Here is a 288,358-nt window from a genome sequence, read left to right as displayed (position 1 = left end):
ATTTTTCCAAATAGTTTATATCATATTGGAATTATTATTCTTTAAATGTTTGGTAGAATTCACTTGTAAATCCATCTGGCCCTGGAGATTTTTTCTTAGGGAGTTCATTTCTGGCTTGTTCAATTTCTTTTTCTGAAATGGTACTATTTAAGTAAGTTCTTTCCTCCTCTTTTAACTTGGGTAATTTATATTATTGTAAATATTCCTCCATTTCAGTTAGAATGTCTGATTTGCTGCAACACAGTTGGGCAAAATAGCTCCTAGTTATTGCTTTAAATTATTTTTCATTAGTGGTAAATTCACCCTTTTCATTTTTGATGTTGGTGATTTACTTTTTTCTTTCTTTTTTCTGATCAAATTCACCAAAGGTCTACCTATTTTGTTGTTTTTTTTTTTTCTCATGAAAGTACCTTTTAGTTTTATTAGTTTAATAGTTTTCTTAGTTTCTATTTTACTAATCTTTCCTTTGAGTTTCAGAATTTCTAATTTGGTATTTAATTGAGAGTTCTTAATTTGTTTCTTTTTTTCTACTTTTTAGTTGCAAGTCCAATTCATTTATCTCTTCTTTCTCTATTTTATTCATATAGCTACTGAGAGATTTAATAATGCAGCTTTGACTGCATTCCAAAAATTTGGGTATGTTGGCTAATTATTGTCATTCTCTTGATGAAATTATGGATTGTTTCTGTGATTTATTGTTTGTCACACTCATTCTTTAGAATTAGATTATTTAATTTCTAATTGGTTTCTAGTCTATCTTTGAGTCTTTATTGAATATAATTTTTATTGCATTTTGGTCTCAAAAGGAAACATTTACTATTTCTGTCTTTCTGCATCTGATTATGAGGATTTTATGCCCTAATTTATGGTCAATTTTTGTATAGGTGCCCTGTACTCCTGAGAAAAAAAGTGCATTTCTTTTTGTCCCTATTCAATTTTCTCCAGAGTTCTAGCATATCTAGATTTTTAAGATTCTATTAACCTCCCTAGATTCTTTCTTGTTTATTTTTAGTTAGACATGTTAGATATGAGGTCCCCCACTAGAATAGTTTTGTTATATATTTATTCTGTAATGGGCTTAAAATATTCTCTAGGAATTTGCCTGCTCTACCACTTGCTGAATACACATTTAGCATCATTATTACTTCATTATTTACAATAACTCTTAAAAATGCACTTTATTTTCTTATCTCTTTTAATAACATATCTTTTTATTTTTACTTTATTTGAGATCAGAATTGCTACCCCTGGCTTTTTTTGCTTCAATTGAAGCATAATAAATTCTGTTCCAGGCTTTTATCCTTACTCTATGTGTCTCTCTGTGTGAAATGTGTTTCTTATAAACAACATATTATAGGATTCTGTTTTTTAATCCTCTCTGCTATTCACTTTGTTTTTATAGGATATTGTATCCTATTTATATTCACAATTATGATAACCTGCTCTGTATATCTCTCCATCTTCTTTCTCCGCTGTATACACTTTTTTCTTTCTTTCTACTCTGTCCTTAGTCATTTTTTTTAAATCCACCACAAGAGTATTTAATTCCTAGTTGTAACCTCAGGTCCTTACCTTCTGGAATATGGTATTCTAGGCCTTTATTTGTTCTTTCCTATGACCTGTTTTCTTACTCATAAACCTTCTTTTCTTTCACTTTTGAAAACCTTAAGAATTTCACAAGAAATTTCATCATTAAACCATGCTTGCTACCTCTGACTTCCTTGTTGTCCAGTTTATGTTTGATCTGTTTTCACGCTCTTACTGTCTCTACATTCTCTTGTTTCTTGGATTTCCTTTCTTAGTTTCTGGACTTAATAGTCAATATAATTTAACAGATATCATCCTGTAGTTTTGCCTCCATTTGGTAAAATTAAAAGTCTACTTTTCAAGAACCAGTTCTAATTGAATCAGTATTTAGCTTTGATAGAAAAAGTATGTTTGAAAGAAATCTAAATTCACTGTCACATTGTTCATCGACACATAGACTTCTGGTTTTGGAGGAGATCTCAAGGTAATAAATTTAAACCATACCCGAATAAGAATCCCTTCCTCCTTTGCATGTCGAACACTTTTGAGAAACGATTAACTTCTCTTGCATAGCTCAAATTACTATGAAATTTTTCCTTTGAAATACCATGGATGGTTGTTTTTGTTACTTCAATCAGTATTGTTTCTTCCCTTTGGAGCCAAGTAACAAAATTCTATGCACCCTTTCACATAACAATCCCTCAGGTACTTGAACAGAATTGTTTTACTCAAAAGTTTTCCCTTTTTCTGAATTAAACATGCCTAAATCCTATTCCCAGAATTAATGAAAAAAAAATCAAATGAAGGTGGCCTAGCTGTACCTGATCTAAAATTATATTATAAAGCAGCAGTCACCAAAACCATTTGTGGTATTGGCTAAGAAATAGATTAGTGGATCAGTGGAAAAGGCTAGGCTCACAAGACAGAATAGTCAATTATAGCAATCTAGTGTTTGACAAACCCAAAACCCCTAACTTCTGGGAAAAGAATTCATTATTTGATAAAAACTGCTGGGATAATTGGAAATTAGTATGGCAGAAATTAGGCATGGACCCACACTTAACACCATATACCAAGATAAGATCAAAATGGGTCTATGACCTAGGCATAAAGAACGAGATTATAAATAAATTAGAGGAACATAGAATAGTTTATCTCTCAGACTTGTGGAGGAGAAAGAAATTTGTGACCAAAGATGAACTAGAGACCATTACTGATCACAGAATAGAAAATTTCGATTACATCAAATTAAAAAGCCTTTGTACAAATAAAACTAATGCAAACAAGATTAGAAGGGAAGCAACAAACTGGGAAAACATTTTCACAGTTAAAGGTTCTGATAAAGGCCTCATTTCCAAAATATATAGAGAACTGACTCAAATTTATAAGAAATCAAGCCATTCTCCAATTGATAAATGGTCAAAGGATATGAACAGACAATTTTCAGAGGATGAGATTGAAACTATTACCACTCATATGAAAGAGTGTTCCAAATCATTATTGATCAGAGAAATGCAAATTAAGACAACTCTGAGATACCACTACACACCTGTCAGATTGGCTAAGATGACAGGAAAAAATAATGATGAATGTTGGAGGGGATGCGGGAAAACTGGGACACTAATGCATTGTTGGTGGAGTTGTGAACGAATCCAACCATTCTGGAGAGCAATCTGGAATTATGCCCAAAAAATTATCAAATTGTGCATACCCTTTGATCCAGCAGTGTTTCTATTGGGCTTATATCCCAAAGAAATACTAAAGAAGGGAAAGGGACCTGTATGTGCCAAAATGTTTGTAGCAGCCCTGTTTGTAGTGGCTAGAAACTGGAAAATGAATGGATGCCCATCAATTGGAGAATGGCTGGGTAAATTGTGGTATATGAATGTTATGGAATATTATTGTTCTGTAAGAAATGACCAGCAGGATGAATACAGAGAGGACTGGCGAGACTTACATGAACTGATGCTAAGTGTAATGAGCAGAACCAGGAGATCATTATACACTTCGACAACGATATTGTATGAGGACATATTTTGATGGAAGTGGATTTCTTTGACAAAGAGACCTGAGTTTCAATTGATAAATGACGGACAAAAGCAGCTACACCCAAAGAAAGAACACTGGGAAACGAATGTAAACTATCTGCATTTTTGTTTTTCTTCCCGGATTATTTATACCTTCTGAATCTAATTCTCCCTACGCAACAAGAGAACTGTTCGGTTCTGCAAACATATATTGTATCTAGGATATACTGCAACATATCCAACATATAAAGGACTGCTTGCCATCTAGGGGAGGGGGTGGAGGGAGGGAGGGGAAAAAAAAATCGGAACAGAAACGAGTGTCAATATATTGTAATTATTAAATAAAAAAATTAAAAAAAAAATCCTATTCCCAGTCTTCATTTTGAATAATGTTGAAGCCTTTTACTATTCTGATTGCCCAACTTTGGTCACTTTCCATTTCATCACTGTCTACCTTGTCAATATTTTTCTGACAATTTACTACTATTAATTTTGTTCTAACTACGTACTGCATTGCCATTGTATACCAGACACAAATTACAATCCAAAGATTCTTCCAAGAATGTTATTATTTCCAAATGGGATCTTTTTAAAGCTAATACTTCTTGGTGACATGATTATAAATCACCTAATCAATGGCCATTTAAAAAATTTTTCCTATTCAATGTTATCTGATGCATTAGTCTTCCTAGTAGTTATTAACCCCTGAATAGTGGGGAAAAAATGTCTTCATATCTCATTGATCCCTTGTTAAATTTGCGATCCCTAAACTATTTCATCAGCAGAGAATTTGATTTGAAGGAAAGTTTCCTAATATTGAACTTGACATAAGGTCTTTTGTAATAAGTTAATCCAAAAAGATATTACTTACCAAACCCTTCCAAAATCACATTGCTAAATTACTTTTAGTAGCTAACCTCTTACTCTACAATCAATTAGATATTTCTTCAAGTTCAGAATTATGTGATTCCCTAGCCTCCCTAAATATTCTCCTCCCTGTATTGGTTATCATTAGTTTGAAGAAATAATGTCACAGAATTTGGTAGTAAGAAACACTAAATTTAGGTATGATTGACCTGTTTATAAGAAAGCAATTCTTTTGTCAAAGTCAAATGAAGATTAAATAAAAGAAGGAGGAAGTCAATAAATAAACTTTCTCAATTCATTTGGGCCAAATCTCAGGCCTTATGAAAGTTTTTTTTTTTTAACAAAGTTTTTTATTTACAGAGCATATGCATGGGTATTTTTTCCAACATTGACCCTTACATAACTTTTTGTTGCAAATTTTCCCCTTCTTCCCTCCACCGCCTCCCCTCTTTGGTAGGTAGTCCAACACATCTTAAATATGATGAAATACGTGTTAGACCCAATATGTGTATACATATTTATAGTTTTTATCTGATTGTTCTAGAAAAATCAGATCAAGAAAGAAAAAGAAAAACTGAGAAAAAATGCAAATAAATAACGACAGAGAGAGTGAGAATTCTATATTGTGTTCCACCCTCTGTTCCTATGGTTCTCTCTCTCTGTGGGTTTAGATAGTTCTCATCATCACGGCACAAGCAGAACTGGTTTGAATCATTTCAATGTTGAAGAGAGCGATGTCCTTCAGAATTGATCATCGTATAGTCTTGTTGTTTCCATGTATAATGATCTCCTAGTTCTGTTCTTTTCACTTTGCATCAGTTCATGTAAGTCTCTCCAGGTCTCTCTGAAATCATCCTGCTGGTTGTTTCTTACAGAACTATTGTATTCTGTACCATTTATATACCACAACTTATTCAGCCATTCTCTAATTGATGGGCATCCACTCAATTTCCAGTTTTTTGCCATTACAAAGAGGGCTGCCACAAACATTTTTGCACATGTGGGTCCCTTTCTTATGGGAGTTTTAACAAAAGTTATTAAATCATTCCTTACATACTTCTCCCAGCTAATGCTGTTGAAATCCTATTCTGTTACATATCTCATGGAAATACAATCTTATACACAAAAAGTCAAGTAATTTATAATAGCAGGATACATTTAATATGTTAGATTTAATAAAGAAAGTCATATTTAGATATGAGACATTTCCCCAGAACATAATCATATATGACAGGCTTGTTATGAGAAACTCAGCTCTTTGATGCATTTGAAGCATCTTTGATGATGTATCAGTTTACAAACTTGTCATCTACCTTAATGCATTAATTCTCTTATTTTGTGCAAGTAAAACTTCTAGTTGTCATCCAAACATTGAGAACCATTTAACATATGGAATATTTTTAGATCATTTTATGTTTAAATGTGCATATTTTAAAAGCAATAGCTGCTCCTGCAGTAGTTGCCAGTATCAGAACACAGGAATAAGCAAATATGGTAAAATTCCAATATTCTAGACAAGAGGCATAGTGGACAAAGACCAGAATTTAAGAAACCCTGCATTCAAATCCTGTATGACACTATGTGTGTAATCATGGGCAAGTTACTTAAGATTTTAATGACTAAGACAATTTTCTAAGAAGATAAGATACAATAGAATAGACAAGCTGCATCAATAGAGGTAGTTTTCACATTGGGAATCATTTCCATAGATAAAATCACAGCTCCAGAGCATACTTTTGAGAAAAAATTGCTAGGCATAGTGAAAGAAAATTTGTTTTATGCTTATAATCTTAGGTCTCCTATTCTTTCAGTATACTTATTTCCAAATTGGATTATTAGAAAGATTATTTTGTCTCCAGGGTCACAGTGATTTTTGGCCTTATGAATGACAGCTGAATTGGCATCTTTTAAGCCTTGCTTAAAATAACATATTCTCCTGGCCCTGAAACAGCCATAGCCAGCTTAAGGTAATTATAGTTTGTGACTGAGGTCAGGTTCAGAGGGTCAATTTACACTGCAGTGGCCCTGAATCTAGTTCAAAGCACAATTGGATATAATGCTAAAAATAATAATTACACAATGTTGGCCTTCTAAACAAGCACCAACTCAGGGAATTGCTGAGTAATTGTAAGTTAAGGGCAATTCTATGAATTTAGCTTTTAAATAGATTCACCAGAAGTCAATTTTTTTTTTTTGATGAGGCAATTGAGGTTAAATGACTTGCCCAGGGTCACACAACTAGGGAGTATTAAGTGTCTGAGGCCAGATTTGAACTCAGGTCCTCCTGACTTCAGGGCTGGGTACTCTATCCACTGTGCCACCTAGCTGCCCCTAAATAAAATTTCTTTCTGTTTTTAGCCACGAGTTGTCCTCCTCCCCACCCTAGGTCATGGAGATACCATTTTCAAAGTACTCTTAGGGAATTGTCATATTGTTCCTGAAAAGTGAGCCCAATGTCATATATACAGTATTTCCACTTTTATTCCTAGGGCTCTTGGCTAAATTATGACGTTTTGTCTTTGTCCCCTCCTGCCTTCTTTTGCATCTGTCATATTCTAATTTTCTCAAGCAAATCCTGATGTGTCATCATCCTCATCTTCATCAAATTTATACACACACACACACACACACACACACACACACACATATTTACATATATTTATATAACAATTTGAGGTTTGCAATACCTTTAAATACATTATTCCATTTGATGCTCCTGTTAGCTTTCGATAATATATGCTTTTTTCACATTTTGAGGTAAAGATTCTGAAGAGTGCTTGTTGACTATTGATTGACAGTTGAATGATTTGTCTAGCATAATACAGTTGTATCTGAAGTGGGATTTAAAAAAAAAAATCCTGTGGCTAGGCCTTCCTGTCCAGCAATTTAGTTTTTTTTTCCAATAATAGGCATTAGGAAATTTGATTATTGAATACTAATCAATAAATAAGGACAATTTGCTCCTAAAGGAGTAATATAAAATAAGAAAAGTAAGCTGAATTTAAATATTGATTGATTTTAACTGCCACTGCTTATAGAGACACTAATTCTGGAATAGTTAGTTCTTATGAAATTATCTTTCAAATAGTCTCTGCATCTGCTCTCATTCTCACTGGGAATGTTATTATTCTATCTGTACTCTTGGCTCAGTGCTATAGCTAAGAGCCAAAGAAGGTGGCCAACCCCCACTCCAGTATAATGAATACAATATAGGAAGATTGTTGTTTCATGTTGAGAGCAGCAGTGACATAGTGAATAGAACACCTGGCCTGGACTCAAGAAGACATAAGTTCAGATATGATTTCAAACAGTTCCTAGCTATGTGAAGTCACTTAAGTTCTGTTTACTTCAATTTCCTCATCTGTAAAATTATCTTGGGATAATAATCGCACCATTTGCTAGAATTGTAAGGATAAAATGAGATAATATATATAAAATGCTTTGCAAACTTTAAATAACTATGCAAATATTATTATCATTATTACTATTATTTTGAATAGTGATTTTTGAAGTAGTATTAATTTTGAATCAAGGAAATTATTCTGTTAAGGAAAAAAAAATTCCTCAACTCAATCACATCAATCAATATGACTCATTTTTATGAGACCTCCTGAACAACAAAGGTAACTGAGTATGTTCTAAAAAAAATCTGAATATTTTAATGGAGTGTATGCCCAAGTCAGCAATCTGATATGTTGTCTCAAAAAACTAAAGAAGTTTTTGCTTAAAATGGAAGGTAAACCTCCTAAAAAACAGAAAGGTATCCATTGCACTCTGACTTTTCAAGGAGATCCCATCTGAAGAATGAAAAAAAATAAAGAAAAAAAATTGATTACATAGAGAATGTCCAGTAGAAGGTGACCAATATAGGCAAGGGCCAGGAAACCCTGCCATGGAATATGGGGATGTGTTAAAGGTCGTGGACATGATTAGCCTAGAGAAAAGAAGATACATGGGACCATTGAAACCATTTATAAGTATCTGAACGACTTCCATGTAGAGGAGAAATTGGAGTTATTTTAGAAGGGACACAGGAAGAGGAAAAAACAAACAAACAACCAAACAAAAAAAAAAAAGAAACTTCCAAGAGACCAATTTAGATTTGGATTAGATAAGGAAACCAACAACAACAAGAATAATAAAATTTCCATTAGTGATAATGGTATGTCTGAGGAAGGGATGAATTCCCAGTCTTCTGATGTTATCAAGCAGAAACTGAAGTGAGTATTCCTTCATGGATTGTTCAGAATAAGTAGTTACTGACTTTCCTCCAATCAGTCAGTTAGTCAAGTAACATTTTTAAGTGTGTACTGTTTGTAAAAAAAAGGGTAAAACATGGTCTGTGTTCTCCAGAAATCATAATCTACTGAGGGAAGAGACATCATGCAGATAATTATGTACTGATAAGGAACATATACAATAAATTACAGATAATTGAGAGAGAAGGCAATAGAAATAAAGGGGAATGAAGAAAAGTTCTCTATTGAATATGGTATTTTAATTGTGACTTGAAGTTGGAGAAGCCAGAGGGAAATGGTGAGGATTGAGCACATTTCAGAAATGGAGGGTAACTAATGAATATGCCTAGAATTGGAAAATGGATTATCCTGTGCAAGAAAGAGCAAGGAGACCTGTGTCCCTCTGTCATAGAATATATTGGGATGGACATATATTGGGATATAAAGACAGAAAGTGTGTGTGTGTGTGTGTGTGTGTGTGGTGTGTGTGTGTGTGTGTGTAGCCAGGTTGTAAAGGGATTCAAATGCCAGGGACTTTATATTTGATCTTATAAGTAACAGCTTTTGGAGTTTATTGAATGTGCACATACTAACAATAAAGAATGATTTTAAAATAATAATTTTCTTGTTTAATTTTTTAAGCATCACCAGAATTTTGCCCAGTTTTCTTTTTTATACATTCCCAAAACAATGTTGACATAAGCATTCTAAGGTTTGCAAAGTGCATTATTGTATTTGACTTTCATAATAATTCTATGAATACCCACAGATGTTTTGTTCTGAATTTTATGGATGAAAAAATTGAGGCTTAAAGAGTTTCAATGACTTTTTTACAGTCACACAGGTAATAGGTGCTAAAGTCAGTATAATAATTACCAAGTTTTCTCTTGACTCCAAATCCAGTGCTTTCCCCAAGACAACATGTGAAAACAGTGAGAAGTCTGGACAGAGTAGGTAGAAAAGTATCACAGGATGCTTCTTCCAGCAAGCTAGTTGTAGTCCCTTGCCAACCAGTATGTTTCTACAACTTATAGGCTAATCGTATTCCTGAATACCTCAGATCTATCTCAGTACCAGCTGGCAGAGGTGCCTTTTTTCTTATAGTGCTTTCCTAAGGCATTGTCCTCTTATAACCTATATAGCAGAGCACTGATTTTAGAGTAGCCCACCAAATTCTAGAGATGTTTCTGCTGCCTCCTCTTTTTGACTCTTAAAATCCAAGGGAAGTTGTATGCTGTGAGAAGTAGGAAATTTGTTTCCTATCATTTTTTTTTATTTTATTCTTCTCTTTTTTTTCCCCCAGTGACAACTATGAAAAGAGTATTTCATCTTTTGAAGAATTCTGTTTTCAGAAAGTCCTGAGTTTTGGTTGGATTCTGGTGATCTATAGAATGGATCAAATTCTTGCTTGTTTTAAAATGAGAGAAGTGAGAATTAGGGGGAAATTTGGGCACATATAGTAAAAACTTCATATATTGGGAATCTAATAAATGAGTAGTTTAGTCAAAGTCTGTAGAGGAAAGAAGATAGTATCAGTAGTACAAATGGCACCAAACCACAAAGTTCACAAGGTCTTAGATGAAACAATTTTGAAAATTACACATACTCACATACAGACTCATTTACACACAGGTATGTATGTGTGTGTATATATATATATATATATGTATATGTATATATATATATACATACATATATATATATATATATATGTGTGTGTGTGTGTGTGTGTGTGTATACTAACACACATATATACATATACACACATGAATTTATTTGAAAAAATAATCTGGGTAAGAAATAAGAATTTATCACATTCAAAGCTCCATTGGTGAATACTAGTGCTAACCCCAAGGTATAGTCCCCATCCTTATTCATCAAAATTCACTTCAATAGGAAAATTATTCTAAATGCTATTGGGTAATTGGATGGAATATACCCCTTCCAATATGGCAATCTCTATTTGCTAGCTCAGTATTATATAGCTAAATATTTTCCTGGTTTATCTTATTTTAAATAAAATGTTACAAAATTCAAAGAAAGCAATGAAAAACAGAATTTAATCATAGAACATGTCAGTGTTCATTTCATTATCACCTGTGCCAGATATATTTATGAGAATGACAATTATTAATTTAACTCAGTTAACATATTTGTGTTCAAGGACCAATTAAGTGTAGGAAGGTCACTGCATACTCTAATTTGTAGTGACAGTTAATATGTTTAAGTATGTACTGCTTAGACATTAGGAGTGGAATTTCAATGTTTATATTAGCAGGCAGTTTATGAAATTGCATTTCTTGTATTAAAGGATTTATTTCCAGACAGTTTTCTAAATAATTACAACACAGGGGGACATTTTGACCTGGGAAATGGAATCTAAAATAAGAAATATTTGGGAATATCTTCCTCTTTCTTCCTTAGTCCCTTATCTACCTTACCTTTAGAAGAGAGGTGGGTATGAAGTAGAGCTAATGAATATCTATTGTCAGTAGTAAGTATAAAGGTGTAACTGTAGATGATCTATTTTAAGTATAACCTTGTTTGTAAAAGTAAAAGCAGTTACTAAAACAATCATTCTGCCCCTCCCTTTCCTTAAAAGGTAGAGAAATTATGAAATTCTCATTGACAATTCCTCATTGCCTTTATTAAAAATTCCAGCTGATGACTTTTCTATTAGATTTGGAAAATAGTGGCTTATCCTTCTATTTAACTAAATATATTCTTCTAGAAACTGCTTAAAAAGATAAAGGATTACCCCAAATTGTGTAAATAAATTCCTCTAGTTTCTTTTCATGTGAATATTTCAAATAAGAAGTGACAACTATTATGCATATATACATACATTTGACATTATTTCTGTGTATATACATGCATAAATGTATATGTGTAGGTGGATATATATACATATATCTATATTTTCAAATACACATATATATCCATGTATCCATATGTAAATCATATATATATATATTATACATATGCTTTTAATACTATCTCTAGTATCATTCATCCAACATAGCTCATGTTTTGTCCCAAGAAGAATGGCTATTCCTACTCCTAGGGTTCTAGGATTAATCCTGTGGGTAGATGTCCTTTTAAATGCTAACTCATGGACCACCACTATCACACTGAGCCCTCCAAAATCAGTTAGTAGACTACAAAAGCATTTACTTAAATAAGGTGATGATAATAGTGGTTACAAAGGTTTTCCCTAAACCAAAGATACTCATAAATATGTCTACAGTCTGTAAGGAAGAGACTGGGTATAAACTTAAAATACAATAGCAGACCTATGTCTATAAAACATTGTGGCCAAGGCAACTTCCAACATTGAACCTACAGGAATTCAATGACAGAACACTTAAGATTTATACTGAGATTGTCTGCTCTTCCACTGGGCTATCTTTGTTCAGGGCAGAGTGTCTCCTTCTGGATTGGCAGGTGATCTAAACTTAGCATGTGGCTTTTTAGCTGGATAGTTCAGTTTGATCCGAGGTTATATTGAGCAAGTCACCTGTGCTAGTTCCTTAAAAGACTTTATTTCTGCTTAAAAGGACTGATGATACTCAGAGCAGTGGTTGCTGGATGGGACTGGGTAGGTCCATATGAAACTGGGCAGTTACTGCCACATAGTCAAGTAGGACAATAAGTTCTTTTTAGAATGTGGAATCTCTTCTAGATGTGTTGAACTTTCCTGAGATTGCTAGTTTTCTGAGATTGTTCTTCAATAGATTGTTTTGTTTTGAATTACCTCAAATACTGGCTGACTCTAAGCTCTTTCATCTGGGACAATGATCCCTTGTTTGGTATAAACAGAAGCTTATATCCTTTGAAAATCCCTTCCTAATGATTAATTTTTTTTAAGGCAAAGTAGGACATATTTAACCTCAATTCTTACCTAACCTTTAACTATGGAATAAACATTATCTCAGAGAAACTGAAACCTGGAATGAGCTTAGCTTAAAAAGACCAAGGTAGATATATTTAGAGAATTCTAGAAAATCATGCAAAAACCTACTGGAAACAATTGACAAATTTGGCAAGGTTGCAGGATATAAAATAAATGCATACAAATCATTAGTATTTCTATGTGGTGCTGACGGGGCTCATTAGCAAGAGCTAGAAAAATAAATTCCATTTAAAATAATTATAGACAAAATAGATTATTTAGTTATCTAACTGCCAAGACAAACCCAAGAACTACATGAACACAATTACAAAATAATTCTCATGCAGGTGAAGTCAGACCTAGACAATTGGAAAGATGTCAATTACTCAAAGGTGGGCTAAGATAATATAATGAAAATGACAATTCTGCCTAAATTGATCTACTTGTTCAGTTCCATACCAATTAAAGTGCTAGGGAATTATTTTACATAGTTAAAGAAAAGATTAATGGAAATTATCCAGAGGAAAGGGGTTAGGAACATCAGGGGAATTAATGAAAAGAACTACAGATATAAAGCATGGTAGTTTAGTACTACCATACCCAAAACTATATTATGAAGCAGCAGTCATCCAAGCCATTTGATACTGAATAGGAAATAGAGTGGTGGATCAGTAGAATTGATTGAAGACACACAACATAGTAGTCAAAACCTATAGTAATCTAGTATTTTATAAATCCCCAAACTCAGTTTCTGGGATAGAAACACACTTTTTAATGGGATTTGCTGGAGAATCTGGAAAATGATGTGTCAGAAACTTGGCATAGACCTACATCTTATATCTCGTACTAAAATAAGTTCAATATGGGTACCTGATTTGGGCATAAAGGATGATACCATGGACAGATTGGAAGAACAGGGGATGATTTACCTATCAGATCTTTGGAAGAGGGAGGAATGTATGACCAAAGAAGAAGCAGAGAAGATTATAAAAGGCAAAAAGGGCAACTTTGATTACATTAAATTAAAAATTCTTTGCATAAACAAAACCATCAGAAACAAGATTAAAAGGGAAGTACAAATCTGGGGGAAAATATTTATAGCAGTGTTTTTGATAAAAGTGTCTTTTTAAATATATATAAAGAATGATGTCAAATTTATAAGAATACAAGTCATTCCCCAGTTGATAAGTAATCAAAGGATATGAACAGACAATTTTCAGATGACGAAATTAAAGCTATTTACAGTCATATGAAAAAATACTCTATATCAATATTGATTACAAAAATGCAAATTAAAAGAGCTCTGAGATATTCCAGCCCAAGTGCCTTACTAACTGGATCATCTAGCTGTCCTTCATTTGATATTGTATTTTTTTAAAAAAGCCAATTATGCCTTTATTTGCCTAAACCAAACTTTATAATAATAAAAAAGTAGTAATATCAGTAAGTTTAATGTCACTTTAGGGGAAATTTCTGAAATGACAAGTTGTTCATCATACACTAAGGACTATTTGACGTGCCATTTTTTAAATCTTTGGACAATATATTGGTTTTTATGAACAATTGTAGAATTTTTTTATTAAAGCTTTTTGTTTTTCAAAACATATGCATGGACAAGTCTTCAACATTAGCCCTTGCAAAATCCTGTGTTCTAATTTCTTCCCCTTCCCCCACACTCTTCCCTAGATGGCAAGTAGTCCAATATATGTTATTCATAGTAGAAATGTATTTTAAATTCAATATATGCATTCATATTCACACAATTATCATGGTGCACAAAAAAGAGAAGCAAAATAAAATGCAAGCAAACAACAACAAAAAAAGTGAAAATACTATATAGTGAACCACATTCAGTTGTCACAGTCCTCTCTCTGGGTGTAGATGGCTCTCTTCATCACTGATTAATTGGAACTGGTTTGAATCATATCATTGTTGAAGAGAGCCATGTTCATCAGAACTGATTATTGTAAAATCTTGTTGTTGACAAGTATAATGATCTCCTGGTTCTGCTCATTTCACTTAGCATCACTTCATGTAAGTCTCTCCAGGTCTCTCTGAAAGCATTCTGTTGGTTGTTTCTTACAGAACAATAATATTGCATAACATTCATATACCATAATTTATTCAGCCATTCTCCAATTGATAGGCATCCATTCTGTTTCCAGTTTCTTGCATTACAAAAGGGCTGCTACAAACAGTTTTACACATGTGAATCCTTTTCCCTCCTTTAAGATATATAGAATTTTTAAAATGATAAATGTTGAGGGTATTTTGCATCAAGTAAATTAATATGTTCTTGGCCTATATTTAGAGAACTCTCTAAGTACTTGGTAATAGATGTAGAATGCCTTTTGTTAAGAAAAATGAGATCAGACTTACTTTTGAGAGGAAGCTGATAAAATGCTTTCCTTGGCATCCACAAAATATTTGAAAAAATTATTATGAAGTTTAGCTGTACCTATCACTTGTAATTTTCCAAAAAAATCAAAATCTTCATTCACTTCCCTTGACACAACTATTTTGTTGTACATTATATTAACATTATAAACATTTTCTCTTTCAAATATGATCCAATTTAATGTTTTTTGTTGTATTTTTTTGTTTGTTTTGACAAAGTTGGACTTCTATATGTTCATGTAAATGACCAGAAATTTTCTATATCTTCCTTCTTCAGGTGTTTTATATTTCTTTTGTGTCTTACGTTTTTGTATATCTAATGTGAAATTTTAGTTCCAATGGCTTGTTTTAGTATTCTTCCTATATTCATTCCTTTTATTTTTTCAAACTTTTGATTTTATTTGCAACTGCTAGTTAAGGAAATCTAGAATTTCTTTTTTTTTTTTTCAAAAATCCATCTCACATGTTCCTCTTTTGTGGCCTTTATGGAATGATTGGCTTTCATGTTTTAAATTCTACATATGTACTATATTTTTAAAAAGTTTCCTTTTTGATGATCTTCAGTAGTTTTTTGAATTCACTTCTACCATCTGGATATTTGATGCCTAGCTTCAAGGATATCTCTTGATAGCTACATCTTTTCTCCCATAATCTTTACCAATGCAATATCTAACACATGCACTTAAATGTGCAGATCTTGAAATATTTTGTGTAGAATGCTGTGTATGAATGTATATTTTTGTGATAGTTATATTATAGTAACTAGGAAGGAACATTTTGTGAAAATTTTTATGATATGTTTATACATAATGGAAATATTTATGTCATCTTCATAAACTTTCATAGTTTGCTCTTTTTAGTTGTTACCACTATCTGCACCAAAACTTCCCAGAGAGTAAAGTATAGATATTTCTGTTTTGTTTTGGTATATTTTGCCATTTTCTGGTAACAGAATTAAAAAAGGTATAATTTGATCCATTACCTTCAATATTAAAGTGACCGTTGTAGCAGTATTCAAGAACTAAACCACAAATTTGTGTTTCTTTATTCTTAGGAGCATTTACATCATACAATCTGTAATTTTAACCCAACCAAAGCTATTATCAGAACCCAACTGGCCAGCCCTCTTTGTAGGGGCTGGGTGAATGACCATCAATTGGACAATGGATGAGTGGGTTGTGGTATATGAATATTATGGAATATTGTTGTTCGGTGAGAGATGACCAGCAGGATGATTTCAGAAAGGCCTGGAGAGACTTGCATGGGCTGATGCTGAGCAGGGTGAGCAGGACCAGGAGATCATTGTATACTTCAACAGCAATACTATATGATGATCAATTCTGATGGGCATGGCCATCTTCAGCAATGAGATGAACCAAATGAGTTCCAATAGAGCACTGATGGATTGAACCAGCTATACCTGAGGAAAGAACTCTAAGAGATGACTATGAACCACTACATAGAATTCCCAATCCCTATATTTTTGTCCCCCTGCATTTGTGATTTCCTTCATAGGCTAATTATACACTATTTCAAAGTCTGATTCTTTTTTTACAGCAGGGTAGCTGTTTGGACATGTATGCTTACATTGTATTTGATTTATACTTCGACATATTTGACATGTGTTGGTCGGCCTGCCATCTGGAGGAAGGGGTGGGGAGGAAGGAGGGGAGAAGTTGGAACAATGGATTTGGCAGTTTTCAATGCTGTAAAATTATCCATGCATATGACTTGTAAATAAAAAGCTATAATAAAAAAAAGAAGGAAAAAAAAAGAACCCAACTGGCCAGCATTCCATAGTTCCTTGAAGACCATCTTAGGTATAGTCATGTTTTCAGAACACACAAAAGCCCATATTACCAAAGCTAGATAATAATTTTGACTTTGAGGGAATGGTTCTAATTTTGTTGTTGTTGCTTTTGCGGTTTTCTGTGTTGTTTCAGTTTGTTTGATGCAGTTCAGTTCAAAATGGTCCTGCAACAAGTTTCTATCCTGGTATTTTTCTTTTATATCTAATAGCCTATTTTACAGAGAGATAAATAATTTTTAAACTTGAAGAAATTCTCTATGGGTTCAATGAAATCTTTTTTGGGTTAAACCCTAGTTATGGACAAAACAATAGGAGGATCTGTACCTTATTTCGTTAAATTTGATTTATTCTCCTAGATATCTGAATTTTTGAATACTATTTGCATTCATTTAGCTTTGAAATTATCATTATAATTTTTATCATTATCTTGGTATCACTTTCAGAGGCATGTTAGATAAGAAAGTCCAGAGGTATAATAAAATATGGTATTGTTTGTTTTATTATATAGAAATACTATATAATCTCTGAGGAAGAAAGACAGTATACTTAATAATAAGCAAATTAAAATAAATAAAAATACATTTCCCCATGACTATTTCATGTAATGTATGTTTCAACAATGAAAATGGTGTCACCCATCTTCCCATAAATGTATCTATATATTGATCGATATATATATATATATATATATATATATATATATCAGTGCTATTCAACACTGTTTCTATGTGTATGTGTTATTTTTTGAAATGGCAGTAAAAAAGATGAAATTTGCTTCTGCTCCAAAGAGGAAAAAATATTCTCCTTTACAGATTTAATACCTGGAAAAATTTGTTATAGTAACCTCTGGACATCATTATACACAGAGTTAGCAAAAAAAAAAAAAGAAGAGAAGGCAACAAGAGAGAGAAAACATGGAAAGAAAAGATGGCAGACAAATGAAGGGGAGAGCAGGTGGAAGAGAAATCATTGTAATAAAATAATACAATTAAAGGTGAGAGCAGTTAGAAAAGAAAAGAAGAGAGATAAAGGAAAAAGAATGAGACAGGAAAAGAAATGCCAAATACATTTTTCTAGAGTAGCTTATTAGATAGATGGATAGGATAAATGATAGAAATGAAATGATAGAAATAGAAATTTGAGTTGGATGGATAGATAAATGATCTATAACTATAGATAGGTGGATAGATAGATAGATGAATAGATTGATGGATGGATAGATGGAGGAATAGATGGATGGATGGATGGATGAATAGCTGTGAAGGCCAGGCTAAACAATTTGCACATCATTTAGTAGACAATGTGGGAATACAGAGTTGCTGTCCAAAAGCCTTTCTCTGACTGTGACATCAACAACAACAACAATTTCCATTTATTAAGTAGTTTAAAGCTAATAAGGATGAAAATTTTTAAATAGAGGAGTGACATTATCAGAGCTGCACATAAGGAAGATTAACGTGACAGTATGTATGGGTCTCAATTGAAATATAGAACCTTATTTCAGTTCTAATAAAGTTGTTTGCAGAGAATAAAGTTGTTTTGGTCAATGAATAAGGATGGGATAATCTAGAGTGATAGGAACCTTTAGCAAAGAGTCTACACTATGTAGGAGGTAATTATGACCTTGCTGAAAATTGCATGAAGCCAAAATTACTTCAGGAATGTAATTCCAGGAAAATCTGAGAAAATAGCTCTTTCAATCAGGCATGGCGGAAGTGACTGAGTATAGGTATAGTGCAAGGACCCAGAGAGGTGTGGTATCCACATATCTCTATTGGGAGGCTTTTAGCCAAAATACAACAGAGTTGGCTACTCCATCCTGGTTCAGAAGCAAGTGCATCATCAGACTAGCTTTGAGACCTCCAATGCAAATACAAAAGGCAAATAGTAAGCCCCTGAACTCCAAAATAATATGGAACATGGCCATACCACCAAATTCAGCAAAGAAATCAGTAGCACCAGCCTCAGGGCAGCATGAAGCCATTGTCTCCTATAGTAGAAGCTGGGCACAATCTCCCCTTTGCCCTGAGAGCAGACTTCAACCTTTAAAAAAAAAAGCAAAAAGAACTCTGACCATAAATAGCTTTTATGGAGACAGAGGACAGACCTCAAATCCTATGGAAATTAAAGGGAAATTGTATCCAGATGAAGCTGCAAAGAGTGATATGAGTTGGTCTCAACTTCATGAAGCTGCCTTGAAAAAATTCAAAAAATATCTTAAAAGAGTTAGGAGAAAATTGGGAAATGAAATGAGAACTTTTCAGGAGAGTTTGCAAAAGGAAACAAATTATCTGAAGAAAAGTTCTTTAAAATATTATAGAGAAATGGAAAAAATCATATATCTCCTTAAAATAGATTTGATAAAATGGAAAAAGATACCAACTAACACGTTGAAAAACAGAATTTGTGAAATGAAAAAAAAAAAAGATGAAATCAATTCATTTAAAAATTCAATTTGCCGAATGCAAAAGGAGAAAAAAGAGCTTACTGAAGAAAATAATTCACTAAAAATTAGAATTGAACAAATGGAATGAATGACTCAATGAAACATCAAGAATCAGTCCAATGAACCCTCCTCCCCCCAAAAAAAGGGAAAAAAAATTGAAGAAAATGTATAATGCAACATTGGAAAAATAACTGATCTTGAAAATAGATCTATTAGAAACAATCTAAGAATTGTTGGTTTTCCTTAAAAAAAAATGATAAAAAAAGAGCCTAAACAACATTTTTTTCCCCAGGAAATTATCAAGGAAAACTGCCCTGATGTCTTAGAACTAGATGGTAAAATAGCCTTTGAAAGAATTCATTGATCATGTCCTGAAACAGACCCCAAAATGAAAACTCTGAGGAATATCATAGCTAAATTTCAGAGTTATCAGATAAAGTAGAAAATATTGCAAACAGCCAGAAAGAAACAATTCAAATATCTAGGACCAACAATCAGGATTACCCAAGAGCTAGCAGCTTTCCTTTAAAAAATTTCAGGACATTGAATATGATATTCCAAAGGAACTTAGATTGCAGCCAAGAATCATCTATGTAGCAAATGTATTATCTTTTAGGGTAAAATATGGACATTCAATGAAATAGAAGAATTTCATTTATTTCTGAAGAAAAAACCAGAAATGAATAGAATATTTGATGTTCAAATACAGAACTCAAGAGAAGCATAAAAAGGTAAGAAGGAAAGAAAAAATAATTTTTTTTAAGTTAAAAAGTTCACATCCCAATATGGTATGGCATTTAATTCTAGAGAACTATCTCTCTAATATGAGTATATTTAGAGGGTATAGATATCATTTGATTTTATTGTGATGATATAAAAAGAAATTAGAGGTGGAAAGGGAATTGTAGTGGAAAAAAGAGGGAAGATGAGGTAAAATAAGGTAAGTTACATTACATGAAGTGGCAAAAAAGACCTATTACAATTGAGAGACATAAAAGAGAGAGATGAGCATTGCATGAACTTTACTCTCATTAGATTTGGCTCAAACAAAGAATATCAAATTTAGTTAGCTTATAAGAGAAACTTGTCTCACCTTATAGGGAAGTAGGAGAGGAAAAAGGAAAGGGAGAGGCTAATAGAAGGAAAGACAGAAGTAGAAAGGGAAAGGGCTTAGAAAGGGGAGGGGTTGTAAAAAATCATCTTTTCCAAATCATGATGCAATAAAAATTACATATTATAATGAACCAGGAAAAATAGACCAAAAATTAATTGGAAATTAAATAATCTAATCCTAAAGGATGAGTGGGTGAAACAATAAATCATAGACACAGTTGATAACTTCAGCCCAAGAGAATGACAATAATGAGACAATATACCAACATTTTTGAGACACAGCCAAAGCAGTTCTTAGGGGAAGTTTTATATCTCTGATGCTTAATTGTATAAAATAAAGAAAAAGATCAATAAATTGGGAATGCAAATAAAAAAGCTAGAAAAAGAATACATTAAACCCTCCCAATTAAATACCAAATTCGAAATTTTGAAAATAAAAGGGGAGATTAATAAAACTGAAAGTCAGAAAACTATAAACAAAACTAAGTTGTTTTATGAAAATTAAAAACAAAATAGTTAAACCTTCAGTTAATTTGATTAGAAAAAGAAAAGAAAATCAAATAGTATTAAAAATGAAAAGGCAGAACTTTTCACTAATAAAGAGGAAATCAGAGCTGTAATTATGAGCTATTTTGCCAAACTGTATGCTAATAAATATGATAATCTGAGGGAAATTGTTGAATATTTACAAAAATACAGATTACCCAGACTAACAGAGAGGCAATGAATTATTTAAATAGTTCCATTTTAGAAGAAACAAATGAACAAACAATTCCGTAAGAAAAACATCTCCAGAGCCAGATGGATTTACATGTGAATTGTACCAGATATTTGAAAACAAATTAATTCCAATAGTATGCAAACTATTTGGGAAAATAGGGAAAAAAGGAGTCCTTCTAAATTTCTTTTTTAGACAAATATAATATCAAAATACGGTCAAAACAGAAAGAAAATTATGGACCAATTTCCCTAATGATTATTGATGCCAAAATCTTAAATAAAATATTAGCAAAGAGATTATAGAAAGGATAATGTACCTTAAGTAAGTAGAATTTATACTAGGAATGCAGAGCTAGTTCAATATTTGGAAAACTATTAGCATATTGAAAATTTCCATAATCAACTAAACAAAAATCATATAATTCTCTCAATAGATGCAGAAAAATCATTTGAAAAAATTCAATACTCATTCGTTTGGGAAACACTAGACAATACAGGAATAAATGGAGTTTTACTTAAAATGACCAGTACCCTGTATTGAAATCATCAGCAAGCATCATATGTATTGGGGATAAACTAGAACCATCCCCAATAAGATCAGGAGTGAAACAAGGTTGTCCATTATCACCATTACTATTCAATATTGTATTTTAAGTGTAAGCTTTAGCAATAAGAGAATAAAAAGAAATTAAAGAAATTAGAGTAGGGAATGAGGAAACTAATTATTACTCTTTGCAGATGATATGATGATATACTTAGAGAATCCTAGAGAATCAACTAAAAACTACCAGCAATAATTCACAATTTTAGCAAAGTTGCAAGGCACAAAATAAATCCACATAAATCGCCAGCCTTTGTGTATGTTAACAACAAGTCCAGTAGCAGATGATAAAAGGAGAAATTTCATTTAAGATAACTGTAGATAATATAAAATATTTAGTAGTCTACCTGCCAAGACAAAGTCATAAACTACATGTATATATTTATATATGAATAAAATTACAAAACACTTTCCACTCAAAGTCATATATAATCAATTGGAAAAATACAAAGTACTCATGCGTAGGCCAAGCTAATTTAATAAAAATGACAAAATTGCCTAAATTAATATACTTATTCTGTGTCATACCAATCAAACTCCCAAGAAATTATTTTACAGAGCTAGGAAAAAAATGAATAACAATGTTCATCTGGTAGAAAAAAAAAAAAACTCAAGAATTTCAAGGGAAATAATGAAAAGAAATACAAATGAAGGTGGCTGTTATATTAATGTTATATGATTTTTAAGAGAAGTTCGAATCCGCTTTTATAAATGACGCTCTCAGGCTCAGTTAAAGTAAAAGTAAAATTTAATTATACAATGCACGGGATAGAATGCTTGCAATAACAACACATACAGCAAATAATACACAAGAGGCAAAGAATAATAAGATTATGATTAGAATAGCAGAGAAAGAGAGGGAATACATTACTCAGTACCGATCGAGGGAGCTTCAACTCTAATTGGACGGCTGGGAAGGCCCCTATATTTCAGCCTGTGAGTCTCGATCGGGAAAGTCCTAGGCAGATCATCATTTCCACAGGTGAAGCTTCAAAGTGGAAAATGCTTTGCCCACTCTTTATAGGGGTCCAAACAAAGAAGGCTTTGCGCCAAATGAAGACCTCATCTAAGACAAGGACGCACCAACTAGGGCTCCAGGTGGTTATAATCAAATGTTGCATTGATAAGGGGGCCAGTCCTTATCAACAGCAACAGTTCCAAGGAGTGGCGAGTTCCTGGAATCATATAATTGGAGCTAAAACACAGGTGGTACATGCTTGTCTTATAGATTAAAAAGGAAAGAGTTGAAATATATGTTCTTATGGGTCAAGCAACGGGCAGGTTTTCATAGGAGAAGGAGTTAAAATATATGCTCTTGGGGTGAGAGAGCAGTCAAGTCCTCACAGGGGGAGTCACGTCTTTCCTCGATTGGGTTCTCATGGTTTACATGGGAATTAGGTTCATATGGGGAAAGTCACGTCCTTACAATGATTTGAAATGACCTTACTACTAATAAGGAGATCTCTTATTCAGTGGTCTAGTTATACTAGACTTAAAACTATGTTATATAGCAGTGGTCATCAAAACCCTTTCATACTGGCTAAGAAATAGAATAGTCAATCAATGAAATAAGTTAGGCTCATAAAACACAATAGTCAGTGACTATAGTAATTTAGTGTTTGATAGGCTCAAAAACTCCAGCTTCTGGGATAAGAATTCAGTATTTAACAAAAATTGTTGAGAAAAATCAAAATCAGTATAGCAGGAACTAGGCATTCACCCATACCTATCTTCCTATATAAAGATAAGGTAAAAATAGGTTCATGATTTAAACATGAAGAGAAATATAATAAGCAAATTAGAACAAAAGTTAGTTTATATCTCAGATGTATGGAAAAGAAAGGAATTTGTGACCAAAGAACTAGAATACATTATGAAATACAAAATGGATAATTTTGATTATATTAAGTTAAAAAGGTTTTGGAACTTCCAGGGGCAGAGTCAAGATGGCAGAGGTGACACATATAGCTCTCTATCCTTCTCCTACAACCCTCAGACTAATTAAACAAATCCATCCTTTGAATTAGCCACAGAGATTGAGAGTGCAGCAAATAACCAGCCGAAGATAATTTTGAAGATCACCAGAAAAGTTCTGTTTCAATTGAAAATGGGAGGGAGTAGCCAAGGACAAACAGCTGAGTACAAATGCCAGCCCACAGACAACACTGAGTCCCAGGGCAGTGTGTACTCCACGAGGTATAAAATCTGTGGGAAGAAATCTACAGCAGTGTTAGCTACTCTGCCTGGCTGAAAGACAGTAGACCAGCAGAGAAGTTATAAAACATCCAAAACAAACACAAAAGATCAACAGTGAACCCCCAAACACCAAAATCTCACAGGACCTGGTCACGCCCACCCAGCATTAGGACTATGAGTCAGAAGTTACCCATCACAGCCACAGCAGCTTGGAAAACCTTCCCTACCCTAAAAGCAGACTTTAACTTTAAAAAAAAAAGAGTAAAAAAGTAAAGAGGATTCTGATGATAGACAGCTTCTATGATGAAAGAGAAGGACCGATTTCAAACCCTGAGGAGACGAAAGGCAGATTGTCTCCAGATGAAGCCCCCAAAGTGATATAACCTGGTCCGCATTACACAAGACTCTCTTAGAAGAAATTTAAAAGATCTTAAAAGAGAGCTAGAAGAAAAATGGGGAAAGAAAATGAAAACCTTGCAAGAGGGTTTGGAAAAGGCATACAACTCATTAAAAGATAAATTTGATAAAATGGAAAAAGAAAGTAACTCCCAGAAAAATGGAATTTGCGAATCAGAAAAAGAAAATAACTTCTTAAAAACAGAATTTACAAAACAGAAAAAGGAAATAATTCCTTAAAAACAGAATTTGTGAAACAGAAAAAAATAACTCCTTAAAAATCAGAATTTGTGAAATGGAAAAAGAAAATAATTCCTTAAAAACCAGAATTTGTAAAATGGGAAAAAATTTGCATAGAACAAAACAATTCATTTAAAAAATAAATTGTACAATTACAAAAAGAAGTAAAAAAAAGTAAATGAAGAAATTAATTCACTAACATTCACAAGTGAACAAATGGAAATGAATGACTCAAAAAGACAACAAGAATCGGTCAAGGAAAACCAAAAAAAAAAAAAAAAAAAAGAAAAATAGAAAAAAATGTAAAATACCTAATTGGGAAAAACAACTGACCTGGAAAATAGATCTAGGAGAGACTAACTAAGGAGTATTGGACTCTCTGAAATGTGTGATGAAAAAAGAGCTTAGACACTATTTTTCAGGAAATCATCAACTTACTGGATGTCATAGAATCAGAAGGTAAAATAACCATTAAAAAGAATTCACCAAACACCTCCTGAAAGAGACCCCAAAAGCAAAACCCCCAGGAATATTGTGGCTAAATTTCAGAACTATCAGACCAAGGAAAAATATTATAAGCAGCCAGAAAGAAACCATTCAAATACTGAGGAACCACAATAAGGATTACTCAGGACCTAGCAACTTCCACTTTAAAGGATTGAAGTGCCTAGAATCTGATGTTTTGAAAGGCAAAGGAACTTAGAATGCAGCCAAGAAAAAATTACTCTGCTAAACTGAGCATGATTTTTCAGGGAACTAGATGAATATTCAATGAACCTGGTGAATTCCATATATTTTTGATGAAAAGACCAGAGCTAAACAAAAGACTTGACTTCCAAATACAGGACTCAAGAGAAGCATAAAAAGTAAAAAGGAAAAAAAATACTCTTAAAAACTACTTCTGTTATGGGTATTCATAAAGAATACATGTATAATCTGATTTTACTGTTATAATATAAAAAAGAAACTAGAAGCAGAAAGGGGATTGTAACAGAAAAAAAAAAGGAAAAACTTAGAGGTAAAATGAGAGAAATTACATGTCAGGAAGAGGCAAAGAAAACCTATCATAATTGAGGGAAAGAAGAGAGGGTGACAAATATTGTGTGAATATTATTCTCATCAGATTTAGCTAAAAATAAAGGATATTAAATATATTTGGTTTCAATGAGAAACTTCTCTCAACTAATAGAAAAGTGGGTAGGGAAAGAAAAAAAGAGAATGAGTAGGCTAAATAGAAGGGAAAAGAGAAATAATAGGGGAAAGGTTAACAAAGGGGGAGGATCTCTAAAGAAAGAAGACTGCTTGAGGCAAGTAGTGCTCATAAGAAAAAACACTGATGAGGAGGGAGAGGGGAAAAGGAAAGAGAAATAAGATGGCAGGAAATATAGAATTATTAACTGTAAATGTGAATAGGGTGAACTCTTCCATAAAGCATAAGTAGATAACAAACAGGATTAAAAGTCAGAATTGTACAATATATTGTTTACAAGAAACACATTCAAAGGTAAAAGGTCTGGGGCAGAATCTATTATGCTTCAGGTGAAGTAAAAAAAGCAGGGGTAGCCATCCTGATCTCAGATCAAGCAAAAGCAAAAATTGATCTTATTAAAAGAGATAAGGAAGGAAACTATATCTTGCTAAAGGGTATCATAGATAATGAAACAATATCAATATTAAACATATATGCATCAAACAGTGTAGCATCTAAATACCTAAAGGAGAAGTTAAGAGAGTTGCAAGAAGAAATAGATAGCATGACTATAATAGTGGGAGATCTCAACCTTCCTCTTTCATAACTAGGTAAAGCAAATCACAAAATAAATAAGAAAATGTAAGTAGGTAAATAGAATGCTAGAAAAGTTGGATATGATAGACCTTTGGAGAAAATTGAATGGATACAGAAAGGAGTACACTTTCTTCCTGGTAGTTCATGGAACATATATCTCACACATGGAACATCATAACCATATATTAGGACATAAAGACCTAAAAATCAAATGTAGAAAGGCAGAAATAGTAATTGCTTTTTTTTTTCAGATCATGATGCAATAAAAATGACATTCAATAAAAGACCAGGGGAAAATAGACCAAATAGTACTTGGAAACTAAATAATCTCATCCTAATACACAATCATAAACACAATCAATAATTTCATCCAAGAGAATGACAATATTGAACAAACAAACCATAATTTGTGGGATTCAGTCAAAGTGATAATAATGAGGAGAAATTCTATGATGCTTACTTGCATAAAATAGAGAAAGAAAAGATTAATGAATTGGGTTTTCAACTAAAAAAGCTAGAAAAAGGAAAAATTAAAAACTCCTAATCAAATACCAAACTTGACATTCTAAAAATAAAAGGAGAAATCAATAAAATTGAAACTAAAAAAAACTATTGAATTAATAAATAAAAATAAGAATTGGTTTTATGAAAAAAATCAACAAAATAGATAAAGCTTTAGTTATTTGATTAGAAAAAGGAAAGAGTAAAATCAAATGGTTAGTCTCAAAAATGAAAAGGGAGAACTATCTACCAATAAAGAGGAAATTAGTGTAATTAGTAGGAGTTACTTTGCCCAACTTTGTGACAATAAATTTTACAAGTTGAGTGAAATGGAGAAATACCTACAAAAATATAGATTGCCCAGATTAACAGGAGGAAATAAATTATTTAAATATTCCCATTTTAGAAAACAAAATAGAACCAGCTATTAAGCAACTAGCTAAAAAGAAATTCCCAGGATCAGATGGATTTACATGTGATTTCTACCAAACATTTAAAGAACAATTAACTCCAGTTTATATGGTACTGAAAAAATAGAGATTGAAGGAGTCCTACCAAATTCCTTTTATGACATAGACATGTTACTGATACCTAATCCAGGTAGGTTGAAAACAGAGAAAGAAAATTATAGACCAATCTCCCTAATGAATATTGATGTAAAAATCTTAAATAAAATATTAACAAGGAGATTACAAAAAAAATCATCCCTAGGATAACACACCATGACCAAATAGGATTTATACCATTTCTGCAGGGCTAGTTCAATATTAGGAAAACTATTAGCATAATTGACTATATCAATAACCAAATTAACAAAAAAACATATGATTATCTCAATAGATGCAGAAAAAGTATTTGATAAAATCCAAAACCCTTTCCTAATAAAAACACTAGACAGTATAAGAATAAATGGACTTTTCCTTAAAACGGTAGCATCTATTTAAAAACATCAGCAAGCATCATATGTAATGGGGATAAACTGGAACCATTGCCAGCAAGATTGGGGTGAAACAAGGTTGCTAACTATCACCATTACTATTCAATATTGTATTAGAAATGTTAGCCTTGGCAATAAGACAATAAAAAGAGATTAAAAGAATAAGAGTAGGTAATGAGGAAACCAAATTATCACTTTTTGCAGATGATATGGTATGCTTAGAGAACTCTAGAGAAACAACTAAAAAACTACTAGAGACTAATACATTGCTGGTGGAATTGTGAACTGATCCAACTATTCTGGAAAGCATTTGGAACTATTCCTTTTTTTTTTTTTTCTTCAGTTTTTCAGGATAAAGTTTATTGCTCCTCAATCTTTCTGGGTTCTAATTAGCATCAACTTTTTTATTTCCTCTGTCCCTTCCCATGCATCAGTTTCTTCCCTCCTGGACCTCTAAACCTTGATTTATTACAACTTTAGAAAGGAGTAATTTTACCTCCAACCCTTATATCTTTGGCTTTTTCTCAGTCTCCACAGTTGAATAAGTAACATTAAATTTGAGTTTGAAAAATAACTGAGAGGACAAGCTACTCATAAAGTAGTAGCCATAACATGTCAGGAGTCTATAAGTGAGTGACTTAGCTAACAGTCAGTTCATATTTAATAATTATAGGGGTTTTATGGGATATAATCTTGGAACTATTCCTAAAGGGTTTTTAAACTCTGTATACCCTTTGATTTAGCAGAGTATCTATTGGGCCAGTATCTCAAAGAGATTACTAAAAAGGGAAAAGGGCCTATGTGTGCAAAAATGTTTGTAGAAGCTCTTTTTCTAGTGGCAAGAAACTGGAAAGTGAGTGAATGTCCATTAGTTGGAGAATGGCTGAATAAGTTATGGTATATGAATGTTATGGAATATTATTGTTCCATAAGAAATGATCAGCATGATGATTTCAGAGATGCCTGAAGGTACTTATATGAACTGATGCCAAGTTAAATGAGTAAAACTAGGAGAACATTGTACACAGCAAGATTACACAATGATAAATTTTGATGGACATGACTCTTTTTTATCATTGAGGTGATTCAGGCCAGTTTCAATGGTCTTGTGATGAAGAGAGCCATCTGCATCCAGAAAAAGGACTGTGGGAACTTAGTGTGGATCACAACATAGCATTTTCACCTTTTTATTGTTTGCTTGGATTGTGTTTTTTTTCTCATTTTTTCCCTTTTTAATCTGATTTTTCTTATATACCATGTATATGTAGAAATACATATAGAAGAATTGCACATCTTTAACATGTTGGATTACTTGCCATCTAGGTAGGGGAAGAGAAGGAAAGAAAATTTGAAACACAAGGTTTTGCAAAAGAGAATATTGAAAATTATCTATGTATATGTTTTGAAAATAAACATACTTATGTTTAATAAGAAGACATATTTATAAATTTTTCGTACAAGGCTTGGTACATAGTTGGTATTAAATAAATGCTTGTTCTTTTCCTTTCCTTCATTAAAGGATTTACCAAAACAAAACAAAACAAAACAAAAACCAAAAACCAAAAACCCAACTATGCAGAAATATGATTTGTGAGGATCAAATGAGATACCAATATGTTAAATCCCTTGCAAGATTTATAGTGCTATCTAAATCCTGGCACAAAACAGTGTTACTTCCTATATCAATTCAACTGAAGCCCCATTAGGTGGCATTTCTAGTCACACTTATATTTACCAATTGAGATATAGCATGCTACTGCAAAATATGCAAAGCATAATATCTATCATTCTCAGCCAAAAGGTAATACATCTAATCAAACCTCCAAAAAGACACATTTCTTATAAACTTCACTCACCTTTTCAAAAAAATCTGCATCCCATACTATCAGGCTTCAAATATCACTGTAACTCAGTGAGATAGGCTTATATGGGAATGATGAGATTAACACTTACTCTTTGGCAGTGCGTTGAAAAAGCTACAAATATGACTTATTCAGATTTCTAAGAAGTGAGGTAAGCATAGGAAAATAATTTTAATGTAAGCTGCACTCTCAGCTGGAAAGGGAAAACAAATCTATTAATCATATGTAAGATAGAAGCCCTTATTAAAGGACATGTTTGGGGTTCTAAGTCTGGGCTCCATCACTTGGTTTAGCCAGTTTAATCATCAGTAATTATAATGAAAGATATGTTCATTGCCATAAGATGCAGTTTAAAAAGCAGGAGAGGAAAAAGAAGATAAGTACCTCTTGAGTGACATTGACATTTTTGAAATTGGCATTTGATTTATGAAGCCAACTTTGTCAGTGACATAAACACCTTCATTTGATGTACACAGTCTATTTTTAATTGGCTATTATTGGTTTGAAAAGGAGATCCTAAGGGAAAAAAAAGAAATGAAAATCATAAAAAAACTGCAAGCTCTTTCCAAATCACATAATATCTTGTAGAAATGGACCATCAGATTGACCTGAGTTCAAATTTTGCTTCAGATGTTTACATGCTTTGTAACCCTGGGAAGTCACTTAATCTTTCTCAGTCTCAATGTCATCATCTTTCAAATGAACATATTATTATCTCATACCTAAAATGATTATTGTGAGGATTCATTGAAAAAATCTGTTTAAAAAATTCAGAATAGAATATTAAAATGCTATAAAAGTGCTAGGCATTGCAATGATCAATCATGGTTATCAAAGTATTGCTTTGAATCTTGGAGGTATCTTGTTTATCTATATGTCCTTCTTCTAAACCTTAACTGAGATGTAAAATATATTAAATTTTAGCTGTTATTAATAAAATACTAAAGAATCCCCTGCCTCCTTAAGCCCTGATTCCTAACATGGTCATGTGCAATCTGACAGTCAATCTCCTCCTGCATCACAGTTGTTTTTCAAAAGGAGAGTGTGGCATTTGCTGTCTGAAATACCAGCATTTAACCTGTTGTTCTTCCAGTTTTTATTCAGAAGATGGGTTTGGTATATTGCCAAACAATGAACAAGTCTGCTTGGGCAGATTATGAAGAACTTTCATTTTGGAAGCTAAGCATAAAAAAAGTTTTCATTTGGGAGATGGTGCTTGCAGCTACTGACGCTTGACTCAGATCATGATGAGTGGAGTGTAATGACAGCTTGAAATGGGAGGCTAGAATAGAGTGAGAAGGACTCATCCATCCATGAACTGTATTTCCATGAAACCCTGTAGCAGGCCTGGTTATAAGCAGGCAGGTCATAAGCAGACAGGTCAGTCTGTTTTCTGGTGGAAAATAAACAAACAAACAGAAAAACAGGATTTTGATTTACATCAATTCCTGTAGTATGGCAACTTAAGGTTTTTGTTCTGGTACTTACAATTATTTCCCTCAGTTTCTTTGCAAAATGGGTATTATAACCCTGATTTTCCCCTATGCTCTTATTGAGATAAAATAAGACTAAGGATAACAAAGTCCAATGCATTCAAATTCCTAACTGAGTTTAATAAAATTACAGCTTTCTTTCTTGAGTTTCATTTACTCATCTGTAAAATTACAGGTTGAACTAGCTAATCCCTAAGGCCTTTTCTGAAAGAAATTAATTTTAATATGGTATCATTTGATTATTAAAAATAATTTGTAATATTCCCCTCTATGTCAAAAGGCTAGTTTAAAGAGAAGTCCTCTCTACTGTTAACAAAAATCCCAAGCATTCTAGCTCTTCTCAAGACATTTTGACTGGGTCCCACTCACCTAGGAATCTGATTTCTGTCTATGCAATAAATAGGATCCAATTTGAGTTAGGTCCTTCTGCAGATGAAACAGCTTCTGTCCTTAGAATTTAGGGTGACCCAACTCATTAAGGAGAAGAAAAACCAGCAGGAACATTATTGGGATGCTCAAATTATTGAAAGGGGTTTATAACTCATGACCAAGGCACATTCTATGGTGAAGTAATTGGATAGAGATTTAGGGGTCTTAGCACACCTCCTAACTAAATGTCCATCAATCAGGGTTGAGTTTCAATTGAAACTCAGAATTGTATTCACAATCCATTTATCTTTTAATGTATAATTTATTATCCAATGAGTAATAGTAGTAATAGCAGTAGTAACAATGACAATAACAGTATTAACAGTTATAATTAGAAGCACATGAAATTGGAAAATAAACCAACCTGAATCAGGAAGATTTGGATAATTTCACCTTAGACATGACTATTTGTGTAACCTTAGGAAAGTCACATAACTTTCCCATGCTCAAGATGAACTCTAAGGCTGTAAATTGCAGAACAATTGAAATGTCTATCTGGATTTATAGGAGTTTCTGCATACTCCCCCCCCCCAAAATATCAGAGGACTGGTTTAATTCTGCTTAATAAAAACATTTAACTTTTTCAACAACTGTCCTCAGCAGCTAGAACTCATGAGCTAATATTCAAGATTTGTTTGCATTGACTGGCATTTTAGTTTAATCTTTCAAATTGATAGAAAAAAGATGAAGATTTGTGATGGGCTCAGCTAGAATAGTGTAATTCTCCTTCCTATGAAGTATGCCTTCCATGAATCAATGATCAAGTTCAATAATATCCTTCAATAATACACTTATCCCACATTGTTGACCAATAATATTTGACTAAATATCATACTCTTTTAATTGCCATTTGATACCGTAGGATTGCAAGCTAGAAAAAATTTTGAGAGGTATCAGACTTAACCTGAGCCATGGTTGAAAGATAATAGTGAAAATTTTAATGAGATAAATAAAAACACACAGCAACATAGATAATGTTAATCTGTGGTATCTGTGATTTTATAAGCCAATTTGCGACCCTTAAGGATATGTTTTGATTTGAGTTTGACACCACTAATATTGTCTACTACTTTAAATGGATGAGAAAACTGATTCCTGAGTAATGGTTATAAAAACTTATAATAGAATTCCTACCTATGTCTTCTGACTTCAAATTCCATGTGTACTGAATTTCTTCCTATTCAACTCAGGATTGTGAATTCAACTTAGTTTCCTCATCTTTAAAATAAGTTGGAAAAGGAAATAGTAAACCATTTTAGGATCAATGTGAAGAAAACCTCAAATGGGATCATGAAGAGTCAGACATGACTGAAATGACTGAAAAATAACAACAAAGTTTGACATGGATAAAGATATATATTTTTAAATTTTTTAATAGCTTTTTATTTACAAGTTATATGCATGGGTAATTTTACCTTTTGTTCCAATTTTTCCCCTCCTTTCCCCCACCCCCTCCCCTAGATGGCAGGATGACCAATGCATGTTAATATGTCAAAGTATAAATTAAACACAAAACAAGTATACATGTCCAAACCATTATTCTGCTGTACAAAAAAAAAAAAAAAAATCGGACTCTGAAATATTGTACAATTAGCCTGTGAAGGAAATCAAAAATGCAAGTGGGCAAAAATATAGGGATTGGGAATTCAATGTAATGGTTCTTAGTCATCTCCCAGAGTTCTTTCGATAGGCGTAGCTGGTTCAGTTCATTACTGCTCCATTGCAACTGATTTGGTTCATCTCATTGTTGAAGATGGCCAGGTATATCAGAACTGATCATCATATACTATTGTTGTTGAAATATATAATGATCTCCTGGTCCTGCTCATTTTACTCAGCATCAGTTTGTATAAGTCTCTCCGGACCTTTCTAAAATCATCCTGTTGGTCATTTCTCACCGAATAATAATATTCCATAATATTCATATACCACAATTTATTCAGCCATTCTCCAATTGATGAGCATCCACTCAGCTTTCAGTTTCTGGCCACTACAAAGAGGGCTGCCGCAAACATTCTTGCACATACTGGTCCCTTTCCCTTCTTTAAGATCTTTTTGGGACATAAGGCCAGGAGTAACACTGCTGGATCAAAGGATATGCACAGTTTGATAACTTTTTGAGCATAGTTCCAAATTGCTCTCCAGAATGGTTAGATGTATTCACAATTCCACCAACAATGTATTAGTGTCCCTGTTTTCCCACATCCCCTCCAACATTCTGCATTATTTTTCCCTGTCATTCTAGCCAGTCTGACAAGTATGTAGTGGTATCTTAGAGTTGTCTTAATTTGTATTTCTCTGATTAATAATGACTTGGAGCATCTTTTCATATGGCTAGAATTCTTTCTTCATCTGAGAATTGTCTGTTCATATCCTTTGACCATTTATCAATTGGAGAATGGCTTGATTTCTCATAAATTAGAGTCAATTCTCTCTATATTTTGGAAATGAGGACTTTATCAGAACCTTTGAATGTAAAACTGTTTTTCCAATTTGTTGCTTCCCTTCTAATCTTGTCTGCATTAGTTTTTTTTTTTGTTTGTTTGTTTTTTGTTTTTTGTACAAAAACTTTTCAATTTGATAAAATCAAAATTTTCTATTTTGTGATCAGCAGTGCTATCTTTAGTTCTTCTTTGGTCACAAATCCCTTCCTTTTCCACAGGTCTGAGAGGTAAGCTATCCCATGTTCCTCTGATTTATTTTTAATCTCATTCATTATGCCTAGGTCATGAACCCATTTTGACCTTATCTTGGTGTATGGTGTAAGTGTGGGTCAATGCCTAGTTTCTGCCAGACTAGTTTCCAATTTTCCCATGCAATTTTTGTCAAACAGTGAGTTCTTATCCCAAGAGCTGGAGTCTTTGGGTTTGCCAAACACTAGAGTATTACGGTTATTGACTGTTTTGTCCTTTGAACCTAACCTATTCCACTGATCAACTAATCTATTTCTTAGCCAATACCAAATGGTTTTGGTAACTGCTGCTTTATGATATAATTTTAGATCTGGTACAGCTAGACCACCTTCATTTGATTTTTTTTTTCATTAATTCCCTTGAAATTCTTGATCTTTTGTTTTTCCATATGAACTTTGTTGTTATCTTTTCTAAGACATTAAAATAGTTTTTTGGGAGGTTGATTCATATAGCACTAAATAAATAGATTAATTTAGGTAGTATTGTCATCTTTATTATATTTGCTTGCCTTTTCCAGTTGGTTAGATCAGACTAATAAACATATTTTAAAATTTATTTTATTCATTTATTTTATTTTATTTTGATTCTACATAGAATTTTTATTTTTACCAGGAGTGTTGGACAGAGCATTGAACTTGGAGTCAGGAAGACCTAAGTTCAAATCCAGCCCTAGACATCAGCTGTATGATCCTTTGCAAGTCACTTAAACCTGTTTGCCTCAGTTTTCTTATCCACAAAATGAGCTGGAAAAGGAAATGGCAAACCATTACAGTATCCTTACAAAGAAAATTCCAAATGGGATCATGAAGCATCAGAAATGACTGAATAACAACAAAGTTTGGCAGGGAAGATCTATCTAATGAGAGATAAGGAAAATTCATCTTCAGAAAATATCTGTTTTGAATATTAAAGAAAGAGGACCATATGTGGTTGATAATATCTGCTATTAAACCAGAGTTCCCTATAATTCCCTTTTTAAGACTTTTCAAAGACAATCTTCTTTAGGATTCTTCTTTTTTTAACTTTTTAAATAACATCTTTTTATTTTCAAAATACATGTAAAGATAGTTTTCAACATTCCCCCTTGCAAAACTATGTGTTTAAATTTTTCTCCCTCCCTTCTCCCAACCCCTCCCATAGACAGCAAGTAATACAATTTATATTAAATATGTACATTTCTTCTATACATATTTCCATATTTATCATTATGCACAAAAATCTAAATCATATCAAAAAGGGAAAAAAAATGAGAAAAAAAAACAAGCAAACAATAACAAAAGGTGAAAATACCATGTTGTGATCCATTTTCTCTGGTACATATTGCTCTCTCCATCATAAGGCTATTGGAATTGTCCTGAATCACCTCATTGCTGAAAAGAGCCATATCCATCAGAGTTAATCATCACATAATCTTGATACTGTGTACAATGTTCTCCTGGTTTTACTCACTTCACTTAGCATCAGTTTATTTACATCTCTGAAATCATTCTGCTGATCATTTCTTAGAGAGCAATAATATTCCATAACATTCATATGGAATATTATTGTTCTATAAGAAACTGAATAAGTGGGCCAGCTAGGTGGTGCAGTGGATAGAGCACCAGCCCTGAAGTCAGGAGGTCCTGAATTCAAATCTGGTCTCAAACACTTAACACTTTTTGGCTGTGTGATCCTGAGCAAATCACTTGACCCCAATTGCCTCAGCAAAAAAAAAAAAAAAAAAAAAAAAAAAAAAAAAGAAAAGAAAAGAAAAGAAAAGAAAAGAAAAAAAAAAGAGAAACTAAATAAGTTTTGGTAACATTCATATACCATAATTTATTCAGTCATTCCCCAACTAATGTGTATCCACTCAGTTTCCAGTTCCTTGACACTACATTTTTGCTACATGTGAGTCCTTTTTCTGTTTTTATGATCTCTTTGGGATATGTACCCAGTAGACACATTGTTGGATCAAAGATTATGCACAGTTTGATAGCCCTTTGGGCATAGGTTTTCGGATTCTTCTAGAAAAAATACTCCTTTTGGACTTTTTAAGCTTCTAGTTTTCAAGTTCAAGTCAACATCTAACTTTGAAAGAGAAGAAGGAAGAAGTCAACCTTGATTCAAGTTGCTGAAGGAGAGTACCCTGGGAAGACATGAAAGAAGCTGGCAGTCTCAACCATGTCTATATATATATATATATATATATTCACCTTGCTATTCTAGAGACTTTGGGGAATTTTCCCTTTGGATGAGAGTCAGAAATTTCTCTCTTGATTGAGATGATTCACCTTATTTCAAATGAGAGATTGACTTCATTCTGTGTTTTCTGGTATATATTCAACTATTTATACCTTCTCTGATTTCTGTTTTGCTATGATTTGGATAAATGGGCTTCTTATTCTCTATGTGTACTCATTGAGGAATGAATATTTTGCAGAAAAGAGATCAAGTCTTAATTATGGAATTTGGAGTCCCTCTTTCCTTGTATATTACAAAACAATCAGAATTTAATTGGAACCTGATCATATGTCTTAGATGAACAACATTGAAGAGAGAGGATAGATATATTTCTAGCCTTTTATCCTTTCTGTCTAGAGACATAAAGGTGATATGGAGACCCAATTTTTTGCTTCTCTAGACAAGAATAAAAGTTTCTGTGGAGTAGTGGAAAGAAGAGGTGAGAGATGTCTATTCTGCCTCTCTTTAAGCCACACAAGACAGTTTCTTCACTAGTTGTGAGGCCTGCTTCTTCACTCATTCCTAACTCAGGCACAAGAGATGGCAAAATCAAAGGTACAGAGATAGGTGACAGTATATTAGGTCCTTAGCACTATGCTAGTTATTATGAATATTAAAAACAACATTATGGCCAAATGATTGTCACCAAGGCACTTCATAAATAAAACAACTAAAACACAAGTATCTTTTAAAAATGTTTAATCATAGATCAGAGAAAATAGAGATCAGTAAATTTTACAGAAGGAAGGAAAGAACTATGTATTGTGTCGATTATGTGCATGACACTTTACAAATGTTATTTCCTTTGATCCTCATAATAATTGAGGAAATTGAGGCAGATAGAGGCTTGTCCAAATTCATACAGCTCTTAAGTGCCTGAGGCTAGATTTGAACTCAAGTCTCACTGATTCTAGACCCTTCAGTCTATCCACTGCACAATCTAGCTGACTGTATTAGTCAGAGATGTCTTATAGGAGATACAAAACTTAAGCTGAATCTTCAGCTATAAAATCTGTGAGGGGATACCAATGCCTCAAAAAATAAGAACTGATGGTTGTCTTTGTTTAGAATACAATAGTAATATTTGTAATAGATGTAATAGGTGAGATTTTTAGGAGCCCAGAAAAACTATGGACAAACATTCCCCATTGGTTGAACTTTGGTTAAAGATATATTCTATTTATCTTTTACAATCTCAAATATTATCCTGTTTTGCTGACAACAAGAAAATAGTTGAACCTACAGGCATTATGCTATGATGAGATTTTGTCCCATTGAATGGAGGTAATAGAGAGAAAGTCTCAATTCACAGTCAATCCTTTTGATATTTCTCCAAATCAGACTCAGCTCCTGGACAATTTGGCTGGCTCATCTCTGTCATCTATTAACCACAATACTGACAGCAGAGTTTACAAATACTATTACAGGCTGTTCTCTTCTTTAGTGACTAGCAAAATCAATTTCATTCAGAAACTAACAATTGCTTCTGAAATGCCAAGAAAAAGTCATTCAGGACAACATGGAAACATTTACTGTTTCTCTTAGTTTGGTTTTTGAGTAAAAAAGGAGCCATTCTAGCTTAAGTCTACAGAGAGTCCAGTAATTTGTTGTGTAAATATTTTGAAAAGAACATGATTTTGATAAGAATGTTGCCAGTGGCTTAAATTTTCTTTGTCCTCCTTGGGTCTTTATCTGCTAGAAGGGGTTTCATTGCAGGTATAGGTTATGTGTCTGGAGGGAAGCACAAAAACCTAACCTCTAAAGGAGTGCTATCTCTCTCTTACTCTCCCTCTCTCCCTCACTGTCTCCCTTTTTCTTACTCTCTCTCTCTCTCTCTCTGCCTGACTAGTGCACCACCCATTTAACAACAATCCCTATTCTCTCTTGACAGCTTGAGGCTCCTTTTTATTCACAACATGTTCCGGGTGTCATTACTCCTCAGTTTCTTTCTTCTGCTAACATCAGGAATCCTCTTGAGACTTGTCATCTCCATCACCACAAGTCGATATTCATTTGCTTTCTTCAAGGTCTACAGCTCCAGCCTGTAATATGGCATCAGAGACAGTCTCATTGTCAAAGCAGTAAAGCAGGAAGCATAATTCCCTGGACTAGTTGCTGTTGGGCCTGTGGTTCCCTTGTACATAAGTCCTAAAGACAATAAATGGTAATTTACCCAACTGATTATCTACTGCTTTAAAAAGCAATCAACTGTTGACAATGAACTCATTTTACTCAGGCAATCTGAATCCAGAAACTACAGAATTGTGTTAGGAATCTCAAGAGCATGCCAAGGTAGTTTCTTTGTGTTTGAAAATATGAATTCTTCATTAGCTTTGAAAATAATTTGAAAGGATCTGGACTGCTGTATTACCAATCTATTTTTTTTTAGATAGTGAGGCTACCTAGGGGAAAAAAAAAGACATGATGTACTTACTGATATGATTTGTTTTATATTTACATTGAATATAATTATTTATAATTTTTTAAAAATCATTAAAATTATAGAACTGATACAGGAAGGGTCATAATTATTATTATGTCACTTCTCTTATAATGTTATCTGAATAAAGCTCCTTAAGATCAGAGAATTTTTGTTTTTATATTACCAGTAATAAACTCTCTCACCTATAGGCATTGGGAATGGATCTATGATGAACTCTAAGTGAGGGAATTCCTTTTGCCAATTCAATTTGGCAGTATCTCTTCATTTTATTGTCTTTCAGAGTTGCCTAGAGTACTGAAAATTTAAGTGACTTGCCTAGTGTTCTACATCCAGTATGTCAGGTCCTATCAAAGCAGGATTTGAAATAGGTCTTGTTTCTGTGGCAAGATCTCAATTAGGCCATTATACTTTTAAGTAGTAGGATGTTAATAAATGTTGACTTATTGAATTGATTAAATCATATCATCTGTTCTAGAAACACACTCCTTCCTCTCCTTCCCTCCTTCCCTCCCTCCCTCCCTCTTTCTCTCTCTCTCTCTCTCTCTCTCTCTCTCTCTTTCTTTTTCTCTTTCCCCCTCTCTCTCTGTAATTTACTTAGCCCAGCCCACCCTTTCACTTTAAAAGGACAGGAAAAATAATGAATCAATATTTTCTCTCTGTCCTGAAACCCTTTATTACTCAAAATCTGCTTTTTTCCAGGATTGGTACATGTATATGGGGGAAAAATTGATATGTGTGTGTGTGTGTGTGTGTGTGTATAATATGGTTCTTTAAGGATAAAGTACTTCACAAATATTATGTCATTTATTCTCAGAAAAATTCAAAGAAATAAATATTATTAGTTTTCTCACTTTAAAATGAGGCAGATTTAGGCAGATTGATGTTGTGACTTGCCCAGGATTATATAACTAGATGGTGATTGTGGTGGGATTTGAACTCTGGTCTTTCAGGCTTCCTCTTGTCAGAATCAACAAGACATTCTGATCTACCAGTCATGTTCTGAGTAAAAGGAATTGTTTGATAAAGAGAACACTGTACACAGCAAAAACAAAATTATATAATGATGGGGAGGGGGATGCAGAGCCAGGATGGCAGAGAAGGCACATACTTCTTTCTGACCTCTCCTACTACCCTCACTTTAATTAGGAAATTCAGCCTCTGAGATAGTGCTGGACTGGCAGAATCCACTAATACTGGGAGTACAGCAAATTAGCAGCAGAAGATAATTTTGAAGATCGCCAAAAAAAGGTCTGTTTTGATTGGGTATGGGAGGCCAGATGCAGGCAGCACCCCCTGTGCAGACTGGGGGCTGGGTGTGAGCTCCATGGGGTGATACAGACTCCATGCTGTGGAGCTTCTACAGTGAAAAAGAACAGATTTCATACCCTGAGGAGACAAAAAGCAGATTGTCTCCAGATGAAGCCTCAAAGAGTGATATAATCTGGTCCCCATCACACAAGAATCTCTTAGAAGAAATTTAAAAAATATATTAAAAGAGAATTAGAAGAAAAATGAGGAAAGGAAATGAAAAATTTGCAAAAGGGTTTGGAATAGGCATATAACTCATTAAAGGATAGGCTAGAAAAAGAAAATAACTCCCTAAAAAACAGAATTTGTGAATTGGAAAAGGTCAAGAACGCCCAGGAAAATAGAATTTGTGAATTGGAAAAAGAAACTAACTCCTTAAAAAACTGTGAAATGGAAATAAATTCCATAGAACAAAACAACTCATTTAAAACTCAAATGGGGAAATACAAGAAGAAGTTTAAAAAGTAAATGAAGAAAATAATTCACTAAAAATCAGAACTGAACAAATGGAAATGAATGACTCAAAGAGACATCAAGAATCAGATAAGCAAAACCAAAAAATGAAAAAAAAATGAAAAAAAAGTAAAATACCTATTTGGGAAAGCAACAGACCTGAAAATAGATCTAGGAGAGATAACCTAAGGATTATTGGACTTCCTGAAAACCATGATGATAAAAAGAGCATACACACTATTTTGTAGGAAATCATCAAAGAGAACTACCCAGATGTGATAGAATCAGAAAGTAAAATAGCCATTGAAAGAAAGCACCAAACACCTCCTGAAAGAATCCCCAAAATTAAAACTCCATGGAATATTGTGGCTAAATTTTAAAACTATTGGATCAAGGAAAAAAATATTACAAGCAGCCAGAAAGAAACAATTCAAATACTGAGGAGCCACCATAAAGACTACACAGGACCTAGCAGCTTCAATGTTAAAGGATCAAAGGTCCTGGAATCTGATAATCCAAAAGGTAAGGGATCTTGGAATGCAACCAAGAATAAACTATCCCACTAAACTGAGCATATTGTTCCATGGAAGAAGGTAGGTGCTGACCTACACTTAACACCATATGCCAAGATAAAGGCAAAAATGGGTTCATGATCTAAACATAAAGAATGAGTTTGTAAATAAATTAGAAGAACATAGGATAGTTTACCTCTCAGACCTGTGGAGGAGGAAGGAATTTGTGATCCAAGAAGAACTAGAGGTCATTATTGATCATAAACTAGATAATGTTAATTATATTAAATTAGAAAGTTTTTGTACTAACAAAACTAATGCAAACAAGATTAAAAGGGAACCAAAGTGGGAAAACATTTTTACATTGAAAGGGTCTAATAAAGGCCTTATTTCCAAATTATACAGAGAATTGACTCAAATTTATAAGAAATCAAGCCATTCTCCAATTGATAAATGTTCAAAGGATATGAACAGACAATTTTCAGATGAAGAAATTTAAACTATTTATAGTCACATGAAAAGGTGCTCCAAATCATTATTGATCAGAGAAATGCTAATTAAGACAACTCTGTGATACCACTACACACCTGTCATATTGGCTCAGATGACAGGAAAAGATAATGATAAATTTTGGAGGGGATGTGGAAAAACTAGGACACTGATGCATTGTTGGTGGAATTGTGAATGAATCCAGCCATTCTGGAGAGCAATTTGGAATTATGCTCAAAAAGTAATCAAACTGTGCCTACCCTTTGATCCAGCAGTGTTTTTACTGGACTTATATCCCAAGGAGATCTTAAAGAAGGGAAAGGAACCCATATGTGCAAAAATATTTGTGGCAGAGTTTTTTGTAATGGCTAGAAACTGGAAACTGAGTGGATGCTCATCAATTGGAGAATGGCTGAATAAATTGTGCTATATGAATGCTATGGAATATTATTATTCTGTAAGAAATGACCAACAGGATGAATAGAGAAAGACTTGGAGAGACTTACATGAACTGATGCTAAGTGAAATGAGCAGAACCAGGAGATCATTATGCATGGCAAAAACAACTATATGATGATCAATTCTGATGGACATGGCTCTCTTCAACAGTGAGATGATTCAAACCAACTCCAGTTGTTCAGTGATGAAGAAAGCCATTTACACTCAGAGAGAAGACTGTGGGAAATGAGTGTGGGCTACAATTTCCACTCTTTCTGTTGTTATTTGCTTACATTTTTGTTTTCCTTCTCAGTTTTTTTTTTTCTTTCTAGATCCGATTTTTCTTGTGGAGCAAGATAACTCTATAAATATGTATAAATCTATTGTATTTAACATATACTTTAACATATTTAATATGTATGGGATTTCCTGTCTTCTAGGGGTGGGGGTGGAGGGAAGGAGGTGGAAAGTTAGAATAGAAGGTTTTGCAAGTGTCAATGAAATGGGCTGAAACTGAGCAGATGCACTGAAGTTTGGACAAACAAGCACTTATGGCTAATTTCCAATTGGACAATACTCTATTAGCATTAGCTTGGAAAATGGCCTGCCCCACCATTCTGTGCAGGCTCTATCTGTTGATAGATAAAGAGAGAGATGAGGAGGAGCAATAAAAGGGTGGAATAAAAAAGCCAGAGGGACTCCTGGCTGGATTCATGTGGTCATTCCATTCATGTTCACAAAGAATAAAGATCAAGGACTTTTGCTAATCCTGACTCTGGCTGATTCTAAAGTATTCAGTGTGCTAACGTGGTCATCACAGGTCAATGTTGAAAAATTACCCTTGCATATGTTTTGTAAATAAAAAGCTATAATTAAAAAAGATAAATAAAATAAAAATCACTATCACATCTGAAAAGAAAAATTATATGATGAGCAACTGGGATGGACTTGCATCTTTTCAACAATGCAATGGTCCAGATCAAATTTAATAGATTTGTGATAGAGCCATCTGTATCCAGAGAGAGGACTATGGAGACTGAATATGGATCACAACATAATATTTTCATTTTTGTTCTTGTTTGCTTGCTTGTTATTTTCTTTCTCATTTTTTCCTTTTTGATCTGATTTTTCTTTTACAGCATGATAAATATCTAAATACGTTTAGAAAAATTGCACATGTTAAACCTGTACTGGATTACTTGCTGTCTAGGGGAGGGAGGAAATGGGGAGGCAGGGAGAAAAATTTGGAAAGCAAAATTTTACAAAGGTGAAGGTTGAAAACTATCTTTTCGTGTATTTTGAAAAATAAAAAAAAAGCTATTATTATTTTTGAAAAGGAATTGTTTGGGCATGCTTAATCATCTTATTCTGCCTGCTTTTGTGTAGATGTGGTATTAGTAGCAGCTTTCCCTGTAAGGGAATGTTTTTCTCTTTTTAAGTAACTTGGCATCCTTTCCTTTTTGTGGGTAGATAAGGATGTTTTTCTTTGCAAAATTTGGCTCAAGGGAAAGGGAAAGTAAGTAAAACAAAAAAATCAGGAAACTGTTTGAGAGATCTTCTTTGATCCTTTGTAGCCTAGTGTTCTTTCCAACTCATGAATTTATTTGAGAGTTATCTCCAAATTGGATTCTTAACCAAGCTTGAATGATTCAATAGCAATGCTCTTCACTTTTCCCAAATAGCTCCAATCCTCTAAGCCTAACTCAGTTGAGTAATATGTCACTCCTCTCGAGAAAGGAGAATATATAACTCTCTACCCCATTTTGCTTTCATATATTTACTTGAAAATAAAATAAAATACAATAATTTGGCTTTATGATGCCTGCATTTTTATGTCTTGTTAAAAGCTTTGAAACCAAAGAGACTTAAGACTATAGCTAAGACTTCTTAAGGCTAGAAGAAGCCAGGAGATTAATGTGCACAGAAAGCATATAGGGTCATTCAATTTCCTCTGCAGTGAGAGAGGAATGTAGGTCTATTCTCTCTCCAGCTTAATACTAGACTCATCTCACTGGTTTTACCTTGACCTAGACTACAATTTGCATTTCATGGCTTAGCACAGCTCTACTTTACTATCATTTCTGCTTGTTCTGGTTGCCTTTTGCCATGCTTATGATGATTTCTCTATTCATCATCCTGCTTTTATGGCTTATGTTTATCTCATACTGAATGCTGAATTTTGAAATTTGATCATTTATTTACCATTGGGTTCAATAATTAAAGTCTTTCTAATTCTCATAATGGCATGGGTAAATTGGGGCTAAACTTACTTTCATGAGATAGGGAATAAGATATCTAGAATTTATATAATGCTTTAAAGCTTGCCAAGTGCTTTACACATATTGTCTTGTTTCATTTTCATGAGGACCCTGGATTTTTAGCTCCATTATTATTTTCAATTTTAAATGAGGAATCTGAGGCAGATGGGAGTTAAATGACTTGTCCAACACCACATGGCTGGTAAATATCTCAGTTCAGACTTAAACAGAGATCTTCTGCTTTTATTATCCACTTCTTTGTTCACTCTGCTGCTTGATTACCTAGGTAAGAGAAATATAATTATGACTAATTATTATTAGTGTTTCACTTTTACATATAAGAAAAATGAGCACAGATATGCTTAATAGGCTTGTGTGTTCAAAGGATTTTTTTTTGTTGTAAGATACCTTAGTTAAGGAAACTGAAACCCAAAGTCACACTATGTTTAATAGCAGAGGTTAGAAGTTCTTTCTTTTAAAGCCCAGTACAATGTTCCCGTGATTTACCTAAATAATGTCAGTCAAGCAATAAACATCTTTAGTGCCTCTGTGACAAGCACTGCCTTAAGTGATGGGAAGCTGATACCACAAAGAAAGGCAAAACAATCAACTAAAAATAACACAAACAAACAAGAAACCCCAAATGAAATTCACAATATAATAGAATACAATACATAATAAGACTCAGGAATTGAAGAATACCTTGCACAGAGACCTGATAAAGTTCTGCCAAATGGGAAATTATTATATGGCTACCCTGGACACCCTCCTTAAATGGAGGATTTGGTAAGTTTTCTTTGAGATCTACTCTCCACCCTTTCCAATCAGGATGAGGGGCGGGGGAGGGTATATAAGAGAGTTTTGGAACTGATGTGATCTTGCAGATGGATGAATTTGTAAACAGTATTTAATTCCCCAAATACATGCGTTGTGTTGTTTTTCTTCTTTAACATAATAATATAATGGTTCTCTCTGGGAGAAAGCAGGTTTCTTGGAGAGGTTTCTGGAGGCAGCCTTAGTTTCAGTTAAAAGTAATAATCACCCAAAATGCAGCCAGCTGGTAAAAATGCAAAGGTTTATTTTCTCCTTCCAAAATAGGCCTGTTAGTTGAGGCCTATCTCTCAGCTTGGTTCTAAGAGCTCTTGCAGCTTTGTCCTTTGCTTCTGCCTCTGCCTCAGAGAGGGTTTCTGGCTGAACTCACTTGACGCTTCCCCTCTCAATCTAAATTCAGCTCAACTCTCTTGACTGGACTCACTGAAGCTCTATTTATGCTCCTTCTAGAGAGAGGGATTGTGGAATGCAAAAGAGAGGGATTATGGGTTTCTTCCCAGAGTGCTCTCTGGCCCTAAGAGCTTCAAGGGAGGTGTGAATTCACAAAGTTACAAAGTTTACTTTGTGAATCTCCCAAATTTGTGAATTCCAATGAATACTTAAATACTTGCTTATATGAGCTCTCTAAAGGTGTGAACACAAGCATTATTGTCTATCAGTTCTACTTAGTACCTTGTTTTTTTCTGGCCCATAATGTTATTATAATCCTCCTTATAGGATTAGATCAATCATACTGAACCATGCTAAATTAGATAATTATTGTCTCTATCAACTCTAATGACTTAACAGTTTGTAAAGATTCCAACAATGCATAAATAGACTTCAGCATTTATCTTTGCAAAATCTTGTATTCCAAAGTTTTCTCCCTCTCTTCCTCTATCCCCTTCATAAAACAGCAAGCAAACCAATATAGGTTAAACATCTGCAATTCTTCTAAACCTATTTCTATATGCATCTTGTTGCATAAGAAAAATCAAATCAAAAGGGAAAAAAAAACAAACAAAAACAAACTACAAAAAGGTGAAAATCCTATGCTTTTATCCACATTCAGTCTCTGTAGTCCTATCTGTGGATGCAGATGGCATTTTCCATCACAAGTCAATTGGAACTGCCTTGAATCACATCATTGTTTAAAAGAGTCAAGTCCATCGCCATTGATCATTACATAACCTTGTTGTTACTGTGTACAATGTTTCTTGGTTCTAATCATTTCATTCATTATCGGTTCATATAAATCTCTCAAGGCTTTTCTTATGCTCATCATTTCTTATAGAACAATAATTTTCCATTATTTTCATATACCATAACTTATTCAGCCATTTCCCAACTGATGGGCATGAAGAAATTGATGAACATGATAAATCAAGGAAAGCTGCCTAGTAGAATAAAATACACTTTGAGAAAGGAGAGCCAGGAATGGAATCCATGTCAATAAATACAGTGCTTTTTAAAAATACTAACAAGAACTTATTTAAGGTAAAAAAAAAATCACAATTTTGCTATTGTTCATACATGTCCGAATAACTGCAGAAATTATGATCAATAGTCAATAGGAATCTGGAATGTAAGATCTGCAAATCAATAAAAGTTGCATGTGGTCAAAAAGGAATTTCAAAAGATTAAACATTGCTATTTTGGATGTCAGTGAACTTTACTGGATGGGAATGGGTGAATTTAAATCAAGTAATTACTACACATTCTACTGTGGGCAAAAATCCTTTAGGAAAAATGAAGTAGCCCTCATGATCAAAAAAAAAAAAAGGTGAGAAAAGCAGTATTAGAATATAAAATTTTAAAAATGGCCTAATGGTAAATATTTGAATTCAAGACACATCATTCAAATCTGTGAATCCAATCAATAATACTGAAGAAACCAGAATTAACTAGTTCTATTATATACAACACTTTCTAGAAATAACACCACACAAGACATCCCATTCATCATAGGGGACTGTAATGAAAAAGGAAGAAATCAAAAGATAATTGGAATAATGACAGGTTTGGCCTTGGCATACAAAATGAAACAGAACAGAAACTGATAGTATTTTGTCAAGATAACTGGCTGGTCATAGAACACACTTTTTCAATAACACAAAAGATGACTTTATAAACACACATCACTAGATAGCCAATATAGAAATCAGATTACTTTGCAAACAAAAGTGGAGAAATTTTATACTGTCCCTTAAAACAAAACTTTGATTGTGATTCAGACCATGAGCTTCTTGTAACATTCAAGTTGAAATTGAAGGATGTACAGAAAACCATCAGAACATATAGGTTTGACCTAAATAACATCCTTTTTGATTATGAAATGGAGGTGATGGATATATTTAAGAGGTTAGATCTGAGAAATATTGAAGAGTTATTGATAAAAATTGACAGAGAACAACAGATTAGTTTAAGATTAGAAAAGAAAAGGAGTATGGCAAAAGTATATTATCACCATAATTATTTAACTTCTATGTTATATATATATATATATGTATATACTGATTGGCAGGAGACATAGCAATCACAGTCATGCAAATGATATCACTGTAATGGCAGAATGGAAAGAAGAATTAGGAAAGCTCTTGATGAGGCAGAAAGAAGAAAATGTAAAAGCTGGTTTTAAGTTTAACATTGACAGCCACCACAAAAACAAAATTAAGATCTTGGAAATTGTTCCCAGAAATTCTTGGAAAATATAGAGAGAAGAAATGAAAGCAATACCAGATTTAATATTAATGATCACAAAGATCAGTGCATGGTGACTTCAGCAATGAAATTAAAAGACACTTTTTGGAAGGAAAGCTAGGCAAATCTAGGCAGCATATTAAAAACTAGATACCTCAGCTAGCCAAGAAAGGTCCCTATAGTCAAAGCTATGGTTGTTACAATAGCAATCTATGCATGTGAGAGTTTTGTTGTAAGGAAAGTTAAGCAACTTAAAATCGATGCTGTTATGAGTTCAAATGTTGGAGTTCTTGTTCTTCTCAAAGCACAGCCGGTTTAGAGGCTTAGAGCCCTCCGAATATCTCCAAATCCAAAGGTTCTGTCCTTCAGCCTCTGCCTCTTCTTTCTTCTGCCTCCAACCAACACAGAGATGGAATGTCTCTCTTGTCTCCTTCTGTTGGAGCTCGGCTAGCTTTCTGATGAGTCTTTCAGACCACCTTGGTCTCAGTGGGGGGCGTGCAGGAGCCCAGCCACCAGCTACAGTGGTGTGAGATGAAGATGAATCTGGTTGTCCACTGAACTCTCCACTCGTAGCTTTATCCTCTGAAAACTCTTCATCTGGCACCAGCCAGCCAAGTGGAATATATTCTGCCTTGCCTCGGGCTCTCTGCACCAGAGTCGCTCCTCTCGAGTCCAGCTGAACTCTCTTCTGCGACCAGCCAGCCAAGAGGAAAAAATGTATTCTGGAATGGCTGTCTCGCCTTATATGTGAATCTTCTGAGAGAATGGGATAATGGGTTTTCTCCCATAGTGCTCTCTGGCCCAAAGAGCTTTAAGGGAGGTGTGAACTCCCTTGAAGTTAGAAAGTTTACTTTGTGAAGCTGGCATACTTGTGAACTCCAATGAGTAAAGGTGTGAACACAAGCCTTGTATTAATTAGTTCTACTTAGTACCTTGTTTCAGGTTCTGGCCAAAATCTTCTTGTAAGATTAGATCAGCTCTAATTAGTTAGCAGTTAGTAAGGATTCCAACAGATGCTTTCAAATTGTGGTACCGAAGAAGACTTTTGACAGGCCCTTGGAGAATAAGGAGATCAACTTAGTTAACACTTAATGAACTTAATTCAGACTACTCATTTGAATGTCAAATACTGATGTTGAAGCTTACATGTTTTGGCCTCATTATGAAAGGATGGAACTCATTGTAAAATGAATTGGGAAAGGGTGAAGACAAAAGCAAAAGGTATTGTTAGAGGATAAGATTAAATATATAGCAGCATAGGAAAAAAAAAAACAAATATGAACTTGGTTAGACTTCAAAAGATAGTGGAAGATAAAGGACCTCGCATGTTTTGGTCCATGTCATCATATTCAGACATGATCAAATAACTGAACAACAACAAAACCATTCTATTATTTAGATATTTGAGGTCTTCCCTTACTGTCATTTCAATGAACATGTGTGATCAATAGTTTTCGATAGAAATATATTTTTAAGGTTCCTGATGTTACTGTTGTAATATGACTATTGTGAATATATACCATTGCCAAGATAAGTGATCATTTCAGAAAACTGAAGATAGTGAAGGAAAGGAGAAACTTTGGAGAGAGAAACTAAAACAATACTGTCATAAAAGTATACTGTCGGTCATGTAGAAAAGCAAAATATAAGAGGAATGGAAAAAAATCACAATTCTATATGGATACCTACTATAGTAATCATCATAATTACATCATAATCATAATTAGCAAAACAATCATTGAGGATCTATCCCAAATGTAGAACAAATAATCTATTGGTTAACAAATATTGATTAAGTAATTAATATAATTCATCCTATTTTGTATCAAAATTCAGAGAGGACATAGATATTGTTATTTTAATTTCTACCACAAAAAGGCAAATTATTTTACTATATTTCTATTGGCTTCTTAGTTATAACTCCATGGATATATTACAACATCAATCTCTGCTTGTCAAACTACCTGTTCTTCCTATAATATTTGCAATATAAGAATGATTCTCTGAACTTTTGATTCAAGATAAATCAATAGGAGATACTTTTTCTTTCATCAGACTATATGCCATGAGCTTATATCCCTCTTGACAAATCTTATCTTGGATCATACTGCTTACTGGTAGCTTCTTTATTTCTTTGGTATAGAAATTCGTGTTATCTGTAAAGGCAGCTTGCATCTTTCCAGGAACTTAAGCATTAGACTACGGGTGCCTGAGCATTTGTAGCAAAAGAAGTAGACATTAGTTTTAGTTTCAAACTAAACACTATGTAATCTTGGGTTAATATTTGGGCCTTCATTTCCTTAAATAATGTATCTGACAACATAGAAGTCATTTTCTTTTCATGAGCCTATGAACTTTGACTACTTTGAAAAATATATCTCATTTTAATAATCCACTATCAACAAATATTTTTCTTTAAAAGCATTCTTTTCCACTATTTTTATCCTTTACATATTCTCATTTATTAGATTGTAAGTATCTTTGAATGAATAGAGTTTTCTACTTACAAAAATACATCTTTTATTTACAGTGGTGACTATGCAGTTTTGAGATAGAAGTCCCTAGAGAGTTGATTTATTCTCTCTTTTTTCTGTAGATTTTTAAAAATAGAATAGCTCAGTGTTTTTCCAATTTATTTCAGAATGTAAGTAAATAGGTATCTTCCCAGATAGTCTTCAAAGTACAGTACTTAAGAATCTAGTAATAGACAGCTTCCAGGAAATGACCATTGGTATCCAGCTGATGTGCCCCTTGACTGAAAATGGAATTCTTTCCTCTTATTTTCCCCTGGTTCCTCTCTTGTCACTTAATCGTCTCTTGTGTTCTATCTATACTTAATTCCCTTCTCTAAAAACAAGAAATTTGTACAAGATTGAGTAAGATTAAATTCAATAATTCATTCCATACCACAGAAAATCAATCTAAAAATTCTTTATTTAAAATATTTAAAATTAGTTTTTCTCTATTAAAAGTTCTTTAATTTCTTAGTTTCTTTAAGTTCAGATGCTACCTTGCTTTGTTTCCGGACACAGTTCCTCCCATCCTTTACCATTACCTACATATTTATAACCACACATATTTTACCTGTCTTTGAAATGCCTTAATTGATCTGCCTTTTGATACTATAATATCCTTCTTTGTAGGTAGGAAAGATGCAGCTATTGTCTTAACATCAAAATTGTATATCCCCATTAGAAATTACACTATATTTATTGGCACTTACTGTCCATAATCCAGGAATACCTGTCATCTTTAAAAAGTATATTATATTAACTATTAATGGAGCTTCCTATCCATTATTGGTTGGTTTTCTTATTACATGAATTGTCAGAAAGCTCTTTTTCACAAACACATTCATATATCCATCTGTTTATGCTTGCATATGTATATGGACAAAATGAACGTGTGCATCTATATGTGTGTATATGTGTACATGAATATGTCTATATACTCACAAACAAACACAAATGTCCTAGGCAACGCTCTTCTTGATTTATTTCACATTACTTTTATTCATGTATTCTATTTTAGTCTATCTGATCTGTTTGCTAGTCCATAAATTTGGCATTTTATCTCCCATTTCTATGCCTTTGTATATTTTGTTTGCTATTCTTAGTTTTTATTCCCTCATCAGCTTTAATTCTTAAAATTCTTACATTTCTTTAAAGCTTGGATTAAGCTATTGTCTACTCTAAGAAGCCATTCATTCTTCATGGTTGCTTTTGCAACATAATATAAAAGCCATTCTTATTTAACTATTATTTGGATAAAATTATCCAGTTCTTGGAAAATGAATGGATGCCCATCAATTGGAGAATGGCTGGGTAAATTGTGGTATATGAATGTTATGGAATATTATTGTTCTGTAAGAAATGACCAGCAGGATGAATACAGAGAGGACTGGCGAGACTTACATGAACTGATGCTAAGTGAAATGAGCAGAACCAGGAGATCATTATACACTTCAACAACGATATTGTATGAGGACATATTTTGATGGAAGTGGATTTCTTTGACAAAGAGACCTGAGTTTCAATTGATAAATGACGGACAAAAGCAACTACACCCAAAGAAAGAACACTGGGAAACGAATGTGAACTATCTGCATTTTTGTTTTTCTTCCCGGGTTATTTATACCTTCTGAATCCAATTCTCCCTATGCAACAAGAGAACTGTTCGGTTCTGCAAACATATATTGTATCTAGGATATACTGTAACATATCCAACATATAAAGGACTGCTTGCCATCTAGGGGAGGGGGTGGAGGGAGGGAGGGAAAAAAAAATCGGAACAGAAACGAGTGTCAATATAAAGTAATTATTAAATAAAAATTTTAAAAAATTATCCAGTTCTAATCCCTTATTTTATTATCATAATCCAGAAGTTCTCAAAATGTGATCTCTAAACCCCTATAAGTCCCTGAGATTTTCACAAGATGTCTGCAAAATCAAAATAATTATCCTAATTATACTGACATTTTAATTTCTATTGTGGCAAATATTGATAGGTATGCCTCACATGAACAAAAGCAGTTTAGAGAAAACTGAGGATAATATAAAGAAGTAATCAATATTTTTTAGAAGTATAAAGGGTCTTGAGAGTAAAAGAAAAATTAAGAAATAAATATATAAATGTATGATGAATTATTCCCAACCTAACAGCCTAGTCAAGAAAGACACCATGCACAGAATACCCACCAATTGCTTTGAGTTTCACTCTTGAATTAGAACACATGATTCTGGGCTCACTTTGGGCAATTGTGAATTCTTATTATTGTTCATAGACTTTTTAAATGTCACCCACATTTCAACACTAGCCAACTCTTTCCCCCTATGTTCTCAACTAGTGATTATCATTCTTGAAGTGGGATATGACCTCTAACAAATGGGTTGTAAAAGAAAAAATTGATTCAGAGAATTTAAACAATTAAAAAGATAAAGGAGAAAAATAAACATTTTATAGTTATTAAAAAATTATATAAGTATCATTTTCATAATCCAATTCCAAATGTAATTGTTAAATATTACTTGGTCTTCTCACTATGCATTTAATATTATGATATTATACAGCATTATTTTGCTACCTCTATGACCTTGGACAATGACTCAATATCATAAAATCATAAAAAGTAGAAGGAACTTCACTGTCAAGATCATTTATGTCTTGTCTGCTACTCTAGAAGATACAGAATCCTTCAATAAATCCTGTATATCCAGTTATACACAATCCTTTCATAGTATTTCACTGGAATTCTGGTTATTAAATATATATATATTTAAAATATTTTATTAAGAACTTTTGTTTTACTACTAACAGTGATCCATTAATACAAACTCTTACCGCACATTGATCTTTACTTTATGTCAGAGAAAAACAAATTATTTAAGCAAAAAACATCAATTTGATGACAAACATGGCAATTTATGCAATATTTTCTCTGCATTATCCTTTACCTCTCTCCTGAAAGGAGGTAGATATGCTTCTTTATCTCTTCTTTGGGGACAAGATTGGTTGAAACTTTTACTGAATAGAGTTAATAGTTTGTTCATTTCTATTATAATTACTGTGTAACTATATTATGTAAATTGTTCTTTTGAGTTTGCAAATTTTATTCTTCAACTTTTACAAATATTTTTATACTTCTCTGAAATCACATTTTTTGTTCTTACAATGATGCATTTTATTTATACGCCACAATTGGTTCAGATAGGCAGAGATTGAAGAATACCTACTTTGCTCATTTTTTTGCTATGACAAAAAGGATGACTAAGAATTTTGGGGTATCTATTGGGAATTTCTTTCTGTCATTTACCTTCTTTCCCAGAGCTAGAATTAATGGAGCTAAGGTTTTAACCATTTTACTCTTGTCATATAATTACTGTTAAAGAATTTGACCAAGATATCTAAATTCTCAATTATCATGGAAAAATTGTTTTAGTAATACAGGAAAAAGCTTATTTGGCCATCCTTGATGAGATTTTAGAAAAAATCAAAATAATAACTGAGAAGAAATAAACTATGTATAAAAAACAATTGGTCTGAGTCAGGATCGCAGTTTCAGAATTACCATTGAAAGTTGTGTGACTTTTACAACTTGATATCTTCATGCCTCAGCTTTTCTTTTTCTACTTTTTTTTTTTTTTTATCTTTCAAAGGAGTGTACTGGAATAGGCAATATTTAAGATGTCTTTTGACTCTAACATTCTTTGATTCTGTGGTTTTAATAACAATTTAGCATATAAGAAACTGAATCTGTTCCCTTTGGGAGTCCTTTCATTTATTTTATCAAAAAAGATTCTAACTTTGGTTCTAAATAGCTAGTAAAATATTCTTCTGTTGGCCATGGGTTAAATGTTCCTGGCTGCCATTTTAAAGATAGGTTGCTCTGCAAATTCTGAGCTCAGGGACACACACTTGAAACTAATAATTACAGAAAATGAATGAGAATATTCTGATGCTATCCAGATTTCTGCATACATTCATGCAAATATATTTATATGCATATATGCCTGTACTCAGATGAAATCTTTGATTACTCAATGCAATGAAAGAGATTGAGAACTTTCTATCCTTTTTCACCTTGAAGAAGTAAAACATTACATAGAAAAACCACCCATAAATTAATGAACCTAGGTGAAAAATATTCCAGTGGAAATATTGCACTATTTGTATTGAATGTCATTGCTCCCTGGGGATTTGTTATTGCTCTTCCACATGAGTTTAAAAAATTGTATTTATATATCCATGTTGTCAATAATTCACAAATGTTTTTACATATCATTAAATCCAAGATATTGGTGGATATAAAGGAACAATCTATGCCATTTATTAAACTTTCTTCTACAAAGTCCTATTCTGAAATCTTACTATTTTATGACAGTGACACTGGTTCTCAATGACTGTATCAATAGTGGCAATTCCTATCAAGCTAAGAAGGCTATGAGTTAAGGCCTAATGGCATGATTTCTTTTGTCTAAGAACCAGCTTAGCTAATTTAGAGAGATTTTTAATTGGATTGGTTCTAGCAAAATGACTTTTCAATCACAGGAATTAAAAAATATTCTCCATTAGTTTATTAGCTCTTCAAAGGCAAAATTATGTTTTGTCTTTTTTGTATTCCTAGAAATGCATAAAACATGTTTATATATTATATATATATATATATATGTTCATATAGAATTCATGACCTCGGCCAATGGAGGCAGAAAGTACACTATTGAAGTGATAGGGCCTAGAATTTTAATGTAACCATTAATCATCACTTTTTGCTTAAGCATCATATATTTAATGCCATACAAGATGGAGAAGGGGATGTAAATATAGATAACATTGGCTTTATTCTTGAATATCTTACCACTGATTGGAGAAGCAATTCTATTAGACTCAATGAGCATTTGCTGATTTACTGCTAATTTTAAGTTACTGTAATTGTCACTACCCCAACACAATAAAAAAAATAATGAAATAAATAAAAAAGTGGGAAAAAAAAGAAGTAAAGAGAAAATGTAAACAGAAAAACATTATTGAAAAAGATGAATGCATAATCTTTTCTAATAGATTTTGGAGCTAAATGTATTAGTATTATATGATATATTCTCACCAATGAGAAGAGTTCCACACATTGAGAGCTGGAACACTGGGCTGGAGGTAGAGAATAGAACATAGCAGCATTATAAAATAGATGTTCATAGTAATATGATCTAATATATACAATAGTCAAATTTTGCAGGGTTTTATATGTCAAATGAAGGCATTTTTATTTTAACCTAGGGAAAATAGGGAGTTACTGAATGTTCTTAAGCAATGTATCATGATTCTACATATATATACATACATATATAAATACATTTACATACATATATACACACACATATAGACATGCTTGTGTCTATGTCTGTGTGTGTGTAAGTTGTGTGATAGATATTTTGGAGATGGAACCAATCAGAAGTTGATTGAAATAATCTAGATAAAAGATAGTGAAGGCTTAAATTATAGTGGTAACTACATGAGTGGGAAGAAGTGAATGAATACTGGAAGGGGAACAGGCAAAAGCAAAACAAAAAAAAATTAACACAGCAGCTTTATATCTCTATGTAAATGTCAAGAAATAAATGGCAATTGACTAATCAGTCACTAGGAGGACAGAAGAGGTATGGTCAAAGAAACTGTCTTGAATAAAGAAAACAATAATTTAAAAAAACACCAAAAAACAACCTTGATATATAAGTGTAAAGGGCCAGAATTCTGGAGAAGTATACTTGAAACAAGGATACTCACAATAAGGTGTTAACTCAGTGGAATTGATGAGATGATGGTTCTTTAGTATACATATACTTAGTACTTAGCATGGTGAGGTAATGGTGCTCTAGTTCGTACATAATCAGTATGATGTAATGCTGTAATTGTACTAAAGTATATAAGGGTTGAGAGGACTGCAAATGATTCATTCCATCTTTGACCATACTCTTGGTGGCTCTCCTGCCTCCTGTATTCCTTCACTAAGATCAAGACTTGGTCAGACTGTAACAGACACAGACTGAAGGAGATAGACTGTGAGAATAAAGACTTTAGACTCTATTCCTGACTATCCTCATGGTGATTATACTACTGTGACTAAGGCTATCTGAAGAATCTCAAGAAAGCAAGCCTGGACATTATATATAAGCATTGGTAAAGAAAACATGGCAGATCATTCTGGATATAGGGAACATATGAACAAAATCCAAAAGAGAAAAAAAAATAAGATAAAATTATGTTTTAATTTGGAATATCTATGGCCTTGTCATGGGTAACTGAATTATTTTGGCAAAATTGAATTGAATGAAGAGACAATATGATATCACAAGAATGCTAGACTTTAAGAAAGAAAATCTGTCTTCATGTTTCAGCTCCAGAATTTGGAAGACTCATAATTTTAATTAATTCACAACATTTGTAAACTTCACTTCCTCATGTAAAATGAAGGTAATGATACTTATTTTTGTACTCATAGAGATATTCAAGCAAAAGCTTTATAAATATTGAAGCATGAAATAGCTGAATATTGTGTTTTATTTGTTTTTATCCTTTTTTACTAACTTAGCTATGACAATGAATTCCTCTGATGAAAAATTCAAAATGTTTAGGTTAATTATAGTGAAATGAGATTAACAGTTAAATATAAATATAGTTTAAATCTACAAACAAGCTTATTCTAATAGGACTTATTGATTGTGACTTTAGCAAATGTTTGGATGCCTGCCAAAAGTTAGAGTTGAGCTCACTTTGTACCATTATGCTGCCAGAAAACTTGTTGAATATAATGAACCAACTTGATTTGTGTTATGTTTGAGTCTGGTCTAATTCTGATAGAAATTATTAGGTCTATAATGGCATCAATTTAGCACACTAATGATCTCAGGAAATTCAGTTCAGTCAGATGTGACCTGGAAATTATGAATTAGTATAAAATCATCCTCAGTATGAGAAACTTGAGTGATTTCTAGCACCTTACTAATAGTAGGATAGGAGAGTAAGTCAGAAAGTCTGATTCATGCCACATTCTCTAAGGCTACTTTAAACCCCTGTAAAGCATCTTAGGAAAACTTTAGCAGTTAAATCTGAGATTGTTTCTATTTCTTTAGCTTTCTGACAATGATTTCCAAGATAGCAGAAGGTCTATTCTCTAGCCAATAGAAAGAACTAGAGACCTAGGATCAGAAGATATAGTTTCACGGCCTTACTTAGCCACTTAAAATCCTTGTGTTTTGGAGCAAGATATTTAATTCCTTTAGGAGTCAGCTCTATAAGTGTATGTTTCCTAGTTGGGGAGGAAGTTTGCCTCATGATCAGGTTTTTCTGGGGACAGAAGTCTTATGTCTAATTTCTGAATTATTATTATTATTTGTTATAATAATTTGCTGATTCCCCTTGCTCCCTAAGTTCACTTACTTGGAATCAAACAATGATTTTTATAAACATTCACTGAGTACTTATTCTGTGCCAGGCACTATGTTAAGCACTGGGGATACAAAATAAAATAAAAAGATAATTCTTGACATCAAAGAGCTTAAAATTGAATGATCCAATTATTCTAACCTGTGTTTCTTATGCAATGCCATGGTCACTCTTTGGTTTCTGGAGATATACTTTTCTGTTTGGTTTATCTCATTGCTATTTTGCTTTATTTTTTATTTGTTGGACTTTGAACCATTCCCTGGCTTTAAATCCTAGTTCTACTTCAACTGCTGAATTTGTCAGTTCTCTGGGTTTATCCCTTTATATCTATTTATAGTCTTCACCCTCAGCGTTGCCTTGTTTTATTTAATATTATCTCTCTACCCTAATTCAAAAACATATCTAAAACTGAGGAATAGACAATAAGAAATTCTTTCCAATTTGGACAAGATCTAGATTACACAGAATCTGGCCAGAATCAGTCTTGTCCTTTATCCTGATGAAAGGGAGAAGAATAAATCAGCTATTCTCTTGAAAATGCATGTAGCTCTCATTCAATGAATCCAACCACATTTTGACTCATTACATTGCAATCTTTCTGACAGGAATGATCAGGTCCCTAAAACCAAAATGCCACATTATTTGTCCAAAGATATCTAGCATCACTTTTCAGAATAGCTCATTGATCAGAAAGTAACTGTTTTCCAGTGACTCATTAAAAGTCAAAGTGATTTATAATAATATAACAAATATGGTTTCTGACCTCCAAGAAAAGAATATTGAGTCTGTAGCTTGACAATAATCATAAGTTTAAAAATGCTCAGTTTGCATCACTAGCTCAAGAGCAAACCACCCTAGAGTCTAGGGCCTGGAATAAATCATATGTCTTAAACTAGTAATTAGTCATTCTAACTTAATTTGAGGAGAAAAAGTCTAAGTACAGTCTTTTACCACTAATAAATCACAGGTTCATACAAAAGTCATTTAAGTTAATGGTGTAGCTTGACTTTTACTGGTTCTTTATAATTAATTAATCTTCTAATTTAAATTGTGTGGTTTATAATTAGAGTCTCCAGTTTCAGAATCTAAAGGCAATATTTACTCCCTCTTCCCAAGCAAAGGTTGCTGAGTCACTGGCTGACAAATATTCATTTATAGTGACAGCAAAAATATTTTTCACTAAGTTCTGTATTTCTACTCTCCTAAATATCAGTTTTACGATTAACTGTGAGATATAGAAAGGCTACTGGCTAGGTGGTGGGTAGAATTGACTTGAGACAAAATGCAACTTGCAAAACAAAACAAACTAGATAAAATGTCAGAGTGACTAGATGGCATAATAGCGTACTAGACCTGGAGTCAGAAAGATATCTTCTTAAGTTCAAATCTGGTCTTAGATACTAAATGTAAGGCCCTAGGCAAATCATTTAGTTCTATTTGCCTCAGTTTCTTCACCTTTAAAATGAACTAAAGAAGAAAATGACAAACTACTCCAGCATCTTTACCAGATTAAAGCTCAAAGAGCTGGACAGCTCTAGAATGACTGAACAAAAACAACAGACAAAATGTCAAGGGGATTACCTGTTTTTATTTGAACCTTGAAAGCATTAAAACAAAGCAAAACAAAATAAAAAAACAAAACCAAAAAAATTAACCATGAAAAATGAAACAATATGCTAAAACAGAAAAAATGTTGGATTTGGAATCAGGAGAGAGCTTTGTTCAAATTCTGTCATTTCCACAATGACGAATAAGTCTAAATTTGTTTAATTTTGTCTATTTTTGTCTAAATTTTTTGTCTAAATAATGTCTAAATTTTAGTTTTCTTGTTTACCTTACTTAAAATGGGGATTGATGAATGTAGTGCACATCTAAATACATTATAGTTTCATTCTTTTTCTGTGTCATATTCACCTCAATAAATATGTCTGAAATGTTTCTTTGTGCAAAAGATAGTGTGAATAGCTAGGGATGAAAATATGAAATACATAGGTCCTACCTCAGGACATAGTACCCTCAGGTTCTATATTATAATATCAGGAGCCTACTAATATAAATTATGTAAAATATACTTCTAGGAAATTCAAAGTCCTCTAAAATTTGATCCCTGCCTATCTGCCCAGTTTTATATTTGGTACTCTTTATGTTCCAGACAAACAAATCTAATCACCATATTCTATATATCTCTTTCTTCTTTCAAGTCTCTATACCATGTATGTTCCTTCCAATCAAAATATCATGATCAATAGATTCCTATGTAAGACTATTATTGAAAGCTAAATTCAAATGATTCATCTTCTAGGAAGTCATCTTTATACTTAGGTATAAACCTTAACAATTCTTTTCCTCCTCTGAACTCTCCTAGAGCTTCTCTCTATTCTCATAAAATTCATATGGAAATGTATCCAGTTGTTCAAAGTAGAATATTTTCAGATTAGAAAAAAACACTGGCTCAAAGGTTAGATGTATTTATATCTTATCTCTGGCACTCACTACATCTTTGACCTTGAGGAAGTAATTTAACTATTTTGTACTTTTGTACCTTCATCCATAAATTGACAATCACATGAAGTCCTTTTTAGTGGTAAATTCATGATTTTATTTCAAAGCTATTCCTCTTCACCATATCTTTCCTTGAATTTTACCTTAAGCTTAGAATTTGAAAACTGAATCCTTTCGCAAGGATCAACTAAAACACTTGATCTGCCATTGGCATTAAGAATCTCCAAAATTCCCAAGCTTGAAACCTCATAATAATATTACATAATCTGTTATTTTTGGAATAAAAATGTACCTAGAGTAATTAGGCAGTCTTTATTTTTACAATCAAAGAAACTGAGCCCCCAAAAGGTGAGGTGAATTGCCCAAAGTCACAGACATAAGTGGGATAAGAATCACAGTGAAATCCTGAAACATGTGAGAGAGTAAGTGAACCTTACTTTCATCAATATTTACTCAAAGAAGGAATAACAAACATACTGAATAAAGTATGGAAATCTATTTTACTCTATCAAAAAGTAGGAGAGGGTAAGAGAGATGGAAGGGTAGTTTCAAGGGTAGTTGGGGGAAGTAATAGTCAGAAGTAATATGAATCAACATGATGTTGTAAAAGATTTCCAGAAGTCCTAGAAGGAGGGTATGTAAATAACAATCACACATATGCCTCCTTTCTCAAGAGGTAGACCAAAACCAATCTATTGTCCATTGTTTCATGTGTCTGGGAATCCAATGATCCCAGCAAGTTTTTGAAATCCTGCAACAGTCTTTTCATGTGTTAGGGAATCCAATGATTCCTGCAGATTTTGAAATTCTACAACAGTTTCATCATGTGTCAGGGAATCCAATGATTACTGAGGGTTTTCAAATCCTACAACAGTCTTAACATGTCTCAGAGAATCCAATGATTCCTGAGGGTTTTCAAGTCCTATAAAAATTTTATCATGTCTCAGGGATTCCAATGATTTCTGAGGGTTTTGAAGTCTTGTATCAGTCTCATTAACAATTTTTGATGTCCATGAGTCAATTGCCATAACTGCCATGCTCTTTCAGTGGTGGACACAATCAGCAATTGAACCACCCGATGTTTCTTGGGTCTTCTTTGTTTCAAGGGTCTTCTCCGTCTCTGATGGACAAAGCAAATACATCTTGTTAGCACACATCTGATTCCTTCTTCATCTGTAGAGATACAAGCAAACCCTCTCCCCTGAGCAGTTAACCTATCTGATCCCTTCCATTCACCACTTTCTGGATCTCTCCACATCACCTGGCGATTATCTACAGATAGTGAAGCTGCTCACACTGGACACTGCCCTTCTGGTGGGTTATAAAACCTGTCTGCCAGAGCCAGTGCATCTTTGTCAAAAATCAAGAAGTTAATTGTATAAAGAGCTAAATTTAGAAGTTCTCTAGGGTTACTTGTGGCTCCCCCCTTTTTTTGTTTTTGGAGGAGTGTCTTAATGTCTCTGTTTATCCTCTCTACTATTGCCTGTCCTTGACAATTAAAGGGTATTTCCAGTGGTATGTAAAATCTTATACTGTGTAAAAAGTGTGCAAAATGTTTAGAAGTATATGCAGGTCCATTATATGTTTTTATTGCTTATGGCACACCCATAATTGCAAATGCTTGTATGAAGAATTCAGTGACCACTTGGGCTGTGTCTTTAGCTGCTGGTATTGCAAAAGTAAATCCTGGAAAAGTGTCTACTACAACATGGATAAAAGACAGATGACCAAAAGATTTATAATGGGTCACATTCATTTTCCAAATTTCATTGTGTTTCAAACCACAAGGGTTCTTCCCTGGAGAGACTGTAGGAGTATGGAAAGGAAGGCAAGCTGTACAAGCTTTTACTCTGCTCTTAGCTTCCTCTTTTGTTATCCTAAATTGCAAACGTAAATGTCGAGCAGCCTGATGATATTTAGAATAAGATTCTTGGGCTTCTTGAAATAAAAGAATATTGGCCAACATAGTTAGAAGGCTATCTGCCTTTGAATTACCATCAAAAATAGGACCTGGAAGTCCACCATGAGAGAGAGGAGTGCAAGATACAAATCTTACCTGGATGCTTTCTCACTTGCTTCTGAAGTTCCTTAAAGAACTGATATTTCTTAGAAGATACAAATTTTACTTGGGCTGTGGAAATTCTTTGTACCACACCTATTGAATAGGCCAAATAAAATATTATATTTTATATCTCCTGGATACTAAGCAAGAGCTAGAATGATCACATACAATTCATTCTGCTGAGTAGACTGAAAAGGAGTTCTGATTACTCTCGTTATAGTTAAGTCACGAGAGTATACAGCACAAATATTATGTTTGGATGCATCTGTAAAGATATATTGTACTTTAAGAGGAACTTTAGAAACCTTTTCTTCAAGAATCAACTGCCAATTATGTAATAATCAGGTTATCTTTAATGGAGACCTGTGTGTAAAATTTGGAGCCATGGCCAGTAAAATTTACCACTCTGGGATGGTTTCACTGCATACATTAATTTGTGCATTAGTATAAAAGATGTATATCTTGTCAGGTCTTATCCCAGATAATTGTACTACTCACTTAATGGTCTTTAATAAAAATTCTAGCTACAAGCACTGGGTAAGGAGTAAGGCTTTGTTCTGATTGTGCCGGGAGGTTCACCCACTCCATTACACTGTCTCCTTGATGAAGGACTGCTATGGGTGCCTCTTGTGTAGCAAAAATTGATATTTCCAAGGGTTTTTGAGTCACTCAACTACATTGGATAAAGCCAGTCCAACTTCTCTCAAAGTCTCTTGAGCTTCTTTTGTAAGCTGATGTGGTGGGTTTAAAGCACTGTCTTCCCTTAAAATGTGATACAATTGATGCAATTGATAGGTAGTCAAGCCTAACACTGGATGTATCCATTGGATATCTCCTATCAGTTTCTGAAAGTCATTTAAGGTGTTCAACTTCTTTGTTATTAAAGAAAGTTTTTGTACTGTAAGCACTTTAGGATATACTTCATATTCTAAATATTTAAAAGGAGCATGTCTTTGAATTTTTTTCTGGAGCTATGTGCAATTTGTAGTTCCTTAGTGTTTCTGTGGTCTTTTGTAGACATGTTTCTAACATTTGTTCCTCAGGTGCACATCCCGGTATATCATCCATGTAATATAATAACATTACTTTGGGAAATGCTTTTCTTAGTGGAGTAAGAACAGCAACATACATTTGACACATAGTAGGGCTAGTTTTCATTCCCTGTGGCAAAACCATCCATTCATATATTTTATAAAGCTTCACTAAGTTAACACTGGGCACTGAAAAGGCAAACCTTTTCATATCCTCCTTATCTAGAGGGATAGAATAGAAACAATCCTTAATGTCTATAACCCAAAGAGGCCATTCTCTAGGCAATTGAGTAGGAGATGGAAGTCCATCCCATAGTTTCCATCTGTTCATTTACCTTTCTTAAATCAGTTAACAGGACACATTTCTATTCTCAAATCAGCTGTATTCTGCCCTTCCTCTTTGGCTTTAAGTAGTGCCTTTTGCAATAGAGTAATAACATGGGGTGATTGCTGGGTGGGGAAGTGCAGGTAATATCACTGCCCTTCTCACTCTTCCTCCTCCCTCCACCCAAGAAGGTGAAGTTGATGTGGGGGGGGGGGAAGGAGGGGAGGGAGGAGCATCAAGAGTCTTTTCTGGTGTAGGCAGAGTTGAAGCTGGACTGTGAGAGTGAGAATCACCACGCCCTTCAAGTTCACTTAATTCCTCATGTCCTCTGGTGATATTGCCATTAATCTCTGCTTTTTCTTCCTCTTTTTCCTCACACTTTCTTATCTGGATGTTCTTAAAACTTTTCTTTTTTTTTTTTTCTTTTTTAGAACTTGTGGGATTCTTTAAGGTCAATTGTATTATGTTGTACATATAAAATTTTTCCTTAGAAAATGAATCAGGACCTTTTTTCATTGTAATATTCACAAAGCTGATCTCCTACTAGTTTCTAATTATTTGCCTCTATTTCTTCTTCCTTGAAGAACCAAGGGCATGGGCATTCTAATGTATCCACAAGTCCATCAATCTGCTCCCAAGTTACAAGCAAACCTTGCCTCTTTATTAGTCTGAGTATGCTTCTTATAGATCTCCCTCAGGGTGAGTTTGGGGGTAGGGGTGGGGGAGAATTTTTTCCTAATATCTGCCCCATTTCAGCTAGAAAATGAGAGTTACTAGTTTAGCTCTTAACAAAGAAAGTTCCCTATTTGTTTATTAAAATACTCTATACCCTGGCCCCTGGGACTTCTTCAATGAAATTAGGGTCCTTAGTCCACATTGGGCACCAAAATGTTAAGTCCAAGATAGCTCCCTGGAGGCCTCAGGGTTAGCCAGAGTCAGGATAAGTAAAAGCCCTTGGTCTTTAGGGGGAGAAGTGAAGAAGACAGACAAACTGTCACAAGGCTCATCAAAGATGTATCCTCGATTTTCGAGTCCAAAGTCACCCACTTCTCTCCTTCTCATAATGTAGCAAAGTGAATCTGGCCTCTCTCACTCCACTCTCTAATTCTTACCATGTTTATCTTAACCCCAAACATTGAGCCAGCATCAACTGTGAGAAGAGTACAAACATATGCTAATAGAATCATTGTCTCATATCAAATAGTTAATTAGTTTTAAGTGCTTGGTTTTCTCATTCAAGTGCACCTATTCAGAGTTTCAGCCCTCTACACATACCCAGAGAAAGAACTGATTGCGTCTGAATACAGATGGAAGCATACTCTTTTTTAAAACTTTACTTTTCTTGAGGGCACTTTTTGTCTATGTTTTCTTTTACAGCATGACTCTTGTGGAAATATTTGGCATAATTATGCATGTATAACCTATAGAGAATTACTTGTCTTCTCAATAAGGGGGAGGGAAGAAGGAAGAAGAGAGGGAATCTGGAATTCAGAGTTTAAAATAAAACAAATCTTAAAAAAAAAATTTAAATGCAATTGGGAAAAAAAATAGGTTGAGGCCACATAGTCTTCACTCAGTTCATCCCATTCAATCCATTTTTTTTTTAATACAGATGATTTTATATAGATGAGAAAAGAGTCCAGGCAAGAGAAGTAATTTGCCCATAGATACTGGACTATTTAGAGATGGGACTGATATACTACTAAGCTTACAGTAATATTCTCAAAACATCATATTCTCCTAAATTCAAAAGCTGTCTTATAACTTCCCTTTTATATACTCTCCACAGTCTTGCCTGTCCCAACTTAATTTTCAGTAGTTTCTTACTTCTTCTTCAGTCTAAGAGTGTTCTTTTCCAGCTCTCCATTGATTATGCAGATTGTTATAATCCTTTAAGGCCTAGATCAAATTTTTATCTTTTCTAAGATGCATTCCCAACTATTTCAGTTCACTTTGGATGCCCATTAATACCTTAAGGTACTTACATTCTCAAACATTCATTTTGGAACTAACATTTTTGGTTACCTTTTACATATGGATCTGTTTTGTCTCTCCAAAAAACTTGTAAGCTTTATGACAGATGGTTAGCTGTATTATATTTTAAAAAATAATATTCTTTTCCCCTAGCATCTAGACTATTGTAGGCAGTCATTATATTTATGTGGCCTGATGACCTAAATCAGATTGAGGAAGTTTTCTGGTGGTGAAATCCTGGGTACAAATGGAATTTGCAAAGAGCTGTGACCTGAGGGAATTTGGTGCTTAGTTGTAAGGGTCATAGCTCTTTTTTGAGTGACAGAAGACAAGATAAGAAAAGTGTTTGAGCTCCCAAGGCTGCAGCAAGGAAAGGAGACTCAGCATTCGCTAAGCACAATATCTAAGTGATTTTTATCTGTGGCTTTTGGAACTAATAATGAGTAATTCTCATTTGTCTGTTTAAAGAAGGCTTTGTATTTTTATCAGCTTGGAAATCTGCTATAATCAAAGTACAAAGGAACCTATTAGGAGATCCATGTATAGCTATTATAAGCAAGAACACAGCCCTGGGTATCAAGTGAGTTTTTGTCAAGAAGGCATAATTCCTATTTTCAAATTGTCTCATGTATCCTTAGCTATGCTATTAAGATACTAACTACCCAGCCAGCATGTGCGCACCTGCAGGGAGAATTCTTACCTCCAATTTCCTTAAAGACAGGCCTCTCTCTAGCATCAGAAGCCAGTAAGCTTTATTAATTCAAACTGCTGTTTGAGACAATGCAGATTTAGAAGTGACACTAAGGACATTTAAGGGTCTTTCGAAAAGAGATAAAAGAAGGTAGAAAACTGGGTTTTTCAGACCATCTCTTAGTTTAACAAGAAGGGGAGTTTATTAGGGAAAGCTGCTCTAGAAGAATATTCTTTGAAAACAAAGAACAATGCAAACCTTGGAATGGAAAGTCTTCTTTTGAAGACTTTTAAATGAGTCACATTATTAGAAGGAAAACAAGGAAAGTCTAAGAGATAGACATTTAGCAAGTAAGGTTTCACTGCCAGGAGATTTGTTAATTTAAGGGTTATGGAAGTACGGGGAATTAAATCCATGACTCAGAGATCAAGACAGATATTAGAAAAAGTAGCAAGAGGACAAAAAGGATTCATATAGATTCTAGGACAGATATTTGTTTTCTGCCAAGATTTTAGTGTTGCTGTTAAGAATAGATGGAAAAAAGACTCAGAAATAAAGAAACAAGTTCTGCCTTGTTCAATGCCTTCTGATTCTGGCAGTTAAAGACCTAAGTCCTGAGAGGACTATATCATTTCTATCATCATTTTAGTTCATCTCTTTCTGGTCTCCAAGCAGTATTTCCTCATGGTAAGAGATATGGAAATAATAATAAGCCTTGGTCAAAAGGGTCATTTAGCTCCCTTTTTGAGGAGTTGTAAGGAGTACTAATGAAACTCTATTAACTTGTAGTACACTTAGAGGGGTTCCTGATTCCAAACCTCTTTATCTAGTAGAATTGGAATTATTAAGACCTTCATTTAAATCCAATCTTAGATACTTTTGAGTTGTGTGACTTCAGGTAAGACTATTCACCTCTGACTACTTCAATATCCTTATCTATAAAATGTTTATGATAATATCATTTAACTCACAAACACTCTGCAAACTCAAAGCATTTAATTTTGTTTTTGTTTTTGTTATTATTATTTATTATTATGAGAAGGCTGAGTAAGTAAGTCTACTTTTATACCAAGTTAGAATGAGTAATCCCTATTATAATACTCTATGATTTGAGGGAAATTTTAAGGTTGACCTGATCAAAAATATGTTGATATTTTGTGCTTCCTGAAAACCTTTTGTGAGCATTTTTTATATTTATGTAGTTTAATTAGGATAAATGGTTATTTACATGGGCTGGTAACACTAACAAAAACTTTACTAATGATATTTACTAGTGTTTCCTATAATGTAATAGAGAACAGTCTTTTGCTGGAAGAGTATACAGAACAAGTAACTTCTGATATAAAGCAGGAAAGAATAAAAACAAATCAGGAGACTAGTGTTGTTCTCAAGCACTAGTGGAAAACTGAAAGACCTGATGCATTTAAGAGGTGTCAGGCAGACTTTAGCTTCCTGAAATGAAGTATTAGGAAATGTCCAAAAATGATGGAGAAGGACAGCTGGAGATATTTTTGCATAATTTTGCATAATAGTGTTAGAGTATACTGCTGCAGAGTCCTAAACCATGAACTGTTTGTGATACCAAAGTTTTAGTACTGGTTAATTATTAAAAGCCCCAAAAGACAGGAAACATGTAATAAGGGAGCAATCACTTTTTAAGATATTCAAGATACTGTAATCTTATCTCAAAGTATTGCTATAAAGAAAGCACTGGGTATGCTATTGTTTTTCATTTTCTGTTTTGAAGAAGAACAATGATATCACAAGATGATGTCTTGATTAGTCAATGAATTGGATTTAATTGAAACAGATTTGCACCATTACCAGCTTCACTCTTGAGAGTCATGGAAATCCAGTAACTAGAGAAAAGTCAGGATGACTGACAATGGGTCACAAGGCTCTCTCATTAGGGGCCTACTCTCAGTTTCAGGATTGATAGGAATACTAACTCTTTCATTATTATTAAAGCCTTTTGTTTTTCAAAACATATGTATAGATAATTTTCAACATTCACTCTTGCAAAGCCTGAGGTTAAAAAATTTTTCCCTTCCTTTCCTCCAACTCTCTCCCCTAGACAACAAATAATCCTATGTATGTTAAACATAACACTCTTTTAGCTGAAAGGGAACAGGCGACTCTTCAGAGTAAAAACTAATCACAGACCACGCTAACAGTGGCCATATTTATCTCTAGATCACACCACCTTGAAAACACTGAAAACTTGCAAAACCATAGACCAGAACCAGCTCTGAAAATAGCAGCATAAAAAGGCTAAAGCTTGTCACAGTGCCTCCCTAAGCCCAGATTAGTCAGAACTCAATGTTAACTTGAGAACTCCTAAAAAATGTTAAAGAAAGAAAAGAATGATGGAAGAAAATTGAAAAGAGAAATGAGAATGACACAAGACAATTAGGAAAAGAAAACTAACAGCTCACTAAAAGATACACAGAAAAATGCTAAACAAAACAATATCTTGAAAATTACCCAAAAGGTAAGATGCCTAAAATTTCACTAAATAAAAATAAATAGATCAAATGGAAAAAGAGCCACAAAAGCCTGCTGAAGAGAATAAATCCTATTTATCTTCTTAATGAGAAAGGATGGGGAGAGAGGAAGAGATAGAATTTAGAACTCAAGGTTTTAAAAATGAATATTAAAACTTTTATTTACAATTAACTAAGGAAAATAAAATACAAGAAAAAAAGAAAATAATTCCTTAAAAATTGGAATTGGGGGAGTAGAAGCTAATGGCTACATAAGACTTCAAGAAAAAATACAATGAAAATAAAAGAATGAAAAGAATAAAAGAAAATGTGAAATATCACATCAGAAAAACAATTGAACTGGAAAACAGATGCAGGAGAGAAAATTGAAAAATTATTGAACGACTTCCGGGGCGGAGCCAAGATGGCGGGGCAGGCACACATGACTCTCTAAGCTCCTCTCATTACCCTCATAACCAAATATTTAATCCAGCCTCAAAAATAACTCTTCACTGCTTAAATTCATGAAGATAAGAAGCACTACAACTTACCAGCCAATCCGGAAGCTCGCCAGGAAAGGTTTGTCCTGAGGGGCCAGGAACAGACTAGCACAGGCAGCGAGAGGCTGGCGTCCTGAGCAGACCAGGGGCGGGGGTGATCTCTGTGGCTAGAGAAGTTATAGGGACCACTCTGCTATAGGCTAACTGCTCTACCTTGATTACAAAGCAGTAAACTGGCAGAGAAGTTAAAGCCTAAAACAGAGGGTCCTCTAAAAAAGGCCAGAACCTAACAAGATCTGGCTGTAACCCCTCAAACCCAGAAGTGACTCAGGCAGACTTTACCACAGCCCTGTGGCCATATCCGGCAGTTCGGGGCTTTTGCAGGGGCAGTTACTAATCTGTAAGACAGTGGGGCACAGCCTGGGCAGCTATAATCGGCAGTGTGTGGGGCTCAGCCTGGGGCAATAGAACTTCCCCAGATGACTGCTCTTCCCTGGGCAGACACTTCCTGTCCCTGCAAATCCATTCACTGCTCAGCTGCTAATATCCACAGCCCCAGGGCAGGGTTTGGCTTGGGAAGTGAAACTCTCACTGCTAAGTGTCTAGGCCCAGGGCAGTCATTATCTCACACAGCTGAGGTTCTTTGAAAGGCACTTTCCCAGCCCGGCCCTGCAAGCTTGAGTTACTTTCTGGTGGGGAACTCTTTCCCAGAGCACTCCAGTACCTCGCCGCTTTTTGTAGCTGGTTGACAGAACAGCTACCCCGTCCATATACCTTTCACTGCTCTGCAGAGGAAGCTGGTAACCTCCTGGCTCTGAAGGCAGACCTTACAGGCTTTAACAAAATGAGTAAAAAAATCAAAAGAACGATTGATAGTTTCTACTCAGAAAGAGAACAGCTTTTCAACCCTGAAGAGACTAATAGCAGACAGTCTCCAGACGATTGTTGGTCTCCAATACAAAAGGCTCTCCTAGAAGAGACTATTCAAAACCTTAAAAGAGAGCTAGAAGAAAAATGGGGAAAGGAAAGAGAAGCTATGCAAAAGAGTACAGAAAAGGCACATAACTCATTAAAAGAAAAATTTGATAAAGTGGAAAAAGAAAACAACTTCCTGAAATGTGAATTGGAAAAGGTAAAAAACAGAGTTTGCAAATTGGAAAAAGAAAATGACTCACTTAAAAAAAAATTAGTGAAATGGAAAAAAATTCCATAGAGCAAAACAACTCAATTGGACATATACAAAAAGAAGTAAAAAAAGCTAATGAAGAAAATAACTCACTAAAAATTAGAACTGAACAAATAGAAATGACTGATTCATTGAGACATCAAGAATCAGTCAAGCAAAACCAAAAAAAAAATGAAAGATTGGAAAAAAATGTCAAATATTTATTGGGAAAAACAACAGATCTGGAAAATAGATCTAGGAGAGATAACCTGAGGATCATCGGACTACCCGAAAATTATGATGAAAAAAAGAGCCTAGATACTATTTTACAGGAAATCATCAAAGAGAACTGCCCAGAAGTAATAGAACCAGAAGGGAAAATAGGTGTTGAAAGAATTCATCGAACACCTTCTGAAAAAGACCCTAAAATAAAGACTCCAAGGAATATTGTGGCCAAACTTCAGAATTTCCAAACTAAAGAAAAAATTTTACAAGCAGCCAGGAAAAAACAGTTCAAATACCGAGATGCCACAATAAGGGTCACGCAAGATCTGGCTGCCTCAACATTAAAGGATCGAAGGGCCTGGAATCAGATATTCCGAAAGGCAAAAGAACTTGGAATGCAGCCAAGAATAAACTATCCAGCTAAGCTGAGTATTTTTTTCCACGAAAGAAGATGGATATTTAATGAAATAGAGGAATTCCATCTGTTTCTAAGGAAAAAACCAGACTTAAACAAAAAATGTGATCTTCAACAACAGGAATCAAGAGAAGTAGAAAAAGGTAAAAGGAACTCTTGAGAACTGTATTTCTGTTGTGAATATACATAAAAATCACATGTATAATTTGATTTTACCAATATAACATAAAAAAGGGAAGTAGAAATGGAAAGGGGATAGTGCCAGAAAAAGGGAAGAAGGGAGATAAAAAGAGGGAAACTACATGCGACAATGAGGCAGAGGAAACCTATCATATATGAGGGAACTTAGAGAGGGGGAGGAACATTGTGTGAATTCTACTCTCATCAGAGTTGGCTCAAAGAGGAAACAATTGACATATTTGTTTTACACAGATTCTTCTCCCACTTCATTAAAAAGTGGGAGAGGAAAAGGGAGAAGGAAAAAGAGTAATAAGGGAAGGGTACAAGAAAGGGGAAGGGATTCCAAGGGAGGAGGGAGGGATACTAAAGAGGGAGAGCTGTGCAACGTTAGTGGGATCAATAGGGAAAAAGGGAAGGAGGGCAAGAAAAAGAAAAGTATAATTTGGGGATATTAGGATGGCAGGAAATGCAGAATTGGTTATTTTAACCGCAAATGTGAATGGGATGAACTCTCCCATAAAGAGGAGGCGGATAGCAGACTGGATCAAAAGTCAGAACCCTACAATCTGTTGTTTACAGGAAACACATTTAAAACAGGGAGATACATATAGACTAAAGGTAAAAGGCTGGAGCAGAATCTATTGTGCTTCAGGTGAAGTCAAAAAAGCAGGGGTAGCCATCCTTATCTCAGATCAAGCAAAAGCAAAGATTGATCTAATTAAAAGAGATAAGGAAGGAAAGTATATATTGCTTACGGGTACTGTAGAGAATGAAGCAATATCAGTATTAAACATATATGCACCAAGTGGTATTGCATTTAACTTCCTTAAAGAGAAGCTAAGAGAGTTGCGAGAAGAAATAGACAGCAAAACTATAATAGTGGGAGATCTCAATCTTGCACTCTCAGATTTAGATAAATCAAATCACAAAACAAATAAGAAAGAAATTAAAGAGGTAAATAGAATATTAGAAAAATTAGGTATGATAGATCTCTGGAGAAAACTGAATGGTGACAGAAAAGAGTATACTTTCTTCTCAGCAGTTCATGGAACCTACACAAAAATTGACCATATATTAGGACATAAAGACCTCAAAATTAAATGCAGGAAGGCAGAAATAGTAAATGCTTTTTTTTTCAGATCACAACACAATAAAAACTACATTTAACAAAAAGTTAGGTGTAAATAGACCAAAAAGTAATTGGAAACTAAATAATCTCATCTTAAAGAATGATTGGGTGAAACAGCAAATTATAGACACAATTAATAATTTCACTCAAGATAATGACAACAATGAGACATCATATCAAAATTTATGGGATGCAGCCAAAGCAGTAATAAGGGGAAATTTTATATCCTTAGAGGCTTACTTGAATAAAATAGAAAAAGAGAAGATCAATGAATTGGGCCTGGAACTTAAAAAGTTAGAAAAAGACCAAATTAAAAACCCCCAATCAGTTACTAAACTTGAAATTCTAAAATTAAAAGGAGAAATTAATAATATAGAAAGTAAAAAAAAAAAAAAAAAAAAAAAAAAAAAAAAAAAAACTATTGAACTAATAAATAAAACTAAGAGTTGGTTTTATGAAAAAAACAATAAAATTGATAAACTTTTGGTAAATCTGATTAGAAAAAGGAGAGAGGGAAATCAAATTGGCAGTCTTAAAAATGAAAAAGGAGAACTTACCACTGATGAAGAGGAAATTAAAGAAATAATAAGGGGTTACTTTGCCCAACTTTATGCTAATAAATTTGATAACCTAAGTGAAATGGATGACTACTTCCAAAAATATAGGTTTCCCAGATTATCAGAGGAGGAAGTAAATTGCTTAAATAGTCCCATTTCAGAAAAAGAAATAGAACAAGCTATTAATCAACTCCCTAAAAAAAAAATCCCCGAGACCAGATGGATTTTCATGTGAATTCTACCAAACATTCAAAGAACAATTAGCCCCAATGCTTTATAAACTATTTGAAAAAATAGGGAATGAAGGAGTCCTACCAAACTCCTTTTATGACACAGACATGGTACTGATACCTAAACCAGGTAGGTTGAAAACAGAGAAAGAAAATTATAGACCAATCTCCCTAATGAATATTGATGCTAAAATCTTAAATAAGATATTAGCAAAAAGACTACAGAAAATCATCCCCAGGATAATACATCATGATCAAGTAGGATTTATACCAGGAATGCAGGGCTGGTTCAATATTATGAAAACTATCAATATACTTGGCCATATTAATAATCAAATTAACAAAAACCATATGATCATCTCAATAGATGCAGAAAAATCATTTGATAAAATCCAACATCCATTCCTATTAAAAACTCTTGAGAGTATAGGAATAAATGGACTTTTCCTTAAAATAATCAGGAGCATCTATTTAAAACCAGCAGTAAGCATGATGTGTAAGGGGAAAAACTGCAACCATTCCCAATAAGATCAAGAGTAAAACAAGGTTGCCCACTCTCACCGTTACTATTTAATATTGTATTAGAAATGCTAGCTTTGGCAATAAGAGTTGAGAAAGAGATTAAAGGAATAAGAATAGGCAATGAGGAAACCAAATTATCACTTTTTGCTGATGATATGATGGTATACTTAGAAAACCCCAGAGATTCTACCAAAAAGTTATTAGAAACAATCTACACCTTCAGCAAAGTTGCAGGATATAAAATAAACCCACATAAGTCATCAGCATTCTTATATATCACTAACAAAACCCAACAGTTAGAGATACAAAAAGAAATCCCATTTAAAGTAACTACTGATTGTATAAAATATTTAGGAATCTATCTGCCAAAGGAAAATCAGAAACTTTATGAGCAAAACTACAAAACACTTTCCACACAAATTAAGTCTGATCTAACCAACTGGAAAAATATTAAATGCTCTTGGATTGGGTGAGCAAATATAATAAAGATGACAATACTACCTAAATTAATCTACTTATTTAGCGCTATACCAATCAGACTCCCAAAAAACTACTTTGATGAATTAGAAAAAATAACAACAAAATTCATATGGAAAAACAAAAGGTCAAGAATTTCAAGGGAATTTATGAAAAAAAAAATCAAATGAAGGTGGCCTAGCTGTACCAGATCTAAAATTATATTATAAAGCAGCAGTTACTAAAACCATCTGGTATTGGCTAAGAGACTGGTTGATCAACGGAATAGGTTAGGTTCAAAGGACAAAACAGCCAATAACTTTAATAATATAGTGTTTGACAAACCCAAAGACACCAGTTTCTGGGATAAGAATGCATTATTTGACAAAAATTGCTGGGAAAATTGGAAATCAGTATGGCAGAAACTAGGCATTGACCCACACTTAACACCATACACCAAGATAAGGTCAAAATGGGTTCATGATCTAGGCATAAAGAATGAGATGATAAATAAATTGGAAGAGCATAGGATAGTTTACCTGCCAGACCTGTGGAAGAGGGAGGAATTTATGACCAAAGAAGAACTAGAGATCACTATTGACCACAACATAGAAAATTTTGATTATATCAAACTGAAAAGTTTTTGTACAAACAAAACAAATGCAGACAAGATTAGAAGGGAAAAAATAAACTGGGAAAACATTTTTACAATCAAAGCTTCTGATAAAGGCCTCATTTCCAAAATATATAGAGAACTGACCCTAATCTAAAAGAAATCAAACCATTCTCCAATTGGTAAATGGTCAAAGGATATGAACAGACAATTCTCAGATGAGGAAATTGAAACTATTTATAGACATATGAAAATATGCTCCAAATCATTATTAATCAGAGAAATGCAAATTAAGACAACTCCGAGATACCACTACACACCTGTCAGATTGGCTAGAATGACAGGGAAAGATAATGGGGAATGTTGGAGGGGATGTGGGAAAACAGGGACGCTGATACACTGTTGGTGGAATTGTGAACACATCCAGCCATTCTGGAGAGCAATTTGGAACTATGCTCAAAAAGTTATCAAGCTGTGCATACCCTTTGATCCAGCAGTGTTTCTACTGGGCTTATACCCCAAAGAGATACTAAAGAAAGGAAAGGGACCTGTATGTGCCAAAATGTTTGTGGCAGCCCTGTTTGTAGTGGTTAGAAGCTGGAAAATGAAAGGATGTCCATCAATTGGAGAATGGTTGAGTAAATTGTGGTATATGAACGTTATGGAATATTATTGTTCTGTAAGGAACAACCAGAAGGATGAATACAGAGAGGACTGGCGAGACTTACATGAACTGATGCTGAGTGAAATGAGCAGAACCAGGAGGTCATTATATACCTCAACAATGATACTGTTTGAGGATGTATTCTGATGGAAGTGGACCTCTTCGATAAAGAGAGCCTTAATTGATCAAAGATGGACAGAAGCAGCTACACCCAAAGAAAGAACACTGGAAATGAATGTAAACTGCTTGCATTTATGTTTTTCCTCCCGGGTTATTTATACCTTCTGAATCCAATTCTCCCTGTGCAACAATAAAACTGTTTGGTTCTGCACACATATATTGTATCTAGGATATACTGCAACCCATTCAACATGTAAAGGACTCTTGCCATCTCGGGGAAGGGGTGGAGGGAGGGAGGGGTAAAATCGGAACAGAAATGAATGCAAGGGATAATGCTGTAAAAATTACCCTGGCATGCGTTCTATCAATAAAAAATTATTAAAAAAAATAAAAAAAAATAGAAAAATTATTGAACTAAGCCATGATCAAGAAAAGAGTCAAAACAAAAGATTTTAGGAAATTGTAAAGAAAGACAGTCTTGATATCTTAGGTTAAGAGGGTAAAATAAAAAATAGAAAGAATCCACTAATCACCTCCTGAAGGAGATCCCTAAGTGAAAAATCCCAGGAATATTGTAGTCAAATTTCAGAGCTCCTATGTAAAGGATAAAATATTATAAGCAGCCAGAAATAAATAATTCAAATATTGTGGAGCCATGTTAGGGAACACACCAGGGATTAGAATATCATTAAGGATCCAAGAATAATATACTCAGTAAAACAAAATATAAGGGGAAAACAGATATTTAATGAAAAACAGGAATATCAAGCTTTCCTGATTAAAAAAAAAGTTTAATAGAAAAATTGACATAAAAACAGAAGACTAAAGAGATGCATAAATTGAAAAACATCAAAGGGAACTCACAAGAGACTCACTGTTCAGTTATTTACATTTTTATATGGGAAGATGAAATCTATAACTTCTAAGAACGTTGTCATTAGTAGGGTAGTTAGAAGTTTACATAAAGAGAGGGCATTAGAATGAGTTAATTATGTTGTGATGAGCTCAGAAATAATGAAAGGATAAGAAAGAAGGATACCCTGACATAGTAATCATAACTGTGAAAGTGAATGTGATCAACTCACCCATTAAAAAATAGAATAATGAATAAAAAACCAAAATCCATAAATATGTTGTTAACAAATGACTTCTTCTTTTTTTTTTTCTTTCTTTTTCTTTCTTTCTTTTTTTTTTTATTAGTATGCTGGTCACTGCTTTTGGCAGGGCTGTTTCTTTTTCTTTTTTTAATAACTTTTTATTGATAGAACGCATGCCAGGGTAATTTTTTACAGCATTATCCCTTGCATTCTCTTCTGTTCTGATTTTTCCCCTCCCTCCCTCCACCCCTTCCCCCAGATGGCAAGCAGTCCTTTACATGTTGAATGGGTTGCAGTATATCCTAGATACGATATATGTGTGCAGAACCGAACAGTTTTCTTGTTGCATAGGGAGAATTGAATTCAGAAGGTATAAATAACCTGGGAAGAAAAACAAAAATGCAAGCAGTTTATATTCATTTCCCAGTGTTCTTTCTCTGGGTGAAACTGCTTCTGTCCATCTTTGGTCAATTAAGGCTCTCTTTATCGAAGAGATCCACTTCCATCAGAATACATCCTCAAACAGTATCGTTGTTGAGGTATATAATGATCTCCTGGTTCTGCTCATTTCACTTAGCATCAGTTCATGTAAGTCTCGCCAGTCCTCTCTGTATTCATCCTGCTGGTCACTTAAAGGATTTGGAGATATATGAAATATTATCCTGGAGAATAAATTCTTTAGAGTTATTTAGCCTAGAAAGGTATGATAATTAAATTACTGATGTGGGGAATAGATAAGGTGAAGAACTTACAGGAATGTATGAATTCTTTTTCTGTATTTTATTATTTCTGTGTCTCCCCTATGACCTGTATAATATGTGCAGGCTCATATCTATTTGAGCCTTGGCCAGCTAGAAACATATTTACTTAACCTGAACTGATGACATTTATTGGTATTTGACATTTATCAATATTTAGTCTATTAGCTGGACCACTGTCTGCTTGATTAAGCCTGAAGGCCTGACTTTGTTTCCCAGAAATCAGGAGATTTCAGGGAAACAGAAACCTTCCATTCAAATCTCTCCAACTAGAAACAACCAATTAGATGCCTCCCCTTCCCCTTCTCATTGCTCTCTTACTTGTGATGTAATTTCTTGTATAAAAGCTATGTATCTTTACTACTTCTTTAGCCCTCCTACCGCGAGCTTATCTTGCGATGGGACAGCTCATCCTCCGGAGGTTTTTCAATAAACAACTTTTCTGCCTTCTACTGAGGGATCTCTGAGTAGTCATTTTGGGTAAGGGTCTTCTACATCCCTCACAGTTGGGGGCTCGTCCGGGATGGGGTCTTTGGGGGAGATGGCTATGTGCACCCCGAACAGGGACAGGCGCCCACGGAGTAGTTTTCTCCATGGTCTCTGGCTCTGGGTGAGCAGCCTCTCTCCCCTCTTAGACAACGACCCGAAGCAGGAATACTCAGTGGAATGCAGAATTGAAGATTGAAAGAAATAGAGTCCTGATGGCCGGCATTTGCAGCCTGAAAAGAAACATATGTTCTCGAGGTAAAGCTCTTGGGAAGTCTGGGGGTTTATTGGCTGGGTCGAGGGAGACCCTGAGGGATTAGCCCTCTTAAATTTATTTTTGGTGTGGACTGCTATTAACCCCAATGATAAAGGACTTTTCCTAAGGAAGCTCTCGGGTGGCTGTGGGGGCGTGAGGGTAACATAGGGCCTCCGCCTGGGCGTGTGGGTAATATAGGGCCTCCGCCAACACCTGGATCGGGTCCAGGGTGGTATAGAAGCAGTCCGAAAATTTGTATCAGGACATTAGCTAGGAAATTCAAGACTGGAATGAACTTCCAGATATACAAGGGAAGAAAACTGGGAGGATGTATATCCCAGGATTATTTGGGTATATCAGACTTAAATCTGTATGTAAAAGGTGAAAATAGAGTTTTGTGAATGTCTGTGTGTATGTCTGCTTTGCATTGCCTTTGTTCTGTGTTAAAAGTTAGAAAGCTCATAAGAGATAAGAATTCAGCTCTGTGTTACAGGCTTAGAAAAATATCAGGCTGAATTGTGGGAACTGGAATTCATTCAGAGTAGTAATTCTTTCAGAGTGGCTCAGAATGTATTGGTCTTAGAATTTGGGAACTAGTTTTGGGCTTCTCAAGAAAAGAAAATCATTTTTCTCTTTCTCTCCCTCTGTCTCTCTCAGTGGCTTTGCAGGAAGGGGGAGAGAAGGGGAAAATAAAAACATAGATTGAAAGTTTGGAAAGTTTTGAGAAAATAGAAGAACAGTGGCTATCGCTCCTGTAAACAAGGAGCCTGTTATCAGGACTCAGCCAGAGAAAAGAATTCTCAAGGTAAAGCAAGGATTGGTGCTTAACTCTTTCCTGGTTACTAAAGAAAAGACATGGGAATAAAGTATCTAGGTAGATTTTAGGAAATTTCACAAACTGAAGTAAAATAACTTTAAATTGGTGTGTGTGTTAAGATTGGAAAATTTAAGATTGGAAATAAGAAACTGCAGATATTGGAAGGGAGGAATAAATATAGAGTAAGAGAGGTAAATAGTTGAACACAGGGGCATTCTGACCTGTTGGACCTGTGGACTAGGCATACTTCTAAAGAAAAAACATTTTTCAGGAAAAGAAAGAAAAATCATTATTAGTAAATTTGCCTTCATGGAATTAGAGAACAGAAAGTTTAAGAAGACTAAACTGGGTAATTGTTTGCAATATTTGATTAAGAGTTTTGGGAATTTACTATATTTTAAAGAGGTACTATAATTTTGAAATTGAAATAAAATTAAAATTGGGGGAAATAATTTACTGTTGCCTTAAACATGTTAGATTTATTCTGAGTATAAAATCTTAAGAATTTTTCAAATATTGTGGCCTTTACAACTGAAGAGAAAAACTTTTCTTTTTTTTTATTATTTGGTTGGACTTCAAATTGAAATATAGGTTATTAAACAAAATGCCAGTAGCTTACCTTAGGTGGGGCTTGTGTTTGTATCTCCCTACTTAAATGGTATGTTGCTTTTTAAAAGTATTGAGTAATTTGTAATAAATATATAATTATATAATTATATAATAATATTATATAATATTATAAGTTTTATGAAATTTGATTCAAAATTAATTGTGAATCTTGAAGTTTAAAGTTTAAAAAAAGATGATTTAAAGACAAGGGAAAAGAGATTGATTTACAAAAGCAATTAATAGTTTAAATAGAGCATCTAGTCGGAAGGATTTTTGGTTTAGGAGTGTTTAAAGTATGTAATAAATTTTGAGCAAGTAAGCATTGGGAAGAGAGAGAGACAGAGAGATGGGATAGGAGAATGAAGGTAATTTAAGAAGGATTGATTAGTAGAAACAAATGATTTCAAGAAGTCGTCAGTGGGAAAAAGAAGGAACTGGTTGGAAAGGGTAGTCACAGAGAGATGGCAGTGAGAAGGGATGTTTTTGTGGGAGGAGAGCAAGTGAGCAGCAGCAGAAAGCGGCAGCCGCTTGGTTCCCTTGGCTGAAGAAAACAAAAGGTTATTTAAAGAGACAAATTGCTCTTACAAGATGTCAATTGATTGAATATTTGTTTCTTTAGATACATAATGGTTATGAATATTAAAGAATATGATCAGAAATGTGGTATATAGTTTGAAAGGGTTATTTCAAAAAGTTTAATTGATGTTTTCAAGAACTTTTCAGATTCTTTTTATGTGAAAACAGGAAGTTTTAATTAACTGTATTGATGCCAATTATCTGAAATGGGACTTTAAGGATAATAGTTTTTGCCTCCTTCCTTTTGAAAATGTTTTTGTTGTGAACCATATGTAGTTTGGGATTTTTCTATATATTGGGTATTTTAAAAGCAAAATGATTGGTATATTCAATTTATTCAAGATGCAACATCTACTTGGGTATATAAGAATTGTGTGAATTTTCTGGGATAAATTTCTTACTGTTACTGATATAAGGTCATGGTAAATAACTGAGATTTATTTGAAACTTTGAAGACGAAATTCTTTGGGCTTGTAATTAATGCTATTTGGAAGTTTTAAAGCTCCACTCTTCAGTGTGCTGAAGATTGAGTTTTAACTGCTTATATTATGTTATAGTTATGTTCTTGCATTTTTTCCTCCTGTGACTGATTTCTATGATCAGAACAATAGTTAATAAGAACTGTTAATGTAATTCAAATATGTCATACCTTGCTGTTTCCAATCTGGTTATATGTAATCATCATATCCTAAATACTTAGGCAAATAAGTATTTAGCCTGGTCATCTGTCTGTTACTGGATATTTGTGTTTTATTTTTTAATTTTTTTTTTTTTAATGATAAGAGGACAATTTACAATGGTCTGTGAAACCTAACTGCTATTTATTGGAACTATAGCTGTCTGCCTATCCTGTAAAGCAAGCTTATTCCTTCACACAGGAACTGCTGGCCAATCTATACTGGCCTCCCCACATGTTGTTGCAGGTCCAGACTGTTCTAACTTTGTTAGATTTAGTTTTTTGTTCTAGATTTTGATCAAATTACAGATTATTGAATCTCTTCTGAGACATGGATCGGCCCATCTGAAGCTTAGATTGACACCACACCCACACCCCTGCATGGATTGAGCACCTTTGCCCATTTCTCAGCCTGAAGCAGCTAAGATCGAGACCATCGCCAGTGCTCCTGATGTAATTTGGACTGATATGGGGGAAGTGGGAAAGTGGTTGATGAATTATTGTTAAAATTACAATTCTATTACTAGAGTTAGAAAAAAAATGCAAACATGTGTGTTTAAGATTTGGGATGGAAATTATTTAAAATGGTAACTATTGCTGTTAAGGAAGCTATAAAATGTTTATAATATCTATGTTCACTTCAGAATATGTAATTGTTTAAGGTATTTGATTTGATTTGATTTGATTGATTTTAGGAAACTCCTCCTGTACTAGACTGTTATGTATGTAGGAACTTTAATTCACTCTTGGGATTTATATGTGTATGGTTATTTGACTATTTATTATTATTATTATTTTTTGGATGATTCCTTTCCATGAGGAAAAAAAAAAGGAGAGGAAGAGATAGGGAACTAGGGAAACTGGTGGATTTTTCTCAAAATGCCTAAAAGAGTGGGAACCCTTAGTTTTCTTTCACTTTTGCCTTATGTACTTCTGCCCCACCCCCTATACCACCAGTTCAGATTAAATTGGAAGTCCTTAAGCAATCTTTTTTGTTTTTACTATGTTTTAGCTTTGAAACCCCTCATTCTGTGGAATTGCCCTGGCAGACTCAGTTTGGGGAACTATTCTATTTTTAAGAAATCTCCAAGATAAAGACACTTGTCTTGGGACTGGCAATCTCCAGCCCTGTAATCCCAGTTTCTTAACTGGTACCTCAGCATTTTTAATAACATTGCCCTTTTGAGATCAAGCCTCTAAAGTTTGGGGTTTGCCTGCCTTCATGTTCTAACTGTGCATGCTCTGATAGCTCTGCTCAGAAATCTGTATTCTAGTAGCAGCCCTGTCTGTCCCCCTGGGTGGGGACAGGTGGAGCTACACTAAGCCTCACCCTTCTCCCCTAGAGTGGGGTGCCCCTCTGAATGGGCAGCATGACTGTCTCGAGCCCTGCTACTCCCTTTATAAGCAGAAGCTGAGGTAAGTGCACAAATGACTGCAGACCACCTAACACAGTGAACTGTCCATCTCAAACTGGATTCTCTGGCTGAGATGAGGGCCTTTGTACTGCTGATAACTCTGGGGTTGTCAGGAAGAGACTTGCCCTTGCCATAAGTCCTTGCATTTTCTAGTTTCATTTTGACTTATTTGCCTCACATTGGATTGGTCAAAATTATGGTGCTGAGACCTCCCAGGTATCTTGGGGAGGTAATTCAATAATTCAAATATTCAGAAGAAGAGTGTGTAATGTTGTGCCTCAGTTTCCCTAGTTGTCATCTTCATTTATCTTTGTATTTTTATGTTTGCCAAATGCCAATCTGTTCTGTGATAACTGTTTCTAAGATAGTTGATGGAAGCAATTTTTATGGTATGAACTTATTGCAATCAATGGTATTATCCTGTTGCTGCTATGTCTATCCTGTATAATTACATTAGTAACCAGAATAGTTCAGTGGTCCCTATCAAAATATTGCATACAGAAGATGCTATTAAAATGATTCTTCAGAGAAAAGACTGGAATGTATTAAAGAGGGATGATCTTGATTGTGAACTTGATAAACAATGTATAGATATATTAACTGATTTTGAAAAGTGTGTAAGTTCTTCATAGAAATATGATAAAAATCATTTACATATTAGAAAGGGGGAGTTGTGGGGAATAGATAAGGTGAAGAACTTACAGGAATGTATGAATTCTTTTTCTGTATTTTATTATTTCTGTGTCTCCCCTATGACCTGTATAATATGTGCAGGCTCATATCTATTTGAGCCTTGGCCAGCTAGAAACATATTTACTTAACCTGAACTGATGACATTTATTGGTATTTGACATTTATCAATATTTAGTCTATTAGCTGGACCACTGTCTGCTTGATTAAGCCTGAAGGCCTGACTTTGTTTCCCAGAAATCAGGAGATTTCAGGGAAACAGAAACCTTCCATTCAAATCTCTCCAACTAGAAACAACCAATTAGATGCCTCCCCTTCCCCTTCTCATTGCTCTCTTACTTGTGATGTAATTTCTTGTATAAAAGCTATGTATCTTTACTACTTCTTTAGCCCTCCTACCGCGAGCTTATCTTGCGATGGGACAGCTCATCCTCCGGAGGTTTTTCAATAAACAACTTTTCTGCCTTCTACTGAGGGATCTCTGAGTAGTCATTTTGGGTAAGGGTCTTCTACATCCCTCACACTGAGATTCAGAGAGAAAAATTCAAATGAGGAAGAAAACTGTGAATTCTTAACAGAGACTGATATTGGATGTTCCAATTGGATTTGGACTTTTCAAAGATATGCAGAAAGAGTTTCAGGGAGCTGAGCCAAGATGGCAGGGAAGACACATGCAAGATTCTAAGGTCCTCTCATACTCTCACTACTAATTACCAAATTCAGCCTCAAAAATAGTGCTTGACTGATAAAATTCATGAAGACTGGAAGTACAACAATTTACCAGCTGAGATAATCTGGTAGATTGCGAGAAAATATTTGTCCTGAGTAGTGGGAGCAGGCCAATGCAAACAGGGAGATAGAACCAGAGCTGAGTGGACTGGGGCATGGATGGTCTCCATGGCTGGAAAGTTTACAGAGAGGACGCTACCATAGGTTGGCTGCTCTGCTTTAGTTGCAAAGCAGTAGAGCAGCAGAGAAGTTAAAGCCAATGGTAGCCTGTACTCCAAAAAATGCCAGAATCTAACAGGATCTGGCTACACCAACCCAAAACTGAATGTGAGTGACTGAGCACAGACCACAGCCCAGCTGTGCAGCCACATTCTGTAGAATGGGGTTCTTACCTGAGGCAGTCACAAATCTGCATGGCAGGGTGGCACAGCTCAAGGCCCCCTCTATTCTGCACATCAGGGGGCACTCTGCATGGGACAATAGAACTTCCACAGCTCAATTGTGCTCCCCAGAGCCGAGAAACTTCTCATTTAAATGAGGAGATCTTCCTAAGGCAACTGCTAATTCCCACAGCTGTATTCTGCCTGGGGAAGTGATACTTTCACTGCTCAGCCTCTAGCCCCAGGGCAGTTGCTAACCCACACAATGGTGCTCTTAGCAGGGTACTTCCTCAGCTTGGCCTGTGCTACCCAGGGCAGAGACACTTCCAGTGCGGGGCTTTTCCCAGAGCACTTCCAACAGCTCAGCCACTCTTAGAAGCCTGTTTGCAGGATAGATACTGTCTAGCAGAGGAAGATGCTAACCTACTTGCCCTGAAGGCAAATCCTAAGTGTTATGAGTTCAAATGTTGGAGTTCTTGTTCTTCTCAAAACACAGGGCTTAGAGGCTTAGAGCCCTCCGAATATCTCCAAATCCAAAGGTTCTGTCCTTCAGCCTCTGCCTCTGCTTTCTTCAGCCTCCAACCAACACAGAGATGGAATGTCTCTCTTGTCTCCTTCTGGGGAGCCCAGCCACCAACTACAGTGGTGTGAGATGAAGATGAATCTGGTTGTCCACTGAACTCTCATTCGTAGCTTTATCCTCTGACAGCTCTTCGTCCGCCACCAGCCAGCCAAGTGGAAAAAATGTATTCTGACATAGATCCCTCATCGCTGGCCTTTTATCTGACTCTTCTGAGAGGATGGGATTATGGGTTTTCTCCCATAGTGCTCTCTGGCCCAACGAGCTTTAAGGGAGGTGTGGACTCCCTTGAAGTTAGAAAGTGTACTTTGTGAAGCTAGTATACTTGTGGACTCCAATGAGTAAAGGTGTGAACACAAGCCTTGTATTAATTAGTTCTACTTAGTACCTTGTTTCAGGTTCTGGCCAAAATCTTCTTGAAAGATTAGATCAACTCTAATTAGTTAGCAGTTAGTAAGGATTCCAACACCTAAGGTCTTTTAAAAAATGAGTAAAAAAGCCAAAAAGACAACCAATAACTTTGATACAGAAAGCGAGCAGATTTTCAACCCTGAGGAGAATAATAGCAGACAGTCTCCAAACAAAATCCCAAAGGGGGGATGTAACCTGTTCCCCATCACAGAATGCTCTCCTAGAAGAAATTTTAAAAAATCTTAAAAGAGAATTAGAAGAAAAATGGGGAAAAGAAAAAGAAGTTATGCAAGAGAGTACAAAAAAAGTTATAACATATAATAAGTGAGTTATAACTCTCACTTAAAGAAATATTTGATAAAATGGAAAAAGAAAACAACTTCCTGAAATGTGAATTGGAAAATGTAAAGAACTCCCAGGAAAGTAGGATTTGTGAATTGGAAAAGATAAAAAACTCTCAAAAAAGTAGGATTTGTGAATTAGAAAAATAAAACAACTCAGTAAAAAAAAAAAAAATTGTGAAATGGAAAAAATTCCATTGAGCAAAACAACTCATTTAAAAACTCAATTGGACATATACAAAAAGAAGTAAAAAAATCTAATGAAGAAAATAACTCATCAAAAATCAGAACTGAACAAAAAGAAATGAATGATTCATTGAGACATCAAGAATCAGTCAAGAAAAATTAAAAAAAAAATGAAAAAAATAGAAAAAATGTTAAATATCTCCTTTGAAAAACAACAGACCTAGAAAAAAGATCTAGGAGAGATAAGCTGAGGATTATTGGACTTCCTGAAAATCATAATGAAAAAAAGAGCCTAGATACTATTTTACAAAAAGGTCATCAAAGAGAACTACCCAGACATAATAGAATCAGAAAGTAAAATAGGCATTGAAAGAATTCATGGAACACCTTCTGAAAAAGACCCTAAAATAAAAACTCCAAGGAATATGCTGGATAAATTTCAGAACTATCAGACCAAGGAAAAAAAATATTTCAAGCAGCCAGGAAAAAAAAAAAATCAAATACCAAGGAGCCACAATAAGGATCACTCAAGATCTAGCTGCTTCCACATTAAAAATCAAAGGGCCTGGAATATGATATTATGAAAGGCAAAAGAACTTGGAATGCAGCCAATAATAAATAACCCAGCTAAGCTGAGAATTTCTTCCAGGGAAGAGGTTGGACATTTAATGAAACAGATAAATTCCATTTGTTTCTAAGGAAAAAACCAGAACTAAACAAAAGATTTGACCTCCAACTATAGAACTTAAGAGAAGCAGAAAAAGGTAAAAAGAACTCTTGAGAACTGTATTTCTGTTATGGATATACATGAAGAGTGCATGCATAATTTGATTTTTCTGACATGACATAATAAAAGGGAAATAGAAATGGAAAGGGAATAAGGGGAGATAAAAAGAGGGAAATTACACCACACAAAGAGGCAAAGGAAACCTATCATATCTGAGAGAATTTTAAGAGGGGGAGGAACATTATGTGAATCTTACTCTCATCAGACTTGGCTAAAAGAGAAATAATTGACATATTCGGTTTACAGAGAAACTTCTCTCACCACATTAAAAAAGTAGGAGAGGAAAAGGGAAAAGGAAAAGAGTAATAAGGGAAAGGTACAAGAAAGGGAAAGGGATTCAAAAGAGGTGGGAGGGATACTAAAGAGGGAGAGCTATGTGATGCAATTGGGACCCATAAGTTTAATACTGGAAAGGGGGTAAGGAGGGTAAGAAAAAGAAAAGCATAATCTGGGGATAATAAGATGGCAGGAAATACAGAATTAGTAATTTTAACTGTAAATGTGAATTGGATGAACTCTCCCATAAAGCAGAGGAAGATAGCAGACTGCATTAAAAGACAGAACAATATGTTGTTTACAGGAAACACATTTAAAGCAGAGAGATACTTCCAGAGCAAAGGGAAAAGTCTGGAACAGAATCTATTATGTTTCAGGTGAAGTCAAAAAAGCACAAGTAGCCATCTTTATCCCAGATAAAACAAAAGCAAAAATTTATTTAATTAAAAGAGATAAGGAAGGGAACTATATCTTGCTAAAAAGTAGCATAGACAATGAAGTAATATCAATAATAACATATATGCTCCTAGTGGTATAGCATCAAACTTCCTGAAGGAGAAGTTAAGAGAGTTTCAAGAAGAAATAGACAGCAAAACTATAATAGTGGGAGATCTTAAACTTGCACTCTCAGAATTAGATAAATCAAACCACAAAACAAATAAAAAAGAAATTATAGAGATATATAGAATATTAGAAAAATTAGGTATGATAAATCTTTGGAGAAAACTGAATGGAGACAAAAAGGAGTATACTTTCTTTTCAGTAATTCATGGAACTTATACAAAAAATTGACAATATATTAGGACATAAAAACCTCAAAATTAAATGGAGGAAGGCAGAAATGGTAAATGCATTTTTTTCAGATCACGATGCAATAAAAAACTATATTCAACAAAAAACTAGGGGTAAATAGACCAAAAAGTAATTGGAAACTAAATAATCTCATCTTAAAGAATAATTGGGTGAAATAGCCAATTATAGACACAATAATTTCACCCAAGAAAATGACAATGATGAGACATACTACCAAAATTTGCAGAATGCAGCCAAAGCAGCAAAAAAGGAGAAATTTTATACCTTTAGAGGCTTACTTGAATAAAATAGAGAAAGAGAAAATCAATGAATTGGGCTTGCAACTTAAAAAGCTAGAAAAAGCCCAAATTAAAAATCCTCAATCAAATGCTGAACTTGAAATTCTAAAATTAAAAGGAGAAATTAATAATATTGAAGGTAAAAAAAAAGCTATTGAATTAATAAATAAAACTAAGAATTGATTTTATAAAAACCAATAAAATAGATAAACCTTTGTTAAATCTGATTGGAAAAATGAAAGAGGAAAATCAAATTGTTAGTCTTAAAAATAGAAAGGGAGAAATTTCCACTAAGGAAGAGGAAATTAGAGCAATAATAAGGAGTTACTTTGCCCAACTTTATGCCAATAAATTTGATAACTTAAGTGAAATGGATGACTACCTCCAAAAATATATGCTTCCCAGAATAACAGAGGAGGAAGTAAATAGCTTAAATAGCCCCATTTCAGAAAAAAAGAAATAGAAAAAGCTATTAATTAACTCCCTAAGAAAAAATCCCCAGGACCAGATGGATTTACATGTTAATTCTACCAAACATTTAAAGAACAATTAACCCAAATGCTATATATAAACTATTTGAAAAAAAAAATAGGGAATGAAGGTGTCCTACCAAATTACTTTTATGACACAGACATGGTACTGATACCTAAACCAGGTAGGTTGAAGACAGAGAAAGAAAATTATAGACAAATTTCCCTAATGAATATTGACGCTAAAATCTTAAATAAAATATAAGGAAAAAGACTGCAGAAAATCATTCCCAGGATAAAACACTATGACCAACTGGGATTTATACCAGGAATGCTGGGCTGGTTCAATATTAGGAAAACTATTAGTATAATTGATTATATTAGTAACCAAATTAACAGAAACCATATGATCATCTCAATAGATGTAAAAAAAGCATTTGAAAAGTCTGACATCCATTCCTATTAAAAACACTTGAGAGTATAGGAATAAATGGACTTTTCCTTAAAATAGTCAGTAGCATCTCTTTAAAACCATCAGAAAGCATCATATGTAATGGAGATAGACTGGAACCATTCCCAATAAGATCAAGAGTGAAACAAGGTTGCCCAGTATCACCATTACTATTCAATATTGTCTTAGAAATTCTAGCTTTGGCAATAAGAATTGAGAAAGAGATTAAAGGAACTAGAATAGGTAATGAGGAAACCAAATTACCACTCTTTGCTGATGATATGATGATATACTTAGAGAACCCCAGAGATTTTACTAAAAAGCTATTAGAAATCATCCACATCTTTAGCAAAGTTGCAGGATACAAACTAAACCCACATAAGTCATTAGCATTCTTATATATCACTAACAAAACCCAGCAGTTAGAGTTACAAAGAGAAATTCCATTTGAAATAACTATCTATAGTATAAAATATTTGGGAATCTGTCTGCCAAGGGAAAATCAGGAAGTATATGAGCAAAATTACAAAACACTTTCCATGCAGATATAGTTAGATCTAACTAACTGGAAAAATATTAAATGCTCTTGGATAGGGCGAGAAAATATAATAAAGATGACAATACTACCTAAACTAATCTATTTATTACGTCCTATACCAACGTCTCACCCAAAAACTATTTTAATGACATAAAAAAATAACATGGAAAAAAAAAAGTCAAGGATTTCAAGGGCACCAATGAAAAAAACAATCTAATGAAGGTGGCCTAGCTGTATCAGATCTAAAATTATATTATAAAGCAGCAGTTACCAAAACTATTTGGTATTGGCTAAGAAGTAGATTAGTTCATCAGTGGAATAGGTTAGGTTCAAAAGATAAAATAATCAGTAACCTTAATAATCTAGTGTTTCCCAACCCAAAGATCCCAGCTTTTGGGATAAAAATTCACTGTTTGAAGAATATTGCTGGGAAAACTGGAAATTAGTATGGCAGAAACTAGGCATTGACCCACAATTAACACCGTACACCAAGATAAGGTCAAAATGGTTTCATGATCTAGGCATAAAGAATGAGATTATAAATAAATTAGAAGAACTTATGATAGTTTTCTTCTAAAACCTGTGGAGGAGGAAGGAATTTATGACCAAAGAAGAATTAGAGATCATTATTGATCACAAAATAGAAAATTTTGATTATATCAAATTGAAAAGTTTTTGTTAAACAAAACTAATGTAGACAAGATTAGAAGGGAAGCAATAAACTTGGAAAACATTTTTACAGTCAAAGTTTCTAATAAAGGCCTCATTTCCAAAATATATAGATAATTGACTCTAATTTATAAGAAATCAAGCCATTCTCCAATTGATAAATGGTCAAAGGACATGAACAGACAATTCTCAAACAAAGAAATTGAAATTATTTCTAGCCATATGGGAAAATGCTCCAACTCATTATTAATCAGACAAATGCAAATTAAGACAACTCTGAGCTACCACTACACCTGTCAGATTGTCTAGAATGACAGGAAAAATAAGGAGGAATGTTGGAGAGGATGTGGGAACACTGGGACACTGATACATTGTTGGTGGAATTGTGAATACATCCAGCCATTCTGCAGAGCGACTTGGAATTATGCTCAAAAAGTTATCAAACTGTGTATACCCTTTGATCCAGGAGTGTTACTATTGGGCTTGTATCCTAAAGAGATTTTAAAGAAGAGAAAGGGACCTCTATGTGCAAGAATGTTTGTGGCAGGTCTCTTTGTAGTGTCCAGAAACTAGAAACTGAGTGAATGCCCATCAATTGAAGAATGGCTGAATAAATTGTGGTATATGAATATTATGGAATATTATTGTTTGGTAAGAAATGACCAGCAGGATGACTTCTGAAAGGCCTGGAGAGACTTACATGAACTGATGCTGAGTGAAATGAGCAGAACCAGGAGATTATTATATATTTTAACAACAATACTATATGATGTTCAACTCTGATGGACATGGCCCTCTTCAACAATGAGACGAACTAAATAGTTCTAATAGCAGTAATGAATTGAACCAGCTACACCCAGTGAAAGTACTCTGGGAAATGAGTGTGAACCACTACATAGAATTCCTAATCCCTCTATTTTTGTCCACCTGCATTTTTGATTTCCTTCACAGGGTTAATTGTACACTATGTCAAAGTCCGATTCTTCTTGAGCAGCAAAATAATTGTATGGACATGTATACATACATTGCATTTAAGAGATACTTTAACATATTTAACATGTATCAATCTACCTGCCATCTGGGGGAGGTAGTAGAGGAAGGAGGAGAAAAATTGGAACAAAAGGTTTTGCAATTGTCAATGCTGAAAAATTACCCATGCATATATCTTGTAAATAAAAAGATTATAATTTAAAAAACCCCAAAATTATGCAGAAAAATCAGACCAAAGCTAAGTCAAGACAAAACTTCAGGATGGATTTAGGCTATTATAAACGAATAATCAATATTTAAGGAAATAGTGGAAAAGTAAATAGAAAAAAAAGAACTACTGTTTTGGGTACATGGTATGAGAATAATGGATCACAGAGACAAAGTAGAGATACCATTTAATTTGATTCATTTTTCTCTATAACAAATAATTTTCTTTTATTAAAAATGTGAAACATAGGACTAAAAGGAAGCTAATTAATAGGCTAAGTTGTGAAACACTGAGAGCACCTTCTTTTTGTGTCTTCATGTCCTGAAATTTAGACTACTTTTATCCTTGGTTACTGAAAGAACTGACAAATGTTATACTGAGTTACTCTGTTTTTTCTTCCATGGTGATGAAGAAGTTACATTAAACAAGGGAGGACAAAGTGTTCCAACTTTCTAAAAGGGGAGAAAATGGAATCTCCCACCTTTAGGCCAATGGATTTGACTTTGATTTTAGCTAAGAGCTATGACATATTATTAAAAGAGTTAGTTCATTCTCCAATTGATAAATGATGAAAGGATATGAATAGACAATTTTCAGATGAAGAAATTGAAACTATTTCTAGTCATATCAAAATGTGCTCCAAATCATTATTGATCAGAGAAATGCAAATCAAGACAACTTTGAGGTACCACTATATATCTATCAGATTGGCTAAGATGACAGGAAAATATAATGATGAATGTTGGAGGGGATATGGGAAAACTGGGGCACTGATACATTGTTGTTGGAATTGTGAACAAATCCAGCCATTCTGGAGAGCAATTTGGAACTATGCTCAAAAAGTTATCAAACTGTGCATATCCTTTGACCCAGGAGTGTTACTATTGGGCTTATATATCAAAGAGATCTTAAAGAAGGGAAAGGGACCCACATGTGCAAAAATGTTTGTGGCAGCCCTCTTTGTAGTGGCTAGAAACTGGAAACTGAGTGGATGCTCATCAATTGGAGAATGGCTGAATAAATTGTGGTATATGAATGTTATGGAATATTATTGTTCTATAAGAAATGACCAATAGGATGAATACAGGGAGGTTCAGAGAGACTTACATGAACTGATGCTAAAGGAAATGAGCAGAACCAGGAGACCATTATAGACGATAACAATCGTTATATTATGATCAATTCTGTTGGATGTGGCTCTCTTCAACAATGAAATGATTCAGACCAGTTCTAATTCTTCAGTAATGAAGAGAGTCAGCTATACCCAGAGAGAGAACTATAGGAAATGAGTGTGGACCACAACATACTATTTCCACTCTTTCTGTTATTGTTTGCTTACATTTTTGTTTTACTTTTCAGTTTTTTTTCTTTCTTTCTAGATCCAATTTTTCTTGTTCAGCAAGATAACTGTATAAATATGTACACATATATTGGATTTAACATATACTTTAACATATTTAATATGTATTGGATTGCCATCTGGGGAGAGGGTGGGGGAAGGAGGGGAAAAGTTGAAACAGAAGCTTTTGCAAGGGTCGATGTTGAAAAATTACCCATGCATATGTTTTGTATATAAAAAGCTATAATAATAATAAAAAAGAGGTGGTTGGCAAAGTCTACATGAGTGAGAAATTTAACTGACTAAAAGAATAGGGTAATTTTGCTATTATCAGGTTACATTAATAGATATTCAAACTGTATATCGTAAAAGTTTCCATTTTCATATATAATACTTGTTATGTATTGAAAAATACATATTTGTGTATTATTATTTTAAAATTCAGAGAAAGAAAAGAACTTTACTCACAGATAATTGACACTATATTCAGACTAGGCAATACAAATTTAATTTATTCCCTATTTTTTTCCCCTCAAACTTTTTTATTTTTTTATCATAAAATTCCTCACCATTTGCTTTTAAATTTGTATAAATGAAAAAAAAAAACACTGAAACTGGAATTAGAGGAGCTGATTTCAAATTCTGTTTTGGTCACTTTAAGACTGTGTGTTTTTTGTCAAATAATGAGAGAAGGGAAAGGAATAAACATTTTTATTGTACTTAATATATATTAGGCACTGTGTATGTTTCTTATGAATATTATCTTACAATATATATGCAAGATAAGTGATGTTATTATTCTCATTTTACAGTTGAGGAAACCAAAGGCAAATAGAATTTTGCTTTGTCCACATCAAGCAGATAGTAATTTTCAGAGGCCAAAGTTGGATTTTGATTTTCTTCACTACAAACCTTGTGTATTATCCACTGTACTACCCACCTGCCAACTTTATCTATGTGGACCTCAGTTGTCTCATCTATAAAATAAGAGAATTTAATTTGATTTTATCTGACGTCCATTTCAATTTTGTATTTGTGAGTCTATATTCATAAATTAATGATGCAACTTAAGACTTAATAATTTCTTTTGGCTCTTGAAGTCACAGTTCCCAAAGCAATTCATATTTCTCTCAAGTAAAACACTATACTTCTAGTCACATAGATTCATATCCTGAGTCTTCTTTAATTCTTCACTCTCTCTTAGACCCTCCTCAATCAAAATATTGTCAAACCTAATTGATTTTCTCTCCATGATAACTCTCACATCTGGCTTCTTCTTTAAACTCATATGCTCACTATACTAATACTGTACAGGTCATGATATCTCCTTTCATCTGGATAATTACACTACAATCCCAGTTGGCTGAACATGTAAACTCCCTGTTCCAAAAAACTCCAAGTGCTAACTTCTGAGGATCCCAAGAAAAAAAAAAAATCCCTCTTCCATTTAAAGGCTTTTAGACTCTAACTCAAATTTACTCTTTTAAGTTTATTACATATTATAGTGCTTCATTCAATTTATATTCTAAAGAAATGAATCTCCCTATCTTCATATAACACATTCCATCTCCACTTGACTACTAGAGGAAGCTAGATGGTGTGAGGAAAGAGTTCTGGGAATGGAGTCAGAGAAAAACCTGTAAGATGGAGATAATTATTTATAATTTGCAGGGTTATTGTGATGATCAAATGTGAATATTTGTAAAGTGCTCAGCATAGCACCTGACATAATATAGCAGGTATTATATAAATAGTTATTATCCGTATCCCTCTCTATTCAACTTGTTTTGCAGAGACTGACCCTTTCTACCTTAAATTACCCCTGTACTCATTCAGAAAGCTAATATTTTAAAAGTACCTAATCTGTGTAACACTGTGCTAAAAATAAGGATACAAAGAACAGCCTTTGCTGGGAGGGAGGGCATCTAGCACACTATTGGAGTATTCTAGGCATCTAATGATGAGAGTCTGGTCCAGAGGGATGGAAAAGTTTGGAGGGAAAAAGGGGAGACATGAAAAACTTTTAAAATATATGATTGAGAGTACTTCCAGCTCTTTGAATATAGTGCTGAGAGATCTTGATATGTTAAGAATTACTCATAATTCAAATCTTGGTGACAGGATGATGATACCCTTCAAAACTCAGTTCAAGAGCCACTTCCTATGTATGATCTTTCTTGACTATTCCATCCCATTGCTAGTTTTCCCCTAATAGAATTTGCTTAAAAATTTTTATTCAAAGTATACTTCATATATAAAAATTTTTATTCAAAGTATACTTCATATATAAAAATTTTTATTCAAAGTATACTTCATATAATTTATGTTTTATGTATACACATATTAATTACATTGTTTTCCACATGATAATATAAAAATCCTTTAATATTTGCCTCTCTTCCTATTTCATTTAAGAGATTATAATCTCTGAAATTGGTCTTTGCTTTGAATTTGATGCATAAATCTAATTCTTGAAAATTTGATTTATTACTATAAAGTTTGAAGAACAATGATGTAATTACAACTGTTTTCTATGTCAGTGGGTCATCCTTCATCTTAGACACACATTTATCATATTTATAAAGAACCTATGATTTATTCTGCTCTCAAATCCCTATCTTTATCTTTTCACATTAGCACAAGGAAATTACATACTTAAAATGACAGCTTTTAAAAGACAGTTGCTAGTATTTAATTCATATTTTCAAAATTTAATGTTTATGATATAATCCTTTCAGATGAAAAATTGATATTTTCACAGTCTGAAATCTTAAGCAAAGGCTTTTTTATTAAAGCTTTTTATTTACAAAATATATGCATGGATAATTTTTCAATATTAACCCTCACAAAGTCTTCTGTTCCAAATTTTCTCCTCCTTCTCCTCACCCTCTCCCCTAGATGGCAGGTAGTCCAATATATGTTAAATATGTTAAAATATATATTAAATCCAATATATGTATGCATATTTATACAGTTATTTAACAGTTATCTTGCTGCACCAGAAAAATCAGATCAAGAAGGAAAAAAACCTGAGAAAGAAAACAAAATGCAAGCAAACAACAACAGAGTGAAAATGCTATATTGTGATCCACACTCTGTTCCCACAATACTCTCTTTGTGTATAGATGAAGAGATGACTCTCTTCATCAATGACCAGTTGGAACTGGTTTGAATCATCTCATTGTTGAAGAGAGCCACATCCATCAGAATTGATCATCATGTAGTCTTATTGTTGTTATGTACAATAATCTCCTGGTTCTGCTCATTTCACTTAGCATTAGTTCATGTAAGTCTCTCCAGGGCTCTCTGAAATCATTCTCTGCATTGTTTCTTACAGACAATAATATTCCATAACATTCATATACCATAATTTACTCAACCATTCTCCAATTTATGGACATTCATTCATTTTCCAGTTTCTTGCCACTAAAAAAAGGGCTGCCACAAAGATTTTTGCACATGTGGTTCCCTCTCCCCTAAGATATTTTTGGGATATAAGCCCAGGAGAAACATTTCTAGGTCAACAGGTATGAACATTTTGATAATGTTTTGAGTATAGTTCCAAATTGCTCTCCACAATAGTTGGATCTGTTCACTGTTCCACCAAAAACGTATCATTCTCCTAGTTTTCCAACACCCCATCCAACATTCATTATTATCTTTTCCTGTCATTTTAGCCAATCTAAGAGGTGTGTAGTGGTATCTCAGAGTAGTCTTAATGTGTATTTCTCTGATCAATAGTGATTTGGAGCACCTTTTCATATGACTCTAAATAGTTTCAATTTCTTCATCCGAAAATTGTTTGTTCATATCCTTTCACCATTTATCAATTGAAGAATGGCTTGAATTCTTATAAATTTGAGTCACTTCTCTATATATTTTAGAAATGAGGTCTTTATCAGTACCTTTGTATGGGAAAAATGTTTTCCCAGTTCAATTTTAATATCACCATTGTAATTTTTTTTCCTACTGTTGTAGATATTTTAATTTTATTTTATACATTTTCTCAGATATTTCCTCTGCCTTAAACATACACAAAAGTATATAATCACACTTACTTTATTTTTTTAATTTTTGAAATTTCTTTGTCCTGTTTGAAATTCTTTTTCTAATGTCATAAAATTCTTATCACAATATAAATTAAAAGGGATTGAGCTTTTCCTTTACTCTCTTTTCCTTTCCTTTCTTTATAAAACTGTTATTATTTTCAGGGGGTTAAATGTACATTTTAGCAAGTCCAACATTTAGCATTTCTTGTGTGCAAGGAAGGCATTACACATTTTAAAGATATAGATAAGCTCAGGGCATTGTTGAATAGTTTTTTTTTTTTTTCCCCTGAGGCAATTGGGGTTAAGTGACTTGCCCAGGGTCACACAGCTAGGAAGTCTTAAGTGTCTGAGGGCAGATTTGAACTCAGGTCCTCCTGACTTCAGGGCTGGTCCTCTATCCACTGCGCCACCTAGCTGCCCCTGTTGAATAGTTTTAAGATCACTACAACAAAATTTATAGAATGAATTGTAGGAAATATGATGCATAATTTGGAAAGACAAGATGAGATTGAGGTACATAGTAGTAGTTTTCAAATATTTGAAGGTGTCATGTGGATGTTTGATTAGCCTTTTCTACTTTACATCAGAGAGAAATAAATGTAGGCTTTCTACAAGGAAAACCTTCTTAATGATTAGAGCTAGTTAAAGGAAGAAATGGACTGAGTAAAATAATAATAATGAAAATACTAATAACAATAACAATGAGAGCAGTGTAGATAATTAGTTATCAGTAATGTTGAAGAAACAATTCTATATAAAATATGAGTTGAATTTTGAATATATATGAAATATAAGTATAATTTTGTAATCATATAATGCAATCAAACACTACTGTATTCAGTGATCTAATGGAGAGAAAGCACTTTGCAAAAGAGCTTCCTTGCAACCTTGAAGAAAAAAGCAGTTCCACTCATTAGGGGCAGCTAGTTGGCAGTGAATAGAGTATTGGTCCTGAAGTCAGGAGAAACTGGGTTCAAATTCAATTTCAATGTCTGAAATTCACACTTACTACCTGTGTGACCCTAGGCAAGTCACATTACCCCAATTGCTTTGTCCAAAAAATTCCCCTCATTGTTCTTATAGTTTTTTTTTTTCATTATATATCTGATTAATTCAGGATAGCACTCTGACTTTGTAAAAAACTTTAAATTATACAGCACTCAAATATTGTAATTAATCTGGGACCTCACTGATAGATCTATTTCTTCCAGTGATACAGGCCATGACCAATTCAATAGGTCAAATCCTTTGTCTAATTTTAGATTTATTCCAAGATATTCTGTTTTGTTATGGGAAAATGTTATGTGAAAACAGTAGCTTCTAGAAGACTTAACTTCCCACAGAGAATTCCTCTCTTCCTTCTCTCAGTAATGGATGCCATTTAGATAGCATATATCTCTTAGATTTAAGAGTTGCTTCAACTTTATTATCAGAGAGTTGTTGAATAAGATTATTTCTACTATGATATTTTGAATGATTTTTAAAATGTTTTGATGGGAAGCAGTATTATAAAGGGACCAGTAATGCAATATTTTTTTTCTACAAAAAATTATTTTCATAATCAATAAAATATAAGTACCATGGGATATTATATTCTCTTTGCCTTAAAATTGATTGTGAAATGATAAAGATTTGATGTAATTTCCATATCCCTTGTGGAAGAATACTGTTCTCTCATACTTCTGATGTACATGGAGATGATTTTCATAAAAATTTTATAAAGATGGAAAAGTGGGCATATAAATTGGTAGTTATTGATTTTCCCTTGGTTTCCTTTTTACAATATTAATGTTACTCAATATATTTCCCTGCTTCTACCATCTTGCCCTCCTTCAAATATATTTTATATTATTCCAATAATGCCCTCACAGTATCATCATCCTTCACCACAGTGTGCTATATATGCACTTCATTTTTGGTTCTATCCTTCCACTTTTCTTGCTTTTCTCATCTTTAGTGCTATATCTACATCCTCTATAAGCACATGTAAGACTTTGGTTTAGTGTCCAACTATAGTAGTTCCACCATTCATGATAGAGGAAAGACTTTGTCATTTTTCCCTCCAAATATTTTCTTTTTTCCCCACTATATGATGTTATTCTTTAGTTGTTTTAATTGTGCCCAAATCTCCATGACCCCATTTTGGGGTTTTGGGAAGATACTAGTGTAGTATCTACACTACACTACACTACACTACACTACTACTACACTACAAACTACACTAGTTTGCCATTTCCTTTTCTAGCTCATTTTACAGAGGAGTAATTGAAGTAAACAGAGTTAAATTACCTGCCCAATATCAAACAACTAGTCACTCTCTGAGGCTGGATTTAAATTGCTGAAGATGAGTCTTCCTGATTTCAAGTCCAGTGTACTATTCACTGCAAGATCTGGCTACCCCCTGACATATTCCACCTTAAATTTTGAAACTTTCAGAGATTATAATTAGATAGATCTTTTGCAAAGTTGTAAAAAGTTGTTATATCCTCTGTTGACTTTCTCTGCTTTATGAGATTATTAAGAATCCATCATCCTTCTTCTTTAGATTTTAAAAATGCATTTAATTTCTAACCTTTGGCTTTAAAAGCCATATTTTAATTTGACTGGTACAGCAAGACAAATGGTTGTTGAATAAGGTGATTTTTGGGATATGATGGTCTGCTTGTGTGGCAATTATTAATATCGAATTTCTGAATATAGTTATTATATCTAATAGGTATATAATTTTTTGTTGTCCATTTTCCATTTAAAAATTTCAGTTACTTTAAAAAATATTTCAGGCTTAAGTTGTTTTAGTTAAACCTCAAATATGTATATACACACATCCATATTTGTCCCATTTTTTTTAACTTTTTTTCCTAATTCAAATATTAGATCTGATTACACAATGACCTGATGATCTAACTTTATAAAGACAACTGAATCAGGGATTATTCTAATATGAATATCTTATACAATGCTTCTTTGTCTTTAATTTCCTTTCTAAAAGCTATGGTGTCAGATATTTTCTTATCTGTTAAAATACAATTTGTTTCATACTTTTATGTTTTTTGGGTCTTTTGCTCATAAAATTTAATATCTGCCAATTCCTTTTGGGAGGAAAATGTTCAGGATTTGGGAAATTTAATACTTCTACATATGTCATTGAGCTCTCATTCATTTTCATCAAAGAATTATTTTAAATATATTTCTCCCATCTTCACATTTTGTCATCTTTGCAATGAAGTCATGAAGTATTAGCTTATGTCAGTTTTGATTTGGATATTATCAAGTTAACTGTAGAAATTTTCCTACCACTTTTCCCTCAAATATAACTGTTGCATGAGTTTCAATTATTTTGTAAAAGTCAGTTATTAGTGCTGCAATACATAAAGTCCTGATATCATCTGGGGAAAAAAAAAGTTTCATCTTGCCTTTCAGTGCTAAACTGCAGAGCTAAGATTAGAGATAGAGAAAAAAAAATTAGAACTAATTCTGGTAGCTCATGTTCCCTCCCCCACCCTGCAAAAAGTACCTATGATTCATATTTTCATTAAATTGTAACTTTTTTCTTTCTTTTGATCTTGTTCATTATAACAAGGTCAAGATGGATGTGCTTCAGCTCTTTTAACATTATGTCCACTCAATCATTAGGCAAATATCACATATGAAGAGTACCAGTAAGCAAATTAAAGATTATTGACAATTTAAAAATTAGATCATTCTTAGACCCCTCTTCTAGTTCACATCAGAGAAGTCATGAATCTTTTTGTATGAAAGGACTCTTTTACCAGACTGATGAAGTCTATGAACTTTTTCTTAGAATAATGCTTTTAAATTAATTGAGTTGGGGAAGCTAGATGGCACAAAACAAGGTAGAACACTGGCTTTGGAATTAGAAGGATCTCAGTTCAAATTCAGATACTTAACACTTGATGGCTATGTGACCCTGGGCAAGTAACTTAACTTTACCAGCTTGCCAAAAAAATTCATCGAGTAATATAAATAGGATTATAAAGGAACACAAGTATTTTTACATTCAATTATCAAAATATTTATAACTAACTTCATGAACCTTTGGTTCAGAATTCACATTAGAAGTTGTTTGCTTTTTTTTTTTAAATACAAATCTTTAGATGATCAAAATTCCAAGTTCTTGTCTTTATCCATCAATTAAATGCGATTAAAAGCAAAGCAATAAAGAAATTAGTCTTCAAAGTAATAATTACATAGTAAATCTCCAAATTATTGAGAAAATTATTTAAAATTATTGTAGTATAATTCAAAGAATTTTTTTAAACCAAAGTATAATATGTAACCTAAATCTTAATAGAAAAGAAGGCTTGAATGACAAGTTTTCAAATGGGCAAAAATAAAGTAATGACTCTCTTGTCTTTTGAGGTTCTTTTACTGTTAGAGGGGAAAAAACATTTTACAAGCCACGCAATATTTTCTAACCCCAGTCATTTTTCACAGTTGAGTGCTAGACAAAATTTTTAAAAAGAAGAAATTTTAGTTGGAAAATCTGCTTTTCTTTTCTTTATATTCATCTATTTATTTTTTTATATAATAGCTTTTTATTTACAAGTTATATGCATGGGTAATTTTATAGCATTGACAATTGCCAAACCTTTTGTTCCAATTTTTCCTCTTCTTTCCTCCATCCCCGCCCCCAGATGGCAGGTTGACCAATACATGTTAAAGATGTTAAAGTATAAATTAAATACAATATAAATATACGTATCCAAAGAGTTATTTTGCCATACAAAAAGAATTGGACTTTGAAATAGTGTACTATTAGCCTGTGAAGGAAATCAAAACTGCAGGCAGACAAAAATATAGGGATTGGGAATTCTATGTAATGGTTCATAGTCATCTCTCAGAGTTCTTTCTCTGGGTGTAGCTGGTTCAGTTCACTACTGCTCCATTGGAACTGATTTGGTTCATCTCATTGCTGGAGATGGTCATGTCCCATCAGAATTGATCATCATATAGTATTGTTGTTGAAGTATGTAATGATTTCCTGGTCCTGCTCATTTCACTCAGCATCAGTTCATGTAAGTCTCTCCAGGCCTTTCAGAAGTCATCTTGCTGGTCATTTCTTACCAAACAATAATATTCCATAATATTCATATACCACAATTTATTCAGCCATTCTCCAATTGGTGGGCATCCACTCAGTTTCCAGTTTCTGGACACTACAAAGAGACCTGCCACAAACATTTTTGCACATACAGGTCTCTTTCCCTTCTTTAAGAGCTCTTTGATGTATAAGCCCAATAGTAACACTCCTGGGTCAAAGGATATGCACAGTTTGATAACTTTTTGAGCATAGTTCCAAATTGCTCCCCAGAATGACTGGATTTGTTCACAATTCCAACAACAATGTATCAGTGCCCCAGTTTTCCCATATCCCCTCCAACATTCATCATTATATTTTCCTGTCATTTTAGCCAATCTAATAGATATGTAGTGGTATCTCAGAGTTGTCTTAATTTGCATTTCTCTGATCAATAATGATTTGGAGCACCTTTTGATATGACTAGAAATAGTTTCAATTTCTTCATCTGAAAATTGTCTATTCATATCCTTTCACCATTTATCAATTGGAGAATGAACCAACTCTTTTAATAATATGTCATACCTCTTAGCTAAAATCAAAGTCAAATCCATTGGCCTAAAGATGGGAGATTCCATTTTCTTTTTTTGAATTAAATATTTAACAAAAATTAAACATTATACTCATCACTAAAATTTTTTTTAATTCAATAAGTATTTATTAATCTCCTTCCAAGGAACTAGAATTATGTTAGAAGGTATAAGAAATAAAAACTATTCTGAAAACAAGCTCTTTATATCATATTAAGAGAATATGATATAAGCCCAGTAGAAACACTCCTGGATCAAAGGGTATGCGCAGTTTGATAACTTTTTGAGCATAGTTCCAAATTGCTCTCCAGAATGGTTGGATGTATTCACAATTCCACCAACAATGTACCAGTGTCCCTATTTTCCCATATCCCCTCCAACATTCTGCATTATCTTTCCCTGTCATTCTAGCCAATCTGACAGGTGTGTAGTGGTATCTCAGAGTTGTCGTAATTTGCATTTTCTGATTAATAATGACTTGGAGCATGTTTTCATATGGCTAGAAATAATTTCAGTTTCTTCCTCTGAGAATTGTCTGTCTATATCCTTTGACCACTTATCAATTGGAGAATGGCTTGATTTCTTATAAATTAGAGTCAATTCTCTATATATTTTGGAAATGAGGCCTTTATCAGAACCTTTGACTGTAAAAGATGTTTTCCCAGTTTATTTCTTCTCTTCTAATCTTGTCTGCATTTCATCTATTTATTTTAAAGCTTTTTATTTTTAAAATATATTCATGGATAATTTTTCAACATTTATCCTTGCGTAGCCTTGTGTTTCAGATTTTCTCCTCCTTTCCTGCAGCCTGTCCCCTAGATGGCAAGCAATACAATATATGTTATACGTGTTAAAATATGTTAAATCCAATATGTGTAAACAAATTTATACAATTCTCTTGCTGCACAAGAAAAATCAGATCAAAAAAGGAAAATAAGTGAGGAAGAAAACAAAATGCAAGTGAGCAACAACAAAAAGATTGAGAATAATTTGTTGTGATCTGCATTCAGTTCCCACAGTCCTCTCTCTAAATGTAGATGGCTCTCTTTATGACAAGATCATTGGAATTGGCATCAATGATCTCATTGTTAGAAAGAGTTATGTTCATGAAAATTGATCATTGTATAATACTGATGTTGTCATTTACAATGACCTCCTGGTACTACTCACCTCACTTCTCCAAGAACATTTTTCCAGTCCCTTTTAATGCTGATTAATTCTTTCTGAGATTTTCTTCAATTTATTCTGTATGTGTTTGATTTGTACATAGTTGCTTCCATCATTAATCTGAGAGCTCTGTGATAATTGTATTGAATAGAATTGGAGGCCAAGTTGTCTTTTCATTGGTTACCTTGAATTCTTAGACAACTAATTTTCTCCATTTAAGCCATATTGATTTATTTGGAAACTGAGATTCTAACAGAGGTTTTTAATAATAGTTGCAGTTTATGTCCTAAGCATTCCAGGTGACTTTATTGTATAAGCAAAATGATAACTAAGAGAAAAACAGCCCTCTTGGACTTAGAAAGAAATATCGTCTGCAATTCGACTCTAATTTCTCCTCAATAGAAAGACTGATTAATGTTCACTGACAGCTCTTCTCACAGTGAATGGCAGCTAATGTAAGAAGTACAAGAGGAATTATGGTAAGATATCTAAGAAAAGAAAATAACTGCTCAGTTCAGTCTTTATAAAACAAAAGAAACTTCTTATGTGTTGGTCTTCATGAAGAAAGGAATAGGGCAGTTTTGCATTAAAAGAAAAAGATTTCAAATATTCTAAATTTTTTTTAGTGGTGAGTATAATGTTTAATTTTTGTTAAATATTTAATTCAATAATTATTTATTAATCTCCTTCCAAGGAACTAGAATTATGTTAGAAGGTATAAGAAATAAAAACTATTCTGAAAACAAAATTCCTTCCTTTAAAAAGCCAATAATCTAGTAGTCAATGAATACTTGTAAAGAAGGCAATACTAGGAGTAAGGATTTATTTATATTGTGGAAATGGGGAAGTACTTCACAAAATGTGAAGGAGTATGGGGAAGAAAAACATGAATGAAAAGCTATAAAATTTTTGATGAGTATATTATATCTATAAAGTATATGTAAGTCCATATTTGTAATAGTAGAAGATTCACCTTGGAAGTTAATGTAGGGCCAGATTATGAAGGAAGTTGAAAAGTTTAAATTCCCTGAAGTAGGAAATTTGGGAACTTTAGGTTATATTTGCAATAATACTATTGTATCTATATAAAATGCTGCTATATTCTGTGGAGTTGTTAGATATAATTCACTGTGTTCTAGGCTTAATGAACCTTGAGGAATGTTTATATTATTGCTGGTGCACCTTGCATACAAATGAAACTACCTATTCAGAATTGTTGACAAAGTTTGTAGCACCCCATGAAATAATTTAGTGTTTAAAACTCTTATGCTTTTTAATAACTCCTGACTTATCTGGCTAATAAGGGGCTTCCCCATAGAAGTTCTCAAGACATTGCTTGAGTAGAATTTGATGTAGAGGTATCTATGCAAAAGTTGCATGACTATTTAAACATATGATGTAAAAAGACTCTAAATAAGGCACAAATGGGACTTAATAGCATTTGAGGTACATTTATATTCTGAGAATATCTGACCTACACTCTAGTGGAAATAAAATGTTTGATTTATACTTTGGTTACTTTTATGTAAACACATTTAAACAACTACAACATCAAATATGTTTCTAGAGATGTACTAAAAGACACGGGAATGAAACATCAAGACAGTAATTTTTCTTTATCTTGAATTTGTGAGATAACAGTTTTATAATCTTTGAAAACTCATCATAATGAAGAATTTGGGACCAATACTTCTACATTTCCTTCTGGATCTGAAATACCATGAATCTAAGCAATTATATAGATTAAAAAGATGTAATTAGGACAGATAAGAAGAATGGAGAATATCATGAGATACAAAAAAAATCCATTCAAAATAAATGTCAATAGTATAAAATATTTGGGAATCTATCTGCCAAAGGAAAGTCAGGAACTATTTGAACACAATGACAAAACACTTTCCACACAAATAAAGTCAGATCTAATCAGTTGGAAAAATATCAAATGCTCATGGGTAGGCTGAGCGAATATAAGAAGAATGAAGAATAACTGAGAGTTCTTATTTTTCATTAGTAATCATGCAATGTGGACATATGTAGAAAATCGAAAGAATCTTTGTGAAGGACTTATTCCTTCCTAAGTCTAGTTCATCCATAAAAGTCATACATAATGAGAATGTTTGGTTATAACATGGACCAGTGGAGAATGCTCAGCCATGTTGATAAGATTGTATAACACAGAGCACTGAAGTATCCAGGTCAAAAAACCTTCTCTTGAGGTGTTTCCAACAGATGCACAAAAAGATTTTGACAAAATATAGTACTCGTTACTATTAAAAACACTGGAGGGCATATAAACAAATGGAGTTTTCTTTAAAATGATAAGCAACATTTTTCTAAAACTATCAGCAAATATTATCTGTAATGGCAATAAGCTAAAAGGATTTCCAATAAGATCAGGGCAAAACAAGGATGCCCATTTTCAATACCATTATTCAGTATTGTACCAGCAATGCTAACTTTTAAAAAGAAAAGAAAAAGAAATTGAAGGAATTAGATGATGCAGTGAAGAAACAAGCCTATCTCTCTTTGCAGATATATTGTGACACACTTAGAGAATTCTGGAGAATCAACTAAAATGGTACTTAAAACAATTAACAACTTTAGCAAAGTTGCAGAATGTAAAATAACTCCACCTAAATTATTGTCATTTCTATGTTATTAACAATGCCCAGAAGCAAGAGACAAAAAGAGAAATTCCATTTAAAAAATGGTAAATAAACAAACAAACAACAACAACAACAACATTTGGGAGTCTACCTTCCAGGACAAACCTAGGATGTATATAAACACAATTATAAAACACTTTTCACATACATAAATTCAGATCTAAAGAGTTAGAAAAATAGAAATTGTCCATGGGTAGGCCAAACTAATATAATAAAAAGGATAAAAAAGGACAATTCGATCTAAATTAATCTTCATATTAAATGCCATACCAATCAAACTGCAAAAAAAAATGTTGATGGGGGCAGAGTCAAGATGGTGGAAAGGACATACATTTCTTTCTGACTTTCTCACATGACCTTCAAACTAATAAGTAAATCCAGACTCTGAATTAATTCTGGATTGGCAGAATCCACAAATATTGAGAATATAACAAATTACTAGCAGAAGACATTTTCAAAGCTCTCCAGATGCACAAATGTCAGTTTCAATTGGGCATAAAGGAGGTGAGCCAAGCACAACCAGGCCAAGCACAAAAGCTAAATGCAGGCAATACAAATTTGAGCAGTGTGGGCTCCAAGTGGCAGAGAATCTATGGAGAGGAATCTACATCAATGTTGGCTACTCTCCCCTGATTGCAATTCAGTAGATAAGCAGAAAAGTTATAAAACTTTCAACACAAACATAAAAGGTAAATGGTGAATTGTAATGGGCTGAGGCTTGAGTTGATGCACTGAGGTTCCAAGCACGTGAGGCTAAATAATAATTGGACCATACTCTATTAATATATATGCTTGGAGAAAGAATGGCCCCCACCTACTCTTTGTGTAAGTCCTGATGTGTTGTATAGGAAATGACATTTTTGGTGGGTGGAGGCAAGGGAGTAGAGAGGGAAGTGGAAGGAGAGACGGCTGACTGGCGTCTTGACACAGCTGTTAGCATTGCCATTGCAATCCCCCTCATCTCCAATCCCCCTCTGCTAGCTGGCTTCCTGTCGCAGCTGCCCATATTGCTATCGCAATCCTTTTTGCCCATATTGCTATCACAATCCTTTTTCACCTCTTCACTTCAATAAAGATTGAAGATTCTTCCCTTAACCTGAATTCCTGACTCCGGCTGATTTTAAATATGCACTAATCACAGTGAATCCCAAAACACCAGAATTTCACAGGACTTGGCAATGCTTACCCAGCACAGAAAGTCAGTCAATACTAACTCAGAGCAGCTGCTGCCACTTGTAAGAAATAAAAAAGCTTGGACAAACTCTTTTGCCCTAAAAGTGTTGTGCCACAGTTCCCTTTTGATGTCTTAACCTAGTTTCCCTGCCTCGGGTTATAACCTTTCCCTCTTAAATGGTTGATGGGATAAAGATTTTATATCTTTAGGTTATAATCATTCCTTCTTAATGTTTGAGGGATAAAGGTTTATCCATTTTAGATGTCATTAGAATATCAGTAACATCTTCAGTACCTCCCTCCATTGTGTCATCCTAGGTACCTCCCCCCATTAGGTTATCCCCATCCAGATATCTCCCCCATTATGTCATTGTTGTTGTTATCCTATAAAAAAGTCTTGCTGTCTAATGCTCAATGTTGGATTCTTTGAGATGATAGTCTCATCCAGCCCTGGGACCAAGATCCATTTGGTCCCAGTATATCTCTCCCTTTAATAAACTATTAAATTGGTCTCTAATCTCTGTCTTGCTCAGTTTCTCCAGCATTACAAAAGCAGATCTTACCTTAAAAAAATGAGTAAAAAAGCTAAAAAGAGCTCTGACCATACATAGTTTTATGGTGAAAGAGAACAACAAATTTCATTCCCTAAGAAGACTAAAAGCAGATCATCTCCAGATGAAGCCCCAAAGGGTGATATGAATTGGTCCTATCACATATCATTAAAAAGAGCTAGGAGAAAAATGGGAAAAGGAAACGAAAACATTGCAAAAGGGTTTGGAAATGGCAACACAGAAATTATTTGAAGAAAATTCACAATAAAATTGACAGTGCAATGAAAAAAAAGTAATAAAATTCATTAAAAAATAGATTTGATAAAATGGAAAAAAGAAAACAACTCCCTGAAAAACAAAATCTGTGAAATGGAAAAACGAAAATGATTCCTTAAAAAACAGAATTTGTGAAATGAAAAAAAAAAATCCATGGAACAAAACAACACATTTAAAATTCAATTGAACAAATATAAAAAGAACTAAAAAAGTAAGTGAAGAAAATAATTCACTAAAAAATTGCAACTGAATAAATGGAAATGAATGATTCAATGAGACATTAAGAATCAGTCAAACAATACCCCCTTCCCCACCAATGAAAAAAATAGATGGAAATGTAAAATACTTGCCTGAGAAAACAACTGACCTGGAAAATATATCTAGGAGACACAATTTAAGGATTATTGGACTTCCTGAAAATCATCATGAAAAAAGAGCCTAGACATTATTTTTCAGGACATCATCAAAAAGAACTGCCCTGGTGTCATAAAATCAGAAGAAAAAAAAATGAAAAATTCACCAAATACCTCCTGAAAGGTATCCCCAAATTAAAACTCCAAGAAATATTGTGGCAAAATTTCAGAACTATTCAATCAAGGAAAAAAATATTACAAGCATCCAGAAAAAAATTCACATACCAAGGAACCACAATAAAGATTGCCCAGGACCTAGAAGCTACCATCTAAAAGAATCAAAATGCCTGGAATCTGATATTCTGAAAGGCAAAAGAACTTGGAATGCAGATAAGAATAAACTATCCTGCTAAACAGCATTTTCTTTCAGGGAAAAAGATGGACATGCAAATAAACAGTTGAATTCCATTTATTTCTGATGAAAACACCAGACAAATTTGACTTCCAAATATAACACTCAAGAGAAGTATAAAAGGTAAGAAAAGAACTTTTGAGAACTGCATCTCTTTTATGGATATACATAGATAGTGCATGTATAGTATAAGAAAAGAAACTACAGTTAGAAAAGGGATTATAACAGAAAAAGGGGAAAGTGGAAATAAAATGAGGGAAATTACACCTCACTAAGAGGCAAAGAAAACCTATTACAATTGAGGAAGGAAGGGAGGGAGATGAACATTGTGTGAATCTTACTTTCATCAGATTTGGCTCAAAAAGAAAATATTAGACATATATGGTTACACAGAGAAACTTTTCTCACCATATAGGAAAGTGGGAGGTGAAAGGAAAAAAGGGAAGGGATAAGCTAATAGAAGGGAAAGCAGAAATAGTAAGGAAAAAGTATCAGAAAGGTATAGGGGCTATAAAGAGAGAGGGCTGCTTGAGGCAAATGGTGCTCATAAGTAAAATACTGGGGAGGAGGGAAAGAAGAAAAGGAAAGAGAAAGTATAATTTGGTGTAAATAAGATGGCAGGAAATACAGAATTAATAGTTTTAACTGTAAATGGAAATGGGATAACTCTCCCATAAAGTAAAAGTGGGTAGAAGACTGGATTAAAAGCCAAAATCCTACAATATGTTGTTTGCAAGAAACATATTTAAAGCAAAGTGATACATACAGAGTAAAGGACCTATCAAACTCCTTTTATAACACAGACATGGTATTGAAATCTAAAGCAGGTGAGATGAAAACAGAGAAAGAAAATTATAGACCAATTTCTCTAATGAATATTGATGCAAAAATATTAAACAAAATATTAACAAAGCATTTACAGAAATCATTCCCAGGATAATATACCATGACTAAGTAGGATTTATACCAAAAATGCAGGGCTGGTTCAATATTAGGAAAACTATTACCATAATTGACTATATCAATAACCAATCCAACAAGAACTATGATTATCTCAATAGACATAAAAAAAGCATTTGATAAAATCTTACATCCATTTCTATTAAAAACACGAGAGAGTATAGGAGTAAAGGGACTTTTCCTTACAATAATCAGTAACATCTATTTAAAACCATCAGCAAACATAATATGTCATGGGGATAAACTTGAACCATTCCCAGTAAGATCAGGGGTGAAACAAGGTTGCCCATTATCACCATTAATATTCAATATTTTATTAGAAATACTAGCTTTAGTAATGAGATGAAAAAGAGATTAAAAAAATTAGAGTAGGTAATGATGAAAGCAAATTATCACTCTTTGCAGATGATATGATGATATACTTAGAGAACCCTAGAGAATCAACTAATAAAAAATTAATAGAAATAATCCACAACTTTAGCAAAGTTGTAGGATACAAAATAAATCCACATAAATCATCAGCATTTTTATACATCACTAACAAAATCCAACAGGAAGAAATACAAAGAGAAATTCCTGTTAGAATAACTATTGACAGTATAAAATATTTGGGAATCTGTCAAGGGAAAGTCAGGAACTTTATGAGCAAAACTACAAAACACTTTTCACACAAATAAAGTCCGATCTGAACAATTGGAAAACTATGAAGTGATCTTGGATAGGTTAAGCAAATATAATAAAGATGACAATACTACATAAGATAATCTGTTTATTTAATGCTATACTAATCAAACTCCCAAGAAACTATTTTACTGACCTAGAACAAATAACAACAAAATTCATAAGGAAGAACAAAAGGTCAAGAATTTCAAGGGAATTAGTGAAAAAAATGAAAATGAAGGTATCTAATTGTATCAGATCTAAAACTATACGATAAAGCAACAGTTATCAAAAACCATTTGGTAATGGCCAAGAAATAGAATAGTTTATTAGTGGAATAGATTAAGTTCACAGGACAAAACATTTAATAACTATAACAATCTGGTGTTTGAAAAATCCAAAGACCCCAGGTTTTGTAATAAGAACTCACTATTTGAAAAAAAAAATGCTGGGAAAATTGGAAAGTATTGTGGTAGAAACTAGGCATTGACCCATAACACTGTTTACCAAGATAAGATTAAAATGGATTCATGATCTAGATATAAAGAATGATATTATAAACAAGTTAGAAGAACATAGGATAGTTTACCTCAAAGATCTGTGGAGGAAGAAGGAACTTTTGACCAAAGAAGAGTTATAGATCATTCCTGGTCACAAAAAAGATAATTTTGATTATATTAAATTAAAAATGTTTTATACAAACAAAACTATTGCTGACAAGATTAAAAGAAAGCAGTAAATTGGGAAAACATTTTTTACATGATTCTGATTGAGGCCTCATTTCTAAAATACACAGAGAATTGACTCAAATTTATAAGAATTCAAGCCATTCTCCCTCCATTTGATAAATGGTCAAAAGATATGAACAGGCAATTTTCAGATGAAGAAATTGAAACCATTTATAGTTATATGAAAAGTTGCTCTAAATTACCATTACTATTAATCAGAGAAATATAAATAAAGATAACTCTGAGATATCACTACCCATTTCTCAGATTGGCTAAGAAGACAGGAAAAGATAATGATGAATGTTGGAGGGGATATTGGGAAAATAGAACACTAATACATTGTTGGTAGAACTGTGAACAGATCCAACCATTCTGGACAGCAATTTGAAACTATGTTCAAAAAAGTTATCAAACTAAGCAAACCCTTTGATCCAGCAGTGTTTATACTGTGCTTATATATATCCCAAAGATATCTTAAATGAGGGAAAGGGACCCACATTTGCAAAAATGTTTGTGGCAGCCCTTTTTTGCAAAAAATGCAAACTGAATATATGCCCATCAATTGGAGAATGGCTGAATAAATTATAGTACATTAATATTATGAAATACTATTGTTCAGAAAGAAATGACAAACAGAATGATTTCAGAGAGGTCTGGAGACCTGAACTGATACTAAGTGAACTGATACTAAGTGAAATGAGAAAAACTAGGAGATCATTATACATGTCAACCACACGATTATATGATGATCATATCTGATGGACATGGCTCTCTTCAATAATGATATCATTCAAACCAGTTTCAATTGCTCAGTGATGGAGAGGGCTATCTGCACCCAGAGAAAGAGCTGAGGAAACTGAGTGTGATTCAGTTTTTCCCTTCTTCCTCCCTGCCCTCCCCTAGATTGCAAGTAGCTCAATATATGTTAAATATGGTAGAAATATATGTGAAATCCAACATATGTGTACATATTTATATAATTATCATGCTGCACAAGAAAAAAAAAAGAGAAGCACAATAAAATGCAAGCAAATAGCAACAAAACAACACAGGGTTTTGTAAGGGTTAATGTTAAAAAATTGTCCACTGTTTTGAAAAATAAAACAAAAGCTTTATTATATGCAAGTTGATGGAGCACCTGCATTTTCTTGTTGCTAATTGTGAGGTCAAAAGTAGGGTAAGTAGCAGAGAGATTTGATCCATACTTTTTTTGCATCTCTGCTTTGAAGCATGCATCAAGTGTACATTTATCTGTAAACAAAAAGTCATGTAGTGACATTCCCTCCACTTTAATTTTGGCTTATAGCCTTTTCAAGTTGAAGAATTTTCCATGATTCCATGTTTATCATCATTGAAGGCATTTGAAAACATAGCTGAAAACATTATGCTAAAAAGCATGGAAGCAAGTACATACCCTTGTTGTTTTGATTGCTATGGATAAGTTCTCTTACCTTGATAGTATACTTTCCAGGGATGTCCACATTTATAATGATATTGACACAATCATTTCCAAAGCTAGCTCAGTATTTTGAAGATTCTGAAAAAAGAGTGTATGAAAGAAGAAATATTAGACTGATTTTCAAACTGAAAGTCTACAGAGCCATTGTGCTGACCTTATTGTTGTATGCCTTTGAAAGTTGGGAAACACACATGTGTCATATCAGAAAATTGAATTGCTTCCATTTGAGTTGTCTTAGAAGATTCTCAAAATCATTTGGCAAGATAAGTTACCAGACACTGAGTTTTTTTTTTTTTAAACTAAACTGCCAATTATTCCAACTCTCCTACATAGGACACAACTCCATTGGCTGATCACATTGTTCAAATGCCAAATATACACTTGCTGAAAAGATTATTTTATGGAGAACTTACACAGAACAAGTACTTAAAAGGTGGGCAGAAAAAGTGATACAAGGACACTCTCAAGATTCTCTTAAAATTGGGATAGCTAGATGATGAAATGGATAGAGCACTGGCCCTGAAGTCAGGAGGATTCAAGTTCAAATTTGACCTCAGTTAACATTTCCTAGCTGTGTGACCCTGGGCAAGTCACTTAACCCAAATTGACTCACACACAAAAAAGAGTTTTAGAAACTATTGTACGGCATGGGATGTGCTGGTACAGAGCCATCCAGCATGGCATGACCCAATCAGAAATGGTGCTGTTCTCTATGGGCAAAGCAGAATCGAAGAAATGCAAGATGCACAAAGTTAAGAGAGTCCACCTGAAATATTCATAAGACATATTTGTGTCCGTTCTGTGGCAGAGCATTCCAAGCTTGTATTGATCTGATCAGCAACAGTTAGACACACTGTAACTCAATTGTAATAATGTCATTTTGGTATTCTTTGAGAATGAAGGTCAACAATCATTTTACTGAACTAGAAAAAAATAGCAAAATTCATCTGAGAGAAGAAAGTCAGGAATATCAAGGAAATTAATGAAAACTAAGTACAAAGGAAGGTGGCCTAGTCATATCAAATCTAAAATTGTATTATAAAAAGGTAGTCATCAAAACCATTTGATATTGGTTAAGAAATCAAATGATGTATCAGTGAAATAGGTTAGGTACACACAGAAGTCAGTGAGTCTTTAATCTATGATTTGATAAATCCAAAGATCTAACTTATGGAATAAAATCTCACTATTTTCTCTCCCTCTCAATATGACTCATAAAGCAATGTGTATTAAAAAGAAATAAAAATAAACCTCACTATTTGACAAAAATTACTGGGAAAACTGAAACATAATATAGAAGACACTATGCATAGATCAATATCTGACATCCTAAACCAATATAATGTTGAAATGGATTCATGATTTAGACATAGAGAGTGATATTATAAACAAATTAGTAAAATAAGAGATTGTTACTTGTCAAATATTTGGAGAAGGGAGAAATTTATTACAAAATAAAAGGGACAATTATAATTGCATGAACTTAAAGATTATGAACAAACAAAACCAATGCAACTAAGACTAGAAGGGAAGTAAAAAGCTGGGAAACATTTTTACAGCTGGTGTTTCCAAAAAAAAAAGGCTGCATTTGTAAAACATATAGAAAACTGAGTCAAATTTATAAAAATAGAATTCATTTCTCAATTGATAAATGGCCAAAGGACATGAATAAATAATTTTCACATGAAGAAATTAAAGTCTTTTATAATCATATGAAGCAATGCTCTAAATCACTATTGATTAGTGAAATGTAAATTAAAACAGCTCTGAAGTATGATTCATATCTCTCAGACTGTCTAAGATTACAGAAAAAGAAAATGATAAATGTTGGAATGTGGGAAAACTGGGACACTGATGCATTGTTGGTGGAGTTCAGAACTTATCCAATAATTCTGGAGAGAAATTTGAAACTATAACCAAAGGACTGTAAAATTGGGCATACCCTTTGATCCAGCGTTATCACTATTATGCCTGTATCCCAAAGAGATTATAAAAAGGGGCAAAAGACGAATATGTGCAAAAATATGTGTAGCAGGTCTTTTTGTGGTGGCAAGCAATTGAAAATTAAAAGAATGCCCATTAATGGAGAAATGGCTGAACAAGTTGTGGTATATGAATGTAATGGAATGCTTTAAAAGATGATAAACAGATTAATTTCAGAAAAAATTTAGAAATACTTATGTGAACTTATGCTGAGTGAAATGAGCAGAACCAGGAGAATAGCATACATAGTAAGAGTAACCTTGTATGATGATCAATTATGATAGATTTAGGTCTTTTTAGAAATAGTGATTCAAGATACTTCCAACTGATTTGTAATGAAAAATAATCTCCAAATCCAGATAAATACCAACCCTTGAAAATATTCAAACCACAATGAGAAAAGTTGCTTATGTAGAGTGGAAGTTGGAGATCTTCCTCAAAGTGAATCATTCTTTAGATAGAGTGACATTTAGATTATATTCATCATGTAGTTCAACATTTTGTTCAGTGACTAACATTATTTCATATTACTTTTTTAAAGAAGTCATCTTATTCTTTCATGATGTCTTGTGTCTTGATTTCTTTTTTTTCCTTTTTATATATTTTTTCTTTTTTTCTGCTTATACATGTGCATTCATTAAAAATAAACATTTATTTATGAATCATGTTGGGAGGAGAAAATTAGAACAAAAGGGAAAAACCATGATTGAGAAAAGTAAAATAAAAAAAAGTGAGCATAACATATGTTGATTTACATTCCATTTCCATATTTCCCTCTCTGAATGGAGAAGGCATTTTACATCAAAAGTTTATTGATTTTGCCTTGGATCTTTCATAGTTGATCAATGCACAATCTTCTTATTACTGTGTACAAGGTATTTCTGGTTCTACTTGTTTCACTCAGTATCAGCTCATGTAAATCCTTCCAGGCCTTTCTAAAATCAGCTTGATCATCATTTTTAATAGATAATCCTTTACCTTCATATTCCTTTACCTTCATATACCAAAACTTATTCAGTCATTCCCCAGTTGATAGAGGTCTACTTATTTTTCAATTCTTTGTAATCACAAAAAGAGCTGCTATTCTTTTGTACATGTGGGTCCTTTCCCCTCCTTCTTACATATATGCTACTTCTTAACATTCCCTAAAGATTAGAGACAAGATTGAAACTCAAAATTTCAATTTCAGTCAGGTTTTTAAGGTAAGATCATGATTTTGACTATCTTTATAAGATAAATTGATTTTGAATAAAGGGACCCAACTATTTGACAATAGAAAGGTTCAATGTTAACTTCTAGAATCCAAACAAAAAACCTGTGACCAAACAGTGGCTGTGCTTGTTTCAAATAGCTACTGTTCTGGTATGAACTAAGAAATAGAGAGAAATAGACTCTATTAGATTTCTATTCCAAATAAATAGAAGGAAAAAATTCATCAATATATGTCTGTCTCTAGCTCTTTCTTTTTCTATCTGTCATATATTTATATGCTTATGTGTGTATGTGTATGCATACACACATACACACATTCAATCAATGAACATTTGTAAAGCTTCTTGTATGTGTCAGCTACTATGCTAATCACTGAGGATTCAAAAATAAAAGGCAAAAAGCCTTCAATCCCTACTGTCAAGGACCTTACAATCTAATAAAAGGACAACAGGAAAACAAAAACATTCAAATCAAATTAAGTATATAATAAATAGAAAATAATTAGCAATAGAAAGGAAATGATTAAAAATAAGTGAAAAATTGGGATAACAGAAGAACTAATTTATTGGAAGACATGGAATAGAATGGTATCACTCGAACAAATAATACTTCTTTCATTTTTTCCTTTCTATTTATCTATGCTAAATATTTTAATCTCTTTTGATATTCATGCTCAATACTCACATTATTTTGTCAAATATTTATGAATTTAGAGCCCTTTGGATAAGATCCCATATCTTTGATCTTTTATCATTTGGAGCATTGCCCTTATTTTTTAAAATAAATTTGACTCAGTTCCCTTTATTGAAAAATGAGACTACCAGAGAAATTTGTTCCAAAATTCTTTTTACAACCACTATTGATAACTGTATTTCCCCCCATTTATTCTCTCTCTCCTTTCATCCTGTCCCTCTTCAAATGTCTTTTGGTACTGACCACTCCCTCCCCAGTATGTCCTTTATTTTATCCTCCCCTTCTTCCCATATCCCATTCTCCTTCTATTTTCCTGAGAGTAAGATAGATTTCTATACCTATATTGAGTATGTATATATTTTTTCCTCTTTAAGTCAATTCTGATGAGAATAAGACTCATTCACTCATACTCTACTCCCTCTCTTTCTCTTTATGTAAAAACTTTTTCTTGCCTCTTTTTTTTATGGCAGGTAGTTTTTACCATTCCATTTCTCTCTTTCCTTTTCTCCCACTGCATTCCTCTCTCATTCATTAATTGCATAATTATTATGAATAATAATATATTCATATTCAACTCACACTTATGCCCATTATATATTTTCCTTCTAACTGCCATAATAATGAGAAAGTTCTAATGAATTACAGGTCTCATCCTCCCATGCAGGAGTGTAACCAGATAAATGTTATTAAGTCCTTTAGGATATCACTCTCCTGATTACCTTTCCTGATTACACCCACACACACACACTATATATATATATATATATATATATAATATATATATATATATATATATATATATATATAGTAGATAGATGCTATTCTAAGAATTAGACACTAGAAAGGCCAGGAAAAGCTTCCACCTGAAGGAGAGACTTGAATTAACATATATATATATATATATATATATATATATATATATATATATATATATATATACATATACATATATATATATACACACACATATATATACATATATATTTTTGTATATATATATATATATAAAAAATAATTCAATAATAAATATACATATGTATATATATAAAACTAAATACAAAATAAGAAAAATTGGAAAAAAAACAGGAAAAGGACAATTTTTAAAAAATTGTCATGTGTCTAGCAGAACATTAGGAATCTTTACTTTCTTATAGGATATTCTTTTGTTCTTTGATATGAGCTTGTCATTTTATCCTTTTTTTTCATCTTTCATCCCTCCTCCCCCAAGCACAGATATACATACCTACATACATATGCATACATACGTGTGTGTGTATATATGTATACACACACATATATTTATATACACACATATACACACCTACATGCATATATATATATATAAACATGCATTTAAAATACTATTAATATGGATGTCATGTAATATAGATTTCTCTCTTGATTGAATCTTTAAGTTTGACTTTGTCTGAGTTCAATCATTATTAGTCCCACTTTTTCTGATCCTTATAATTATGTGTGTGCGTGTGTGTCTTATTTCATATCTTTGTTAAATCTTCTACTTTTTAAAAATATTTTTGATTTTAATTTTCCCCTTTCATAACAGTAATGTTATTCTGTATGGTAGAAAAGTCTTTTTTACTCCAATGTCCTCCTCTGAAAATAAATCCATGGATCCCTCTTTTATCTTCTCCCCCTACTCTTTCTCTCCCTCTTTATCCCATTTCCATTAATCTATACACATTGTCCCATGACCATAAATTCACACATCTACACTACATCTATTTTCTCCTTCTTTCTTATTATTTTATAGATTTTGAAGGGTGCTAAAGTCTTCATGAGATGTTTGTGTATGTGTGCATGCATGTGTCTTAGTGAGTGTTTGTATTGTTCCCTATTTAACCCATTCCCAATGTGTGCAGATTTTCAGAACTGCTAGTCCTCCTTCTCTATCAAATGGCTTCTGTGGTAGTTCTTTCTTTGTACCTCTTTTGTACAGCATAATTAATATTTTTACCTTTTCCTAGATAATATTACTTCTTAGAGTCAGATCATACTCAGTTCTGTCCCAATCTTCCTTTGGAACTTTTATTGATGTCAATAGTAGACATATATTTTTATATTTTCCTGCATAAAATATAAATAGTTTGTCCTTGTTGAGTCTTTTGAAATTAGTCTTTGATATTAGCTCTTCTGTTTCAAATTTCCTATTGATTTCAGTTTAGCTGAAGAAAATCTTGAAAATCTACAAGTTCATTGAATATTCATTTTTTGTTATTGAATATTATGCTTAATTCTTCTAGATATGATATTTTGGGGCATCAGTCTGATTCTTTAGATTGTCAATATATAATATTCTATCATTCTTTTACTGTAGCTGATGATAAATACTGTACAATTCTAATTGTAGTTCTAGCATATTTGAAGTGAGGTATTTTTATTTATTTGTTTGTTTTTTGTAAATTTTTCTCTGTAATCTGAGGGTTTCCAAATTTAGCAATAATGATCCTCCTAGGATTTCTTTGAAGTGATGACTGATACATTTTTTTCTATTTCTACTTTCCCCTCTTTCTATCACTTCAGGACAATTGATTATTTCTTGTAATATTGTGATTTTTTGTTTTGTTTTGATTTGGTTTGCTTTGCTTTGGTTTTTGGTTTCAGCTTTTAAGATGTTCTATTATTTTAATGTTCCCTCTCCTTGATCTGTTCTCCAGATCTGTTGTTTTTCTTTAAGATATTTCATATGTTCTTCTAATTTTGCATTCTTTATATTTTGCTTTGCTATCTCTAAATCTCTTGTTGCTTCAATGACTTCTCCTTCCCTAATTCTAATTTGTAAAGAGTTATTATCGTCTTTAAGACTCTGAATGTCCTTTTTCAACTGGTTAACTTTCTTTGTATAATCTTGTTTTGTTTTTTAATATTTCCTCATTCTCTCTCATTTGATTTTAAAGTCTTCCATAAATTCTTTCTGGATAGGTAGTCATTTAATGCCATTCTGTATGTTAGAAGAGCCTTTTTTACTCCAATGTCCTCCTCTGAAAATAAATCCTTGTCTTCCCTATTCATACAGTAATTTTCTAGAGTTGGATTCTTTCTTCTTTTCCTGCTCATTTTCATGAGAGCTTATTAGTATAAACACATTTAATCTTGGAGTGAGGGGATGGTGCCTCTTACTTCACTTTATCTCTTCCCTATGACCTGGAACCCCACACCAAAACTCAATCCTCCTTCTAGTTCCTGAAGCTACCAATATCCCTGCCCCATTGCTTCTGCACTTACCTGCTATGCTTGTTCTTTCTTGCCCAGGGCCATGTCTTGAAACACTGGTGGACCTTATCATAAGAGGTTCCCTCAGTCTTCCCTAACTCAGAACTCCATCTCCTCCTGCTGTATGGGAGATAAAAGTTCCTATGTTTTGACCTGAGGCTCCTTCCATATGTAGTTAGCCCCAACGTTCCCAAATTGCTGTTTCTGTGGAATTAACCTCCACATTTATACTTTACACAGGTTAAACCAGTAACTTGGGGATTTTCTGGTTTTCTTGGGTTATCTCAGAGGGGCACTTCTTTTGCTCCAAATCTTATTTGTTTTTTCGCATCATCTGGGTTTGTCCTGAAACACAATTATGTTTTATTCATGGGGGAAATCTGTAGGGATTGAAATTTTCTGAACAACTTTCATTTTCCCAGAATCCTTCCATTTAAAGAAAGCCAGAAAATCAAAGAAGGAAAATTGAGAAGAAATAACATTCCAAGCATGGGAGATAGCCAGTAAAAGACAATGAATTATGTGAATAATGATTATAAAATAGTACAGTTAAATTATAGAGAGCATGGGAGAGAATTAAAAGTAAAAATACTGTACAAGTAGGTAGGAACTAGATTCTAAAGAAGTTTCAAAGCCTACTGAGGACTTGACATTTTATTCTATAGGTAATAGAAAATGACTGGTATTTACTGAGTTGGAGGAAGAAGAATAAAACCTATTCTTTGGAAAAATCATTTTTGTAGCTGGGTGGTAGATAATAATGTATCTCACATGAGAGTTGAAAAGATACAATGACTATGTAAAAGCATTTGAAAAAAACCTTGTGTTATATAAAAATGCTGGCTGTTATTACCTTGTCTGAGTTTGCAAAAAGTAAACTGTAATATTGCCACACACACATACATTGTCACCTCCAAAACCAATAGTCTCTATATGATCTCTAAACCCATTTTACCTCATCTCAGGACAAAATTTAGCTAAGAAGCCTAGTAGTTTTATAGGGGAAGAAAGGAAACTGAATAAAATAAAATATAAAAATATTTTAACCTCCCCCAAAATTTTCAGTCTTATATGATGGAAAAGATGTAATAATTGCTTTCTATTTGAAAGCTTCAAATTCAGTTTCCTGGTAACACTAATATCCTAGTGTTGACATGGCAGGTCTGTCAGATATATTTTATCAGATTCATCCCTTCCACACATTCATGGTACTGCTGAGCACCTGGCCATGGGAAAAAATGTGAACCTCTTACCAAAGTGCACCTGTCAGCACTGAGAAAATTAAATGGAATTACCAGTGGAGTGGCTTCAGCCTATTGGCAGAGCTCTGCAGGTTGACACCTGCCCATAAAAGTAAGCAGATGGACTCTACTGATTTCTGGATTTCTGGTTATTGTTTCTGTTTTGTGTCATCTTAATACTATATACTGACATTCTTCAGAGTATTATGACACTGGTTTACTTTCAGACCTTGCCACCTATGGAAACAAAGCCTGCTCAGCAGCTGTGCTTCTTATCATATACTGTGAGTTACACTAACTTTATTTCAAGCTAGAAACTAGAATCATTCATTGGTGCAAGGCAGTGTTGTGTCCTGCATGTTTGTAGCAAAGTAGCTCAGCCTCTCTTCAGATGATGACGATGATGGCTAATATTTAGATATTATTTTGAAGTTAGAAACATGTTTTATGTGTATTAGTTGATACTAACAAAAAACCTTTAAGGTAAAAGCTATAATCATCTCCATTTTGCAAATGAGGAAGCTGACACTAAGAAAGCTGCAATCACCTATTAAAAGTCATACAAATGTCTGAGACAAGGTTTGAGCTCAGATCTTCTTGACTCCAACTCCTGCTTTTGTATGCTCCAACCCCTATTATGCCACATAGCTATTTTAACCTATACAAGGTAAAAGGAATTTGAGTTTCTCGGGATCTTTTATTGTGTGAAGTAGTCAGGGATAACACTTGTCTTATACACTCATGTCTAAGCAACAATGTTCTGAGACATCACCTTTTTACAAAAGAGGATAATAACAGCTAACATTTATATGTTGCTTTAAAATTTGCAAAGCTTTTTCTAAACATAGTTTCTTTCATTATCAAAAGAACTGAAAAAATGGCATTAATGATTTAATTTTAGACATGAGGAAACAGACTGAAAAGTTAAAGGAATTATCTAGGGTCAAACAACTATAAACATCTAAAGCAATATTTGGACTCAGGTATTCAATTCTGCAAGTCTAGCCTTTTATCTACTAAGTAACCCAGCTGATTTCTGAAAAAGCTTAAAGAATACTTTATGGTTTTATAAAAGGTAACTACTTTCTGCAAAAGCTTGAGAAATATACCATGGTGTTACAATAGATAACTGAATCAAAAGGTGATATTGAAAAAAAAATCTTTGAAGGATGCATTATTGTGAGTTAATGATTCAGATATTTCTACAACCTCAAACTTATGCCTCCCTCCAACATATCCCCTATAACATTATCACTTGCTTGTTATCTTGGAGTCTGCTGAAGATCTATTATATAAGCCAATATGAGTATGATCATATTCATGAACATTCAAAAACACTTTAAAAAGAATTGTTTCCTCCCATGTTTTCCACTCTCCACTCTCACTTCTTCTCTGATAGCCCATTGTGTGCACAGAATAATATTTCCATTAGGCTATATGTCTTCCTAGGTTGTTCATAATTATAATGACTCACTGATATCCCATCATTTCTTAATGTCTTGACAAGCAGCAAGGGATAGTAGATAGCTTACTAGACTTGCAGTTTGAAAGAGCCTTTGAGTTAAGACACTTAATCTACTGGAGCCAGAAGCAATGCTTTTAAGACTATAATTGTTAGATAAGCTGTGATGTGAATTCCTGATTTCACAAGTTCCCAAACTGAAAAAATCACAGACCTTTGATATATTGATATTTTCCTTATTAATATACCTTTATATCTTCCTGACTGTTTTCTCTTCCTCTGTGGCATTTACCTTCATTTAGACAACAATCACATTTCATTTTTTCTTCATTTAGTTTAGTTATGTACATAATTTAGTTTAGGTAATCGTTCCTCATAAATCACTCCCTTCAGTCTATTAATCATTTCCTTGCTCTTATCTAGTTTCCTCTATCCACCCCAATTTAATAATTTTCCTTTAGTGAACAGAAGATGAAAACTATCTATATCTAAAACAGTAAATGGAGAATTGAACCAATTATTTGTATGATTTAAGTAAATTGATCAGATTCCTTGATGAGCTCAAAATAAATGGAAATAAAAAAAGATTCTCAGACAATTTCACTTGGAATATCAGATGGCATAGTATATAGAATACTGACTCTGAAGTCAGCAAGAGCTAAGTTCAAATCCATCCTGAGATAATTAAAAGATGTGTGACTTTGGGTAACAACCTTTGCCTCTCTTAGATTCCTCATCTACAAAATACTATAATAATAGCATTTAACTCCCTAGTTGTTATGAGCATAAAATGAGATCATATTTGCAAAACACTTGGGAAATATTATAGTGCTACATAAATGCTAGTTATGATTTTTGTAGTTATTATAATTATTACTTGTAAAATATGCAGGTTTTTATATATTTACATCCTAAAACAGTATCTGTAGTTGTTTAACTTTTATAACTAACTGCCAAATATTTTTTGATGTACTTTTTATTTATTTTCTTTGGTTTAGGGGCAGATGATTAATCTAAGATAAGATTCATGTGAGAAGTATATTCATCTCTCACATGATTGTCTTTGTAATTAGTACATTATCCATTCTTTTTGATTCTCTCATGTTGCTCTTCATCCTTTGAACAATGAAAATAGACAGCCAATTATTCAACCTGAACCAACAATATTCAAATGGCAGATCATATTTTTTTGATATTGAAACTACTTCTCTTGATTGCAAGACAAAAGGAAGGTACAATTCTAGAATTTTATTCAAGTCCTACATTTTAGTCTATATATAACTACAAAGTCTACATTTATTGGTAATGTCATGAAACTTTCATTATTGAGCAATGTGCACTGAAGTTTTTGTTCACTTTTAAAATTAACTGGCATAGATTGCTGAATCTATTTTTATGGATTCTGAATCTCAGTTAGCCTAATACTTTGAGTTTAGATAAAGGGAACATATTCAGCAAGGCTGCATGAGTTGAGCAAGGGCACAAAGTAAGTTAATGCAAAAGCTGGTTCCTAAGACTATGACATCTAAGATTACCTCCTATTTACTCTGTATTTATTTTGTATATAGTGATATATACATGTTATTTATATATGTTGTCTCCTCCACTAGATTGTAAACTTTCTGAGGGTAGGATCTTGTTTGTTTTTAGTTTTTGATCCCCAGAACTTAGAACAACACCTAATATGTTGAAAGTGATTAATAAGTGGCTGGACTCTGTTAATCAACTAATTGATTGATCACAGATAAAGGTGGTTTCCTTTTGAATAGGTCCTCATAAAGCCATTGTTGATTCTGTTACAACTTCTTGGATAATTGAAGGTTGAATTCCATCACACTTCTTAGAAGAAAAAAAAAACTTGTTCAATTCATAGATGGGTATTCTTCCCTTTTATCTTTTCCCCCATTCCTTTTCACTTATCTTCCAACCCAATATTTTCAGAGTATCATCTCTTCATTTAAAAAAAAAAAAGATTGCTTTATTTCCTAGCTATGTGACCTTGGGCAAGTCACTTAACCCCAATTGCCTCAGCAAAAAAAAAAAAAAAAAAAGAAAAAGAAAAAAAAAAGATAGCTTCATTTTAAATATACCCTCTCATAAAGATTAATCTAACTTATCTAATAGAAAGAATAGAGTTGGTCCTGTAAATAGGTAAAATCACCAGTCACTTCTAGGTTGATTTGAAAATTAAACAAAGGATTTTTCCCCAAATATATCTTAATTTAAGTTAATATAAGTGCTCATTGCATTGCATTTCACTCTAATTTTCGATTACTGTAGCTACTCTGGATAAAAACAGCAAAAGGAGAAATATATCCAGAAGTCCTTAGGATAAAATGTTCATATATTATATGAACCTGTTGGCTATCTCACAATCTGAAATTAATACAAATTAAAGCATTGGTCTTTGTTTCTTGGATCAAATACAATAAACTTCAATACAGGTGAGTTTCTAGGGATGAGGGGGCATGGAATCCATTTTAAGAATAGCGATGGTTGTTTGGCATTGAGAAGTCTGAGTAGCTTAGTCATTTAGATACAAATGATATGCTTTAAGTAGTTGGTATTAATAATACAACAGCTTTTTAAATATGGTTTATTGATGTTGTTTTGTTTCTAATTCTCTCCACCATATATCTGAGGACAAGAAAGCATAAACATTTTTCTGGTTCATCTAAAACAAGTATTTATCAAAAAGAAAACTTGGCAAATAGCCTAAGAGCTTTTGTCAAACCATCTAACGCCCAAATCTGCGGGGGTTATGAGCTAAATTCTTCATCTAAACATCTTCATGTATAAGTCTTTGTAGTACTCTTCAAGGAACACAGAGCAACCTAGCCCTAGGCATGGATTTTTCTAAGCTGGGGGAAAAAAAAAACATAGTCATTGTGAACACTAAAAATTTCCAATTTATGGGTCATTCATTTCATTCTCCATAGACTCTTACGACCTGGCAACACATATTTGTAACCCAGTATAAATTCACAACATAGATGAACCAGAAAAATTGTTATGTTTTTCAGTCATTGGTTTACTTTCATTTGATTGTTGTTGTTTGTGTGGGTGTGCATGTGTTGGAATATTTGATAAGAAAACATTTTAAATTTATTTTAAACAAGAAATTTATTTAATCAACAAGATATTTAACTTGAAGAGAAAATTAAGATCAATTTTTATATTAATTTATACCTACTGAGAGACAGAGATTGCACTACATATAAGAGTTACACATAAAAAAGTTATAAAATCATCCTTGGTCTTATAATGATAAGAGAAAAATATTGAAATTATTCAATCAAAGTATGTAAGGAATTATTTGTGTTATTGTTGTTGTTGTTGTTAAACAGTGAGAGCAAAATAACTTACTGGAATATAAAGATAAAAGTTGAATGAGCATGCTACTATTGGAAAAAAAGGGATATTTTCACAGAACAAATTTGTTTTTCCTATCCCCATCTGTTTAATATTTATCAAAACATACCATTGTTTTAGTTTTAAAAAAATACACATTATGCTTGTGCATATACTTTATGTACAATAAAGGAATGGGAGAAGGAATCAAAGAAGCAAGAAAACTATCCTTGGGAGCACAGTTCTGAAGTAGAGTTGTATAGACTTGTAAGTCCTCTGTTTAGTAAATGCCTCCTATCTGATGTTAGAATACATCAATTGTATCTTCATTCTCCATTTCCAATTGCACAGCTGTTTCTGTTTCTTTGATTTGTGGTCCATCAAATCACAATCTGAGCTGCCTCATCAACAAACTCTGTAGTTCACAATTGGCTTTAATTAGTTTACTAAATGTTGACTGTCTCTTAATGTTAAATTGCACCAACAACCCATCTTATCCAATCACCTTCCAATTAATGTGGTCATTGTTTTTGGTCTTGACTCTTTCTTTAGGCTTTTTGTCAGTGATAGAAAGTCTGGAAGTATCCTCAGACACTGATTTACTTAAGAGGCACCAGGATGGACTGGTCCAAGGGAATGAGAATAGAAACAGTAGCAGAAGCAGCAGGAACAGAAGGAGGACAAGAAGGAAGATGATGGTGGTGATGGTGAGGAAGAGGAAGAGAAGAAAAAGGAGGAGGAGGAAGAAGAGTGATAAGAAAACTTTTAATCTCCTTAAAGATATACTTCTTTTCTATCCATCTGGTTTCAAGAAAATGGTGATTGATTTATCCACTTTTCTTTTCTCTACATTTTTCCCTTTTAAAATCATTGGTACTTTAGCCTTTTTTCTTTATATTTCAACACTGCTCCTTTAATAATTCCTCTATTTTTTATTTATAAGAATATTCTTAAAGTTTTGATAAAATTATTTAGGTCTGATATGAAGATTAGCAGTAATAATAACAATAACACACACACATGCACATACACACACACACATATATATAAATTTTATTTGAATGTATTTTTTCCAAATATATGTAAAATAGTTTTCAACTCATTTTTGTAAGCCTTTGTATTCCAAAATTTCTCCTTGTCCCCTTATCTTCTTCCTCCCCAAGATACCAAGCAATGTGACATAGGTTAAACATGTGCAATCCTCATAAAAACATTTTGTATGTCACATATTACCATCATTATCATCATTATTATTACTACTATCATTGTTATTATGAAACTACAATTTTGCTTGCTTTTTAAACTGGAAGACGCTTAAAAAATCATCAAAGTTAACCATTTTTATAATAATTCATATAGCTAGTGAGTAGCACAACCAAGATTTGAAAAAAAAAGTCTTCTGACTCCAAATCCTAGGAACAATAAACTATATTATGCCGATCACAAAAAATAAATTAAAAAAAAAAGAAGGAAGGAAGGAAGAGGGAAAGGAAGAAAGGAAGGAAAGAGGGAAGGAGGGAAGGAAGGAAGGAGGGAAGAAGGGAAGGAAGGAAGGAGGGAAGGAGGGAAGGAAGGAAGAAGTGAAGGAAGAGAGGAAGGATGGAAGGAAGGAAGAAGTGAAGGAAGAGAGGAAGGAAGGAGAAGAGGAGGGAAGGAAGGAAGAAAGGAAGGAAGAGAGGAAGGAAGGAGGGAAGGAAGGAAGGAAGAAAGGAAGGAAAGGAGGAAAGAAAGAAAGAAGTGAAGGAAGAGAGGAAGGAAGGAGAAAAGGAGGAAGGAGGGAAGGAAGGAAAGAAGAAGGGAAGGAAGAGAGGGAGGAAGGAAGGAAGGAAGACTTATTTGTTGTTTCCCAAATTAGATTGTTTTGAGGCAGGGATTATTTTGGTATTTTTTGTATCTCCAATATTTAATATAGTGTCTGGCACTTAATAATCACTTAATTAATTAATATTGATTGATTGATTGCAGGTAGGATTAGAAGGAAAGAGAGAGAAAGAAAGTGAGAGTGAAAGAGAGAAAGAGAAAAAAAGCTGGTTCTCCAGTAACACAACGGTTTTCCAGTGACATACCTACATACAGTCCATTGGTGGCATAATACACAATATACAAATAAAATACAACATACAAATGAATAGTCCCTCCAAAACTTTTGTTTCACTAATATGCCCTTTAAGAAATAAAAATGATGAAAAACTGAGACACTAATGCATTGATGGTGGAATTGTGAAATGATCCAAACATTCTGGAGAGCAATTTGGAGCTATGCCCAAAGGACTCTAAAACTTTGTATATTCTTTGATCAAGCAGACATCTGATTGTGTATGAATAGCTTAAGTTTTGAAAAATACTTAAGGTTGTGGAAATCTTCCTTTTAGTCTTCCATTTCTTCTACTTTTCTAGCAAGCAGCTGACAGCTAATGGCAACATTCTCTTCTGCTTCATTCTTCTCTCTATACTACAAAGAAGCAATTATGTCCCTGTCTCTATCCAAATCTTTTGCCCTTTCTCTATCTTCCTGTCTCTTTGCTTTTCTCCTCACCCTAGCCCCAAGTCTTCTCTTGCGCTCCAATTCTTTTCTCCTCTTTCCCTCCCTCCACTCTATAACTAGGGAACTAGGAAATTTCCATATTTTTTTCATCAATATGGACTCACCTAGAACTAGGAGAGTTCATTTAAATGTCATCCTTTTTACAGAAATCCTTTTTACATATGTATAGTTTGAGAACAATCTTTAGAATTAATATGAAGATGTGTCTTCAATTTATAGAAAATATGTTTGATAAAGGTTTATGGTTTTTATAACTTACAGTGCCACTAACATATCTGTAGATTCACCTTTTTTTTTTCAAATTAGTGCCAATATTTAGTAAAACAATTTTTTCTAGGCTTTTTTTATTGCTAATGAAATAAGTGTAAATTAGAATCTTAAAGATATATTGATTTACATATTTACATAGTAAGATTTCTAATATATTTCCTCTACATGTGATGCATTAAATTGATAGCTAGCTAGTTATGTGTCAAACAAAACTTTTAATCATTCCAAAGGTAAGCTAAGGAAATTAAAATTATTCTGTATCTTCTTTTATAGTGAAGGGAAGAATAGGTCAAGGGGTCAGGCAACTTCAATTCCATCTAAATTCATTAAGTGTGTCTGAAATTGGGAAAGTGATTAAAAAAAAAGAGGACAGATAAAAGAAGGCAGTGATCAAAAGAAGACTTGTCAAGATAAAAAGAGAGAACATAGAATACAACTGGAAGGAAGGAAATAACTATTACTGTAAGTGGGTTTAATTCGCTCATAAAAGAGAAACAGGAAATTGCATGGGTTATAAACAAGAATTCAACAATATATTAAATATAGGAAACAAGCCTGAAAAAGATACATGAATGAATAAATTATAGGGATGGAATATATATATATATATATATATATATATATATATATATATATATATATATATATATATATATATATATAACATATAAGCACCAAATGACATAGCATACAAATTTTCAAAGGAAAAACTCAATGAATTACAGGAGGAAATAGTAAAATTATACTAGTGGGGAACCTCAAATTTTTTCTCTCAGATACATTTCAAATTATAAAATAAATAAGAAAGGAGTCAAAGAGAAGGAAAAAAAACTTAGAAAAATCAAATATGATAGAACTCTGAAGAAAATGGAATGAGAATATAAAGGAGTATACCTTTTTTTTTTCCCTCAGCTTTGTAGGGCACCTTCACAAAAACTGACTGTGCATTGGGACATAAACCTCAAAATAAAATGCAGGAAAACAAGCCTTTTCAGATCATAAATCAACACAAATTATATTCAGTAAAGGGCCAAAGAAGCATAGATTAAAATTTAACTTGAAACTAAATAATTAATACAAAAAATGAGTGGATTAAAGAACAAATCAGAGAAACAATCAATGCTTTCATAAAAAATGTCAATGAGACAATATTCTAAAATGTGTGTGTATGAGTGCATGCGGTTATGTGTGTGTGTGTGTGTGTGTGTGTGTGTGTGTGTGCATGTGTAGAATAAAAGGGAGAAAGAGATCAATTGATTACCTATGGAATTGAAATATCCATCAAAAACTAAAAATTCTCAACTAAATATTAAAAAGGAAATTTTAAAGTTAAGTGAATAAAATTGAAAGTTAAACAAAAACATTGAAGTAATAAGTAAAAATAAAAGTTGGCTTAATGAAAAATAGATAAAATATTGGTTGATTTGATTTAAAAAAGAAAGAAGTATGCTAAATTTACCAATATCAAAAATGAAAAAAAGCTGAATATACTTTCAATAAAGTTGAAATGAAAGCAATTATTAGGAGTTATTTTGCTCAATTATACGTCATTAAATCTCAGAATCTAAGTGAAAAACATGAATATTTGCCAAATTATAAAATTCCTAGATTAACCAAATAGAACAGTACTTAGATACTGAAACAATTTTTTCTTAGGAAAAAAAATTGAACAATCCATTAATGAGCTGCCTACAAAAAAAAAAAAATCCTAAGTCCAGATGAATTAACAAGTATTGCCCATCAATGGAAGGGGATCTTTGGAGATGTAATAGTTTAACTTTCACTTGAGTTCTAGAAGAAAAGGACGAATGTCAACTTACTTTTAAGAAAGTAGGAACAACAACCAAAGAAGAAAATGTCAATCAATAAAAGGAAACTTTTTTAAATTAATGGTGTAATTTATTGAGAACATAAGGAAAATAGTTGTTAGAATACAAATTTGTCAAGTATATTAGAGTGAAGATTTATATATGGGTTAAATTAGATGGTCATTTAACTTTCTTCACATTTCAAATTTTGTTATTCTATATGTAAGAGTGGTAATGGGATCAAAGAAGAATTAATTTCTATATTAAGCCTCATCCTGCGTTTTCCTCTCTTTTTCTCTACTCATGTACAAATACACACATATATACATAAATACTTATATGCACATATACATGTATATGTACATATATATCTACATATACATATATGTTTTAAAATTTATAGTTATCAAATAAGTATGTGTAAAAATGTATTATGTTCATGTAACTATTCTTGAAATTATGGGATGTACAAAAAGACACAAAGAACTTTTTTTTCTTTGAACAAAATTCAATACACTGACATTAATTTAAAAAAATAACACATTTGGATAACACCTGAAAAATATTTTCCTCATTAGAACTTCATTGGTTAAGCATTAAAAATATGTTCATTTAGTAGATTAAGAAATTGAAACAGATTTTAAATTGCAAATAAATGTTAGAAGAAAAATTTGAACCCATGTAAATAATACAGTGTTTGAACTTAGGTATTATGAGAAAACATTTTCTAGATACTGAAATATTCATTAGCAACCTTACAACAATGTATCATGAGATTTTTCTCCCATTTCTTTTATAAATTCTGAAAGGTATGAGGCAGGTCATATCATTTGTTTCACTGAATATTCTCTCTTTTTTGTTCTTGGCAGCTTGTAAAGTCCTGTCTTTGCATATAAAATTAAAAAAACTTGCCAAATAGGTGTCTGGGCATATTTCTTTATGGTTTGCTTTTGAATTGGATTCTAAGAATCTCACAACATGGTTACTGAAATTGTGTTTAATAATTTCCTCAATTTCTAAACATTTGGTGTTTTTATTATTTTTTTCATTCTATTTCATCAATATATCTTTTAGAGGTGCTCATTAATTTTTTTGGTGCTCATTAATTTTTAACTTAATTCATTATATCTATGGGAATAGGATGAATAAGTTGTAGTTAATATAGTGTGTGATTCAGAGTCAGGCCTTAACATTGCTATGCCTCAGGCAATTCCATCTGACTTATATATGAAATCAGAGGAGTGGCTACCATATGTTTTGGGGAAGGGTATTCCCAAACTAAGAACATACAAAAATTGCAAATTCCTATTTACTGGATATCAAATTTATTTGTATTTATGAATTTAATTCTGTCTTCTAGCATCTGAAAATTGCTTTTCTAAAGACTTAAAAAACATCTCTAATTTAAGAGTCATAAATAAATAAATTACATTGAACATAATAGGTGTTGAGAGATATAAAAAGACAAAGAACACAGGTCTTCTAACCTCAAATACCTTATAACATAAGTGTGTAGGGATTTGCCTACATTTTTCTAAGTCTGATTAGTTCTTCTAGTCTATTTCTCCCTCTTTAAATCTATTTCATTTACTATTTAAATTTAGGTCTTCCTTAATTAATGAATTCTTTAATTTTTGGAAATTCAATCTTAATTGAATTTGCAATTGCTGTTTCTTTGATTAATGTGTTCTTACTATAATTTTTAGTGGATTGTGATAGAAAAAAGTTATTACTGTACTTTTTTTTCAGTAATATTATTCCTTTATTTTCATATTCTGGCAAAGATGAAGTATGTGTGGGGAGGGGGAAAAAGGAGATGTGAGAATTGAAGAAAAACAAGGATATTAGTCATGGAAAATTGGTTGCCCAAGCTAAGTATTATGAAAGTGATTAAGGTATTAGCCACTACTTTTCAATTATGATCTTTCTATGAGGCATGCCATGATTGGGCAGAATAATATGGAGGAAGAAATTGCTCCTCCTCTAGGGAGAACTCTAACATCTCAAAGTAATACTTTTTCCTATCCTCTATGATATCCTAGTTTCCTCCTCCTCAAAAATATAAAGCTTCACTTAAAGCCTGACAGACATCCCCTTTGACTCTAGAATGTATTAATGCATTGAGAACATTGAAAATGAATAGCTGAGAGAGGACAGAACTAATATGATAAGGTAACATGAACTTTCTTGAACTTCCCCAAATTTCTTTCCAATCAACTTTAAAATAATACCTGATCAAATTTTGGAGTGGCAGATATGGAATTCTGGTCACAGTTCCAAGATAGATAGGAATGCTTGTCATTATTCACAGGAGAATGAGAACCTTTTTTTCAGGTATAAGACATAGAGAAAAATTATTAATTTGCATTTCTAAGGCTAGAAGGAACAGGAGTGCTCAGTGCCACAGGAAAATAGAGGCCCTTATTACTCTCCAGGATGTAGAACAGTGATTGGGGAAACTCATGGGCCAGAGTATAGGAAAGGAAGCAATAGTCACACATTTCTTTAGATCATACCATCTTGAAAGAACTAAAATCCTTCAGATCCCCAGATTTGGTTATGAAAAATAGCACTACAAAGATCCTGGTGTTTATAAAGTCAAGAAGGAGAAGAAGAAGAAGAAGAAGAAGAAGAAGAAGAAGAAGAAGAAGAAGAAGAAGAAGAAGAAGAAGGAGGAGGAGGAGGAGGAGGAGGAGGAGGAGGAGGAGGAGGAGGAGGAGGAGGAGGAGGAGGAGGAGGAGAGGAGGAGGAGGAGGAGGAGGAGAAGGGGAAGGGGAAGGGGAAGGGGAAGGGGAAGGGGAAGGGGAAGGGGAAGGGAAGAAGAAGGAGAAGGGGAAGGGGAAGGAGAAGGGGAAGGGGAAGGGGAAGGGGAGGGGAAGGGGAAGGGGAAGGGGAGGGGAAGGGGAAGGGGAAGGGGAAGGGGAAGGGGAAGGGGAAGGGGAAGGGGAAGGGGAAGGGGAAGGGGAAGGGGAAGGGGAAGGGGAAGGGGAAGGGGAAGGGGAAGGGGAAGGGGAAGGAAGGGGAAGGGGAAGGGGAAGGGGAGGGGAAGGGGAAGGGGAAGGGGAAGGGGAAGGGGAAGGGGAAGGAGAAGGGGAAGGGGAAGGAGAAGAAGAAGAAGAAGAAGAAGAAGAAGAAGAAGAAGAAGAAGAAGAAGAAGAAGAAGAAGAAGAAGAAGAAGAAGAAGAAGAAGAGGAGGAGGAAGAAGAAGAAGAAGAAGGAAGAAGAGGAGGAAAAAGAGAAGGAAGAGGAAGAGGAGAAAAAGGAGGAGGAGAAAGAGGAGAAAAAAGAAGAGGAAGAGGAGGAGGAGAAAAAGGAGGAGGAGGAAAAAAAAGGAGAAGGAGGAGAAAGAAAAGGAAGAGGAGAAGGAAGAGTAAGAGGAAGAAGAGGAGGAGGAGGAGGAAGAGGAGCAGGAGAAAAAGGAGGAAGAGAAGGAGGAGATGATGATAATATGACAAGAGAAGATTACAACACAATCTCAGAAAAAGACAATGAAATCAAAGCAGCCAACCTATTGAATATAAGCTTAAAAATAATTTCTGGAAGAGCTTTTAAAGGATTTAAAAATTAAAAGACATAAAGGAAAATTTAGGAAATTTTGAAATTTGTTGTTCAAAGGAACATTATGAAAAGTAAGTCAAGAGCTTGGTTAAAGTAGCTCCCAAAATACTGACAAGCCAAGCCAAATTCACTGAAAATGGAAAAAAAAATGAGTGCAAAGTGAACTGAAGATATTTCCTAAAAAATTAAAATTGGGCAAGAGGAAGCTAATGACTTCATGAGACATCAAGAAATGATTTTTTAAAAATCAAAATAAAAAAACCAGAAAAATGTAATGTATCTTCATGGAAAAATAACCAATCTAGAAAAATAGATCCAGGAGAGGTAATTTAAGAATTATTTGAAAGCCATGCTTTTAAGAGAGAGAAAAAGAGAGAAAGAAAGAGAGAGAGAGAGAGAGAGAGAGGGAGACAGACAGACAGAGAGAGAGAGAAAGAGAGAGAGAGACTTGGCATCATCTTTCAAGAGATGATCAAGAAAAACTATCCTAATATTCTAGGACCAAAAGATAAAATATAAATTTTAAGAATTCACTGATCTGTAAGGAATGGCCAGTGGGATGAATACAGAGAGGACTGGCGAGACTTACATGAACTGATGCTAAGTGAAATGAGCAGAACCAGGAGATCATTATATACCTCAACAATGATTTTTTTTTTGAGGATGTATTCTGATGGAAGTGATTCTCTTCGATAAAAAGAGCTAATTCAGTTTCAATTGATCAAAGATGAACAGAAGCAGCTACACCCAGAGAAAGAACACTGGGAAATGAATATAAACTGCTTGCTTTTTTGTTTTTCTTCCCAGGTTATTTATACCTTCTGAATTCAATTCTCCCTGTGCAACAAGAAAACTGTTCAGTTCTGCACACATATATTGTATCTAGGATATACTGTAGCCTATTCAACATGTAAAGGACTGCTTGCCATTTGCCGGAGGGGATGGAGGAAGGGAGGGGAAAAATCGGGACAGAAGTGAATGCAAGGGATAATGCTGTAAAAAATTACCCTGACATGGGTTCTATCAATAAAAAGTTATATATATATAAAAAAAAGAATCCACTGATCACCTACTGAAAGAGATCCCAAGATGAAAACTCCCAAGAATATTATAGTCAATTTCCAGAGTTCTCAAATCAAAGAGAAAAAGTGTCAAGAAGCCAGAAAGGCATGGAGCCAGTCAGAAAAATATAAAAATCTAATAGATTTTACATTATAGTATTGGAGGGATTAGGTTATGATATTCTGGAGCACAAAAGAGCTGTGATTACAATCAAGAACAGCCTACTCAACAAAGATAAGTATAATCCTGTTAGGGGAAAAAAGTATATATTGAAATTGAGAACTTTCAAACATTATTAATTAAAAACAGCAGCTGAATAGAAAACTGAATTTTCAAATATAAAACTCAAGATAAACATAAAAAGATCAATGGGAAACAAAAATCAGAAGGGTTTTCAGTAAGGTCAAGTATTTTATTTCTTTATGGGAAGATGATTCTTGTAACTCATAAGAACCCTTTCACTATTAGACTGTTAAATGTGGTATATATTGAGAGAGGATATCAGAGGAAGTTGAGTATGATCACATGATGTAAAAAATAAATGCTGAGAAAAAATTGTAGTAGAGTAAGGAGAAATTTATTGTAAGAATGAAAAAATCTTCTTACATAAAAGAAACTTTAAAAGAAGAGCTTGTGGAGATGGAGCCAAAATGGCAGAGGGAAGACATGACTTTTTGTGACCTCCTCTGACCTTCTCTCAAACCAACAACATATTAAGTCTCTGAACTGGTTTTGAATAGACAGAATCCACAAATATTTGTAGTACATCAAATTTCCAGAAGAAGACAGTCTGCTGAGCCAAGACTGAAATGTAGGGAGCCCGGGGCAAGGAACTGGGCTGGGAAGTCACAGCATTGCAGACATAGGGAAGAATCTTCTATAAAGCTGTAAGGCTACTCTGTCCTGATTGCAAGAGTGCCTAGCAGATTTGCTGTAAAACACCCAAAAGTGCATACAAAAGTCCACTGAGCCCTGGAAGAACTTGTAATCTAGCCAATTACCCAGCACTGGAAGTCAATCAGGCACTAACCCCAGAGCAGACCAAAGCAACTGTCACCCCTTTGACTTAAGAGCAGATCTCAACTCTTAAAAAACAAATGAGCAATAAATCAAAAAGAACTCTAACTTCAGACACCTATTATGGAGAGAGAGAACAGACCTTAAACTCTGAGATTCCTAAAAGCAAATCAAATCCAGATGAAGCACCAAAGCGAGATATGAGCTGGTCCCCATTTCACAAGGCTTTCTTGGAAGCTTTCAAAAAGGACCTTAAAAGAGAGTTAGAAGAAAAATGTGGAAAGGAAATGAGATCTTGGCAAGAGGGTATAAAAAAGGAAAAATAGAAATGATCTGAAGAAAACTCTTTAAAAATACATTTGATAAAATGGGAAAAGCAGATAACTCCTTATAGAATAGATATGAAAAAGATACCAATTCATTGAAAAGTAGAATTGTAAAATAGAAAAAAATGCAATGAACAAAACACTTCAATTGGCCAAATACAAAAGGAGCTAAAAAAGTAACGGAAGAAAATAATACACTAAAAATGAGAATTGAACAAATGGAAGTAAATGACTCAACATGAATTCAAGAATCAAAGAAAAAAATAGACAAAAATATGAAAGACCTTCTAGGAAAATCAATTACCTGAAAATTAGATCTAAGATCTAGGAAAGCTGATTGAAGCATTACTAGAATTCCTGAAAGCTATGATGAAAAAACAAAAGCCTAGACATTATATTATAGGAAATCATAAAGGACAAGTGCCCTGATGCCCTAGAACCAGAAGGTAAACTAACCATTGAAAGAATTCACTAATAAGTTGCTGAAAGAGACCCCAAAATGAAAACTACAAGGAATATCATGACTAAATTTCAGAACTATTGGACTAAGAAAAACATATTGCAAGCAGCCAGAAAAAGATAATTCTAATACCAAGGAGCTGACCAGGACCTAGCAGCTTCCACCTTAAGGGACAGATGAGTCTGGAATCTGATATTCTGAAATGCAAAGAAACTTGGATTACGGCCAAAAATAAACTATCCTGCTAAACTTAACATTCTATTTCAGGGAAGAAGATGGACATTCAGTGATAGAAGTGAATTTCATTTATTTCTCAAGAAAATACTAAAATTGAACAAAAAAAAATGATCTCCAAATACAGAACTTAAGAGAAGGATAGTAAAGGTAAAAAAGGAAGAACTCTTGAGGACTATATTTCTGTTATGGGTATACTTAGAAAGTGTGGGTATAATTTGATTTTATTATGATAATATGAAAAAGAAACTAGAGACAGATAAGGGATTGTACAGTATAAAAGAGGAAAATGGAGATAAAATGAGGGAAATTCCATCTCATGAAGAGGGAAAGAAGACCTATTATAATTGAGGGAAATAAAGGAGGGGATGAATATTTTGTAAATTTTACTCTCATCAAATATGGCTCAAAAAGAGAATATCAGATATATTTGGTTTCACAGAGAAACTTGTCTCATCTTTAGGAAAGTGGGAGGGAAAAGAGGAAAACAAAGGGGAAGACTAATAGAAGTAAAAACAGAAGTGATGAGGAAAAGGTGTAAAAAAAAGAGAGTAGCTTTAAAGTGGGAGGGCTGTTTGAGGGAGATGATAGTCAGAAGCAAAATACTTTGCAGAAGGAAAGGAAGAAAGAAAAGAGAAAAGCATAACTTGAAGTAAATAAGGAAACACAGAATTAGTTATTTTAACTATGAACACGAATGGGATTGAACTCTTTCATTAAACTGAAAGCAGATACCATATTGGATTGAAAGCCAGAATCCTACAATACATTCTTTAAAAGAAACACATTTAAAGCAAAGTGATACATACAGAATAAAGGTAAAAGGCTGGAACAGAATTTATTATACTTCAGGTGAAGTCAAAAAAGCAGGAGTGGCAATCCTGATCTCAGATCAAACAAAAACAAAAATTAATCTAATTAAAAGATATAAAAAAGGAAACTATCTTGCTAAAGAATACGAAAGACAATGATGCAATATCAGTACTGCACATATATGCACCAAGTGGGACTGCATCCAAATTCCTAGAGAAGTTGAGAACTGCAAGAAAAAACAAACAACAAAACCATGCTAAACTATCTCAACCTTGCTCTCTCAGAACTAGATAAATTAAATCACAAAATAAATAAGAAAGAAGTTAAGGAGGTTGAAAGAATTTTAGAAAAGTTAGATATGATAGACCTCTGGAGAAAATTGAATGGAGACAGAAAGGAAAATATTTTTTTTCCTCAATGGTTCCTGGATTATAAAAAATCTGACCCTGTATTTGGGCAGAAAACCCTCAAAATCAAATGCAGAAAAACAGAAATAGTAAGTGCATTTTTTTCAGATTATTTTGGAATAAAAATCTCATGCAATAAAAGGCCAGGGGAAAATAGACCAAAAATTAATTGAAAAACAAATAATTTAATCTTAAAGAATGAATGGATAAAAAACCAAATCATAGACACAAGCAATAACTTCAACCAAGAGAATGACAATAATGAGACAACATACAAAAATTTGTGGGATGAAACTAAAGCAGTTATTAGGGGAAATTTTATATCTCTAGATGCTTACTTGCAAAAAATAGAGAAAGAGAAGATCAGTGAATTGAGCTTTGTAAAGCGCTGAAACTCTTAAAAGATGTGCTTCAATCAGACAACCAAGCACTTAAAGCTAATTATCTATTGGACAATAACTCTCTATTAGCAAATGCTTGGAAAAATGGCTTTTCTCACTATCTCATGCTGGCTCCATCTTTTGGTGTATACACATAATTGTAGGAGGGATTAGAGGATGGAGTGAGACGAGCCAGACTCACTTGTTCACAAGATGGAGAGGAGAAAAGTGTAGAGATTCTGAATTCTAGATCCTTGGCAAAACTCCTGGCAGTTTTGTCTATCTCCTTCACTCCTCCCTTTAAAGACCAAATGTGGTGTTCTTCTTCTTTAAAATATAATGGTTCTCTCTGGGAGCAGGTTTCTTGGGGAGGTTTTCTGGAGGCAGCCTTAGTTTTCAGTTCAAAGTAATAATCACCCAAAACTCAGCCAAGTGTTAAAAGTTCAGATCTTTTATTGTATCCTTCAAAATAGCCCGGTTAGTTTTCTTAGAAGCTTCTCTCTCTCCTTGGTCTAAGAGCTCTTACAGCTTGCCCTCAGCCTCTGCTTTCTTCAGTCTCCAGCCAGAACCAAAGTGAAAGTTGGAATGAATCTCTCTTGCCTCCAAGAGAGGGCTTCTCTCTGAACTCACTTGACACTCCTCTCTCAATCTTTTCAGTTGAATTCACTTGACTGACTTACTGAAGCTCTATTTATGCTCCTTCTCCAAGAGTGGGATTGTGGGATTGGAGAGTGGGATTATTGGTTGCCTCCCAGAGTGCTCTGTGGCCCTAAGAGCTTCTTGCTTATATGACCTCTCTAAAGGTATGAACACAAGCATTGTTTCTATCAGTATTAGTGACTTATCACCTTGTAAGGATTCACTCTAAGATGTGAACCAATAAGCATTGTATCAATTCCATTGAGTTAACACTAGGATTCTAACAACTAAGGATTTTTGCTTATCCTGACTCTGGCTGACTCTGAGGCTTCCAGGGAGCTATCCTGGACTTTACAGGGCTTACAACTGAAAAAGTGAGAAAAAAAAAACAAATTAAAAACTCTCAAATAAATACCAAATTTGAAATTTTGAAAATAAAAAGGGAGATTAATAAAATTGAAAATAAGAAAACTATTGAATTAATAAATAAAAAAGAATTGGTTTTATATAAAAGCCAACAAAATAGATTTAACTTTACTTAATTTGATGAGAAAAAGGAGAGAAGAAAATCAAATTATTAGTCTTAAAATGAAAAGGGAGAACTTTCCACCAATGAACAGGAAATTAGGAGTTATTTTGCCCAACTATATGTCAATAAATTTGATAATCTAAGTGAAGTAGAGGAATATCTACAAAAAAAAAAAAAATAGATTGCCCAGATTAACAGAAGAGAAAATAATTATCTAAATAGCTCCATTTTAGAAAAAAAAATAGAACAAGCTATTAATGAACTCCCTAAGAAAAATCTCCAGTATCAGATGAATTTACATGTGAATTCTACCAAACATTAAAGAACAATTAATTGCAGTAGTATACAAACTCTTTGAAAAAATAGGGAAAGAAAGAGGCCTATGGAATTCTTTTTATGAGACATGTAGGGTGGCTGATATCTAAACCATGTAGGATGAAAACAGAGAAAAAAATTATACACCCATTTGCCTGATGAATATTGATGCAAAAATCTTAAATAAATAATTAGCACAGAGATTACAGAAAGTTATTCCCAGAATAATACACCATGGCCAAGTAAGATTTATACCAGGAATGAAGAGCTGGTTCAATATTAGGAAAACTATTAGCATAATTAACTATATCAATAACCAAGGCAACAAAAATCACATGATCATCTAAAGAGATGCAGAAAAAGCATTTGATAAAATCCAACATTCATTCCTATTGAAAATACTGGAATATAGGAATAAGTCCAGTTTTCCTTAAAATGATCAATAGCATCTATTTAAAGTCATCAGCAAGCATCATAGGCAATGGGGACAAACTAGAACTATTCCCAGTAAGATCAGGAGTGAAACAAGGCTGCCCACTATCACCATTACTATTCAATATTTTATTATAATATTGATTAGAAAATATCTTTATTAGATATTTTATTGTTAGCTTTGGCAATAAGAGAAGAAAAAGAGATTAAAGGAATTAGAGTAGGTAATAAGGAAGACAAGTTTTCATTCTTTGCAAATGATATCATGGTATACTTAAAGAATTCTAGAGAATTAAATAAAAAGTACTAGAAACAATTCACAACTTTAGCAAACTTTCAGGATACAAAATAATCCACATAAATCATCCAGATTTTTATATATTACCAATGAAGTCCAGCAGTAAGAGATAAAAAGAAAAATTCCATTCAAAATAACTGCCAATAGTATAAAATATTTGGGAACCTACTAACAAGGGAAAGTCAAGATCTACGTGAATACAACCACAAACAATTTTTCACACAAAATTGGATCTAATCAGTTGGAAATATATCAAGTGCTCGTGCATAGGCCAAGAAAATATAATAAAAATGACAACACTACCTAAATTAATCTACTTATTTTGTACCTTACCAATAAAACTCCCATGAAATTATTTTACAGACCTAGAAAAAATAATAACAAAGTTCATCTGGAAGAACAAAAGGTCAATAATTCCAAGAGAATTAATGAAAAAAAAATACCAATGAAAGTAGCCTCGCTGTGCCAGATCTAAAACTATATTATAAAGCAATGGTCATCAAAAACATTTGGTACTGTCTAAGAAATACAGTCGTCAATCAGTGGAATAGGATATGTTCACAGGATAAAATAGTCAATAACTATAGCAAACAGGTGTTTGACAAATCCAAAGACCCCAGATTTGGGGATAAGAAATCACTATTTACCAAAAACTGCTGGGAAAATTGGAAATTAGTATGGCAGAAACTAGGCATTGGCCCACTACAACACCATATATCAAGAGAAGATCAAAATGAGTTCATGATTTAGACATAAGGAGTAACATTATAAGAAAATTAGAAGAACATCGTGTAGTTTACCCCTCAGATCTATGAAGAAAGAAGGAATTTGTAGACCAAAAACTGTAACTCATTATTGAACAACAAATAGATAATTTTGATTGTATTAAGCTAAAAAGTTTTTTTAAAGAAATAAAACTAATACAGACATAAATTTAAAGGAAGCAAAACATTGGGAAAACATTTTTATATTTAAGAGTTTTGATAAAGGCCTCATTTCTAAAAGATATAGAGAATTGACTCAAATTTATAGGAATTCAAGCCATTCTCCAAATGATAAATGGTCAAAGGATAGTAACAGACAATTTTCAGAGGAAGAAATTAAAACCATGTTTAGTCATATGAAAAGGTGCTCTAAATCACTATTGAGCAGAGAAATACAAATTAAGAGGACTCTGAGATACCACTACATACCTGTTAGATTGGATAAGATGACATGAAATGACAATAATGACAAATGTTGGAGGGGATATGGGAAAACTGGGATACTAATACATTGGTGGAACTTTGAAAAGATACATTCAATTATTTTTCTATAAGAAATGACCAGCAGGATGAATTCAGAGAGGTTTGGAGAGACTTACATGAACTGATGCTAAGTGAAATGAGCAGGACCAGGAGATCATTATATACTTCAACAACGATACTGTATGAAGATGTATTCTGATGGAAGTGGATTTTTTTGACAAAGAAACCTAACTCAGTTTCAATTGATCAATGATGGACAGAAGCAGCTACACCCAAAGAAAGAACACAGGGAAATGAATGTAAACTATTTGCATTTTTGTTTTTCTTCCCAGGTTATTTTTACCCTCTGAATCCAATTCTCCCTGTGCAACAAGAGAACTGTTCAGTTCTGCATATATATATATATATATATATATATATATATATATATATATATATATATTATCTAGGATATACTGGAACATATTTAACATATATAGGACAGCTCTCCATCTAGGGGAGGGAGTGAAGAGAGGGAGGGGAAAAATAAGAACAGAAGTGAGTGCAAGAGATAATGTTGTAAAAAATTACCCTGGTATGGATTCTGTCAATAAAAAGTTATTATAACAAATAAAAAAAAGAAAAGATACATTCATTCTGGAGAACAATTTGGAATTATGCTCAAAAAGTTATCAAACTCTGCATCCTTTGATCCAGCACTGTTTCTACTGGACCTATTTCCCAAATAGATCTTGAAGGACCCATAAATACAAAAATGTTTGTGGCAACCCTATTTGTAGTGGCAAGAAACTGGAAAGTGACTGGTACCCATCAGTTGGAGAATGGGTGAATAAGTTATGGTATATGAATGTTATGGAATATTATTTTTCTATAAGAAACGATCAGGAGGATGAATTTAGAGAGACCTGGAGAAACTTACACAAACTGATGCTAAGTGAAATGAGCAGAACCAATTGATCATTATATACAGCAACAACAAGATTGTACAATGATCAAGTAGGATGGACATGATTCTTTCTAACAATGAAATGATTGAGGGCAGTTCCAATGATCCTGTGATGAAGAGAGCCATATTTGCTCAGAGAGAGGACTGTGGTAACTGAGTGTGGATCACAACATAGCATTTTCATTCTTTCTGTTGTTGTTTGACTGCATTTTGTTTTCTTTCTCATTATTTTTCCTTTTTGACCTGATTTTTCTTGTGCAGCAGGCTTATTATATAAGTATGTGTACATATATTGGATTACTTACTATCTAGGAGAGGGGTGGGAGGATGGAGGGGAAAATTTGAACACAAAGTTTTGTAACCATCAATGTTGAAAAATTCATGCATTTGTTTTGAAAAGAAAAAGCATTAAATAAATAAAAACAAAAAAGAAAAAGAAAACACTATCAAAGGCTCCACATTTCTAGACCAACTATTCCTTCAGTAGTTTAAGATCTCGTTCTTTTGAGACTTGAACCCATAAAAAAGGGAATTGAGATGCTTTAAAAAAGAAGAAGAACTTGTGCAATAGAAGAGATGGAAGGTGGTGAGAAATGTTTAAAACTTACTCTCATCAAAATTATTTCAAAAAAGAAATAACCAAAAAATACTCTCAATTGTGCATACCTTACCCTACAGGGTAGGAGGAGTGGATGGGAAGATACTTATAAGTTTCTTGAAGTCAGATAATATTTGATTTTGTCTCTTTATCCCTAGCATCTAGTAGCACAGAAAAATGAAATAGGTGGTCATTTATTCATTTATTTAATTTACTTGGTACAATCAGAGAGGCAGGTGCCCAGAGTATGAATATGTAGAGTTGGGTTGTACCTACTTGAAAAGGTGAGAGTTAGCAAAAGGTTCCAAGAGGTAATAAATATAATACATAATGGCATGGAGCTATTGCAAGAGATTGTGGTTTATTAAATCACATTAGATCACATGAGCCTCTGGAATGGTATGTCATTAGCAAAATGCTCAACTGAGATGATAAGAAAGACCTTTAGATGAAAGAAAATAAAATAATGAAGAGTAAAACAACAACAACAACAACTAGGTGTTGTATCAGAAAAAAAAATCATGTCCCATGACATAGTGAATCCATGAAAGTTGAACTTAGAGTAATTCTTAATGTCATTCTCTGAGCCTCTGAGATGTTTGATGCATTTCACTGCTAATTAGCCAGTTTTTTTTGAAGAAACATGATATAAATTAAGAATCTTAACAACTTGTCTTGTAAAATAAAACAAGCAAAAAAGAAGTCTGTAAGTAAAAAGGATGGAGGAGTTTACCAGTGAAACCTCTTAAGGAAAATATGTAAGATACAAAGATCACAAACATATTCTCATATTTATCCTGTTTAAGGCATCTCAGGGTATCTAAGAAACCTCAGAGTATGGAAACTAAGTAACCTATGTAGCATAGTAGAAAGAACACTGGATTTGGAATTAAAAGATATGGAATTAAATTTCAGCTTTGCCATTTATTACTTTTTGATCTTTCTCAAGTCACTGTCTCTTTGGGGATTCCATTTTCTTTTTTAACACTGGGAAATATGTATTCATCATTTCTGACATCCCTCTCAGTTTAAAACATCTAATTTCACTTGTATATGTACAGAAAAATTTAAATTGAAAGTACCTCTATTGGTTCTCTATTGCCTCCAGGGCTAAATACAAAACCCTGTTTGGTGTTCAAAACCTCTAAAAACTTACACTGTCTACAGATTTCCCTCCCCCATCTTTCTACATTCCTTATACTTTACTCTTCATAAAAGTATTGTTATATACTCTTCAGTATATAATAATGACCTCTTTGCTATTCCTCAAACAAGAGATACTTTCACTTAGAATTTAAGGCATTTTGTTCAGGAGCTTTTAGGATCTCAAAAGTTCTGCAGAAATCTCATTCCTCACTTAAAGCTTCTTACCTACTCCTTTTTTTTATTCATTAACCAAGTGATTGCCTAATTCTATTAATTTAATCTTCTGTAACATCTCCTGCATATGTTCTCTTCTCTTTTTTTTTATGTACCACCCTTGTTTACTACCTTTGTGTAGTATGCCATAACTTCATATCTGGACTATTGCAATGAAATGCTGGTAAGTCTGCTGTACCTGAAGTCTCTCCCCATTCTATCCCATTTTCCACTTAACTAAGTGATCTTCTTAAAGAACAGATCTGACCATGTCGCCCCTCCACCACACATAGACACAGACACACACTGTGTGTGTACACATTTATTAAACTCCAGTGGCTCACCATCATTTCTAGTATCAAATATAAAATCCATTCCTTAGCTTTCAAAATGTTTCATAACTTGACCCAACCCCACCTTTCTGGTCTTCTAATACACTTTACTCTTCACTATGGACTCTGTAATCCATTCATATTGATCTCCTTTCTATTTCTTATTTTAATTTTTTTTTCTTAATGTGTATTTCATTTTACTTAAAGTAAAGGTAATTTTCAACATTCATTTTTTTAAAGATTTTGAGTTCCAAATTTTTCTTCCTCCTTCTTTCCCAGAGAGCAAGCAATCTGACATAGGTTATACATGTACAATTCTGTCAAAAATATTTCCATATTAGTCATCATGTGGAAAAAAAATCAAAAGGGAAAAAAACAAGAAAAGAAAATGAGCTTAAAATTAGGTAAAATAGTATGTATTGGTCCAGTCTCCATATTTCTTTCTCTGGATATATTTGTAATTTTCTATTACAAAGTCTGTTGGAATTGTAGATCATCACATTGCATTAAAGAAGAAAGTCTATCATAATTGATCATCACACAATGTTGCTGTCACTGTACACACTGTTCTTCTAGTTATGCTTTCTACACTTAGCATCAGTTCTAAATTTTTCCAGGTTTTTCTTAAATCTGACTACTAAAAATTTCTTATTAAAATAGTATTCTGTTACATTAATATACTAGAACTTATTCAACCATCCCTTAATTGATGGGCATACCTTAAAATTTCAATTCTTTAACACTACAAAAAGAGTTCTTCAAATTTTTTTGTATACATGGGTCCTTTTCTATTTTTTATGGTCTCTTTGGTTGTATTCCAAAGTTGTATCCAATATTTGTTCCTAGAGGGCTTTGAAACAAGAATACTTATAGCAGGGTATTTACTCAGTGTGATTGATGAGATAATGATTCTCTAGTTCACATATACTTAGTACTTAGTATGGTGATGTAATGGTTCTCAGTTTATACATAGTATGCTGCAATGAGGTAATCATACTGCAGCATTTAAGGGCTGAGAGGACCATAAATAGAGACATTCCATCTTTGACCATCCTCCTGGTGGCTCTCCTGCCTACTGCACTCCTACACTCAGATCAAGGTTAGTCCCAAGATCCTCCAGAGAGCTAGCCTGGATATTACATTTTAGTGTTCTAATGTGGGGCACTGAAAGAAGCACAATACATTCTGATGTAAGGATCTACACTGAGCAGTTTAACTGATGCAATTCTCCACTGAAGTTCCTGTGACCCAGAAATAGGGTGAGTACAAAAACAGATAAGCAGGAAACTTTGGTAAGGGCTAACTAAACTTATCACTTTCATTTCTCAGCTGAAAGGGGGCAAATACTAAGAAAAGAGCCCTCCTTATCCCGAGAAGAGTGTGTAGCATGCATAGTTAGGTTAATAAAGTTGCAAAGTTTGTTGGTAACTTGAAAGCAGATTATTGGACTCTTAAATATATTAGAATGAACATCTCCCTGGTTCTCTAAGGAAGAAAAATTAGAACCAGATAAGTGGAAACTAGTGGGAGAGCAACTATTTGAATATTATAAAGATAATGGTCCTGAATCAACTCCTGAGAAAGCATTCTATATATACAACATAATACAATTGGCTATGAAGAATTGCATAAGTTCTAAAAGAAGGAAAAAGGAGAAAGAGCAGGAGCAACATACATTCAACACATAGTAGGGCTATTTTTCATTCCTTTGGTAAAAGTTTCATATCTTTTATAAGGGTCAGCTAAATTAATGCTGGGTACTGAAATGGCAAATCTTTAATGTGCTTCTTTCAGTATCCCACATTTGGGCACCAAAATGTATTGTTGGGGCTAGCTCTCTGGAGGTACTTGGGAACAGCCTTGATCTTAGTGGAGTGCAGTAGGCAGAAGAGCCACCAGGAGGATGATCAAATATGAAATGTCTCCATTTCCAGGACTCTCTGCTCTTAAATACCTCAGTATGATTACATCATTACAGCACACTAAGTATGTGTGAACTAGAGAACCATTACATCACCATACTAAGTACTAAGTATATGTGAACTAGAGAACCATTATCTCATCAATCACACTTAGTAAAAATCCCACTATAAGTATTATTGTTTCAAGCATACTTTTCTAGAGTTCTGGCCCTCTACAACTTATATTGCTGGATTAAAGGGTATACACAGTATAACCCTTTAAGCGTAGTTCCAAATTGCTCTCCAGAATGGTTGAATCAGTTCACACTACATCAATAATGCATTAGTGTCCCAATTTTCTCACATCCCCTCCAACAGTTATAATTTTCTCTTTCTGTTTTCTTATCTAATCTGATAGATGTGAGGTAGTATCTTAGAATTGTTTTAATTTGCAATTCTCTAATCAATAATGATTTAAAGCAGTTTTATGAGACTGCATAGATGGCCTTAATTTCTTCATCTGAAAACTGACTGTTCGTATTCTTTGACCATGTTTATGAAATGATTTACATTGATACAAATTTGATGTGGTTGTTTATATATTTTAGATATGAGAACTTTATCAGAAACAGTAGCTGTAAAAATTTGACTTTTCTAAATTTCTATTTACCTCCTTAACTTCTTTCTTGTTTATTTTGTAATTTGATTTATCTATTTCAGATAGAGGGAGATTGAGATCCTCCTCTTGTATAATTTTGCTGTCTTTTTCTTCCCATAACTGACAATTTTTCCTCTAGGAATTTTATACCACTTGGTGCATATATGTTTAGTATCGATATTAGTTCATTATCTGTGGGACCCTTTAGCTAGATGTAGTTTCCTTCCTTATCTCTTTTAATTAGTTTTGTTTTTACTTTTGTTTGAGATTGGGATTGCTGTCCCCAATTTTTGTTTTTACTTTTTTATACTTCAGCTGAAGCATAATATATTTTGCTCCAGTCTTTTATCTTCAGTCTCTATGTATTTCTCTGTTTCAAATGTGTTTCTTGTAAATAGCATATTGTAGGATTTTTTATTTTTAATCCACTCTGCTATCCCCCTTTTTATAGGAGAGTTCATCCTACTCATATTCAGACTTTTGATTTCTAACTTATAATTCAGTCCATCTTATAATTCATCTGTTTATACTTTTCTCTCTACTTTTACCATGTTCCTCCTCACCATTGTCCAGTTTCTGGTTACTACTTTCTTCAATCTGCTAACCCTTCTATCAGCCCTGTTTTTTCTTTCTTCCTACTACTCCTATCTCTGCCCTTCCTTCTACCAACCTTCCCCCGCCTTTTTTTTCTTTCTACTCCTAGTTTCCTACAGGATAAGATACATTTCTATACCCAAGTGTGTATATTATTTTTCTTTTGAGTAAAATTGAGTCAATTGATGCTCACCTCTCCCTTCTTTCTCCCTACTGTAATAGATCCTTTGGACTTCTTCATGTTAATTCTGCCTCCCCCTTCTTCTCCCAGTAAAATTCTTTTTTAACATTTTTTTTTGGTACAATCAAAACAAAGTCCACTTATAACCACATTCTCTATGATTACCCCTCCTAGCTGTCCTAATAGAGATACAACTATCAAGCATTATAATTACCATTTTCTCTTGTAAGGATTCAAAAAGTTTAATTTTATTGATTAACATTTTCTTCTGTTTATCTTTTTATGCTTCTCTGTATTTGAAGATTCAATTTTCTGTTCAGCTCAGCTTATTTCATCAGGAAAGTTTGAAAGTCCTCCATTTCACTGAATAGTCATCTTTCTTCCTGAAAGACTCTGCTCAGTTTTGCTGGATGGTAATCCAAACTCCTTTGCCTTCCTTGCTACTAAATGCTAAGTGATATAGGTGTTAGTTTTTTTGTATTTGACATTTTTTTTAAAAACTGCTTAAAGTATTTTCTCCTTGACCAGATAATTCTGAAATTTGACTGCAACATTCTTTCTTATTTTTATTTTCAAATCTCTTTCAGGAAATGATAAGTGGATTATTTTAATTACAATTTTACCCTCTGGCTCTAGGATATGAGAACAGTTTTCTGTGATAATTTCTTGAAAGATGTTGCCCAGGCAATTTTTGGTCATGATTCGATTTTCCAAGTCAGTTGGTTTTTTCTAATGAAATGTTTCATACTTTCTTTTATTTTTTCATTCTTTTAATTTTGCTTGATGTTTGATAGAATCATTAGCCTTCACTTGACCAAATATTTTTTTAGAAGCTTGATTTAGTATTTTTCTGAGGGAAACTGGGGAGAGCTTAGGCAACATGTTGGCTTCTCTCTACCATGTCTTCTCTGCCCCTCCTTGCTATTTCTTGTAAAAAGATACTTCATCTCTTGATTCCTGACTTTTTATTGTGTTGAATGAATGGAATATTCTCACTCTTCATCTCTGTTCCCTGGATTTCTTCAAAACCCAAATTCTCCTTAATTCTTAATGGGACCAATTAGATGGAGTTTTCTAAAGTTTATGGGACTGGGACTAAGTCATATGATCCCTATTCGCAGCCTTGAACCCTGGGATGCAGGAATTAGGGAAGTTACAGGAAATGATGTGACCCACAGGAAGCAGACAACATTGGTGACCATTGGTCAAAGATGATTATGTCCTTTTAGTCTATCCAATGAGAAAGTTTGAGTCTTTTAAGTCCTGGACAAGACAGAAACTGGCTAGGTTCCAGGAGCACATGGTGGGATTTGGGATGGCTCCAAGGTATGTCTGGGTCTCTCCCTCCAGGAATTAAAATAAGTGTTTTCTCTTTGTACCTGAAGATGTCTCTGATAAATTAATTTGTGAAAGAGGCTCTTGCATCCATCCCACACAATTTTAATGCTTTTCCTCCACTGATTATTTTCAATTTTCTTGTGTATACAGCTTGTTTGTACATAGTTGCTTGTGTGCTATGTCTCCCATTTGACTGAGATTCTTGAGAGCAAAGTATGTCTTTGGCCTTTCTTTGTATTCACTGAATATAGCACAATACCTGGGAAAAAGTATATGCTTAATATATATTAATATGTTGATTGAATGAATAATGGATCTAGACTTCCTGGGAAAATAGGTTATTCCAGAGAACCTGGAGTTAATATTTTGATTATCTGTACCTTCAAATTAAATATACTTAAAGCTGGGCTTTATGTCCTAGACTAACTACCCCTTTCTAAATTGGATTCCCTCTGATTGAATACAATATTCTAGAGGAGAATAAGGGCTAAAATCTTTCCAGACTGTAGTAAGTATGATAATCTTGAAATTATGGAAACTAATAGCCAAAGAACGTTTTAGTTAAATTGATTATCTAGTAAGAAATATTTCTAAAAAGAAAAATATCTTTAAAATCATTTTAAAAGTGTACATTGCTACAACTGGAAGAGATGCAAATTGACTTAAATTGGGTTCAATTGGAATGATTGCAGAGAAGCATTGGGAGCTAAAATAATTCAATATAAAATGAAGGATAATTGTTTTTTTTTTTTTTTTTTAATATGAGAAACCTGATAGGCAACACATTGAATTGAGAACCAGAGTAGAAACAAGTTAAAAGGATAATTAGGGAAGGAAAAAGAAATATAATATGTAATTCAGATAGGATTCTTACTGCCAAATAGAGGCTTTATAAATATATTTGAAACGAATTTTGGAGAAAAGTATCCGTATTGAAATTGCAGACTGGGGAATTAAAAGAGAAACAATCAGGAAACCAGAGAGTTTACAAAAGCTATTTCCCTTTTGCCTTTAATTGAAAGGAAGAGAAAGTAGAGCAGCCTAGAGCTGAGAGTAATTTCTTTGTATAGCAATGGGAGAGTCCACCATAAAAGTGTGGAATATCCTGAGGCTAAGAAGTGTAAGTACTATAGTCAGATAAGTCAGATTCATGATTCTTAAACGACAGGAGTATAGAAAAGAATAAGTCAAGCTGTGAGCTAATTTCCTTTCTGAGTCCTCAGAAGTTAAACAAGTAGCCTCTTTTGCTCTCCTCATACTTGGGAGGTAGGAGGAAGAAATAGCAGTAACAGTTAATCAGAAAGTACAATTACAGATTTAGCATGGGATTCTTAGAGTATCTTAAAACTAGAATTGACCTCAAGATTAAGAAAACTTAATACTTCTTACTTATATATCATATCACACAAATGGAGGAAAGGATTTGAAAATCAGTCAATATTTTTTAAAATCTGGATCCATGATTATATAATAAATCCAGTGGATAAATATCAGGGGGTCTATGATATCTATAATATGCGAATACCTATATTAATCTATGTACTTTAGTTTGCACATTTAAAATTATTATTATGAAAAGGTGATCATAGGCTTTATAGTACTGCCATTTAGAACCACCTTATTAAAAAAAAGATTAAAAGGAATACCTAATCTAGTCCAAAACATGTATTTTTATAGAAGAGAAATTGAGAATAAAAGAAGTTAGGCTTCTTGAAAAAGAAAAAAGAGTCTATTAGTGGCAGCAATGGATCAAGAACTGATCTATTGACTACTGCTTGATCGAGGATCATGTCCACTATACTAAAATAGTTATTTAATTCCAATGCCTTATCTCTAGCCATAGAAATTAGTATACTTAATAATTAACTAGAGACATGTTTTTCACAGAATTGCCTATTGGTGCCTGAACTTTTGTCATAAAAGCTGTTTTAAAACAGTATTCTGGAGTATCCTTAAAATAATCTAGGCAATTATTTCCTGGATTTCATGATTTTCTTTGCAACTGCTTCTAAATAAAGAGGTCTTTCTCTACATTGTTTTACTATATATATATATATATATAATTCAACATGGGTAACATTAATTTGTGGTTTTGTAAATCAATATGTGTCCCAAAGGGAATCTTCTCTATTAAGTGTGACAAGATGACAAGATTGATATATTCCTCCCCACCCCCATAAAATGTAATTGACTAAGAATTATACAGAATAGTAATGAAAAGAGTTTTATGCTAGAACTAAAAAAAAAATAGAATTTCTGGTCTTGTCACTATCATTAATGTGTCATCTGACCTTAGAGAAGTCATAATTTCTCTGTTGAATTACATCTTGGTTTTGTAAAAAATGAACTTAGTAATACTTTCTCTATGTTTCCCATGATATTGTTATGAAAGTTGATTGACAAAAGAATATAGTGAAAACTCTTGGAAAAGCATAAAGCCTTCTATGGGTAAAATGCATTATTAAAAACAATAACAAGGATAATCCATTATTATAAAATATAGGTTTAATTAATATGCTTTCCCAAAATTGCGCTTTTTCTTACTTTATTTAATGATGCTCATAGTACCCATGCAATCTAGGGACCTTGTTCATACATTTTTTAAAAGTGAAAAATGTTTAAACTAATGGCACTTTAGATTAAGGATAAGAGGTAAGGAAAGCGAGAAATTAAAACATGATTGAAAACCTCAGAGTTTACAAAACCATGTTAAATTAAAATGGAAGAAGCTCTGATCCCGCATTGCCCTACTAATGGCTTATACTCATTTTCTCAAACCAGAAATGTTAATTAGAACCAGATACAGCTAGGGATACCCACTTTTACCTATGCCGGTAATTGGCAATCTAGCTAGCCAATTACCTTCAAAATATTGGAACAGTGACCCTTGATCCAAAACATTTGAAAGCTACTGGGCTCTAGAAAATTGGCTTAAAGGAGGATTTTTCTTTTTTTTTTTTTTTTTTTTTGGCAAAAGTTTTAATCAGGTAGTTTGAACGACTGTTTTTTTTTTTTTTCTCCCACATGTCCATCTGATACACACCATCTGTCAGATCATGCTGAGTTGCCTCTGTCAGCCTTCAGTGTCTTATGAAAGAGAGGCAGAACTTTCAAAGGGTCTTATTTTTCATGAAATGTTTCCTGAAAATGTAAAGATATTTTCCTAGATCTGAATTCCTCTTTTGATGCAACTTATACTTGGCTCTTTTGACAATCTCAGAGAATCATAAATCTAGGGTTGGAAGGAACCATAGAAATCTTTTTCTCCAACATTTTTTTATTTTGCAGATGAGAAAACTAAGACTAAAAGTAGTTAGATGAATCATGTAAGGTCACATATGCTGTAGAAATATAATTTGAAATCAGAACCTGTGAATGCCAGTTCTGTGCTCTTTACTATGCCCCATGGGTGAGTGGAGTCTCTCAAGCCTTTAAGCATTGGGTTGAATTTGATTATCAGATTTGTATTTCAAAGGCATTCAAAGGTTTTTTTATGCTATGTGAGGACCAGATTTTAGAGTACTTTTTGAATAAATGACCATTTAGAGTGTCATAATTGAACATCATCAGTCTGATGCATCATTAAGAGACAAGGTAACTTTTTAAGATAATGTTGGCACTTAAAGTGAAAAAAGACTTTTAAAACTTGTTATTTATCAATATCAATGATATTTTTGAAATACCCATAACTCACAGGGTGTAGTGCTAGGTGTTTTCTAGAATATAAAAATACAATATCGTTCCCACTTTGGAGCTAACCAGTGAAATGGATATAAATGTAAATGTGTTATAACATTTAATCTAATACCAACCTGTGGTGTTCTCTTCTTTTTTATAATATATGATGATTCTCTCTTGGAGCAGGTTTTTTGGGGAAGTTTTCTGGAGGCAGTCTTAGTTTCAGTTCAAAGTAATAATCACTTCAAACGCAGCCAGCTGTTAAAAGCCAAACATTTATTTTCTCCTTCCAAGTCTTATCTCTTTCCTTGAACCTGGGTAGCTTTCTTAGAGGCCTATCTCACTTCTTGGTTCCAAGAGCTCTTGCAGGTTGTCTGCCAGCTTCTGCCTCCAGATCTCTCTGAATCTTCTCAACTGATGCCTCCACTTACTCCTGGCTCTCAATATCCCAGAGTGCTCTTTGGCCCTGAGAGCTTCTTGCTTATATACTGCACACTGAGCACACACCAGTCATTATATCACTAGGAAACCATTATTTATTGTAGGATTAAATCAATGCTAAACTAGATTTAACCATTGTCTTCTTAATTCCATTTAGTACCTTGTTTCAAGTTCTGGCCCATAATATCTCCTTGTAGGATCAGATCAATCATAGTGAATTATGCTAAATTAGATAATTATTGTCTCTATCAATTCTAATGACTTAACATTTTATAAGGATTCCAACATCAACCTTTAAAAAAATCTTAATCTATTATGGGAAATAAGACTAGTAAACCTGTTCAAGAGGGGCAAGTTTGTATCCACCCAAATAAATTGTCTTATTAAGAACCTAAATTTTTGGATCATTTTCATCATATTAATGTGCTAAGTACTGTCCTAAGTACTTTACAAATATTTGATACTCTCAACCACTCTATAAGGTAGGTTATATTATTGCTATGAATATACAGTTGAGTAAATTGAAGCAATAAGAGATTAAATAACATTGCTCTCGGATGTTAGATTTGAAGTCAGGCAAGTTTTCTATCAAGAGATCCAATATTCTTTTCATTCACCTACCAACTTGCCTCTGTTTGAGAGTGAGAATCATGCCTTTTAGTAATTTGTAAGTCCAATAATGTGTAACTCAAGACTCTTCTTGTATAAAACATTTATTAAAATGTATTTTAGGTGGTAGACTATATAGAAAGTGACATAGTACTTTGAAACTTTGTTTCAATGACAAATCAAGGTGTGGAAATGATCTTGAGTTCTCAACAAAGCTATTTCAGAGAGCTCCAATTCTATAAATTCTATTATTCTGGAAAAACTTAAGTACAAAACAATATACTCTACATGATTTTCAAGTGCCAGCTAAGTATGGAAAGGCCATCTTCAATATTGGATTCTTTAATTTTGGTGACCTATAAAATGAAGAAAACTACAAAATAGTCTTTAATTCTGTGCATTCTGCATCTAACTTTGCTGTAACAGTGGCAGATTTCCAGGCTGGCCAGGCTAAAGATATTAAAGATAAATGTTTTTAGACAGCATTTGATTTGTTTTGTTTATTTTAATATAATTTTTTATGTTGATAGATTTCCTAATGCTGAATGATTATTATATCCCTGCTATACTTGAGTAAATAAACAAGCTTTTATTTAGCAATAACTATGTAAATCCAATTTGCTCACAATAAATGATATCTAGGATTGATTGCCACAATCTTTTTGAACCACATTAGGGCTTTTCTTTCTCAATTTTTGAAAATAATTCAATAGTAGTGATATTGATTGGTATTTTAATAGTATTGGTACTAATCATTCTTTCAAAGTTTGATAGAATTCTATTGGAAACCCATATGGACCAAAAAATTGCTTTCTACCACCCCACCACATATACCTTGTTAGTTCCATAGCCTCTTCTATTTCTTTTTCTAAGATTGAGTAACTTGATTTCTAGTTGGTCCTCTGTTAGTTTGGATATATCATATTTTGAAGTAATTTGTATTTTTTATGTTCTCTATTTTGACAGAATTTAGTTGTGCATAGTGAATTTAAAATTCCTTTTATTTTTCCTGGTTTCATTGTGATTTTTACTTTACTCATTTTCTATTTTCTTGATTAAACTTTGTATCATTTTCTTTTTAATTGACTAAGTACTATTAGCTTTGTCATTTCAGTAACTTTTTGCTTAACAATTTATTTATCTTCCAAATATCTACTTGTGTTTATTTTGAATTTGTTTGTTGGCTTTCTAAATATAAAAACTGCATTTTCACCTCCTTATTCCTTCCTTCCCCCATATTACTTACCTGTGCTTTTAGGGATATAATTATTTCCTTCAAGATTATTTTAGCTTCATCCTAGAAATTTAAGAATACATTTTAATCATTAGTATCTTCTTTCACAAAATGATTAATTATGTCATATTTTCTTTGATCTACTCATTTTATAGGATTTGATTGTCAATTCATCACTTAGTTTGTATTGCTGACCTGACCAATTTTTATTTAAAGTTTCATTTTAAGCTTACTAGCTTAGATTTTTTACATTTATTTGAAATGACCTCTGTGTCTTAAAATGTGGGCGGTTTTTGAAAAAAAAAGTTCCATATAATGCTTGATAATAATAATAATAATAATAACAAAATATTCTCTAATAATTCCAGTTGCCAAAAATCTTTTAACTCTAATTTCTTCAGCTGTTTGTTTAATTCTGTGGCATTAGTTTGTTTATATTTCTGAATATATTTGTACAAAATTGAGAAAAGAACATTAACATATCCAAATGTTATCAAATACATTTTTCCTTTGTGAATTTAGATGATAAAGCTTTTGCAACATGTGTCTTTCATAATTACCTTAATTTGTTTCCCATGATTCTTTTGAACATACTGTTTTTTTTTGACCTGATGCATAGTACAATGTCTGATTTTTTTATTCTTGTTTCTTTTATGCAAAAGATTCTGAATTTTTTCTTTTTATTTTATGTCACTCTTTCTTTGAATTCTTTAATTCATTCACATTTAAAGTTTTAGAAGATAGATTTATAGTTTCCACAATTCATATGTTAGTATTTTTTCCTTTTCAATTGTGATTTTCTTTTATTTAGCTTTTTTCCTTCCTTCCTTCCTTTCATTCGTGCTTCCTTCCTTCCTTCCCTCTTTCCTTCCTTTCTTTTTTTTTTAGTTCTTTTTTCACTTCTTTCTTTTCTTTTCTTTTTCTTTTTTTGTTTTGATAAGACAGTTGGGATCAATGGACTTACTCAAGATCTCACAGCTAGTAAGTGTCAAGTGTCTGATGACAGATTTGAACTCAGGTTCTTCTGACTCCAGTGGGAGTGCTTTATCCATTGTATTACCTAGCTGCCTCTTCACTTTCTCTTTTGAAGAATGTACTTTATTTCTATAATTTTGCTTTATTTGCCTTGTCAAAGGGCTTTCTTATCACTCTTTTTTTTATTTAATATTTTATTTTCCCCCATTACATATAAAAACAATTTTAACATTTTTTTCCATATCTTAGTTCCAAATTCTCTCTCTTTGTCCTCTTTCCTCTCATTGTGAAAGCAAGAAATTTGACATAGGTTATATATTTGGTCATGTGAAACACTTCCACATAAATCATTCTGTGATAGAAAAAAATAGAAAAATAAAGAAAAAAGGGTCGTTGATCTGCATTCTGACTCTACCAGTTATTTTTCTGGAGATGGACAGCAACTTTCATCATAAGTTCTACAGAATTGTCTTGTATCATTACATTTCTGTGAATAGCTAAATTATTCATAATAGATTATCATATAAATATTGCTGTTTCTGGGTATAATATTCCTCTGGTTCTGCTCATTTCATTTTAAATCAGTTTATGTAAGTCTTTCTATGTTTTCCTAAGAACATTATGCTCATCATTTATTAAAAGAAGATAGCATTCCATTAGAATCATATGCAATACCTTTATCAACCATTCTCTAACTTATGGACATCCCCTCAATTTCCAAATGTTTTTCATCATTAAAAGAGCTGTACTAAATATTTTTGTGCATATAAGTTCTTTTGCTTTTTAAAAAATCTCTTTAGGATATTAATATACTAGGGGTATTACTTGGTCAAAAGGTTTAGTAACGCTATACCTTTTCAAGTTGTTCTCCAGAATGTTTGAATAAATAATTTCACCTATACTACATTAGTGTTTTAATTTTCACATCTTTCCTCCAGTATTTTTGTGATTTTCATTTTCTGTTATAATAGAAAATCTGATAGATGTGAGGTGGCTCAGAATTGTTCCAATTTGCATTTTTCTAATCAGTAATGATTTAGAGTATTTATATATGATTATAGATGGCTTTGAGTACTTTGCATGAAAATGTCTGTTTATATCCTTTGGCCATTTATCAATTGTGGAATAACTCTTATTGCTACAAATTTGACTCAGTTTTGTTGGAGAAATGAAGTATTTATCAGAGAAATATATGTTAATATTTTCCACAGTAATGATTACCAACTATGCATTTCTATCCAAAATTTATTGGGATTGCCTTGAATCAATGAACCATCGAGAACCAACTTATTCAGAGTTGATCATCACACAATTTTATTGTTATAAAAACATGTATTCCTGGTTCTGCTTGTTTCCCTCAGCATCAGTTTAGTAAATTTTTCCAGGTTTTTCTAAACCAGCTTCTTCATTTTTCATAGCTCAATATACCTTCTTATATCACAACTTATCCAGCCATTACCAAATTGATAGACATCCACACATTTTCTAATTCTTTGCCCACCACAAAAAGAGCTACTACAAACATTTTTGCACATGTGGGCCTTACTTCCTTACCTCCTTTATAATTTCCTTGGCACACAGACCCAGCACTGCTGAGTGAAAGGATATGCACAGTTTTAAAGATCTTTGAACATAACTCCACATTGTTCTCTAGAATGGATGAATTGTTTCACAACTCCACTAACAATGAATTACTGTCCCACTTTTCCCACATTTCTGCAACATTTATCATTATATTTTTCTGTCATCTTAGCCAATTTGAGAGGTTTGAGATGATATTTCAGAGTTGTTTGGGACCTGTAAGTTTTTGGCTCTTTTAAAGTGGTATGATCTAGGGAGAAGTGTGTTAACTTTCTGATATTGTTTCCTCATTTGTGAATGATCACAAACACTCTTTTCAACCCTGGATTGACCAGAATTTCTGCTTTCTCGTGGCTACAAGCAATGCTGTGCTAGTGCTCCTCCTCACACTGGGACTAAGACTCAGAATTGACACATATCCAAATACAGCCAAACACAATAATTTTGTCCTTGCTGTCATTAAGATGACCCCTGTAAATCTCCTTCTGACTTATTATCTAATCCCTTTAATTTCTGTGGTTTGAGTGGTCTGAAAACTGTCTCTGATGCTTCTGATTCAATTGTCCCAAGCCTGCTCCTCTTTTGTGGGGGCCTGGCCTATTCTGGGGCAGTCTGCACTGAATTCTCCTTTCAGGAGCAACAGACCTGTCCTGCCAACCTTCTAAGTTGTCTTGGGCTAAAAAAATGTTTTACTCTATCTTTATGTGGGTTCTAATACTCTAGATTTTGTCATTATTTAAAGGTATTTGGAAAAGTTTGGGGAGAGCTCAGCAAAGTCCCTGCCTTTACTCTTTCACCTTCTCATCTTATTCCTCTTAACTCTCCTCCTCCTTCTCATTCCTTTTCTTAATTTTGCTTCTTTAAATTAATTAAGATTTATTACTTTTTATAAAGTTACTCAATTCTTTTCTCTCAGTTACCTACATGCTTTAAGTCTACCTTCCTTTTATTCCTTTAAATTATTTTTACTTTGTTTATGAATTTCTGCAATTTTGTTTTAAATAATATCTTTATCTGCTTATCTTCCTTAATTCTTTCCCTGTGGAGACAGTTATTTAGGTTAACTCTGGGACATAATTTTGGGGACTTTCTGAAAGTTTACATGGAGTGAAGAAATTTTCTAGTTCTTTGTTTTTTCAGACACATAAGGTAATTTCTAATAAACATTTGTTCAATAGCTTTAAAAATGCATTTTTCTTTCTTTATATACTCTAAATATGAAATATTTGTCCAATGATGGATAGGAAAAGATATAGAGGGAATTAGATACTGCAGATCTATTTTCTTTCTATCCACTGTGCCATCTAGCTGCTCGATGCATTTATCCATATATTCATCCTGTTTCCCCATTATTTATCTTTCATATAGGTCTTTTATTTTATTTATAATTTGTTTATAATTCTTGTTCCCTCATTAGTCTGTATTGTTTGAGGACAGGGACTATCTTTTGCCTGTCTTTTTAGTCTTGGGATTTAACACAATGACTGAAACACAATAAGCAGTTCTTCATAAATGCTGGTTGATAATCCCTGGGTTTAACTAATCATCTGTCACATAGTAGACATCAATGAATGACCTGTACAATTATGAGTTTGAATTGACTGATTTCAAAGGTCCCTTTTCCCTTTTAACTAGAGGATCTGAATCCCATATCAAGTTTAATTTTAGCAAAGATGTGCAGTTTTCAAATCCAACACATTAGAGAAGTTATGGCAAACATTCTAGTTTGTAGAAGTAGCAGTTAATTTAATTGAATATTTTTACTTGAATTGTTACATTGTTTGAAAACAAAAGTTATTATCTGTTATACTCTTTTGCAAAAATTCAAATCTCCCATTTAATAAAGAAAAAAAGATTGATAAAAATCACAATTTCAATAAGATTGCACATTGAATAAATCTGAAGAGAATAATGCAGAATCTAAGTGAGGCTTTAGCTCATGGAAGGCAGGAGAAAAGTGGGATATATTTAGTATAGTCATTGATAATTAGAAGGGGAACTATAACTGGTAAGATAAGGATCCTTTATGAAATAGATACAAGGATGTATCTTCAAGGGGGTATTACTCAGATGGTCTCTGATTCCCTGATACGATATGATAATTTTCTCTATCACCACATTCTATTTATTTAGCAAATAAATTAATCAGTGGTGAATAGCTGAGAGGCTAGTCCTTTTGGGTAGACTTACCTGAAGCAACAGAGAATTTGATAGTTGGACAACTGAGTAAGTGATCCATCCCATGCAAGATGCTAGGGAGAAGTGTTCCATGACAGACCATATCTTTGCTCTTCAAATAACTGCTTCTATATTCTGAGGAACCTTATTTAAGGAATATGATTTTACATGGGAAGTCTCCTTCTTCACAACTATGTCAAGGAAAAATTGAAAACAGAAGAACATGTGATTCAATAACCAAAATAGAACTGACAAATCTTAGAGAGATTTTTATAGGCAAAGAGGAAGGGAAGAAAATGGAGGTGCCAAGGATGTGATAAAATTGTCATAAAACAGGCAGTGCAAACACTGTTCATTTAAAATGTCAGGATTTGTGGGCCCCAGAACAACACTATTAGGTGTTTAATGATTGATTTTCTCTTTTTGCCTGTAAAAAACTGAATGCTTGTTCAGCCCATGAATTTGAAACACCATTACCCTAGTGAGTAAAATGTTGGACATACTTTCCTTGTTGCCTTACAATTTCAGAAAGGCAAAAAAAAAAAAAAAAGATTTGTATGAAAACAAATCTGTTTAATGAAATTCACTTGTATTTTCTGGAACTCAATGAAAATTGAAAACATAATTTGTTCTTATAAAGGCTTGTCAGCCATCAATGGTAAGGCTTTATCACTTTGTTTTAAACAGGGAATAACTGAGGAAATACAAATCCATAGTATGACATAGGTAATGTTTTTCTTTGACAGACTACTGTCTAGCCTATTATTTGATTTTTTCAGAATTTAATTGAAAACTGCAGTATTATCATTCCAAAGAAAAGGGAAGAGGGATCCTAAGTCACCATGCTACTGGAAATTATACATTAGATCAGGAAAACAAAATAAAACATAACAAAACAGAAAACCTTAAAGAGCATTAGTCCAACACTCTTATTTTATAAATGCCATGTGAGGACCTGAGTAGGTACATGACTTATCCAAGCTCACACAGGTAATAAGAAATGGAGGCAGGATTTCTATGTGGCTTTTCATATACCAAATCTATCAGTCTTTTCAGTATGTCAACCTGGGTGCTGGATTCAAGTCTTGCTCCTGACACTGGCTAAATTCTACCTCAGTTTCCTTATTTATAAAATGGGTGTGTGGGAGAAGCAGCATTTCACTGCTAATTGATACTGGATTTATATAATTAAATATAATTTACTTTTTCATTTAAACGTCTCTCTAGCTAATCCCTCATAAACATTTATGTATCCCTTTGATTCTTTGAATACAAATGTAAGACTTTGTATTTACCCATATTAAATTTTCTCTTATTAGTTTGTTCCATAGGCACAGATTATGAAAACATTTCCTCCATTAAACACACACACACACACCCCCCACACACACATTACCAGTCTTGTGGCAACTCCCCTATTCAGTATTCTCATGATCAAAAAACTGGCTAGACATAAAGTCCTTAAATATGCCATTACAATCTAATCAATAATATATATAAAATTCTTTGAGAACTTTAAAGTGTGCTATAAATGTCTACTAGTTATAATTATATTATTAGTTTTATGTAGTTATAGCTGTAATTTCCTCACTGTGTGAGACTTTAGGTATGGAAATCCCCTTTCCTAACAAGCAAATGCTTTGTAGCTTGTCTTATAGATTTGTCTAAGTACCAAGAAAGAATACATGATTTGCTCATTGTTACACAATTAACATTGGTCCAGGATGGGATTTCCTGATCACACGATCATGTTGCTATCTGCCATACCATATTCTATGCTGGCTTTCATTTTTAATTGTATATTCCTTTTTGCCCAAATAGCCACTACACTAGGCCCAGATTTCTTGTGACCCTTGCTGCAGTGGAACTTTGGCAAACCTATCTCACTCCAAGGCATAAATTGTAAAAGCAATTCAGAGCATACTTTTATTCTGAGACCACATTGCACTGAAAACTTCGTCTATTTGCTGTGCTCTCTCTCACTTTCTACTCAGCTGTAACAGGAAGAAGAAAACCGATTTCTATAAAGAAGTTGTTAACTCCCAAAGCATGAGGGATGGCTAGAGAACAATCCACACTGCCAGATTCCTTTGTTCCCATCTAGGTAACTTGCTGAAAATACTTTGTTGACATTGTCATAGAACAAAGTGTTACTGCAGAAAACTGATTATACAAATTGTTCTTTTAAAATAATATAGTAAGTGTTATGGGCCAGAACTATGAAATAAAGATTTTTACAAGGTGTTAATTCAGCAGAATTGATAATACAATGGTTATCTAGTTTAGCATGGTGAGTAATAGTTCTCTAGTTCAGTACATGTACTTAGTACTTACTATAGTTCTACAAGGTTCACACCTATGATAATGTAATTATAATAGAAGATAAAACAGCCAGCAGGTACTGAGAGACAGATTCATCCACTTCCTCTTATAGAAAAGTGGTGACTGGCCTCTTGCACTTCTCCCCCTGAGACTAAGCCTGTTCTGAAAGGCGCTCAAGAAAGCTAGATGGGCCCCAGGGAAGGAAACTAGTCTGTGAAGGAGATAATAAGGGATTTGGACGTTAACACCTGGGTATTCTTGTGGTGATTATTCTACTGAAAAGAAGGCTGCCTCAGAGACCTCTAGAAAACCAATAAGAACATTACATTTTGGCATCTGAACATGGGACTAAGGACCTACATCTGTGACCCAGAAATTAGGGTGAGTACAAAAACAGACAAGAAGGAAGCTTTGTTAAGAGCTAAAGTAGTTTTTCACTTGAAATGGGACAAATGTTTAGAAAACAGCCTTCTTTCCCACCTCAAGGAAAATGTGTCAAAAGCTTGGTTAGACTAATAAAAAACCAAAATTTGATTGTAACTTGGAAGCAGATCACTGAACTCTTTAAAATATTAAAATACACATCTCCTAGGTTCTCTAAGGAAATATCTTCAGAGAAATGGAAATTAGTAGGAGAGCAACTATGTGAATATTAAAATGATAATGGTACTGATTCAACTCCTAAAGAAACACTTTATACATATAACTCAATACAATTGGCTTTAAGGAATTATATAAGTATTAGAATAAGAAAAAAGAAGAATGAACAGGAGGGGGAAAATACTGACAAACTAGGTGAAAAGGATGAAAAATTTGATAAGAAAGGAGTTTAGTACAATTCTGATGAAATTAAGGAATGTGGTGCTTCACAGTAGGAGCCATTAGAGCATTCCCCATCTCATGACCCTCCCCCCTCAATTAACCCTTCATAGCTGGAAGGAGAAGGAGGAGGGAGAAGGGCAGTGACACAATCAACACTATCTATGAAGCAGCCAATGACACAATTACAAAAGGTACTAGTTAAAGCTAAAAAAGGACAGGATATATCTGATTTAAAAATAAATGCATACCCTGTTATTGGAGAGTTTGACTCTTCATGTCAACAAAGGAGAAGATACACTCCTTTTGATCTGGAAAAATCAAGGATTAGAAAAAGTGTTATATTCTTTATGGAGCTATGTTGGAATCCTTACTAACTGCTAAGTAATTAGAGTTGATCTAATCTTACAAGAAGTTGTTTTGGCCAGAACCTGAAACAAGGTACTAAGTAGAACTAATCAAGACAAGGCTTGTATTCCCACCTTTACTCATTAGAGTCCACAAGTATGCTAGCTTCACAAAGTACACTTTCTAACTTCAAGAGAGTCCACACCTTAAAGCTCTTTGGGCCAGAGAGCACTATGGGAGAAAACCCATAATCCCATTCTTTCAGAAGGTTCACATATAAGGCGAGACAGCCATTCTAGAATACACTTTTTTCCTCTTGGCTGGCTGATCGTGCTGGACTCGAGAGGAACGACTCTGCTGCAGAGAACACTTTTGACGGACTTCAGTGGAGCTACGCCAGAAGCCCTCTCTCCGCGGCAGTTTGGTGACTGGGCTCCCCAGAAGGAGATAAGAGAGATCTTCCATCTCTGTTGGAGGCAGAAGAAAGCAGAGGCAGAGGCTGAAGGACAGAACCTTTGGATTTGGAGACATCCGAAGGGCTCTAAGCCTCTAAACCGGCTGTGCTTTGAGAAGAACAAACTCCAACATTTGATCTCTTAACATTTGGCGCCCAACGTGGGGCCCAAGGACCCTACTTTCACTGAAGAAGTCTCCAGTGACCAGGAACTGAGTGAGTACAACCTTTTTTGGCTGAAATGGGACAGATCCTAGGTAAAGATTCTCCATCCCCCACCCCAACCCCCCCAACCCCAGACCCACCCAAGAGTGGTGCTATAGAAAGCCTGCTTAAGCTGATAGAAGATCAAGGGCTACTTGTAACTTGGGGACAGACAGCTAGGATGTGACTCATTATAAATCTTTTGGTCGTCTGTCTTTTATCCACGTTGTGGTAGACACCTTTTCAGGATTCACTTTTGCCATACCAGCAGCAAAAGAGACAGCCCGAGTGGTCACTGAATTCCTCATTCAAGCATTCGCAATTATGGGTGTGCCACAAGAAATAAAAACAGATAATGGACCGGCATATACCTCCAAACATTTTGAACACTTTTGTGCACAGTATAAGATTCTACACACTACTGGCATACCCTTTAATCCTCAAGGTCAAGCAATAGTAGAAAGAAGAAACAGAGACATTAAGACACTCCTCCAAAAACAAAAGAAAGGGGGAGCCACGGGTAACCCTAGAGAACTTCTAAATTTAGTTCTCTATACCATTAATTTTTTAATCTTTGATAAAGATGCACTGGCTCCAGCAGACAGGTTTTATAACCCACCAGAAGAGCAGTGTCCAGTGCGAGCAGCTCCACTATCTTTAGATAATCGCCAGGTGATGTGGAGAGACCCAGAAAGTGGTGAATGGAAGGGACCAGATAGGCTAACTGCTTGGGGGAGAGGATTTGCTTGCATCTCTACAGGTGGAGAAGGAATCAGATGGGTGCCTACGAGCCGCATTTGCCTTGTCCATTGCAGAAAGATGGAGCAGACCCTTGAAACAAAGGAGAAGACCCAAGAAATATCGGGTGGTTCTGTTGCTGATTGTGCTCACAAGAATTATTAGATTCCTGGCACATGAACTAATGGACAATGGAATCCTATTGGACTGTTTCTAGGACTTATGGACATGTGTAAATTTTCAGATTGATTCTTGTTATTTGTTACATTACTACTAGCCTGTGTTATATTGCTATGTGCTCATGTAAATTATGTATAATGCCTCCCATATTGATGGATTTATGTATACCATGTATATCTGTTACAAAGTTCTGGCCCATATTGATGGATTTATGTGTACCCCCTCAGAAACCCCCTATGTTTTAAAACAAAAGAAAGGGGGAGATGTTGGAATCCTTACTAACTGCTAAGTAATTAGAGTTGATCTAATCTTACAAGAAGTTGTTTTGGCCAGAACCTGAAACAAGGTACTAAGTAGAACTAATCAAGACAAGGCTTGTATTCCCACCTTTACTCATTAGAGTCCACAAGTATGCTAGCTTCACAAAGTACACTTTCTAACTTCAAGAGAGTCCACACCTTAAAGCTCTTTGGGCCAGAGAGCACTATGGGAGAAAACCCATAATCCCATTCTTTCAGAAGGTTCACATATAAGGCGAGACAGCCATTCTAGAATACACTTTTTTCCTCTTGGCTGGCTGATCGTGCTGGACTCGAGAGGAACGACTCTGCTGCAGAGAACACTTTTGACGGACTTCAGTGGAGCTACGCCAGAAGCCCTCTCTCCGCGGCAGTTTGGTGACTGGGCTCCCCAGAAGGAGATAAGAGAGATCTTCCATCTCTGTTGGAGGCAGAAGAAAGCAGAGGCAGAGGCTGAAGGACAGAACCTTTGGATTTGGAGACATCCGAAGGGCTCTAAGCCTCTAAACCGGCTGTGCTTTGAGAAGAACAAACTCCAACATTTAAACTCTTAACAGAGCTACATCATCTTATGTTAAGATGGTATTAGAGAATTTGGCTTATGAAATTTTAATCTCTAGTAATTGGAAATCTATAGCAAGGACACATTTAGACCGGACAAATCTTGTTGTGGCTTTCAGAATATAGTGAACTATGTAGAGTACAAGCCCAATGAAATAGGCAAACTGGAGTTAATATACAAATCACCTTTGACCAACTAGCAGGTAAAGGTCAGTATGTAGACACTTCAGTACAGATTAATTATCCTTTGATAGCATAGGAGCAAATTGCTGCTGCTGCTATCAAAGCATGAGGCACCATCCCAGGAAGACAAGACAGAGGGGAAGCTTTCACAAAAATAGCACAATAGCACAAAATCCAACAAGGTCCAAATGAACCCTTTGCTGATTTTGTGGTTTATCTGCAAACAGCTGTCATATGAACGATTGGTGAAAATGCAGCTACAGGAATTATGATAAGACAACTCACTAAAAAAAAAAATGCTAATGACATTTGTAGAAGAATTATTCTGGGATTACACAAGGATGCTCCTTTAGAGGAGATTATAAGACACTGTGCTCTACAGTGGGCACAAATGCCTTTTATACCCAGGCTATGCTGCAAAACATGGGAAGACATGGTTCCCTCCTGGCAAGGGACTTCCAGAGGGACTCATCAATGCTTTCAGGGTGGTAAAGTAGGGCATCTAAAAGCTCAATGTAGACATAGAGAGTGAGAAAACAGGATGAGAGAACAAGACCCAAAACCCCATGTCCAAAATGCAAAAAAGGCTTCCATTGGGCCTCAGAATGTAGATTGAGCCAGGGAAATGAGAGGCTGGGCCCAGCTCCAAGACCTCAAACAAAAAATAGGTGGGGCATAATGGCAGCCATGGTTACACCCAGAGAGTCTTTAGAAGTTCAGGACTCTGATATGATCAATCAGCAGAAAAGTAATCTGATGGAAGAAAGGGATTACAATTGGGGAGAATATAGACTTTTTAACTTAACAGAAGGGCAGTGTCTAGTGTAAGCAGCTCCAATGTAATGGCCATGTGATGAAAGATTTAGAAAGTGGTAAATGGAAGGGACTAGATAGGCTAACTGCTTGGGAGAAAGGGTTTGCTTGTATCTTTACAGATGGAGAAGGAATGAGATGGATGCCAACAAACACCTTGCTTGAGAATAGCACCTTGAGTACTTTTTGAAAAAAAAAGAGAAAAAACCCTCAAAACAAAGGAGAAGATCTAAGAAACCTCTGACACTGAAAGAGCATGGCTGATAATGAGACTGTTGTAGAACTTCAAAACCAGCAGCAATCATTGGATTTCCTGAGACATAATAAGACTGATACAGGGCTTCAAAATCTGCAGGAATCATTGGATTCTCTAACACAAGATGAGATTATTGCAGGACTTCAAAACTTGGAGGAATTATTGGATTTCTGACACATGAAGTAATGAACAATAGATTGGTTTTGGATTATTTGTAGGGCTTATAGACATGCATCATTCCTCATACTAATGCATGTTGTTTGTTTATAATACTTCCCATGTTGATGGATTTATGTATACCTGTTTCAAGTGAGACGCTTCAGAAACCCATTAATCTGGTTTGGTTCCTCATTTCCTTTGGTGTTTTCATCTCCCTTCCTGAGATGTCAGGGAGGTGATCACCTCCTTTTTGGGGTTCTCACTTCTTTGAGAAGTCAGGGTGGGTGTGATCACCTTATGTTCTAAAACAAAACAAAGAGGGAGATGTTATGGGTCTGAACTCTGAAACAAAGATTCTTAAATGGTGTTAAGTCAGTGGAATTGATAATACAATGGTTATCTAGTTTAGCATGGTGAGTAATAGTTCTTTAGTTTATTACATGTACTTAGTACTTAATATAGTTCCACAAGATTCACACTTATGATAATATAATTATAATAGAGTATATAACAGCCATCAGGGACTGAGAGCCAGATTCATTCACTTCATCTCACACAACTCTGGTGTCTGGCCTCCTGCAATTCCCCCACTGAGATCAAGGCTGGTCTGAAAGGCTATCAAGAAAGCTAGCTGGGCCCCAGGCAAGGAAACTAGACTGTGAAGGAGATAGTAAAGGATTTGGACTTTAACACCTGGCTATTCTTGTAGTGATTACTGAAAAGAAGGCTGCCCCAGAGACCTCCAGAAAACCAATAAGAACACTACAAATAAGCACTTCATACAAACATCTAAGATGAGTCATGATCAATGTGTTTTTCATAGATGAACTGATGCAATTCAAGTCAATCTAATCCAACAAGTATTTATCAAATATCTTCTGTATCTAGGTACTGTGTTTGTTACTGGCTAAACAAAGGCAAAATTATACAAAACAAAACAAAAGTTCACACCCTCAAGGAGCTTACATGATACTTGGGGGGAAGGAGAGATCCAAAATATATATTGAAATTGGCTGATTTGAAGAAAAGAGATATAACACATTTTTTTCCTCCAGTGGCTGCAGTAGGGAAATCAGGGAAGGCATTTCATAGGAATGGCACATGAATTAAGACTTTTTGAAAGTGGCTGATGATTTTAAAGAGAAAGAGGTAAAGAGAGAGCATAATTCAGAAATGTTGCACAGTCCATGTAAAGACATAAAATTAGGAGATAAAACACTCAGTTCTGTGAATAGGAAATAGTCTAGCTTGGCTGACATAAGATATATGCATCACACATTAACAACTAAGCATGAATATCTCATGAATGGCTTTGAATCCAAATATGATAATAATGATAAGAATAACAATTTTCATGAGTTTGTCATGAGGCATTAGGCTATTGTAGTATAGTGCTCATCATAAGTATTTGCAGAAAGACTATCATTTAAACAATTTTATGTCATGTTCTAACACTTCTTGCAGAACTTGAAGGACATAAATTTTATAAACGACTTAATACTGCAAATTACACATAAAGAAAAATTCACACTTGGTATCCTTTGGAAAATTGGAAAGTATCTTTACTGATGCCAAATTTCTCTTCCTCCCACCTAGCCAAGCCCTTAAAAAATGCCTATCTTTTTGACTGTTATTCTGTTACTGATGTGGTCAGCTATAAATCAAGGAACATTACAGACTCCCCAAAATTGCCATGCTAATTTTACAAGAGATATACATGTGCTAGATTTGAAAAGGCTATAGAAAATAACAGGTATGACATGTCTATTAACTTCATTGAAGGTGTTATTAAAATACATGATCTAAAAACAAAGCAGAATGGGTTATCAGCTGGTGAGAGTGAGAGATAAGAGAGGCACACCAGCATGATCCATCTAGTCCTTCAATCAAAGATTTGAGCAAGATGTGGACAAGAGTTATAAGAGTTATATGAGTTAGAAAGGTCTAGAAAACTTGTGCTCTAATGGTCACTGGACAGAACAATCACATTTATGAGATCATGAATCTATTGATCCAGAAGATTATTTGTGTAGTTTTAAGGTTTCCTGAGTACTTTTACACATGATATTATCTCATGAGTGTTCCATAACAATTTATTAGAAACTGTATTAAGCCAGTGTCATAATCTGTAATAAGGAATTTTGACAAGTTTTTCAATATTCCTTCCAAGTTTAAATCTAAGATGCAAAGAATCTTAATTTTCTTCAAAATCTACTTAGGACTTCCTGCCAAGATGGCGGAGAGGACACACACATCAATCTAAGCTCTGTCTTTACTCCTAGAATACTTTATTTCATGACAATGCCTCAGAATTAGTGGTTGACTAAAAAACCCACAAATAATTACCAACAGAAGATATCCTTGAAATTTGCAACAAAAGGTCTGTTTTTGCTCTCAGTTAGATCAGGTGCAGAAGGAAGGCAGGCAGTGAGAGTGTAAAAAGTAGCTCACACTGAGCAGACCTGAGAGGGGTGGGGTGTGACCTCAGCTGATTCTGCGGGGAGAACTTTACCACAGTGTGGCTACTTTGGCCTGGCAACAAGTCAGTAGATCAGCAGAGAAGCTATAAACACAGGGGGTAAAGACTATAACCTCAAAGAGCTAGGGTCTCTCAGGCCCTGGCCACCCTCACCTGGTGTGACTCAGCACACTCTCAGAGTCTCAGAGGGCAGACCCAGCACAGCCATTGCTGTCCTGCTTGTGCCTCACTGCTGCCCCCTGCAGTCTGTAGAGGAAGCTTGGTAATACCATCCAGCTTCCTCCTTCCCTCCCCTCCCCCGCAAAAAAGCAGACTGCATTTCTTTTATTTGTTGGTTTGTTTTCTTTGATTCTTCTTTGACAAAATAAGCAAAAAATTAAAATGGACTCTAACCATTGATATCTATATGGATAGAGAGCAGACTTTAAACCCCGAGGAGACTAAAAACAGGCTATCTCCAAAGGAATCCTCAAAGTGGGATATGATTCTGGTCCCCAACACACAAGACTCTCATAGAATAAATGAAAAAGGCTCTCACAAGACAGCTAGAAGAAAAATGGGAAAAGGAAAGGGAAGCTTGGAAAGAGAGTCTGGACAAGTCATCCCACTCATTTAAAGATAGAGAGTATAAAGAAATCAAATCCTTAATAAACGGAATTAGTGAGTTGGAAAAAGAAAATAGCTCTTTAAAAAATAAAATTGGTGAAATGGAAAAAAATTTTATAGAACAAAAAAACTCACTGAAAAACTCAATTGGACAATTAGAAAAAGATATAAAAAACTGAGTGAAAAAAATAACTCATTAAAAATCAGAATTGAACAAATGGAAATGAATGACTCGAGAAGACACCAAGAATCAGTCAAACAAAAACAAAAACAAACAAACAAACAAAAAAAGAAACAATGAAAAAAAATGCCAAATACCTTCTTGGGAAAACAACAGACCTGGAAAATAGATTTAAGAGAGATAATCTGAGAATTATTGGATTTCCTGAAAAATATGATGAAAAAAAGAGTCTGGACACTATTTTCCAAGAAATTATCAAAGAGAACTGCCCAGATGTTATAGAAACAGAGGGTAAAATAGACATTGAAAGAATTCATCGATCACTTACTGAAAGGATCCTAAAATCAAAACTCCAAGAAATATAGTGGCCAAATTCCAGAACTAATAGATGAAGGAAAAAAAATACTGCAAGCTGCTAGAAAAAATCAATTCAAATATACAGAGCTACAATAAGGATTACTCAGGATCTAGCAGTGTCCACATTAAAGGATCAAAAGGCCTGGAATATGATAGTCTAAAAGGCTAAGGAATTTGGTATATAGCTAAGAATAACTTACCCAGCCAAAATGAGCATCTTTCTCCAGGGAAGAAAATGGCCATTCAACAAAATAAGTGAATTTCATCTATTTTTGATGAAACAAAAAAAGAACTAAACAAAAAGTTTGATCTACAAATATAGAACTCAAGAGAAACCTAAAAAGATAAAAAGAAATCTTGGGAAGTATATTTCTGCTATAAAGATACATAAAGAACTCATACATATTTTGTTCTAGAAACTAGAGGTGGAAAGGAACATGTACCAGGAAAAGGGTAAAGTGGGGGTACCATATCTCAAGAAGAGGCAAAGGAAACCTATTATATCTGAGAGAAAGAATGGTGGGGGAATGAACACAGTGTGTATTGGCTTAAAGAGAAAAATATTAGACATATTACAGGAATAAATGGACTTTTTCTTAAAATAGTGAGGAGCATATATTAAAAACCATCAGTAAACATCATATATAATGGGGATAAACTGGAACCATTCCTAGTAAGATCAGGAGTGAAACAAAGTTGCCCATTATCACCATTATTTTCAATATTATATTAGAAACGCTAGCCTTGGCAATAAGAGTTGAGAAAGAGAGTAAAGGAATTAGAGTAGATAATGAGGAAACCAAATTATCACTCTTTGCAGATGATATGATGGCATACTTAGAGAACCTCAGAGATTCTACTGAAAAGCTATTAGAAATAATTCACAACTTTATTAAGGTTGCAGGATACAAAATAAATCCACATAAATATAATATAATCCACAAAAATCCTCAGCATTTTTATATATCACCAACAAGATCCAACAGCAAGAGATACAAAGAGAAATCCCATTCAAAATAACTGTCAATAGTATAAAATATTTGGGAATCTATCTACCAAAGGAAAGTCAGGAATTATAAGTGGAAAATTACAAAAGACTTTCCACACAAATAAAGTCAGATTTAAATAATTGGAAAAATAGTAAGTTCTCTTGGATAGGCTGAGTGAATATAATAAAGATGATAATAATACCTAGGCTAATCTATTTATTTAATGCTATACAATTCAGACTCCTAAGAAACTATTTTAATGACCCAGAAAACAAAAAAAATTCACATGGAATAACAAAAGGTCAAGAATTTTGAGGGAACTCGTGAAAAAAAAACAAAATCAAATGAAGGCAACCTAGCTGTACCTTATCTAAAACTATATTATAAAGCACTGGTCCCCAAAACCATTTGGTATTGAATAAGAAATAGATTAGTTGATCAGTGGAATAGGTTAAGTTCACAGGATAAAATAGTCAATAACAATAGCAATCTAGTGTTTCATAAACCCAAAAATCCCAACTTTTGGGATAAGAATTCATTATTTGACAAAAACTGCTGGGAAAACTATAAATTAGTATGGCAGAAATTAGGCATGGACCCACACTTAACACTGTACACCAAGATAAGATCAAAATGGGTCCATGATTTAGGCATAAAGAATGAGATTAAAAATAAATTAGAGGAACATAGGATAGTTTACCTCTCAGACTTGTGGAGGAGGAAGGAATTTGTGACCAAAGACAAACTAGAGCTCATTATTGATCACAAAATAGAAAATTTTGATTATATCAAATTAAAAAGCCTTTGTACAAACAAAATTAATGCAAACAAGATTAGAAGGGAAGCAACAAACTGGGAAAACATCTTCACAGCTAAAGGTTCTGATAAAGGCCTCATTTCTAAAATATATAGAGAACTGACTCAAATTTATAAGAAATCAAGCCATTCTCCAATTGATAAATGGTCAAAGGATATGAACAGACAATTTTCAGAGGATGAAATTGAAACTATTACCACTCATATGAAAGAGTGTTCCAAATCATTATTGATCAGAGAAATGCAAATTAAGACAACTCTGAGATACATTATCTACCTGTCACATTGGTTAAGATGGCAGGAAAAAATAATGATGAATGTTGTAGGGGATGTGGGAAAACTGGGACACTGATGCATTGTTGATGGAGTTGTGAACAAATCCAACCATTCTGGAGAGCAATCTGAAATTATGCCCAAAAAGTTATCGATCTGTGCATATCCTTTGATCGAGCAGTGTTATTACTGGGCTTATATCCCAAAGAGATAGTAAAGAATGGAAAGTGACCTGTATGTTCCAAAATGTTTTTGGCAGGACTTTTTGTAGTGGCTAGAATTTGGAAAATGAATGGATATGCCTCGATTGGAGAATGGTTGGGTAAATTGTATATGTGAGTATTATGGAATATTATTGTTCTGTAAGAAATGGACAGCAGAATGAATTCAGAGAGGTTTGGAGAGACTTATATGAACTGATGCTGAGTGAAATGAGCAGAAGCAGGAGATCATTATACAATTCAACAACAATACTGTATGAGGATGTATTCTGATGGAAGTGGATGTCTTCAACAAAGAGAAGATCTAATTCAGTTCTAATTGATCAATGATGGACAGAATCAATTACATCCAGAGAAGGAACACAGGGAAATGAATGTGGACTACTTCCATTTTTGTTTTTCTTCCCAGGTTATTTTTACCTTCTGAATCCAGTTCTTCTTGTGCAACAAGAGAACTGTACGGTTCTGCACACATATATTTTGTCTAGGATATACTATAACATATTTAACATGTATAAGACTGCCTGCCATCTAGGGGAGAAGGTGGAGGGAGGGAGAGGAAAAGTCAACAGAAGTGAATGCAAGGGATAATGTTTTTTTTTTTTTTTAATTTTTTTATTTTATAATTACATTATATTTACACTCATTTCTGTTCCAATTTTTTTTTCCCCTCCCTCCCTCCACCCCCTCCCCTAGATGGCAAGCAGTCCTTTATATGTTGGATATGTTGCAGTATATCCTAGATACAATATATGTTGCAAGGGATAATGTTGTAAAAAATTACTCATGCATATGTTTTGTCAATAAAAAGTTATAATTTTAAAAAATCATCACTTGGTTCTGGACAATCTTCTCATCTTCCACCATGTATATCTTTAACTCATTCATAATTTATATTATTTGATAACTTCCTGGAATGGTGATGGTTAAATTATTTCTGCATTGTTGTTATACAGATTTCATATATAAATTACAATATTGGAACCTATCTTTTTATATCTTTTGTGATTTGTCTGCAAATACCTTTCATATGAACAATTGGTGAAAACACAGCTACAGGAATTATGATAAAACAACTTGCTAAAAAAAATGCTAATGATATTTGTAGAGGAATTATTCTGGGACTATACAAGGATGCTCCTTTAGAGGAGATTATAAGACATTGTGCCACAGTTGGCACAAATGCCTTTTATACCCAGGTTATGCTGCAGAACATAGCAAGACATGGTCCTTCCTGGCAAGGGACTTCCAGAGGGACTCATCAGTGCTTTCAGAGTAGTAAAGTAGGGCATCTGAAAGCTCAATGTAGGCATAGAGACAGAAAAAAACAGGATGAGATCTCCAAGGAAGATCCCATTCATTAAATTTTGGGGCTTCCATTTCCTTCCTTACTGTTTTATTCAGAAGTGGTATTCCATTTTGCATAGGCCTGCTATAAATTCTTTTTATCTAATCTATGAAGCCCTACAGAGATATGCATCAAAAACCACCTGCCTAGACAAAATGGTATTCTAACTCTAAGTTCTAGCAGGGAAAGTAAATTTTCACAAAAATGCAGTTAACAATTGACATACTGGGACACTAACCCATTGTTGGTGGAGTTATGGAATGTTTCAACCATTCTGAAGAGCAATTTGGAAATATGTCCAAAGGGCTATAAAACTGTGTAAAACCTTTGACTCAGCAGTGTTATTACTGGGTTGTAACCCAAGGAAATCATAAAGGAGGGAAAAGAACCCACATGTGCAAAACTATTTGTAGCAGTTCTTTTTGTACTAGCAAAGAATTGAAAAATGAAAATTGGGAATGGCTAAACAAGTTGTGCTATATGAAGATAATGGAATATTATTGTTTTATAAGAAATGATGAGCAAGCTGATTTTAGAAAGGCCTGGAAAGATTTATATGAACTGATGCTGAGAGAAATAAGCAGGCCAGAGTCAGGATCAAGTAAAACACTTGACAGAGGTGATGCTTAATAAACAATGATCTTGAGAGGTTCAAAGTTCTCCCCTCATCTATCCTCATTTCAAGACCTCTGTCTTCAAAGGTTGAGCTAACTTCCTCTATCCATTCCCATTCCACCTCTTATATAATAAATCTCTTATATAACGTGAATTCCATTCAATCAAGCTTGGGTAGAGACCGAATTTGTCTAAATTTTCCAAGGCTTGGGGTAGTCTAGAGAAGTGGATAGTGTCTAAATCTAAGGAACTTTGTCAATCTCAGCTCCTCATTGTAATATTCATTTTCTCATTAATCATTGATAAAGGTTTAATTCACATTTTGGGGACAACTGACTCTTCAGTAGTCTCATGAAGTGTGAGTCTGTTGTAATAATTGTCTTTGGTCTAAAAGTGAGATGGTCAAATGACCATACTTTTATTAAAATGCTGGCATTATTCCTTCCAGATAATGTGATCTATGATGTAAGGTTTGGTTCTGAATGATGACAAGCACCAAAAGTTGAGGTTTGGTCATTTGAAGAATATACAATAGCCTTTCTCTTTGGCAAAAGATAGATTTATTTAGAGGAAGAGGTTACAGACAAAATGGAGGAATACAATAGAAACCAGGAATGGTAAATATGAAATAAAATAGAAGAGCATATGAAAGACAAGTTCCTCAGTGGAACTCACAATTATCCAGTAGAAAGGGAGTACCGCTTGAGATTGCCCTTAGGTGGCAGATTAAATCCCAAAAGAATTGGTTGTTAGGAGTAAAACTGGAATTGGGAAACATAGTGGAGTTAGGCAAGACACCATGTGCTATGGGGGAAGAGGAAGGGGAAAGACAACACAAAGCAGAGTATCCTGTTGGACTGACCCAAAGGAGGTCAGTAACTATGGTGTTGACTATAAATTGTCTTATAGGAAGAATTTAGCCTTAGGGACTTGACTTAACTTGAATTTCAGACCTCCAGTGGCTGGGACCATTGAACTAAACTGATCTCCATAATCAGCACCTTCTTCCTGCCAGCCCTATGAAAAATTATTATAAATTCTTCAGTTTCTCTCTGTCCACCACACCTACCATTCAGGACCTCATCATAGAGATGATTCCCATACTTAGGTTTTATTACATAACATATTACATAAAAATGAGTCTAGAAATTGGAATCTTATTAACAATTTTGAGAAGGGAGTTATATCTATATCTATATCTATCTATCTATTTATCTATATCTATGTATATCTCTATATACATATATATCTATATATACATATATACGTGTGTGTGTGTGTGTGTGTGTGTGTGTATGTGTGTGTGTGTATTTTTTTTTTTTTTTTTTGGAACAATGAGTCTCTGCAATCATTCAAAATGAGTATAGAGAATTAACATTACTTACTTTGAACTTTCATCCTTAAGTTTGTGAGAGAAAGGTAGAAGTCTTTTTTGTCATGCTTGAGTTGGCTTTATAATGTGATATAAGAACAAGTAGAAGGAAAAAAAAAAAAACAAAGGCATCCATAGTCATGAGGCTATTGTTAAATTTGTTTCCTGGTGATCTCAGCTCCCCATCTTCCCTTCCCTTATGGCATAAATATCAGCCTAAATGCTTGAAAGACTGACACCAGCCATATAGTTTCCTTAAGGAAGCTTGTTGATATTAATTTAGACAATTTTCTTTTATTCCTAGAATGGAATTCTACTAAAGTAGAAGTATTTAAGAACCTCATTATAGTACAACCAGCTTTGTGTATTCTCATTTTGTCTTACATAGTTTTTGCAAAGAGGATAATTCAAAAGATAATCATAAATACACAAACTTATTCCTCCTAACAAATGGGAGACATATCTTTCCCCTTTTAAATCACTTTATTCTTTAGGGAGAGGGAGGGGATTAGTTTCATAGCTTAACTCTGCTTCCTTAAAGCACCATCCTAGGTCCCAAACCAAAATCCACCTCAGACTTGGACACTTTAGCTTATCAGGACTTCCATTCTGACCTGGCTGACTATAGCATTAGCCCATATGTATTCCTGGCTCCAAGGTTACCAACATTCAAACTCCTGGTTAAATGAAGATTATATCAATTTCTGGGAAACTGTGGCACCCTTGTCTTGTTCTGACTAGAAATTTCTAATTGCTCCCAAATAAACTCTGAGAAATCTCAGCTGAGAACTGCTGTTTCTAACTGGTTTGGTTCCTTGAGAATGCTCCAAAGACCCTTTCTTTCTCATAGTTCAGCTATTCTGCTGCCCCTAAAGGTGACCCTGGCAGGGGATCAGTCAGCTGCCTACCTCTGATGGCTACAAGTGACCTAAACATATCCTACCATGTTTCCCCAATAATAAGACACTGTCTTATTATTTTTTTTTTTTGGACAGAAAAACACCAGAGGGAGTTATTTTCAGGGGAGGGCTTATTTTAATGAACATTGACAGCAATTTTAATAAACAGGTAAATGTGAACAAAAAAAAGTACCTTTATTCAATAATGATCATGTCATCTTCTTCAACAACATCATCATAAGTGTCCATACCCTGAATTCCATCCTGGATGTCTTGTGCCTCTATTTCCTTCAGAAGAAGTGGACCCAATCTGTCATGTCCAACAATATAGCTCTCTTTAAATGAACATGTCTTGTCCAGGTAACCTGCTCGTAGTGCCTTGGCGACACAGCTATCAGTAATTTTATCCCATGACTTCTTCACCCAAGTCACGACTTCTTGCAGACAGGGCTTCACAAAGTTTCCATGCTGATTTCTTTCCATTCTATTTTCAATGTAGTCATTGACTTCCATGCGCAAATGGTCCTTGAATGGCTTGTTTATTGCAATATCAAGGGTGTGGAAATAGACAGTCATTCCTGCAGGAATCATTACTTGATCTATTCTTCTCTCTGCAAGGAAGTTCTTCATTTCTTTAGCTCGGTGAGTGCTAGCTGAATCCCAGATTATCAGACCTCTTTGGTTACTTCACATAACAAGGGGCAGCATTGAATCAACCCACTTTCTTATAAAGGCTTGTGTACACCAGGCTTTTTTCGGTTTCAAGAACGTAAATGCCTGATACACGTTTAATCTTATCTTTCTTGCCCTTACTGATGATTAGAGGTGTGGCTTTCTTTCCATCCAAATGAATTGCCAAAACACAGGTGATCCGTGCACTTTCATAGCCAGTGGTGGGAATGTAGATTAATGTTGTACCCCTGTGATGAATTGTTGTTTGAGATCCTTGTCCCATAAACACTGCAGTTTCATCCATAGCAATCATATTGCAGGTTTGGTACTTGGAAATGTCAATCCTATCAATAAAGGACTTGAATGCAAGCCCACGTTTAATAACTTCAGCATCTTCCAGCTTAAACAGTGTTGTTGATCTTCTTAGGGATAGTTCATACCATTGAAGGAAACTGTCCAACCAGTGTTGTGATGCTTTGAATCCTTCTGAGACCATTTCAAACTCTGGTGCCATTTAAAAGGCAAATGCTTGAATATCAGCCCTGCGCACAACCAAGGCCTTTGTTCTCCTGTCAGCAATCATTCACCAATGAGGATCTCCAAGTCAGGATATAAGGGTTACCGACCTGATCCAGACCTGCACTTTTTCCCTTTTCCCTCATCCACCCGTTGATTGAGGTTATTATAATCTGCTTTCCATTTTCTGACCATTCGAAGATCCAAAAGTTTTTCGTTATAGAAAACTGCAAGATTCTTGCCATGTGACTCCTCTGCAATTGCTTTCTTGTACTCAAACGTATAGCTCTTCCTTTTTGTACTCATGTCTGGGGGTCAAAACAGACAGAATAATAAAAATATGACCATCAGTCCTTCTTTTCACTCCATTATGCCCCTCAATAATGTTTTAACCCCATCATGCTCCCTGAGTGCTCCTTCTATCCTCTATGATGCCCCCTGAGTTCTTCTTTTATCCTCTATCATGCCCCCTGAGTTCTTTTATCCTACATCATGCCCCCTCACTCCCGCTTACATACTGGATTTTTATGTTGTCCTGCCTCAGCTCTCCTCCGTGGCACTGCTCTCAATGGCGCCAGCAAGCAAATCAGTTTCAATTGATCAAAGATGGACAGAAGCAGCTACACCCAAAGAAAGAACACTGGGAAATGAATATAAACTGCTTGCATTTTTGTTTTTCTTCCCAGATTATTTATACCTTCTGAATTCAATTCTCCCTGTGCAACAAGAAAACTGTTTGGTTCTGCACACATATATTGTGTCTAGGATATACTCTAACCCATTCAACATGTAAAGGACTGCTTGCCATCTGGGGGAAGGGGTGGAGGGAGGGAGGGGAAAAATCGGAACAGAAGTGAATGCAAGGGATAATGCTGTAAAAAATTACCCTGGCATGGGTTCTATCAATAAAAAGTTATTTTAAAAAAATCACTGGGGAAGAACAGGATGACATGCTCACTGCTGCAGCTCTGATTGGATGCAGCTCGGAGTGCGACATGCGTTTCACCAGGGGGGTGGGGGAGAACGGTGCATACAGAGGGTACCATAATGTAGTGTGTAGCACAGCGGATCGCCTTCACTACAGTAGCAATCTCGGTAGGGCTTATTTTCGGGGGAGGGCTTATTTTAGAGGAATCTTACACAGTAAGAGAGGGCTTATTTTTGGGATAGGTCTTATTATCGGGGAAACACAGGTACAATTTTTCTACAAAACTTCTATTGTAATGCTGGAGAAACTGAGCAAGACAGAGGTTAGAGACCAATTTAATAGTTTACTAATTGGAGAGATACACTGGGATCAAATGGATCTTGGTCCCAGGGCTGGGGGAGACTATCATCTCAAAGAATCCAGCACTAAGTATCAGAGAGCAAGCTTTTTTATAGGATAACAAGAACAATGACATAATGGGGGAGGTACCTGGATGAGGATAACCTAATGTGGGGGGAGGCACCTAGGATGACACAATGGAGGGAGGTACTGGAGAGGTTATTGATATTCTAATGACATCTAACATAGATCAACCTTTATCCTGTCAAACATTAAGAAGTAATGATTATAACCTAAAGATATAAAACCTTTATCTCATCAACCATTTAAGGGGGAATGATTAAAGCCTGGGGTTTTGGGGCTGAGTGGCTGAGGTAGACCTTTATCTCCTCAAGCATTAAGAGGGAAAGGTTATAACCTGAGGCAGAGTAACCAAATAGGACAATGGGGAAACTAGGTCAGGACAGCAAAAGGGAACTGTGGCACAACACTATCAGTTTACAAAAAACAAAACAAAACAAAACAAAAACAAACAATAAACCCATAAAATTTGTGAACTGCTGTTCTATCTAACTTCTGAGTGTATGTAACTTTGGTTTTTAACCAGTTTCATTGAACTTTCCTGTGCATTGTTCCAAATTGCAATTCTATGACCCTGAATAAATGCCTTACTTTATTTAATGATTACTCAGTTGATTTAATTTTTCATTGGTTTGAGAATCATGTCTGTCACAGAAAAGTGATGACAAATAGCATAAAGCAAAAACAAACACCCCCAAGTCCCTATGTCCAGGCAGATAAAAAGAGGAAAAGCAGGAGATGGGCAATTCCCATCTCCTTTCACTGGTTCAAGTTCATGGGATCCATGCTGGGCTGGGAGCAGCAGCTGCTAGATGCACAAGCAAAACAAAATGAAGGAAAGAGACAGCTACTAGCTGGGTCTCATCAGTTCTAAAGACACAAGCAGCCAATCTAAGGAGGATAACCCATTCAGGTGGTAAAGGACTTGGCAGAAATCATGTTAGGCAAACTGAGCAGGAGGTAGAAGTTGAGTAATATGAGTTATCTTCTCCCCTTCCAAAAGTCTCTACAGAGAGACAGACAGAGATAGACAGAGAGAGAGAGAGAGAGAGAGAGAGAGCTCTCAGAAAAAAAAATTAGTATTCCAGTGAAAAACTATAGAAGGTATCTCCATAGGCTACTTCTGTTTTAAGTTATTAAATTTTGGAGACACCTGATATATCTGTTTTCAACGTACCAATTTAGCTAAATATAGAGAAGTTTGTTACTAGACGGGCTACATAATTTATTTTAGATCACATGCCTTCAACCCTCAAACACCATCTACTAAGTTATATAGGTATTGGGATGTGGACTAATAGGGAAAGTAAGTTTTCACAAAATTGCAGTTTGTTAAGAGTTCAAAATGTTGGAGTTTGTTCTCAGAGGACAGCCGGTTTAGAGGCTTAGCAGCCTCTGCCTCTGCCTTCTTCTGCCTCCAACAGAGATGGAAGATCTCTCTTATCTCCTTCTGGGGAGCCCAGCACCAACTTGCCGCGGAGAGAGGGCTTCTGGCGTAGCTCCACTGAAATCCCAAAAGTGTTCTCTGCAGCAGAGTCGTTTCTCTCGAGTCTAGCGCGATCAGCCAGCCAAGAGGAAAATATGTGTTCTGCCATAGATCCTTCATCGCTGGCTTTTTATCTGCCTCTTCTGAGAGAATGGGATTATGGGTTTTCTCCCATAGTGCTCTCTGGCCCAATGACTTTAAGGGAGGTGTGAACTCTCTTGAAGTTAGAAAGTGTACTTTGTGAAGCTAGCATACTTGTGGAGTCCAATGAGTAAAGGTGGGAACACAAGCCTTGTCTTGATTAGTTCTACTTAGTACCTTGTTTCAGGTTCTGGCCAAAACAACTTCTTGTAAGATTAGATCAACTCTAATTACTTAGCAGTTAGTAAGGATTCCAACAGCAGTTGACAATTGACATACTGGGACACTAATCCATTGTTGGTGGAGTTATGAAATGTTTCAACCATTCTGAAGAACAATTTGGAAATATGTTCAAAGGGCTATAAAACTGTGTATACCGTTTGACTCAGCAGTATTATTACTGGGTTGTAACCCAAGGAATCATAAAGGAGGGAAAAGAACCCACATGTGCAAAAATGTTTGTAGCAGTTCTTTTTGTAGTAGAAAAGAATTGAAAAATGAGAATTAGGAATGGCTAAACAAGTTGTGGTATATGAAGATAATGGAATATTATTGTTTTATAAGAAATGATGAACAAATTGATTTTAAAAAGACCTGGAAAGATTTATATGAATTGATGCTAAGAGAAACAAGCAGAACCAGAAATACATATTCACAATAATAGCAAGAATGTGTCATGATCAACTATGAACGACTGTTCTTCTCAGTGGTTCAGTGATCCAAAATAATCCCAATAGACTTTGAACAGAAAATGTCATCTACATCCATAAAAAGAACTATGGAAACTGAATGTAAATCAACAACATCTTATGTTCACTTCTTTTTTTTTTTCAGTTTTTCTATCTCTCCCATGGTTTTTCCCCTTTGTTCTGATTTTTCTCTCCCAATATGATTCATAAAGCAAAGTGTATTAAAAATAAATACATTTAAAAAAAGATAATTGCTATAATTTTACATCAAAGCAATTGACAATCATTTCTAAAGTATTTATAATATTTCAGGTTGTGGCTATTCTGGTGAAAATAAAAATATCCTTGCCTTCAGGAAACATATTCTAGAAGAGAGAAATAATATAGATACATAGATATATACATGATGTAAAGAAAATTAACATAAGACTATTTTTTTTTTAAGAATGTACCGATGCATGTAGGGGATCATGAAAAGATTCATGTAGAATCTTTTTTAGGTGAATTTTAAGTGGATATCAGAATTGACAAGAACACTTATTTTGGAAGGATTGAAAGCATTAGAAAGAGATAATACACTTTAAGGATAAAAATTCAGAATGTAGTCCTCCATATAACCAAAAATTAGAATAACTCTTACAAATTATTTTAAAGATTGCTCATCACTTTATATATCCTCACAATAACCCTGTGAAGTAGTTATTATTATTTATTACTTATGTTTTACAGATAAAGTAACTGAGGCTGAGAGAACCTAAGTGCCTTGCTTAAGATTATTTAAGTCAGGATTCAAAATCAAGTCTTTTAAATGCTATATTCAGCATTCTATCTACTATGTTATCTCATCTGAAAAAAGGGAAAAAGAAAGAGTGTAATTTCACTCCTAAAAGTAACAATTTTCTCATTGTCTCACCTACTAAAGTGGGAAAATTAGGAAGAATGGCTTTTTTTTCCATGATCTAACCAATCATACATTTACTATAATACATTTTTCACCTACTATGAGCAAGTAAGTTTTCTAAATATAACAATACAATGAAGTAAATAATAAAACTCTACACACAAGGACCTTGTAGTATGATTATGCATATGCATATGATTGCATAAATGAAAAGATAATTAATAACATGAGATGTATAGAAAGTAATGAGTGGTTTAGTCACTGGCATAGCTATTGAGAGGAAGATGGTTCTATGAATGGGGATAATTAAATAAGGCATTCTAAGAGAAGTGTTTTGAGAGACATTGTTGAAATTGTCCCTTTCAGATATATATTTTTTTAACACAATGACCTATGACACATTATTCTTTTCTTTTTCTGAAGAAATTACATATTGGGAAATGTGAAGTCTGGGTTTGCTCCCTGGAGGCCTCAGGATCAGCCAGAGTCAGGATAAGTAAAAGTTCTTAGTCTTTAGGGAAAGAAGTGAAAGAAGCAGGCAAACTACAGGGGTTTTGCCAAAGATCTCTTCTTGATTCTGGAGTCCAGAATATCTTTCTCCTTCTCCTCCTGCCACCAAGTGAATCTGGTCTCTGTCCCTCACTCCTCTAATCCTTGCCTGTGATTATTTTAACACCAAACATTAACTCAGCATCAACTGTGAGAAAAGCCATTTATCCAAGCAAATGCTAATAGAGTCATTATCTCATATCTAATAGGTAATTAGCCTTTAGTGCTTAGTTATCTGGTTCAAGCACACCTTTTTTCAGAGTTTCAGTCCTTTACAAGGAAAGACAATTCTGATGTTATGGCAAAATCTAAGTAGAAAATTTTAATCATTCTTAATAATCTATCTTGATTTAGAGCAAACAGTCATACCGCCCAATGTAGAAATACTGTTAGTCTTGCATGACCACTCAGTTTGAACATCTATTGAACTGAACATTCTTCAGACAGAGCTGCAGTCTGCCTGAATGTGAATCCAGCCTTATTATCTCATTCATTGAATTGAATCTCCATCATTTCCAGGACCCTGCTACAAGGAGGCAGAATGGAATAGTGGAAAGTACATTAGTATTAGAATCATAGGACTTGAGTTTGATTCTAGATTGTTGCTTCCTCATTGGATGACCTTGAATAAATCACTTAACATGCATACTACTATTCTTGCTCGGACAGAGTGAGGGTGGGAGTGGCAAAATAGGTGATCTGTAAGATTCTAATTCTACAATCTGAAAAAGAATTAATATAAGTTTTCTTAGTGTGAAATAGGAACATGGCTCCAAAGTCAGAGGAAACATAATTTTGAAAAGAAAAAGAAAGGAATACCATAGTTTCTAATGTAAAGGAGAATTCTGTCAATGGATTGAGAGAGAAGAAAATATGGAAGAAAACTTAGAGTAAGATAAAAAAAAACAATCATTATGAATACTACCAGATACTAATAAATTATTTTGTACTTTCTGCTCTTTTCTTTCTTTTCTCTGGATTTCTTTATTGTTTTTTTTTTTTTTCTTTTCACTATCCTATTGAGAAGGCAGCTGCTTGAATCACATTCCCCAAAGACATTATTTTTTCCTCTTACCAGATTGAATGACAGCATGTTTAGCAACTGAAAATGTCATTGCTGCCATGGCTTCTTTTGTCTGTAATGGATCTTTCCTGGTGTGGATATTACTTTTCATCTCTTTTGGGTAGTCAAACTGAGAGAAAAATAACAAATGGAGTCTCACTTCCTTATTGTTTTAGAAATGGGCAGCTTCCCAAATTGGAGTCCTGCCATCAAACAAGTGTGTGGGTCAGAAACCATTTAATAAAAAAGACTGGAGAGATCTCTAGAAGCAAAGCAAAGTAAAGCGAAGCAAAATTTATTATTTGTTCTTGAGAGAATCAGGCATCCCACCCATCGAGCAGACAATCGAAGGGAGCAAGCATATTAGGAGGCAGGGTCAACACTTTTAATCCCTAACGCAAATTCCCCTCCCACCACTGACTCTCATCTTTATTGGCTGAGGATCTTACATTCTAAATCCGGGAACTACCCAAGAAATTGAATTTGATCAATAAGTACATAGTTGCCCATATTTGGTTGAAATAGGGAGGATAACAAGAAGGGGAATTAAGTATGCTCTTAGGGGGATAACAGGGAGGAGACTTTAAGTATGCCCTTAGGAGAATAGCAGGGAGGAGACACTTTAAGTATGCCCTTGACTTAATGCTTAAAGTCCATCAGGCCTACTCAAACTTTGAAATAGATGAAGCCTTACTCCATTTTCACAACTGTCTTGAAAGAGCTCACCTTATCTCATTTACAAGGAAAACTAACCTTCTTGAATCTCTCTTGATGTTGGTGCCTGAAGAGTCCCTGTAAGCACTGATTTCAATTGTGATCATTATTTTAGAGGGCCTTGAGGTTAAGGGTTAGGATGGCAGCAACTCAGACAAAATGGATATCTTAATGGAAAGGATTTACATATAGCAGATAAATATAAGTTCTGCTATATTTTTGTGGATGTGTTTTACTCAAATATTTGCTTCATCAAATCATAGCTTTGAGGTATACTTTCTCATTTTACAGTTGAGGAAAATAAGGGTCAGATATGCTAAATGAGTTGTCTAGGTCACCCAAGTAAGAACTAATAGATCTGGTATTTGAAGTCTATTCACTGTGCCACTCTGCTTCCTATTTATTTCAAATTGATGTCTTTCATTATAGATAATAGACTTTATTTGAAAAAAAACATGTTTTATAATTGTGTTCACATTAATAACTATTGATTTGTGATCTAGGTTTTTCTGCTCAGTTTTCTCGTTAAGGGCCTGCTCTTCTTAAAGTCATTTTCTGAAGGACATGACTGACTGATTAGATTATTCCTTGCCTCTAGAAATATGCTGATTATCTTGGGCAGCTATATCCCACCCAATTAGAATTTCTATTTAGAGTGTAGACAGAATTTAGTCTAAGTGAGTCTTTACCTTGGGAAAAGGAACCTCGATTCTTGTATCCTTTCATTAGAGTTTAGAATGGTCCAGTTCAAGAAGAAAAATTTCAATTAGTGATTTGGGCAAGGAAATGTTCAGATTGCTGGAGGATCCTGAATTTCATGATCATGGTACACTCCCAGCAGTAGGAGATTTCTAGCTCAGCCCCTCATTAAATATCTACCAGTCAGGGCTAAGTTTCACTTGTCAGGAGCATTCCCTTTCAGAAAGGTATTTATGGCTCAGCATTTTTTCTTGGGTGATGAGGGGGAAGGTATCTTTGCTTCCTGAAGGAAACAGATGCTCATAATTTTATTGAAATCAGGCAAGCCTAATTAATAAATGTATTATTAATTACCCAAAAAACTCAGTTTCTTGGGGTTTTTTCTTTCATCACATTTCCTTGAAAGGATTTAAGAAACTGAAGGGAAGAAATTCTGTTATAAAAATGAAGCATTATAAAATAGGAATAAATCTAGTCAGTGCTCTATTTTTCTTAGATTTCTTCACTTTCCATGGCTTATGGTATCTTAGAAGTCTCTAAGGTATTGGATCTTTGAGCTTCCTCCTCTTATTTGTGGATTTGGATGTTGCCTTTATATTTAAGGCTAGATTGAGGTAGACATAAAGGTTTTTTTTTTTTTTTTTAAATAACTTTTTATTTACAGTACATATACATGGGTAATTTTTTTTTACAACATTATCCCTTGCACTCACTTCTGTTTCAACTTTTCCCTTCCCTTCCTCTACCCCCTCTCCTAGATGGCAGGCAGTCTTATGCATGTTAAATATGTTATAGTATATCCTAGATACAATATATGTGTGAAGAACTATACAGTTCTCTTGTTGAACAGGAAGAATTAGATTCAGAAGGTAAAAATAACCTGGGAAGAAAAATAAAAATGGAAGTAATCCACACTTATTTCCCAGCGTTCCTTCTCTGGATATAGCTGATTCTGTCCATCACTGATCAATTGGAACAGAATTAGATCTTCTCTTTGTTGAAGACATCCACTTCCATCAGAATACAGCCTCATACAGTATTGTTGTTGAATTGTATAATGATCTCCTGCTTCTGCTCATTTCATTTAGCATCAGTTCATGTAAGTCTATCTAAGTCTCTCTGTATTCATTCTGCTGTCCATTTCTTACAGAACAATAATATTCCATAACATTCATATATCACAATTTACCCAACCATTCTCCAATTGATGGAGAATTCCATCATTTTCCAGTTTCTAGCCAATACAAAAAGTCCTGCCAGAAACATTTTGGCACATGCAGGTCACTTTCCATTCTTTACTATCTCTTTGGGATATAAGCCCAGTAATAACACTGCTTGATCAAAGGATAACTTTTTGGGCATAATTTCAGATTGTTCTCCAGAATGGTTGGATTTGTTCACAACTCCATCAACAATGCATCAGTGTCCCAGTTTTCCCATATCCCCTACAACATTCATCATTATTTTTTCCTGCCATCTTAACCAATGTGACAGGTAGATAATGTATCTCAGAGTTGTCTTAATTTGCATTTCTCTGATCAATAGTGATTTGGAACACTCTTTCATATGAGTAGAAATAGTTTCAATTTCATCATCTGAAAATTGTCTGTTCATATTCTTTGACCATTTATCAATTGGAGAATGGCTTGATTTCTTATAAATTAGAGCCAATTCTCTATATATTTTGGAAATGAGGCTTTTATCAGAACCTTTAAGTGTAAAAATGTTTTCCCAGTTTGTTGCTTCCAATCTAATCTTGTTTGCATTAGTTTTGTTTGTACAAAGGCTTTTTAATTTGATATAATCAAAATTTTCTATTTTGTGATCAATAATAATCTCTAGTTTGTCTTTGGTCACAAAATCCTTCCTCCTCCACAAGTCTGAGAGATAAACTATGTTATGTTCCTCTAATTTATTTTTAATCTCATTCTTTATGCATAAATCATGGACCCATTTTGATCTTATCTTGGTGTACAGTGTTAAGTGTGGGTCCATGCCTAATTTCTGCCTTACTAATTTACAGTTTTCTCAGCAGTTTTTGTCAAATAATGAATTCTTATCCCAAAAGTTGGGATCTTTGGGTTTGTGAAACACTAGATTGCTATAGTTATTAACTGTTTTGTCCTGTGAACCTAACCCATTCCATTGATCAACTAATTTATTTCTTATTCACTGCCAAATGGTTTTAGGGACCACTGCTTTATAATATAGTTTTAGATCAGGTACAGCTAAGCCACCTTCATTTGATTTTTTTTTTCACAATTTCCCTTGAAATTCTTGACCTTTTTTTCTTCCATATGAATTTTGTTGTTATTTTTTCTAGGTCATTAAAATATTTTCTTAGGATTCTGATTGGTATAGTACTAAATAAATAGATTAAGGAGTAGTATCATCTTTATTATATTTGCTCGGCCTATCCAAGAGCATTTAATATTTTTCCAATTATTTAAATCTGACTTTATTTGTGTGGAAATTGTTTTTTAATTTTGCTCATATAATTCCTGATTTTCCATTGGTATATATATCCCCAAATATTTTATGCTCTCAACAATTATTTTGAATGGAATTTCTCTTTGTATCTCTTGCTTTTGGATTTTGTTGGTGATATATAAAAATGCTGAGGATTTATGTGGATTTATTTTGTATCCTGCAACTTTAATAAAGTTGTGAATTATTTTTAATAGCTTTTTAGTAGAATCTCTGGGGTTCTCTAAGTATACCATCATATCATCTGCACAGAGCTATAATTTGGTTTCCTTGTTACCTACTCTAATTCCTTTAATCTCTTTCTCAATTCTTATTGCCGAGGCTAGCATTTATAATACAATATTGAAAATAATGGTGATGGTAGGCAACTTTGTTTCACTCCTGATATTACTAGGAATGGTTCCAGTTTATCCCCATTATATATGATGCTTATTGATGGTTTTAAATATATGCTCCTGGACTATTTTAAGGAAAAGTCCATTTATTCCTGTACTCTCAAGTGTTTTGATTAGGTATGGATGTTGGATTTTATGCAATGCTTTTTCTGCATCTATTGAGATGATCTTATGTTTTTTGCTAATTTGGTTATTGATATAGTCAATTATGCTAATAGTTTTCCTAATGTTGACCAAGCCTTACATTCCTGGTATAAATCCTACTTGGTCATAGTGAATTATCCTGGGAATGATTTTCTGTAATTTTTTGCTAATTTTTTTTTAAGATTTTAGCATCGATATTCATTAGGGAGATTGGTCTATAATTTTCTTTTGTTGTTTTCAACCTACCTGGTTTAGGTTTCAGTACCATGTGTGTGCCATAAAAGGAATTTGGTAGAACTCCTTCAATCCCTATTTTTTCAAATAGTTTATATAGCATTGTAGTTAATTGTTCTTTAAATGTTTGGTAGAATTCACATGTAAATCCATCTGGTCCTGGGGATTTTTTCTTAGGGAGTTGGTTAATAGCTTGTTCTATTTCTTTTTCTAACATGGAACTGTTTAATCAATTTACTTTTTCTTCTGTTAATCTGGGCAAGCTATATTTTTGAAGGTGTTCTTCCATTTCATTTAAGTTATCGAATTTATTGCCATAAAAATTTATTGGCATAAAGTTGGGCAAAATAATTCCTAATTATTGCTCTAATTTCTTCTTCATTAGTGGCAAGTTCTCCCTTTTTATTTTTAAGACTAACAATTTGATTTTCCTCTTTCCTTTTATTAATCAGATTTACTAAGGGGTTTATCTATTTTGTTGGTTTTTTCATAAAACTAACTCTTAGTTTTATTAATTAATTCAATAGTTTTTTATTTTCAATTTTATTAATCACTCCTTTTATTTTTAGAATTTCAAGTTTAGTATTTGACAGGGGGTTTTTAATTTGTTCCTTTTTTAGCATTTTTAGTTGCAAGCCCAATTCATCGACTTTTTCTTTCTCTATTTTATGCAATTAGGCTTCTAGAGATATAAAATTTCCCCTTATTACCACTTTGGATGTATTCCACACATTTTGGTATGATGTCTCATTATTGTCATTTTCTTGGGTGAAGTTATTAATTATGTCTATGATTTGCTGTTTCACTCAATCATTCTTTAGTATGAGATTATTTAGTTTCCAATTTTTTTTTTTTTTGTCTATTTTCCCCTGGCTTTTTTTTTTTAATGTAATTTTCATTGCATTGTGATCTGAAAAGGATGCATTTACTATTTCTGCCTTTCTGCATTTCAATTTGAGATTCTTATATCCTAATATGTGGTCAATTTTTGTAAAGGTTCCATGAACTGCTGAGAAAAAAAGTATACTCCTTTCTGTCTCCATTTAGTTTTCTCCAAAGATCTATCATACCTAACTTTTCTAGTATTATTTACCTCTTTGACTTCTTCCTTTATTATTTTGTGGTTTGATTTATTAATTCTGAAAGTGCAAGGTTGAGATCTCCCATTATTACAGCTCTCTTAATTTCTCTTTTAAGAATTTAGATGCTACCCCACTTGGTGCATATATATTTAATATTGATATTGCTTCATTATCTGTGCTCTCCTTTAGTAAGATATAGTAACCTTCCTTATCTCTTTTAATTAGATCAATTTTTACTTTTGCTTGATCTGAGATCAGGATGGCTACCCCTGCTTTTTTGACTTCATCTGAAGCATAGTAGGCTCTGTTCCAACCTTTTACTTTTATTCTGCATGCATCTCCCTGCTTCAAGATATTTTCTGTAAACAACATATTGTAGGATTCTGGCTTTTAATCTAGTCTGCTAACCGCTTCCTCTTTATGGGGGCGTTTACCCCATTCACATTTATGGTTAAAATGAGCAATTCTGTATTACTTGCCATCTTGCTAACCCCTGCTTAAAGTTTTCTCCTTTCCTTCCCCTTTCCCCCTTTCCCCAGTATTAAACTCGTGAGCACCATTTGCTTCTCACAGCCCTCTCTTTTTAGTATCCCTCTCCCCACCTTCAAGCTCCTCCCCCTATCTTATCCCTTTTCCTCACAATTTCTGTATTCCCTTTCGCTTAGCTTATTCCTTCCCTTTTCACTTTTCCCCTCCCACTTTTCACTGAGGTGGGAGAAGTTTCATCATAAATCGAATATGTCTCATATTTTTCCCTTTAAGCCAATTCTCATGGCAGTAAGATACAACTGTGTTCATCCTCCTCCATTCTTTCTCTCACATATAATAGGTTTCCTTTGACTCTTCTTGAGATATAGTATCCCCACTTTACCCTTTGCCTGGTACAAGTTCCTTCCCACCTCTAGTTTCTAGAACAAAGTATATATGAGTTTTTTATGTATCTTTATAGCAGAAATATAATTCCCAAGAATTCTTTTTATCTTTTTAGGTTTCTCTTGAGTTCTATATTTGTAGATCAAATTTTTTGTTTAGTTCTTTTTTTCCCATCAAAAATAGATGAAATTCACTTATTTTGTTGAATGTCCATCTTCTTCCCTGGAAAAAGATGCTCATTTTGGCTGGGTAAGTTATTCTTAGCTATATACCAAATTCCTTAGCCTTTCAGAATATCATATTCCAGGCCCTTTGATCCTTTGATGTGGACACTGCTAGATCCTGAGTAATCCTTATTGTGGCTCTTGTATATTTGAATTGATTTTTTCTAGCAGCTTGCAGTATTTTTTCCTTCATCTCATAGTTCTGGAATTTGGCCACTGTATTTCTTAGAGTTTTGATTTTAGGGTCCTTTCAGTAGTGATCGATTAATTCTTTCAATATCTATTTTACCCTCTGTTTCTATAACATCTGGGCAGTTCTCTTTGATAATTTCTTGGAAAATAGTGTCCAGGCTCTTTTTTTCATCATATTTTTCAGGAAATCCAATAATTCTCAGATTATCTCTGCTAAATCTATTTTCCAGGTCTGTTGTTTTCCCAAGAAGGTATATGACATTTTTTTTCATTGTTTCTTTTTTTTTTGGTTTTGTTTGACTGATTGATGGTATCTTCTCGAGTCTTCATTTCCATTTGTTTGATTCTGATTTTTAATGAGTTATTTTTTCACTCAATTTTTTATATCTTTTTCTAATTGTCCAATTGAGTTTTTCAGTGAGTTGTTTTGTTCTATAGAATTTTTTTCCATTTCACCAATTTTATTTTTTAAAGAGCTAATTTCTTTTTCCAACACTCTAATTCTGTTTATTAAGGATTTGATTTCTTTATCCACTCTATCTTTAAATGAGTGGGATGACTTATCTAGACTCTCTTTCCAAGCTTCCCTTTCCTTTTCCCATTTTTCTTCTAGCTGTCTTGTGAGAGCCTTTTTAATTTCTTCTATGATAGTCTTGTGTGTTGGGGACCAGAACGTATAACGTATCCACCTCCTATCCCATAATAATAAAGCATATGAGAAATTCCTACTGTGAAAAATCCTCAATGCCCAATGCAGTTTATTATTTATTTGTAAATTGTAGACATAGAAGATTATTTGGGAAGTTATATGAGGTATAAATGGGCATGCAGGAGGTATAAATGTGCTAATGGCAGGGCTTGAAACCAGTCTACCTTGCTCCAAAGTCTTTTCTATAGTCACTATAGACAGTCTCTCAATACCTTGGCATCAATAAAGCTTAACCAATAAAGCTGTTTTTAGAAAAGGAGAATAAGAAGGGCTTGGTGGTAATGGTATTGTTATACTTTTCTCTAGCCAGACCATATATGAAGTAAAACTTCAAGTCTGGATAATACATTTTAGGGAGGATAGTGAAAAATCTTTAACAAATGTAGGGATATAACTAAGATGTTGAAGATTTTCAAGCTCAAGTCATAAATATGTTAGAGGTTGTGTTGTATGCTGTTCTTATGCTTTGAACCTTGGATTATAAGAAAATTGGAATCATTTAATTTGAAGAAGAGAAACCTGGGAAGGGTGAAGCACAATAACTGTCTTAAAGTCTGTGAAACATTATCACACAGAAAGGGGTCTGGCCCCAGAGGGCAGAGTTGGGAGCACTATATAAAAATTCCAGACATGTAGACTTAGATCTGATTCTAGGAAAAAACAAAATAAAACAAAACAAAATTACAAGTTCCCTAACAAAGACATAAGTTTTAGTGGGCTTCTTTGGAAGTTTAGGAGTTCTTGAACCAACCTATGTTTTATAAGGCAATGTTAGATTTTTCCTTCTCACAGACTTTTCAACAAAAAGTGGATGACCCTTGTCATTACATTACATTACATTACATTACAAAGTGGATTTAATATACAAGTATAGGATGGACTATAAGATCTTTTAGGCTACCCCTATCTTTCAGATTCTATAATTCTAAAGTTTAATATCTTTTTTTTTTCAAGAAAGAGCATTGAGTAATTGAAGTTGATATACAATTTATGAAATTCAGTCCAGAGTGTTATTTTCCTCCATTGGTTTTTACTATTGTTACGAAATACCACTGCTTAGGATCTTCTACTGTTCTCTACTATAGGATTTTACAAACTATATTTAAGCTTTTCCCAAACAACACCACATCATTTTAATAGAAAAATCCTTTTAGTAATATTATGCAGTTATATGTGATGGAATAATGATCTCTCTATGGTATCATAAATATAGATCATTCAAGGGCCATGCAGAAATTTATCACAAGCATAATTTGGAGCCCTTCAAGATTGTATTGACAATAAAAATGATAGATCACTGTTTCCTTGTCCTATTACCTCATTATTTCTTTTAGTATTAGGATTTCTATTAGTTGAAATATTTTTTTTAAAGCATGAATATCTATGCATTCACAAAAATTTAAGGGGGAACATGTTCATAATACCTTATGACCATGTCTTTGTCCTATTTGTTACTGGTTATTTCCCTAAGATAGTACTTTTCTCATTGTAAGAGATAACCATTGGGACCATTAATTCATGTGAAGACAGTTTCATAGAACATCAACTGGACCAAAACACCAACTGTTGGGCTTCAGCCAAGGGTATAGCACTCATCTGTGCTTGATTCAATTTTTTATTGTTCATATTTATTAACTTCACATTATGAAAATTGTAATATTCTTCTTCAAAATATAAAGTTCTCTGGGAGCAGGTTTCCTGGGGGGCTTCTGGAGGCAGCTTTCATTTCAGTTCAGTAAATCACCCCAAATGCAGCCAGGAATTAAAGTCCAAATCCTTTATTGTTTCCTTTTCAGTCTTGTCTCCTTCCTTTTGTTGGGAATTATCTCTCAATGTTTTAATTTCTTAAATTATTTTTAAATGAAGATGTTTTTATTTTAAATTTATTTTTAATTTGCTGACTTTGAAATTGTTGATCATTGTAAGAGAAATATTAAAATATTAGAGATTGGCAAGAACAATCTAGTGTTAACTATGAAAGGCAACTCAGGGTCCCTGTAGCAGATAACCAATTTAGTCAATCAAAAAGCTGCACATATTCTCTAACTGTTACAGAATTAACAGTAGAAAAGTGCAAGTTCTTTCTTTTTTCTTCTATCATGGACATAGGGTCCATTTAGCCTAATTGACTCCATAATCGAATTCTACTATTATAAGTATAAAATTACACAAAAAGTATCATATCCACAAGAGAAAGTTTACAATTATCCCATTATAAATAAGTATTTAATACATATAACATATATTATTAATGTACAACATTAATGTGAGTTGATAGTGAGGCAACTTCTACCTCAATTCTTCCTTTCTTGATATCAGTCTTCAGTAAATGAATTTCAAACACTTCATCTTTGGAGATCAGGCTCAAAGATTACACAAAACCTTTTCTATTGTTTTTGGAGTTTCTTTACTTAATTATTTTCTTTTATTGTGACTCTGGAATTGTTCAATTGATATGAACTTTTTCCTATAGGTAATAAAAGAGAGCCTGTATAAAAATGATGAATAAACTACACATGCTTTTGCATTTTAAGCATATGTTGAATTTAATATGGCAGTTCCAATGTTACTGTTCTTGTCTATTCTTCCTGAACTTTTTTCTTTTCTCTTCTGGAAATTTAAAAATTCCTTTTCCTTTTCTTTTCATTATTTCCATATTTAATAGCACTAGCACTAGTTTCCAATCTCTCCCAAAGATCTCTCATTGCTTTTTAAGAGATCTCCTTACTTATGACAAATAAGAATAGTCATGCAAAATAGGTCCATGTCCATATATATATATATATATATATATATATATATATATATATATATATATATATGTATATAACTGGATTAACAAATTAGAAGAAAAAATATTTTCATCATTCTGAATTTTATAAACAATATCAAATATAAATATTTCCCCTTAGAAAAAAAACAAGGAAATAATGAATAAGTATAAATCCACAATTATCAATACAGAGTAGTTTTATTAGGTATATAATAAATGTAGAACATTAGTTCCAAAAATATCACATTTTTCTATATTTTCCCTTTCAATCTCTATCTCTATGTATTTTTAATTTTTTTTAAAAAAGATACAGCTTTAGCATCACTCCATCTCCCAATATTCCTTCACAAAAACATAGTTTTTAAAAATATTCTATTGAAACAAATTAGCATATTCAAGGAAAACAGATACATGTGTTTACAATGTTCAACAATATGTCTCTTTCTTACTCTGAGTGCCCCTCTTTTCAACCAATGTTTCAGCATTGGTCTTTTAGAGTTGCAGTTAGTTCTAATATGTATCAAAGTTTTTAATATCTTTCACATTTGTATTTTATACTATTATCATTTTTGTAAAAATCATTCTTCTGGATCCACTTTAATCTTAATCATTTTATAGAAATTCTTCCCAGATTCCCTTTCTATACAATGAAATTTTTTTGATTCCTCAATTAAATGATATCTCTTTAATTCCTAGTTCTTTGTTAAACTGAAAGGTTAGTTACATATGCTTGAAATAAACATGTATAATAAGAATATATGCATAGAGATACATTTGCATGTGTATGCATACACACAAATATACACACATATACGCATTCATGTATGTGTGTTTATGTGTCCTCATCCCTTTTCTCTTTAGAATATATGTCAAGGGGTGATATTTTTGGTTAGGGATAATGAATGATTTAGTACTTTTAAAATATCATTTCAAAGTTCCAAATTTCTTTGAAACTTTTCACAGTAGTTGGGTACAATATATAGTTATATTAACAGGGCATTAGTCTTCCTATCTTCTATGTATTCTCCTTGTAATTTTTTACTCCCTAGTTATTTTAGTTTGTATCACCTGTTTCATTTCTTCTATAAACTCTTGCAATTCTTTTGTCCTTCTTATTCAATTTTTAGTCATATTTAATGCTTTATGATCTTACTTGGAATTTTCTTGCCAAGCATACTAGGGCAATTTGATATTTCCTTCTTCAGCTCATTTTACGGATGAGGAAACTGAGCAAACATGGTTAAGTGACTTACAATCATAAGACTAGTAAGTATCTGGGACCAGATTTGAACTCAAGAATGTGAATTAATTAAGTGATTCATTCTAGGGTCCCATAATTTGCCGGTGATATCATCCTTTATGTCTGAATGTCTGAATCATATACTTATTTTGACATTACCTTGGTTTACAATGTGGAATGAATGTTATTTTATTTTTTCTAGTTCTACAAAATATTTTTGGTAGTTTTATTGGTATGTTACTGAATAAGTAAATTTAGGTAAAATTATCATTTTTATTGTATCATTTTAGGCTACTCATAAACAATTATTTTAACTCTGTAATGTGTGTATGTGTGAGGGTAGAGTTTTCTAATTATGCTCATGTAGTTTCAGTACTTTTCTGGGTAGATAGACTCCAAAATATATTTTAATGTGGTAGTTTATTTTTAGTAGAATTTTTCTTTCTCTCTCTTCTTTCTAGGTTTTATCATTAATGAGGAAAATACTGATGCTTTTTATAGATTTATTTTATATTCTAAAACTTTACCAAATTTGTTGATTGTTTCAACTAGATTTTTAATTCTTTCTCACATTCTCTAAGTATGCCACTGTATTAGCTGCAAAATTATTTTTTTATCATTATTCTTTTAATTTCATTTTCTTATTTTAATGTAATAGCTAGCATTTTAGTACAGTTTCAAATGAAAATGATGGTGATGGAAATTCTTATTTCACCTCTGATCTTTTTGCAAAGGTTTTTAGTATATTCCCATCACAAAAAATGCTTGTTATTAATTTTAGTAATACTACTTAGAATTTTAACAAAAGTTCCATGTATCCTCCAGCCTCCTAGAGAGGCTGACCTAGTGCAAGATGCCAAGTACAGACAATGCAGACCCATGCAGAAGAATCTATAGCACTGTTGGCTACTCTGACCTGGGTTCAAGCCAGCAGTTCAGCAGAGAAGTTATAAAACATCCAAAACAAATACAACAGGTAAATAGTAGACCCCAAAACACCAGAATTTCACGAGACCTGAACATGCCCACCCAGCACTGGAAATCAGTATTCACCAACTCAGCAAAGCCAGCAGTGAACCAGCACAGCTGCTGCTGTTTGTAGAGTAAGCTTGGACAACTTCCCTTGACCTAAAAGCAGACCTCAACTTTTTTAAAAAAATGAGTAAAAATACAAAAAGAACTCTGACTAAAGATGATTTTTATAGTGAAAGAAAAGAACAGATTTCAAACCCTGAGGACACAAAAGCAGATTGTCTCCACATAAAACCCCAAAAGGTAATATAAATTGGTCCCCATTACACAAGTCTCTCCTAGAAGAAATTAAAAAGGATCTAAAAAAAATATCTAGATGAAAAATGGGGAAAGGAAATGAAAACTTTCCAAGAGGGCTTGAAAAAGGTAACACAGAAACTATCTGAAGAAAATTCATTACAAAATAGCATAGTGATATGGAAAAAAGCATATAACTAATTAAAATATAGATTTGACAAAATGGAAAAAGAAAACAACTCCCTGAAAAATAGAATTTGTGAAATGAAAAAAAAAATCCATAGAACAAAACAACTCATTGAAAAATTCAATTGGACAAATACAAAAAGAAGTAAAGAAAAGTAAATGAAGAAAATAACTGAACAAATGGAAATGAATGACTCAAGGAGACATCAATAATCAGTTGAGCAAAACAACAACAACAAAAAGACAAAAACATAGAAGAAAATGTAAAATACCTATTTAGGAAAACTACAGACCTGGAAAATAGATATAAGAGAGACAATCTAAAGATTATTGGACTTTCTGAAAACCATGATGAAAAAAAAAATTCTAGACACTATTTTTCAGGAAATCATCAATGAGAACTGCCTTGATATCATAGAATCAGAAGGTAAAATAGCCATTAAAAGTATTTACGAAACACCTGAAAGACACCCCAAAATTAAATCTTGAAGGAATATTGTGGCTAAATTTCAGAACTATTAGACCAAAGAAAAAATATTACAAGCAGACAGAAAACAAACAAACAAACAAACAAACAAACAAAACCAATTCAAATACCGAGGAACCACAGTAAGGATTTCCCAGGACCTAGCAGCTTCCATGTTAAAGCTTCTCAGCTGACGGGGCTGAGATCCAATATTCCAAAAGGAAAAGGAACTTGGAATGCAGCCTAGAATAAACTATTCTGCTAAACTGAGCAATTTCTTTCAGGGAAGAAGATGGACATTCAACTAAACAGATTAATTCCATTTATTTCTGAAGAAAAGACCAGAGCTAAACAAAAAAAAAAATTGACTTTCAAATATAGAATTCAAGAAAAGCATAGAAAGGTAAAAAGAAAATAAATCTTGAAAATCGTATAACTGTTATGGGACTACATAGAGAGTGCATGTATAATCTGATTTTATTATTATAATATAAAGAAGAAACTAGAAGTGTAAAAGGGATTGTACCAGAAAAAAGGGAAAGTGGAGGTTAAATGAGGGGGATTACATCTCACTAAGCAGTAAAAAATACCTATTATTATTGAAAGAAACAAGGGAGGAGGATGAACATTGTGTTAATCTTATTTTTGTCAGATTTGGCTCAAAGAATGAATATTAGACATATTTGTTTTCACAGAGAAACTTCTCTCATATTATACAAAATGGGAGGGGAAAGGGGGAAACAAAAGGGATATGCTAAATACAAGGGAAAAAAGAAATAGTACGGGAAAGGTATAAGAAAGGGGGAGGGACTCTAAAGGGGAAGGGCTGCTGGAGGCAAGTGGTGCTCATAAGTAAAATACTGGGGAGGGGAGAGAAAGGGGGAAAGGAAAGATAAAAGTATAATTTGGGGTAAATGAGATTGCAGGAAATGCAGAAATAGCACTTTTAACCATAAATGTGAATGGGGTGAACTGTCCCATAAAGCAGAAGGGGATAGCAGACTGGATTAAAAGCTAGAATCCTATAATATGTTATTTACAAGAAACACATTTAAAACACAGTGATACATAAAAAGTAAATGTAAAAAACTGAAATAGGATCTATTATGCTTCAGGTGAAGTTAGAAAAAGAAGGGTTAGCTGCTGATCTCAGATCAATCAAAAGCAATATGGGTCCAATTAAAAGAATTAAGGAAGGAAATTGTATCTTGCTAAAGGGTACCACAGATAATGAAGCAATATCAATTTTAAATATATATGCATGATAAAGCATGGAAATTCCTAAACCAGAAGTTAAGAGAGCTGCAAGAAGAAAGAGATAGCAAAACTATAAAAGTAGGAGATATCAACCTTCCTCTTTCAGAAATTGATAAATCAAATTATAAAATAAATAATAAAAGTTAAAGAGATAAGTAGAAAAATAGAAAAGTTATATATGATAGGTTTTTGGACAAAACCAAATGGAGACAGAAAGGAATATACTTTCTTCTCAGCAGTTCATGGAAACTATGCAAAAATTAACCATATTTTAGGACACAAAACCCTCAAAAATTTATTATTTCTAGTAATAATATAAAATAAATAATAATAACAAATGCATTTTTCAGATCATGATGTAATAAAAATTACATTCAATAAAACACCAAGGGAAAATAGACTAAAAATTAATTGGAAACCAAACAATCTCATCCTAAAGAATGAATGGATGAAACAGCAAATCATAGACACAATTAATCATTTCATCCAAGAGAATGACAATAATGAGACAACATACCAAAATTTGTGGAATGCAACCAAAGTGGTAATAGGGGGAAATTTTATATCTCTAGATGATTACTTTCACAAAATAGAGAAAGAGAAAATCAAGGAATTGGGCTTGCAACTAAAAAAGATAGAAAAAGAACAAATTTACCCTCCTCCCAATGAAATAGCAAACTTAAAATTCTAAAAATAAAAAGAGAGATTAATGAAATTGAAAGTAAAAAAAAAAAGAAACTATTGAATTGATAAATAAAATAAAATGAGTTGGTTTTATGAAAAAAAAACAATAAAATAGATAAACCTTTAGTAAATTTGATTAGAAAAGGGGAAGAGGAAAATCAAATTGTTAGTCTTAAAAATAAAAAGGGAGAACTTTCCAACTATGAAGAGGAAATTAGAGCAATAATTAGAAGTTATTTTGTCCAACTTTATGCCAATAAATTTGACAACCTAAGTGAAATGGAGGAATACCTACAAAAATATAGATTGCCCAGATTAACAGAGGAGGAAGTAAATTGCTTAAATAGTCTATTTCAGAAAAAAGAAATAGAACAAGCTATTAATCAACCCTCTAAGAAAAAAATCCCCAGGACCAGATGGATTTACATGTGAATTCTATCAAACATTTAAAGAACAATCAATTCCAATACTATTTAAACTATTTGAAAAAATAGGGAATGAAGGACTATTATAAAATTCGTTTTATGACACAGAGATGGTATTGATACCTAAGGCAGGTAGGACGAAAAGAGAGAAAGAAAATACTATGCCAATTTCCCTAATGAACATTGATGCAGAAATCTTAAATAAAATATTAGCAAAGAGATTACAGAATGTCATTCCAATGGTAATACATCCTGACCAAGTAATATTTGTACTGGGAATGTAGGACTGGTTCAATATTAGGAAAACTATTGCCATAATTGACTATATCAATAACTAAATTAGCAAAAAGTATATGATTATCTCAATAGATGCAGAAAAGATGCAGATGAAATCAAACACCCATTCCCATTAAAAAAATACTAGCGTATAGGAAGAAATGTACTTTTCCTTAATATAGTCAATAGCATCTATTTAAAACCATCAATAAGCATCATGTGTAATAGGGATAAAACTAGAACCATTCCCAATAAGAACAAGAGTTCAGCAAGGTTGCCCACTATCACAATTATCATTCAATATTGTATTAGAAATGCTAGCTTTGACAATAAGAGATGTGAAAGAGATTAAATGAATTAGAGTAGGTAATGTGGAACCAAATTATCACCTTTTGCAGATTATATGATGGTATACTTAGAGAAACCCAGAAAATCAACTAAAAAGCTCTTAGAAATAATTCAGAACTTTAGTAAAGTTGCAGAATACAAAATAAATCCACGTAAATCATCAGCATTTTTGTACATCACTAAAAAATCCAACAGCAAGAGATACAAAGAGAAATTCCATTTAAAACAACTGTGGGTAGTATAAAATATTTGAAAATCTATCTGCCAAAGAAAAGTCAGGAATTATATGAGCAAAACTACAAAACACTTTCCACACAAATAAAGTAACATCTAAACAATTGGAAAAATATCAAATGCTCTTAGATAGGTTGAGTGAATATAATAAAGATGAAAATACCACCTAAACTAATCTATTTATTTAGTACTATACCAATCAAACTCCCAAGAAACTTTTACTGATCTAGAAAAAATAATAACAAAATTCATCTGGAAGAATAAAAGGTCAAGAATGTCAAGGAATTGATGAAAAAAAAAAATCAAATGAAGGTGGCCTAGCTGTACCTGATCTAAAACTATATTATAAAGTAGTGGTCATCAAAACCATTTGGTATTGGCTAAGAAATTGTTAATTAGTGGAACAGGTTATGTTCACAGTTCAAAATAGTTAATAACTATAGCAATCTAGTGTTTGACAAACTCAAAGACCCCAGATTTAGGATAAGAATTCACTATTTGGCAAAAACTCCTGGGAAAATTAGAAACTAGTATGACAGAAACTAGACATTGACCCACATCTAACACTAATATCTTTTACCAAGATAAGGTCAAAATGGGTTCATGTAAAGAATAAACAAATTAGAAGAATGTAGTATAGTTTACCTCTCATATCTGTGAAGGAGGTAAGACTTTGTGACCAAAGAAGAACTAGAGATCATTATTGATCACATAATAGATAACTTTGATTATATTAAGTTTAAAAGTTTTTTTTTACAATCAAAACTAATGCAGACAAGATTAGAAGGGAAGCATTAAATTGGGAAAATATTTTTACATTCAAAGGTTCTGATAATGGCATCATTTCTAAAACATATAGAATACTGGCTCAAATTTATAAGAAATCAAGCCATTCTCCAATTGATAAAAAGTCAAAGGATATGAACAGACAATTTTCAAATGAAGAAATGAAAACTATTTCTAGTCATATGAAAAGGTGCTCCAGATCACTGTTGATAAGAGAAATGCAAATTAAGACAACTCTGAGATACTACTACACACCTCTCAGATTGGCTAAGATAACAAGAAAAGACAATGACTAATGTTGGAGGGAATGTGGGAATACTGGGACATGGATACATTGTTGGTGGAACTGTGAATGAATCCAACTATTCTGGAGAGCATTTTGGAATTGTACTCAAAAAGTTATCAATATTTGCATACTTTTTGAACCAGAAGTCTTACTACTGGGCTCATATCCCAAAGAGATCTCATAGGAGGGAAAGGGGTCCATATATGCAAAAATGTTTGGGGCAGTCCTTTTTGTAGTAGCTAGAAACTGAAAATTGAACAATGCTAATCAATTGGAGAATGGCTGAATAAATTATGTTATATGAATGTTATACAATATTATTGTTCTGTAAGAAACAACCAGCTGGATAATTCCAGAGAAGCCTGGAGAGACCTATATGAAATGAGCAGAAGCAGGAAATCATTGTACATAGCAACAAGAAGATTATAAGATGATTAATTCTGATGGACATAGCTCTCTTCAGTAATGAGATGATTCATAACAGTTCCAATGATCTTGTGATGAAGAGAGCCATTTACCCCTGAGAGAGTACTGTGGGAACTGAATATCATCCACAAAATAGCATTTTCACTCTTTCTGTTGTTGCTTGCTTGCATTTTTTTAGGATTCTTACAAAGTGATGTCAGTTGTCTAATTTTAGCATCATGCTTACCAGTTCTCTAGTTCAGAGTTTACATCTTTCACACCTTTAAGAGTTCACATATTGGCATTCAAGATTTACAAGTCAGGAACCCACAATACCCCTCTCTTGGTGAGGAATCAGCCTTTGAGTTCACACCTATAAAAGAAAGAGCCTCAGTCAGGAGTCAGTGGAGGGGACTGAGAGCCAGAATTTAGTTGGGGAGATGCAGAGCCAGGATTCAGAGAGAGCTGGAGGCTGAAGCTGGCAGAGGAAGAGGCAAAGGACAGGCAACAAGAGCTCTCAAAATTAAGGAAAGCTTACCAGGCTATTTTGGAAGAGACAATAAAGGACTGAACTTTCAACAGCTGGCTGCATTTGGGGTGATTATTACTTTGAACCAAAATTAAAGCTGCCTCTAGAAGCTACCCAAGAAACCTGCTCCCAGAGAATGATTATACTTTAGAGAAGAGAACACTACATTTTGGCGCCCAAAGAGGGACTGACAGGACCCTGATTCCAGTGGAAAATCCTTTGATCCTGATTCAGTGGAAAAGTCTCCTCAACCCAGTAATTAGGGTGAGTACAACAAAGAAACTTTGTTAAAGAGCTAAAGTATAATATTATCTAAAATGGGGCAGATCTTTAGAAAACAGCCTGCTTTTCCTCTTCAAGGAAAATGTTTAGAGACAATTCCCAGACTTATAAAAAATCAAGGTTTAATTATAACTTGGGAGCATATCATTGAACTTTTAAAAACTATACAGTACACATCTCCTTGGTTCTCTACGGAAAAAGAATTGGATCCAAATGAGTGGAAATTAGTAGGAGGGCAACTAGATGAATACTACAATTTTAATCCAACCACAATTTCCAAAAATACACTTTATATATACAATTTAACACAACTGGCTTTAGGAAATTATATGTGTTAGAACGAGGAAAAAGAAGAAAGAGCAGGAAGGGGAGGTGCCAACTAAACTAGGTGAAAAGGATGAAGAATCAGATAAGAATTCACAGAAGGAGAAATTATATCATTCCCAATCCTCTGACCTACTTCCCTCAATTAACCCTGCATGGGTGGAGGGAGAAGTAGGAGATGGAAAGGCAGTAATGCAATCAGAACTTAAGCAGCCTGTGACAAGATTAGGAAAGGTATTAGTTAAAGGAAAAAATGAAGGACAGTATGTATCTGATTTTATAAATGCATACCCTGTGAATGAAGAGATTAACTCTTCAGGTCAAAAAAGGAGAAGATACACTCCTTTTAATTTGGAAAAAAATAAGAATTTGAAAAAGGATTGCACGTTTTGTGGGGCTACATCCTGTTATGTTAAAATGTTACTAGATAGTTTGTCTTATGAAATCTTAACCCCGAGTGATTGGAAATCCATAGCTAGGACATGTTTAGAACCTGGACAAAACTTGTGGCTTTCAGATATCATGAATTATGTAGGACTCAAGCCAGACTCAATAGGCAAACAGGAGTTAATGTACAAATAGCTTTTTACCATCTATCTGGTGAAGGTCAGTATGGAGAGAATTCAGAACAGATTTGTTATCCCATAATAGTGGATGTGCAAATTTCTAAGGCTATAATAAAAGCTTGGAGTTTTCTCCCTGGACAGAGAGATGTATGTAAAGGCTTCACAAAAACAGAACAAGATCCCAATGAACCTTTTGCAGATTTTGTGGGTTATTTGCAAACAGCTGTAAGAAGAACCATTGGAGAAAATGCAGCTACAGAAATAATGACCAGACATCTGGCTAAGGAAAATGCCAATGAGGTTTGCAAAAGAATTATGTGGGGACTACACAGGGAATCCAATGATTGCTGAAGATTTTAAAGTTCTTTTAACAGTCCCATTGTCAGCCATGCTCTTTCAGTGTCAGATGTTTCCTAAATGTTCTCCTTTATTTTGAGGTTTTTCTCCTTTTCTGTCTCTCTCCATGTGTTCATTGCCACCCATCTGTTTCCTTTAAAGGAGATCATAAGACACTGTGCCACAGTGGGCATAAATGCTTATTATATCCAAAATATGATGAACATGGAAAGACAGGGTCCCTCTTGGCAAAGGAATTCTAGAGAAACTCGTCTATGTTTTCAGGGTGGAAAGATTGGATATCTGAGAGTCCAATGCAGATATGGAGGTAGAGTGAGAAGACAGGGTGAGAGAAAACCCAAAATCCCAAGATATAATACAAAAGACAAATGGGGCATGATGAAAGCTGAGTTTATACCCAGAAAGTCTTTAAAAGGTCAGGACTCTGATGTGATCAATCAGCCTAAAAGTAATCACATGGCAGAAAGGGATTACATGATCAATCAGAAAAAAAGCAATCGGAGAGCAGAAAAGGATCACAATTGGGAAGAATACAGGCTTTTAAACCCAACAGGATAGTGTCCAGTGCAAACAGCTCCAATGTAATTGCCAGATGATGAGGAGAAATCCCCAAAATGGTAAATAGAAGGGAATTAGATAGGTTAACTGCCTGGGAGAGAGGGTTTGCTTGTGTTTCTACAGATAGAGAAGGAAACAGATGGAGAAGAAAACAGATGGGTGGCAATGAACACTTGGAGAGAGACAGAAAAGGAGAAAAACCTCAAAATAAAGGAGAACATTTAGGAAACATCTGACACTGAAAGAGCATGGCTGACAATGGGACTGTTAAAAGAACTTTAAAATCTTCAGCAATCATTGGATTCCATGACATAAGATGAGACTGTTTGAGTTCTTGAAAACCAGCAGGAATCATTGGATTCCTTGAAATGAAAAATTGTTGATAAAAACTTTTGCAGGACTTGAAAACTGGCAAGAACTATTGGATTCCCTGACACAAGATGAGACTATTGCAGAACTTCAAAGCTTGCAGGAATTATTGGATTCCTGGCACATGAACTAATGGACAATAGATTCATTTTGGACTATTTCTAGGACTTATAGACATGTATAAATTCTCATGTTGATTCATGTTATTTGTTACATCACTACTAGCCTGTGTTATATTGCTATGTGTTTGTGTAATTTATGTAATTATGTGTAATACCTCCCATATTGATGGATTTATGTATACCTGTTTCAAAAGAGCCCCTTCAGAAACCCACTAATCTGATTTGATTTCCCATTTCTTTTGGTGTTTTCATCTCCCTTCCTGAGAAGTCAGGGAGGGCATGACAACCTCCTTTTTATGGTTGTGGTGAGCTTTTTCTTCTCAAAACGCCGCCAGGTGATAGAGGCCTATCTCTCTGCTTGGTTCCAAGAGCTCTCTCCGAATGTCGCCAAATCCAAAGGTCTGGTCCTTCAGCCTCTGCCTCTGCTTTCTTCAGCCTCCAGCCAGCTCCATTCTTCATGTCATTCCAGTGAAATCTCGACTTGTAGCGTCTTCACTCTGAAGAACTTCTTTGACTGGCCCATTGAAGCTTTATTTATGCTAGTGCTCTCTGGCCCAAAGAGCTTCAAGGGAGGTGTGAACTCATTGAACTCCAATGAGTAAAGGTGTGAACACAAGCCTTGTATTAATTAGTTCTACTTAGTACCTTGTTTCAGGTTCTGCCCAAAACATCTTCTTGTAAGATTAGATAAACTCTAATTAGTTAGCAGTTAGTAAGGATTCCAACAATGGTGTTTTCACTTCTTTTTTGAGCAGTCAGGGAAGGTGTGATCACCTTCTTTTTGGGGGTTCTCACCATCTTGAGGAGAAAGGGAGGTCATGACCACCTTATGTTCTAAATCAAAAGAAAGCAGGAGATGTTAGGATTCTTACAAAGTGATAAGTCAGTTGTCTAATTTTAGCTTTGTGCTTAGCAGTTCTCTAGTTCAGAGTTCACACCTTTTATACCTTTAAGAGTTCACATATTAGTTCACACATTAACATTCGAGATTCACAAGTCAGGATTCAGTATGAGATTCACAAGTTCAATGGAGGAGATTCACAAGTCAGGAACCCACAATCCCACTCTCTTGGAATTCTTACCTCTAAACTCAAAGAACCTTTGAGTTCACACCTCTAAAAGAGTATATAAAAGGACAAGCACTAGAGACTTTGAGAAATGGAGAAAGCAGGAGTCAGTTGGGGAGATTGAGAAGCCACAAGTCAGAGTTGAGCTAGAGGCAGAAGCTGGAAGAGCTAAAGGACAAGCTTCAAGAGCTTTTGGAACTAAGGAGGAAGATAGGCCTCTAAGAAAACTAACCAGGCTATTTTGGAAGAGACAATAAAGGACTGAACTTTTAATAGCTGGCTGCATTTGAGGTGATTATTTCACAGAACTGAAACTAAGGCTGCCTCTAGAAGCCCCCCAAGAAATCTGCTCACAGAGAAAGATCATATTTTAGGGAAGAGAACACTATACATTTTATTTTACTTTTACTTTTTTTAACTTGTTTGAATTGATTTTTCTTATGCAACACAATAATTGTATAAATGTGCACAATAATTGTATAAATGTGTATGCAAACATTAGATTTAACATATTTCTACTATGTTTAATATATATTGGACTACTTGCCATCTAAGGGAGGGCATGGGGGAAAGGAGGAAAAATTGGAACACATGGTTTTGCCAGGGCTAATGATGAAGATTTTTGCATGCATGTTTTGAAAAATAAATGTAAAAAAAGGTTTAATATAAAAAAGGCAAAAAAAAAATCCTCAAAAAAAAAAAATCAGACTTCTGCCAGTTCCTATTCTCCCTATGGGAACTAAAGTGAGAAAACTGATGCTCATATTCTCTAGAGCTTTTATTTTCTATTCAAGTGGGAAACTTCTTTTACCATTCACAGAATCTGGTTCCATTTTTTTCTAGTTTTGGAAGTGTTTATTGATATTCCTATTTATATAGGATGGTAATTATTTCATGTGATATTCCTTTAATATCTTTATCAGAGTATATGAGAGAAAACTGATCTTCCCTACATTGTTTATCTTTCCGTCTTAATCTGAATAAGTTCTTCAAATTCTTTGTTTTCTGAAATATGCCTGTCTCCCAAATATATAGCTTTGACTCTAGTTTCCTTAATAGTTTCTATGATGACAACAGTGTTCTGATAGAATTTGCTGAAGGATCTGGCCTAACATAGATAGTGTCAGTTTCCAGTTTCACATGATCATAACTGACATCACTGTTATCCTTAATAATATTATATGAGATTTATCTTCAGTTGATAGAGAGGTTTGCCAAAAACATTTTTTCAGGATTCTAGACTAATGAACAAAGAAAATAGGAAACTCTCTAGCACTTCTTGAATTATGTGAACAAAAGCTTCCATGGCAAGAATTATTATAATATACAAGCAGTTATTGAGGCTGGTGGTTTTATCATCTAGCACTAATCAGTACTGATATATAGGCTCAGATATGTGTATTTATGAAGTATATGTATACAATTTTTGTACTGCCTACCTAATAGTACCTCTGTTGAGTAACTATTTATTTTAATTTTTGAATAATTTTTGCTGAAGTAAAATGCTTCTGGTTACCTCTATTGATATATATTAGGAATGGACCATACCAGTATTTATTCTAGCTGCTAAGGTTAAAAACAGCAGTAGCAGCAGCAGCAACAAAACAGTGTGATACCTGTGGTCAAGTATCTGTTGCTTATGTTTTTAGAACCTAAGAAAACTAGTCTTTGCATGCCAAAGAGATAATACATCACTGGACTTTTATTTAACACCTTAGGAAAAGTCATAAAACTTTGTTCAAATCCTGGCTATTTAACTTAGAGTTAAATATTACAGTGTGATTATAGGCAAGCCCTTAACTAGTTAACTTTGATACAGTTTACTTTTATACACATAGACACACAGATATACACACACACACATTTACAAGTGTGTATATGTGTACATATGTATCTATGTATAAATATATGTATGCATGTATACATATGTACACATGTATAAATATAAATATAAAAATGTATGTGGAATGAGTCTTCCTGGCTGATGACTAATATTTCTTTCTAGCTCTAAATTCTACTATTCTTTCCATATTGGTAAGAATTAAAAAAACAATGTCCTTGAAAGTCTTTTGCCTTTGAGAACCATAATGAAGCACTAGAATAAGAGAATGGTAGAGTGATTTCCAATTTTAAAGATTAAAGGAACCAAGAAAATGACAAAAATCATTGAAATTTTGTCATTCCCTACTTTTGGTGAACCCATTTAGGTTTTTTTTTTTTTTTTGGCAGAGATATTTGCATTTTCTCCTTTAGCTCATTTTACTGAGGCAAATAGGATTAAGTGACTTGCCCAGGATCATATATCTAATAAATATCTGAGGCCAGATTTGGACTTAAAAAAATGAGTATTTCTGACTCCAGACCTCAAGTACTTTATTCGCTGTGCTATGTAGCTGTTCTGATTATGTGGAAGAGATCAGGGGAAAAGATTAAGAACATTAAAGCTTTTCTTACACAAAATGATCAATTATACCATTTTATTTTCTTTGTATTATATCTGGCATGCTGAGTTCTGGGAAATATAACTTTCCTAGCTGTGTTTCTAAATTTACACTTAAATAAGAGAAAATGCAGAATATTTTAAACAACCCCCTTTTTATTAACCATTATTTATTAGTATTATTTTACAAGCTTGAATTTCAAGAATCTAGGTAACAGGTTATAAATGTGTCTATTCCTAAATGCTATAGCTTTTTTTTTTTTTTTTTTTTTGCAATATTTATGCCAACACAAAATTACCTGTGGAGATGGAAAGAGAAAGACCCTGTCAAATTTGGCACAAAGACTGCAAATAAGATTAAGAATGTTGAGAACCATTCTACTGCAACTAATGAAGAGAATGAGGTGGTCTCTATCTAATATGGAACATATGGATTCAAAAGTGAAAAATTATTTCAATCATCTGTGTTTTCCAAATATTCTTCCACCATCTGGCTCCAATTTAGTTTCCCAGCTTTATTTTACATTGCTCACTTGAACATATTCTACCTTCTATCCAAAAAAAAGATTTTCTATTCATTGAAATTGTCCTCCTCTATTCCACCTCCTTCCTTTTGGGAAAAATCCCATTATGTGAAGATTTGGAAGGTACTCTCACATCATTTCACACTTTTGAAATAATTTTCCCTTACAGCCCCTTAACTAGTATTTCAGGTATACTTTCCCCCATAAAGTCTTCCTTGTTTCCCTATCTGAAATATAATTTCTCCTGTCTTGAATTTTCCTGAGAGTACATTATCCACATTGCTCCTTTCCACTTAAAAGATACTTCTTTTTTTTCATGGTTGTTTATATAAATGGCATATCTATCCCTAGTTGATCATAATTCCCTTAATAGCAAGAATTGCTTCATTTGGAGATTTGCATCCCCAACACCTATAATTATAACAAATCTTTACAACAGTGCCTACCATGTAGCAAGTGCTTAATAAATGCTTGTTGATTGACTGAAGAATTCCATTGAGCATGTATTTGGTGACATATTTTTTCCAAAAAATCTGAATCCTTGATTAGATTTTTCAGTTTTCTCCTGAATATTTTGACACAGTGGAAAAAGTCCAATTTACTTGTAAGAGTCGATGAATGGAAATTCCATATATGAGAGTCTATTTAACTTTTAAAAGAAAATATTAGTAAGACCAAGAAAAAAATTGAATACAGATAGGCAGAACTTTATTCAGGTGCCAGGTGTCCTGTTAATAAACAGAAATCCCCCTCCCCCCCCTCCGAAATATAACCAAGTTTGAACTACTTATTCAACTGCTTAAATTGTCTTGTTGTCTAGCCTTAAGCAGTAGATTTTTAAGGAAAATGCATGTTAATGTGTGGTTGAATGCAGGAGGAAATTCAAATTAAAATACAGAGATTCATGTCAAAAAACATGGGATATGAAAACGATATTGTACTAACCTTTCCTGATTACATTCTGATTACTCCTTTATTTGACTCTCCCTTCCCTTCCCTCTCCGTTTATTTCAAATGACCACATGGGAAATCAATGCTGATGATCATTGTTAAAGGAGCAAAAGTCAGTGTGTTACTGACAACTCTTCTAAGACTGGGGAGGGGAGTGATTAACAAGTCTGATCCCAATTAGGAAATGCATAAAACCAGCAGCTCTCATAGATCATTTGCAACTGCTGCAAACTGCAAGAGTGAGGAAGTAAAGAAGAGGAACAGAAATGTGAGTATCTTTGCGGGCTCTTGGGTATAGGTAGAATGGCACATTTTGTGATTACTCCTCATTGAATATTCCATCCAGCTGTTGGAAGTAGGCTAGCATGTCTCTGCCCTTAAACAGATGGCTGCCAAGTGGCAACATAGCTGCCTGTGGGTCCTTGACATTTGCTTTTGTGTTCTGGCCAAATGGTGAAAGTGAGGAAGAACCATTGTGCCTAAGAAACAACAAAGTACTAGAAGTAAGGAGCTAATGGGTGAAGTCACTTGGGGAACAGTGATAGCTGTAGGAGGGCAAAAGCTTTTGCTTTACTTTGCAAACATTGACTTATTCAATTTCTCTTAAAAAAGAAAAAAAATGTTTGCATTTGTGTATCTGTGTTTAACAAAATTTGTAATCCAACTTGGAAAGAAGTAATTTAGAAAATATTTTAAAATAACAAAAACAAAATTAAAGGAATAATTATAATAAAGGCCTTGAACTTTATTTTAGCTTAATTTTCTTTGATGCTTATGTAAGATAACCTAAATCAGTCCTTAAGGAAGGATGTGACCAATGGAGTATTTTGGAAACACTTATATAAACCCCAATTTCATAAAGAAAATTAAAGCATAACAATATGCTTAGGAAATCCCTAATGTGACATTATCTTATATAGAAGTACATATTAAAAGGAGAGAAATGTTTTTTTTTTTAAATGATTAGTGAAAAATGGGTATGCAAAGAATATTTTGAGCCTTTTGATTAATAGTATCTTTGGTGATTAAAGGAAAAAAAGTCAGTGTCATCCCATGTTGTCTATCAATATGGTTAGAGAGTTCAATAATATAGAATGTAATACTAACAAGTCCAAAAAGTAAAAAGAAAAACACCACAATGTTGTTATAGTAATGCACTATAGATCACATGACCAGAAGGGAGATCTATATGAAGATTCCAGGAAATATGTCACAAAATTATCATTGCTATAGAAAAGTATGCATGTGTATGTGTGTGTTTATGGGGGGGGTCCTTAAACGGTTATATCTGCTTAATGCTAACTACATGCTGAAAGCAGAAAAGGTAATAAATTGCTGATTTGCCATAATAGTAGCTTAATTACTAAATAATTGTAGAAAACAATGATAAAACTTACCATTCCAGACCACATACTGACCAATATGGAGGGACTGGTGGTTAAAGTAGACTGAAAACCTTGGAAAGAAGTAATAATTCCCATCATAAGTTTATAATAGGAAAAGGAAAGATTGACAAGTGGGACACATACCATCCAGTTTAGATATGTTAATATAAGCAATATGAATTAGTAGAGCATTGGATTTGGAATTGCTTTCCAGTTACTTGATTAAGTCCTATCAAATATGGAGTCTTATGGTATTAGACTTAGCAAACAATGGTCTCTTGTTTGTATCATCTTAGGAATCTTGTTTACGTAGATTGTTCCACTGCTATTAATTTTAACCAGATAATTTTGATGGATTTTGTTTGATAATAAAGACTGAGATTCTGTATTTGTAATTTTGTATCTGATAATTCTGGTGTGTTTTCTTTTGCATAACTTTGAAATGATGCCTTTTATGTTTATGAATTTTAGTAGTTTGTCTAACTCAATAAATTAACATTTTGAGGATTATGGGGCTAAATTTGTATAATTAATTCATGTAGTTTTATAATTTTTTACTATATTTGTTTAGATCAACAATGAATTTCTGTCCAATTAGTTGTCCTTTTTAAAAATGAGTGTTCTTCAGTTGTAATTTTGTGAATTCTGAAGGCCTTAGGATATTAAGTTTGAGATATGTTGCTTGCTTTATAGGTTTTTATTGAATTTTTAATACAATATTGAAATTAATTGAGTTTATTTTCTAGTATTTTATCTAAAATATTGTTTACATATTATCTTTGATTTTCTGAGTAAAGCATCATTATCTGCAAATAGAGATAATTTTGTTTCTGTCAATTCCCTCAATTTCATCTGACCACTAAATTTTTATGAAAACATGATTAAAAAAATAATTCATCTAATGATTTATTGACCTGGTAATCTTGAACAACAGTTTGCTTTATGATACTATATTATTTAAAAATTATTATACATCCACTACCTCAAACTTTTTCACTTTTGCTTATCTTGAAGATTTGTTTCATTAGTTAAATTGTATACTCAGCTCATTAATCCACTATATTTTATTAATGTTTTCTTCTGAATTTTTTCCTTTGAGAACTATTTTAGTTGCAGCCATAAATTTGGGTATGCCATTTAATTTTTATCTGTCCACACACATATATATCTATGCATGTTCTTTGACCTTTCTATTATTTAGGAAGTCATTACATAGTCTACAGTTGTTTGCATCTTTTTCTTTTTTTTTTATTAATCAATATTTTTGGGATGATAGTCCATACAATATGTACCATAGTATTTTTAATAGCTTTCTTTCTAATATGCAACTCTTTAAAATTGGTTTATAAGAGGACTGGTTTATCTTAAAAATAAGACATTTTTTTCTAGTTGTAAAATAGCAGGAATGTTTAAATATAAACTTAAAATAACCTTATTTTATAATTTCAATTCTTTCGAACTTTATTTTCTCTCATTTAGGAATTCCCAAATGACTCCTTGCAATTAGTTTCCATGAATCTTCATATTCGTTTTGTTATTGTTCAGTGATGCCTGATTCTTGTTGATTTTGGTGTTTTCTTTTCTTTTCCTGTCTCCCTCCCTCCCTCCCTTTCTTCCTTTCACAAGGTAATTGAGGCTAAATGAGTGGCCTAGAATTATACAATGAATGTCTCAATGTGTATACTAGATTTGAACTCAAATCCTCCTTATTTCAGGGGCAGTGCTTTATTCTCTATACCACCTAGCTGCCACATTTGGGACTATCTTAGTAAAGATATTGGAGTGGTTTAATCATGTCCTTTTCCAGTTCATTTTATATATGAGGAAACTGAGGCAGGCATGGTTAAGAGACTTGCTTAGGGTCACATAGCTAGTGTTTAAGACCACATTTGAATTCAGGTCTTCCTGAATCCATGTTCAATATTCCATCCACTGCACAAATTAGTTACCTTTTTACAATTTACTCACACAAATAAACAACAAATAATTTGTCATGCATATATATTGTGAACAAACAATGCTTCCATATCTATGCCATTCTGTTTTTGTTTTTGTTTTGATTTAACTTTTCTCAGATATCACTACAAAGGGCTATTAAGAATATAATCGATTAATTACTCTTTAAATCTGTCAGATTGGGCCAAAGGAATTGAATGACTAAATATATTTTGCCTGAAGCAACACATTGATCCCTCAAATTTGTCTGTTCTACTTGTGAAAGCAAAACCCTATTTTTACCAACAATTTATATGCCAGGGGCAGCTAGATGGTGAAAGAGAACACTGAACTTAAAGTCAAGAGGACCTGAGTTCAAATCTAGCCACAGATACTTCCTAAATATGTGACCCTGAGTGAGTCACTTAATCCCAATTGCCTAAGGGAAAAAGATCTAACAATTTGTGTGCTAATTTAATGGAGATATTTTTTAGAATGCAGCTTGTAGTAGCTTTGGAATCAAAATATCTAGATCTAGCTTTACCTTTTCATGTGAAATCAGGAGTCTCTTAACTTCTTTCTGTGATTCAGTTTATTGATCAATAAAATAACTTGTTTTGGAACAGATGACTTTTATGATCTCCATCTTAAAATCTATTATAAGATAAAAAATTTAGAGCTTAGAGGCCATTGAATACAACTCTAGTGTTTTTTTTTTTTTTTTTTTTTTTAAGAGATAGGTGGTACAATTAATAAATAGAGTAGATAGAAAAGCCAAACCAAACCAAACCAAAACAAAACAACAAGCTGGCATAGATATGGAAGCATTGTTTGTTCACAATGTATATGTATGACAAATTATTATTTGTTGTTTATTTGTGTGTGCTACAAAGAATTGTAAAAAGATAACTAATCTGATAGACTGGTTAGAGATAGTGGAGTCAGGAAAACAAGTTCACTTTCAGGATTAGATATTTATTAAACTATGTGCTCCTAGAAAAGTGACTTGAATTCTGTCTTCATCAGTTTCTCTATCAGTAAAATGGGAATAATAATAGCTCTTGGCTATTACAATAATAACTCTTCTGGGAAATCTGTGATCATAAAAGGTAATACTATGCAAAGAGCTTTGCTGACTTTAAATAACTATATAAATGCTAGCTATTGTTGTTATTAGCAGTAAATTAAAGATTAAAAAATTCAGTGACTGATTCAGGGTCCCATGAGTAATATATGCCTGAGACAAACTTTGAAGTCTTCTTGACTTCAAATCCAATATGCTATGCTATGCCATGCTACCTCTTCAGTGAATTTGATTGAACATTCCTTATTTTGAAGTGAAAATATGGTTTCTAACTTCTACAAATACTTCATGTATTTTTAAAATAGTGAAAGGTATACCATAATCTTCAATATTACAAAGTCAATAGGAGTATATTTCTATACACATTGAAACAGCTAAATATTACAGATAAGGTATTGTGCTAGTATCCTGAGGGATATAAAGATGTACAAAATATCATCTTTTTAGAAATCTTAAGATGTATTAGTTGTACAGTGAAGAGAATAAAAAATACAAATTATTTGCTAAAAAGAAAGGCATTGTATGATAAATGCTAATTAAGTAGTACAGATATTAGATAATATAGGAAGTTAGAGGGAGAGATCTCTATCAGATGGGGTTACTATGGAAAAAAAGACTTTCTAAAGAAAATGGTGTGAATTGCATGTTGACTTTAAGGCTCATTAATATTTTAATCTCCCCCTTTCCTCTCCACAGAAACAGATGATCTTCATAATCCAAATTCCTCATTTTATGTTGATGAAAGTTGATGAAAGTGAGCTCCTAAATATGACTTGCTAAATGTCACACATCTAGTAAGTAGTAGAAAGCATCTGACTTTGGATCACCAAAGGTAAGCAGCACAGTGGCTAGATCTTTGAGCTTGGAATCAGGAAATTTCATCTTCATGAGTTCAAAACCATTTACTAACTATATGACTCTAGGCATATCACTCAACCAAGTTTGCTTCAGTTTCCTCATCTGTAAAATGAGATGGGAAGGAAATGGCAAACTACTCCAATATCTTTCCCAAGAAAACCTCCAAATATGGCACAGTGAGTCAGATATGATTGAAATGATCAAGATAGCTACTGCTTCTTTCCTACATGGTGACTAAATGTTAATAAATTATAGCCATTTAAGTATTATAGTATATGACTATTGATTTGATTTCCACCTAGAACAAATCTCACCCATCAAACATTACCAGAAGTTTGTCTTTCTGAATTATCATGTAATTCCCACAAAATGGACCATGAGTGCATAAATATATGCAAATGCACTATCTATATTGTAGCACAAAGCTTCAGGTCATTCTATACATTGAGTTCCTTTTATTGCATGTGTGTTTCACCTGTGGCAATACATATGTACCCTTGAATTTGACTCTTCTTATTTTCTCCTTTGCATAGGATGAGCCTTAAGGAAAAGAAGAAAAATTAAAAGGAGAACCTTACCTGTTATTGTATTCTATTGTTTTTCTCCACCTACAAGTCTCTTCTTACAAGTCTAATTCAAACCTTAATTGTTTCAAGGTACCATTTTTCTGAATTGTTAGGAGCAAATTAGAAATACCGAGTTTCTTATGATACATAAAAAAAATTCTATCAAAAGTTCCAAATTAAAATAGGCTGCATGTTATTTTCATCCATGTTCTTTAATGAACAGTCTATTTTAGAAATGTGGGACTCTTCTGTAGAAACTATATTTCAATATTGCCGTTTAAAAAAAAAAAACTAAAACAAATCACAATAAAAGAAATTTATTACAATGAATTCTCTGTCTGGCTTCAGATGAAAGCTCTTGAATTTGACAATATCCATAACATTATTAGACTACTCTTCAATATATTCAAAAATTTAAAAATATATCTTTCAAAGAAATGCAGGAATGGTCTAAAATAGCACTCATTTCATTTTTATCCACAATACATAAGGCTTGACAACAATGCTGCCTGAACTCTTGCAATTTTATTGCCTTACCACTGAACATGTTATGCATTAGAACTTCAGCAGGGAAATTAAATAGTGTTATTCTATTTATTTTAAGTGTCATATAATTATGCATTGATTTACTAGCAGGTATAATGATTAATTTATTTGCATATTATGTAGTTTCATAGTTCAATTATAATAAAAGCATTTTCTAAATGTATCAAAATAGTATTTCCCCATAAAGAAAAGCCTGGATTAAAATCTATTTAGTCTAATTATATGTGGTTATCATTTATAGACAGTCCTCACCCCCCTTTTCTTTTTCCAGAAGGGGACAGAAATCACATTTCCATAACCTGTGATTTTTTCTTTCTTATAATCACTTCCTGATAGTTAGGTATTTTTTTGGGAAACAATATTAGATATCAGGAAATTGAAAAAAATAGATTTAAAAGCATTGATAGAACTAAAAGGATAAGGGAACATACCAGTGGGAAAAGTAGTAAGCATTTAGATAGTATCCACTATGTGTCAGGTATACATTTAATCTTTACAACAACCTTTTCAGACAAGTGCTTGTGTTATTCCCACTTTTCAGTTAAAGAAATTAAGTAAAAAAAGTTAAATGACTTGTTCAGGGCTACACATTCTGTGTGTGTCTGAAGTTAGATTTAAATTTATGGTTCTACTGACTCCAACCCTAGCCCTCTAACTCTTGAGCCACCTGATTACCCCAGTGGGACAACTAAGTCCTGCGTTGAGGAAATGTCATCCAGTATTTTTTCTATATGTTGTAGAGTAGGATATACTCCTTTTAAAGTAACTGATAAGAAGTTCTGAATACCACTAAGAAGGGAAGCAACGGAAGATGGAGCTCTCATAGTAAATCCTTATCGCTAAATGAAGGGCCACTCCTTACCTCTAATTCAAAGGATAATTCAATTACATATCTCGGTATGGGGCAGATCACATTGTATATATTATTCTCAATTCTTGTCTCAACATGAAGAGATCTTGGAATTATCAGTTGATAGTTTTTGAAACACCCAGACTGCAGTAATGTATAACATAAATATTTCCAAATTAGAAAATCTGGACTTTTTTTAGGGTGAGTAGAAATATGAGAGCCACACACACTCTTTCTTCCAAAGGTAAAAAGGACTTAAAAAATGTCTCTAGTTGAATTACACTTATCACCAACCTCATTTTTGAAATGAGCAGGTAAGAATCCAGTAAAAGTGTATGTGTGTGTGTGTGCACATAATTAATCTTATGACCACAACTTTATAGAAACATCTTATATAGCACAGAATTAAAAAAAAAAAAAATTGGAATAGGGGCAGCTAGATGTTACAGTGGATAGAGCAACAGCCCTGAAGTCAGGAGGACCTGAGTTCAAATATGACCTCAGACACTTAACACTTCCTAGATGTGTGACCCTGGGCAAGTCACTTAACCCCAATTGCCTTAACAAAAGAAAAAGAGAAGAAAAGAAAAAAAGATAAGGAGAAGAAAATTGGGGAGTTTTATTCTAGAGGAAATGCCAAAAATGTTTTAAGATGATCATAGCATAGTCATTGTCATACTTTCTATACTCCTTCATTTCTACAAATCCTTTGGGGTTGGGGTGATAAGCACAGCGTTGTTGAAAATTCAAATATTTAAACATGGGTGACAAATCATAGAACATCAGGACTAGATGGGACATAGTGGTCTTTCAATATTCTTCTTATTGGTCTCTTTGTAATTTTAAATCTAATTCTATTATTCCATTCCTTGAAGAAAGACAGACTAAGATAGGACTCTTTTGAACATTTGATCTAGTGATGCAATAATGCTTTCTGCTGTTTTATGGAATTGTGATCAAATTTTTCTTTAAATTTTCTTCTATTGTCTAATATAATTGGAATTTGTTTTATTTATTCTTGAGTGGAAAGGAAGATAGGATAAAATGACCAAAGAAGGTAATGTTAAATTCTAACAATTCTTGCCCAAGATATCAATAGAACTTCAAAACTGAGGGAAAATACTAACCACTGGGCATTTTATATTGGATCAAGTTTCCTGAAAGAGATAGTCTATTTAGTGATCTAGAATTTTATGACACATGTAAAAAGTCTCTAAGGTCCATGTGTATCTCAGTACCTCAGCTTCTTAACTTTTATTTTGGCCTAATGTCTATGATACATAAAAATAAGTAGTTTGATAATCTGGTTCTCCAGATATAAATGTAAATGGAATAATAATTTTCTGTAGGTTGAGTCAGATTTATCATGGGAGGGGAAAACTTTGTGAGTTAGGGAGATGCATGCATCAATATACATGTGGTGTTTCTCTGAATTAATGCAGAACCTGTCATTCCAAATACTTTTCTTCCCTCTCCCCCAATTCCTTCTTTCCTTGTTACTGTTTGATAGAAAACTCAGAACCAATTCATTTTTACTGAGTGCATATTCATTTGAAAAGCTGATCTTTACATATAACAGACATGAGTTTGACTTTTGGGACAAATATACATTTTCCTTTTGAGATAATTTTCCAGTTGTTGAAACTGGAATTGTTCTGAATAGTGGGATTGTAGCAACAATCAGCTGGAGTGTAGTTATTTCCTGCAAATGAGACTTTTCCAGGTATAATCTCATTGTTTTATGGAAAGACCTTGTCAGCCTTTTAGCCTGGTATCATTTTTCAATGAGTAGGAAATAAATTTTAGATGGCTCTTCACCAGCAGAGAATGTTAAGATGCTGCCTAAAGGGTCATTTGGCCTATAATATATGTTCTGGAAACATCATTGTTATGTCAGAAGGCTAATGAAATTTCAGATCTTAATTTATTTTGACTTGTCATCACTAGCTTTTCATTGTGATGAGAGAGTATATCATAGTAAGAGATGGAGTTGTACTACTTTTGCATGGTCAGTAAATTTCCTCCAAGTACTTTGATTTTGTGATGGGCTTCCTCTCTTTGAAAAACAAAAACACAAGTATTGATCTGGAAGTCACTGTAAGACAAGCAGTTAATAGTGCTAGTATTCATAGAAATTCATATATCCAAATTAAGCAATCAAGAATGAATTCAATATTCAGTATTTATTCCAGTTCGAGATGTCACCTAAGATTAAAATTATGTGAATTGTAAATAGAGCTGCAGTTGTCTCACTCTTACTGTGCAAGTTAATTAGCAGAAATGTAGTAATAAAGGAATATTGGCAGTAAATTTGGGTATTAGTATTTAACATAGTAAACTATATATATATATATGTATACCTATAATAGGAATGGTTTGTATATCTTCCTCATTAATGTGTGTTCTTTCCCTCCCATGACAACAACCATATTCCAAACCAAAACTTGTAATGAAAATAAGCACTGAAAAAACAACAAACATCTACAAAAAAGTCCTAATGTGTAATTGTTCGATTCAATAAATGCACACAGTATTTTCCTACAGCAAAGTGAAACTTTCTTACAACCCAAATGTTAAGACTGTTTATCCCAAATCAGATGTTCCCTACAGTCAAACCAATTGCTATTAATTTACAAGTTTGCTTTTCTTGGAACCTACAATAATAACACTATTTGTTTCAAATTTGTCATGATTTTATTAGAAAACCTTAAAATGGAGATATATTATTATAACTACAAGACTAAATAGCTAAAATTATATCTTTTAGAGATATATGAATCCAATCTTGATTTAAGTAGCAAAATTGGGCAAAAAGTTTTATCCTTTGAATGAGTAGAGGGCTAAGCTTTTTCCTTTTCTTGCAAGGATCTCTCTGTTTCTGTCTGCTTCTGTCTGCCTCTGGTTATTTGTCTATCTCTCTTCTCTTTCTCTCTCTGTCTCTCTCCTCTCTTCTCTCTCTGTTTCTTTTTGTCTCTCTCATTTAAAAAAAATCTAAAGCACACAATCAGATTAGCAAACATAAAATTGAGAGGAGATAAAATTGTCTTATTGCAGAAAAAATAAAATCATGTCGAATTATGTTTTCATGATGCTATGATTTTTCTTCTTATCTCATATAACTAACTCATATTCTCTGGTTAAAGGCCAAATCCATTGATATGCATTTATTAAACACCTAGTATATGCCAGGCATGATGCTGAGCACTGTGACACTGAAAATCTTCTAGTAAATAGCATTACTAATATGTCAACGCTTAACAGAACTTTTTCAATATATTTCAGCCAAATCCATTATGGAAGCCTTGTATTACAGGTAATTACACTCATTTTAAATAACCTTCCAATGGAGCTTGTCATGAGAGGCAGTTTTTCCTAGACAGTGGTAACATTCTGCTCTAATTTATCTTCAGGTAAAATTCATCTAGGTTGGGGAGGAGGAATTCACGATCTTGGAATCTACTACTTGGAGTGTCTGAGGATGTTGGATCATTTGAACTTGGAAATTCTGATCCACAGTATGGTAAACCAATAGCCTATTTGTACTGTCTGACATCAATATTGTAGGCCTGGAGAGCAGAGATCAGTCTGTCCACCTAACCAGGGCAAATTAGCCCAAGTAGGAAATGGAACAGATAAAAGATTCTATATCTTTCAGCAGTGAGACTACTTCTGTGAGAAGCTATTGCATTTCATCCTTGGCAAACAAGAGAGATCCACTCTAACAGTGGGAAAATAAAGTTAAATTTGCCTACTGTTATTAGTCACATAAAATTTAGGGTAGTGTATGTAATTAAGGTGTGATAAACTTTTTTCTAATGTTTGCTCAGTCATTCTTTGTAATGGGCTGAGGCTTGAGTTGATGCACTGAGGTCCCAAGCACATGAGGCTAAATAGTAATTGGACCATACTCTATTAATATATATGCTTGGAGAAAGAATGCCCTCCCCCCCCATACACACACACACTCTTTGTGCAAGTCCTGATGTGTTGTATAGGAAATGATGATTTTGGTGGGTGGAGGCAGGGGAGTAGAGACGGAAGTGGAAAGAGAGACTGCTGGCTGACATCTTGACACAGCTGCTCGTATTGCTATCATGACCGCCCTTCACCTCCAATCCCCCTCTGCTAGCTGGCTTCCTGTCTGCCCATATTGCTATCACAATCCTTCTTCACCTCTTCACTTCAATAAAGATTGAAGATTTTTCCCTTAACCTGAATTCTTGACTCCAGCTGATTTTAAATACGCGGTCATCACAATTCTTTATTCCCCTTTGTTAAAATATCATCTGTACTTCCTAAAATTCTCCTTGGACTATCTTCTATTTTCTGTCTACATACTCTTAATTTACATACTCACTACTATATGTACTCTATACTCAAACTTCCCAAAGTTCAATTATTCTCTGACTGAGTTTCACAAAATGAGAAATGAAAATCCATTTTCTCTCCCAACATGATTCAAAAAGCAATGTGTATTAAAAATAAAGTTACAACAATAAAAAGAAAAACAAAAAAGAAAGAAAACAATGGAAAAAAATGGAATATTTCATTGAAAAAAAAAACCCTGCTCTGGAAAATAGATCCAGGAAAGATTATTTAAATATTGTTGGTTGTGATCAGAAAAAAAAGTATTTAGGAATCAGGAAAGTTGTGATCAGGAAAAAAAAGAGACTGGACATCATCTTTCAATAAATTATCATGTAAATTTTTCTTCATATTCTAGAACCAGAGGGTAAAATAGAAATTTAAAGACTCCATCAATCATCTCCTGAAAGTGATCCCAAAATGAAAACTCAGGAATATTATAGCCAAATTATGTGACTCCTAAGTCAATGAGAAAATATTGAGAGCATCCTAAGGAAAAAAAAATTAAATATAATGGAACTACAGTCAGGATAAAACAAGGTTTAGCAGTTTCTACATTAAAGGACTGTTGGACTTGATATTCCAGAGCATATTCTAGCTAGGATTACAACTGAGGATCCCCCACCAGAAAAAAAAAAGGGGTATCCTTTAAGAAAAAAGGTGAATATTCAATGAAATAGAGGATTTTCAAGACACCATAATGAAAAGACTAGAGCTGAATAAAGATTTTGATTTTCAAATACAGGAAAAATAAGATGATAATAAGGAAAGTGATATCATAAAAAATTTAATAAGGTTTCTTAGGCTCTCATGATGTTGTACTGTTGTCTCCCTATTATTGTTAGGTTCTTGAGGGTAGGGGCAATTTTTGCTTTTGTCTTGTGTTCCTGCATCTTTGCATCATCCCTATCACAGAGTATTTTGTCAAAACTTTTGGAATTATATTGTATTGGGAATTTTGTTGTGATGTACAATTGTTTTTAGCATTTTAGAGGGAATTAACACTTTTTGGTCATCACCAAAAAAGTTTATCTGATTGATAAAGTCCAAGGTCACTCTTTGAAATCTGGGCCAATACCAGTTATCTTCACCTTTATCTTATCAGTAGACTTTGATAACTCTTTAGCAGACAATAAAGGTATTGATTTTGTGCACCTCTGGCTCATGTAAATCCAAACTTTTGCACATAAAGACATACTTGCGTTATAATTTGTCCTCTTCAAGAAGAAAAGATGAACAGCAACAACAATAATCTAATTGAATCACTGCTCCCCACCAACACAAAGAGACTTACTGATGAAATGGAAGAAGAATCAGTATGCTATATTACAATCTGCTTGTTCCTTTTCACACTAATACCCTGGAACAGCAATTTCTAAAGGAGCTAGGTATGACTTTCAATAATTGGGTTCCATTTTTCCTAGGCTCCTCAAACTGTTTAGGTTTACTGTTATATTGGTAATGTTAATATTAATGTTCCAACTGCTTAAAGTGTATGTGTGCACATGTGTAGAGTGCTGGAACTCTGGAGAAGTATACTTGAAACAAGGTGTTAACTCAGTAGAATTAATGAGATAATGATTCTCTGTTTCACATATATACTTTGTACTTAGTATGGTGATGTAATGGTTCTCTAAGTTCACATATAATCAGCATGCTATAATGATGCAATTACAATAAGGCATATAAGGGCTAAGAAGGACTAGAAGACAGACATTCTATCTTTGACCAGCTTTCTGGTGGCTCTCATGCCTCCTGCACTAAAATCAAGCCTGGCCCAGAATAAAGAATTTAGACTATCCTTGACCATTCTTGTGGTATCTATCCTGCTGAGACAGGGGCTCTTCTGGAGGACCTCCAGAAAGCTAGCCTGAACAATACACACATGTATGATGTTTTTTATGCTAAAGGGAGGGGGCAAATGAAAGTTTCTAATCTAGCATTTCCTTGATTTTTTTTTTTTTGCACTGATTTTCAGTTAAATACTAAATAAATTTAGTCACAGGAATTCAAAGAGAATAAAGCTAGTCCTGGCTTCTGAACATTCTTTCAGAAGATACTAAGTCTTCTGAATTGACAATTCTTAGCTGCCTTGGAAAATTAATGAGCTCTTGTCTATCTCTCCAAGTCTCTTATTTGTCAAATTTTAATTTATACCTCAAGATGACTGTATATCTTTTCCAAGCAATGCAATTTGCTGTCTGCTACATATACAATATGCAGAAGCCTTTACTGTAGTTAGAGAAGTTACTTGGATTGGCAGTAGAACATGGAAAAAAGGAGAATGAGCCAGGAATCAATGTCTTTTTTCACCAAAGTTACTATGACTTGGAAAGAATTGAGTAAGGTATATTCTAATAGAAAATAATGTAAACCTGGGATATTTCTGTAGGGAATATAGCATTTACAATGTGAAAAGTGTTAACACAACAGAATTTACTATATAGCCATTACCCTACAGTTATTGGTAATCCTAGGAATCATCATTAAGTCATTTCTTTCTGAATTAGTGACAAAGGGTAATTATGAATTTAGAAAAATACAAGTAGGAAATTATCAGTAGTTCTTAAAATCTAGTTGCAAAGAAATAAATGAAGAGTGAAACTAGTTAATTTAAATTTTAATTATTAATTATTTTTCCCTTTGGCATCAGTTTTTTTTTTTTTTCTTTTTTAAATTTTTACTCTTAAGGCAGCTAGTTGGTGTTGTGGATAGAGCACCAGCCCTGAAGTCAGGAGGCCCTGAGTTCAAATCTGGCCTCAGACACTTAACACGTCCTGGCTGTGTGACCCTGAGCAAGTCACTTAGCCCCAATTGCCTCAGGGAAAAAAAAACCCACAAATCTTTATTCTGCATTCTCTGTCTTCTATCTCCCTTTACATTAAGAAACTAAAAAGAGAGAGAGAAAAACAAACAAAAAACAAAACAAAAACACTTTTATAGATAAGCACATTTTCATTTACATATTTATACACCAATTTGTTTATATACAAATATGCTTATACACACAGAGACACACATATACATAATTTATTACTCTTTCTTTTCTACCTGTATACACTGAGTCTACCATGTTTCTATCTGGAGTGGCATAGCATGTTTCATCATGAGTCCTCAAGAACTTTGGTTGGTCATTGTGTTCATGAGAACTTCTAAGTCTTTTGAAGTTCTTACTCTTTACAATATTTTTCTTATAGAATAAATATGTTTTCAGGTTCTCACTTTCCTTTGTCTCGATTCTTATTGGTCTTCTCAAGGTTTTCTAAAGCTGTCCTTTCATTATTTCTTATAGCATAATGATATCCCATAATGTTCATGTACCATAACTTGTTAAGTCATTCCTCACTTTCTAAACACCTCATTATGCTAAAAATATATATTTGTATTATGGATCTTTTCTTTTCTTTGATTCTTTTGGGATATAGATCAAGTAGCAATATTACTCTATTAAAGCTTTGCATAGCTTATGCTTTTGTCCTATGGTTCTGAATTTCTTCTCAGAATATTTAGATTGATAAATCAACAGTTGCTTTACAGAATGTCTGGGCAGTTTCATGAAGACTACCTTAAGGTAACTGTTTTTTCACAATTCATGCATCATTTGCCATTTTCTTTTTCTGTTGACTTTCCCAACTTGATAAATATGAGATGACAACTCAGAAGTATTTGATTTTTTCAAATTATTAGTGATTTAAAACATTTTGTGTGATATTTCTTTTTGTGTGATTAGCTTTGATTTCTTCTTTTGAAAAATGCCGATTTATATACTTTAACCATTTATCAATTGGGAAATGGAAGTGGTTAGATATTTCAGAAGACTTCTGAAATGAAATATCTTTGAGGCAATTATGCTTTACAGAATTACTCTACAGTGTAATAAAAATAACTTACATAAAGATACTATTTTGGTGGATAATGTTGAGTTCAGATTCAAAGTTGAAATCCTGCTTTTGTCACTTTCTAAGTGTGACCATCAACAAAGACAGTTTCTTTACACCTTAGTTCTCTTATAAATCAAAAGAGAATGATACACACCTCATATAATTATTATGAGATAACATGTAAAATACTATACAAAGTTTGAATAATGCTATTTAGGGTACTTAGAAATTAAAGGACTTTCTAGGGACATACCAACATCATGTGTAACAAGTGAAAATTGAATGAAGGTCATCCTGATAAAGTTTTCTATATACTATGGCATCATGCTTCTCATAGAAACCTTAAATATTATTCTGTTGGAAAATTACTCTTCTTTTACCTCTTTGCCACACATTCACAATATTTAAGAAAATGAATTAGTTACTTCACTGTGAAGTGGATAAGTGACTAGTCATATTTGTGCTCAACACAATACAGCACAGATAGAAGTTAAAGACAAGAATATTAGAATTTGATCAAAAGAACTTCATCAAATTTGGAGTTATCAAAGGGAGGAATAGGGTGCTTCAAGTAAATTTTCATTCAAGGGAGATCTTAGGCAAAAGCTGGATCATCACTTGCTGGGGATGATGAAATAGGGATTTTTTAAAGTTATGGAATAGACAAGCTGGCCACCAAAGTTCCCCCTTTAAATACAACAATCCATGATTCCAATCTAAAAAAAATTCTTTACATTTATGACATAGTGAAGGTATGGCTAGACAAAAAAGAAATCTGAAAAAAAGAATGAATTTCAAGTTCAATAGGTATCGATAGTATAATTTGGTAGCCAACAAAAGCTAAGGCCATCTAAACTTATTTGAGAGAAACAGTGTCAAAGACTAGGGAGAGCATAGTATTGCTGTACTCTACTCTGGTCAGAGCACACTGAAACCTGGTACTTAATTCTAGACAATTTCATTTATTCAATATATGTTGACAAGATGGAGAATGTTCAATAAGGAATGATTGTTAAGGTAAAAATCTTTACATCCGTGCCACATGAGGATTGATGAAGTAAATAGACATGAAGTAAATAGACAAAGTCCTCCAAAAGAGGACTTATTCTAGGAATCAAAAGAGATTAATATGTGAAGTATTTTATAAATCTTAAAGTATTACATAAATATGAGCTTAAAAGAGGAGGAGGGATAATTATATATATTTTCAGGTATTTGAAGGAACCTCACCAAAAAAGAGGATAAAACTTCTTCTTCTTCTTTTTTTTTTGGTCCCAGAAGCCAAAACTAAGAATATATAGACCATTTAGTGAACTGCAAAGTTAGTTTTGATATAGAGGCTAGAAGAATGAGAAAGTTCATACGAAATAAGAGTTAAACAAGATTAAAAATCTTTCAACAAATATTATACAATTACTCTACTATTTCTCGAGAATATTCTAAAACAGATTGTTTTTTAGATATGGATTGGACAAGATAACTTTTGAGGTATAATTCATTTATAAGATTTTGAGGTATACTTCATTATAAGATTTTGTGATTTATTTTAAGGGTTTCTTGCTCAACAATGAAGTAAGTTACTATGTATAGTATATAGAGTAGTTTTACTAGGTGAAGAAGTCTTTTAAAATTCTCTATTCTTATAAATGCCTGAACATAACATATTTCCTAGAATATTCTTTGTAGGGTGTGGAGCCAAGATGGCAGAGAGAAGACACAAGTTTATCCGAGTTCTCCTAGATGTCCCTTAAATTAACAGCAAATCAATCCTCTAAATAGGCTTTGGAGTGACAAAACCCACAAATATTTGGATGTAACAAATTTCCAGTGGAAGATATTTTGGAAGAACTTCAGAAAAGGTTTGTTCAATCCTGCACAGAGGGAAGTGGGCTGAGCACTGGCAGTACAGAGACGGAGGATGGTGTGGGCTCTGCACATAGGGAAATTTAGCAGGAGGAATCTACAGTAGTGTTGGCTACTTTGTCCTGATTGCAAGCCAGTTGATCAGCAGATTAGCTGTCAGAAATCCAAAACAATTACAAAAGACAAATAGTGAGCCTCTAAATCCCAGAATATTGCAGGATGTGGAAATCCTCACCAAGCCCCAGAAGTTAGTCAGCACTAACCCAGAGCAGCCATTGTTACCTGTAGAGGAAGCTTGAACAATCTCCCCTTTGACCTAAAAGCAGACCTCAATCTTTTAAAAATGAGCAAAAAAGCAAAAAGAAATCTGACCATAAATAACTTTTATGGAAAAAAGAGAAGAATAAATTCCAAACCCCAAGGACACAAAAAACAGCTCACCTCCAGATGAAGCCCCAAATGGTGATATGTATTGGTCCCCATCTCACAAGGCTCTCTCAGAAGAATTCAAAAAGGATCTTTAAAAAGAGTTAGAATAAAAATGGGGAAAGGAAATGAGAACTTTGCAAGATGTTTTGGAAAAGGAAACAGAAATTATCTGAAGACAACTCCTTACAAAATAGATTTGACAAAATAGAAAAACAAAACAACTCCTTGAAAAACAGAATTTTTGAAATGAAAAAAAAAATCATTGAGCAAAACAACTCATGTAAAAATTCAATTGGCCAAATATAAAAGTAGCTAAAAAGTTAACTAAAGAAAATAATTCACTAAAAATTAGAACTGAACAAATGGAAATGAATGACTCTATGACACATTAAGAATCAGTCAAACAAAACCTATATATATATATATATATATATATATATATATATATATATATGTATATATAAAATAGATCACTTGAAAATAACTGAGCTGAAAAATAGATCTAGGAAAGACAACCTAAGGATTATTGGACTTCTTGAAAATCAAGAAAAAAAAAAAGCTTAGATAACATCTTTCAGGAAAAAATCAAGGTAAACTGCCCTGATGCCTTAGAATCAGAAGGTAAAATAGAAATTGAAAGAATTCACTGATTGCCTCTGGAAAGAGAGCCCAAAATGAAAATTCCAAGGAATATCTTAGTGAAATTACAGAATTATCATATCAAGGAAAAAAATATGGCAAGCAACCAGAAAAAAATTCAAATATTGAGGAGCCACAATCAGAATTACCTAGGAACTAGCAGTTTCCACCTTAAAGGAACAGAAGGCCTCGAACCGATATTACAAAAGACAAAGAAACTTGGATTGCAGCCAATAATCAACTACCAAGTTAAATTGAAAATTATCTTTCAGGGAAGAAGATGGACATTTAATGATACAGGTGAATTTCATTTATTTATGATGAAAAGACCAGAGCTGAACAACAACAAAAAAATGATCTCCAAATACAGAACTCCAAATACAGGAAATAACTCTTGAGAACTAGATCTCTGTTATGGGTATACTTAGAGAGTGTGGGTAAAAGTTAATTTCATTGTGATAATATGAAAATGAAACTAGAGGCTGGAAGGGCATTGTACTGGAAAAAGTGGAAAATTGAGGTAAAAGAGAGAAACTACATCTCATGAAGAGGCAAAGAAGATCTATTAAAATAGAGGGGAAAAAAGGAGGGGGATGAACATTGTGTAAATCTTATTTCCAGATTTGGCTGAGAGAATATCAGACATATTTGATTTGATTTCACAGAGAAACTTCTCTCTCCTTCTAGGGAAATATAAGTAAAAGGAATGGAACAGGGGAGTCTAATAGAAGGGAAAACTGAATTAGTAGGGGAAAGGCATAGAAAAGGGGGAGGTTCTATGAAGGAGGGTACTGTTTGAGGGAGGTGGTGGTCAGAAACAAAATACTGGGAAGGAGGGAAAGGAAAAAGGAAAGAGAAGAGCATAACGGGGTAAATAAAATGGCAGGAAATACAAATTAGTATATTAATTGTGAATGTTATTAGGATGAACTCTCATAAAATGGAAGCAGATAGCAGACTGGATTAAAAGCCAGAATCCTACAATATATTCTTTAAAGAAACACATTTAAAGCAGAATGATACATATAGAGTTAAGGTAAAAAGCTGGAGGTCAATTTATTATGCTTCATGTGAAACAAAAAAAAGTAGGGGTAGTAATCCTGATCTCAGATCAAGCAAAAGCAAAAATAGATCAAATTAAAAGAGATAAGGAAGGAAATTATATCTTGCTAAAGTATATTATAGATAATGAAGCAATATCAATACTAAACAGATATATAGAAAGTATAGCATCCAATTTCCTAGAATAGAAAGTGAGAACTGCAAGAAGAAATAGACTGCAGAACTGCAGATCTCAATCTTACTCTCTTAGAACTAGATAAATAGAACCACAAAATAAATAAGAAAGAAGTTGAAGAGGTAAATAGAATTTTAGAAAAAATATTAGGTTTAATAGATCTTTGGAGAAAATTGAATGGAGACAGAAAGGAGTATACTTTTAATTTTTGGTGGTTCACAGAATCTATAAAAAAAATGACAATGTATTAGGACATAAAACCTCAAAATCAAATTCAGAAAGGCAGAAATAGAAAATGCATTTTTTTTTCTGATTATGATGCAATAAAAATTACATTCAATAAAAAGCCAGGGGAATATAGACTAAAAATTAATTGGAAACTAAATAAGCTAATCCTACAAAATGAATGGGTGAAACAACAAATCACAGACACAATCAATAATTTCATCCAAAAAATGACAATAATGAGACAATATACCAAAATTTGTGGATTGTAGCCAAAGTAATAATTAGAGGGAATTCTATATCTCTAGATGCTTACTTGCATAAAATAGACCAAGGGAAGATCAATGAATTGGACTTGCAACTAAAAATGCTAGATAAAGAACAAATGAAAAACCCTTAAGTACCAAATTTGAAATTCTGAAAATAAAAAAGTGTTACGGGAGCAACTGGCTAGTGGCTTCTTGGTGTTATAGGAGCCACCTACTGGTGGCTGCTGGGGATCTAATTTTGACCTGCAGAATAGATCCCTTCATGAGAGAGTATGATAACAATACAAGGAGGCTGAGAGGCAGTTGAATTCTCTCACTTCTCTCCTTTTCTGTCTTGCCTCCATTTTATTTCACTACCAATTCACAAGCAACATCTGTGTCAGTAAAGGCTGATTTACAATTCCTTAAGGAGTGTTATGATTTACAGCTGTGGAGGCTTTTGGAGAACTGACTTGCCCCTTCACACTTAGGCATGGTTTTTATCAAAATGGGTTATTAATAAAATTTAATATAAGAAAACTATTGAATTAATAAATAAAACTAAGATTTGGTTTTATGAAATAACCATCAAAACAGAAAAAGCTTTAGTTAATATGATTAGAAAAAAAAAGATCAAATTATTAGTTTCAATAATGAAAAGGGAAAACTTTCCACCAATAAAGAAGAAAATAAAGCAATAATTAATTGAACCTATATGTTGTCTGACTTTTCATCAGTTATCAATAAATTTGATAATCTGAGTGAAATAGAGGAATGCGTACAAAAATATAGATTACCTAGATTAATAGAAAACTAAATAAATTATTTAAGTATTCCCGTCTTAGAAAATGAAATAGAATAAGCTATAAATCAACTCCCTAAGAAAAAAATTTCCAGGACCAGATGGATTTACATGTGAATTCTATGAAACATTTAGAGAACAATTAACTTCAATAGTATACAATCTATTTGAAAAAAATAGGGAAAGGAGTCCTACCAAATGCCTTTTAGGACACAGATATGGTGCTGATACCTAAATCAGGTAGAATAAAAACAGAAAGAAATTATAAACCAATCTCTCTAATGAATATTGATGCAAAAATCTTAAATAAAATATTAGGAAAAAGATTATAGAGAATCATCCACAGGATAATACACCATGAAGAAGTATGATTTATATCAGGAATGCAGGGCTGGTCCAATATGAGGAAAACCATTAGTATAATTGACTGTTATGATTATCTCAATTGATACAGATAAAGCATTTGATAAAACCTAACATCCATTCCTATTAAAAACACTAGAGCATAAAGAAATAAATGGAGTTTTCCTTAAAATGTTCATTAGTATACTTTTAAAAACAATCATATGTAATGGGGACAAACTAGAACCATTCAAAATAAGCTCAGAGATGAAACAAGGTTGTCCATCTTCACCATTATTATTCAATATTTTATTAAAAATGTTATCTTTAGCAATAAGAGAAGAAAAATAGATTAAAGGAATTAGAGTAGGTAATGAGGAAACCAAATCATCCCTCTTTACTGATGATATGATGATATATTTAAAGAACAATAGAGAATCAACTGAAAACTACAAGAAACAATTCACAACTTTAGCAAAAATTGCAGGATGCAAAATAAATCCACATAAATCATCAGGATTTTTATATATTCCCAGAAAAGTCTAGCAGCAAGAGACACAAAGAGAAATCCGATTTAAAATAACTGTAGATAATATAAAATATTTGGAAGTCTACCAGCCAAGGAGAAGTCAAGAACTATATGAATATAATTATAAAACACTTTCCACAGAAATAAAGTCAGATCTAATCTCTAGGAAAAATGTCAAGTGCTCATGGGTAGTCCAAGCAAATACAATAAAAATGAGAATACTAGCTACATTAATCTACTTATTTAGTCCATTCCGATCAAAATCCCAAGAAATTGCTTTACAGATCTAGAAAAAATAACAACAAAGTTCTTCTGGAAGAACAAGAGGTCAAGAATTTCAAGGGAATCAATGAAAAAAAATGCTAATTAAGATCGTCTTGCCATATCAGACCTAAAATTATATTATAAAGCAGTGGTTATCAAAATCATTTGATACTGGCTAAGAAATAAAGTAGTTGATCAGTGGAATAAATTAGGTTAACAGGAGAAAATAATCAATGACTATAGTAGTCTAGTGTTTGACAAATCCAAAGACCCCAGCTTTTGGAATAAGAACTCACTATTTGACAAAAACTGCTGGGAAAATTGGAAACTAGTATGGCAGAAACTAGACACTGACCCACACCTAACAATGTATTCCAAGCTAAGATTTACATGGGGTTATGATTTAGACATAAAGCAAATTAGAAGAACATAGGATAGTTTATCTCTCATATCTGTAGAAAAGGAAGGAATTTATGACCAAAGAAGAATTGGAGATCATTACTAAACACAAAATAGATAACTTTGATTATATTAAGTTAAACTTAGTGTTAAGTTAAATGTTAATTAGGTTAAACTTTTGTACAAACAAAACTTTTTTTTTTTATTTCATAGCTTTTTATTTACAAGTTATATGTATGGATAATTTCACAACATTGACAACTGCCAAACCTTTTGTTTCAATTTTTCCCTTCCTTCTCCCCACCCCCTCACCTAGATGGCAGGATGACCAGTAGATGTTAAATATATTAGAGTATAAATTAGATACACGATAAGTATACATTACCAAACAGTTATTTTGCTGTACAAAAAGAATCAGACTCTGAAATATTGTACAATTACCCTTTGAAGGAAATCCAAAATGCAGGCAGGCAAAAAATATAGGGATTGGGAATTCAATGTAATGGTTCTTAGTCTTCTCCCAGAGTTCTTTTGCTGGGCATAGTTAATTCAGTTCATTACTTCTCCATTGAAACTGATTTGGTTCATCTCATTGCTGAAGATGGCCAGGTCCATCAGAATTGATCATCATATAGTATTGTTGTTGAAGTATATAATGATCTCCTGGCCCTGCTCGTTTCACTCAGCATCAGTTTGTGTAAGTCTCTCCAGGCCTTTCTGAAGTCATCCTGTTGGTCATTTCTCACTGAACAATAATATTCCATAATATTCATATGTATTCTATAAGTTGATTTCTTATATATTTGAGTCAATTCTCTATGTATTTTGGAGATGAGGCCTTTATCAGAACCCTTGACTGTAAATTTTTTTTCCCAGTTTATTGCTTCCCTTCTAATAGAAGAAATCAAGCCATTCTCCAATTGATAAATGGTCAAAGGATATAAACAGACAATTCTCAGATAAAGAATTGAAAGTATTTCTAGTCATAAGAAAAGGATCTCTAAATCACTATTGACCAAAGAAATGCAAATTAATGCAACTCTGAGGTACCACTATATACTTCTCAGATTGGCTAAGATGACAGGAAAAGATAATGACATTAGAGGGAATGTCAGAAATGTGGACACTAATACATTGTTGGTGGAATTGTGAACTGATGCAACCATTCTGGAGAGTAATTTGGAACTATGCCGAAAAGGTTATCAAACTGTGTATACTCTTTGACTTAGAAGGCAAGAAACTGAAAACTAAGTGGATGCCCATTGGCTGGAGAATGGCTGAATAAGTTATGGTATATGAATGTTATGGAATATTATTTTTTTTCTAAGAAATGATCAGCAGAATGATTTCAGAGAGTTCTGGAGAGATGATGCTAAGTGAAATGAGCAGAACTAGAAGATCATTGTACATGGTAACATGAAGATTGTATGATGATCAATTCTGATGGATGTGAATTTTTCCAACAATGAGATGATTGAGGACAGTTCCAATGATCTTGTGATGATGAGAGCCATCTACACCAAGAGAGAGGACTGTGGGAACTGAATATGGATCACAACATAGCATTTTCATTCTTTTTGTTGTGGTTTGCTTGAATTTTATTTTCTTTCTATTTTTTTTTTTTATTTTTGATTTGTTTTTTCTTGTGAAAAATAATTGTTTTATGCAGCAAGATAATTGTATACATATGCATGTCTCTGTTGGGGTTAGCATATAATTTTACCATGTTTGACATATATTGGATTACTTACCATTTAAAGATAGGTGGGGGAAGGGGAGGAAAAATTGGAACAGAAAGTTTCTCAAGATTCAATGTTGAAACAATTATCCTTGCATATGTTTTGAAAATAAAAAAAAGAAAACTTCAGTAAAAATGAATAGAATATTTTTGTAGTTTTTATAGCTTTATTAGAAAAATAGGACTTTTTTATTCTTCCAACCATGATGTATAATATCCAGTGTTATAATATGTTTTCTTAGTTGCAATACTTGTAGTGCACCAGAAAACATGGACTGAATCCAGCTGCCAACCCCAGCCACCAATCACAACTACAGACACCAAAGTCCCCAAACTATTTTAAATTAATAATATAATAATAATGTCCTAGAACATAGGATTTGTAGCTTAAAGAAAAAGTAGCAATCAGCTAATCTAATCTATTACAATGAGGGAAACTAAGGCCCAGAGAGATTTTGTGAGATAATAATACTATCATTGTACTACCACTTAAATCTTAAGTAATAGAACAAGAGATTGCTAGAGCGATAGTTTATTGTAATCTAATCTCTTTATGGATTTAAAATTGAGTCCTAGAGTAAAAATGACATTAAAAAATTCAAAGGTAAATAATCTACATTTTCCATGTTATTTCTATATCATCACCTTTCTTCTATACACATTTGCCAAATGCTATTCCTTCCTTCTTGGAAATCTCTGTATCTACTTTCTCTTATTCCCACTGATTTTACACTAGTGCAAAATTTCATTTTATATGTGCATTATACTTTCTTCTATCATGCTCTTCTTCAATCTGGTAGTCATTCAAATCATTCCTATATTAATGAGTTTAAAACATTTCCTGTCTTGTTTGGCCTTCTTGGAAACTTTAATTTGTTGCCCACTGCCCAGAGATCAAATAACACATGATAATCCCACCTCCTAGTTCTCATAGAAACTGGCTATCTTCCATCCATTTCCTCCTAAGCTTTGCCTCATAGAATCATCCTCTTCCTTCATAATGCAACTCAGGTTTCATCTTCCACATGAAATTTTTCCTCAATTTCCTCAATTAGTAATACTCTCTCCTCCAAACTATATTATAATTAACTATTTTGTGGTCACTTGTATTTATCCCTACCTCCCTCTCTGTTTCTGTCCCTCTGTCTGTCTTTGTTGCTCTCTCTGTTTCTGTTTCTCTGTCTGTATCTCTTTATCTGTCTCTTTCTGTATGTCTTGTTTCCCCTCTCAGAATATAATCTCTTTATAAGTATATATTGCTTTATTCATTCTATGTATAACCACAACACCTAGCACCATGCTTGGATATATTGCTTTTTTGATTTATTTGAATATGTCTTGTTATCAATAATCTGGAGGATTAGCCTTATCTTCCATTTTTAATCAACCTCCCTCTTCCCTTTTCTTCCTTCTTTTCCTATCTTCTCTCCTCTCTTGTCTTTTTCCTCTACTTGCCATAGAAAATTCAATCCTAAATTACCATATGCTTCCTAAATTTCTCAAACAATTCTAATATTTTTCTTTTAGTTTTGAATAGGGAACATTTCCTGTTATTTTTTTAATCTATTTTTATCTAATTCTAATTTTATCACTTGTTAAATAAAGGCTAACAAAGTGTGATTCTTTTCTAACAAGGTAGAGGGCATGGCTCTTATGTTATGCTAATCCTAGGCAGAAGAGAGGTCAGGAAAGATGGGTTTCTAGAGAGCACTGAGCCCTTGAGCAATGAGCAGTTGTATTGAGAGCAAGATGGCAAACTTTACTTTTATGAAGTAAATTTTCTAAATGTGAAAAGATTTTTATAAGTGCAATATCCTGACATTAGGAAGAGGTAGTACACAATTTTTAAAAGTAATTATGAAGTTTAAAAATTAATAAATTATAAACTTCCATATAGTGTTTGATTTACTTGTATTTTACAGAGCTGGATTTAATACCATATAGACATCTCACACTATTTCATAAAGATGTAAAAGTAAACAAACCCAGAGAAATATATTCTTTCTAACCTTAAAAGTGCTTCACAAGATGTTATTTCATCAACATTTTGATCATCAGATAATACAAGTAGGATAGAATGGAATTTTTTTATTATTTATATAAATTTTATTTTTAATTTAAATAACTATGATTTGAATATTTATTGGACTAAATTATTATCACATGTTCATATTTACATCCATAATAGTTAAGAATTTATATTTAAAGATGAGGTCAGGGGGCAACTATATGATGCAGTGCATTTCAAATCAGGCCTCAGACACTTATACTTCCTAGCTATGTGACCTTGGCCAAGTCACTTAACCCCAATTGCCTCAGCAAAAACAAAACAAAGGCAAACAAAAACCCCACAAAGACGAGGTCAAAAAATGTTTTTTTCTTAAAATATGGCTTATATTTTTCAACTAATTTCTTCTTATGGTAAATTAATGAAGGATTTCAGGTGGATTTTTTTTCTACAAAATATGAATGGATTAAATATTAGAAGGCTTCTGTACCCTCAGTAGTGTGTAGGCAATAAAAAGTACAACATTGGCAGTTGTAGAATGGGCAGATGGAATGTTGAGGGGATAGAATTTGTAAATGAATAGATGAATAGTTCTCTGTTTTCAAAGGTAGCTAGATCATGCAGTACATAGAATATTGGACTTGGACTCATGGAGACCTGAATTCAAATTCTTCATCAGATACTATGAGATGCTGGTCACTTGACTTCATTATGCTTCAATTTCCTTATCTATAAAATCAGAATTAAATAGCACCTTCCTTCATAGGGTTATGGTTATTGTAAATATTAAGATAATACATGTAAAGAACTTTATAAATCTTACAGCATTATATAGAAATTTGGCATTATTAATGCTATTATTAGTAATAATGATTATCATTAATAATAGTCAGCATTAGGCACAAAATCAAATTAAAAACACCAGAATATACAAGTTAAAAAATGAAGTTAGCATTTGATCTTATGGTTAAGAAATAATCAGGGTGGATTTTTTTTTTTTAGCTATCTAATAATAATCTTTATTTTTACTAATTGAGTTTTATGGAATGGAAAGGGTATTAATTTAAAGAAAGAAATAAGTTGAGAAAGGAATGCAGTGAGATCATTTGATGGTAGAAGGGAGCATGTTATAATTTTCTACTGTGTTCTTTTATAATGCTTCTTATACCAGGGATAAGAAGGGAACCAGAGAACACAGCAAAGAATAAAAGGAGACAGTTTTTAATGGTGTAAAATACTACTGAATCACTTTTCCCTGCTTAGATAGCCAGGTTTTCTATTCATTAAATAAGTTCTTGTTTCTCACAAAGAATGTCTTGTTATCTCCAGATAGCATAACTGACCAGTCTGTTATTCTCTGGATAGAAAGTTGACAATTCTAAGAGGCTGGTTCATACCAGGCATTTGTCAGACTTGCGTGAGAATAGGATATGCTTCCTATTCTACTTGGATTGAACTTTAGCTTTTCCTCAACAAAACCAATTCATCTTTTTAGCAAGATTTTAACTTTTTTTGGGGGGGAAGAGGGAAACTGGCAATATCATTTTAAGAAGTGAAACAATTGGTGCATCTGGTTATTGTTCTATTGTTGCCTTTTTCCAAGTCATTATTGATGAGAACGATTAGGAAACAATACAGAGGTAGAAATATGAAATGTCAATAAATCATAAAATCTGTTCCTTTGTAAAGTGGCTGTTGCTTTTTCTTGTATTTTTCACTGCCATTTCTTGCTGTTTAATGCTTACCTTTTTTGAAAATATCTTCTAAAAATTATTGCAATAAAATCTAGGAATTAAAAATAGTAGATTATTGTTTCCAAAAATCTGCCAACTTCAAAAGAAAAAAAATAGGAGAAGATTAATTGTGAGGAAGGAGTTAGAAGATAGTGTACAAAGATAGATCACTTGAAGTCATCCTTTAATATCAGGATATTAAAATTATAATAAAAACCAAACTATAATATATAGTCTGTGCTTCTCTGAGGGGTTTTTCAAGAATCTTCAGTTTCTCTCTCTTTCTCTCTCTCTCTCTCTCTCTCTCTCTCTCTCTCTCTCTCTATCTCTATATATATATATATATATATACATATATATATATATCAGGAGTCTGATCGTTCCCCTATAACATGAATTATGTACCCTCTTTTAATTGGCTGCCTGCACGTTTTAGATTTAATTGATGTCATTCAGAGAGCAAGCCTTTATTAAGAACTTAACATATGTGCTAAACACTGGGCATACAGTAAAGGACAAGAAGTTATTCACTGATCTTAATTTTAAAACACTTTGTAAATTCTTAATTAGACTCCCTACAAAGAGATAGAATAAACATACAAAGTAGCCCAATACTCAATGAAGGTTAATTCATAAGTTAATGACAAACACATTGACATAACATATTAGGAACAATTCAACATATCTTTCCAGATCTCAATTTCCTATTTTATAAAATTTGTCATAATTCAAGATGATTTTTAAAGATCTAAGCATTGCAAAGTTATATGATCACTTCTCCCACTAATTGCCTACCCCCCCAAAAAAATCTTTTTCACAATTCATTTTCTTAAATTATGGCAAATAGAGGTACTTTAAATGCATCTTGAATGCTATCATAGGAATACAAACATATATACATTTATAATTGTGGATACATGAAAATTGACAATAGTACTGATCTTTTAGTGGTTTTATATGTTTTTATATATACCTTGATAGCTGAAATCAATAGAAGAATGATTGGTTATTTTATCATCATAAGAGCTGCAGGTATATATGAAGACATCCAGCATGTTGTATAGACCATATGAGGTGAAAATGAGAGAATATGAACATAAATAATGGTACTCTGGAGTCAGATTTAACTGGCTAATTAGGATCTGATTGCTAACTTTTTAGTGTAAACATTTTCATCTTAGCAATTGACCAATACTACATATCAGAGCTTGATTCTTTTGTTCCTTGTTAAGACTTAAGAAATTGGAGGAAATGGTAACAATTCTGCTTAAACTTAAAAGAATGTCATGCTTACATTTCCTCCCCCACCCCCAAGTCAATTGTTAAATAGTTATCTGTTATGAGTTCAAATGTTGGAGTTCCTGTTCTTCTCAAGGCAAAGCCGGTTTAGAGGCTTGGAGCCCTTCGGATGTCTCCAAATCCAAAGGTTCTGTCCTTCAGCCTCTGCCTCTGCTTTCTTTTGTTTTAAACCAAGACAGAGATGGAAGGTCTCTCTTATCTCCTTCTGGGGAGCCCAGCCACCAACTTGCCGCGGAGAGAGGGCTTCTGGCGTAGCTCCACCGAAATCCGTCAAAGTGTTCTCTGCACCAGAGTCATTCCTCTCGAGTCCAGCACGATCAGCCAGCCAAGAAGAAAAAATGTATTCTGCCATAGATCCCTCATCGCTGGCCTTTTATCTGCCTCTTCTGAGAGAATGGGATTATGGGTTTTCTCCCATAGTGCTCTCTGGCCCAATGAGCTTTGAGGGAGGTGTGGACTCCCTTGAAGTTAGAAAGTGTACTTTGTGAAGCTAGCATACTTGTGGACTCCAATGAGTAAAGGTGTGAACACAAGCCTTGTATTGATTAGTTCTACTTAGTACCTTGTTTCAGGTTCTGGCCAAAACATCTTCTTGTAAGATTAGATCAACTCTAATTAGTTAGCAGTTAGTAAGGATTCCAACAGTTATCAGTCCACCTTTCAACATGAATCTCATAGGATGAACAAGCCCAGCTAGAGAGAATATCCAAATCAATGTAATGTAAAAGTTCCATGGAAATATACTTTTCCAGAACCATATTTTAATCAACAATTCCATTCTATAATAACTATTTGCTAAAGTTTGCAGTCTGTGTCAAATCAGATCAAATAAACATATTATGTGCATTGTGAAGATATAAGTTTTATTATTGCTTCTTTTTGAATTAATGTAATAATAGTTTCAATTAAAATTATGGATATGCATGTATATATATGTTAATCATATAATTTTAGAGTCATAAGTTAAGCAGAAATATGTTTAGCTTCCTGAAATAGTTTTCCTTAGTCTGGAAGTCTTTAAGTATTCAAACTTCTTTTTGAGTTAATAATATAGCTTCAATTATCATCATTTTATATATATATATATATATATATTATATATATATATATATATATACACACATATATATATATATATATGTATGTATGTATGTATATATGTAATATACTTATATGTGTGTATATGTGTATATATAAATATAAATATATATTAGGATATAATTATCAGAAATATGTTTAACTTCATGAAGTAGTTTCTCCTTTTCTGGAAGTCTTCAAGGAAATACTACATAACCAATCAGAAGAGATTCTTTAAAAAAAAAAAAGCTCTCTTTCTTCTTTAAACCTTTAAGATTTGTGTTCTAGCATCCCAGATTTCTTGCTGCTAAAGTTCTCCTATTTGCTATAGATGACTAAATCTTACATAAGATATAGAAGAGAAAATTGGTCATATGCCACCTTCCTTTCACATTTTATCCTATACAGTACCAGTAATTCTAAAAAAAAAAATTGATATCCCAAAAAATAAAATTAGAAATTAGCTTAGACCATTAGATACAATGTTTTTTAAAATTGAAAGCATGTATTTATAGAAGAGATCCAGACTGGTAAAAATGGTTAACAGAGGAAAAGTTGACTTCAATTGTGGATTAGAAGAAATTGAGGGGATGCATGCAATTACAAAATAAAAAGAATGTAAGAAAAGAAGAAAAAGATTGAGAATTCTTTGAACAATTTTTTAAAAATTAACAACATATAAGCAGAAGCAATGAGACTTGGAGAAAGGACACGATATATTCTAGTTAAAAGGTATTCTTAACCATAAATGATGCTTTTCTGTAAGCCTAAGACAGAATCAGACTCAAAAAATGCTATGACAATATATCACTTTGTCCTGGTTCTCTGGATGCTTGGGAAGTAAATGAGTCAATGAGGAGAACTCTCCAAAGGCATATAGTTCTTTGTACCTTAGAGATCCAATGATAATTTCATTTAGATGCAGATGACACTGAAATTTTCATAATAAAGAATGTGCCCTAGGGAATTTGTTAGAACTGAAAAGTTTCTATTGTTCTGAAATGACATCCATTGGTCTGGAATGTGGGTTTCTGATTAGTAAAGGGCTAGGCAAATTGTATTTTATCTTACAGAACAGATTAAGAAACAATGATTCAAGAGTTATTATGCTATCTGATCAAAGGAAAAGCCTATACATTATATGTAATTATTATACATTATATAATTATTATTTTTAAAATATTTTATTTATTTTAATAAATATTGCTTTATGAATCATGTTGGGAGAGAAAAAAATGTAACAAGAAGTGAATAAACCATGTGTTTATTAACATTCAATATCCATAATGTTTTTTTTTTTTTTTTCTTTTTTTTTTCCTGGAAGCAAATGACATACCTTGGATCATTGAATCACTGAGAAATAGTTGATCATCACATGTTCTTACTGTTATTGTGTACAAATGTATTCCTGGGTCTGCTTGTTTCACTTAGCATTAGTTCATGTAAATCTTCCCAGGAGATTATTGCATACAGCAACATCAATATTATATGACAATCAATTCTGATGATCATGAATTTTTCCAACAATGAGATGAATGATGCCAGTTCCAATGATGTGATGAAGAGAGCCATCTACACCCAAAGAGAGGACTGGGGAACTTGTAATGCAGGAGAAACTGAGGTAGGAGAGAGATTAGAGAGTTTTTAATATTTTATTAATGGGAGAGTAAGATTGACTGGACAGGACTCTCGTCTCAAATTATCCAGTCAGACAGAGATAAAGATATACTGGGACCAAGGAATTCATGTTGGTCCCAGGTCTGGAGGAGACTATCATCTCAAAGAATCCAGGGTCCAGCATCCACCACCAGCCGCCATTCTCCAGCAATGAATGGAAGAACCCCAACTTCTTAAATACCTTTTTGGAGACAAAGAAGAGAAAGGGAGGGAAAGTTTCTATCAGGAAGGGGAAGCCATAAAACTCTAAAAAACAGGATGTCTGAATACAAAGAAGTAAAGATATGGTGGGTTATCTTGGAATATTTAAAGGGATATTATAAATCCTTGAGGATACAAAACCGTCAGGAATCTACTCTCTTGTTTACCTTGCTAATTTATAACCTGAGGGCGAATAATCCTTAGTTTTCAGAGGGGGATTTACAACTAAAGAGATTGAGACAGAACAGTTAAGGAAACTGAGACAAGGGAAACTCGTACAGAGAAACTGAGTCAGTACAGTTAAAGAGAACTATGGCATAACAAACTGAATGTGGATGACAGCATAACATTCTCATTCTTTTTGTTGTTGTTCATTTACATTTTGTTTTCTTACTTATTTGTTTTCCTTTTTGATTTGATTTTTCTCATGCAGCAAGAGTATTGTATAAATATATTTAAACATGTTGGATTTAATATATATTTTAACATGTATAACATATATTGCATTGCTTGTCATCTAGGGGACAGGGTCAGGGGAAGAAGGGGAAAATCTGAAACACAAGGGTATGCAAGGGTCAATGTTGAAAAATTATCCATGCATATTTTGAAAATAAAAAGCTTAAAAAATAAAATGAATAAATAAATAAATAGGATTTTTTGTGGTTTGCAGTTTTTTAAAAAAAGCTTTTTCTGTATCTATTGAGATTATCATAAAAGTTCTGTTGATTTTGTTATTGATATTGTTAATAATGGTAATAGTTTTCCTGATATTGAATCAGTCTTGCATTATTGATATAAAACCCACTTGATTGTAGTATATTATCTTACTGATAAGATGCTGCATTTTTGTTACAATTTATTTAAAATTATGGTATTAATATTCATTAGGACAATTGATCTGTAATTTTGTTTCTCTGTTTTGATTCTACTTGGTGATGATAGCAGGCCCATATTTGTATTATAGAAGGAATTTGGTAGGGCTCATTCTTTACATATTTTTCCAAATGGTTTTAATTGTATTGGAATGAATTGCTCTTTAAATGTCTGGTAGAATTCACTTATAAATTAATTTGGCTCTGGAATGTTTTTCTTAAGGAATTTATTAATGGCTTCTTCAATTTTTTTCTAACATGGAACTGCGGTAAGTAATTTAATTCCTCTTCTGTTAATCAGGGCTATTTATATTTTTGTAAATATTCATTCATTGTGGTTATATTGTCATATTTTCTGCCATACAGTTGGGTAAAATACTCTTAATTATTGCTTTGATTTTGGTTATAAGTTCAACCTTTTAATTGTTGATATTGGTGATTCAGTTTTGTTTATTTTTTCTAATAGTATTAACCAAAGGTATTTTGATTTCCTTTCCCACAAAACCATTTCTTTTATTTATTAATTATTAAAATAGTTTTGTTAGTTTTGATTTAATTAATCTCTCCTTTGAGGTTGAAAATTTCTAATTTGGTATTTAATTTTTGTAGCATTTTTAGTTGCATGTCCAACTCATTGTTCTCTTCTTTCTTCATTTTATTCATATAGCTATTTAGAGACATAAAATTTTCCCTAAGAAGTGCTGTAGTTGGTTCCTAGAGGTTGTAGTATGTAGTCTCATAATTGTCATTCTCTTAGATGAAATTATGAGTTGTTTTTGTGATTTTTTTTGTTTGACACACTTATACTTTTTACAACTTTTATTTAATAATTTCTCCCATTTACATTCTTTTAAAATTATTATTATAGCTTTTTATTGACATAACATATGCATGGATAATTTTTCAACATTGACCCTTGAAAACACTTCTGTTCCAACTTTTCCCCTCCTACCCTCTACCCCCTCCCCTAGAAGGCAGGATGTCTCATACATGTTAAACATGTTAAAGTATATCTTGAATGCAATATATGTGTACATATTTATATAGTTCTCTTGTTGCAAAAGAAAAATCAGATTTAGAAATGTAAAAATAACCCGGGAAGAAAAACAAAAATGCAAGCAAACAACAACAGAGTATAAATGTTATGTTGTGGTTCACACTCATTTCCCATTATTCTTTCACTGAGTGTAGCTGGTTCTGTCCATCACTGATTGATTGGAATTGAATTGGATCCTTTCATTGCTGTCATCATATAGTATTGTTGTTGAAGTGTATAGTGATCTCCTGTTCCACTCATTTCACTTAGCATCACTCCATGTAAGTCTCTCCAAGCCTCTCTGTATTCATTTTGTTGGTCATTTCTTAAGAATAATAATATTCTATAATATTCATATATCATAATTTACTCTGCTATTCTTCAATTGATGGACATCCATTTAATTTCCAGTTTCTAGTCACTATAAAAAGAGCTGATAAAAACATTTTTGCATATACAAGTCCTTTTACCTTCTTTAATATCTCTTTGAGATATAAGCCCAGTATTAACATTTCTGGATCAAAGGGTATGTACAGCTTGATAACTTTTTGCGTATGTTCCAAAATGCTCTCCAGAATGGTTGGATTTGTTCACAACTCCACAAACAATGCATCAGTGTCCCAGTTTTTCCACATCCTCTCCAAAATTCATCATTATCTTTTCCTATCATTTTAGCCAATTTGACAGGTGTAATTTGACAACTCAGAGTTGTCTTAATTTCCATTTCTCCATAATGATTTGGAACACCTTTTCATATGAGCAAAAATAGTTTCAATTTCATCATCTGAAAATTGTCTGTTCTTATCCTTTGATCATTTATCAAATGATGAATGGCTTTATTTCTTATAATTTAAAGTCAGTTCTCTATATATTTTGGAAATGAGGCCTTTATCAGAATGTTTCACAGTAAAAATGTTTTCCCAGTTTCCCAGTTTCCCCAGAAATTGCTTCCCTTCTAATCTTGTCTGCATTAGTTTTGTTTGTACAAAAGCTTTTTTACTTGATATAATGAAAATTTTTCTTTTTTGTAATCAATGAAATGATCTCTAATTCTTCTTTGGTCACAAATTCCTTACTACTACACAAGTCTAAGAGGTAAACTATCCTATGTTCTTCTAATTTATTTATAATCTCATTCTCTATGCCTAAATCATGAAGGCTTTTTGATCTTATCTTGGTGTACAGTGTTAAGTGTGGGTCAATGACTACTTTCTGCCATACTAATTTCCAATTTCTCAGCAGTTTTTGTCAAATAGTGAATTCTTATCTCCAAATTTGGGATCTTTTGGTTTGTCAAATACTAGATTGCTATAGTTATTGACTATTAACCTAACCTATTCCACAGATCAACTAATCTATTTCTTGTCCAATACCAAATAGTTTTGATGACTGCTGCTTTATAATATAGTTTTAGATTTGGTAGAGATAGGTCTCCTTCATTTGATTTTTTTTTCAATACTTCCCTTGAAATTCTTGACCTTTTGTTTTTCCATATGAACTTTGTTGCTATTTTTTCTAGGTCATTAAAATATTTTCTTGGGAGTCTGGTATAGCACTAAATAAATAGATTAGTTAGATTAGTTTAGTTAGTATTGTCATCTTTATTATTTTCACTCAGCCTATCCAATAGAACTTAATATTTTCCCAATTGTTTAGATCTGACTTTGCGTGGAAAGTGTCTTGTAGTTTTGCTCATATAGTTCCTGACTTTCCTTTGGCAGATAGATTCCCAAATATTTTATACTATTGATAATTATTTTAAATGGAATTTCTCTTTCTTTCTCTTGCTGTTGGATTTTCTTAGTGATGTATACAATGCTGAGTATTTATGTGGATTTATTTTGTATCCTGCAATTTTGCTAAAGTTGTGGATTATTTCTAATAGATTTTTAGGCGAATCTCTGGGGATCTCTAGCCATACCATCATATTTGCAAAGAGTGATAATTTGGTTTCTTCATTACCTGCTCTAATTCTTTTAATCTCTTTTTCAGCTCTTATTGCTGAAATTACAATTTGTAATACAATATTGAATAGTAATGGTGATAATGGGCAACCTTGTTTCGCTTTTTATTTTATTTGGAATGGTTCCAGTTTTTCCCCATTACATATGATGCTTACTTATGTTTTAAATTGATGCTGCTGACTATTTTAAGGAAAAGTTAATTTATTCCTATACTCTCTAGTGTTTTTAATTGGAATGGGTGTTGGATCTTATCAAATGCTTTTTCTGCATCTATTGAGATGATCATATGGTTTTTGTTAATTTGGTTTTTGATATAGTCAATTATGTTAATAGTTTTCCTAATGTTGAACCAGCCCTACATTCCTGGTATAAATCCTATGTGTCATGGTGCATCATTCTGGAGATGATTTTCTGTAATCTTTTTGCTAGAATTTTATTTAACATTTTTACATCAATATCCATTGCATCAAAATTCATAATTTTCTTTCTCTGTTTTCATCCTACCTTGTTTAGGTATCACTGCCATGTCTCTGTAATAAAAGGAATTTGGTAGGATTCCTTCAATCCCTATTTTTTCAAATAGCTTATATAGTTCTTTAAATGTTTGGTAGAATTCACATGTAAATCCATCTGGTCCTGAAGATTTTTTCTTAGGGAGTTGATTAATACCTTGTTCTATTTCTTTTTCTGAAATGGGACTGTTTAACCAATTTACTTCTTCCTCTGTTAATCTGGGCAAACTATATTTTTAAAGTTATTCACCCATTTCATTTAAGTTATCAAATTTATTGGCATAAAATTTTATAAAGAAACTCCCAATTATTGCTTTAATTTTCTCTTCATTAGTGCCAAGTTCTCCCATTTCATTTTCAGGACTAACAATTTAATTTTCTTCTTTCCTTTAATCAAATTTACCAAGAGTTTATTCTGTTTGCTTTTTTCATAGTATCAACTCTTAGTTTTATTTATTAATTTAATAGTTATTTTACTTTCAATTTTATTAATCTTTCCTTTTAATTTTAGAATTTCAGGTTTAGTGTTTGACTAGGGTTTTTAAATTTGTTCCTTTTCTATAGCTTTTTTATTTTTTTTTAGCTGCAAGCCTAATTCATTGATTCTCTCTTTCTGTATTTTATGCAAGTAGGCATCTAGAGATATAAAATTTTCCCTTAGTACCACTTTGGCTGCAGCCCACACATTTTTGTATTATGTCTCATTATTTTCATTCTCTTGAGTGAAATTATTAATTGTGTCTATGATTTGTTGTTTCACCCAATCATTCTTTAGGATGAGATTATTTAGTTTCCAATTACTTTTTGTTCTCTTTTCCCCTGGCTTTTTATTGAATGTAATTTTTATTGCATTGTGATCTGAAAAGGAGACATTTACTATTTCTGCCTTTCTGCATTTGAATTTGAAGTCTTCATGTCCTAATAATTATATATGTTCCATGAACTGCCAAAAAGGAAGTGTACTCCTTTCTGTCTCCATTCAGTTTTCTCCAAAGATTTATCATACCTAATTTTTCTAGTATTCTATTTACCTCTTTAACTTCCTTCTTATTTATTTTGTAGTTTGATTTATCTAGATCTGAGAATGCAAGGCTGAGATATCCCATTATTCTAGTTTTGCTATCTATTTCTTCTTATAGCTCTCTTAACTTCTCCTTTAGTAATTTAGATGCCACACTATTTGGTGTATGTATGTTTAACATTGATATTGCTTCATCATCTATGCAATCCTTTAGCAAGATATAGTGCCCTTCCTTAAGTCTTTTAAGTAGATCGATTTTTGCTTTTGCTTGCTCTGAGATCAGGATGCTACCCCTGCTTTTTTCACTTCATCTGAAGCATAGCAGATTCTGCTCCAGCCTTTTAATTTTATTCTGTATGTATTGCCCTGCTTCAAGTGTGTTTCCTGCAAATGACATATTTTAGGATTCTGACTTTTAATCCAGTCTTCTATCTGCCTCTGCTTTATGGTTAAAATGACTAATTCTGTATTTCCCATCATCACATTATCCTCAGATTATGCTTTTCTCTTTCCTTTCCTCTTTACCCTCCTACCTAGTATTAAACCTATGAGCACTACTTGCCTCACTCAGACCTCCCTCTTTAGAATCCTTCCCTCCCTGTTAGAGTCCTTCCCCTTTTCTGAAACCTTTCCCATACAATTTCTGTATTCCCTTCTATTTAGTTTAACCCTTCTCTTTTTGGTTTTCCCCTCCCACTTTTCCATGAGATGGGAGAAGTTTCTCTGTAAACAGAATATATCCAATATTTTCTCTTTGAGCCAATTCTGATGAGAGTGAGATTCACATTATATTCACCCCCCTCTCTTCTTTCCCTCAAATATAATAGGTTTCTTTTGGCTCTTTGTGAGATGTAGTACCTCCACTTTTCCCTTTTGCTGGTACAATTTTCTTTCCACTTTTAGGTTCTTTTTTATATTATAACAGTAAAACCTAATTATACATGAACTCTTTATGTATACTCATAACAGAAATATAGTTCCCAAGATTTCTTTTTACCTTTTTATGTTTCTTTCGAGTCCTATATTTGAAGGTCAATCTTTTTGTTAAGTTCCATTTTTTTTTTCATCAGAAATAGATGGAATTTGGCATTTCATTGAATGTCCATCTTCTTCTCTTGAAGAAAATGTTCATTTTGGCTGGGTAAATTATTCTTGGCTGAATACCAAGTTCCTTAGCCTTTTGGAATACCAGATTCCAGACCATTTGATGCTTTAACGTGGACACTTCTAGATCTTGAGTAATCCTTATTGTGGCTCCTCTTTAATTGAATTATTTTTTTCTAGCTGCTTGTAGTATCTTTTTCCTTGGTCTGATAGTCCTGGAATTTAGCCACAACATTTTTTGGAGTTTTGATTTTGGATCTCTTTCATTAGGTGATTGATGAATTCTTTCAAAGTCTATTTTACCTTCTGTTTCTATAACATCTGGGCAGTTCTCTTTGATGACATCCTGAAAAGTAATGTCTAGGCTTTTTTTTTTTTTTTTTTTTCAGCATGCTATTCAGGAAGTTCAATAATCCTTATATTATGTCTCTTAGATCTATTTTCCAGGTCTTTTTTTTTTTTTTCCAAGTACGTATTTAACATTTTTTCCTTTTTTTTTTTTTTCCCTTTTTTTTTTTTTTTTGGTTTTGCTTAGTCATTCATTTCCATTTGTTCAATTCTGATTTTTAATGAATTATTTTCTTTATTTACTCTTTAATTTTTTGGGGGGGAGTAATTGTCCAATTGAGTTTTTAAATGAGTTATTTTGTTGTATGGAATTTTTTTTTCCATTTTGCCAATTTTATTTTTAGGGAGCTATTTTCTTTTTCCAATTCATTAATTCTGTTTTCAGGGAGTTCATTTCTTTATCCACTTTATCTTTTCATGAGTAACATGACTTATCCAGACCATCTTGCAAAGCTTCCCTTTTCTTTCCCCATTTTCTTCTATCTCTTTTTGAAGAGCTTTTAAAATTTCTTCTACAAGAGCCTTGTGTGATGGGGACCAGATTATATCACCATTTTGTGCTTCATCTGGAGACAATCTGCTTTTAGTCTCCTCAGGGTTTGAAATCTGCTCCCTTTCAGTATAAAAGCTATATACAGTCAGAGCCTGCTTTGTCTTTTTACTCATTTTGAAAACAAAAACCAAAAAACCAAAAACTCTGCCATCTGCTTTTGGGGCAGTGTGGTGTTACCAAGTTTCCTCAACAGGCAACAGGAAGCAGTAGTGGGCAGCAATAGCTTTGCTGGGATCAGCATCTGCACTGGCATTAACGTCTAAGCTGTGGTCAGTGTGTGAGCTGTGATCAGCAGTTGGATGCTGAGATCCTGCTGACTCACTCCCGGAGGCTGTTTCATAAAATGTATTCTGAGGGTAAAGGAGAGCTTAGATAGACATGTGTGTCCTCTCCATCATCTTGGCTCCACCCCTCCTCCATTTACATTCAAAACAAATTTTTTACGTGACTTTTTAAGATTTTTGAATGCTATATTTTCTCCCTTATCCCCACCTACAATTAATAAACCAAATGTGAAGTTGTGCAAAACATTCCCATAAAAGTCTAAGTTGTGAAAGAAAATACAGATCTTGCACTAATGAAAATAAAAACAATCAAGTAAAATTACATTCAAAATAAAGAAAGATATAACAAGAGAAATATAGGATGCTTCAATTTATATGCAGACTCCATCTGTTCCTTCTCTGGATATGAATAGGATTTTTTATCATAAATTATTCAGAGTACTTGTGGATGATTGTACTACTAAGATTAACAATGTCATTTAAAACTGGTCATCCCAGAATATTGCTACTTTTTATGTAGTACATTTCACTTTGTTCATGAAGAACTTTCCAGCTTTTTTTTTTTTTTCTTGAGAGCATGCTGTTCACTATTTTCCAGAGAGCAATAATATTCTATCAGAGAAACTTACTTCAAAAATTTTTTTCTATAATTAATATAGCTAATTGTATTTCCCCCCACTTATTCTCTCTTTTCTTTTACCCTCCCCCTCCTGAAAAGTGTTTTGCTACTGACCACTCCCTCTCTGAAAATGTTCTTGCTTTTATTCCCCCTTCTCCCCCTCCCTCCCACCCCTCTCCCTTGCTCCAAGATCCCATTCACTTCCTATTTTCCTGGAGGGTATGATAGATTTCTATATCTCTACTGAATATGTATGTTATTTCCTATTTGAGCCAATTCTGATGAGATTAAGTTCACTCATTCTCTTCTCCTCCCCTTTTCTTCCTGTACTGTAAAAACTTTTTTCTTGACTCTTTTTTTATGGCAGGTAATTTTACCTTTCCACTTCTCCCTTTCCCTTTCACCCAGTACATTCCTTTCTCACTCCTTTAATTTCATCATTTTTAGAGAGCTATTATTCCTTTATATTCAACTCAAACCTGTGCCCTCTATCTATATATTCTCCTTCTAACTGCCATAATAATGAAAATGTTCTAATGAGTTATTAAAAGTACCATCTTCCCATGTATGAATGCAAACAGATAAACCTTATTAAGTCCCTTATGATATTACTTTTCTGATTATCACCTTATGCTTCTCCAGAATCCTGTATTTGAAAAACAAATTGTCTATTCAGCTCTGGTCTTCTCATCACAAATTCTTGAAACTCTTCTGTTTCATTGAATGACCACATTTTCTTCTGAAGGATTATACTCAGTTTTGCTGGGTAGGTGATTCTTGGTTGCAGTTCTAGCTTTATTGCACTCTGGAATTTCATATTCCCAAGGCTCGCAGTCCTTTAACAGAGAAGCTGCTAAATTTTGTATTAACCTGACTGTGGCTCAACAGTATTTGACTTTTTTCTTTCTAGATGATTGCAATATTTTCTCCTTGATTTATGAGTTCTAGAATTTAGCTATAATATTCCAGGGATTTTATTTTGGGCTCTCTTTCAGGAGGTTATTGCTAGATATTTTCAATTTTTATTATACCCTTTGGTTCTAGGATATCATTTTCCTTAATAATTTCTTGAAAGATGATGTCCTGGCTCATTTTTTAATCATCACTTTCAAGTAGAGCAATAATTTTACATTTTTCTTTCCTGAATCTATTTTCTGGGTCAATTGTTTTTCCAATGAGATATTTCACTTTTTTTTTTTTTTTTTGGTTTTGTTTTATTGTATCTTGATTTCTCATAAAGCCATTAGCTTCCATTTGTTCAGTTCTGTTTTTTAAAGAATTATTTCCCTCTGTGAATTTTTGTATCTTCTTACCCAATTAGCCAAATTTGCTTTTTAAGACATTTTTCTCTTCATTAGCTTTTTGTATTTCCTTTTGTATCTCTCTCAATTCTTTCTCTAATTTTCCTCTCTCTTACTTGATTTTCAAAGTCCCTTATTCTTATTTTTCTTGGAGACTTTGGATATAGAAACTTTGACTCTGTTATCATTTTCTGAGTGTGTGTTTTGATCTTCCTTCTGAACATAATAACTTTCAATGATCAGAAACTTTTTTTTTTAATTTTCTGGTTATTTTCTTGGTCTATTACTCTGCTTTTAACTCTTTGTTAAAGTAGGATTCAGTTTCCAGGGTGGAGGGATTACTATACAAAGCTTCAAGAGTTTTGTGTAGCAATTTTCAGAAATTCTTCTAGGCATTTTACCAAAAGCACTCTTGGAGTGTCCCTGCCTCACTGTAGCTGTAAGATCTCATGTGATGTCCAGGTTTTGGGCTCTGCTGGCCAGCACTGCACTGGAACTGCACATCACAGTCACTTCTCCTTGCTACAGATCCTCTCCACTGACCTTGCAAAGTCCTCCTTAGTGTCTCCAGGATGAGAGGTTCAGAAGCCTCCAGCACCATTACTGATTCCAGAGGTTCCATCTCACTGGCATTGGAGTCTAAGGTAGAGCTGGGGCCAGGGTTGGGATTGTACTGGGGTTGCCTGGTGGTTTCCCACTCTGTTTCCCTAAGCCTTTTTTGCTAACCTTCCAGGGCCTCTTTGGCTTTTCTTAGCTGAGAGATCTGAAAGCCACCAGCATTGCCCTTGATTCAGAAATTCAGAAGTTGGGCTGGGGATGGGGCTTCATCATTGGCTCCTGCTCTGGTATCACTAGCTGGTGAAGGTCAGTATGGAGAGAATTCAGAATAAATTTATTATCCCATAATAGTGTATGAGCAAATTTCTAAGGCTGCAATAAAAGCTTTGGGTTCTCTCCCTGGACAAAAAAGATGGAGGTAAAGCCTTCACAAAAATAGAGCAAGGTCCCAATGAACCTTTTGTGGATTTTGTGGGACATTTGCAAACAGCTGTAATAAGAACCATTGGAGAAAATGCAGCTAAAGAACTAATGACCAGACATCTGGCAAGGAAAATGCCAACGAGGTTTGCAAAAAAAATTATATGGGGACTAGACAAAGATGCTCCTTTAGAGGAGATCATAAGATGCTGTGCCACAGTGGGCACAAATGCTTATTATACCCAGACTATGATGAACATGGAAAGACAGGGTCTCTCTTGCCAAGGGACTTCTAGAGAAAATCATTGATGTTTTCAATGTGGAAAAGTTGGACATTTGAGAGCCCATTGTAGATATGGAGATAGAGTAAGAAGACAGGGTGAGAGAAAACCCAAGAATCCATGTCCAAAATGCAACTGAGACTTCCACTGGGCCTCGGAATGTAGATTGATCCAGAGAAATGAGAGGCAAGGCCCAGCTCCAAAATATCATAGAAAAGATGACAGATGGAGCATTATGGCAGCTGAGGTTACCCCCAGAGAGTCTTTAGAAGGTTAGTACTCTGATGTGATCAATCAGCCTAAAAGTAATCACATGGCAGAAAGAGAATACAGTTGGGGAGAATACAGGCTTTTTAACCCAACAGGGCAGTGTCCAGTGCAAACTGCTCCAATGTAATTGCCAGATGATGATGAGAAATTCCCAAAGTGGTAAATAAAAGGGAATTAGATAGGTTACCTGCCTGGGAGAGAGGGTTTGCCTGTGTTCCTACAGATAGAGAAGGAAACAGATGGAGAAGGAAACAAATGGATGGCAATGAGCACCTGGAGAGAGACAGAAAAAGAGAAAAACCTCAAAACAAAGGAGAGGATTTAAGAAACATCTGACACTGAAAGAGCATGGCTGACAATGAGACTGTTAAAAGAACTTTAAAGATCTTCAGGAATCATTGGATTCCCTAACACAAGATGAGACCATTTCAAGGACTTGAATACTAGCAGGAATCATTGGATTCCTTGAGATGAAAAATTGTTGATGAGACTATTGCAGTACTTCAGAGCTTGCAGGAATTATTGGATTCCTGGCACATGAAGTAATGGACAATGGATTCCTTTTGGACTATTTCTAGGACTTATGGACATGTATAAATTTTCATGTTGATTCATGATATTTGTTACATCATTTCTAGCCTGTGTTATATTGCTATGTGCTTATGTGATTTATATAATTAGTTGTAATACCTACCATATTGATGGATTTATGTATACCTGTTTCAAATAAGCCCTTTTAGAAACCCACTAATTTGATTTGATATCTCATTTCATTTGCTTTTCAACTCCCTTCCTGAGATGTCAAGGAGGGTGTGACCACCTTCTTTTTATGGTATTTTCACTTCTTTTTTGAGCAGTCAGGGAAGGTGTGATCACCTTTTTTTGGATTCTCACCTCCTTGAGAAATCAAGGAGGTCATGACCATCTATGTTCTAAAATCAAACGAAAGCAGGAGATGTTAGAATCCTTACAAAGTGTTAACTCATTAGAGTTGATAGAAACAATGCTTATATAATTGGTTCACACATTAGAGTTCCCAAGTCTGGGAGATTTACAAGTTACATCTCCCATAATCCCACTCTCAGAGGAGGAGTCAACCTTTGAGTTTACACCTCTAAAAGAGCATAAAAGGAGATTCAGAGAGAGTCAATAAAAGAGTTCAGTTGAAGAGATTGAGAGCCAGAATTCAGTCAGGAGATTCAGAACCAAGATTCAGAAAGAGCTGGAGGCTGAAGCTGGCAGACAAGCTGCAAGAGCTCTTGGAACCAAGGAGGGAGATAGGCCTCTAAAAAAAACTAACTGGGCTGTTTTGAAGGCTTTAAACTTTTAACACCTGGCTGCATTTGAGGCGATTGTTATTGGAACTGAAACTAAGGTTGCCTCCAGAAACCTCCCCAAGAAATCTGCTCACAGAGAATAATCATAAATTTTTTTAAATAACTTTATATTGACAGAACCCATGCCAGGGTAATTTTTTACACCATTATCCCTTGCACTCACTTTTGTTCCGATTTCCCCCCTCCTGTCCTCCACCTCCTCCCCCAGATGGCAAGCAGTCCTATATATGTTAAATATGTCACAGAATAGATACAATATATGTATACAGAACAGAACATTTCTCTTGGTGTACAGGGAGAATTAGATTCAGAAGGTAGAAATAACCCGGGAAGAAAAACAAAAATGCAAATAGTTTACATTCATGAGAACAATCATATTTTAGAAAAGAAAAGAACACCACATTTTTCTACTGAGCATTCAGTGGAAAATGTTTTACTACTTTTTTAGGGGGGGTGTTTTGATGCTCTAAATTTTTTTTGAGTTATTACTTAAAGAAATTTGAAAGACTTTGGGGGAGAAGTTGGGCAAGTTTTTGCCTTTACTCCACCATTTTGGCTCCACTGCTCCTGACCCAATTATTTTTAAAATTAGGTTATTTTATTTCCAGTTGAGTTTTAGTCTACATCTCCTTTGCCTTTTGTTGAATATAATATTTATTGCATCGCGGTGTGAAAATGAAGCATTGTCTGTTTCTGCCTTTTTGTATTTGATTGTGAGATTTTTATGTCCTAATACATAGTTTATTTTTGTGTAGCTCCCATGTACTGCCAAGAAAAAGGTGTATTCCTTTCTGCACTTATTCAATTTTTCTTTATCATATCTTGGTTTTCTAGGATCCTATTAACTTTCCTAGTTTCTTTCTTATTTACTTTGTAATTAGATTTGTCTGATTCAGAAAGATTGCAGTTCCCCTCCAATATAGTTTTGCTCTCTATTTCTTCCTATAATTGACTTAATATCTTCACTAGGAATTTGTATGCTTTTCCACTAAGTGTACATACATTTAACATAATTACTTCTTCATTGTTCACAGTACTCTATGAAGATATACTTCTCTTCCTTATTTCTTTTAATTAATCTTTTTTGTTTGTTTGTTTGTTTTATCTGAGGTTAGAATTGCTACCCCTGCTTTTTTATTTCATCTGAATCATAATAAATTGTGTTCCAGCCTTTTACCTATACTCTTTATTTGTCTCTCTGTGTCAAATGTTTCTTTGTAAACATGTTGAAGGATTATGTTTTCTAATTCACTCTGCTGTTTTCTTCCATTTTATGGGAGAGTTCATCCCATTTACATTCACACTTGTGATTACCCGCTCTGTATTTCCCTCCATCCTATTTTCTCCCCTGCATACATTTTTGTTCCTTTTTTCCATTCTGTACTTAGTAGTGTTTTTTTTTTTTATCCACTGCACCCTCTTCATTATCTCCTATCATTCCATCCCCCTCTCTTAGTAGTGTTTTAACCCACCTAATAACTTATCTCCTATCACCCCTTCCCCTTCTCTTAGTAATATTTTAACCCACCCAATATCTTATCTTCTATAACCCTTTCTCCCCTTCTTTTATCTTTTCCCCTAGTGTTTCTGCCCTCCTTTCTATCCAGCCCCAACCTTTTCTTTCCTCTTTTTCCTATTTCTTTAAAGGGGTAGAACAATTTCTATACCCAGCTAAATGAGTGCTATTTCCTCTTAACAGCCCAAACTGATGAGATCAAGCTTCAGATAATGATCATGCCTCTCTCTTCTTTTCCTCTTTTGTAATAGGAATTTTGTACCACTTCACGTGATCTAATTTGTCCCATAATACCTACCCTTCACTTTTCTTCCAGTACAGATCTTTTCCTACTCCTTAATGTCTTTTCTTTGATATTATCAGATAGGAATTCATTCACAACCACACTTTCCATCCATGTGATTCTCCTCTTTCTCTGTCCCAATAACAGATGCAGTTCTAAGAATTACAGATATTATTTTCACACCTAGAGATGTAAATAGTTTATCCTTTAAGTTCTATATATTTTTCTCCTGTTTATCTTTATATGCTTCTCTTGAGTACTGTATTTATAGATAAAACATTCTGTTTAGTTTTTGCTTTTTTCAGTAAAAATGATTAAAAATCTCATTTCATTGAAGATCCATCACCTACCTTGAAAGATTATGCTGAGTCTCACTGAATAGTCAATTTTTTGTTGTAATCCTAGGTAAGTTGCCTTCTGGAATTTGGAATTCCAGTTCCTCTGACCTTGTATTATAGAAGCTACCAGATCCTGGGTAATCCTGGCTGTTGCACCTTGATATTTGAATTGTTTCTGTCTATCAGCTTGCAGAATTTTTTCCCTTGACATTGTAGTTCTGGAGGTTTTTGTTTTTTTTTAAACAATGTTACTTGGGGTTTTCCTTGTGGGATCTCTTTCTGAAGGTGATTAATGGAGTCTTTCAATGACTATTTCCCTCTCTGTTCCTAGAATATCAGGACAGTATTCCTTGATGATCTCTTGATGAATGCTATGCAGGCTCCTTTATTTATTTGGTCATGGAATTCAGGTAAACCAATAATTTTTAAATCAAATCTTCTGCATCTTTTTTTCCTGATTGGTAGTTTTTCCAATGAGATATTTTACATTAAAAAAAATTTCATTCTTTTTAGTTGGTTTGACTTATTCTTGACATCTCATATAGTCATTTGCTTCTATTTGCTGTTCCAGTTTTTATTGTGTGATTTTCTTCAGTTAACTTTTGTATCTTTTTTTTTTTCCCATTTGGAAAAATTTTCCCTATTTTTGAAAGTGAAGTGATTTTCCCCCCCAGTGGATTTTTTTTTTTTTTTTGCATTTGGTCAGTTGTATTTTTAAGATACTGTCTTCCTTTTCCAAACTGTTTACTCTCTAGCATACCTCTCATTTCTTCTCTCATTTTTTCTTTTATCTCTCTTATTTGCCTTTTAAAGTCTTTTATGAGTACTTCAAGAAGCCTCTTTGGACTTGAGACCAAGTCATATCACACAAAGAGTGACATGGATATCTTATCACTCTGAAGATATTTTGTCCTCATATGTGTTGGTATTTTGATCTTCCCTGTGATCATAATAGTTTCCTATGGTAAAGGTTCTTTTCTCTTTTCTTTTCTTTCTTTTCCTTTTCTTTTGGTATTCCATCTTTTTTTTTTTTTAACTTTTATGATTGAGCTCTGCTTTTGGGTAAAGGGTGAGCTCTCTCAAGCTTCCTGTGCAGCTCTGAGCTCTGATGTTGAGCACAAGGCCCCCTTGTGTTTGCAGGGATAGCTTTATCTGCTCTTTCCAGGAAAAGCCTGGTTTTCCAGAGTTTGTCTTCTAACCTAGGACCGGTTATTTTATATGGAGTTATATGCTTTTCCCAACCCTTCTTGCAATGATATCATTTCCTTTCCACATTTTTCTTCTAATTCTCTTTTAAGATTATTTATGCAATCTTTCAAGAAAGCCTTGTGAAATGGGAGCCAGCTCATATCTTCTTCTGGGGCTTCATCTGGAGTTGATTTGCCTTTAGGAACCTGAGGTCTGTTTTCTCTCTTTCCATAAAAAGCTGTCTATGTTGAGGGCTCTTTTTTTTGTTGTTGTTGTTGTTGTTGTTGTTGTTGTTTGTTTGTTTGTTTTTTTTATCATATTTTTCTTTTGGGTTGAGGTCTGCTTCTAAGGAAAAGGAGTAACAATTGCTTTAGTTTGCCCTGGGGCAGTTCAATTGATTGATTGCTGGTGCTGGGTAATTGTGGCTGGGTCCCTCATTCTTCTGGGGCTCAGTTGTTTACAATTTGCCTTGTATAGCAAATCTGCCAAACCACCTGCTTGCAACCAAGACAGAATAACCTATCAGGCTCACAGAAGATTCCCATGTATGTGGAAGCTACAACATTCTGACTCCCCACCCCAACTACTTGCCCTAGTCTCCCTTTGCTGAGGTCTGGGTTTGGCAGACTGTACCTGTATCTGTTTGAAACAGACCTGTTGTGAAGTTCTTGCAAGATATCTTCTTCTGAAAATGTGTTGTATTCAAAATATTTGTGGCTTCTTTGATTCCAAAACCAGTTTAGAAGCTTAATCTACTGTTGGTTTGAGAGAAGATCAGAGGAAGTCTCAGCAAGTCATGTCTGCTCTCTACCATCTTGGCCCTACCCCCCAGTTAAATTTTTTTTTTGAAGGATATGTACAGTGTTCAGAAGAAATAAAAGTTATCACTTACCTTATGAAAGATTATTCAAAATCATTAATAGTGAACAACAATGCTTGTTAAAACAATTCTGAGATACTACTTCATATCCATCAGATTAGTAAAAATGACAATAAAGGAAATTTAAAAAATGCTGGAAAGAATTTGGAATAATAGATGCATTAATGTACTGGTGGTAAAATTGTGAACTAATTCAATTATTTTGGAGAATAATTTGAAACAATTCCCAAGTGCTATAAAACTTTGACCCATTACTAGGTATGTACTTATAATCACTGCATAAAATTATTTTTGTGTACAAATAATACTTATTCCACTCACATCACTCAGCATTCAGCTCACAGCACCCATAGTTCATGGAAATCTTCCTAGGTTTTTCTGAAATCATCTTGATAATTCTTTCTTATAATACATTAATATTCCATTACAATCATATATCAAAACTTGTACAGCCATTTCCAAAGAGTTGGAGACTCTTTCCATCTCTAATTCTTTGCCACTACAAAAAAAAAAAAAAAATCTCGTGTGTGTGTGTGTGTGTGTGTGTGTGTGTGTGTGTGTATTTGTACAAACAATTCCTCCTCTGTCCTTTTATTTCTTTGGTATAGAGATTAATACGGAAATATATAGTGGATCAAAGGGCTTGGATAGTTCTTTGATCAGATTCCAAATAGTTCTCCAGAAAGGTTAAATAAATTCTCAATTCCACCAAAATGCATCAGTATTCTAACTTTCCCTTATCTTTTTCAAAAATGGTCATTCTTTTTTCTTTTCTGTCATATTAGACTATATACAAGACCTGAGGCGGTTTCTCAGAATTGTTTTGATTTGCATTTTTTTTTTATCAAAAAAGATTTATGATAATAAAGGGACATAGAAAAATAAACCAAATTTAATTAGAAATTAAATAATTTAATCTTAAAGAATTGGGGAGGTGGAGCCAAGATGGCAGGATGGAATCAACATGGCAGAGACAACACACTTTTTTCTCTGACCTCTATAACCCTCAGACTAATTAAGATATCCGGCCTCTGAATTAGCTCTGAACCTGCAGAACCCACAAATATTGCAACAAATTATCCAAAGAAGATAGAAGATCACCAGAAAAAGCTCTGTTTCAATTGGAAACTGGAGGGATGCAGTCAGTGCAAGCAGTTGAGTACAAACACCAAGCAGACATTGCAGAGTCCTGGGGAGGTGCAGTCTCAATGTAGCAAAAATCTATGGGCAGGAAACAGATCAGAAAAGGTCTATTTCAATCAGAAATAGGAGGGAGGCAGTGAAGCACTAGCAGTCAAGTACAAATGCCATCACAGACAGCAGAGTCCTGAGGAGGTGCAGATTCTACAGGGTGGTGTAGACTTGTGTGGCAGAGAATCTACAGGAATCTACAGCAGTGTTGGCCTCTGTCCCCGGGTTGCAAGCCAATAGATCAGCAGAGAAGTTATAAAACAGCCAACACAAACACAAACGATCAATAGTGAACCTGGCAATGCTAGAATTTCAGCTATAGTGTTAATATATCAACAAGGAAGAGCTGAAACATAGAAAGAAAATTATAGATCAATTTCCCTAGTGAATATTGCTGCAAATATCTTAAATAAAGCATTAGCAGAGATTGCAATAATTTATCACCAGAATGATACACTATGACCAACTGAGGTTTAGACCAGGAATATGGAATTGGTTCAATATAAGGAAAACTATCAGCATAATTGACCACATTAACAGAAATCATGTGATTAGAAAAAGCATTTGACAAAAAAAAAAAATACAGCACCTATTCCTGATTAAAAAAAACACAAGGGTGTATAGGAATAAATTGAATTTTCCTAAAAATGATAAGTAGCATTTATCTAAAATGATCAGTAAGCATAATGTATAATGAGGATAAGCTAGAAGCATTCCCCTTAAGATCAGGGGTGAAAAAGAATGTCCATTATCAGAATTCAATATTGTACTAAAAATATTAGTGTAAGCAAAAAGCGAAAAAAAAATAAATAGAAGGAATTAGTATAACTAACAAGGGAAAAAAAAAAAAAAAACTTTCATTCTTTCCAAAGGTATGATTTTATACTTAGAGAATACTAGAGAATCTGCTAAAGAAACTACTAGAAACAACTTTAGTAAGTTCATTATATAAAATAAACCCACATAAATCATTAGTATTTTTTTACCAGTAAAGCCCATCAGTGAGAGATAGAAAGAGAAAACTCATTTAAAATAACTGTAGACAATCTAAAATATTTTGAAGTCTACCTGCCAAGATAAAGCCAGATTAAAAAAGAACCTCCCTCCTTTCGATATTAATAAATATTAGGATATCTTGAGAAAAGAGGATGGCCCTTTTCTCTTAAAAACAAGAAAATTTTCCATCATTTAAGAGACCAAGTACCTTAAGTACTAATAAAGAGAAGTAGAACAATGCTGAGGAAAGTCTTTGAAGAAATTTTCATTGCCTTTTACAGCAGATTCTCATTTCCTAGTTTTAGTGGCATCTGGATGCTCGATATAGATCATATAGGGGCTTTTAAATCACAGAGAAATTGATTTTTTGAACCCCCAATCAACTGAGACTGCTTTGTGTCTAGAAGCCATTGCAATAGTTTAAAATAAGGAAATATTTATTTCTAGTAAGAAAAATTACCTTGGGAAATGAACGTTAAGAACAGAATAATGTGTCATTATTACTTGTACTTATATAGTACTCTAATCCTTTTTATAAAACATTAGACCACCTAACTAGCCAATAAACATTTCTGTTTCAGGACTCCTCTTTAGCAATTATTTAGAATCCTTGATTTTTCTATTAAATATATTGCTGAATGAATAACCTATCTCCACTTTTTAATCCCCCTCCCCCCCCCCCCACCAATTTTAATGACTGAAGTTTTTCCTTTAATTTTCTTAATTCCTTCAATCTTCATGAAAAATCCTCTTCTCATTTCAGGGGAAAGTCTCGAGTAGTTGCTAATCTTTCTTTTTATGCCTTGTAATTTTAAAATCAACTCAACAGAAATATTTAATGGCTAATTAGATGGTCTAATTTTTTATAAGGGTTAGAGTACCATAAAAATATAAGTAATGATGACACAATAGTTTTCTCTCAAGAAAGAGATGAAGTGACCCTTGAAGAGACCTTCCCCTGTTTCTGTTTTGTTTTGTCTTTAAATCAATAACAGATATAAGAAACAGAATACCCCTCTTAAAAAGGTGGCCTGAAAAAATAGAGGTCACACTGTAACTGCAGTACTATTTATGAAAGGCATGAAAATCTGGTCAAATATAGTCAATATTAACACTATATTGTCAAATCTAAAATATAAATCTCTATATGATGTTGGAATCCTTACTAACTGCTAACTAATTAGAGTTGATCTAATCTTACAAGAAGATGTTTTGAGCAGAACCTCAAATAAGGTGCTAAGTAGAACTAATTAATACAAGGCTTGTGTTCACACCTTTACTCATTGGAGTTCAATGAGTTCACACCTCCCTTGAAGCTCGTTGGGCCAGAGAGCACTATGGGAGAAAACCCATAATCCCATTCTCTCAGAAGAGGCAGATAAAAGGCCAGCGATGAGGGCTCTATGGCAGAATACATTTTTTCCTCTTGGCTGGCTGGTCGCGCTGGACTCGAGAGGAGCCACTCTGGTGCAGAGAACACTTTGACGGAATTCAGTGGAGCTACGCCAGAAGCCCTCTCTCTGCGGCAAGTTGGTGGCTGGGCTCCCCAGAAGGAGTCAAGAGAGACATTCCATCTCTGTGTTGGTTGGAGGCAGAAGAAAGCAGAGGCAGAGGCTGAAGGACAGAACCTTTGGATTTGGAGACATCCGAAGGGCTCTAAGCCTCTAAATCGGCTGTGCTTTGAGAAGAACAAGAACTCCAGCTTTGAACTCTAACAATATATCTCCTTGTTGTATGAGATGCCTGTAATAGACTCAGAGTATGGCATTATCTTTCTGGCAACAATGAATTCTTAGTCCGCTTTTCAAACTAGTTGTGTGTCTTTTTCTATTGAAGATTGTTTATATCTGTGCAAGGTAAATAATAGGTGATGTGCCTAACTTTCAGAGTTATTCTGAGACTCAGATGATAGTGCCAATAGAATGTTTTGCAACACAAATCAGTTATTTTATTTTTTAAATTAACCTATCATGTCAAAACAATATATGTTGAACAAAATAGAAGAAACAAAAAAAAACCTGTTTTTCCCCATTAATGCTATTTTAAGAATACTGGTACACAGTGATTATGTTTATAATGAACAAAGTTTTAATAGATATGATATTAAAGATGGTTGTTGATAAAAGTTTTGCCTAAGTCACCAAATTATTTCAAGTAAAACCCAGTGCTACAACTCTAGTTCTTAATTAATTTGAGCACCAAGTTTTATGACAGATGCCAAGATAACTGCCTCTATTCTTATCACATTAAAATGCATCATGTTGAACAATACTCAGTGCTTAGGGAAATGGCTGAATTTTCTGTTTTCTTAGGGTAAAAGATATATTTTCCATTGTGGAAATAGAAAATGCAGCAGTAATCATAAAAAAGAGGTCAGAACAAAATATCTAGTCTTTTTTCCTAGATGAGCAAGAGGGATGGGGGGATATCAGTGGTTTTTAATGTCATAAATAGCACTCAGCAGATGATTGCTGTCACCATGGTGACTGGTGGAGGACCACTGGGCTGAAGATCTGTTCTAGTAAGTTGTTAGGGCAAAATTATGACATGTATCCCTGCCTGTTCTTGTTTACCAGCCATTTTCTACAGTGTGACAATGAAAATGAATGCACAACCTGCCTAAGAGACCACAGAATTATTTTCAACAAGAGATCAGTAGCCTGTAGAAGAGGGGATATTATGTGGATAATGTATAAATATCATACCTCTAAAGTAAATGGACTCATCTTATTCCATACAGTTATGAAAAGGTAATTGGAGTCCAAAATGTGAGGAATAATGGAAGGTTGTTGCCACATTCTGAAATGGCTAAGCTGGATTTTATACTACACAATGATAATATGCTTTATCATTTGGGAGCATTCTATTAAAAGTTCTCTTCTAAAATTAAATGTGCCTAGTGTTAAGGATATTGGAAATAGTGTATTCTCTCCAAACTTTCCAAAATAAGACTTTTGTACTATTCTCAGGGAAGTTGATAATATTAGACCAATGATATTTTAGTATTCCAGGTTATATATTTGATTTGAGAATAGAAACCAAAGCAGAGAAGACTTTGTCATAGCCACAATAAAGAGAAACTTCATATTGTCCCTCTCCATTCTTAAGAGACAGCATCTAGGCTTTTACTTTTAGGAATTTAAGCCCTGTGAGGATCAAATGTGGATACACAGAATCTGATTTGTAAAAAAAAATATCTTAGAACTCTTTCAATTCAACACACATCTACAGCTTGCCCAACTAGGAGATATTTAATTTCTACTTGATGATTCAGCATGATGGAGAAGTGCCTTCCATCCCCTCTTTACACTAACTTCCACCTTAATAAAACAGCTCTTTTAATTTCAGGATAGCTCTAGTTATGTGAATTTCTTTCTTATATCCAGTTTAAAATTTTCTCTTTACAATTTTGACGTGTTGTTTATAGTTTTCACATTTGATTAAGACAAATCAAGTTCAGTTTATCTTCAACCTGAGTTCTTTAAATAGTTAAACCATCTGCCCCTACAAAATGTTCTCTTATTATAGTTAAACAGCCCTCAATCATTTAGCTACTCCTTGTATGGTGTGAACTCCCCTCAATTTACTGGTTACCTAAGCCTGGACATGTTTGACCTAGTCATTGGCTTTCCTAAAATTTAAAATTCAGATTTGAAGGCAATAATTCACATATCATTTAGACAGGACAAAATTTATTAAGATTAGATTTTTTATTTAGAAGAATGTGTTTCTACTAATAGTTTTATATTCGATTAGCTTTTGTGGTTGCAGAGTCATATTGCTTACTCACATTAAGTCAGTTTATTGAAGGAACCTTTGTGTAACCATGCCTTCTGCTTTATCCTCTACCAGTACAGGTGAATTTTTGAAAATGATAAATATTTTAAAGCTATAAACTGAGAGCTGAAAAGGACTTTAAAGTTAATTTAGTCTAGCCCTATCATTTTACAAGGACAGGAACTAACATTCAGAAATCAATTGACTTGGGCAAGCCTACATTATGAGTGTATGGTAGAAACATAATTCAATTGCATTTTTATCTGATTTCAAATCCAGCACTGAAATTATTATATTATTTTGTTTCCCTTAATTAATTTCCAATAAACAATTTTATTTGAATTGGAAACTGTGAAAATATTTGGATATAAGTTCTCTTAATCAACAAGTTCACATTCTCTTTTTGGAAAGAAGCTAGAACCTTTTCAGGAAGCTTTCATTCAGATCCTGATTTTGCAACTTCTTTGCTGTAGGTGTGTGGAGAATTCATTCTCTTTAAATTTCCTTTTTCTCTCTAGACAATTGGTCAGACAAGATTTTTTTTTCACTCCCCCAGGAAATGTTATAAGGAAGGTTAGTTATTAACCTCCCATGAAGGACAAAGAGAACTCTGTGTGAGTTATCAATGATCACTCCTAGGATCCTTTCATCAACAAAGGAAATAAATGTAATCTTCACTAAGGTTTTTGATTCAAATATGGAAAGCAGGAGAAAATATTAAATATAGATTCTATTTTATTTTGAATGTGACCTGGATGGATTTATAAGAACTTTTCAGCTTATAAGGCTTTTCCGGCTCCAATTTAAAATTTAAGGTATGGTTCCTGCTGGCGGGGGATGATATTTGTAATTAGCCACAATTCCACCTAGGAAGTTATACTATTTGCCTAAAATGTTGGGATGGTCCCCCTGGTCCAGGGCAATTGTGCTCCAAGAGCCAAAGACAAAGCAACACTCTTGGATTTTACAAAGTTTAAAAAGCTTTTAAAAAATTCTGAGTTCTTTTCTCATCAAAGCATCAGTTCATGCTGTTATTGTCTGCCCTGGGCCACCTTTGCTTGTATTTCTTTCAACAGTTTGGCCACACTGACCCTGGCCAGATGGTCTGACTCAGCACTTTGAAAGTGGTATGTGTGCTCAGCCATAATCAAAAATACCATGATAGATCAGCTAAAATGAGTTACCTTTTAATGCCTAGTCTTTGAGATATAGGAAGGGGAGGACAGAATAATTCAACCTTCCTTTACCCAGATCTGGAAAGAACCTGACCCTCAAAGACCCATGTTACTGAGGGTGATGTGACAGCTTTCTATTATCAATAAGACAACTACTTGATTTAAAACTGATTTATATCTTGGCAAAGACATAGAGTGAACAATCACTAATATTTAGATATCAAAAAACCTTTGAACAACTAAGATATGAATCTGTTCATATAATAGGGAGTTAATTATTTTTATCCTCACTGGTAAATCAAAACTATTTGTCTGAGGTGGTCTATGCCCCGAAATCCTAAAGCTAAGCATAACAATAGATAGAGTAGTATGTGACATACTTCTAAATCATTGGAAACTTGAACAAAAGAGTAGAAAAGAAAGGGTAGGATGATAGAAGTCAATTGTTGACAGAGGTTGCCTCTGAGTCCTTCACAAGTAATGAACTAATAATAACAAGAAATTGACATTACCTCTAGTGAAAAGACAACAAATAAAGTAACTCCATAGACATAGACACACACACACACACACACGTACACACATATACAGTGGAATCTTTTGAACATGAATCCCAGTAATATGATTGTTGTGATACAGGAGCCACTTGCCAGTGGCTGTTGGAAGTCTAACTCAGATCTATAGAATGGATCTGTTCATGTGAGAGGAAGATGGTGATACAAGGAGACTGAGAGGCAGTTGCTGTTCTCTGTTCTGTGATCTCTGATCTCTCCCCTGAGAGGCAGTTGTGTTGTCTGACCTCTCTCCTCTTCCGTCTGCCTCAAATTTATTTCATTCCTAATCCACAAGCAATACCTGTGTCATTAAAGGCTGCTTTGCAACTCTTTCAATTGTAATGATTCACAGCTATGGAGGCTCTTGGAGAATTGACCTGCCATTTCACCTAGGCATGGTTCTTAACACATGGTGAAGAGTCGAGTCCCCTGAGAACCACAGAAGCAATCATAAATGGCTGACCTTATTAGATTTCATGAGTTAAATGTCACATTTAACTTGGAAACTTCTGCATTTTCTGTACTCTTTTGATTGCTTCCAGAGAAGGTGACTATGGCAAAAAGATAACAAGTTTGGGAGCAAGGAAGAAATTAGTTTATAATATTATTTTATGCAGGTTTAATCTGGAAAGAGGAAATCTAAGGAATAGGTTTGGTTCCTGTGATATTAGCTGATTTGCATTAGGCAAGATATCAGAACACAATTCTTCTGGCATTGTTCTCTTACTCCTGACTTTCCTCAGCTTAGCTGAATAGTAAAGTAGAGAATTCACTCATCATTTCTGTGATGAGAACAGATTATATATTATCAATCTTGCTATTCCTCTTTTTTTGGTGGATTAAAGAGCATGTGTTGGCTCTATCCTTCTTAGATGATTGGAGCAGCATCAGTTGCTCTTTAGGTTTTCTCTCTTTGAAAAAAAAATCCAAATGCCTCACACTTTTAAAATCGTTGTTATGAAACCATTTTAAACATAGAAATCATTTTAATGTATTTATTTATATTCAGTTGTGGATTTTCTATGGGGACTCCTGTTTCATGATTCCAACTAAATATCTCTACATCTAGCAGGAGAGTATCATTTCCACTGGAATTCAACCTTTCTGGTTGAATCTCACTTTGGTGAGTAGTACCCAAAATAATGCAAAAGTTTTAACTGATAACATAAATGAAATGCAGCAACATCATTAATATTTGTCCTGGCTCACCTTTCTTGACTTTATCTTAGGATTTGTTTATTATCTGAACTTACTATTTTATTAATCTCTCTTGTTGATCTAATTAATTTAAAATTACCTTGTATTTTTTAACAACCTATCTATTTTCCCTTTTTTTTTTTCTCCTTATGAAGAAACAATATTGTATTCAGGTGAAAATGGAGAGATCATTGTCTTGAATGTCCTCTTGAAGTGGATGGAGGTTCTGGGACAATCCAATAGTGATGGAGAAAAGACAAGTTTGAATGGGTCAAAAAAATAAAATTTACTGACAAGATATGGATTCCATGTCTAAAGTGATCTTTCAGGATGAAACATTTCTGGGCCATGGTTGAGTACAGTTTGGGGTACAATTAAGAGAGAACTAGAAAGTTCAGTAGAGAATTATGCATAAAGGATGATACACATAAACAAATTAGGAAAGCAAGGGATAATTTACCTATTGGATCTTTGGAGAAGGGAGGAATTTATGACCAAAGGAGACCTAGAAAACATTATGAAAGGTAAAATGGACTTTCATTACTTTAAATTAAAAAAAAAGTTTTTGCAATAACAAAACCAAAAGAAATAACATTTAAAAGGAAATAAAAATCTGGGAAAAAATCTTTACAGCTAATGTTTCTGATAAATGTCTAATTTCTAAAATATATAAGTAACTATGTCAAATTTATATACTCCCCAACTGATTAATGGCCAAAGGATATGAAAAATGTTAAGATGATGAAATTAAAGCCATCTATAGTCCTATGGAAATAATGTTCTAAATCACTATTGATTAGAGAAATGCAAATGAAAACAACTTTGAAGTACTGCCTCACGTTTTTCAGATTTACTAAGTCAACAGGAGAAGATAATGACAAATGTTGGAGGAGGAAACTGGGACACTAATCCCTTGTTGGTGGTTGTGAATCAATCCAACTATTTTGGCGAGCAATTTGCAACTATGTCCAAAAGGCTATAAAACTGTGCATAACTTTTGACCCAGCAGTGCCACTATTGGATCTATATTCCAAGGAAATCATAAAGAAGGGAAAAGGACTCATATATGCAAAAATATTTATAGGAGCTTTTTTGTGGTAGCAAAGAATTGGAAAATGGGTAAATGTCTATCAATTGGGCAATGGCTGAATAAATTGTGGCATACGAAAATAATGGAATATTATAGTTCTATTAAAAATGATGAACAGACTGATTTTAAAAAGGCCTGGAAAGATTTATATGAACTGATGATAAGCAAAACAAGTAGAACCAGCAATATATTGTACACAATAACAGTGTGATGATCAACTATGAAAGACTTGCATTTTCTCAGTGGTTCAGTGATCCAAAGCAATCTCACTGAACTTTGGACAGAAAATGTCATCTGCATTCAGAAAAACAAAAAACAAAAAACCTTCCACAACACACACACACACACACACACACACACAAACTATAGAGATTCAAAGTAAATCTAGTATGGTCACTTCTTTTTTTCAGCTTTTTTTTTCTTTCATAGTTTTTTCTTTTGCTCTGATTTGTCTATTCTGACCAAATCTCAATTTTCTGGCCATTGATTCCATTGGCTTACTCTATATCACATTCTATATTTTGGAGTTTCACTAGACCTTGACCAAAAAGATGCAATCTAATCAATATAATTTTTATTTTTACTGTTCTAAGATAAAACTTTCCTCCCTAGCAAATCACTCTAATTCTTATTACTTCCAACTTTTAGTTTTGGAACCATTGGCTAAATTCTTTCCCTTTTCCAGTTTCTTACTTCATTAACTTTATCAGTTCTATTCATTGAAATGAAAAAAAAAAACTTAGATTCACAGCATTTCTACATTTAACAAAAATGTACAGTTTATTATCTTTAAAATATCTTCTTGAATAAATCAGTAAGAGAAGAATCTATTAAGTCTTTCATTTTGGCAACCTAATGCTAAGCACTGGAGATAGAAAGAAATGTAAAAAATAAACAGTCCTTGACTTCAAGGGATTCATATTTTAAAAGGTAATAACAACATACAAAGAAAATGCACATAAAATATATACTTATATACACCCACATATATATACATATAATTAGAAGTAATATCAGAAGGGAATATTAATATTGAAAGGGACCAGGAAATGCTTTTGCAAGAAAGTGAAATTTTTTATAGAAACTTAAAGGGAATCTAGGAAAGCTAACTCTCAGAAAAGGAGAGTAATTTAGGAATGTGGCAGAACCAGAAAAATGCCTGGAAGCCATGGTTGGGTGGCATATTAATTATAACTAGGAACTGACATTGTATTGAAAGATTATTTGAAAGAAAGTAAATTGTAAGCCTTGAAAGATATAAAAAGACAAATAGTGAAAACCAAGCAAAGATAGACTTTTTGAAACTTCTTATGATAAGGAGTCACTGGAGCATATTGAGCAGGAAAGTAACACAGTCAGATTTTCAGTTTAAGAAAATCACTTTGGCAGGTGAGTGGAGGATAAAATGTAGTGGTGACCTTTTTGAGGCAGGGATATTCATCAGAGGTTACTGAAATAATTTAGATATGAAGTAATAAGTTCTATACTTGTGTGGTAACAGTTTCAGAGGAGAATATATATGAAAGATGTTTTGAAAAAATTCTTAAGACTTAGAGACAGGATAAAATAATAATGAATGTTGGAGGGGATCTGGGAAAAACATTAAGATGATTCAAACCAGTTTCACTTGTGCAGTGATGAAGAGAGCTATCTACACCCAGAAAGAGGATTGTGGAACTGAATGTGGACCACAACATAGCATTTTTACTCTTTCTGTTGATGTTTGCTTGCATTGTGTTTTCTTTCTCAGTATTTTTTTCTTTCTTGATTTGATTTTTCTTGTGCAGCAAGATAACTGTATAACTATGTATATATATGTATATGTATATATATATGTATATATATGTATATATATATTGGAGTTAACATATATTTTAACATACTTAACATGTATTGGACTACCTGTCATCTAGGAGACACAGGGGAAGGAGGGGAAAATTTGGAACAGAAGGTTTTGCAAGGGTCAATGTTGAAAAATTACCCATGCATACGTTTTGTAAATAAAAAGATTTAATACAAATAAAAAAATAACTTAGTCAGAGATTACATATAGCTGAGAGAGTGAGGAGTTTGTGAATGCAAGTTAGATTTATCAAAGCTGTGAGCCTTGATGACTACTTGGATAGTGGTGCTCTGAAGACTAATAGTAATTTAGGAATGTGTCTGGAAAAAGGGAGAGATTTCTGGAAGGGAGAAAAAAATTCAGTTTTGGATATATTGTATTTAAGCTATCACCAGAAATTTTACCTATTCCTTCAGTTTCTGTACATACCTCATAGGAGTTTTTTTCGTTTGGTAATCAAGTGTTTGCCTTGCTTTCTGTCTGCCTGCTTCATTCTCTGATTTTCCATTTTACGTTTATTCTTTCATATCTATGATTATAATATCTTACCTATATATATATATATATATATATTATACACACATTACATATATATATATATATATGTATATATATACATACATATATATGCATGCATATATATGTATATATATACTTCACAAAGGTATGGAATAATTAAGAGACCAAAGGTAAGTTACTTGGCCTGGAAAACATGGTATTTCACTTTCTAATGTTTCTACTTTGGATAGTTTATCATCTCTCAATCTATGTGAAGATTTAGAATTCTTCTTCTTGTAGCGAATCCAAAAACAGGTTCCCTTGATGACAGAGAGACAAATAAAGAGGTACTCACAATTCTTTACCACTGAAACTGGCAGATCTAAATTTTGCCATAAGAATTCATATAATTAATTAAACTATGGATACACCAGCTATTTTTAAGCCATAAAAATATGCTGCCTTTTCCATTGTACTTTGTTTTATTTTTAATTTTGGAAATTTATGAAAAAAAAGAAAACTTAATTCCTGCTTTCTGGTTCTTCGTTCATGATTTACAGTGGACAGGCACTTCAATATTCCATGAAGAGTCTCTTGTCTTCCATACTATAGCCCATAGTTTGAAAGATTGCTTGGAAAATTTTCCCTTGTACCAGACTTTTTCTTAATTAGCAATACAAATGTGTTGCTGTGTAAAATTAATTGGAAACTAAGCTGACAGCTTGGGATGTGGAAATTCTTTTTTGAAGTAGGTTATCTGAAGAACTCATGTTGCATGTGAATATTTCATCTGGCTAGTCAATATCCTTGTTGAGACAGTGGGAGTAAAAATGTGATAAGAACTAAAGTTCTAAACTTTTTGGGAGAAGGTTTTAAATATATAGAGTAAAAAAAAAAAAAAAGCAGAAATATTAACATAAAGGATTATATCTTAATGGTAGAAGGACAAGGTAGACAAGAAAAGCTGAAGTGTAAGAAGAATAACTCAGACATTCTTATACCCAGGGTGGGAAATGCATTTTAAATAAAAAAAAAAAAAGACATAAATCTCAGCATTTTTAGGTATCAAATGACTAGGGAGATCATTAGGCAAATATCATTTTAAATCTGAGAAAACCAAGACCAATAGAGCAGAAATGATTTTCCAAGCCCACTTTTGACTCCAAAATTAATGATTTAATTTTTTTTTTTAATCATACTACTTTTTGTGACTGGATGACTCATTACTTCAAAAGTTTTGGAGAAGAAAAACTTGGAGGCTGGGATATAGGCTGGAAGAAGAAAAGTGAAGAGAAGGCAAGTTAGTGAAGCCTTTTTGTTTTTGTTTTTTGAGTTTTGTGGTAGTGGGTCTGTTCTGTCTAGGAGAAAGAACAATTTTGTATGATCTTTGAATGTCTGCTTATTATTAATGTATTATAAAATAGAATCTAAAAAGGAGTAAGAAATAGCCAATAAGACTTAGTATTAAATAATTTAAAAAAATGTACATTACTCAATAGTTTGCCTAAAAAAACTATACAAAATTCACAAGAAATTAAACAAGAATATTAATTGCTTAAGTGAAGGATGCAAAAATCAATGTATAGAATTTTTCTTATTTACTATGTAATACGGATGCGGTTTGAATGCTCTCAATTCCTGGTGGTCATGGGATAGTGGCAAAAGGAGAGTTATTAAATATTCCTTTAAATTGGCCACAGGTTTAAAAGTGAAAGAATTCACTCATTCCTGAATTATTAGTTGCAAAATGAAAGTTTATTGTTGGATAAAAATCAGTTTTCCAAGAAACTGACTTCTATAGTGGCAAAGATCTATTTGGAAATGGAATATTGGTGCTGACAATGGTTTTTCATCAAGCAGAAAGGTCCTAGCAGCTAAGCAAGCTACCTAGGGCTATCTGCAAAGAGCTTAGTTCTAAGAAGCTGTTATATTGAGTATCTTGGTGGGAGCTGGGACAGCCTGAGCTGATCAGACCAGGATTCCTCAATTGAATGAGAATTTCTAAAGGAATTGAGTTGTCCCTGAATAGTATTGCTTCTCTTATCCTGGGAGGGTGGGCCTTCTCTAGACTCTTGGGAGCCTGGAAGATCCTGTTCTCTGAGATCAGAAAAGGAGGTATTATCTCAGAGTGATAATCTTAAAGAGAACAGTTCCCCTCCCCCTTCATCACTAAGAAAAGTCAGATGTTACTATAAAAAGACAAATTCCTTTCAAAATAACTGTGCCACACATAAAATATCTGGTAGTTAATTTACACAGATTGTCCCCCCCCCCACTTGTCAAAGTATAAATACAAAATAATTTTTACAGCAATAAAAAGTAGAAGAAAAAAGATTCAGTGGGCAAGTTTGGGATTTACTAACACCTTACAAATGATGATACAGGCAAATTTCATTTTATGATGTGGAATAAACTTCTTAACAATTTCAACTGTCCAAAGGTGCTGTGGGATGATTCTGGAGATGCTACTTACCCCTAATTTAGAAGTCTTTAAGCAGATACTGAATGACTGTTTATTGGATGGTTTGTAGTGGGAATTCCTTTTTGAATATAAGTTGTACTAGATATTTGCCAAGATCCCCTTTAACTATACATTTTGTGACATTACTAGTATTTATGGATGAATTTAGTGTTCAGTTAATTTTGTTAGTACTTTATAGAACTATATTGCAAAATAATTTTGATGGGAATTGATTTGAAATAAAAAAAATAAAGAAGCTCTAGAGATGTATTGAAATAAAAAAAAAAAAAAAAACAGGGTTGCAAAAGACACAGCATTACCAAATATCAAACAAAATTGTAAAACATCAAAACTATTTAATCCATTTAAAAATACATATGTCCCTGAAAAGAGGAAAAGAACCAGATTTATTAGTAAAGAACAATTTGGAATTTAATAAACCCAAGGACAGAATCTACTTGGGCATGGTTTCTTTTTGTAATAAGAATATCTGGGAAAATTGAAAAGCAGTTTGGCTGAAAATAGATTTATAACAGCACCTTATATTATATACCACAAATGTAAAAATAAAAACAAAAACAAACAAACAAAAAAAAAACCAAAAACAACAACAACAACAACAAAAAAAACTGTTATGTTGTGAACATATTTTTCTATTATCTCCACCTCCTTTCCTCCCTCCCTTCCCTTCCTCTTTTTCTCTCTCTCTTCCTCTCTCCTTCCCTCCCTCTCTTTCTCTTTTCTCTCTTTGTGTTTCTTTCTGTGTGTCTGTTGACTGTCTCTGTCTCTATCTGTCTCTCTCCCTCTCTTTCTCTGTGTGTGTTCTTCTATCTTTGTCTCTCTATATATCTCTATGTCTGTCTTTCCCTTTCTTTTTTCTTATTCTATCTCCATCCTCTCAAAGGATGAATGTCATCTCTAGTTTCATGAACATATGTGAAAAAAAAATTTCAAACTCTGTCCCCTACCTATGTAAAATAGGGAAGGAAAAAAACTATCTCTCTGCTTGGTTCCAAGAGCTCTCTCCAAATGTCTTTAAATCCAAAGGTCTGGTCCTTCAGCCTCTGCCTCTGCTTTTCTTCAGCCTCCAGCCAGCTCCAGTCTTCATGTCATTCCGGTGAAATCTCGACTTGTAGCGTCTTCCTCTCCAGCACTCTCTGACTGGCCCATTGGCCTATTTATGCTCCTTCCAGAGAGAGGGATTATGGGTAGTTCTACTTAGTACCTTGTTTCAGGTTCTGCCCAAAACATCTTCTTGTAAGATTAGATCAACTCTAACTACTTAGCAGTTAGTAAGGATTCCAACATTGAGAACTTATTATCAATCAATCAAAATAGAAAATAAAATAGGTAGATATCCTTTATACAATGATGCCATTAATGAGATCAAATTTAGAAACCATTATCTCCCACATGGAAAAATATTAATAGTATCACTTGGATTCTAGGAAAGAACTAGAAGCAAACTATTTGCCTATTGAGGAATCATTAGTATAAGAATGTTACTAGGATGAATTATAATTGTGCAGTAAGAAATGATGCTGAGCAGGGGCAGAGCCAAGATGGTGGAGAAGGCACATGGGTCTAACTAAACTCCTCTCATTCCCCTCACAACCAACCATGAAATTCAGCCTCAAAAATTGCTTTTCACTGCTTAAATTAATGAAGATTAGAAGCACTACAATTTACCAGCAGAAGATAATCTGGAAGATCGTCAAGAAATGTTTGTCCTGAGGGGCCAGGAACAGACTACCACAGGCAGCCCAGAGACTAGCGTCCTGAGCAGACTAGGGACAGGGGTGCTCTCTGTGGCTAGAGAAGTTATAGAGATGACTCTGCTATAGGCTAACTGCTCTGCCTTTACTACAAAGCAGTAAATTGGCAGAGAAATTAAAGCCTAAAACAGAGAGTACTCTTAAAAACACCAGAAGCTAACGAGATCTGGCTGTAACCCCTCAAACACAGAAGTGACTCAGGGAGACTTTACCGCATCCTTGCAGCCACATCCTGCAGTTTGGGGTTTTGTGGGGGCAGTTACTAATCTTCAGGGCAGGGGGGCACAGCCTGGGCAGCCTCTAATCAGCAGAGTGGGGTGCTCGGCCCGGGCAATAGAACTTCCCCAGCAGATTGTGCTTCCCGGGCAGACACTTCTGGCCCCTGCAAATCCATTCACTGCTCAGCTGCTAATACCCATAGCCCCAGGGCAGGCTTTGGCTTGGGAAGTGAAACTCTCACTGCTCAGTGTCTAGCCCCAGGGCAGCCCTTATCTCACACAGCAGGGGAGGGGGGGGAGTGGCCTAGCTGTATCAGATCTAAAATTATATTATAAAGCAGCGGTTACTAAAACCATCTGGTATTGGCTAAGAAGTAGACTAGTTGATCAGTGGAACAGGGTAGGTTCAAAAGACAAAACAGCCAATAACCTTAATAATTTAGTGTTTGACAAACCCAAGGACTCCAGTTTTGGGAATAAGAATGCATTATTTGACAAAAATTTCTGCAAAAATTGGAGATTAGTATGGTAGAACCTAGGCATTGACCCACACTTAACACCATATATGAAGATAAAAGGTCAAAATGGGTTCATGACCTAGGCATAAAGAATGAGATTATAAATAAAATGGAAGAGCATAGGATAGTTTACTTCTCAGACCTGTAGAAGAGGAAGGAATTTATGACCAAAGAAGAACTAGAGATTACTATTGACTACAAAATAGAAAACTTATATCAAATTGAAAAGTTTTTGTACAAACAAAAGTAATGCAGACAAGATTAAAAGGGAAACAATAAACTGGGAAAACATTTTTATAGTCAAGGTTTCTGATAAAGGCTTCATTTCCAAAATATATAGAGAATTGACTCTAATTTATAAGAAATCAAGCCATTTTCCAATTGATAAATGGTCAAAGGATATGAACAGACAATTCTTAGATGAAGAAATTGAAACTATTTCTAGCCATATGAAAATATGCTCCAAGTCATTATTAATCAGAGAAATGCAAATTGAGACAACTCTGAGATACCACTACATACCTGTTATATTGGCTAGAACTACAAGGAAAGATAATGCGGAATGTTGGCGGGGATGCTTGCCATCTGGGGGAGGGGTGGAGGAAAGGAAGGGAAAAATCAGAATAGAAGTGAGTGCAAGGGATAATGTAAAAAATCATCCTGGCATGGGTTCTGTCAATAAAAAGTTATTAAATAAAAAAACAAAGAAAAAAAAAGAAATGATGCTGAGGAAGAAAAAAGATATGGCATGATATATGAAGTGTTAAACTAAGTAGTAAGCATAATGATTAAAACAGTATTTACTATAACCAAAATAATGCTTTGTTGTTGTTGTTAATTACAAAAGTTTCCCTTGGATCTGGGAGTTTTGAAATTTGATAATAATATTCCTGTGTGTTTTCCACACAAGTTTTCTTAGAATTGGTGATTGGTGGATTTTTTTCTATTTCTGCTTTCCCCTCATATTCTATCACTCCAGAACCATCATATTATTGTCCTGTGTTATTTTCTGCATTATTGTATCAGGATTATTGTTTTGGGTTACAAATTTCAGGCAGTCCAATTCTTATATTTTGTCTTCTTGTGTTCTCCAGAGCTATCATTTTTCTTATAAAATGGTTAACATTTTGAATCTTTTCTCATTCTTTATAATCTGCTTTGTTATTTCTTGACTTCTCATAGCTTCACAGGCTTCCCATTACCCAGTTCTAATTTTCAAAGCATTATTTTTATCTTTGAGTCTCTACCTCTTTTTCTAATTGGTTAGCAGTTTTTTCAAAAGCTTCTTGTTTTCCTGGAATGTATTTATTTATTTATTTATTTATTTTTTCCCTCAATGTTTCTCATTTGATTTTTGGATTAGTTTTTGAGTTCTTCAAATTTTCTCTAATCAGGGTACTTATGGGGGGTGTGAAACTGTATTTCACACTGTGAAATTCTGTCTTCTTTTTGATTCTTGACCCTCTCAGGTTCAGTGGAGTCTGTGAGAGAGCATCTCAGGCTGGGCCATTTCTAAGACAAATGACCCCCATTGATAGCCTGATCTCCATTCAAATTCAGGCTGAAAAAGCCTTCAAAGGAATTTCATTTGGGAGATCCTGGTCTAATCAGCTCAAACTGTCCCAGCCCCTGGCAAAGATTTGCTCATATAATAAGTTTCTGTTTATTTATTTCTTTGCAGAAGGTCAAAAGTATCATGCTCTGACTCGTTAGTATAGGTAATAGCTCTTTAGTATAACTAGCAGGACCCTGCCTGCTGAGAAGGCATTCTCTTCTCAATGTCAGCCTTCATTTCCTTAATAGAACTTTGCCACGGAGGAAGTCAGTCCTTAGCACAGCAACTTATCACCCAAGAATAAACTTACATTTTTGCCACCTAAAACTTTTCTGGCTTGTGAATTCGTTCATAAGGGAACTGCGTCAAACAAAAAGGGATTTCCACAGCTCTCTGCCTGCCACTAGAATTCCATCAGTACCATTTCATGTTTCTCTTTAGGGTAGAAGCTTCTTCTTATTTTTACTTCAATTTCCTCCTCTGAAAATGAATACTGGTCTTTCATGTTCCCATATGTTTCAGTGGTCAGGTTCTTTCTTCTCTGCCAATTCATTTTTTTAAAATAAGAGGTATTAGTGTAAGCCTTTCTTATTGAGAGGTGGTGGGGGGTTCCTCAAGCTTCTCTTCAACTCTCCACTCTGACCAGGAACCTCAAACTAAGAGTTCCATCTTCCTGCAAATGCCCACAGTCAGTGGAGTCCCTGCCTCATCATCTTTGCATTCACCAGGTGCTGGTTCCTTCTCACCTAGACCCTCTTATCTGTGGCATAGCTGGGACCAGTGCTCCCAATCAATTGATAATTCCCAATCAGCAGAGATTCAGTTAGTCTTCTGGAATTCAAATGCTGATCGAGGTGAAAGCTTGTGGTTGTTGTTGAGACTCCAGCCTCACTTAGCTAGTCTGTGAGGTCTCCACTTGATGTTTCTGAGGAGCTAGCCAGGAAATGTTTGCATTTCAGACAGGTTAATCCCCAGCCCAAGGCTTTTCTTTAGATCTTCTCAGATTCCATCAGGAAAACCCCAGTTTTGCCCCTAGTCTTCTTGATTTTTCAGGAGTCTATGTTTGCCCAGAGGTGCAAATTTGTTCTATTTGTAGGAAGAAATTGGAATTGCTTGAAATTTTCTAATCTACCCTGATAATCAGCATTAAATAACATACTAATAATCTACTCTAAACATTTAATTTAATCACTATGTTTCGTTTTGCATTTTCAGTGACTCATGTAGTTATCAGGCTCCTGGGAATATTTTTTTCTTAGACATTCCAACTATGGAGAATGTCCTGGCAGGAGTAGGTGGAAAATACCTTGTGCTAGCATGCATGTATGTGTTTTCTTTTGGGCAAATAAAAGATGCCCATCCTCTCCCCTAGCCATTATTCCTTAGGTAACATGCTGATCCAAGCAAGATATAGAAGGCTTGGGATACTAGCATCCAGGTGTTATCTGAGGCCTTCTCTACTGAGGAGGCCCAGTATGAGGTGGTGGCAGGAAGTGATAGATTCCCTTTGTAAATGGAAGGTAATTATTTTTTTCCTCAGGAAGTATTCTATGTCCTGCAGAAGATATCAATGTCAAGTGTGGCATCTTTTCTTGTTTTAGTCACCTAAAACAGGCAAATTAGGTCTCCAGAAGGAAATCACACACGCCTCCACTCAGGGTTCTACTAGAAAACCCTGAGAAATTATGGATTTTAATACTAGCATTCAGAAGCCCCTATTGAATGTTTTTCTTATTGATTATTAATTAGTCTGGCAAAAGAAATTAGCTTTCAGAGAGATATTTACTGAGATAGTATTATTGCAACACTTAGTGTAAAACATTTAACTCATATTTTAAGTAAATTTTTTGACAATATCCTTAGGGAATGTGGGCTCAAGTTTGAGTGTATATATGTCCAAAGAGCAACTCGTCTTTCTTGATTCCTATTAAGTCCTTTCTGCCCTTTGAGACATCTTCATTAAGTTCCTCTTAGGTATAGGTCTTTGCTAGGCTCAATGTCCTTTTAGAAAAATATATTATTATTATTATTATGTATACATACATTTAATTTATTTTTGTTACATCTTAAGTTCATTTCCCTTTATCTAGAAAAGACCACCATTTGATACAAATTTATAAATATATGTAAAACCATATTCTGCATATTTCTTCTTATTATTATTAAGTTCATTTTTTCCTTTTATGGAGGTGGATATTTTCCTTGATAGGTTCTTTATAGTTGATTTGAAAATTTGTAGTACTCAGGCTAATTGGGTGGTTGACAATTATTCTTTGAATAATATTGCTGTTGATATATACACTATTCTCTTGCTTCTGATCACTTCACTTTTCATTATTCATGCAAATATTTCCATGTTTTTCTAAAACCAACCATCATTTCTTATAACACAGTAATATACAACATAATACAGTAATATAGAGTCACAATGAAAGGCAATAACTTGTTTAGCCATTTTGCAATTGACAGACATCCCCTGAATTTCCATTTCTTTGCCAGTACAAGGAAAACTGCTTTAAATATTTTAGACATAGAGGTTACTTTCCTTTTTCCTTATCACTTTGGGAAATAGACCAAATAATGGTATTACAGGATTAAAGGGCATACATAGCTTTTCAACTCTTTAGGCACAAGTCTAGATTACTCTCCAAATTCCACATTACTCTCTCTCAGTTCATAGTTTAAGCAACAATGTATTAATATCCCAATTTTTCACACTCCCTCCAACTTTTGTCATTTCTTTCTTTTAAAAATTCACTCAATCTACTAAGAATGAGATGATATCCCAATGGTATTTTATTTTGCATTTATCTAATCACTAATGATTTAGAACTTTGTGTATACACCTCCTCCCCCCCCCCAATACATATAGTTTTAATGTCCTCATTTGTTGGAAGCCGAAGGCCCCCGCCCAGGTGCCTTTCTCATGGCCCTAGCCCAGGTGCCTATTCCCCACCCCTTGCTGCAACAGAATCGAGCAGGTGGTCAAACAATCCTGAGAACTGCAACCGGGCAAAACGGTCTTGAGAATCAATCTTGAGTTGTCACCACACTATGTTCCTGCTCACTGGACCAGCTATAGCCCATGTTCCTTTCCCAGACCCCCCCACTTCTCTTTCCCATGCTTTTTCCTATATAAGTTGTATCCTGAGAGCAATAAACTGAGACCTTGGCAACAATCAGCCTTGTCTCCCTCCTCTTTCTCTCCCATTTCTCCTCAGGCTGGATCCCCCCTCGAAGCCCACATGAGTAACGAGGTCTCGGTGGACGAGACACTCATTGAAAAACTACCTGCTCATATCTTTTGTTCAATTATCATTTGGGGAATGACTCATATTCTTAAAAATTGACAAATTTTCTATACATTTGAAATGAGACCATTATTCAAGAAACTGTTTGTAAAATTACCTCTCCTCCACCCCAATTTTCTGCTTTCCTTCTAATCTTGGCTACATTGTTTTATTTGTACAAAACCTTTTTAATTCTATTTAATAAAAATTATCTTTTTTCCCATCTCACAATGCTTTCTTTTTCTTCCTTATTTTTAAATTCTTCTACTAACTATAAGTCTGATAAGTAATTTCTGGAGAAAGGGCACCAGTCTAATATGTCTTTTGGACTTAGGAAAAGAGAAAATATGGGAAAAATTCATGGAGAAACTTATCTGCAGTGCCTCTGGAAGAAGGAAAATAAAACATAAAAACAGTTGAAAAATAGCTTCCTCATCCCTAAGAATTGTACTGAGTTTTAAAATTATTTTATTATTTGGTCATCACAACTGTGGGAAGTAGGTGCTATTTTAATGCCTATTTTAATATAAGGAAATTAATATGAACAGAGGTTTAGTGACTTGTGATTATATAGCTAATAAGTATCTTCATAATCTGATAGCTTTTCTCTCCCTACCCCCCTTTCTCACTAGGTACTAAACTTAACTATTTTTCCCTGGTGCCTTTTACATCCTCCAAATTGTAATCTCATGAGAAATGTCCTCAGTATCCCTGTCTTAGTTATAATTCTGATAAGCAGTTGTAGGAAATCTTAGTGAGGAATCCTAGTAAGTCTTGGGCATATCTTTGCATAAATTTATTTTCTGAGAAATGCACTCCTAGCAATCTATTGAATCTCAGGAGGCATTGAGAGGACTGGCTATCTTCCAGGTACCTTGATTAATGAACATCCTTTAGGATAGACCTATTTACCCTGGAACCCTGGCCAGTTTCTGGAGTAAAGGCAGTCCTCCTAAAGGAATAAACAAATATTCTTTTAATGGACCTCTTGTGATAGGGTATCCCTGTATATGAGGTCTATCTCAAGGATCATGTTTCAGATGGGAATATTTGCCACAAAGGCTTCTTTTTTCTCAGCCTATTGGATTCCTTATTGAAAAGAGACTTTGATAACTCATTTAGGAGGTAGGTATCATTTGCCTAACATGTCCCACTCAAAACTCTGGATAGCTATGACTTGGATTCTCTCAGCTGTTAGAATCCAGATGTTGGAGCTTCCTTGGAAGTGATGAAGATGTATGGAATGTGTTGCTTATTGTCTGTTTGTTTTTCCTATTGTCTTGGTGATCATTGTGTCTGTTAATTGTGCATTACTTTTATGCTATCTTTCTTCTTTTTCTTATATTTTGTTTAAATCAAGGTTCTGCATTTCATCTTTTTAAGTCTATGCCTATTGAATGCAAATTCTGAACCTAGATTGATCCTCAGCAGTCTTGCTTGGTACTCAGTAACTGTCAACTACTCATGTGGTAGAGCAAAATTATGATAATTCTTTTTAACTGGTGAAGCTATTAATATGGATCATATTTAGTGTTCAAAAGTACCATGAGGAGATAATATCAAATTTAAAAATCTTAACAAAGAAGAGATAATGGAACAAATTGATAAGCATTTCTCATTCAGTCAAAAGTAGCTCATAATTGTTGATCCTCCTGATTCTAGAGCATGAAAGTAATGAATACTATGGATATTTGTTTCTACCCACTCTCTATTATGTATGTGGGGATAAACTAAGAATAAAACTGTACGGCTCAGGAACTCATTATCCTCAAGAAACAATGCAAATATTCAGTTCCATTTTTATAGAGGAGCAATTGTAAAAACAAAAAAGATATTTAAAACATAGGGAAAACAATATTAAAAAGCATACGAAAAGGATATAAGAAATATGAAAAAAGTATATTGAAAAAGAACATATAAGAGAAAGGACAGCTTAGTATATTGTAACTAAATGTGAAATACAATAGCACTTTTTCTAAAGGCTTCCTCCTTTAGCAAGAAAGATTCTTTTAGAAAGATTTAATTAAATTATTGGCCCAGAGAACCAGCTGTTATATGGGACACTATTTTGCACAAGTGCATGAAAATCTATGGAGCTATTCATCCCCACTCCACACCTCAGAGATCACATCACAATTTGAGAAATAATCAAAGAACATTTATTAGGCATCTACTGAGGATAGGTCCTTATCTAAGAGTCTGGGAGTACCTAGCAACATAATGATGGGGATATAAGAATGATGACAGATGAATCAAAGTGATATGAAAATATGGAAGTAAGAGAGATTTCTTTCCCTACTGTGGGGGAGGAAGATTAGATTGAATTTAGATTTTCCTAAATCTAGTCCAGTTTGAGATCCATTGTAATAATTAGCTAAGATAGATAGACAGATAGATACTTACAAATACACACATATATACATATGTATACACACATATGCATATGTGTATATGCATATAGGTATTATACACATGTATAACTCAAACATCTGTGCATGTACATACATATGCATAGATTATATATGTATATATGTACACATATATATGCACATGTATGTAGCTTTAAAGTTTTACTAGGAATATATTTCACATGTTTTCTTTCTTTTTTTTTTTTTATTTTGTTGGTTTTGTTTTATTTTTTTATTTCTTATAAAATCATTAACTTCCATTTATTCAATTCTAATTTTTAAGGAATTATTGTCTTCAGTGATCTTTTCCATTTTGCCACTTTTGCTGTTTAAGACATTTTTCTCCTCATTAGCTTTTTATACTTACTTTTGAATCATTCCAATTCCCCCCCCCCAATTTTTCTATTACATCTCTTATTTGATTTTTAAAACCCCATGTGAGTTCCATGGCCTGAGACCAATTCTCATTTTTTTGGGGGGAGGCTTTGAATGTAGAAGCTTTTGCTTTATCATCTTCTTCTGAGTATATGTTTTTAATTTCCTTTGTCCATAATAACTTATTGTGGTCAGAATAGTTTTCTGTCATCTGTTCATTTTCCTAGTCTAAAATTCTTTTTTTTAAAATTTTTATTTAATAATTACTTTATATTGACAGAATCCATGCCAGGGTAATTTTTTTTACAACATTATTTATCCCTTGCACTCGTTTCTGTTCCGATTTTTCCCCTCCCTCCCTCCACCCCCTCCCCTAGATGGCAAGCAGTTTTATATATGTTAGATATGTTGCAGTATATCCTAGATACAATATATGTTTGCAGAACCGAACAGTTCTCTTGTTGCACAGGGAGAATTGGATTCAGAAGGTAAAAATAACCAGGGAAGAAAAACAAAAATGCAAATAGTTCACATTCGTTTCTCAGTGTTCTTTCTTTGGGTGTAGCTGCTTCTGTGCGTCATTTATCAATTGAAACTCAGGTCTCTTTGTCAAAGAAATCCACTTCCATCAAAATATGTCCTCATACAATATCGTTGTCGAAGTGTATAATGATTTCCTGGTTCTGCTCATTTCACTTTAGTCTAAAATTCTAATATTCTTTTAGCTCTTTGTTAAAGTAGGGATCTATTTCCAGGATAAAGGGTATAACATCCCAAACTTTAGGAGTTTTGTGTAACTGTTTTTAGAAACTCTTCTAATCCCTTGTTAGTTTTTAATTCTTTCACGGTGATATGATACAAGGAGAAATGTGTTTACTGTTCTTATGGCCTATGCTCTTGTCTGTGAGTGACCACTGTTCTCTGCGCTGGGATTTTAATTTTAATCCTTGAATTACTCTGGCTACTGTAGTGTACTGGTGTATCCCCTTCTCCTGATATGGTGAGTAAGGACCATGTCCTAGATCTGAATATGGGCAAAACAACAGATCCTGGCACAGTGATAGTAGAAAGACTTCCTTATGGCCAGCTGCTCAACCACCTTATAGTCTATGTGCTGAGTGAGACTTTTAGAAATCACGGCTGCCTCCTTCACTGCTGCTGTTGCCAGTATTACTGAATCAATGTTCATAAGCCCTGTTTCTGGTTTTCTTGGGCTCCCCGTAGTGAGACAACATTTTCTTTTAACCTTTCAAGTCATTATTGGTCTTTGTGGGCTTAAAGATCTGGAAGCTGCCAGGACTGATATTGATTCAGAAACCCCAAATACTGTGCTCATTGGCTGGCACTGGCCTATTTAGCAACAAGTTGCTTTTTCACCCAGGTACAACAGACCTTTCCTGTTGAGTTTCTAAGATACCTTGGGCTGGAAAATTGGCTCCATCTTTTTTTTTTTTTTTTTTTTGGTGGGTTCTGATGCTCTAAAATTTGTTTAGAGTCATTATTTAAAGATTGTTGGAGAGGTTTGGTGGCAAGTTCTGGGGAGTTTCTGTCTTTATTCTGCCATCTTGACTCCTCTTCTAATATTTTATTTTAAATTTCTTTTTTTTTTTGGTGGGAACAAAACTCTATTTACTAATGTGCAACAAAGAATCAAATAAACTCTTATAAAAGAATATAATTTTTTAGCAAGCTAGGTGACACAGTGGAAGGAGTACCAGGTTGGAAGTCAGAGAGTCTCATCTTCCTGAGTTTAAATTTAGCCTTAAATACTTAATAGCACCATGACCATGTTCAAGTCACTGAATTCTGTTTGCCTCTATTCCTCATAAGTAAAATGAACTAGAGAAGGAACTGATAAATCATTCTAATATCTTTGTCAAAAAAACTGCAAATGTGAGCAAAAAGAGTTAAAACATAACTGTAAATGACCTAACAACATTATTAGACTCCCCCAATATTGGAGTTCTACCACAGTATGACCAGGTATTTAAATTTAAAACAGTTGCACCGATATTCTTTATGGGGCAGTTGAATGGTGCAATGAGTAGAGCACTGAATTCAAAGTCAAGATAACCTAAATTTCAATCTGGCTTCCGAGAATTACTAGTAAGGGACCAGACCGAGTCACTTAGTACTGCCTCAGTTGTCTTATCTATAAAATGATCTGATAGGGAAATGGCAAACCACTTTAATATTTGCCAAGAAAATCCCAAATGAGTTTACATATGAATAAAATGACAAAAAAAATTTTTCATATGAGTTTGGGTAGCTAGGTGATACAGTAGATTGAGTATCAGATCTGGAGTCAGGAAGACTTGAATTCAAATCCAGCCTCACGTACTTACCTGACCAAATCATTTACTCATCTTTACCTCAGTGTCCTTATCTATAAAATGAGTTGAAGGGAATGGAAAGCCACTCTAATGTGTTTTTCAAGAAAGCCCCAAATAGGGTCATAAAGCATCACACACAACTGAAAATAACTAAACGATAAGAATAAATGATAAATTTGAGCAATTCAAAGAAACAAAGGTAGAACATATCATACAAAATTAGTAGAACAAAAATACAGTATACACAATGTTTATAATTCTGTAAATGAAAAGAAAATTTAAAAGAAATGAAGTTGAAT

General features: G+C 33.6%; 1 pseudogene; it reads right to left on the bottom strand.

Moving 5' to 3' along the window:
* Positions 1-125,943: 125,943 nt before the first annotated feature.
* LOC127546461 (uncharacterized) lies at positions 125,944-254,356 on the bottom strand (annotated as a pseudogene).
* Between the last annotated feature and the right edge of the window lie 34,002 nt (positions 254,357-288,358).

The sequence above is a fragment of the Antechinus flavipes genome, chromosome 2, assembly GCF_016432865.1.
Source record: "Antechinus flavipes isolate AdamAnt ecotype Samford, QLD, Australia chromosome 2, AdamAnt_v2, whole genome shotgun sequence".
Lineage (NCBI taxonomy): Eukaryota > Metazoa > Chordata > Mammalia > Dasyuromorphia > Dasyuridae > Antechinus > Antechinus flavipes.
Note: the sequence above shows the minus strand (reverse complement) of the source record. Positions and strands in the feature narration are given on the sequence as shown.